At 41.5% G+C, this 234,232-nt stretch overlaps 1 protein-coding gene across 1 annotated transcript; it reads right to left on the reverse strand.

Annotated features, from left to right (window-relative positions):
- Nucleotides 1–7,766: 7,766 nt before the first annotated feature.
- On the reverse strand, nt 7,767–121,620 carry LOC136885036 (uncharacterized). Its single transcript, XM_067157421.2, has 8 exons — nt 121,584–121,620; nt 71,186–71,273; nt 44,170–48,083; nt 41,867–42,373; nt 35,431–35,712; nt 28,706–28,806; nt 19,124–19,263; nt 7,767–11,911 (listed from the first exon to the last, which is right to left on the reverse strand). The coding sequence occupies exons 3-8, from the start codon at nt 48,074–48,076 to the stop codon at nt 11,752–11,754; spliced, it is 5,097 nt and encodes a 1,698-aa protein (XP_067013522.2). The 5' UTR covers nt 48,077–48,083; nt 71,186–71,273; nt 121,584–121,620; the 3' UTR covers nt 7,767–11,751.
- Nucleotides 121,621–234,232: the final 112,612 nt, after the last annotated feature.

Here is a 234,232-nt window from a genome sequence, read left to right on the forward strand (position 1 = left end):
ATAATTGCGAAGCACACTGTAACTTCCAGAATGGTAATAGGTAGACGAGAATGATTGAGAATATTCTGAGCACTATTTCTATATACTGGGCACTCTAGAGTTTTTTAGAAGGTATTCGTTGTAACGTATCTTTCTGGAAGCCTGGCCAGGAACATATATAATGAGATGGTCTTCAATGGTAAGGACGAGTTATTGTTCAGTTATGGTGTAGCAAGGATATATCTCGTGTTGACATGCAGTAGTTGCAGTCTCCATATTGAAGAGATCGGGAGTTGTTTAAAATGGCGGCTTTGTAATGTGAGTGTTATGTTTGTGACAGCAGTGATTAAGGTTATGTGTGTGTTTAATTTGTAAATAGATGTGAATAAAAAATGTACCATTTGACAGCATCTCGTGTGCATCTTTGTGGATACGTTAAATTAGCACCTCGATATTGTTCTCACATAGGCTGAGTAGCCTAACATGGCCGGGTTTCGAACCCGGGACTTCCGTGTAAGAGGAAAAACTCGTACCTCCAACCACGAGGCTGCACAAAATAATAATTTATTGACAAATTGCTGAGTATTTAAGCACCTCCAAATACTATTGGACTGACTCGCGATCTCTTGCACCTACCACCTATGCTGAAACCCTATCTTCGTTCCCAAAGTTCCCCTCATCATGTGATCCTATGACTTTTCTTATAAAATTTCCATCAAACTAAGTGTCCTAGTTCCCGTTGAAGAAATTCCCTCTATAATAAACGATTCCGCAGGTTCTTGAAAGTGGGTTGTGGAAGCTTTACAGATCATTCGTTATAGCCTTTGACATATTCACTAAAAGTAAATGAAGAAATAACACAGTTCATTCTCATTATGTGCCCATACCACTGAAGTCTGCGTTTCTTTATGACGCTGATAATAGGAACCTCAATACCAGCTACTTTCCTATTCACTTCATTTCTGATCTTGCCCTTTCTGGTTGTTTGGTTCATGGTTCTAATGAATCTCATTTCAGCTGCTTGGAGTCTATTGAAGTCTTTAGTAGGGTACATGTCTCTAAACCGTACGTGAGGATTGGTACGAAGTAAGTGTGGTACATGATTGTTTTCGCTTTCTGTGGTATTTTGCAGTCCCAGAGGAGAACACATAATACACACAAAAAAATATTTTAAGTTAAAACAATTCATGTCAGCTTAACCGTTTAAAGTTTTATTGTTAAGCAAAATCCAGGATCCTCGTATTTTGATCTTAGGTAGTACGAACAGCGGCCGAAGATGTCTAAATAATAGATGAAACATGTCCTGCTTAAGACATAACAATAATGTAAAAATATTTATCTAAATCAATAAAAAACATAATGTATTAAAAGGTGGACTCAAAAAATTAAAATTATTTTACAAATACATGTATGAATGTTAATAACAATTAAATGTATTGACAAGATGGATTAAGTGTGTTTAATATATAAATGTATGATTAAGTTGAAGTCTACTGTATATGGACCTAATTAGTAGACCATTAAATTTAGTTGTTCCATTTAGGTGCAAATAAACACACATTTTACTGAATTAGAGGTGAAAGCTGTATTGGTTCAAATGTTATTTCAATTTTTGATACTTAAAAAGTAGTCCCATAAGAAAGTCCCTTGCTTAACAGTTTTTGTTTTATCAAGCTGAAATTTTGTTAACATTTACTTAATGTATGTAAAAGCAGTAATGGGTTTAGTATCAGATGAATACTATTCTCTTCAGAAATGTTTAAAACTTAGTTTCTACGAATTTTTTTAAATAACTCAATTACAAATTTAAATACTTGCACATTTCAGAACAATCTCACCAAGTTAAAACAAATTCTGACAAGAATTTCATTGCAAGGAGCTTTTTGTACAGAGCAAAACATTGAAAAACTGGAAAACAAGGAAAAAGCAAAAGAATATCTGCTCATTTCGGAACTGCCCTGCACCATATGCCTCCCTTTCAAACCTCCTAATTCTTTCTTCCTTGGATACTTTTTGCCACTTCTGATGCTGTCTTCTCATATTTTCTTCAACACGGCTTCTTGTTCTGCCGTGAGGTCATAAAACATTGTGCTGCTTCAGGGCGTGTCGTAGGCCTTCAAATACATAGCACTCTCTATTTGAATGGTCGCTAAGGGATGTAAAAATGTGAAAGAGACTTAATCAATACCATTATCTGATAGAGGAAGAAGTGGACTACATCTTTACGAATAAAACAAAAAACTGGTTTTTGGTCCAAAAATCAAATATTCCAGTCATAACTCCCCTTAAGTTTACTTACAATTTCAAGGGAGAGGTGGATATATTACTCTTTCTTGTTCAGTTCTGCTCATGCATGGTATTGTTATGAACTTTCATCACTATCAGGAAAAGAACATCTCATCTCTGCTAATTATAGAAAATTTAATTAATTACAACATTGAACAACAATATCACAATAATTTGTTCATCTCTTCTTTTCTACTATTTTTATTCACATACATGTTTCAATAATCTTTTTGTATAAACTGTATAAAGGAGAGACAATAGTAGAAGACTCTTCATGGGTTTCTTTATTTTATCTTACAGTTAAATATTATCCTCAGGGTAGTTTTATAAACATAGAAATAACTTCTACCTTATTTACAGGAACAGCATTAATTCTACGAGACTCTAAAGGGCATTGTATAGCATCACTCTGTCTTGTACAGCTACCACAAACAAAATCTACACTAATATGTACAATTATATACATTAGTATGTACAACATAACATTGGTTTGTCCAGAAATTCTCAGTCTCCCTTATGGAGATATTAATCTTGGAACTGAGTGTCCCAGGAAATTTTAATTTGCACTAATTTGGTGTTCGCAACCTCTATAGTCTCATACCTCCATGACTTTTCTTTGACCTTCGCACCTTCGTACTCTCTCAGCTTTAACAAGCGATGACTGCTTGTATGAAATAAATTTCATTTTGGATCCATATTGACAATTATGTTATATAAATTGAAAAACTAGCATATTGCTTCCAACTAGTCAATACCTGTAAGTTTATTTACAGTTCTAAGTTGTGAAAGCATCTTATAACAGGACATGTTTTGGCCGCATTAGGCCATCTTCAGCTGTCTATAGTTACCTTAAAATTAATATACTCAAAGTTACAAAACATGAATAAAATTCACACTCATATGATATACGGTACTTATAAATTAAAATAAGTGCTGGTCCGACTCATTGGCTGAATGGTCAGCGTTGAGGCTTTCGGTTCAGAGGGTCTCGGGTTCGATTCCCGGCCGGGTCGGGGATTTTAATCGCCTTTGATTCATTCTTCTGGCAGGGGGACTGGGTGTTTGTGTTTATCCCATCACTTTCCTCTTCATTTTCAGACAACGTACTACACTACCAACCACCACAGAAAAACACAATAATGATTACATCCCTCCGTATAGGGTTGGCGTCAGGAAGGGCATCCAACCGTAAAACAGGGCCAAATATATACACACACACACACACACACACACACACACACACACACACACACACACGAACACATTTCGCACCCGCAACCCCACAGCTCTGGGAAAAGCAGTAGAAGAAGAAGAAATTAAAATAAGTGCATGTTGAATCATCATCAGATGAAGTTTATATATTAAGTGGAACAACAATTTCACTGAATCAACTGACATTATTTTTGCATCAAACAAATTTTAAGGAAAAAAGAAACTTTTAATTACATCATCATCATCATTTTATGTAGAACTGTTCTGACTTCATCACATTACATCTAGCGACTTCTTCATCTGATGAAGATGGCCTAATGCAGCTGAAACATGTCCTGTTATTTCAATATGATTCTTTTACAACTTTGAACTGTAAATAAACTGATAGGTGGAAGCAACATACAAGTTTTTCAATGTATATGACTGCGTGTATATCAAAACATGTTTCTGGGGGATACAGTCCTCTGGTGTATGGTTAATGAAACTTATTTCTTTGTAGCCAGTTTGGTTTTTCATACTTTTTTAACATGTACCTTTGTGTTTAGAGCGATTGCAATCACAGAAGGAAATTACTGGATTTTGAGCACTAATGGTCAACTGCACAAACCCTGTTCAGCATAATCAGTGTTTAATATTCTTCCTAAACCTTGTTTAAATGGTCATTATTCCTAATTATTATTTATATCCCTGATTATGGACGGTTAAACAGTCAAATTTGCGCAGTTACCAAACATAAACAGTCATTATCAGTGAATATAAAATGGCTGCCAGATCTGTAGATGAACTTCTATATCTGGAATAACTGGAACAGAATACAAATAAGCACTAAGGTATAATAATATTGAAGAGATGTGGTCCCTTTGAAGAACTTAGTCATAGAAAATTTGGTAATCTAATCAAACAGGTTAATTTCTTCCAGATATGATGCAAAATAACCTACAATTTCCAGAGCAGAGAAGTCATCCTGTTTTTATTGAAAAATGAAAATGAAAACCTACAACCTGTTTTCTAGTCATTGACCGGGTCAGGGATGTAATGAATGAAACATATATAGGCTGTTATTACAATGGGGTCGCCACTCCCAAGGTGATTTATATTAATGAGTGATAAATGCTATGAAATGATAATGGAGAGTGTTGCTGGAATGAAATATGACAGGGAAAACCGGAGTACCCGGAGAAAAACCTGTCCCGCCTCCGCTTTGTCCAGCACAAATCTCACATGGAGTCACCGGGATTTGAACCACGGTATCCAGCGGTGAGAGGCCGACGCGCTGCCGTCTGAGCCACGGAGGCTCTCCTGTTTTTATTATCAATCTGCTATTTTATTCCACCTTTCTTCTTTCTGTTTGATTGTAACTCCATCTGTCTTTTTATTTTCAATGACGTCTTTGTGTCTGAAAAGTAATTCTGTTACAATATCAGTTATAAAAAAATAGATGATCTTTTTCTCCTTTGTTCTTCCATGTTGCTAATAAATACTTTCAGTGACGGTTAATTGGATATTCTTCCGGCCAACAAAAGAAACATGAAATCACCATAGCGCATTCATAATTCTCCGTTTGCAAACAAAACTTCATGGTAGCATTGAATTACATTGCCAACTAAACGTGCTTAAGTAACAATTGATTAAGAATAGTGCTTCATGATTCCTTGTAACCAGTCCTCAAATTTAAAATACCGGTATGGTATGGTATGGTACCACACTGGTTAGCCACATCTTAAACAAGGTTGATGCACTTGGCCATAACTGCTGAAAACATCTACATTTCGTATGTTTGTGAAACTTTGTTCCTATCGTACACTTTACATCAAGACTCAAGATCTGTCAAGATGGCCCCTCCCTAAATGTTGGTGTCTGCCCTTCCGATGAAGCTGGAAACAGGAACGAGTTTTGGCCAGTAACCAAGCAAGAAGAGCACGTGTTGTGGTGTTCAATGGGCATCTCAGACTTTGAATCATATTCTGTATATTGTCATCAGATGAAATATTGGCATATTGAATATTGACAGGGAACTACATCAAATGCTATCTGCAGCCAGTAAAATAGTAGGACTTGCAATGAACTACAGCAAAACAAAACTAATGGCCATCAAACTCAATTACAATCGATGGAAAGGTATTGCAATACGTGAACAAATACGTATATCTAGGCCAACTGATTTCACTAACACAAAGAATGGATAAAAAAGTAAAGAGAAGAATAAGTCAGGCTTGGAAGGCCTTTTGGGGGATGAAATTCATACTGCTGGATAAAACACTAAACAGGAAACTCATACTTGAGGTATTCAACTCATGCATCATTCTCATATTGTTGTGCACCTGTCAGACTTGGTACCTAACAGCCAAGCAAAAGAGAGCAATAGAAGTACAGTATGTCAAAGGAATCTGGAAAGGAAAATAGTATGTATGTCACTGAGAGACAGAGTTCCAAACAAGTCACCCCAAGAAATTACATCCTCAGAGAATGTCGTGCAACAGGCCACAAGAGCAAGGTGGAAATGGGCAGGGCACATAGCAAGGCTACACCAGGACAGATGGGCACAAAGGGCAACCATGTGGGATCCCTAAACAGGGAAGAGAAGCCACAGCAGACCAAGAAGAGGATGGGCAGATGACTTCAGGCAGTTACTAGGACCACACTGGATCAGGACAGTGCAATCCAGAACTGAGTGGAAAGGGATGGAAACACAGTGGTTCAAGTAAAATCTGGAAAGTGAAAGTGTCAAAAGTGGTCAAATAAGAGTTAGGAAATAGATTTATAGATAGAAAACTTACATGAGTATAGATAACAGCATCAAAATAAGTACTAAATATACAATTAGAAATGAAAAGCTCACACGAGGGAAGGCAAATTGTTAAAAGTAGGTATAAGCTAAACTGGTGGAAAAAGACTAACAAAATGACAAAACAACCATCTCATGTGACTAGCTAACCTTGCGAGATCAATCGAACAGAGCTCCCCCTTTCGAGGGAGTCCTTTGCCCTTCATGGGATACTGCAGGCTAATTTATTCATTCATTCATTCCTAATTAATGAGAAAATGCAAGAGAAATGTCTCGAGACATTGCCCAGGTCCTGCACGCTGCACCGAGTAAAATAACTAACGGTGGTTAGTATCTAGAAGTTGACGAACAACATCCAAGAGGCAAGGCACCATTAATGCTGACATGAAGCTTCTGCAGCTAAATCAAACAACATATTTCATAGAGAAAAATGGTGTTCTGGCCCAATAGGAAAAAATGCTTAGATGAAGAAGAAGAAGATTGTAGGGTACATTGCTCACTATGTAACTTGGTGGGCCAGGTGCAAGATGTGTTGCACACAGGATGATGTGTGTATGGATAGCTGAAATATGATTTCAGATGCACCATCAACTTCTAGAAGGGGGCGTGATTAGACACATTGTTCAATTTAGAATAAGTAACTGACATTCGTTTGCTAACTAAACGTTTTTACTCACACAATTAGTGATATTTGACAATAGTTTTAATGTAGATATAATGAGCATGTAAACAAATTTTAGTGGAAAATAAATGTAACATCATGTTACAAGGGTCGATTCATCCAAGTCAAAGTTGAAGGAACTTGCTGAAGCTGATAGAGCGGATCAAGAAATCCAGGAAAATGCACTGTAAGTGTGGCTGAGTGGACCAGAAGAACACTAGAAAGTACTCAGCTGAATGCGCATGCTGCAGGCCTTCTACTCCTCATACGTCCAAATGCTGTGATAAACAGAGAAGATCTCGCAGGGAATCCAGAAACATGTTGGTCACTAACACTTTAAAATGAAAAATAAAAAAGAGCTTCTAGAAACCGCCAAGCAATGAAAGCTCAGGCACATCATGAGAGGTGAATGATATGAACTTCTCCAACTCATTATAGAGGAAAAAACTGCAGGAAAAAGATTGTGGAGAGACGAAGAAATTCCCGGATTAAAGACCTGCACTGCGGGTATGGACGAATTTGTAATAACATCTTTCAAGTCACTGTTTCACGAGTTATCATAATGAATTGGATCACCAATCTTCGTAGGGGCATGGTATGAGAAGACAAAGAAAAAGAACACAGACAGACAGCAAGTACAGAAAATGTCACAAAGCGTTGAACAGAGAAGTGAGCTCAGCCACTGTGCAACAGACTACCTCTGTCACAAGGTGTTTCAGAACTGTAGTTTAATTAGTTTGTAATAATCCTATTTAATTTAACTTATAATTTGTCTTGAATACTACTTTTTAATTCGTTTACATTCCTGGATTGGTTTTTCCCTCAGACTTAGTGAGGGATCCCACCTTTACTGCCTGAAAGGCAATGTTCTGGAGTGTGAGATATTTGGTCAGGGATACAACTGGGGAGGAGGACCATTACCTTGTCAAGGCGACCTCACCTGTTATGCTGAACAGGAGCCTTGTGAGGGAATGGGAAGGATGGAAGTGATAGGCAAGGAACGGGGTAAGGAAGCAACCGTAGCCTTAAGTTAGATACCATCCTAGCATTTGCCTGGAGGAGAAGTGGGAAACCATGCAAAACTACTACGAGGATGGCTGAGGAGGGAATCGAAGCCCCCTCCACTCAGTTGACCTTCCAAGGCTGAGTGGACCATGTTCCAGCCCTTGTACCACGTTCTTGAACACTAATAACCATATAACAAACATACATTTTGAGAAGCTATCTGTTATTTGATGAAATCACATTCACAGCCATGTAAGCGACACAGACTCCCAATTTAAAAAGATTAGTCTTGCCTTGAAATGTTTTCGTTTACCTAATAGTTATCACACATGGAGTAAACACATCCAGCTGGCAGGTACAACCTGGCAAGTAGAACAGTTTAAGCCTAACGAGTCAGTGACAAAACTCAAGAGAATATTGCTTGATGAGTAATAGGAAACTCTGCATGGGCTCGCGAGGGTTATTCAGAAAGCAAGAGCTTCTCATGCTGTCAACTTGTGAGAACCCTTTTTTACTTATGGTATCGGTACCATAGATTGCAAAGGAACAGCAAGGCTTTGTCCCAGATTATCAAAAAAGACAGGGAATTCGACGCCATGATGTTTCTGTGCTTCGTCTACTTCTAGAAAACCTTCGACACAGTGAGATGAGATGCACACTCAGATATACTGTGGGAGATGTGAACTCCAGAACACCTCATAAATCCAGTCAAGGCACTTTACAGTAACAACAGGTCCCATGTTTGCATCAATGATGCTCTCTCAGGGAAGCTGGCATCAGATGAGGATGTATCCTGTCCTCTCTACCCTATGACATTTACTCAAAGCACAAAATGACTGGTGCTGGAAGACTGGGAAGGAGGCATTTGAGTAGGAGGAAAGATGATCAGCAAATTGAGGTTTGCAGGCAATACCCTCATCATAGCATTAAGCACCAGGAAGATGGAGATTATCACAGACTGGCTCACAAGAGCCAGTGGGCAATGTGAAACAGAGATCAACGTTGGCAAGACAAAGGTCATGATCGTGGACTGGGCAAACAACAACTTGCCACACCTGAGACAAATAGGAGGCTTTGAGGTAGTGAGCAGATTTGTTTATCTTGGTGCCCTAGTAATGAAGAAAGGGCTGTCTTGCAATGGCACGCAATGTGATGGTGAAGATGATGAAGATCTGGGAAGATTGAGTCATCACTAACAACACCGAACACAGGCTGGTAAATGCTCTGGTTTTCCCTACTGCCACATATGCAGCTGAAACCTGGACAATTCATCAAGCTGACAAGAAGAAAATTGAAGTACTGGAAATGTGGTGTACCACCAAATTCTGGACCGAGTGCTGGACGAACGCTTCTGTCCTAGAAGAGCTCAAGATTAAGGACAGGTTCATGAAGAAGATTAGCCAGGTCTGTTTGAGATACTTTGGCAACATATCAAGGAGAACTGGAGATATGAAAAAAAGCTGATCGTTGAGGACAAAATATAAGGATCAAGGATTCGAGGAAGAGCTACAGCAAGGTGGATTGACCAGACAAAGGAATTGGTTGGGAGGTCTCGACATTAAGCAATGCATCTAGCGCAGGATAGAAGAGCATGGAAAAAAACTCTGCAACTGCACGACATGCCACCGCACCCTGTGAAGGGTACATGTATACGAGAGAGGAAGTTTTCTCAGCAAGCTTGAGGTTCTTGTCAGTTAGCACCTGCTGAAAACCCTTCCACTTACGGTACCATAGGTTCCAAATAGTTCCTCACTAAGTGAGAGTTTCTCGATTGCTATCACCTGGTGAGGCTCCTCTTGCTTATGATACATTCTGAATGCTTCATTACTAATGGCCAAGTGCATCAACCTTGTTTAAGATTCACCTAACCAGTGGGTAGGTGAACATGTTTTAAAGCTAAAGACTGGTTACAAGGAATCATGGAGCACCATTTTAAATTTATGAATATTTAAGCACGGTTAGTTGGCAGTGCATTTGAACACGAGTCAAGTTTTGCTTTCAAACTCAGAATAATATACATGCTATGGTGATTTTGTGTTTCTTTTGTTCATCAGAAGATTATTAATTTTTGCATTGCTTATTACTTATTAGCAACATGGAAGAACAAAAGAGAGAAAGGTCGTCTAATGTTTCTGATTTGAACACATTGAAGACGAGCGACATGCATCAATGATAATGTTCCATGGAGGACGAGGGACATACACCGTACGGTGTTGATTTCTAGTGCTTATATATTCACTTCAACGTACTACAAATGTTAGCAGAGTGCTGGAACACATTCCGCAGTGCTTATGGTTCATAAAAAAAAAATACCAGGTGGCAGCACATCATCAGAACCTAATTCTACCGACGCAGCTTCATAGCTGCATGGCATCGCGCGGGCGACGTCTAGAGCGAATTTCCACAATTAATGTATTTTTCATTTGTCGATGATTAGTACGCATGTTGTGTTTCATAAGAGTATCATGGTGTGTGTAAATACATAACTTTTCATGCTTTTAATATGCATTGTGAAAATTTAAGAAATTGAAAGTAGTAAAATGTTTAAAAAATGTATTTATAAAAGTTAGTGGTTTTGCTCCAATTTTGAAAACCAGGTATGCATTGATAGATAGCTCAAACGTTTCTGACTCCAAAATAAGTTTGTGATTGTAAGTAAGGTTATCAGTTATTTTTGTGTAAAAATGTGAAAAAATCACTAAAATGCTCAGTCCACAGTGTAAGATCTAACTTCACCTGTTCAGTCTTCAATGCGTTAATCCCTATATTGTAGCAGAATTAGTCATCAGACACAAAGATATACCAAAAAAAACACACACACACAAAATACAGATTGAGTCACCATAAAATAGAAATATGGAAGATAGCAGAAACAGGATGAAATGAAATGTCGTATGGCTTTTAGTGCCGGGATATCCCAGGACGGGTTCGGCTCGCCAGGTGCAGGTCTTTCTATTTGACACCCGTAGGCGACCTAAGCGTCGTGATGAGGATGAAATGATGATGAAGACAACACATACACCCAGCCCCCATGCCATTGGAGTTAACCAATTAAGGTTAAAATCCCCGACCCGGCCGGGAATCGAACCCGGGACCCTCTGAACCGAAGGCCAGTATGCTGACCGTTCAGCCAATGAGTCGGACGACAGGATGATTTCTCTACATTGGAAAATGTAGGTTATTTTGCACCATTTTCAGATGAAATGAACCTGGATTTTTCTTTTGTTCTTTTAGATAAACAGAATCTTTCCAAAAAATTTCTAGCCCTTAGTTCTTCAAAAGCATTGCCTCTTTTAACTCTTTGCACTCATTTCTCTTCTATTCCACTTCATGTTCAAAGTCATCTTCAAATCTGGCAGCCTTTGTCCGGTAATCACACAAACTTGACAGTTTAACTTCAACCTACAATAATCAGGAATGATACTCTGCAGCTTTGTTCAAACAACATTTAGGAAGGATTTTAAACGTTGATTATGCTAAACAGGGTTCGTGCACTTCGCCATTAATGACAGTTTGTCGTCTATTGTCACCGAGTGGGGTTCGTCCTTCTCACGATAGATTCTGACTGTTTCCTCACTAAATGACAGTTTCTCATCTGCTATCACCGGGTGAGGTTTCTCTTGTTCACCGTAAGGTCCGAAGGATTCTTCATCAAGGGAGCGCTTCCTATCTGCTATCACTTGGGGAAATTCCTCTGGCTCAAGATAATTTCTGAATGCTTCTTCATCAGGGGAGAGTTGCTCGTTTGCTATCGCCGAGTGAAATCCCTCTGGCTCAAGATAGTTTCTGAATGGTGCTTCATCAAGCGAGAATATCTCGGCTGCTATCGCCTGGTGAGGTCCCTTTCGCTCATGGTGGGCACGCGAGGTTTCTTCTCCGGCTGTATGGCGGAGCCCGTTATGGCGAGTGCTGTGTTCAGTACCAACTGGTTGTCCTCATCGTCCAACAACTGGGACACAGTCTTCACTTCGTGTGAATATTGTCTGCAAACACAAGAAAACAGCAGTTCATTAAGAGGAATTGATGGCTACAAACATTAACACATTGAGGTCGAAGGCCATACGCCATATGGGCTGTGTCATTTATTGCAGAGAATGAAGGCCAGATGGTGTACGCTCTCTGGTTTTCATTGTTGTTACTATGAAACAAACATACTATGTGCATTGATCGGCACTAGAGTATAAGATTTGTTTCATATAGTTCTCAGAAAAAAAAAAAATAGACGGCAGCAAACTACAGCTCTATACATCATATTCTCCATTTCAAATCGTGTCAAGAGCTCTGTCGACTCGACAGCAGTGTGCACATAACGGTGGTCGCGCGCGACCTTAGACTGAACAGCAGTGATTTATACCAACTGAACAGACCTAACAGATCACATATATTATTTACATACTAATTATTATGCAGACTTAACTCTTTTACAAAGAATTCTGAATGATCTAAAAACCAAATAAATGCATGATCTGCCATATTTTATTAGTTAGGTTAATCTGTTGAACATTTTAAAAGGTGAAAATCCTACTAATTTAAAACCACTATTTCCATGGTGTGGGATCTATCAATTATTGTATTGAAGTAGAATGTATGAACTCAAATATAGTAAACCAAAAAATACCTAAGTTCAAAACTAGTATTTAATTTTAAAATCCGAAATTAATAAAAAATGGCCAATCCAGAGGAGCGACTGAGGTGATGTTTTTCCAAAAGTACGTATTTTATTTGAATTTAACCCTAGACTTGTAGACCATCTGACTAGATAATTTGTCAGTTTTTGAAGTGCAACAATGTGTGTGAGAGAAGGTCAGGAAATTGCACATTGTTCTTGAGGAACTAAATATATTTTATCAAAAAAACTGTGAAACAAGGCAATACAAAAATATTTAACTTATATAATTCATATTGGTTTCATACATGTTTTGAGAACAATGTCAGTTCTCTTCTTCAGCGATTATTAAAGATTTACAAAATCCTTAAGAAAGGACTGAATTCTAAAACACATTATTTACATAAAAAGGAATGTCCACATTAATTTATTTTCCTAAACTGCCAACAGTTCAACTTTGTTATAGTCTAAAACACTTTTCTTATTCTTTTGATGATACTTGTCGTTTAAAGAGACGTCACACACGTTAAAGTGCGAAGCCGCAGTGAAGGCCATTGCACCACCGCTTCTATACTTCTTTAAAAAAAAGAACTTGATCTTATCTTTCACTGAAATATATCTTATCATTGCTTTAAACAATCAATGTACCATCTATGGTGTTATAAAAAAATATACAGTATATAATTTAGAGCTGATTTCCGAACTGGTGAACTAGCATGACAGAATCGGAAACTACTGATGAAAATGAGGGCCATCAGGCTAGACAAAAGTGTGACTGAATGGGTGGCTAAATTTCTAGAAAATGGAACTCTGGGAATTAGAGTAAGTGAAACATTATCTGATTCTGCAATGAATAAGACGGGGTTCCACAGGGCAGTGTAATTGGACCTTTACATTATATGTTTATGATACGAATGAAGAACCGGAATCGCAGACAAGGTATTTTGAGGATGATGTCTTACTGTCTGGAGCAATAAATAACTTAAGAACTTAACTGCAAAAAGATCTCGAACATGTTGTGACGCAGTATAATGGTAAATGGGATGGAAAGTCAGGTCATAGAGGAAAGTCCTCTCAGTTTTAATTACTGTGTTACTGCGGTGAAAGTGCCTCATGAGGAACAATGTAAATACCTACCTGTATAAGGAATGATGAATGATCTTCGTGTGGGAAATCATACTAAATTAATTTGTTTTAACAATCTGCTTTATCTCGCACCGACACAGATAGGTGTTATGGCGACGATGGCATAGGAAAGGGCTAAGAGTGGGAAGGAAGCAGCTGTGGCCTTAATTAAGATACAGGTAATTAAGGTACCTGGTGTGAAATTGTAAATTAAGCTTACAGACCTCTTCATATGGCTATGAAGATATTTAGGGCTTGTAATGAAGATGCAAAAGAGAGGGTGTGTAAATTACTGGTGAGACCACAATTAGAGTGTGGCTCCAGTGTATGAGATCCACACCAGGATTACTTGATAATAGAATTGGAAGAGTTCCAAAGAAAAACAGCATGATTTGTTCTGGATGTTTTCCAACAAAAGACTAGTGTAATGATTGTAGACAAAATGAGGTAATCCACCTAATCAATATAATCTAAAAGTTAGTAATTCAGTTTGTTTTAATTGTGGTACTAGTTTTGGTCTATTGATATTAGGCCATCATCAGCCATAAGGTCTTAAAACACATAAAAACTATTTGGCCATACATATAACAAAAATCTGTACAGATATTCAAGAAAAGAATAAACAGCAACAGATAAAAGAAATGTTAGAGCGCATTCAACCTGTGTAGAATATTGTAAATAAAGAATTTTTGTGAATAAATTAATTCCATCCCCTTCTCTATGGAGATTGGACAGTCAAAGTAGGCAGAGGCGTATTCTCCTTGAATGCAAGGCATTCATTGCATGCGTTATGATAACACAAAGAACTGTCTGATGTACGATTTTAGGTTGTTTCAAGTCAAATATTAACGATTTCATCTCTCAGAAGTTCAAAAGGTCCGCGCAACTGTATCGGTTCCTTTGCTTGACTACGTGTGGTGCTGGTGTAGTCTCGCCGTCTACTCCACTCTAGGAAGGAAGAGACAGCGAATGCAGGAGTTAAGGATGAAAGGCATTCAATCTTAAAATTGCATTCAGTGGCAGACGTAGTTCTGAAACCCTCCGAACGATGTCGCTGCAATTGAAACTTGGTCAGAATTTGTCACCCCATACCTGTGCTACTGTCTGCCATCTGTTAGCAACTTGGAGAAAGTCGGCATCTTTACCCCCCGGCGAGAACCCAATGTGACGAAACTGACCAATGCCACTGGGGTGACTTACCTCCGCCTCCAGTGCTTGAGTTGTGGCTAACTAGTGAGTTAATTCATTGTGTTTTCGGTGTTTTGTTATATTTTGCGCACATGTGGTATTAACGATGGATGAGTCTAAAACGGATATAATTGTAAATCAGTTTGAAAAGCCATTTACTGGCCGTTCGTTTGATGAAAAGATTCAAATAGTTAAAGCCGGGAGACCTCTACCTTCCCTCGTAAATGTCTTCTTCTTCTTCTTCTTCTTCTTCTTCTTCTTCTTCTTAATCTGTTTACCCTCCAGGGTTGGCTTTTCCCTCGGACTCAGCGAGGGATCCCTCCTCTACCGCCTCAAGGGCAGTGTACTGGAGCTTCAGACTCTGGGTCGGGGTATACAACTGGGGAGGATGACCAGTACCTCGCCCAGGCTGCCTCACCTGCTATGCTGAACGGGCCTTGCGGGGGATGGGAAGATTGGAAGGGATAGACAAGGAAGAGGGAAGGAAGCGGCCGTGGCCTGAAGTTATGTACCTTCCCGGCATTTGCCTGGAGGAGAAGTGGGAAACCACGGAAAACCATTTCGAGGATGGCTGAGGTGGGAATCGAACCCACCTCTACTCAGTTGACCTCCCGAGGCTGAGTGGACCCCGTTCCAGCAGAGCCGGGAATCGAACCCGGGCCTCCGGGGGTGGCTGCTAATCACACTAACCACTACACCACAGAGGCGGACCCTCGTAAATTTAAAAACAGAAAACAAGAATTGTGTACGCACGTTCAATCCAGAAACTTACAGTAAAACTGTTTGGCTCGAGTTCACCTACATGTAATTAGGGTGAGTAGAATTGAAATTTACTTAATACATTGTGTTAACTGCATGGTTACTAGTTGCATGCCTCAGTGGAGATTCCAGGATACGCCACTGAAAGTAGGGGACTGCCTGTAGCTGTGAAGGCCCTTCAGAAACTGTGAAGAGCAGTGGCAAAGGGGCTCTGGTTAAGACGCAGCAGGTCGTTATGCACATTAGGTTTAAAAACGGGCAATGTACATTTAAATCTTATAGCAATTGTATAATTGTTTTTGAAGTGATTCCACATAATGTATATGAGTTTATTTAGTGTGTAAGTTACAGAAGATATTATGAGTAGAATTTTTTAAATAATATAAATTTATTAAGGATGAGGTGTGTGTTTAATAGGAGGCAGCACTCGCAGGATTGATATTATAGCGATTGACAGACGGAGGAACGAAGCACAAATTATTGATCCTACGGTACGCTTTGAATCTTCAGCCTCTCAGCTGACTGACATAGACAATGAGAAAAAGGATATCTATAATCCAACCATCCCTTTCTTTCTTGAGTCGTATAACCTTAAAAAAATTACAGTGACTGGACTTTTCTTTGGCGCGAGGGGAACAATTCCCAAATCTTTCGTCACATGGCGACAAAAATATAAACTAGCGAGAAGCCTACAAGATGAGATAGTCGTCTCACTCATCAAATACTCCGTTTCGATTCTTCGTCACCATTTATATGGAGTTCATGCCATTTAACATGGTTAATTGTAACCTATCATTTTTTAAAACATTAATCTTTTTATCTTCCCTCAAAATTGTTATTGTGCATTATTCTGTGTCTTATGGCAAATCTAGGGTGTCCTGGATCAGACTAAATAAATAAATTGTATAATACTGTATTTTAGAAAAATGTCTTCTTTTCTTTTTAATTAAAAATTTAGTTGTTGAGAACAATGGTGTATTTTTGTGTATCATTTGCCACCAAGGTAGACACCTCATTTGCAAAGAAAGTATTTTGATTTGATTTGATTTGATTCAATTTGATTCAATTCGATTTGATTCGATTTGTTGGTATACTAAGATCTAATCAAATACAGTAGAGACAATACGCGACACTGAGCGAGATACCGAGGGACAGCTATTGGAGCTCACTCTAGCGGATAGACCTGAACGGTACTGATTCTGTCATAAGAGCACGTGTATTTTTGTGTGAAGTTTTTGGTGTTATTTATGCGTTTTCAGTGAGTTGGCATAATTAAATAGTAGCGTGTGTCATTCCTTGATATCTTCTCTCAACATGAGGGGAAAGGTATGTGCTGTGTTTGGCTGCAGTAATTACGAAGTAGAAAAAATGCGCGGTCGTTCTTCAGGTTCCCTCGTGACAAGAATACGTAAGTAATATTGTGTTTGCATATATATTCTTCCAGTGACAGAGATGTTTATAGTACTTCATAATCTTCTGACCTGCTCGACCCATATTTTAACTGGCATAAAATGTAATACGCATATTTTATTGTATAGTGCAGCAGTTAACCTTCAATACCGATGTGTTGTTGTAGGTGTGATCTGTGGGTTTTGAAATGTCACAGAAGCGATTTGGATAAAGTGTACAAAAAAGAAGGGACGTTACGCTTGTATAAGAATTATAAGATCTGTTCAGATCATTTCCAGGCCAGCGACTTTAAAAATCCTCGACTATACAGCCAAGGGTATGTTACATTTTTACACAAATTGTAGGTAAATATTCCTCAAAGCATCACTATCGACAACATTTTCAAACTTTTCTTTCTTTTATCCTACTTCTCAGATTAAAACCGGGATTTTATAGATTTTCTTTCTGTTAGTAGGCTTCATGTTAAGAGGAAAATTGTCCAGCTATTAAATGTTAATTCATTGCATCATATGTGTAAGGAATGTACCGATATTTTTATTGACAAATGTCTTAATGTGATGATACAATGTTTTTAAATGAGGTATAAAGACAAATCCAACCGTAAGATTTCAGGCAGGTATGCTAAAGCTAAAAAAGTAATGCATAAATGAAAGATCAAGCCATTTCACAGCAGTCCATTTCACACCTTGTTTATATGTCTAATTTCAGTCTTTGAATAATAAACTTTTAAATAATTCTTCATTCATTTATCCAGAATTGCTTTAGCAACTTCGAAGTTAATATCTCAATACCACTTTCTTTCTAGACGTAATTTATTTATCCATTTCCGTATATACATTTCCATTGATATTTGAATTTAGCGCGATTTGTTCAGGTCAAGTCACTAGGAGCGCCACCGTCGAATTGTCTCCCATTTTAGCAAGGCGAAATCCGTAAGTGTTGTGTATTGTCTCTACTGTATTTGATCTAATATAACATCAATCTATTCTTTCTTCATTTTTCTCCAACTGCTTTTCATTTTATACAAGAGTTCAACAAATTATTTATAAATCTTCAAGAAAGTGATTTATATTTATTGAAGTATACAGTATTAACAGATCATAAGAATTTTCTGGTGTTGTGTTGTATCCTCAAGACAGCAACTTATTTCAGTGTATATTGAATATTGGATCAGAACTATTTTCAAGTATTGTGCCATCTATTTTGTTACATATAGGGAAAATTAGTTTTTTGTGTGTGTGTTTTAATACCTTATGGCTGATGATGGCTTAATATGAATAGGCCAGAAATAGCACCATGATTAAAATAAAATAAAGTACTAATTTTATATTGTATTGATTAAGTGAATTACCTCATTTATCTACAATAATTACATTGTCATCAATACGGAACATGAAAATTATAAACTTTGATTTAAAAAACTAGTGTTGCAAAATTATTGTATATTCTGGGCTGAGAAGACTTAGGAATAAGGAGATGAACAGCTTGATTAAGCAGAATGTGATACAGATATTGATTCCCATAGGAAAACTGAAATATTTGCCTTGAATGAGTAAATTCATAATTCCATTATTGGACTTATAAATTTTCCAGCTAACTCATTCTTGGTGCCAGCGTTTTGCCCCAACGTGCAAGTAGTCTATGCTGTGGCCTGCACTAGCCATGCATCTTGGTAGGTGTGCTAGTTACCAACTGATGAGCCCAAATCGGCACACTGGAGCGAAACACTGGCAATTAATAATCAATTGGAATAAGCAGAATGTTCGGAGCTGTCAGTGGGATGACGACGTAGTAGACAAGCAAGTTTGAGTGGAACTTTTAAAGGTAGGAAACATCATAATATGAAGATAAAGTTAGAATTCAAGGACATTGGGGCAAATATTTGTTAATAGGAAGAGGAGTTAGGAATTGGAATAATTTATCAAGGGAAATCTTCAATAAATTTCCAACTTCTTTAAGAAAAGACTAGATAAACAACAGATAGGCAGTTGCCCTAAATGGTTGGATGGGGAGGGAATTGGATGTTCTTAGTGTGAAAAACGTAATCAGAACAAACCAGTATGTGAGTGCAACATGTAATGGTTGGTGATCAGACGCTCAAACTTACCCACTTGTTTTCCGAATGATGACTTTGCTCTCCAATATGTTATGCACGTTGGGCCAGATGAGAGAGAGACGTCGCTTAGCTGACATTTTCCTGGCATCTTCTTTTATCACAGAAGTTACTGGAATTTGTGGCTCTGACTTCTGAAACCATCAACACTTGACATGTCTAATGCTATCACACAATAGTTGAAGATACTTGGTGACGTTCCTTTGGAGACTTCAAACCTGGCATGAGATCAACCGTTCTGTTATTTCTTATTTACAAAAACGTCCCTCAGTTGACGGTATTGCATATTCCCAACATTAAAAAGACAAAAACATGGAATATAATAGAGCAGAGTGTCGATAATCCGACGTAATTGGGGGCTGAAGGCACCTCAGATCTGGAATAATTTGGACTACATGTAGCAACACAGAGAAAATTGTGGAACACGAAAAAAAAGTCGGCGACGATTGAAGCTAAGGTCCTGTATTGTCATTTCTTACAGTGTTATGCCATGGATTAAGGTTATTTTTTGAAAAAGTCCTTAACTGACTTCTGTTGCTGAATGTGACATCATTTTTGTACAGCAACGCCATGCCATCTAGGTCATCGGCCCCTAATGACACAAAATTTAATGACAAATTAAAAGTCCGAAATCCTCCACTGACCAGAATTCAAAACGTGACGTCGAAGAATGAATGGATGGATATGAAGTTAAAGCAATAAGTGGATCTGACAGGCAAGGTATCGCATTCACAGATACTGACGTAAAACAATAGTATTACTGACCAAGGGACTGCTTCTATAGTATAATACTGAATTGATGATGCTTTTAGTCTAAAGGAGTCCAAAATCCAAGTCATCTGCCCCTCATAATGGTACTTATCACTAGGAAAGTAGAACCATGGTATATGTCATGTTGCGGTACTAATCACAAGTAACGTAGACTCACGGCATTCCACACATTATGGTACTACTCACAGGTAATGAAATTTGCACGTGTAATACAGACCTATGGTTTTTCGCACATTGCGACGCCATTTACTGGCAATGCAAACCTGTGGTGTTCATCACATAAGTGTACTAAACACAGGGACCCACACTATCCCGTGGTGTTCCTCATAAAGTTGTACTAATCATAGGTACTGTAAAAGCCGGCAACGCACTCTGTTGCTACTAATCACAAACCTAGTTTGTACCTAACGTAGTGGTACTACACGCAAGTAAAATCAACCCATGGTGTTCCCTGCGTGATAGTACTAATCACAAGTAGTTTCATGTTTCTAATTTGATCATCCTTTGGTCGCCCCTTATGACAGGCAGGGGATACTGTGGGTGTATTCTTCATCCACAGGGGGTCCTCTGGTTGTTGTTCTGCGTAGCGTAGTGCTGCTTCAAATGCAGTGAGACCCTCGCTGTGAGATATGTTTGTTCCTTTCCACACTCTGCTTTCTCGCTCGCATTTGTTTGCAATGCTGACTTATCCTTTTTTTTAAAAATATATATTTGGTTCAGATATCATTATGTATACGGTCGATGGATGCAGAGTGGGCTTCGGCCTGCAAGTTGCCACTGGCACATGGTCCGACAGTTCTGCACTCCTACCAACCAACCAAGCAGAGGAGGATAGACCACGGCTCTACGTCTCTATATTTGGGAGACAGAGAGCGGCTGGTCCCCACCGTTGAATGTCCTGAGATTGGTTTTCTGCGGTTTTCCATTCTTCTGCACTAAGGCAAATGCTGGGACAGTTCCTAGTAAAGGCCACGGTTACCAACCCCCTCACCTTCTCCTTCACTGTGTATCATATCTCCCTGACCTGAGAGATGGAGTTACCATCTAAGAGGCTCGTCGTACTCCTCAAGGATGGAATGAAAATGTTTCAGTAGTAGCAAAGCATATTTTACTCATTTCCACTCATGCAAAACTTCTCATTAATTCCACAGCTTTGGACATGGCACGGGCAGATTTAAATCCTTCCCGTCTTCACCTTCTTCATAGTCTCTACCCAGTACAAGTGTAAGAGCTTTCTCTGCAGTATGCAGTCTATCGTGTTTTACGGAATATGCTACCAGAATGCTTTGAAGATACCTATAAGAAGTGCTAATACATTGGCAGTGAACAGCAACTAGGCAGCAAGCAGTGTTGTCAAGTCTCCCGAAATTTCAGAAAATCTCCCGATTTTTTTGCAACACGCCAGAAAATACCAATGTAGTTGGTCCCTTATTGGACATTATAAATTTTCCAGCCAACTCATTCCTGGTTGCCAGTGTTTCACTCCAGTGTGCTCCCAGGCAGGCATCAATTTTTGAAAAGTCTCTCATAGTGCATTGGCACTGCCGGTGGCTCCATAAAGCCTACGCAGTGGCCTCCATGGAATGTACTAGCCATGAGTCTTGGTAGGTGTGCTATTTACCAGCTGATTAGCCCAATTTAGCACACTGAGGTGAAAAATGGCAACCAGGAATGCTAGCGGCTTTACGTCGCACCAACACAGATAGGTGTTATGCCAATGATGGGATAGGAAAGGTCTAGGAGTTGGAAGGAAGCGGCCGTGGCCTTAATTAAGGTACAGCCCCAGCCTTTGCCTGGTGTGAAAGTGGGAAACCATGGAAAACCATCTTCAGGGCTGCCGACAGTGGGATTCAAACCCACTATCTCCCAGATGCAAGCTCACAGCTGCCTCTAACCGCTCGGCCAACTCACCCAGTTAACCAGGAATGAGTTAGTTGGAAAATTCATAATGTTCAATAATGGACCAACAACATTGGTATTGTAAATTCATTCACTGGGGACAAATATTTCAGGTTCCCTATGGGAATCAACATCTATAACACACCAGAAAACCTGAAAAAACAAAAATATCTCCCAGAATTTCTTCTAATCCTAATTTAAGGAAAATAAATAATAATGATTAATGGTACATAATGTATTTGTGCTGAAAAGTTCTTTCCTCATTTCACTGCGTGATGTTTTATCAATAACATCACTCGTTAGGTACTTTCCCACATTCATTTTAGGCTCGAATTATGTAATCTTTCCCTTCTTATTGAACTCAAAACTCATGCTTGACTGCATCATTCAAAGGGAAATCACCAACCCGCCTATAGAATACAAAATCTGCATCCTGCTATGACTTATAATGTTTGTGGAATGTGAAGTGTGGTACTTAACCTACAACTGTGGAGTGCTTAGGCACTTAGTATTGTATCACTTGTGGCGGCTTGGTATTATATGTTGGTGAAAACTATGCGATGCTGTATCTCGAAAATTTGGCGCACAATTTCTACGGCTGATGAATAACTGCATCTACAGGAAGAGTGGGGAGAAAGGGGAGAAAGGGGAGAAAGAGAAGAAGAAGAAGAAAGAAGAAGACGAAAGTGACCAGAGAGGGCGGGTGAGTGAAATTGTCTATTTTTTTCATAACAACTTCAAATGACTATTGCATTCTTTAATTTAGTTATATTAGAACATTTCAGTGCTTGAGAAACTAATAAAATTTTCATTAAAACGCAAAAAAATTTTACGTACAGTCTACCAACTTGTTATTTGTAGACGTGGCAACACTGGCAGCAAGTGATAATGAAAATGTCTCCCGAACCCCTACCTTTGAACTGATTGCCCCCAACATCTGATGACTAAGTAACTACAGAGCTAGCAGTCGACTGCAGTGAAGCACACACGACTGCTACAACAGTCCACGTTAATGTGATTTATTGCCATTAAGCATTTCATGTTTCTGTTATTGTCTAACCCCACTTCTGTATGGAGGGGTATGGCGGGCATCCTGTTGAAGAACACCAAAGGGTCTACTCAAAGCTCGATGTCTCCGACTGACAGATGAATCACCATCAACAGTACCATATGCACTCACTCCATACGAACATTGCGGAGAGGTTTTGGAATTTGCACCCACTGTAGTGGTTAGAAATAAGTCACCAGCACCTCTTGTAACCTCCCAGCCAACACTCTGATGGTGAAAATGATTATGACCAACGGGAATCGAACCGGCTAATCACAGTGTCAGACCACATACGCCACGAGGCAGGTTGATCAATTCTTCCATACATTTTTTGCTAGTGGCTTTATGTTGCACCGGCACAGATAGGTCTTATGGCGACAATGGGATAGTTGGAAGGAAGCAGCCATGGCCTTAATTAAGGTACAGCCCCAGCATTTGCCTGGTGTGAAAATGGGAAACCATGGAAAACCATCTGACAGTGGGATTCAAACCCACTGTCTCCCGGATACAAGATCACAGCTGCGCGCCCCAGACCGCACGGCCAACTCGCCCAATATTCTTCCATATTTGGACAGCTAATAATAACATTGACAACTGCAAAAATAGTGCTGGAATAAACAAGAAACAGACTTCCATTTCACCTCCAATTATGCTTTGATTATCTTTCAGCAAGACCTGAGTTCATGAAAATTAACACGCTCCAAATCCATTGTCTCCACAAATGAACATCATCAGTTATCTTCAACATACTGTTTGTCATGGAAATTCAGAGGGGTTCATACAACAATATGGTGAAATGGATACATTAGGCAAAGGACGAGAAGACTGGAGTGGGTAATCAGAGGGATTCCTCTGGGTGGAAGAAGGAAGAAGACTTCATATTAAGTTTCCTGTTTGAAGGTAATGAATGAAACATTATTAGTCATATAATTTTAGATAATAACTGAAGAGGTCCAGCTAAAAGTAGTTTTCTGATTGAGCTATTACCATCAGCCATCTCACAATAGATCATACTCCCAGTATTGTAGAAAGAAACATAACACAACTCTTAGGATATACAGTAGTTGAAATACTGATAACTAAGATTTTATTAACAGGGATATGTTTTTAGGCTATGCGTCTATCTGAAATTCATCATCACCCTTTCCCCTTATCCAGCTTTCCTTTATTGAATCATTCCACCTTGTCCTATGTGTCCCTCTCACTCTCACTCTCTTGTCCTCTATCTTCATCTCCATCATCTGTATTGATATTCTTTTATCCTCCATCCTCTTTACATGTCCAAACCATCCTGGTTTACTCATATCAATTCTCTCATTTAGGTTTTCCATTCCGACCTCCTTTCTCACATCTTTATTTCTTACTCTGTCTTTCCTATCATACTTCTTAGCTATTTCATTTTGCTGGCTTGAATTCTACTCTCCTCCCCACTTGTAATTGTCCAGGTCTCAGTCAATATGGGTACATAATACATTTAGTACATTATCTCCTTACACTTCCTTATTCCAGACAAGGTTTCTTACACTCTGGTAGAATCCATTGCCCTGTTACACCTCTTGCTATTCTCCGTGTCCAGCCTCGTATACTCCTTAGGTATTTGAAACTGTCAACACTTACAAGGCTTTGACCACAAATTTTCACAATCAGTCAATCATTAATCAATACTGATCTGCATTTAGGACAGTCGCCCAGGTGGGAGATTCCCTATCTGTTGTTTTCCTAGCATTTTCTTAAATGATTTCAAAGAAATTGGAAATTTATTGAACATCTCCCTTGGTAGGTTATTCCAATCCCTAACTCCCCCCCTTCCTATAAATGAATATTTGCCCTAATTCGTCCTCTTGAATTCCAACTTTGTCTTCATAATGTGATCTTTCCTACTTTTAAAAACACCATTGAAACTTATTCATCTACTAATGTAATTTCATGCCATCTCTCTACTGACGGTTTGGAACAGACCACTTGCTTAGTTTTCAAAAGGAGTATATTTATTACCCTACCTATTCAATACAATTAATACCACGTTATGTGGTTAAATAAACATTAGAAATTCTAAATTTTAAGAGGACATGTTTCACCCTTCTATTGTTGGGCATCATCAGCCTTATTTAATCTTAAAACAAGCATTGTTTAGAGGACACTGACATTTATAATTTATAAAGAATAGTAGTTATAATATATGATGCTGAGACATAACATATACAATACATGTTAAAATCATTGTAAACAAATTTAAAATCTTTGTCCAAAAGGAAATTTGTGTCATATAAAATTCTAAAAACAGCGCATGTCTGACACTGAAGTTGATTCTCTTTGTAAGAAAATTTGAGCATATACTTGCTTGGGACAGTTGTCAACACAAGTCTTCGATAGACTAGAATGGTTGAAATGTTGAGGTTGAATTTTGTTTATTTTTTGTGAACAGGAGCTAAAAAATATTGGCCAGGAGAAAAGGCAAATGTTTTAAATTATCATATTAAGTTGATTGATCCAAAAATTATCGTAACAGAACCAATGCAAAAAGACGTTGATGTGCTGGTTTTGAGACGAGTATATCAGAGTTTCCTTTCTCCTAAGTCTTCCTAGCTCAAACTTTGCAATATTTTTGTAACGCTACTCTTTGTCGGAAATCACCCAGAACAAATCGAGCTGCTTTTCTTTGGATTTTTTCCAGTTCTTGAATCAAGTATTTCTAGTGAGGGTCCCATACACTGGAACCATACTCTAGTTGGGGTCTTACCAGAGACTTATATGCCCTCTCCTTTACATCCTTACTAAAACGCCTGAATACCCTTATAACCATGTGCAGAGATCTGTACCCTTTATTTACAATCCCATTTATATGATTACCCCAATGAAGATCTTTCCTTGTATTAACATCTAGGTATTTACAGTGATCCCCATAAGGAACTTTCACCCCATCAACGCAGTAATTAAAACTGAGAGGACTTTTCCTATTTGTGAAAGTGACAACCTGACTTTAAACCCCTACTGTCCATCTCACAACATTATCGAGGTCATTTTGCAGTTGCTCACTATCTTGTAAGTTATTTCTCTATACAGAATAACATCATGTGCAAAAAGCCTTATCTCTGATCCCACTTCTTTACTCATATCATTTACGATATATAAGAAAACATAAAGGTCCAATAATACCGACTTGAGAAATTCCCCTCTTAATTATTACAGGGTCAGATAAAGCTTCGCCTACTCTAATTCTCTGAGATCTATTTTCTAGAAATATAGCCATCATGGTTATGACCATGGTTTCCCATACCTTCTCCCTGAAATTAGTGTAAGCAATTTAGCGTTGACAAGATTCTGACACCATAACCAGATAACCAGTGTACGTCATGTGGACGGAAAAATGACACCATTTTGGTGGATGGAAATGCATGTTTTGGGAGGATGTTGATGTTGGTCATATTAGATTAATAAATTAAAATTAAAATTCTGAAGACAGCGGAAAGAGGAGAAAATTATTTATTCCTTCTGATTTATCCAAAGTCTTTGTCTCCCCTGTTGAAGAAGTCAAAGGATGCATTATCTGTACCCCCTGCATAACGTAAAGGCTACTAAGAGGGGAATAACCAAAGAATCTGCACTTGCTTTCTCATCTTTTAATCCCTAAAAACATATCCAGTATTTTATGTTTTCCCATGTAGCAGAGAAAATTACTTACAGGGACAGGGAAGTTACACATGTAGTTGACCAGTCAAATAAACATAGAAATAAGAAATGAACACACAAAACAGGATGAACACGATGGCAGGTCAGTGGGAAGAGGGAGCGACAGAAATAGGAGATGAGGTCAAACATGGAAACAACAAAATATATTTCCAACTTCTTTTAAATCATTTTAAAAACAGTTAAACTACTGATCGGGAATCTGGGTGACAACCCTAAAATAAATCACTGGTGACTGACTGACAGTTATAATATTAAGTCCCTGTATTTTTATGGGAATTTCTATTAACATAATAGAACCACTGAATAAATTTAGACTCCCATCTTTTAACTCTAATATACTTATGACTATAAATTGTGAGTTGACCACTTGCAAGGACATCTTCAATTATCTTTCACAGTAAAGTCACATACAGTAGAACCCCGCTTAACCGGAACCCGGCTTAACCAAAATGCTCTGGCAAAAGTGTATTTTAATAATTTGTTTTTACGCTCTCGTTCTTAGCCGTTGATATTAGTAAATCTCTTGCTTTATATATGCTGAGAACTACCTTGCAAATCCTATTTTTATATTATGACATATGCCAGAATGCACGTGTAGCACAAAACAAAACAGTTTCTTACCCTCTAGTTCATTCCATGATACTGTACATTTTTTCTTGAACAAGCAGGAATTATTATTATTACTATATTATTCATCATGAAGATTATGCAGACAACTCTGACCTTGGCAATAGCAGTTCTGAGAATCGAGTTATATTAGATGATGGATTTAACGCATTCATTTCAAATTTTTCTTAAAATACAGTACCACACGCTTTAATTACAGTACTGTAATAAAATTACTGTATACAGTATTCAGTTCAGTAGTAACAAAATATGTTTCATTATTTCAGATTACTTTGCGCTTTGTTGAACAAAGTGGTGAACCTACACCAGCTGACGTATTGTTGATTGAATGGTGGCACGACATAGCTGCACGACAATGCTGCAACAAGAAAATCACTGATTTTATACAATGAGGGACATTATGTAAACATTTTAATGTAAATATACAGTATGCACCTTTACATAACAGAGTTTATACATTTTTATTTCGACATTTAACTTCCGAAAATATTTACCATGTGTCATCCGAAAAAAACGTGTCAACCGAAGTGGCTCCGCACGATTTATTTTGGATAAATGGGGTTCTACTGTAGTTATAAAACATTAAGGAGAGTATTTTAAATAATTACTTTTTAGATACTTTAAGCCATGAGTTATACAGTATCTGAATTTAACAGGGGATCGGTAACATTATGACTTATTGCGGATGCATCCATGACTACAAGTTGTATTAACTTCTAACACTGGTAGAACTGATCAATCAGAACAGTTCCAACCAGCAAATATGTGTTTTAGCATTACATTGAACTGCTTGGTGACAACTTTTAGTCCTTCATGAACTTCATGCACCTCTACAACAATGAGATATTCAAATTCAACCACCATGTCATAAAGCCCAGGTTGTCCAGAACTGGTTTCAGGAGCATTCTGGAGTGTTTCAGCAACTGCTATAGCCACCTCGTTCACCTGATATTAACCCTGTCGAGCAATCATGGTACGTCGTCTTGAGGTCCATTCACACCCAAGAACCTGCAACCTACAAACAGCAGGAAGCTGAGAGTAGATATCCAAATGGCATGGTTCAGAATCTCTCCAGGTGTGTTTCTTCCACGTGTGGAAATAATGCTATGATGAGTTGCTGAAGTTTGTTGAGCTAAAGGAGGGCCTACATGATACTAGAACCTTACCTAATGACTTTTGATATATCAATGTATGTAAGAGATAAGCTAAAAGTCTATTTCAAGTACAGTGTGGTTTTTGTAAATGTTATTTCGAGATGGAGAATGTATTAATTAAATTACACTACCTATTCAAGGAAATTGTGGATCATAATTATCACCAACTGAAAAATGTTAGTAATGCAGAAGTCTGCCAAGATAACTCTTGCATACAACCCTTGGAGTCATGGATACATACCACACAACCTAGCGCATTAGTTCAATAAAGTGAGAGTGAAGGACTTGGACACCCCTGAGTGGAAGTGAGAAGACGTGAGATATGAAGTCAAATTACCTAGATTTCAATCCCAATTACAATAAAGATATCCTCTTACTTTTCAGTACCTTAATGGCTTTCTTTGGACTTTTATTGTGGCCCAAGTCTGGCAGACATTGGAATGCCCTTTTGCTTTTCTTTGCTATGTCTTGAGACTTTTCCGTTGCTCCTGAAACAAAGTGGAAACATACAGAATGAGTTATTGTTTTGAACTGAGCATTCTTTGTGTATGTCTGGTGTAAAAATGGGAGACCATGGAATAGTTTATATCATGAGAGGGTATCATGTGATACTTTGAGACTGCTGAAGCCATTCTCACACAAGATCTCCTGAAAATGGATAGATACTTCAACACCTGGTGATTGAAACCCAATGTAAACAAAACAGAGATTAGTACCTTTCATCTAGACAACAGGATAGCCCATTACATTCCACAAGTTCAATTCAGAGGCCAACAGCTAAAATACTGTGTTTATCCAAAATACTAGGGTACTGTGCTGGATCACTCTTTGATGTATAAAGAACACCTCTGCAGAACAGCAACAATGTTTAAAACATGTAACAACATCCTTCAAAACTCAGTGGCACTAATTGGGGAGCAAATGCTAATGTCCTCCGAGCAACAGCTCTTGCCGTAGTATACCCAGTTGCAGAATATTGCAGCCCTGTATGCACAGCACAGCACAGCACAGCACAGCACAGCACAGCACAGCACAGCACAGCACAGCACAGCACAGCACAGCACAGCACAGCACAGCACAGCACAGCACAGCACAGCACAGCACAGCACAGCACAGCACAGCACAGCACAGCACAGCACAGCACAGCACAGCACAGCACAGCACAGCACAGCACAGCACAGCACAGCACAGCACAGCACAGCACAGCACAGCACAGCACAGCACAGCACAGCACAGCACAGCACAGCACAGCACAGCACAGCACAGCACAGCACAGCACAGCACAGCACAGCACAGCACAGCACAGCACAGCACAGCACAGCACAGCACAGCACAGCACAGCACAGCACAGCACAGCACAGCACAGCACAGCACAGCACAGCACAGCACAGCACAGCACAGCACAGCACAGCACAGCACAGCACAGCACAGCACAGCACAGCACAGCACAGCACAGCACAGCACAGCACAGCACAGCACAGCACAGCACAGCACAGCACAGCACAGCACAGCACAGCACAGCACAGCACAGCACAGCACAGCACAGCACAGCACAGCACAGCACAGCACAGCACAGCACAGCACAGCACAGCACAGCACAGCACAGCACAGCACAGCACAGCACAGCACAGCACAGCACAGCACAGCACAGCACAGCACAGCACAGCACAGCACAGCACAGCACAGCACAGCACAGCACAGCACAGCACAGCACAGCACAGCACAGCACAGCACAGCACAGCACAGCACAGCACAGCACAGCACAGCACAGCACAGCACAGCACAGCACAGCACAGCACAGCACAGCACAGCACAGCACAGCACAGCACAGCACAGCACAGCACAGCACAGCACAGCACAGCACAGCACAGCACAGCACAGCACAGCACAGCACAGCACAGCACAGCACAGCACAGCACAGCACAGCACAGCACAGCACAGCACAGCACAGCACAGCACAGCACAGCACAGCACAGCACAGCACAGCACAGCACAGCACAGCACAGCACAGCACAGCACAGCACAGCACAGCACAGCACAGCACAGCACAGCACAGCACAGCACAGCACAGCACAGCACAGCACAGCACAGCACAGCACAGCACAGCACAGCACAGCACAGCACAGCACAGCACAGCACAGCACAGCACAGCACAGCACAGCACAGCACAGCACAGCACAGCACAGCACAGCACAGCACAGCACAGCACAGCACAGCACAGCACAGCACAGCACAGCACAGCACAGGAAAAGTTGATGTCCAGCTGAATGATACCATGAGGACAGTGTCTGGCACACTTAAATCCACAACACTTCCAGTATTAACTAACATCCATCCTCCTCGCCTTCGAAGGCTAACTGCTCTGAACAAGGAATGGTTAAAATGTACTGCAAATACATTCTTGCTGATTCATCAGGACTGCAACCCTCAGAAGCATGGAAGGTTAAAATCTTGACATCCATCATGGCAACTAGGAAAGAGGCTGGTTGAATCACAGTACAACATGAATAATACCTGGAGGGAAGAGTGGGCTGCTTCAAACCCTGACCAGCTAGGGTTGATATCTGACCCGTGTGGGAAACTTGCTGGGTTCAACTTGCCAAGAAGAATCTGGGCTTCATTGAACTGAGTGCGAATCAGTCTTGGAAGATGCAACTTCTGGCTCCACAAGTGGGGAAAAATTTCCAGTCCTCGCTGCGACTGCGGTGATGCGGTTTAGACAGTCCACCATGTTGTGATGATGTGCCCACTTTGGAGCTTCCAGGGAGGATACCATGAACTTCATGCAGCAAGTGAAGAGGCAGTGAACTGGCTAAACTCTCTGGACATTAAACTAAAAGTTGTATTTCCATCCATTCATCCTTTGTCTGATTGTTGTTTTATCTGCTTTAAGTGTGTGTATATATCTAGTTTCTCTGTACCCATCATATGCCATAATTAATTAATTAATTAATTAATACAAATAAAATAAAATAAATAAATAAAAAATAAATAAGAAAAAAATAAATAAATAAAATAAATAAATAAATAAATAAATAAATAAATAAATAAATAAATAAATAAATAAATAAATAAATAAATAAATAAATAAATAAATAAATAAATAAATAAATAAATAAATAAATAAATAAATAAATAAATAAAATACTAATGATGAAAATGAGGGCTATTGGACTAGAAAAGAGAGTCATTGAAGGGTGCCTAAATTCTAGAAAATAAAACTCAGATAATTAGAATAGGTGAGGCAGTATCTGATCCTGTAATGATTAAGGGGTGGAGGGCATAGGGCAGAGTAATATTGGACCTTTATGTTTTTTGATGTATATATGTACATACTCCGTGCCTCAGGTGGCAGTGCACTGGCCTCTCATCACTGAGTTCAGTGGTTCAAATCCTGGTCACTCCACATGAGATTTGTGCTGGACAAAGCGGAGGCGGGACAGATTTTTCTCTGGGTACTCCGTTTTCCCCTGTCATCTTTAATTCCAGTAACACTCTGCAATATCATTTCATTTCATCTGTCAGTCATTAATCATTGCCCCGGAGGAGTGCGACAGGCTTCAGTAGTGGCGATTGGGAATTGGAAGGTGGGGGGAAAAAAATATACAGATAACAGAAAGTAGCCAGGTTGATGGATATAGCGGGGGGGGGGGGGGTACACACATGAAAACTGAGCAAAAAAGCTACAAAATGGTAAGCTTTTGATGCTCTTTGAGCGAATTTCGACAACTCAAGTGCAGCAATATTACACACTTATTACAATTAAATAGCATGATTATAAAATTAAAAAGCATTTAGTATTTGACTACACTCTAAGAAACAAACAGACAATATTAAAGAGACTGCCAGACTGACGAATGCATGCGGCAAGCATGTGAATCATACCTCAGTGTCCACGAACTTGGCAAAAAATATACCCCTGTTACCCTTCCTCATAGCATTTGCAAAGTCTCCACTACTTGCCGTGGCGCTACGAATGAGATGTGCGTATTTTTGATAATCATTTTGTTAATAATTAAAAATTTGCACAATTGGTTCTTTTTTTTTTAATAATTCCTAGTTTCTGCCGACTAAAATGGAATAAAAATGTAATGTTTTCTCTACAAAGTTAGGGGAAGACTGCCCCCCCCTTGCACCTATTGACTTGATTGAAGAACTGGAAAATATCCAAAGGAAAACAGCTCAATTTGTTCTGGGCGATTTGCGACAAAGGAGTAGTATTTTAAAAAATGTTGCAAAGTTTGTACTAGAAAGACTTGGGAGTAAGGAAACGAGTTGCTCGACTCAGTGGTATGTTCAGAGCTGTGAGTCGTGAGTTGGCATGGAATGACATTAGTACATGAAAAAGCCTGGGTTGAACTTTTAAAAGTAGGAAAGATCACAGTATAAAGTTGGAATTCAAAAGGACAAATTCGGGCAAATATTTATTTATAGGAAGATAAATTTGGGGTTCGAAGGATTTTTCAAGGGAAATGGGTGATAAATTTCCAAGTTTCTTGAAATCATTTAAGAAAAGTAATAATAATAATGTTATTTGTTTTACGTCCCACTAACTTCTCTTTTACGGTTTTCGGAGGCGCCGAGGTGCCGGAATTTAGTCCTGCAGGAGTTCTTTTACGTGCCAGTAAATCTACCGACATGAGGCTGACGTATTTGAGCACCTTCAAATACCACCGGACTGAGCCAGGATCGAACCTGCCAAGTTGGGGTCAGAAGGCCAGCGCCTTAACCGTCTGAGCCACTCAGCCCGGCATTTAAGAAAAGAGTAGGCACTCATAATAGGAAATAGAACAGAAAAAACCGTGACTATGTTAGTAGTGGTAGTGTATTAATTACCTGAAAGCAAAGGAATGATCTAAGGGAACAGATTTGACACAGACAGAAAGGACTGAACATAAACAGATCAGTCAGATCTTCAGTAGGATACAACACTTCTTCTTTCTGGTTTGCCTGTGTAGCCTTGCATGAGAATATTTCATTTAACCTGTGATCAACATACTTGGTCACAGAGGGCTCTAGTTTGTTTGTATGTTGTAGAAGATGCGTGCCATAAGTAACTATATTATAGTACAGTTCAACTTTCCACATTATTTTGAACACTGTAAACACATTAAATTCAACATTGTACAAAATAATTTCTTTTGAAGTATGAAGATATGTGCATGGACCCTTCTCATAACCAGTAAAACTTGCTCAAAGCGGAATCGCAATGGACAAATAATTTTTCCGACTTAGACAAGTTTCCGCATTACACAAAACATCAGGATTATGCCTTTAAACAGTAATTTTTAAATATTGTATAGAGCTTACCTCTATCTGTCTACGCATGACGCTTGGCTACCAGACAGATGTACATAGTATTGTAGTACACTGATTTGTTTATAATTATATCTTGTTTTGATCTTCATCTTTCATCTTCTTTCCTTCTCCTTCCGTCTCCTCCTCTTTGTCGGACCGCGTTAACTCTTGTTATATTTGGCAGTGAACTTTGCTTTCTTTTGAGTCCCTAATACCGTCATTCTTTCTGAGTGGGCCTGCTTGCGTTCCTCTGTCAAAGGCATCTTCCGGTTTGATCTGTAACACTTGAAGGTCTTCTTTGGTGCTTCTAAACCGAAGCATTGTGGTTTGAGATTTTGAACCAAAGAAGTGAAAGATCTGTTTGGTCAACCTGTTCCCATCCATTTGTTTGAGGTGACTATAAAATTGTGCCCGTCTTTTGTGGATCGTGTCTGCAACTTTCTCTATTTTGATATAGACTTCCTTACTGGATATTTCTTGGTGGATGCCATTCTTATAGCTGGATCCCATGATTCCCCTAATTATTCTGCATTCCTTTTAATTATTATTTTAGGAAGGCTCGGCTTGTGCCGGTAACATAGTGGGCTGACTCGGCCTAAGCAAGGAATCACCCTCTTGATTATGAAACTATAGGTACATATTTACAACATATACATTTATACAATAAATATGCACAGATGATGTCGCTAAACAACTTATTTCCCCGTTTTGGGAATCTGTTCTTCACTATTACTGGAACTGCGGCCTGGAACTTCATGCTGTGGTTTGCGTAAGTCAGAGGAAAAGTCATTCCTAGAAACTTTCTCACAATGTGGCAGATGCTCAGAAGGGTGGCTTTCTGTGGTTCTACGTACGTGTGATGATGCAGGTTTAATGCAGCCAGAGAGCTGTGCAAGCTTTTTGGAATAACACCAGTACATCATATTACTATCATCATCATCATCATCATCATCATCATCATCATCATCATCATCATCATCATCATCATGACAAACAGAATGATACACAGTGTATCATTTTGGCACTATCAACAACACTATTTCAGAATGCTGGATATATGCTCCTTAAACTTATTTCCATCATAAAACTCTATACATTACTTCACAACACTAAGCTTTCTTCCCTAGATCAAGCAAACTTGCTCCCTCTTCTTTCTAATCATCTTTCTGAATGTAGTCCTGAGGTGAGCTGAGTACATTAGTTCAAGAAGGGTAGAAGAGTTAGATGTCATGGCAAATTGTTTTAGGTCACAAAAGCACAGTTGGCCTGTTCATAGGTTCAGATCTTGTTCTGAACTTCATCTTCTCGTTTCCTCCTCCTTTCTCAGCCTTTCTCACTGCTTGAAGAAGTGTAGCTGATTCAAAAATGTGGTGCGTTGTTGTGATTGGTTAATCATTTAAAATTATGTCCTGTGCCTCACTGGGAACGTTTCTAGCTTGACACAAGTTGGTTATCGCCGATGCATTTTCAAGCACTTCATTAGTTCCACCATCCATATTTTCTCTCTCCAAACATGTGTGTCAGTTTGTCCAAACAGTGACATTGATCATACCAGCATGACAAATGTACAATATTGCACATAGAAACTACATAATTTTCTGCATTGTACAAGTAGATGTTAAAGAATATTTCATTTTTCGTTTCCATTTTCGTGCTGAGGAGATTTTGCATTATACAAAAGTAAAAACCTTATAATGCCATAAGCTTCGCCAGACCGAGAAAATCATTTGTAGTGGACAACTTTGTGCTTTATTCACGTTCCGCTTTGAGCACATTTTACTCTATAAACAAACTTCCATAGATGTAGTGTCTACCTTGATTTGGGTTCCTGAGCGTGACGGTCCAGTGGTGAGGGGGCGGTAACACCGGCTGTGCGGGAGGCAAGAAGTGGTCCTGCTGGGTTCTCTCCTCCACGTCGTGACTGTTGGTCGTCGTGTTGGTGTTATTGTTGTTGTTGTCCTCCCCGAGCCCCGAGTCCGACTGACTGTTGGGAGGCCGACGACCACATGACGGGAAGGAGACCCTCATTTCGAGGTCTGGGGCCTGCTGGCTGTAGCCGTTACTACCTGCCACTGTTAGTGTCCAACCTCCAGCACCTGTAACCAGAACACACAACTTACAGTCAGATGGAATCTCTTGATATACTGTAGAGTTGGTTTGATGAAATTTTCAGAACCATGAATGTGTGAAACAGTTTTGTTGTGAGTGTGCTGTGAGGAAGGGTAGTAAAAGTGTATTTCTGCAAAGGTCTAGGACACTGAGGTATGTTTCAGCCTCTTGCCATGTGCATTCATCAGTCAGAGTTTGTCATTCAGTCAATTCAGTCAGTTCTCTCTAGTGTCTGTTACTTCGTTAGTGTGAAGTCAAGTCAATCAATCAATACTGATCTGCATTTAGGGCAGTCGCCCAGGTGGCAGATTCCCTATCTGTTGCTTTCCTAGCCTTTTCCGAAATGATTTCAAAGAAATTGGAAATTTATTGAACATCTCCCTTGGTAACTTATTCCAATCCCTAACTCCCCTTCCTATAAATTAATATTTGCCCCAGTTTGTCCTCTTGAATTTCAACTTTATCTTCATACTGTGATCTTTCCTACTTTTATAGACGCCATTCAAACCTATTCGTCTACTAATGTCATTCCACGCCATCTCTCCGCTGACAGCTCGGAACATACCACTTAGTTGAGCAGCTCTTCTTCTTTCTCTCAATTCTTCCCAACCTAAACACTGCAACATTTTTTTAACGCTACTCTTTTGTCGGAAATCACCCAGAACAAATCGAGCTGATTTTCTTTGGATTTTTTCCAGTTCTTGAATCAGGTAATCCTGGTGAGGGTCCCATACACTGGAACCATACTCTAGTTGGGGTCTTACCAGAGACTTACATGCACTCTCCTTTACATCCTTACTACAACCCCTAAACACCCTCATAACCATGTGCAGAGATCGGTACCCTTTATTTACAATCCCATTTATGTGATTACCCCAGTGAAGATCTTTCCTTATATTAACACCTAGATACTTACAATGATCCCCAAAAGGAACTTTCACCCCATCAACGCAGTAATTAAAACTGAGAGGACTTTTCCTATTTGTAAAACTCACAACCTGACTTTTAGCCCCGTTTATCAACATACCATTGCCTGCTGTCCATCTCACAATATTTTCGAGGTCACGTTGCAGTTGCTCACAATCTTGTAACTTATTTATCACTCTATAGAGAATAACATCATCCGCAAAAAGCCTTACCTCCGATTCCACTCCTTTACACATATCATTTATATATATAAGAAAACATAAAGGTCCGATAACACTGCCCTGAGGAACTCCCCTCTCAACTATTACAGGGTCAGACAAAGCTTCACCTACTCTAACTCTCTGAGATCTATTTTCTAGAAATATAGCAACCCATTCAGTCACTCTTTTGTCTAGTCCAATTGCACTCATTTTTGCCAGTAGTCTCCCATGATCCACCCTATCAAATGCTTTAGACATGTCAATCGCGATACAGTCCATTTGACCTCCAGAATCCAAGATATCTGCTATATCTTGCTGGAATCCTACAAGTTGAGCTTCAGTGGAATAACCTTTCCTAAAACCGAATTGCCTTCTATCGAACCAGTTATTAATTTCACAAACATGTCTAATATAATCAGAAAGAATGCCTTCCCAAAGCTTACATACAATGCATGTCAAACTTACTGGCCTGTAATTTTCAGCTTTATGTCTATCACCCTTTCCTTTATACACAGGGGCTACTATAGCAACTCTCCATTCATCTGGTATAGCTCCTTCGGCCAAACAATAATCAAATAAGTACTTCAGATATGGTACTATATCCCAACCCATTGTCTTTAGTATATCCCCAGAAATCTGATCCATTCCAGCCGCTTTTCTAGTTTTCAACTTTTGTATCTTATTGTAAATGTCATTGTTATCATACGTACATTTTATTACTTCTTTGGCCTTAGTCTCTTTCTCTATCTCGACATTATCCTTGTAACCAACATTCTTTACATACTGCTGACTGAATACTTCTGCCTTTTGAAGATCCTCACATACACACTCCCCTTGTTCATTAATTATTCCTGGAATGTCCTTCTTGGAACCTGTTTCTGCCTTAAAATACCTATACATACCCTTCCATTTTCCACTAAAATTTGTATGACTGCCAATTATGCTTGCCATCATGTTATCCTTAGCTGCCTTCTTTGCTAGATTCAATTTTCTAGTAAGTTCCTTCAATTTCTCCTTACTTCCACAGCCATTTCTAACTCTATTTCTTTCCAGTCTGCACCTCCTTCTTAGTCTCTTTATTTCTCTATTATAATAAGGTGGGTCTTTACCATTCCTTACCACCCTTAAAGGTACAAACCTGTTTTCGCATTCCTCAACAATTTCTTTAAACCCATTCCAGAGTCTGTTTACATTTTTATTTACTGTTTTCCACCGATCATAGTTACATTTTAGAAACTGCCTCATACCTGCTTTATCAGCCATATGGTACTGCCTAACAGTCCTACTTTTAAGACCTTCCTTTCTATCACATTTATTTTTAACTACCACAAAAACAGCTTCATGATCACTAATACCATCTATTACTTCAGTTTCCCTATAGAGCTCATCTGGTTTTATCAGCACCACATCCAAAATATTTTTCCCTCTGGTTGGTTCCATCACTTTCTGAATCAGCTGTCCTTCCCATATTAACTTATTTGCCATTTGTTGGTCATGCTTCCTGTCGTTCGCATTTCCTTCCCAATTGACATCTGGCAAATTCAGATCTCCCGCTACAATCACATTTCTTTCCATGTCGTTTCCCACATAGCTGACTATCCTATCAAATAATTCCGAATCCGCATCAGTGCTACCCTTTCCCGATCTGTACACTCCAAATATATCAAGTTGCCTATTATCTTTAGAAATGAGCCTTACACCTAGAATTTCATGTGTCTCATCTTTAACTTTTTCGTAGCTTACAAATTCTTCTTTCACCAGAATGAAAACTCCCCCTCCCACCTTTCCTATCCTATCTCTACGATACACACTCCAGTGCCGTGAGAAAATTTCTGCATCCATTATATCATTTCTCAGCCATGATTCAACTCCTATTACAATATCTGGTAAATATATATCTATTAAATTACTTAATTCTATTCCTTTCTTTACAATACTTCTACAGTTCAACACTAACAATTTTATGTCATCCCTACTTGATTTCCAGTTCCCTAGGCCATCCCGTTTCCCTGAATGTACCTCCCTATTACCCTTCCAAACAAATTTCCTAACTTATACGTACCACTGCGGTTTAAATGAAGGCCATCCGAGCGCAGATCCCTTTCTCCTACCCACCCATTAGGATCTAGAAATTTCACTCCCAGTTTCCCACATACCCACTCCATAGTCTCATTTAAATCCCCAATCACCCTCCAGTCAGTATCCCTCCTACACAGTATTCCACTAATAACAATCTCCGCTTTCTTAAACTTCACCCGTGCTGCATTTACCAGATCCCACACATCTCCAACTATGTTGGTACTTATATCAGCTTTCCTTACGTTGTTGGTACCAACGTGAAACACTACCACCTTCTCCTTCCCCTCCTCCCTCTCTTCTACTTTCCTCAACATCTGCCTCAACCTAATTCCTGGATAACATTCTACCCTGGTTCCCTTTCCTCCACACACTTTCCCCACGTGTCTAACGACGGAATCCCCCATGACCAGAGCCTCAACCCTACCCACCTCATTTGATCCCCTCCCCTCCTGGTTAGCCCTATCTTTCCTGATAGCTGTAGAAGCTACTTCCTCCTCCCCTTTCTCCTTCCCATGACCCTGTTCCACCTGTCTTTTCCTATCCTCTACTCTACATTTCCCTTTCCTACCTTTTCCCTTCCTCCTACTTCCACGCATCTCAGCAACAGTTCCCTGTCCCTCATCTTCCCTCTGTTGTTCTACCTGGAGTGACTCGTACCGATTTCGCACAGACACCTGTCCTGAATTCTGATCCTGAATAGAGCCCTTGGCCTGCAATCTCCTTCCCCTTAGAACATTAGACCACCTGTCTTACGTTGGTGCATAAGTCGGTAGCATTTTTGTTTTGCGAGTTGGTACTCTGGTTGCTATGGTTTTGTTTATAAATTCGAATATTTCCGACATATTCTTCTCTTTGAGTTCAGTAGAGGAGAGAAAGCAGCGGAGGCGCACAGAAACATTTTGCGCCATGTATGGGGATAATGCCAATTCAGAGAGCACAGAAAGAAAATGGTTTTCATGTTTTAAGGAGAATCGTTTTGACATCAGAGACTCTCCACATTCTGGAAGACCTTAGGAAGACCACATAAACACATTAATCCAAAATGATCCATGTCAGTGTTCTCAATAACTGGCAAATGTGATGAACTGTGATCATTTCACCATTGTGTGACATTTCCATTCAATGGGCAAGGTCCAAAAATAAGGTGTGTGGGTACCGCCATATTCTAAGCCAAAACCACAAAAATCAGCGGGTGGTCATATGTGCATCTCTGCTTGCTCATCATTGATTGGCTCGTGAACAACACTGACCATTCCTAACCCGTGATGAGTAATGGTGTCTCTATGCTAACATAAGGAAAAGAAAGGAATGGTCGAGCCCAAACAAAAAAGCAACTCCCCATACAAAGACCTGCGTGCATCCACAAAAGTTAATGTTGTACATCTGGTGGAACAGTGACAGTGTGCTGTACTACGAATTGCTTTCCCAAGGTGTAACCATCACTGCTGACATTTATTGCCAACAACTTAGATGTTTTGCAGATGCAATCAAAGAAAAACGATCAGCAAGACTGGGTGAAGTGATGCTGCTCCATGATAATGCCCGACCACACTCCGATAACCTGACAAAAAACATTGTACAGGACTTGGGTTGGGAAGTCATTCCACATCCACCTTATTCACCTGATCTTGCACCCTCATAATTTCACCTTCTCCGCACTCTATCGAACAACCTTCAAGGAATTTCCTTTCTGAATGAAAATGAGTTCCGAATATGACTGGACGAGTCATTTGACTCAAAACTACTCGATTTCTACAGGCGCGGAATCAAAAATTACCCCAGTGTTGTCAGACTGTTGTAAATAGTGCAGGAGAATATATTACTGATGATTAACTTCCCTTTCATGTGTATCTGATATGTTTAATAAACTTATGGAAAAACACTATGAACTTGCGTACCAACCCAATACTAAATGATTTTTAACTGTATCATCACTCCGTACTTCTATTTAATATTAATACATGTGTAGTTATTGTTCCTTTTGTGAAACTTTTATTCTATAATACTATTATTACCGTATCGCACTTAAGTTGGTACACTGTGATCCTTTACCTCTCTGTTGAAATTCACGCTGAAAGCATTAAAAATCTTACTGTTTTGTACCTACAGTTTCCAATATTCATGCAATCTCCTCTCAGCTATATCCCTGAAACCTTGGAACTTCTTGCTGTCTATTTATTTCTGCAAGTGATAAATTTCAATTTGAGCCTGTATTGTCATTAATAATTATTAACTTGTGAAAGCTTTACATCAAATGTTCCACCTTTACAGTACCATAAATCATCCTTATTGATAAGACTACATTAAAATATATTAATGAGACATGTTTTGTCCCACTTTCGAGACATCTTCAGTCACAAACAAGAAACATTAAAAATATGGTAAGGACATGATGAAACCATCAAATAAAAAGTCTGTGCATTTTACAGTGCAATGTGTTGGCAACTTATCAAGTCCTGAGTCTTAAAACTGACACGAACATGAATATGATGTGAGTCACAACATCCAAATGTTGCACAGGTTAATATATTACCATGTCTGTATTAAATCTGTGCAATTCATGGTCATAGTGGTACATTACCCTGTGCACGTTGTGATTCACATCATATTCATGATCATGTCAGTTTTAAGACTCAAGACTTGACAAGATGCCAACACATAAACTTTTTATCTCATGGTTTTATCATGTCCTTACCACATTTTTAATGGTTCTTGTTTGTGACTGAAGATGTCTCGAAAGCAGGACAAAACATGTTTCATTACTACATATTGATGTAGTCTTATCAATAATGACAATTTATGCTACTGTGAAGGTAAAGCATTTGATATAAACCTTGCACAAGTTAATATTCATTTTTGTGCACAACCCCCCTACACTTCTAATACCCAACTGGTGCTGCTGTTTTAGCCAGTTACATACATAAGCAGACCTCACCTGCTGCTCCCTGCTGGTAAGGATAAGAACACGCCGGCTGTGTCCTTGTTCGTGATCGGTGTCTGGAGGCTCTCCTCAGTGGCTGACGAGCCGGGGGCCATCTCACGGGCAGCATGGCGGGGCTGGGGGAAGGTTCAGGCTCCGAGTCACTCGAGGCGCTGGAAGTCACCGACGAGGACTCTGAGCCAGCCAGTTCCCCAGAGCCCTCCAGCAGTTTGGGCACGACCAGTCTAGGGCTGGGGAGTTGCAGGTACACGGTGCTCGCCTCTGAGTCTGGCTTGTCGATAGAGAGGATGGAGGTTCGCCGGGAGCTGTTGGCACTTCCTGGCAGCTCTGGAAGGAGAGAGCTGTTGTTGGTGATGGCAGTGACTGTCGTATGTGGCCGGTGGGAGACAGACACTTGTCTCAGTCTGTCGTCCTCCGCGCCCACCACGGTCACCGTCCGCACCGGAGGAGGCCTGGATGGCCGCCGTCTTCTCTCCTCCTTGTCCGACACGTTGTTGGATACTGAAATGTAAAGGAATCTTATCAAAGATGACAGTGGAGCTGATGATTGTTATAGTTAGAGCTCAAATGTTTAGGCAGGAATAGGTCAGAATGCAAACTAATTTGGCTCGTCTGACCCTATCTTCTGTAATGTACTGAGAGTTACATAACTTCTAGTGGTTCTAATAGGATGATGATTATGCTGATGCTTGTTGTTTAAAGGGAATTTCCCGGATGCGAGCTCACAGCTGCGCACCCCTAACCGCACGACCAACTCTCCAAGAAAGTTACAAGTTACAATCAATCAAAACAACAGAAAAGTTCTCAAACATCAAAATTGACATTAGGAAAAGATGAATGACATTCTTCGGCGATCTGACTAGATTACCACAAAATCAAGTGACAAAAAGGATAATAGGTTATGTAACCTCGCTTAAGAACTCAACACCCTGGCTTAACGAGAGGACCTCAAAAACGCAAACAGAAGTTCAACAGACATCCTAGAAAGAGACATATTTAGACACAAAGTACACAACTGGGAATTTATATCAGAGCAACCACAACAAAAACAGAACAGACCAACGTAAAAAAGTCTTCTCGGAATGAATGAAAACCTATTGGATAAACGAGAAGAACCCACAGAAGAAATGAATGAGTTATTTGCTTAACGTCTTCCAATATTGCGAGAATTCGCTAATAATAATAATAATAATAATAATAATAATAATAATAATAATAATAATAATAATAATAATAATAATAATAATAATAATAATAATAATAATACATTGTTTGTAGGTCCAGTCCTTGTCTCGATTCTCTACAGGGTCGGGTATGAGGTGAGATGAATCTGTCGTGGCGGATTTTTATGACCGAATGCCCTTCTTGACGTCAATCTCATCAGAGGAGTTACTGAGATGAAATGAATGACGTGATATATGATAGTAGGAAGGGAGAGGATGAAACCCGGTGCCGGCACATAGCCTACCCCTGTCGAATAGCACCAAGGGGTCTGCTCAAGGCTTAACGTCCCCATCCGACGGACGAATCACCATCAACAGCTCATATACCCTCACTCCATATGAGCAGTGCGGAGAGGTTTGGAATTTCATCCAGGCTTTTGGCACGTGATCTAAGGATTAGAAATTGTATACCACCACCTCCCCTACCCTGCCGGCCAACATTCTGATGGCGAAAACGGGACTCGAACCGATTAACCACCGAGTCAGACCGTATAGACTTCAACGCCTCAACGATCATGGCCATCAGGGGGCTTAATAATAATAATAATAATAATAATATTAATAATAATAATAATAATAATAATAATAATACCAGGTCTAGAATGCCTTATCTTTTTTTTTTACAATTCATGAGCTTTACCATTCTTTTGTGAATATTCTCATTTTTCTTCATTTTATCGGAACCCTCTATCTTATCTCTGGGTGGAGTCTAGGAATGCATTATCTGTACCCCTAGCGTGTCATAAGAGGTTCTCTAGTCTTCTAATTCCAAAAACATATTTATGATTGTAATAGAGCTGTTCGAAGTTCTTTGACATGAACACGTCTTATGGCTGGGGTTCATCCGAAAATTTGTGTAGAGTAACGCTACAAAATGTGTGATGGAAATGACGTCACATTTTTCGTTACCGTAGGCCTTCGTCGCCAAAGATGATGCGGCTACAAATTAAGGTCATTTAACACAGAGTTGGGAGTGCTCCTTGATAATACATTTTTATTTATTAAAAAGACATATTCATGAATAGCTTTTCGTAAAGGATTTTTTTATGTTAAGAAAAGAGGAAAGGTACATACCGTCCTCAGTGTTACTATCATCTGGAGTTCCACGGGTGCCCTTGAGGAGGTAGAAGTTGATCCATCCTTTGGAGAGGGTCAGTAGATCCTGTTCCTCCTGATGGGGTTCTAAGGCCGCCTTCCCTTTATATGTATCTACTCTCATCTTGTCGTTCACTTCTGTCAATGGCGCTGATGGCGGATCTTCAGCTGGTGCAGGTGGCTTTCCTCCCGCTTGTTTCCCTGGTCTCCTTGCCGGGGTCCTCGCCGACATGTTCTTGGAGATACCACCCCTCCTGCCGGGACTGGTTCCACTCGTGCTACTGCTGTATTCGGGCGTGGTTGCCACATTGCTGGACCTCGCTTGCCGCGGCCTGGTCCTCAGAGGAACTCTGCTGTATGGAAGAACGTCCATGTTACTACAATGATGCTTCACCCTCGGAATTTCAGTTACTGGCCTGTTCACCACTGGCAACGACGACCGTCTGCCTTTCTCCAGTGCAAGTTTCGCTTGATCCTCTGTTGACGATTCTATGGAACCGCTTTTCTCTTCTGGAATCACTTCAAACTGTTGCTGAAATCTACCCCCTAGGAGATTTGCCGACCTCCTAATGGGAGGTGATTGCTGCAATGGTCTTACCATACGTCTGACTGGTAACTGTGAGGGTTTTTGAGGGAAGTTAGATGGGGGTATCGACTGCGGGACAAGTTTGCGGGACACGATCGGGGACTTCTTGACGGGTATTGCAGACTTATGCTGTGGTTCTTTACTCGTCTGTCTTGGGGTCTGCTCCGGGGACTCCTCCAGAATGGTCTCGTCGGCCACTTTATCGGAGTGTAACGGCGTGATTGGTCTTTGAATGGGGTCTGTCATGGCTTCGTCCTCCGGAGTGCTCTCCAACTGTGCAATATTTTGCAGCTCGGCACACTCACTGTCGGACTCAAACTGGAGTGCTGGATCACCCGAGGACTCGCACTCCATCACAGTGACGACAGGCAGCTCCTCTCCAGGCTGCGCGTTACTCTTCTGCGGTGAAGAACCCTCAGCACACTCCTCTGGTGCTGTCTGAGTTGAGATTGTCTTGTGCCTATTCTGTGACTTCTCACTCTTATCGGAGTCTTTGAATGATTTATTACTATCCGATTTACTCTTAAAAGATTTCCTCGATGATGGCGTTCTACTCAGCTCCGAGTCTGGGCTCTCTTGCTTTTTCTGCTTCTTCAACTGCATTTGTCTCTGCCGCTGTGAGAGTTTTTCTTTTAATTTTTCTGGCATGCTCTCAGACAGGAGGTGATTTTCATCGCTCCCCTTCTCACTGAGAGGTGGACTGGTTTCCTCTCCAATAGCGACAAAGAAGGCTTTACCCTTGCCTCTCGGAGTCGCTATATTGACCCTCCTAGAACCACTACCGTCAGGCAAGAGGTTGGATATATCACCTCTCACTGGCTTGCTGTCATGCTTGCTCGCGCGAAAATCACCTCCTCGATCATCCAGGCTGTCTGGGATACTAATCCCTTCAGAGTCGCTGTTGCTGTTGCTGGAGCAATCTCCGGAGGACGTGTTCACCAGCATGGACAAGGTCCGGGGCATTGCCGAATACCGCGGCACGACCAACTCCTGTTCCTCCTCAGGCGGTGGTCTGTAAGGACTGCCAGTTCCAACGCAAGCGGTTAGAGGGTCATCAATTGGCGCAGGTGAACGGTAGGGTGCGCTAGCCGATGTTAACAACTTCCGATGCACCCAGAACCTTTGTCTCTGATGAGTCTCGCGCAATTCTTTGTCCTCTTCGCTCTGTTTTGTCCAGTGATAAGGGGCATATATATCGACTGGATTATCGACTGACCTCCGTTCACCCTGAATGAGGTCCCTTGCCCCTCCTGCCTTCAGGGCAACTGGCGGAGAAAGGACAGTGAATGTCTCAGTCGTACTTCTCGAACCTAACAATCTGACGGGCTTTTTATTATTAGTCTTTACTACACTTTTACCCTCCTGCTCTGATGATGAATACTCCCCACTCTCCCTCATTTTCACCTTACTCTCCTCGGAATCTTGCCTTGTGAAATTTGTGTCACTAGACGCCACACTTCCCTTTTCTCCAAGGCTACCGATGTCCTTGCAAGACATGTTCGACGGATCGAAGATCTCTACTGCATGCATCTTCTCGTGCCAGTGGTCCATGCCAAGTGTTTCGGACGTACCACAAAACCTCGCCATTGTGTTCTCATTCATTGACAACTTCCTACCTTCCCCTGATTGGTCCCTGACAGACACGATGGCCATAGCCAGAATTAAACTGCTGCAGTTATTGTCTTTTACTGAGAAGGAATAACTCTCTTTGGCAGCTTTCATCCACGGGGGCGAGTTGGCATTCTCGTCCATGAAGGCGATGTGGTCCATGCTGTAGTTACTGAGTGAAGTGGAGGAAGATTTACGGCAGTTATTAATGAGTTCCGATTGACTGTGGACTATTTCCTGGTTGGGGGTGAGAACAGTGGATGCAGGGGTGTCTCCTCTGGTGGAAGTCACGCTCAACGTGGCATCTTGAGTGGACAGTGAGTGTTCGCTCTGTGGCTGATCCAGTGTCATGGAGCTCGTGGTAGTAGCGGGAGTCTCCGACTCGCAGGTGGGATTCACGGGGGTAATACTACACGACTCCGATGCGCGGTCTTGATCTGCAGGAGTACTGCAGCATTCCGAAGGTGTCGTAAAACTAAGCTCAGTGACAGGTGTCCCGCTGCTATTGCCAGACGCCAGTGATCTGTCTGATGGCGTCGAACTGGAAGAGTCTTTATCATCCGGTGACTCGTGAGAGAGAGGGGGCGGTGGGGTTGGTTTGTGGATCACAGTGACCGGCAAATACTGCATTTTCGCTTCCGTACTTTCCTCAACCTCCTCCTGTTCAGTTTGCGATGGTTTGTCTTGAGCACTTCCTAACCTATCCCTTGAGGGAGCAACGCCCTCCTCATTCTCATGCAAAGTTTCTGAAGTCACTGATGTCACTGTAGTGGAGATATCACTACTTATATTTTCCTCAGCACTAACATCGTCCTTGGGCGAATCGTTGTCAACTTTCTCACTTCCTCCATCGGGGGTTTTAGACTTAACAACATCCGAACATTCACTACCATTCACAGTCGTACTTTCCGAGGTTAAACCGGAACTTACACCGCCATCCGCAGCGGAATTTTCACCACAATACTCTACAGAAGTTAATGAGGAACTCGTTGGCTCAGAGGATGACTTACTGTCCGAGCTGTGGGTAGGAGAAGTTGTACTCTTCAACACATCTGAGCTCTGCTGGTTGGTGTTTTCTGGAGAAGATCTGTCTTTACTGTTACTTACATTAACACCAGCTTGATTTTCGGATGAATGCTCTTCAGATATTTCTAAAGAAGGGGTTTTGCTCGAGGTCTGTTCTTTGCTTGTTGTTTCCACTGTCGTGGTCGTCACTACATTTGACGAGGAAATCTCACCACTAGCCAGCAACGTCTTGTTGTCCGTGCTAGTGCTGCCTTGAGAGAGCTCTATTGACGAATCTTTTAAGTTCATTGTAGTCTTCTCTGAGACTGATTCACTCTCAGAAGCTGGTCCGGTGCTTGAAGAGGGTTGCTGGCGCTCTCGATGCGTGTTACTGTTAAACCCTTGGCTAGAAGTTGGTCGCGAGGGATGTCTTGCAGGTGGGTCCCTCCTGGAGGAAGGTCCCGCGCGGTGGTTGCTCGAGAAGTTGGTCGTGGAGGGCGACGCCCTGCCCCCACTTGTTTCCGGTGTCGGGGCCGGCACAGTGGCCACGCCGCTGTCACTGCTTTCGGAGCGCTGCTTGGTGAGCACGTACTTCCTCATGACCGTCTCGGGAACAGAGTAGCGCCGGTGAGGCAGTGGTGGCCGGAGATGAGCTGCTGCACGACTCATCCTAGCGCCAGTGCCCATAGCGTTCCTAGAACAGACATCCAATATGAAGAACAGTACTCACATGGATCAATTCAAAATGTCAAACTTATACAGTCGAACCTGCCCTAACGGACACCCATATTCAGCGGACACCTCCCGATACGGACAATTTTCCTCGCAACCGATTTTATTTTACATAAGAGACGTGTTAAATTGGTCTCATTTACGCGGACACCTCGAACTCCGGACAGCGGACATCGCCATTTGTCCCGCCCACTTGACTTAAGCGGACACTTTACACGTTGCAGGACAATTTATTACGCCGGACCACATGTCATCCTTTCTTTTAAAATCATTCTTAAGACATAAGGAAATCCCTTTTGAATGTTTGTACTATTTCGAGTGCAAGGGGAGAGAAAGTACATCGGAATGCAGTTCTACCTAGTGGTGTATAGGCCTATTCCGAGAATTCTAATTGCCCAGAAATGCTGCCAGAGACTGTTGACTCACAAGTTACCTGGGGATATTCTTCCCTTCTTACATCATTCTATTCATAACTCGGATTGTCGCTGATAAGGTCGAGCTCAGGTAGTCAACTTGAAAAGGAAATGACAGTACAGGCGCCAATTAGTGAGACAGAAATACCGCAGCATTTTAGTTGTCTGTTAAACATGAGTAACAGGGGAATACTTCACGAAGCTGTAATGTTTGTAAATGATGTCAAATCAGTTATAATAACTCTCTATGAAATACTAACACAGAAATGACATAGATAATAAACATAAAGATATGTATGCTTATATTTAAGGTGTATGTTCTTTGCCGTTAAAATGTTCGATTATTTTTTACAAACTTGTTTTAGCGGACACCTCTCGTAACGGACACATTTCCTCGGAACCGACGGTGTTCGCAGAAGGGAGGTTCGACTGTATCTATAAAATCAAAAGTAAATTTGTTTGTTCACTAGTTATACAAATCTACACGCCTCGACTGATCAGTACCAACATTTACATCAAGGCGCAAGAGGCACCCGGGCGGGTCGTAGAGGCGGTTCTATTGTCAAGTTTAAATGTGAACTCATGTTGTAAAGGGACACAAAAACAAAGCAAAAAGTAGGCGGTAGGGTGTCACGATTGTAACGGCCCCCCAAAATTGAGGCTTTCCTAGACTTAATCAGTGGCACCGACTTTGGGGGCAAGGCCTTTTCTGTACATCCCCCCCCCCCAAGTGATCTTAGGCAGACACAGTGCCATTTTGCACCCCTCCCCCAAATTCTCCTCCTAGATGTTAAGTCCCTTTAAAACGTTGCGATTTTTGTGTAGTCTTCGGAGCCCCGAGTCAAGAACTACAACGTAATAAGGTTTGAAAATGAAGTCCCAAGGTTGGTTCTCTCAGGTCTGCTGCGCGATAGGTTGAACTGCGCTGATGGGGTTATACCGAGAGAGCCCGGTGAGCTCTCCCCCAACGGACTTGCTAGATGATTTTATATCAAGGAATGAGATTAGAAAGCGGGCATTCCTTCAGAGAACTACATTTCCCAATGTGCATCCGGTGGTAGCACTATTATCATGAAACAAACAATATACAGCAGGGCCTCTCAGGGGGCCATGCACCAGTGCATTGCGCTGTGCACGGTGCAAAAGACGACTTCGCCTGGTTGACCAGAGTGCAGACCCCACTCCTCAATTTGGAGCAATAGCGCTGTCTCTCTCTTTCCCCACGCCTGTCTCGCTCGTTCCGCTTGTCTCCCTCTTCCTCGCTTGCTCCGTAGCATTCCAAATCCGAGCCGAGTTGAGCCGAGATTAGCAGAGTCGCCCCGAGACGACGCGCTGGTCCGAGCCGAGCCGAGTGGGACCGATGCACTCTCTGCCTCAGTTTGCACGGGTGAGATTTTGGGCGTTTGAGATTTTACAGCCTCCCCGCCGCAAATAAGAAACCCCTTTTCCTTTTGCGAAAATCAAATGATCATAAATATCTCCCGGTCATGGCAATCCATCAACGGCTGCTAATTTCAGATGGCAACCAACCGTAGACATAGCCTGCACGGTTGCTGTGGTTACACTTCCGTCACACATTTTGTCGCCTTACGTTACACAAATATTCGGATGGCCCCCTGCGATAAGGCATATTATTTTATTTTGGACTATGTCAGAAAACGTTTTTCTTAAGTCCCTGAAATAAACCATTTCCAATCAATCAATCAATCAATCAATCAATCAATCAATCAATCAATCAATCAATCAATCAATCAATCAATACTGATCTGCATTTAGGGCAGTCGCCCAGGTGGCACATTCCCTATCTGTTGCTTTCCTAGCCTTTTCCTAAATGATTTCAAAGAAATTGGAAATTTATTGAACATCTCCCTTGGTAAGTTATTCCAATCCCTAACTCCCCTTCCTATAAATTAATATTTGCCCCAGTTTGTCCTCTTGAATTCCAACTTTATCTTCATATTGTGATCTTTCCTACTTTTATAAACGCCATTCAAACTTATTCGTCTACTAATGTCTTTCCACGCCATCTCTCCGCTGACAGCTCGGAACATACCACTTAGTCGAGCAGCTCTTCTTCTTTCTCTCAATTCTTCCCAACCCAAACATTGCAATATTTTTGTAACGCTACTCTTTTGTCGGAAATCACCCAGAACAAATCGAGCTGCTTTTCTTTGGATTTTTTCCAGTTCTTGAATCAGGTAACCCTGGTGAGGGTCCCATACACAGGAACCATACTCTAGTTGGGGTCTTACCAGAGACTTACATGCCCTCTCCTTTACATCCTTACTACAACCCCTAAACACCCTCATAACCATGTGCAGAGATCTGTACCCTTTATTTACAATCCCATTTATGTGATTACCCCAATGAAGATCTTTCCTTATATTAACACCTAGATACTTACAATGATCCCCAAAAGGAACTTTCACCCCATCAACGCAGTAATTAAAACTGAGAGGAATTTTCCTATTTGTGAAACTCACAACCTGACTTTTAATCCCGTTTATCAACATACCATTGCCTGCTGTCCATCTCACAACATTTTCAAGGTCACATTGCAGTTGCTCACAATCTTGTAACTTATTTATCACTCTATAGAGAATAACATCATCCGCAAAAAGCCTTACCTCCGATTCCACTCCTTTACTCACATAATTTATATATATAAGAAAACATAAAGGTCCGATAATACTGCCTTGAAGAATTCCCCTCTTAATTATTACAGGGTCAGATAAAGCTTCACCTACTCTAATTCTCTGAGATCTATTTTCTAGAAATATAGCAACCCATTCAGTCACTCTTTTGTCAAGTCCAATTGCACTCATTTTTGCCAGTAGTCTCCCATGATCCACCCTATCAAATGCTTTAGACAGGTCAATCGCGATACAGTCCATTTGACCTCCAGAATCCAAGATATCTGCTATATCTTGCTGGAATCCTACAAGTTGAGCTTCAGTGGAATAACCTTTCCTAAAACCGAATTGCCTTCTATCGAACCAGTTATTAATTTCACAAACATGTCTAATATAATCAGAAAGAATGCCTTCCCAAAGCTTACATACAATGCATGTCAAACTTACTGGCCTGTAATTTTCAGCTTTATGTCTATCACCCTTTCCTTTATACACAGGGGCTACTATAGCAACTCTCCATTCATCTGGTATAGCTCCTCCGACCAAACAATAATCAAATAAGTACTTCAGATATGGTACTATATCCCAACCCATTGTCTTTAGTATATCCCCAGAAATCTGATCATTTCCAGCCGCTTTTCTAGTTTTCAACTTTTGTATTTTATTGTAAATATCATTGTTATCATATGTAAATTTTATTACTTCTTTGGCCTTAGTCTCCTCCTCTATCTCGACATCATCCTTGTAACCAACAATCTTTACATACTGCTGACTGAATACTTCTGCCTTTTGAAGATCCTCACATACACACTCCCCTTGTTCATTAATTATTCCTGGAATGTCCTTCTTGGAACCTGTTTCTGCCTTAAAATACCTATACATACCCTTCCATTTTTCACTAAAATTTGTATGACTGCTAGTTATGCTTGCCATCATGTTATCCTTAGCTGCCTTCTTTGCTAGATTCAATTTTCTAGTAAGTTCCTTCAATTTCTCCTTACTTCCACAGCCATTTCTAACTATTTCTTTCCAGTCTGCACCTCCTTCTTAGTCTCTTTATTTCTCTATTATAATAAGGTGGGTCTTTACCATTCCTTACCACCCTTAAAGGTACAAACCTGTTTTTACATTCCTCAACAATTTCTTTAAACCCATCCCAGAGTCTGTTTACATTTTTATTTACCGTTTTCCACCGATCATAGTTACTTTTTAGAAACTGCCTCATGCCTGCTTTATCAGTCATATGGTACTGCCTAACAGTCCTACTTTTAAGACCTTCCTTTCTATCACATTTATTTTGAATTCCGAGATATTACCAAACAACTCCGTGTTCTTTGAAACTGATCAAGGAGTGACCGACTGTAACCATCGTAACGCCAGGTCAAGATGTCCCGTTCAACTCTTTCCCTTTTAGCTCCATAAAAAACAGTGCCCAAAAACGGCGGAGGTAACTTCAACAACTGCGTATTTTGCGGCGCCATCACCCGAAGGCTTTAAAATGCTTCTTTAATTATTTCTTTATTATTTTACAGCTCGATTTTGCTTATCACATACTCTGTGGAACATTAACGTCAGTTCCATGAATGAGTATGGAATGAAAGCATTTCAGGTGTTTTTTTCAATCGTATGTACCATAGGTTTGCATTTCAATTCTAAGACGATCTGTTTATTACGTTGACAGTTTATTCCAATCTGCGGAGACGTCGTTTTCAGGAAAATGATAATTACATGCTCAGTAGTAGAAACTGTTGTTGATTTATGAGATTGTACTAAATCAGCGTAATGAAGTTTACGCGGTGACTGTGAACACCATCTTCAGGGGCTGCCGGCAGTAGATGGTTTTCGGTGGTTTCTCTTTTTCACACCAGGCAAATGCTGCGGCTGTACATTAATGAAAGCCACGGCTGCCCCCTTCCCACTCTTAGACTTTTCCTGACCCATCGTCGTCATAAGACCCATCTGTGTCGGTGCGACGTAAAGCAAATTGAAAGGTAAAGAAGAGTAGCAGGGGTTGATTTGGGAACTCCGTGTTTCGCGATGAAACTTGGAAAACACATTGAGGTACACGTAAAAATGATTCGGCATCAATTTTGGGTGCCAACATTCATTAGAGCGTTAACTACGGGGCCTAAAAGTTGCGACATTTCGAATTCCGCGCGATCAGCGATGAATACCTGCTGGCCAATGCTAAGCTGGCACACTGCGTACCTGGAGACACGCCTCTGCACCTCCTCCCCTCCACGCTACAATTGGTTCGCCACGGCACGTTTCCCTTCTCCCCGCGTCAGATACACCTGCAATCGTAGCAGAAAAGGCGCTGTTAATGAAGCTTTATTTACTGTATTTTGGTGTCAATAAAAACCTCATGTCATGCCAACTATGTGTGTCAGTTATTACCACTCTACCTCCAATATTCTGTGAGGTACTGAGTCGTCAAATGTTGAGCGGAGTTTGGGCCACTCTGTACATCGGAATCATGATTAATGAAATCTTAATTAAAACTAAGTATAAAAAGAAGAAAAGATCTTAAACTTCTTCTCCTTGAGAGTACACCAATTTGACAGACGAGTGTATGCAGAACGCAACTACAGTCGAACCTCAATATCTCGAACCTATATTACTCGAATTTTCAATATCTCGAAGTAATTTAAATTTCCCGGGCGTTTGTCCTATTCTTCACGTGTATTTATTTCTCTATTACTCGAAATTCGGTTCTACGAATTTCTCGATTTCTCGAAGCAAAAACTACCGTACTCTGTAACTCGAATTTTGTGGAACATCAACTGTGCAATACGGAATTTGTGGTTTGTCCGACTCACTGGCTGAATGGTTCAGAGAGTCCCGGGTTCGATTCCCAGCCGGGTCGGGGATTTTAATCGCTTCTGATTAATTCTTCTGGCTCGGGGACTGGATGTATGTGTCCGTCCCAACACTTCCATCTTCATATTCATACAACACACTACACTACGAACCACCACAGAAACACGCAATAGTGATTACATCCCTCCATATAGTGTTGGTGTCATCAAGGGCATCCGGCCATAAAACAAGCTAAATTTACATGTGCGACACAGGTGTGGGAAAAACGGTAGAAGAATAAGAAGAAGACGAAATTTGTGGTTTGTGAGGAACAAAGTTAACAAGTAAAGAAAGGTTTACAGTGATGCTGGGAGTTAATATGACGCGAACCGAAAAACTAAAATTTCTAATGATCGGAAAATCGGTGAAGCCTTGCTGTTTCTCGGATGTGAATTAATTACCGGTCACGTACGAAAGCATTCCCTGAAGTCGCGGATGACAAGCTGTGTGGTATTAACGAGAAGTTTCAACGTGAGGGGAGGAAACGTTAACAGTAACAAGCAGAAGAGACTAACGGATTTTTTTCCAAAGGTATTAACCGAGGTTTGTTTCTTCACTACAGTATGTACTGTATCCTGTCTTCTGAAAAGTTTGTTAGTATATTGTTAAATACTGTTAAAAATAATGTATTCAGTATAAGCCCGTAGATACATATGGTACAATTATGTGCTATACATGCTCAAGAACGGTATTCTCTATTCAGGGATTTCCTATGTGTAAGGGCTGGAGGGCCATAGACTATTGGAAATCTTAGTCATATTCGCGGGCCGCACTTGAATAATAGGCCTATTTTCGTAAAATTCTGCGTATAGCAGGCCTACAGAAGTACCATTACAAAATAATATGCATTATTCAATTGAAATAAAAGTTTGGTCATTTTCATTACTTAGGTAAAACAATACTTTACAACTGCATAAAAGAGTGAAATTTGGAACCGGTCTGACTGGCTCAGATGTTTGAGGCGCTGGCCTTCTGAAGCCAGCTTGGAAGGTTCGATGTTAGATCGTTCCGAAGGTGCTCAAATACGTCAGGATCGTGTCGGTAGATTTACTGGCACGTAAAAAAACTCCTGCGCAACAAAATTACGGGACATCGCCGTGTCCGAAAACCATCAAAAGTAGTTAGTGGGACGTAAAAACTAATAATTATTCGAAATTTGGATTTTAATTTTTTATAAATCAAAAATAATATATTCAGATCAAGTGAATATTTATAAACGACGAAAACAATTAAACTGCTTCAGACTTGGGTATAAAAATTAATACATTTTTGAACGACCAACAAAATACTTTTTTGTAACTATTCTTCACATTGTTCATTAAAATGCTCTCGTGGGCCGCATTATATGGCTTTGCGGGCCACAAGCGGCCCGCGGGCGTCCATTTTGGAAACCCCTGCTCTATATCTCGAAATGAAATTTAGCTCCCGAGGTGATTTGAGATACCGAGGTTCCACTGTAATTCTTCAAACGACTCAAGACACTAGTATTACGAAAGAACAATTCTTCAATAAATCGCACGAATTATTTCTAAAAGTGCTCCTTCTAAACAACATTCTTTTCTAGAAAACTACAGTAGGTATAATATCTTGACGTTCGTTGTTCTTTCTACAGTGTCCAGTCGGGGCATTACCCTCTCGTAGGGGTTAACTTTTACTGTCGCGAGGTGAGTTACGACTGTCGTAATGGTCTAGCATTGATTTCAGCTTGAGCAACTCAACCATGCCGTATTGATTACGTGACGTTCGTCCAGTAATGGCTTAAGACGAGACGGCAGCCGAACACGGGAACAGTAGCCAGGTTTATTCTACACCACTATGTTTGTGAGGTAATTGTGGTGTAGTTGCTTTTAAAGGAAGTTCAGCTGGGCAACCACGCTTTCTTAACACTGATCATTGGGAAAATGGAAGAGGTCCTACCCTTCGAAGAATGAAAAGGCAGGTGTCAGGAATGGCCTGAGATTTAGAAGGATGTGAACATATTTATGACAGAGGGGAGTGCTGACAAAGGACATGCTTGGAACAGTCTCTAAAGTCACTTTCGGCATGAAATGCCTTCAATGTTAACACTACGTCACAGAGGAGAGAAAGATACCGTTGCAGTCTGTACGTACGAGGGAGAATCAAAAAGTAAGTTACACTTCCAAGATATAGCCTTTTATGAAACCAGCTACACATAGGCAACACGGCTATAAGTTCACTTTCCAAATTGTAAACATTTCTCGGAACGGTCAACCAACTGTTCGATTCCGGATGCGTAGAAATCACCTCCAGTGCTGGAGACAGCTGCCTCAACCTCTCCATCGTTTCGGAAAATTGAGTGCCGTGACGATTTTGTTGCACGATAACGCAACACCTCACATGGCCCGCCAAACCTCCGAACTGCTGCAGCGATTCAAGTGGGAGATATGGCAACCATCCTCCATACAGTCCAGACTTAGCACCATGCGATTATCATGTGTTCGGTAAACTGAAAAAGGATCTCGGTGGACGACGATTCGGAAACGATGAGGAGGTGAAAGCAACTGTCTCCAGGGGATTTCTACGCATCCGGAATCCAAAAGTTGGCTGACCGTTCCGAGGAAAGTTTACAGTCTCTAGGGGATTATCTGGAAAAGTGAACTTACATTGCAATGTTGTCATTGCCGTGTTGCCTATCTGTAGGTGGTTTCACAAATGGCCATAACTTGGAAGTGTGACTTACTTTTTGATTCGTCCTCGTAGCTCTACTAGCAGCTATACAATTCATATGGCTTTGTCAATGAGTGACAGCTTCATATACCTTGGGTCTCACCTGCAGAGTGACTGCGGAGTTAACAACGAAGTGCGAGCTCGGAGAAATTCAACTTGGATGCGGTGGAGGGAGTCACTGGCGTAGTTTGTGACGAAAGAGTGCCTCTTCGCGTAAAGTCGACAGATATACCGAACATCAATGCGTCCAGTTGCACTGTATGGAGTTGAATGTCGACCGTCCAACAAAAGTACAGAACGGAAAATTCACGGCACGGAGATTCGAATACTCGGCTCGTCGATGGCCATCTCCTTAATCCTCCACATCAGGAATGGCAATGGGCATCGCGCGAATTACGGAAAAAATGCGAATAAGGCGCTTCGGATGGTTTGGCCATGTTCTACGTTAGCACCCGGCACAGTTACCAACCTCGTCTTTCTCTTTGACGTCAACGATGTCCACCCACCGCCCCAGGAGCTCTTCACTTGGGAGTGTGAGTCGGCGACCACGGGGCTCTTAGCTGAGTCCTGGTATGACTACCACTTACTTGTGCCGGGATCCTCACTTTCATCTATCCTATCAGACCGGGACCTTCATTTTCACGCCCTTGGTGGCCCTTGTTTTTCTTTGGCCGACACCTTCACTTTTCGAAGTGTCAGACCCCTTCCCTACTTTCCCTCTGATTAGTGGTATAGAGGATGGCTGCCTAGTTGTACTTCCTCTAAAACAATAATCACCACCACCACCTATTGGGTTCTAAGCCCGTAATCATACCCATGATTCTATGATTTTTCGTGTATCGCAGGAAATAAATAAATAAATAAATAAATAAATAAATAAATAAATAAATAAATAAATACATAAATAAATAAATAAATAAATAAATAAATAAATAAATAAATAAATAAATAAATAAATACATAAATAAATAAATAATAAATAAATAAATAAATAGTAGTAGCAATAAAATTACACCCCACGTAAAGTTGTTATGAGCATTTCAAGTATTTACATTATCTGCGGCCACTCTTCTCCCACCTCAAGGGCACTACATTGGCCCCGCTCAAAACACATTATACTCTGCTTGTATTGTAGGTCCGATGATGTCCCTCACAACGGCTTAACATGCTGACTGTTGAAATGCTGATCAACGTAATTAGAGAATGTGTCTGTCTTTGCTTCGCCAATCCCGGAAGTCTAAGAAAAACGAACACCAAACCGAGCAGTGTATGCCTGGGATCGCATACTTCGTTTTAAGATCTTTAATATACTACATGGAAAATATATTCCTATACTAGAGATAAACCATTCCGGGCATGTGTATATTGTATATTAAAGTTCATTTCGTTGGATTTTGTAATCGTTTTAGGATTTTTCCTTAACTACTCTTATTCAGGCCATTTTGAAGTCCTAGCGCTAAAGCAGGCTAGAACACAGTGGCCCAATAGTTCTGGCTTTGGAAGCAAAGTAGAAAAAATAGTCCCACATTTTACTAACGAAAATTTGATGTTACAGATTTGTTAGCATTCTATTTCTCACGTTGTGACTGGTTGATGCCCACCTTCAATGTACAGGTGTGCACAGTGACTTGCTTGATAGGGCAGCAGATATATTTAAATGACGACGTTCTGGGAAGTCTAGGTGCATGGAAGAAAGTGTATTTTATACCCAGAATAAAAATTATGTTATTGTATCTTTAAGGAAATCCGCCCTGTTGTGTAGTGGTTAATGTGTACCTGCTCTGCCACGAAATTTGAAAAGAGGTACGATGGCTGGAACGGGGTCTACTCAGCCTCAGAATGTCAACTGAGTACAGGGGTTTCGATTTCCACCTCAGCAAACCTCGAAGTGGTTTTCCGTGGTTTCCCACTCCTTCTTCAGGCGAATGCGGGGATGGTACCTAACTTGAGGACTTGACCGCTTCCTTCCCTCTTTAATGCTTATCCCTTCCAATCTTCTAATCCCCCGCAAGATCTCTGTTCAGCATAGTAGGTGAGGCCGCCTGGGAGAGATACTGGTTCTGCTCTCCAGTTTCTTCCAGCGTTAATTGTCACAGACTCCAGGAGGCGATAGAGGTGGAATACCTCGCCGAATCCGCGGGGAGAAACGAAACCTGGACGTAAAGTGACTTCAATGTCTTTAAAAAAATTAAAAGGATTTTTTCTGAATTATTCAGATGATTATTTTGTGCAAACCGTACTTCTAAACTTTTTGTAGTTCAGGAGTAGAGTTTTGTGAAAGATAAACATTAGCATTATACAGATGGGTAGCAAAATTCAATGCTCCAATTACTGGAGATGATGGAAGAAACCGAAGCAAACGTTTTTTATGGTGGGGGGGGGGTAAATAACTACATGTGTGAAACGAATTATTAATTGACAAAGTCTGAAGCTGTACTGTAAAGGATATGAATTAATTAGGACTCATTTTACAAAACCATCAATATTACATAATTATCCTCTTAAACATGCCATGCTCCTACAGTACTACAGATTCTTCCCCTATTTCAAGTACTTAAACTTCACATCAACACTGTCAGCACTCAAAGCATGAGAACGAAGAATGAATGGATGGACGGATATGAATTTAAAACGATCAGTGGGTAAAACCCACAGTGACTCACATGCACAGAAGCTGGCTCAAAACAATAGTATTACTGACCAAGGGACTGCTTCTATAGCACGATGCTGAATCGATTATGCGTATAGTCGAAACGGGTCCAAAATCCAGGTCATCAGCCCCTCATATTGGTATTTATCGCTAGCAAATTAGAACCATGCAATGTGTAATGTTGCGGTACTAATCAAAAGTAGCGGAGACTCGCGGTATTCCACACATTATGGTACTATTCACAGATAGTGTAATGCGCCCATGTAACACAGACCTATGGTGTTTCGGACATAAATGGAATAACCACAGGGACTCGTACTATCCTGTGGAATTCCTGACCTAGTGGGAACTGAGCATAGGTAAGGCACAACCATGGTGTCGCTCATTCCATGGTATTGCTCATATAGGGGTACGAATCACAGATACTGTAGGACCCACCTCCTAATTCACACACTGTCACTACTGATCACGGTTCGTGCCCCACTGTCGGCAGCCCTGAAGATGGTTTTCCGTGGTTTCCCATTTTCACACCAGGCAAATGCCGGGGCTGTACCTTAATTAAGGCCACGGCCGCTTCCTTCCACTTCCTAGGCCTTTCCTATCCCATCGTCGCCAAAAGACCCATCTGTGTCGGTGCGACGTAAAACAAATAGCAAAAAAAAACTACTGATCACAAACCTATTGCGTACCTAACATAGTGGTACTACGCGCAAATAAATGTTACCCATGGTATTCCCTGCGTGATGGTACTAATCACAAATAGTTTCACGGTTGGATCATCCCTTGGTCGCTCATTTTAGACGCCTCTTACGACAGTCAGGGGATACCGTGGGTGAATTCTTCGTCTGCTTCCCCCACCCATAGAGGTGTGTGTTTGGTCCGCGAGAGGTATTTTATTTCCCTCAAGTCCGCCGGCAAGCCGGTTAGGACCCCGCTATCCGCCACCTGGGACGCGCCACGTGGGAGTATCACCTTTCCCCCTGCCACGCCAGCGTAGTAGGTTCATGGAAAATTAGTTCCAACGTGGAAACAAAGCGTAACATATTTTCTTCTTCTAGGCGTGAGCAATGTGTCCTGAGGGTTTGATGATACCTTATTGTTACAATCCGTTTAAAAAAAATATGCAGGGTGACTCGTGAGGAAAGGTCAATATTCTAGGATGTGATAGTACTGGTTATGGTGATCAAAACTTTTAATGTGAACATGGGATCAATATCAGACGGTTGTCGAGATAGCCCTGTTTGAATTTTGTCACTGGTTACATAAAAATCGTCATTTGGTGTAGTAATACTCTTCACGGATGAGGCTACGTTCACATCTAATACACGTAACAATCATTTATGGAGACCCAGACACCAGAGCCGCGAATTTTAAAGTACGTTGCTCAATTAATATGTGGTATGGTTCCTTCAATAACCGGCTGATAAGCCCATTGTTTAGACGACGCCATAGCACCTATTTATGTCGAGGTGACGTAGAGCAACTTGTAACTGCTTTAGACGATCATATGAATGGGACAGTGTACCTGCAATTTTTGCAACGTACATTACCTGAACTACTCGAGGATGTTCCTTTTGCTACATGTATTGCTTTGTACCAGGTGTATGCGTAAGTCTTTTCCGGTTTAGCTAAAAGATGGCGCCAGCAAACAGTACGCAGAGTATGAATTTGACGCATGCGTTAGTTTGTTTGTCTGACATTAACCTACCAACACACACAAGTTGAGTCCGCCAAACACTAGCGTCTGTGCTGTATCCTTCAGTGATCATGCCTGATAAAGAACATTTGAGGCACGCATTGCTTTTCTTATTTAATCAAAAGAAAATGGCTGTGGAAAGTCATCGTTTGCTGGTAGAAACACATGGTGAACACGCTCCATTGATTAGAACACGTGAGACATGGTTTCGACCATTTAAACCTGGTGATTTCAATGCTTTGTGTCTGGTGGGACCAGAGCGGTATTGTGTATTATGAACTCTTGAAGCCCGGCGAATGCACAACACTATCGCCAACAAATGATTAATTTAAATCACTCATGACAACCGGAATGGCCAGAAGACAGGGCAAAGTGATTTTATTACACGACAATGCGCCGTCTTACACAGCAAAACCAGTGAGAGACACCTTGAAATCGCGTGGATGGGACACCCTTCCGCACCCGCCGTACTGCCCAGACATGGCGCCATCTGACTATCATCTCTTGGCATCAATGGGGCACGCGCTCGCAGAGCAGAACTTCAGCAATTTTGAGGAAGTTGGAAAATGGCTCGACGAATGGTTTGCCGCAAAAGACAAGCACTTTATCTTGTATGGTATTCGTAACTTACCTGAAAGATGGGAAGCGGATGGCCAACACTTTGAATAAATAAAAAATGAATTTACCTTTAATATTACGTGTTTTCTTTACCAGAAAAACGGCAAAAACTTATGCATACAGCTGGTAGTTTCAGCATGATGGAGCCCCTCCTCATTATTGGCACCAGGTAAGGGAGTTTATAAGCACCACATTTCGTGGCGGTACCATTCCCTGGTCACTCAGGTCTCAAGACATCAACCTCTTAGATTATTGTTTATGGGAGTGGGTGAAGAGCGAAGTGTACAGAAAAAATTCACGAAACGAAAAGCTCGCTCCTATTATAGATGCTTTTGCTGGAGTACGGCAACGTCACAATGATTTTCGACGCTCAACATGTCATATTCTTCAGCGAGTTGACAAATGCATTAAGGTCAATAGTAGGATCACTGAGAATTTATTCCGATAACATTGTCACTGGACCACCAAACGATACGACATGAAACAAAAAGGTTCTGCATTGTAATCTTATTATTACTGCTATGGAAAATAGCTAGTTGCTTTTACGTCGCACCGACACAGATAGGTCTTTTGGCGACGATGGGACGGGAAAGGGCTAGGAGTGGGAAGGAAGCGGCCGTGGCCTTAATTAAGGTACAGCCCCAGCATTTGCCTGGTGTGAAAATGGAAAACCACGGAAAACCATTTTCAGGGCTGTCGACAGTGGGGTTCGAACCTACTATCTCCCGAATACTGGATACTGGCCGCACTTAAGCGACTGCAGCTATCGAGCTCGGTACTATGGAAAATAGAGAAACATGAAAAGCAATTATAAAAATCAACTTATTTTCCAATGTTATCAATGTTTACATTCAGACAGGACTATCTCGACAACTTTCTCATATTTTATCTGATCACGATGACCAGTGCTATCACATCATGAAATATTGCCCTTTCCTCACGAGTCACCCTGTAGTTGTTTAATATTGAGAATCGGACGATCACCTAGATGTTAGGTCCCTCTAAACAACAAGCATCAATCATTTAATATTGAAGACTTTTGCTACTGTCACAGGCACCGCGTCAGGCAACTGGCTGGACTAGTGCAGAATAAATTTCTTTGAATAGTTTGACATTTTCGATGTGTTTTATACTATGAAATATATGATCCATTCTTTAATTTCGCTTATGAGATGGTTACATTAAATGTTTCAGTTCATGTCACAGAACTGTCTCCTCTTTAGCTATGTTGAAATTCTGGGTTCAATCAGTATTGTGTGTCTTCAAATAATTGCAGATATCTGCCAAAGATTTCACTTGTAACGTAACAAATTTTGAATGATCTGTATTCAAGAATTTTCATTTTCACTCCTATTACTTTCAGTGTTGTAGTTTGATTTATGGTGTTCCTACGTAGTTGTTGCACAAAAACCCTCTCCCTACCTGCATGTCAAGTCGTAACTTCCGTCACTTTCACCCTCCCTCCATAAGCTGTACGAGTTCTCAAATGATTGAGTTATTATTTCACTTTCTTCCGGGTAGGAGAATAGCGTCCAGTCTCACGTCAAGTGGCGTGCAGTGTGGAGTGATGTTATCAGCTGCTGGTCCGCCTGACTGTTTCTCTCCAGAACCTTCTGGATCCTGTACAAGCAGGGCGGTGAAATCTGAGACACGATTATGAGGATTAACACATTTACGCCAGACTTCAATATTACATTTTTCTTCCTTGACCTAAGTGCAACTTTTTTTCGAAACAGAACATGGCCTTTAAAGGAGAGAAAAACGGATATTTTTATCGATATAGATTTTCATTAAATTTTCTGGGAATATCCACTAAATAATAGAAAAGTATATTCCCAACGCCTATTGGAGGTAATTATCGTTTTAAATATTCCTGGGGAAAATGCTTTGTTTTGAAAATTTCAAATCTATTTTGTTTCGTTCAGATTCATCATTTAAAAGAATTACATTCGTTGAACCAAAGTGTAGGGTGTAACTATCCCTGCTACATAACAAAACCTTGCCTTACAAAACCGCTAGTATTTATACTACCCTCCTTACAGAAGTGTAATCCAACATATTTCTCTAAACATTAGGGACATGCCTTACAAACCCTTAGTATTTATACTACCCTCCTTACAGAAGTGTAATCCAACATATTTCTCTAAACATTAGGGGCATGCCTTACAAACCCCGAGCCAACGGCCGTAGCCGTGTTGAAACACCGGATCCCGTGAGATCTCCGAAGTTAAGCAAAATTGGGCGTGGTCAGGAGTTGGATGGGTTGCCACGCGCTGTTGGTGGGACGTAAGGGAATGGAGGAGCGGAAAGGAGCTGGCCACCCTACCGCACGTAAACTCCGGCTCAGGAACACCTCTGCGGAGGTTCGGACCTACCTTCGGGCAGAACAACCCTTACCTTACCTTACAACCCCTAGTATTTATACTACCCTCCTTACGGAAGCGTAATCCAACATATTTCTCTAAACATTAGGGACATGCGTTACAAACCCCTAGTATTTACACTACCCCCCTTACAGAAGTGTAATCCAACATATTTCTCTAAACATTAGGGACATGCTCTATAAACCCCTAGTATTTATACTACCATCATTACAGAAGTGTAATCCAACATATTTCTCTAAACATTAGGGCATATCCTTCCTGAATCCGTAGTCTTCTTCTTCTTCGTCCTCCTCCACATTTCCCACACATTAGTGGGGTCTCGTGTGCGAATTGTGTCGCACATGTGGACTTGCCACCGTTTTACGGCCCGGTTGTCCTTCCTGACGCCAACCCTACGTGGAGGAATGTATTCACTATTATGGTTTTGGTAGTTTGCTGTGCTGTGTGCACACGAAAAGTAGTGTATTGGTACCAACACCCATTTCCCGAGTCCGGGGAATTAACCGTGCGCAATTAAAATCCACGACCCGAGCAGGAATCGGGACCCTCTGAACAAAATATGTCTAAGCTGACGATTCAGCCAACGAGGTGGACTTTCAGTACCCCTATCATGTATACAACCCTCCCTACAGAAATGTATTGTTATCTAGTGATTTCCCTAAATATTAGGGGGATATATTTGGAGAACTCCTGCACTTTATGCAATTCTCTCCACAGAACTGTACAGTGGTCTATCTACATTAAATGTTACGTGTTTACAGAACCCCTTGTACTTATGCAACTCTCCCTACAGAATTATCAGAGGGCTGGAAGACACTTAGAATTTTATAAGTAGTATTTCAGTTGGTTCATATAAACGTGCTGGCCTTCAAGGTGCTATTATAAACCGAGAAAGATAAAAAAAAAAAGGACCAACAGCTATCGATCCCTTCGTTGGAACCCATTACGTGTTGTAACCACATCCAGCCACGGAAAGGCGATCTATTGCGACACGGAAATGCATGCCTGGCCTCCTCGGTAAAGGGATGACCACTTGTCTGGGGAACAAAGACGTGAATATGGCGAATATCATACAGGATAACCGTAAAGAAACCAATTGGGTATCATGAGAATGAAGTTCCCTTACTTCAAGCCTCCGAATAACGTGTTCAGATAATACATTTTGACCCGAAACGTCTGATAAATCGGTACGGATTGGGGAGGGGTTGAGTTTCTATATCTGGTGGGGATGCACCGAAATTTTGTGTATCAAATATTTCATTTTAACTCGGAAAGCATAAGAGTTGTGTCATTCGAAAATTTCTTTGTGATATCTAAAGTCATCTGTGTTCAGTTTTGACAAATTAATTTATAACTGTAAGCTTCTTCAGTCTGTCGAAATTAAAGTATTATTATTATTATTATTATTATTATTATTATTATTATTATTATTTGTTATTATTATTATTTTGATATTTCCTTTACGTCGCACCGAAACAGACAGGTCTTATGGCGACGATGGGAAAGGAAAGGGCTAGGAATGGGAAGGAAGCGGCCGTGGCCTTAATTAAGGTACAGCCCCAGCATTTGCCCGGTGTGAAAATGGGAAACCACGGAAAGCCGTCTTCAGGGCTGCCGACAGTGGGGTTCGAACCCACTATCTCCTGATTAACTGGATACTGGCCGCACTTAAGCGACTGCAGCTATAGAGCTCGGTATTGAATTATTTACTTGATTTATTGTTCAACAGGCATTTCTGCCCACTTACAGAACATTTCCTTTTCTTCTTTCTAATGTTATAAACAATATGCAATAAGACATAAAATATGAACTCTAATACCGTACTATGCTTATGAACTATGCACGCTGGTAACTGTGTGTTTAAAAAATACACAGTTCAAAATAATTAGGGGAACGTGTCTTGTAACGTCTGGTATGTGAACGTTAATTTGGTAGATGGGGTTCCAATGGTCGTACAACATACCTTGAGACCTTAGCTACTTAAGGTATGTCAAATCGAAGTTATACTCCATCTCCAGGCGTAGCCATGCATTAAACTGTCAGGTGACCCCTCAAAACGGTGCCTACGTGTGTCGTTGTGAGATACGCAGACTTCTGTGGTCATTTGAGCACGCTGTACGTGAATCACCACACCCCATGAGACATCTTATCGAGGTTCAAGTCACAAGGGCCGTCACTTTGATCCAGGAAGGATGGACTTTTCGTCGTGTTGCTGTGAATCTCAATGTGTCCCTGTCAGTTATTCAACGCTTGTGGAATCGCTACAACGAGACAGGCCAGTTCACAACGAGGGTTGGACAAGGTCGTGGACGCATGACAACACCAATATCTGACCATCTGTGCGTTGCGGCGTCGTTCAGCAACTGCCAGAGAACTGCAACAAGACCTCAGGAGTCACGGTGTCTGACCAGACTGTAAGGAACAGGTTAGGAGAAGTGTCCTTACGACCCAGACGTCCTGTTCGAGTCTCCCGTTTAACGCAGCAACATCGCGCAGCTGGCCTTCTTGTTTGCCCGTACCCACGTCAACTGGAAACTTCCTCAATGGAAACATGTGTTGTTCACAGACGAGTCCAGATTTCTCCCGACACAGCGCGATGGATGTCAACATATATGGAGGCGCCGTGGTGAGCAGTACATGCCAAATGTTGTCCAGGAAGGCGACCGATTCAGACAAGGTTCTGTGATGCTGTGGGGTGTCATCAGTATTGATTGCCGTACGGATCTTGTCGTCGTCCGGGGTAATCTTACAGCTGCGGGGTACATCGAGCAGATACTGCTACAGCATGTGTTGGTTGCTGCATACTGTGTTGGCCCTGAATTCGTATTCATGCACGACAATACCAGGGCTCATGTAGCGCGCATCACCAGAGCTGTCTTGCGAGAAATGGACATTCAAAAGATGGAATATTCAGCAGCGAGTCCCGACCTTAATCCCATCGAGCATGTGTGGGATAGGTTTGACAGAAGTGTTCGTGGGCGTCCTGTTCCACCACAGACTCCCCAAGACCTCAGTGAAGAATGGGGCCTGATACCGCAACATGACCGTAGCATGCACGTAAGTGCCAAGCTGTGATAAATGGTCGTGGAGGACATGCACTATACTGAAGCTCTCCAACTGTGATAAAAATCCACCCTGGATGACTGTTATTACTTTGTTTTCGTCTCTATTTGGACATTTCCGTTTGTGTTCTGAAACTGAGCGTGAAACCATCGTTGTTATTTTGTATACTTCAACGCTAAAGAATAAGGGTTTAGTTGGTAATATACATGTGAAGTATTGTTTTGTGGAGCATGGCATACGTTCAAAAACACGTTCCCCTCTTTTTTGAACTGTGTATTTTAATTTCTCGTAAAATATACATTAGAAATCTAAATTAATCCAAGGACTAAACTATTCATGGTACACAAGTATGGTACCCGATTTAATTTATGTCTTATGTCTGTGTGAGCTTCCTTCTGACTGATCTTAAGAAGACACTCTCATTGTCAAATATGTCCACGTTTGGGATTTTGTTAACTTACTGACATAAATTTATAAACACCCTGGGAAAGAAAACAAATGCTAACAGAATTATACTTAAAAAACAAAAGAATCAACTCAATTAAAATACAATGACGTTTCGTTCTCGAAAGAGCATCATCAGGTTATATCAAATCACACTGAAAAATATTTAGAAATTTAGTCCCTTAAGATAAGTTCCAAATACCAAGTTTTTAAGAAATTTAAACATAAATATTTATACATTTCTAAATATTTTGAGTGTGATTTGATAGAATCTGATGATGCCCTTTCAAAAACGAAACGTGTCATTCTGTTTTAAATAAGTTATTTTCTTTCTCAGGTAGTTTTAAATTTATTTATTTATTCAAAATTACTTTCGGCAGACTGAAAAATATAACAGTTATGAATCATTGGAAAGAGGTAGGTTGAAAGAGTAAAAAAACGACCATCGTGGAATTCACTTCGTCATGATAAAAACATTCCCCTGCGTACAATTAGTGTAGCTCGACGAAGAATCATGTGAAGAGTTCGCAAACGAGTTCATTCTAAAGCATCTGGTTCGACACAGAACAGGTCGGGGATTTTTACCAGGATCTAGGTCGGAGTCTAGCTGACTCACGTGGGAACTAATTTACGAGGTATTTGACGGCCAGACAGATTTCTCGCCCTAGAAAGGCAAGGATAACGTCCGTAAGGGTTCGTTATGCTGACCACACGTCTCCTCGTAATCAGCAAGCCTTTAGGCTGAGAAGCGGTCGCTTCGTAAGCCAAGACTCGTTAGGGCTGTAGGGCAATGGTTGATTCATTTTGTGTAACATTCTGTAAGTTGTCATGCTGTCTGCTTGCGGAGAGGCCTGTGAAAGGGCTTTATGTATACGTGTGGGGTTTTCTTGAAGTAGGGAGAGGGTGAAACTCTGTGTCGAGACTGACGCAAGTGTAACAGACCAGTATAAGTTGGAAACAATTCTCTAACCCATGGATAAATAATGGAAAAATATCGATTATTATTATTATTATTATTATTAATGATATGACTTGTGAGGTGTGGCTATGAAGTTGTTTGCATCTATTAGTATGGTTATTATTTATGCAGTTATGCCCGGACTTTATTTGATATAAATCATGATCGTATTGTTTGTGAGGTTATGTCATGAAACATCTGCTGTATGCATATTAATAAGAACACGTAAGTATTAGTATATAATTTATTATTACCTGTATATGTGATGTATAAATCCAATGCACTGTTGTGCAACTCCCGGTAATAGGTCGGTACAACGTATCTTCGCAACTAAAGGGTTACAGAAACTTTCATTCATTGTAAATAGGCTATTGGAGACTCTCGAAATTACGAGAAAATATGTTATGTCATATTCTTCTAGAAGCCCGGCCAGGCAATGTATATAAAGAGGCAGTCTTGAGGGTTGACAAGAGTTGTGAGTGCAAGTCGTTAATCGAGTATGTGAATTCATGTTGTGATTGGTAATACGTTGACATGTTAATGTGGCAGTCTTCTTCTTATTCTTCGTAACAGTGTTTTGTTCAAGAGCATAATAGTCAAGTGTTCAAGATGGCAGTCTATTAGTGCATGTGTGTAGAATGTGTGTAGAATATATAATGTGTAAATAAAATAGTATACGCAATTGACAGCATTTCGTGTGTGCGTCTTTGTGGTAAAAACAAGATATAGCCTCCTCCAGTCGAATAACACCATGAGGTCTGCTTAAAGGTTAACGTCTGCATCCGACGGACGTATCATTATCAACCGTATCATATGATGTCACTCCATATGAAAACTACGAAGAGGTTTAGAATTAAAACCAGTTTTTTCACGCAATTTAGTGATTAGAAATTATATACCAACACCTCTCCTACTCAACGAACAACGTTCCTGAAGCGGGTAACAAGTATAGCCTACCCGGCAGAACTGTTATGCTATGAGGTTTCCATAAACATTAAGGGTCAAAATTGTTGTTATTCAGTGGGGGTAATTCTCAGTATATTACGATGTTATTCTGTACCGAACAATTTCCTCACCAACACGCATACAAAACAATACCGAATGAGCACAATCTCCTATATGCCTTTTCACGAGAGTTTAATGCTGATGGAAACAAATAGGCGGAGCACCTTTCCTTTGCACGTGGATACACACGTAGTTGACTGGAGAAGCAACCGTCGCACTCACTCGACTGTATGCGAGCTCGAAGAAAAGTAGTACGTCGTATTAATTTTATTTTAGTTTATTACATTTTTTTTTGATAGTTGCTTTACGTCGCACAGACACAGAAAGGTCTTATAGCGACGATGGGACAGGGAAGGGCTAGGAGTGGGAAGGAAGCGGCCGTGGCCTTAATTAAGGTACAACCCCAGCATTTGCCTGGTGTGAAAATGGGAAACCACGGAAAACCATTTTCAGGGCTGCCGACAGTGGGGTTCGAACCTACTATCTCCCGAATACTGGATACTGGCCGCACTTAAGCGACTGCAGCTATCGAGCTCGGTTTATTACATTTAGAGAGTTTGGAAGAGTATATAATCAAATTAAAATGCTTGTCATATATACCCATATGTATATATATATATATGTTTTAAATGTATAAAATAGTGATAAAATAACGAGAAATGAAGGCACAAGGCGTGGTGTCATATAGAAGTCTTCTCATCATTCCACGTTCGCGGCCATCGAGAGACGATTAAAAGAAGCCAGGCAGTTCCACGTATTATTGGCACACTTTATCTGGATGCATTTACACCCTAGTGCTGAATCGCTCGACCTCGGCAATCTTCGAAATTCGTACTGGCAACCTTTGAAACACAAACTATGAATCGCTTAAGCATCGTTGTGCGACATCTGGCGTACACTTTACGTACTAGTACTGTTGTTGTGTGCACAGCAAAGCCAAACTATATAATTCATGGTAGGAACAAGATTCGCATCGAGAAATGTTATATAATGTGTATGTGACACAGTTGTTGGCTTAAGATGATAACGGTTTAGAAACACCACATCGATCGATCATATTCTCGATTCAATTCAGATTTCATTTTCATTCAGTTGGCAGCACTACCGGAACCGGGACAGCTTCCTCCTTACTCCTCAAACCCGTACACAAAAGCATCCAGATAAAGTGTGCCGATAATAGGTAGTATGAAGAGTATGGTGTGTGACACTCCTGTAACGTCAGTAGAGAACCTTATTGCCCGTGTCCACGGGGCGAAGACAACTGCAGTATGAGGTCATGTGCGTGAGGCTCAGCACTGCAGATGTAGGCTCTGCAATGATGTAGGATGTACATAGTTCGAATCCCGTTTGTAATGAGCCCGATGTGCTACTCATGTTGAGCTTATTGACGACATGTGGAACGCAGACTCACCTCACACTTCAAGTGTCAAGCCGTGCGTTGCTGAATATGGGTCCCTTCTTGAAAACGGATCAGTTTGCTTTCCCGCACAACATACTAAGCATTATCGGCGTTTTATTGGAACACCCCGTATAAAAATAGATTACCACTGTATTAAGAGTTTTTCCCAACTTGATTAACAGTTATTCGGTCTTTGCAAGTTATAAACTCCAGAAGAACTCGCAATGATCGAGGAACGGTAATATTCTACTAACCTTTCTAAAGATATACTCCTGGGTGGGATCCACACCTCCTTAATAGTTCTGAGAACTTGGGGCAGCGAAGGAGGGGAGCCCTTGCTTCCTGGAATCAAACAGAAAAATACAGATTAGTATCTCAAAAAGAAAAGAAAGAGATTTACAGTGCTTGAATGATGATTCATTTCCTTGGAAACGCCGAAGAAAAGGATCTAGAGTCACATACTTTCCTCGCATTCGAATCACCTGCGCGACACGCGGATAGTGGCGAGAAATCTAAAGATGGAACAAATAGTCGAATTTGACACTTTTTTGAAATGGTAGACTAAAACTACGTTCAATGCAGTGTTTCAGTACGCACAAGTGGATATAATTTCAGGTCCTTATACATTACAGTTGTCTGCATGCCTCTGTGAATCAATTGGACGTCTCAATCTGTATGTATAATTCCGTAAGGAAACACAGTTTCAGGAATTCCGTTTGTGTTACGACTTTGGGAGATGGATAGTTCTTTAGACCATAATTTCAGAACCTGTGTAAATATAAAATCGTTCCTTTAAGTACGCTTCATTATGTAATACATAAATAAATACTCTAATTTTGCAATAATTACTAAATGGATTTCCATTGCTGATGCATAAAAGGAAAACCTCGAGTTTCAATGAAAATCCATAGCCTGTTTCCAGTCATTCGACCGGGCCAGGAATGGAATCAATGAAGCCCCATCTAGCGGCGAGGATAGGAACTGTGCCGGCTGCCAAAGCCTGTCGCACTCCTCAGAGGCAATGATTAATGAATGCCAGTTGAAATGATATTGGAGAGTGTTGCTCGAATGAACGATGACAGGGAAAACCAGAGTACCCGGAGAAAAACCTGTGCCGCGTCCGCTTGGTCCAGCACAAATCTCACAGTGAGTGACCGGGATTTGAACCACGGAGCCCAGCGGTGAGAGGCCGGTGCACTGCCGCCTGAGCCACGGGATCTTATAATTTTTAATTCAACGCGTGGGCGTAGGCCTTGACACAATTTACTACAAAGCTCTTATTGTCATCAAACTTAGGTTTCCTTAAGTCTGCAAAATTTCATGTGAACTGTTTGGACTGCCGTCTTTGCAAGATGTATATAAGTGTGCAGCCACATGTTACAGTAGTTATATACTTCGTTCAGTACAACTCAGTTGTTGTTAGCGGGGAAAACAGCAAGAAAACGAACAAACTGTTCGCAAACAATCTAGGGATAAAAAAGAAATGGTGGATTTATTCTAGTAAAGAAAGAGGATTCAAGTTCATCTTGAGAAAAACGTTCGTGTTTTTTTTGAGCAGGTATAAAATAAGCCAATGCAATTTTCGTTTAAAGCTACCCAGCGCGCATTCACGAATCTCAAGCATGTTATGTCCACAAATTTGACCAAAACTTATTGCATTCTATAATATCTCGAAAAAGGACAGAACTTGGTGTCTGGGAAGTGCGCAGAAATGTGCGCCACGGACTTGGATGTTTACCTTTATTGAGTGCGAAGGTTTTTAAAAGAAATCATGGCAGACATTGATTTGAATAGGCAAAAAATATTAAAAATGATATACTTCCTCGAGTGAAAGTAGTCAGAAAATTGCACAGTGAAATGCTTCTCGATATAACGCATGCTATTCAGTCCGGTGTCTGTTCAAGTGTCACTGATCGGTGGAATTTTAAAGGGATGCACTACGTGTTTCACGCATTACATAAAGGCAGAATGGGATTTGAAAAAATGTACAGTATTAATGTGTGTGTTCTCTGACGGCTCAAGAACTGCTGCAAGTGTCCACAGTGGTCTGGGATATCGATGGAGATGTATAGGTGTTTCTCTTTCTCATGAGCATATCTGCAACATTATAGTTATAACAGCACAAGAAAGAAATTTACAGGAACGTCTTCCATCCATGGCTCATATTATTAATACGGTCTTGAAGCATGTTCAAAGCGTGTTCCTGTTGTACATTCAGTGAAATCTCTGGTTAAGTACTTAAGGGGTAGGTGAAACAGCTATTTTGACATACTGTAGTCAGGTCACTGCCAGACAGAAGACGTTGAAACTGTTTTAGAAAGCGAGGAACCCTCTGAAAAAAGTACGTTACTGGCCAGTTTGTAGCGTTTCTAGAGCCATTTAAGGAAACCTTAATTTATTGGTCGTGAGGGTGATAAGGAGCTACGTTGTGTAGTACACAAGGAAGAAGAAAGCGAGCAGGCAAGTTGCCTGTAGCCTACTTGATCTGAACAGGAGGGCAGCAGCGATTAGCTTGCCTGCCTGCTTTCCACACACAAGCATGGGGAAGTAAAAAAGCGGATTTTGTGTACCTCTGCATAGAACCCCTGATATTTATTCAATTCTCCCTACAGCACCATACGCCAGGCTACAGGAATCCTGTAACATAAAACCCCTACTATTTATACAACCCACCCAACATTATCGTATAACGGGAAAGAGAACCCTTGCTATAGAAATACTTGCTGTACTGTTTGCACAATTTTTCTTTCACTATCGTACAACAGGCCAGAGACAGTTCTTCTTCTTCCTCTCCTTCTTAATGGGCCAACCTAGGACGCGGGCCTCAACTTTTTCGCTTAAAACGAGCCTTGATGTTGGCCCAGTAATCGCGCATTCTCTGTCTGTGCTTCTCTCTCTCTTTTTTGGTCCAGAGCCCGTGTGTTTTCTTACGGGCTGGTTTGTCCTGAAACCTCTTTCTCCTCAGTCCTTCTGAGAAGTCGCTGGTCTTTGATTCCACTTTCCACCGAGAGAGTTGGCCGTGCTGTTCGGGGCGCAGAGCTGTGAGCTTGCATTTGGGAGATAGTGGGTTCGAACCCCAATGTCAGCAGCGCTGAAGATTTTTTCCGTGGTTTACTATATCCACACCAGGCAAATGCTGGGGGCTGTACCTTAATTAAGGCCACGGCCGCTTCCTTCCAGCTCCTATCACTTTTCTATCTCTCCGATCAGTGACTTACAAAATCTTCTCCAAAGCATTGCTTTAAAGAGTGGAGGCACAATTAGACTCCTGCAGAGGAGAGTACCAAGCTGGATTTACGAAGTCAAGGCCATACACAGAGCAGATTCTGAACCTCAAAGCTATCTTTATCTACAAAAACCTCAGTGCCTCACCCTATATAGCAATTTTCATTGACTTCCAGAAGGCCTACGACTCGGTAGACAGACGGTCCCTCTTTGAGACGTTAACTGAAATAGGACTGGATGAGAAGACTTTGAATCTTGTGAAGGCTACTCGAACAATTATCAAAAAGCTTCGATATAAAAACAGGTGTTAGACAAGGAGATGGTTTGTCCCCCATCCTGTTCAACTGTATGCTGCACAAGATCATTCGGTAATGGACTAATACACTAGCTGATAACTCTGGATTAAAAATCGGCTACAAAAAATACAAGTTAACAGTCACTTGCTTAGCCTTCGCAGATGACCTCACACCCTTAGCTTCAAGTATGGAAGAAGCTACGTGCCAGCTATCCTCCCTAGAACGCATAGCAGCTAAAGTAGGCTGAAGATCGCTGTCAATAAAACAGAATTTCTGACCAAGATCAGAGAAGCAACCGGCTTCATTTCTTTGGGGGACAAAATAATACGAAATGCTAACTCATTCAAATATCTTGCCGTAAGACCTATCTGTACCGGTGCAACGTAAAGACGATTGTAATTGAATCCACTTCTTGTTATTTCCAGATCCTACAGGTCTCTCTTTCATGCCGGACTGAGTGGCCCAATGGTTAAGGTGCTGGCCTTCTGACCCCTACTTAGCAGGTTCGATCCTGGCTCAGTCCGGTGGTATTTGAAGGACAACCTAGTGTCGGTATATTTAGTGACACATAAGAGAACTCTTTCGGGACAAAATTCCGGCACCTCGGCGTCTCCGAAAAAATCAAAATAGTCAGTGGAACATAACAACATTATTATTATTATTATTATTATTATTATTATTATTATTATTATTATTATTATTATTATTATTATTATTATTATTATTATTATTATTATTATTAAAACAGGAGTCAGACAGGGCGATGGACTGTCACTAATTTTTTTCAACTGTGTGTTGGAGAAGATTATCCGGGAATGGGAAAAAGAACTGGACAGAAAAGGATTACTTAACGAAGTATACAATGGAGGGTCAAAAAGTGATGTCATGGTTAATTGCCTTGCCTTTGCTGATGACCTTGCCCTGCTATCTAGGAATACTGACACAGCAATAGAACAGCCGAATGTACTAAAACTACAAGCAGGAAAAGCAGGACAACATATTTATTTCTAAAAAACTAAATATATAACAAACATCAAAATAGCACCTCGGTACCTGAAGACAGAACACGGTGAAATAGAAAGAGTTGATAGCTTTAAGTACTTGGGTGAAATAGTGCAATTGAAAACAAATGAAAGAGAAGCAAACATCACCAGACGGGAGAAAATGGCTTCGGCTTTTCGTAGGACATATCTTATATACATCTCCAGACGAGCTAAACTAAGGCACTACAATAGTGATTAAAATGGATACGCTAGTGAATTCCTCCAAATGACATGGAAAGTGGGTCTGAGAGAAGGAAAGATGGATCCTTCGCAAAATAATGGCTCCAAAGATTGTGGATGGACAGTATAGGTTGCGAGGAAGGGAAGAACTTTACCGTGACAATGAAAGGCTAACTGAGTCCACGAGAAAACGGAGACTTAAATTCTATGGGCATTTATTTAGAATGGATGAGAAGAGACTAACGAAAAGGATTTTCACAATACTAGACAGCAGACCTAAAGTGTCGGACAACAGGGAGGTGAGAAAGGATCTCAGACAGGTGAGACTAAATTCAGAAGACATCTCAAAACGAACAAAGTTTAGGTCAGTGATCGACAAATTCCAGGGATTCCATGACGAACCAAAACTTAACCATGGGTGGACAGAAGAAAGAAGACAGGCTGCCAGACAAACGATGCTAAAGTTTTGGACTGTAAAAAAGGCTTCCAGAAACATGTAACTGTTACCTAACGTGGTCTCTAATGGCCGTAAACGAAAATATATATATTATTATTATCATTATCAGACAGGTCCGTTGACCATGGTGTCCTTACCGTCCTGTTCCTCCAGTAGGTGAGAAGCTGTTGTTCAGTCTGGCGTGGTTCACCCTACTATTTGTAAAACTTTGCACTACCCGGCAGTCTACAAGACTTTTACTTCTTCTTTCTTTTTTCTTTGCTAGGGGCTTTACGTCGCACCGACACAGATAGGTCTTATGGCGACGATGGGATAGTAAAGGCCTAGGAGTTGGAAGGAGGCGGCCGTGGCCTTAATTAAGGTACAGCCCCAGCATTTGCCTGGTGTGAAATGGGAAACCACGGAAAACCATTTTCAGGGCTGTCGATAGTGGGATTCGAACCTACTATCTCCCGGATGCAAGCTCACAGCCGCGCGCCTCTACGCGCACGGCCAACTCGCCCGGTCAAGTCTTTTACAATAAGACCCACCCCTCCCTTCTATTTACGTAACTTTCTTAGGGAATTCGATCGTGGCCCTTATTTCTAATCCCGAGATTTCGGGATTACACTTTGTCAGTCCCGGGATCCCGGGATTATCCCGGGATTGAAGGTTACAAATAAAAAATAAGAAAATCTTACAGAAATCAGCTGTTTAATCAGCAAATTGAAATTTAGACAAAATCAACTTATTTTACGGTATACACCTAGCTAATCTAATCACTCAAACTAATCGGACTTAGAGTCAGACTAACCAGATTTAAAATCACTCAGTCTCTATGTTAAAATTATTCTTTTCCAAGAATCAGTGAGATCTCTTTTAACTTACATAAATTAAAAAATACCCTTATGTAACAAACTATGCAAATAAACTTTGAAAATTAACAACAGTCTCTCTGAACATAGACCAAATAGACGACTTTCATGTAACAACCTTATAAGTAGGTAGAAAGTTTCTTGGCAAAAAGTATTTTAAAATAACATTACTCAGACACATTTCACATTTCTCATAAATATAAAAAAAATTAATAGGAACATTCTAATTTGAATTGCGAAAATATGATCTGAGAAATAACAATGCGTCCAGTGTCTCATCACCAAGCGTGCTCCTCAATTTGTTGTACATATATGCAGCTGCTGAGAAAGCGCGTTCAGGTTCGATGGAAGTTGGAGGAATCGTTAATAAATACTATAAAGCCTGCTCTAGGTTATAGATCCGAGTAGAATTTGAAGACTCGTATAGGTTCATATCCTTCTTAACAATTCTGGAAAATTCATTTTCATTTAATGCTTCAGGAGACATAATTTTCATACTGTTTTCCATTTCCAGTTGAAGCTTTCCTTTGAGCGTCAACTCACTTCTTTCTGTATTTGTAGGCTCGAATTACATATTTTGTTCTTCCTCTTCGTCATTTTTTTACCATTTAATTTATCAATTAAAGAAACAGTCTGGGTTTTCATCAGGACTTCGCTCGGCCTTGAAAATGTACGCTTTACTTCATCATCGAATGCCAACGCCACATTGTCACTATGAGGATTTTGTAGGCAGCATAATACGCCACTCAACTCATTTCTTCGGCGATCTTTCATGCGCTTTTGTAAATGTATCTTGAATTTAGATGGCAACTCGGAGCAATTGTCATTTAACTGCTTAAAAATAAACTTAAGGGCAGCATCAGCTGTGTATAAATTCGCATCAGTGCGACAGAGTGCTTCTACAGTTAATTTGACTGGAGCCAGAATTTAATGATTTCATCGATGAGCTCGAAATCGGAGTCTTCCAACTGCACTGGATTATTCAAACGCAGTGAAAGTTTCGCTTCACACAGTCTATTTTGCAAATTTTTAAAAATGACATGTCAATCCCGAAAACTACAGGATTGAAAAGCGGCCGGGATCCCGGGATCGAATCCTCTAAACCCTCCTCACGGCTCAGTACTGCCTGCTAGAGGAACATGACAAGTTAAAACGCCCAATTGTAGAACTCAACATACAAAAAACCGTACTTCAAGCACATTCTCACCAATGCTATACAAAAATATTCGTCTCATGATCTTCAGTGGATATTTTTCTGTTTGTTTGCTCAGTTTCCTGGTTGGAAACGGTGATGTTTAGCTGGTTGCAGCACGACCGGGAGTGTCATTAGAAGAGCTCCAAGAGCAAGTCAGCTCTTATCTCGCCTGCTCATTGCGATGGTTTATGGTACGAAGGACATTAAAGACTTGTCTTGAAGCCACAGATAAGGATTTAGCGATACAGCAGGAATCCCATACATTATTATGAGTGAACGTGGAACTGTTTCCAGCGGGAACAATCGCAAGACCATGCTTCGTACGAAGAAGACCACAAAAACAACGGCTATCCGTAAACCAGGCAGGAAGAATCGATGGTCATCCGCCTTTCCCCCCAAGGAATGAACCTGGGACTTATTTTCGGTATTGGAAGAGTAATCCCCTGCCTACTTTTTGACTTCATGACAGGAATTGAACCTAGGTTCTTCCGGGTTAACGTGGACACCTTCACGGCCTCAGCCTGCGGCCTCCTACAGCATGCGATAAAACAAGCCGATAAAAATTAGAAACATTCTCTGAACATTCAGATATGTTTTTGGTATTTTATTTTTTATACATACATCTTCATGATAGACTTTTACGCCTTTCAGGGTTCACACCGCCACCACAATCCTCTATTTGTGACTAGTTCTGTACCTCTTATCTTTAAATTTTTAGAAACTGTCTAACCATCGTCGTCTTAGTCCATTCTTCTAGGTAACCTATGCTCCTCCATTCGCGTCACATTTGCCCACCACCGAAGCCAGTTAATGCATACAGCTTCATCCATCCACTTCATTCCTCAGTTATCCCGTATCTCCTCTTTCCGAGTACCCTCCTGCCATTGTTCCCACCTGTTTGTACCAGCAATCATTCTCGCTACTTCCATGTCTGTTACTTCTAATTATGAATAAGATATCCTGAGTCCACCCAGCTTTCGCTCCCGTGAAACAAAGTAGGTCAGAAAACAGACCGATGTAAAGATAGTTTCGTCCGGGAGCTGACTTCCTTCTTACAGAATACTGTTGATCGCAACTGCGAGCTCACTGGATTAGCTTTACTACACCTTGATTCAATCTCACTTACTATATTACCATTCTGGGAGAATAGACATCCTAAATACTTGACATTATCTCCCTGTTCAGTTTTGTACCCCCAATCTGACATGGAATTATCTTTGATTTCTTACCTGCTGATGTCAATTTAGTCTTAAAAAGGCTAACTTTCATACCATATTCACTGCACCTGTCTTCAAGTTCCAAGATATTACATTGCAGGCTTTCGGCACAATCTGCCATTAAGACCAAGTCGTCAGCATAGGGCAAACGGCTTACTATATTTCAAAAAAACACGGCAATTAACGCCCTTGGAAGGGCTTTGGGCTGCTCAGCTACCGCTGCTCAGCCCGAAGGCCTGCAGATTACGAGGGACCGTGTGGTCAGCACGACGCATCCTCTCGGCCGTTATTCTGGGCTTTCGAGACCGGGACCTCCATCTCACCGTCAGATAGCTCCTCAATTCTAATCACGTAGGCTGAGTTGACCTCAAACTAGCCCTCAGGTCGAGAAAAAATGCTGACCTGGCCGGGAATCGAACCCGGGGCCTCCGGGTGAGAGGCAGGCACGCTACCCATACACCAGGGGCCGGTCTTACTACATTTCTACCTAACTGAATCTCTCCCTTACACTTTATACCTTTCAGCAAATGTTCCATGTAGACTATGAACAACGAAGGTGAAAGATTGGAGCCTTGTGGAACCCCTGTAAGTACCTTGAAGTAAAAACTCATTCTACCACCAATTCTCACCACAGCCCAATTGTAAACATAAATGACTTTGATTTATTTTAATTTGTATTTAATCATAAATTAGTTTCGAAACACTGAAGAACCGAACAGTTATAGAGAAAATAAAAATCTCATGTCAATTACCCGACTAGGCCCAGGTGATTACAGCCGTATCTGGCTGGCTGTTCGCTCCGGGCTGCTCTTGTATATTACCAGGACATGGAGATGTGCTCGCTAATTATTCCTAGCTGCTCATTGTTTGGTTCTGCTGCCTCGTGAATGAGATGAGACGCTTTTGCTATTCAGATATTGTGCAGCTAGCTGTTATCCCTCGAGCGTTTAGTTCCACAGAGATTATGTTCCCCAGGAAATATCACGGAATACACTGCAAAATCCAGTCGAAACTGCACATTTATCTATGGCGTGGCATAGATACTTTAACGTCCAAGATTTTGTCTTAGTTACCTCGGTAGATCAGTGGATTTCTCGAAGTTTTGAGCCTTGAATTATAGCTATATCGAGAACTGACAGTCATATCAATAAACGGAATTGCAAATAAAGTTTACAGAACTGATGTAAATGGATGGGTGAATACGTCACTGGTAAGACCCAAATTGGCCTATGGTTCCAGGGCATAAGACCCTTCCCCATCATTATAAGATAGAAAGGATTGTTTTCTTTGCTTTTTCTATTTTTTACAATTTGCTTTACATCGCACAGGCAGGTCTTATGGCGACGGTGGGATACGAAAGGGGTAGGAGTAGGAACAAACGGCCGCTGCCTCCCGAATGCAAGCTCACAGCTGCGCGAACTTATTCGCACGGCCAACTCGGTCATCCATCCATGCCATGATGTCATGTTTCAAGAAGTGAATGTTCTTCTGGCAGAACTTAAAATTAAAGTCATCATAATTAACAGATCCAGCTACCGTTCAGCTATCAAAACCAGACATTTCCTAACATCCCTTACAAAATCTAAGCAAAATGAGACCAGGAAATGGTCTGAGCAACGCAAAATACAGTTCAGCCAGAGATTACGGGGCCAACAGAAAACCTACCAAGACGAAAGCAGCAGCGAAACCTACCATCATGAACAAGAGAAGCGGCAACAATAGAAAACAACAACAACAACATAGCTAAAGCACAAGCACCGTGGTCCTCAGGCGGCCCAAACTCATAATAATAATAATAATAATAATAATAATAATAATAATAATAATAATAATAATAATAATAATAATAATAATAATAATAATAATGCCGGGCTGAGTGGCTCAGACGGTTAAGGCGCTGGCCTTCTGACCCCAACTTGGCAGGTTCGATCCTGGCTCAGTCCGGTGGTATTTGAAGGTGCTCAAATACGTCAGCCTCGTGTCGGTAGATTTACTGGCACGTAAAAGAACTCCTGCGGGACTAAATTCCGGCACCTCGGCGTCTCCAAAAACCGTAAAAGAGTAGTTAGTGGGACGTAAAACAAATAACATTAATAATAATAATAATAATAATAATAATAATAATCAGAAGAGTCAGCAACTAAATACTTAAAATATTATTATTATTATTATTATTATTATTATTATTATTATTATTATTATTATTATTATTATTATTATTATTATTATTATTGCTTGGATACATGCTGGAATAGTCAGCAGTGTGGCCTTTGGTTGCCCTGCTAAAAGGTGGAAGTAAGATACGTATTGCCGACAATGAGCAGAAGATAACGAAGTTAAAATCATCGATCAAAAATCCGAGCTTTCGCTTTGAAATTTAGAGCGCGCAACCGGATGAAGCTGACAGGGAGAAGGAATAATTTATGATCCAGCAATGCCCTGCTGTTTGTATAATCTTTTTCAGATTTGTGTTTGGTCTTCGTATTTCCCGAGGATCAATCACGCGAGTTTTCGTTCAATGGAAAGGGATTTATAACCGGACCCCGAATGTTTATGTAATAAGAGTGATAATAATGCAAACTAATTCGGTTATTAGGAAGTCCCTTCCATCTCCCTCTTCTGTAATGTAGCAAGAGTAACATTATCATTATTTATTATTATTATTATTATTATTATTATTATTACTAGAGATTTGCACACACACGCACACACACACACACACACACACACACACACACACACACACACACACACACACACACACACACACACACACACACACACATATATTAGCGATCTGAACTACCAGAACCCCTAAAGTGCCTTCTAGCCGCACAACAGTTCTGCATTGAGATTTGCATACATATTAGAGATCTCACCTACCAGAACCCCTAAAGTGTCTTCTAGCCGCACAACAATTCTGCAGGAAGATTTGCATACATATTAGCGATCTGAACTACCAGAACCCCTAAAGTGCCTTCTAGCCACACAACAGTTCTTCAGGAAGATTTGCATACATATTAGCGATCTGAACTACCAGAACCCCTAAAGTGTCTTCTAGCCGCACAACAGTTCTGCAGGAAGATTTGCATACATATTAGCGATCTGAACTATCAGAACCCCTAAAGTGTCTTCTAGCCGCACAACAGTTCTGCAGGAAGATTTGCATACATATTAGCGATCTGACCTACCAGAACCCCTAAAGTGTCTTCTAGCCGCACAACAGTTCTGCAGGAAGATTTGCATAGATATTAGCGATCTGAACTACCAGAACCCCTAAAGTGTCTTCTAGCCGCACAACAGTTCTGCATTGAGATTTGCATACATATTAGAGATCACACCTACCAGAACCCCTAAAGTGTCTTCTAGCCGCACAACAGTTCTGCAGGAAGATTTGCATATATATTAGCGATCTGAACTACCAGAACCCCTAAAGTGCCTTCTAGCCGCATAACAGTTCTGCAGGAAGATTTGCATACATATTAGCGATCTGACCTACCAGAACCCCTAAAGTGTCTTCTAGCCGCATAACAGTTCTGCAGGAAGATTTGCATACATATTAGCGATCTGACCTACCAGAACCCCTAAAGTGTCTTCTAGCCGCACAACAGTTCTGCAGGAAGATTTGCATAGATATTAGCGATCTGAACTACCAGAACCCCTAAAGTGTCTTCTAGCCGCACAACAGTTCTGCATTGAGATTTGCATACATATTAGAGATCACACCTACCAGAACCCCTAAAGTGTCTTCTAGCCGCACAACAGTTCTGCAGGAAGATTTGCATATATATTAGCGATCTGAACTACCAGAACCCCTAAAGTGCCTTCTAGCCGCATAACAGTTCTGCAGGAAGATTTGCATACATATTAGCGATCTGACCTACCAGAACCCCTAAAGTGTCTTCTAGCCGCATAACAGTTCTGCAGGAAGATTTGCATACATATTAGCGATCTGACCTACCAGAACCCCTAAAGTATCTTCTAGCCGCACAACAGTTCTGCAGGAAGATTTGCATACATATTAGCGATCTGAACTACCAGAACCCCTAAAGTGTCTTCTAGCCGCACAACAGTTCTGCAGGAAGATTTGCATAGATATTAGCGATCTGAACTACCAGAACCCCTAAAGTGTCTTCTAGCCGCATAACAGTTCTGCAGGAAGATTTGCATACATATTAGCGATCTGACCTACCAGAACCCCTAAAGTGTCTTCTAGCCGCATAACAGTTCTGCAGGAAGATTTGCATACATATTAGCCATCTGACCTACCAGAACCCCTAAAGTGTCTTCTAGCCGCACAACAGTTCTGCAGGAAGATTTGCATAGATATTAGCGATCTGAACTACCAGAACCCCTAAAGTGTCTTCTAGCCGCACAACAGTTCTGCAGGAAGATTTGCATACATATTAGCGATCTGACCTACCAGAACCCCTAAAGTGTCTTCTAGCCGCACAACAGTTCTGCAGGAAGATTTGCATAGATATTAGCGATCTGAACTACCAGAACCCCTAAAGTGTCTTCTAGCCGCATAACAGTTCTGCAGTGAGATTTGCTCCGCAGCATGCATTATGAATAGGTCAGATAACTCGTCTTGATACGCCTGTCGTAGTCATAAGAAGCGTGTTACGATATGCCACAGTTCGTAGTCAGAATTCATTCGTGCTGACGTCATCATGCCGTCTGTTCGGTAAAAATCCATCCATATATTCGCTTTTATTTATCCTCTAGTTCCTGAACTAAAACTTGGTACTGTATCGTAGAAAGCAATGCCATTTTTAATCACAGTTCTTCTATATAGAACGGTTGTTTTGTGACCTCATAGGTTAATCTCGAAGGCGCATTTTTTGCCAGGCAGAATTTTTTTAAAGATACGTGGCCTTCACTTTTTCTAGTGTAGCTACAGCACGCGACACTTCTTAGTGATACTTCGGCTCCCTAGTGCTGAATTGGTAGATCTCGGTTATCTTCGAGATTTGCATTGGCAACTTTTGACACACAAACTATGAATGGATTATGCATTGTCGTGAGACATCTGACGTACACTTTACGAACTAGTAGGCCTACTGTTGTTTACACAGCAAAGCCAAAATATAGAATTCATGCTAAGAACAAGATTCGCATCGAGAAATGTTATATAATGCTATATAATATGTGTGTGACACAGTTGTGGGCTTAAGATAATAAAGGTTTAGAAAATTCATATCGATCGATCATACTATCAATTCAATTCAGATTTAATTTCCATTCAGCTGGCAGTATTAACGGAACCGGGTTAGCTCCCTCCTTACTCCTCACCCCCGTAAAACGAATTATCACAAAACGTTTCGCGGACTGTAGTTTATGCTTTGATGGGTGTTCGCAGATGATGAGGTCTGTTTGTACGTAGACTTTTTTTCCTCTCAGCAGCATCTAAGTTATTAGGAACGCTCCACCAACTGTTGAAACCATTTGGAAATTGGGAAAGGTTAGAGAATCAAAGAGTATCTAGCAGGGAATAGTATTCTTACGTGATCAGAGGAAGTGTATAATGTCTGGATTACCAGGTAGTAAACTAACATGGCTGCAAGCAATGGCATTGCTAAGGATGAAAATCACATACAGTATATCAGTATATTAATGAAAGTGTCAGTCGCTTAGCAACCTGCTAAGTAGAGAATGTATTGCGGGTTAGGCTAAGCCTTCACCTGCAATTATTTGAGTGATAATTTATTGATTTGGATTTTATTTACTCACAGTTGAACTTAGAGACCTATCGATGTCTTATGATTCACCGGGAGGTAATTCCCGAGATGATAAAATAAAAATGAAGACAATCGGTCCAGTAGAACGGACGGACTGATGTGCTCAAGTTGTTTTAGCAAACTCTTAATTATTATTATTATTATTATTATTATTATTATTATTATTATTATTATTATTATTATTATTATTATTATTATTATTATTATTATCCTGGCCGGCTGTGGACCACGTTATTTCAAAAGTTTGCATCCTTGAGCATTAGTTCTTTCCCACTATTCTCGCATTCGCTTTCTGTGAGCGTCCTTTCTTTAATCAGTCCACTTCTTGTCTGTGTTCAACTTCGACTTTTCTTGGAATCGCTGGTGTGCTTTCTTCTGGAGAGTGTTCTAGAGAGGAACACTTTACTGAACGTGGTCATGAGTGATCCGTATTTCTTGAACTTCGGTGATCCAGAATCCCGTGGTTTTCTTCTTTACAAAGTAGGAAAAGACCCGTTTGGTCAATGTCTGCGAGCTCATGTGTGTTATGCGGGAATAAAAGTTAATCTTTCGGTTCCAAATGGTGTCCGTCATCCTTTCCAAACGCATATTATTGGTATTATTTAGCTATTTGCTAATCGGCCAACTAGGGACAAGGGTAAGTTGCATTATACATTCTGGAGTTTACAGAATCTCTCATATAAACTCAAACCGAACGGGCGGTGTTTGCACTCTGCACTACGGTAGCAGCAGTTTGGGAGGCGCCCGCAAAGTTCTAGACCTTGCAAGCAGCCTGCACATGTTCGACCTGGCAAGCATCAGTCGCCACTCTGTTAACATGGTGAGACAGTTACCATTGCAACACCGTATTTCCGAACAACTGGGCCTCTCATATAAATGCAGAGAGCTACCAAGGTAAAATTTTAATGCCCTTCTTCCATCAGTTAAATGGAGAAGAAAAATCGCATGGGTGGTTCAGCCCCTGCTCAAACAGCAGAAGATTCCCTTCTTACTATCTCCGAAGTGTTTGCAGACAGAGAGATCAGTGCTGCTCTGTTTCCTTTCCACCCCCTCTCGTTCTCCAGATGTAACAGTGGGATAAACTGAAGAAATACTGCATCGAACAAATCCTCACACATTGGAGGAACTGAAATAAAATATTACGAATGAAATCAGAAGCATTACAGTGGCAGGATTCACTCACGTCAGCCAGAATGTGATTACCAGATACAATGTCTGTATAATCCGGGAAGAACGACACTTCCAGCATATTTTACAAGGTGAGATTTCATATAGGATTGTATACACGCTTAAGGCAGGGGGCCGCGGGCAACAGAAGTTCGGCTGATGCAGCTGCCGTAGCGCAGAGTACACACACTGTGCGTTCGGTCTTACTTTATATGAAAGACCCTATATTCCATCTTCGGTTGATTCAGTAGGTTTTCATTAGCTCTCTGTGTCGAACACGGCGTTCATACGACTACTTTACCCCAGTTGTCCATTTCACATCCCGGAAAGTCCCAAAAGTCATGATGTTGTTCAGAAAATGTCCCGTTTGTGCGCGCCTTCTGGTCGTAGGTCCATTTCTTCGAGGGAATCATTTTTCGCATTCTGACGCGTAGAGAGATACCGTCTTGACAGCGATGTAATGATGAATTTTGGTATTTAGAGCAAACAACCTATTGTTAAGTATGTTCCTGCTAGTTTGGAAAACTACTTCCATTTTCGTAATGCTGAAAACATCTCTTAGTAGACAAAGTAGGGATCCCCATACTATGAAAAATGTGAAATTAAGGAATTTCCTCAACTGTGGAGAAAGTTGAATGCCTAAATGGCCTGGGAAGGTTTCAAATTGTGCGCCTTGAATAGTTATACCAAACTAAACATATACATTTCGAAAATCTCTTCCGGCCTAAATGCAGTTCCGGAAAAACAGTCTAAAATCACTTATCTCTTTACTTGTTTTCTTTTTTATTCAAATCCTAGCCAAATTAAATTATTTACCTTTTTTCCGTAATGTGTTCCTTGGCCCAATACCCTCAGGAATGTTTTGATGTTTGAAGAATGTCCACACCTAATATTGTCATAAGGGCTTAAGTGAAACTCTGCACTGACTCACATTATCACTTTGAGTGGTAGAAAAGAAGGCAAACTGATAATCGAATCGACCGAACAACGGTGATTCATAAAAGGATTGTAATGTCTAGGAATAAATAAAGATTATATTTTATTTTCCTAAAATTCGAAGCTCATATTCCTGGGATGTTTTCAACAATGGGTTGCTTGCCTGAAGGGCTGGAACTGTGGACTTTTTATAGTGGCCGCTAACGCCTCTTAATCTAGCCAGTTTGATTTTATTACCAAACTTTAGGAATGTGTACTGTTCATTCGCCTTCTAACGGACGGTGCGACCACATTTACATGAAATGTTTCGCTGGACATGGAACACGCCACAGGAAGGAAGAAGAAATACTTTGTAGTACGATGAACCGGGTTTAATTTCCATACTGCAGGGTGATTCACCCCCAGAGAAATGAGCTGCTTTGAATACTAGTGCAGCGACCACGCGAGATGGTGTATCGATAACACGTGGCTCCTATCGACCACATAGCTTGCACCTCTCCAATATATTGTCTGAGTTCTACAAGAAAGATGATCGTTCTCTGTACAGAATCTGGTGAGTTGGTTGCGTGGTAGGGGTGGTGCAGCTCATTCGAACTACCCTGAAGATGGAATTATGTGGTTCCCCTAATGTCCATCCCATCATCACTAAAAAACTACCACCAAGCTCTCGATAGCTGCAGTCACTTAAGTGAAGCCAGTATCCAGTATTCAGGAGATAGTGGGTTCGAAACCCTGAAGATGGTTTTCCGTGGTTTCCCATTTTCACACCAGGCAAATGCTGGGGCTGTACCTTAATTAAGGCCACGGCCTCTTCCTTTCCAGTCCTAACCCTTTCCAGTCCCATCGTCGCCATAAGACCTATCTGTGTCGATGCGACGTAAAGCCAATAGCAAAAAGCTACAATCTGCTAGTGTGATGTTAAAAGATTATTATTATTAACAAATACATCTCAAATTGGAAATATCCCGGTGACAATGGCCACTTACAGTAGCGCAGTAATAAAGTAAAGTTAACATAATTACCTAAGAACAACAACAAGCAGATCCATGGAAATACGGTACTACTAGTTTAACCTTCTAAATCTAGCATCATCATATACAAATTAACACACAACTTAAGTATCCCAGTACCTAACACTACGGCTTACAATACTATAGGTTCAAATTACTACTAGCTTAACACAACAAATAATATTAAAGTGTAGTTAAAACATAACTACCCAACAACTACAACAACACGAGTACAAGAAGCAATTGCATGGAAAAAAATATTACAAGAAATACTATAAAAATACCATAAATCCTATAAATATAAACACATGCTTGTTGTTTAAAGCCTACACGGTTGCTAGGTAACAGTGTCTGACCATCCATCCACAGTTTACATCACTGCCCACGGTTGCTAGGTAACAATGTCTGATCATCCATCCATACCTTACATTACAACCTGTACAGCTGCTATGGTTACACTTCCCTCACACACTGTGTCGCGTTACGCTACACAAATTTTCGGACGACCCCCAGCTATAAGACATATTTATGTCAAAATATCTTTTACTTTTATATTCAAAGCCCGAAACCACGATGCTTTGTTTTAGAAATACCAAAGGATACCTCAAAATGCTACAAAATCAAACCAGAAGACGCCTTTGACAGAGATTCCTTCCTAAAAAAAAAGTAGTGACGAACGGGCTAAACGGAGACGAAGTGCCCAATAGAAGATACGGTGTCTCATTGACATAGGAACGCACGCAGGCCCGCTCAGAAAGAAGCAGGAAATTCCGGGCTCAAACGAAATCGAAGGTCCTGCCAAATGTAAGAAAATTTAACGTGGTCTACGATAGTATAAATAAATAAATAAATAAATAAATAAATAAATAAATAAATAAATACATACATACATACATACATACATACATACATACATACATACATACATACATACATACATACATAAATAAATAAATAAATAAATAAATAAATAAATAAATAAATAAATAAATAAATAAATAAATAAATAAATTAATAAATTAATTAATTAATTAATTAATAACTGTACCTGCATGTGGAAAGGATAACAGACACCATTCGGAAACGGAGGATTCATTTTTATCCCACATACCACGTACGAGCTCGCAGAGATTGACCAACCGGATCTTATCCTACTTTGTAAACAAGAAAACCAAGGGACCCTGGTTCATCGAAGTTGAAAAATACCTTCAGGAAATAGGGACCACACATGAAGACGTCCAGGAACGTGTTCCTCTCCTGAAGAAAGATCGAGCATACCAGCGTTTCCAAGAAAAGACGAAGTTGAAAACAGGCAAGAAGTGGACATGAAAGAAAGGAGGCTCACAGAAAGCGAATGCGGGAATACTGACGAAGAACTGAAGCTCAAGGATGCAAACGGTTGAAATAACGTGGTCCACAGCCGGCCGAAACGAATAATAATAATAATAATAATAATAATAATAATAATAATAATAATAATAACCGTGTGGGGATTTACCGGTTACCACCATCGGGCGCGTCCCATTGGAATTGGGGAAGCTCGCTGTGGCTCTGCCGCCAGCAGAGTCAGAGGGTAGTAGGGAAATAAAATACCACCGTGAAAAAAAACTGGTCCCTTGCCAGGGTTACGGCGAAGACTGGTAAATGACCAGAAGCCAGAAAACATCTTGAGGCAACCTCTAGGGCTAACAACCCTAGTTGTAAAAGGATGGGTACCCGTCCAAAGCAAAGTCAAGTCAAAAAGCATGATGGCACAACATTTCAAGAAACATACCCCAGGGGGTAAATCTTCGGATAAATCCCTCGTCGTGAACGCCACGGCGCACGAGTCTCGTTCGGATTCTCGGGGAGACTCGACATCATGCAAGAGACGAGTCGGAGCGTCTCGGTGTACCCCGAAGAGTCAAAAACTTAGGCCAAAATCTAAAACCTTTCTAGCAACTTTCAACATAAATTCACTTACACAAACTGGCAAGCTGAAAACCCTCACCAAAGCTCTTCACGAAAATCAGATATCCATAGTGGCCCTACAGGAAGCAAGGTACCCAGATGAAGAGATTTTTGAATCTGAAGGCTACCGATTTTTCAAGAGCAAAGCGCAAAGAGGAATCCTCAATGGAGCTGTGATGCTTGGAACCGCGTTTGCTGTTAGAACCAAGATCCTTAAATCGGTTGCAAATTTCGAACCTGTGAATGACAGATTGTCTATACTCACAATTAAATGCGCGAACAAAACCTACGCCCTAGTTAACGCACATGCTCCTACAAACGATAAGAACAAGTCTGATCCAGACGAAGTTGATAATTTCTGGGACCTACTGGATGAAAAATTAAACAAAATTCCCAAACACCATGTCAGGCTTCTTTTGGGTGACTTCAATGCCCAACTAGGTCGTGAGCAGAAGTACAAGAAAGTTATAGGAAATTACCCTGCTCACAAAAGAACCAATCCCAACGGCAAAAGACTGGTGACCATTTGCGAAAATCACAACCTGCAGGTCATGTCGACCCACTTTCGCCATCTACCCAGAAAGCAAATGACTTGGCGTTCTCCCGTCCAAGCTCTCGGAGAGTTCCAAATTGATCATGTTGCGATCTCCAGGAGAAACAGCCCTGAGATTATGAATGTCAAGGTAAAGAAAGGCATCAATATGGCCTCAGATCATAATATGTCTCTTATCAAATTCAAACCAATTCCCGCAAACACAAGGAAGACGACCAAACAGATCACACGCTTCGACAATGATAAACTTCGGCAAAGGGTCGAGGAGTTCCAGGAGAAGGCTAGACCAAATGACTGTGACTTTAACAACGCCAAAAGTCTCCTTGTTGAGGCCGCCAAAGACATTGCAGAAATCAAGAGAAGCAAAAAGCATGCCTGGTGGGATAGTACCTGCGAATCAGTCCTCCAAGAACGACTCAATGCGTGGAAACAGTACAACTCTACGAAATCAGAAAATGATTGGGAAACCTACAAAACCCAACGTGCCCAAGCAGCTAGGGTGTTCAGAACTGAGAAACGTAAATACGAAAAATCTGTCATTGAAAAGATAGAACAAAACTTTAGGAAGAATGAAAGCAGAGAGTACTACAGAACCTTCAAACGCAAACTCACTGGCTATAAATCACCATCTCTATGCTTTGAGCGAACGGACGGCACACTGGCGACGTCAAATGAAGAAAATTGCAGCATTCTGGCAGATTACTTCAAGAATTTACTTAATTGGTCTAAACCGCAAAGCGCTATTGAGACCAAGGAACCCTTACTCAGGTACCCAGATTCCAGACCACCCGACAGAGATGAAATCAAGCGCCACATTGCCCGTCTCAAAAATTACAAAGCGCCGGGGGAAGACTCAGTAGTAGCAGAACTATGGAAATATGCCCCAGAAGAATCACTTGATATCTTGCAAAAGCAAATAGAAGAAATTTGGAACAAGGAGACCCTACCCGAAGATTGGAAAATAGCTTTGATCCATCCATTACACAAAAAAGGCAGCATGAAGAACATCAACAACTACAGAGGAATATCTTTGCTACCCGTGACTTACAAAATTCTATCACTTACCATCCTGGAGCGTTTGGAAGCACAAGTCGAACATCAAATAGGTGAATACCAAGGAGGGTTCAGAAAAGGTCGCTCAACAGCTGAACAGATCCAAAATCTCAAAATTATCATCAGATATTGTACACTAAGGTCCAAGCAGTATGTGTCTGTCTTTGTGGACTTTAAGAAAGCGTACGACTCCATTGACCGGGAAGTCCTGCTAAACATCTTAAATGAATTTGGAGGTGATTTGAAACTGCTGGCATTAATTAGAGCCACCCTGACCGATACAAAATCCAAGGTGAAGTTCCACGGATGTCTCTCGTATTCCTTTGACATCAAAACAGGAGTCCGACAAGGTGATAAGCTATCCCCGATACTCTTCAACTGTGTTCTTGAAAAGATCATCAGAACCTGGCGGGTGAGATTAGAGGAAACCAACTACAGTCCATTGAGAATAGGAACCAAATCCAAGGGGATCACAACAGACTGCTTAGCATTTGCCGATGATATTGCTGTTCTCTCAAACAACATAGAAACCGCTAGAGCTCAAGTTGAAATTTTAAAGGATATTGCCGAACAAACTGGTTTGCAGATACCGTTTGAGAAAACAGAAGTAATGACTAACATCAAAGAGGCTCCACCAAAACTCCATACAAAATACGGGGACATCACCCGAGTAGACAAATTCAAATACCTGGGTGAGATCATCATGAAAAATGGACTGGACAAAGAAGCACTTCAGGAGCGAGTACGCAAACTGGAAATAGCCTACCAAACATCCCGCACAATCTACAACAAAAAATGCCTTTCCCAAAACACCAAGATACGTCACTATGAAACAGTTCTGAAGCCAGTAGTTCTATATGCAGCCGAAACCCTGTCTCTAAATGCCAACAAAGGACTCCTTGAAGAACTGGAGAAAAGAGAACGCAAAATTGTGAGAGGAATCTTGGGATCAAAGTACAGAAATGGAATCCATCAAAAGAGATCCAACAAGGAAGTCTACAGCAAAATAGAGAAAATTACCGACACAGTCAGAAAAAGACGGGCACGATTTTACGGTCATCTGAAAAGAATGGACAGAAGAAAGTTAACTAAAGAAATCTTTCACTTTTTTGATTCAAACCCCAAAACCACAATTCCCTGGTTTAGAAATACCAAAGAAGACCTGCAAATGCTACATATCTCAGCTGAAGACGCCTTTAACAGAGATCTCTTCCGCAAGAAAATATTGACGAACGGGCTAAACCGAGACGAGCAACCGAAGAGAAGACACGGTGCCCCTTGGACAGAGGAGCGTAAGCAGGCCCACTCACAAAGAATGAGGGAAATTTGGGCTGTAAAGAAGACCAAGTTCAGTGTCAAATGCAACAAGACTTAACGTGGTCCTTGATGGCCCCAGCGAATTATATAATAATAATAATAATAATAATAATAATAATAATAATAATAATAATAATAATAATAATAATAATAATAATAATAATAATAGTAATAATAATAATAATAATAATAATAATAATAATAAATAAGTTAATTAGATTTACGACTACAACGTATGGGTGAAATAATATTTCAAGTCCAATTTCTATTTCTTTACCAGCCAATTAATTAATTAATTAATATTATTATTATTATTTGCTTTACGGCCCACTAACTTCTTTTACGATTTTTGGAGACATCATGGTGCCGTAATTTTGTCCCGCAGGAGTTCTTTTACTCTTCAGTAAATCTACCGACACGAGGCTGAGGTATGTAAGCACCTTCAAATACCACCGGACTAAGCCAGGGTCGAACATTTGGGGTCAGAATGCCAACGCCTCAACCATCTGAATGACTCAGTCCAGCTATTTATTTATTTATTTATTTATTTATTTATTTATTTATTTATTTATTTACTTATTTATTTATTTATTTATTTATTTATCTACAAGGAAAGTATAAGAAAATAAGGAAACTATTCTACGGTTTTTACGACCGCGATTGGAATACTCAGTTGCATGCATACTGTAGATGAATACTAGGCGCACAGTAGAAAGAAGGTTCGGTGTTTCGAAATATGATGGACCTCGCTTCTTTGAGCGACTGGTCCGGGATGGAAATTGGTGGACTCCTTTTCCTCCCCGTTAATTTTTCTACATGGACAACCCTGGGTGTGATCTGACTAATGGAGCAGCCGCGTGAGTATCACATCACACCAAATATGACCGGCTCCCACGAGAAGGTCAACATCCAACATTCCCCCCATACATAGAGTTTGCTAAACAAGAGCAAATACAAGATGTGACGAAACCGGCGGGCAAAACCTCAGAAATGGATTCTTCATGCCAAAAAAAGAAAACACAAAAACCATGGCGCAATAGTCCTAATGAGCCTTGGACTACAAAGCCGGTAGACTGGACGGCACTCCTAATTTGTGTCTTAACAAGCGTGGATGCTATAGACAAAACAAACCTTTTAGATTCGAAATATCTCGATTCTTTTTGTATGCCTTGTAAGACAGAAATAAAATCGTATTTGTTACTAAAAAAACATGTTCTATGTGTTTCTTACCTGAAGAGTATTTGCATAACATTAGGTTGGCGCGGAAGTCCGTAGCATTTTAACTGTGACAAGACGTATTAATCTTATCGCGCAAAGCCCGCATTTTTCGGCATTAATAGGTTAGAATGCAAATTTACTGAAGCGAGTAGTAAATATACTCTTCCCTGCACAACAGCTATGTTATGAGTTTTGCATATACATCAGGAGGGGTACGGCCCATCAGAACTCCCTCGAACTTATGTTACTCTCACTACATTGCGGAAGAGTAGGCTAGACGACATCTCCTTATAACCAAATTACAGTAGTTTGGATTCTAAACTATTACTGCATAAACACCCGGGGTCTGGTTATCACCAAGGCTTGCGTTTTGATGACACATTATCATTTATCATTTAATAATCTTCATTGGACCAAGCTATTTGAGATTTTGAAGGTAATCGGGTTCAGATACCGTGAACGAAGGATTATCTATAATCTGTATAAAAACAATCTGCAGTGATAAGAATCGTGGGCTTTGAAATAATGGCAACAGTCCAGAAAGAAGTGAGGCAAGGTTGCATTGTGCCCCACCTCACTTTCAGTATTTATATAGAAATCAAAGAGGAATTTGATGATGATGATGATGATACTTGTTGTTTAAAGGGGCCTACCATCTAGGTTATCGGCCCCTAATGGTACGAAATGAGCCAAAATGTAACGAAAAATTAAAAGTCCAAAATCTTCCACTGACCAGAATTCAAAACAAAGAATGAATGGATGGATATGAATTTAAAACAATCAGTGGATCCGACCCGCAATGCCCCACATCCCCAGAAACTAGCGTTAACAATAGTATTACTGACCAAGGGGCTGCTTCTAAAGCACAATACTGAATCGATGATGCTTGCTGTCTGAAGGTGTCCAAAATCCAGCTCATCGGCCCCTCATAATAGTACTTATCACTAGGAAAGTAGAACCATGGTATTTGTCATGTTGCGGTACTAATCAAAAGTAGCGTAGACTCGCGGTATTCCACACATTATGGTACTCTTCACAGGTAATGAAATTCGCACATGGAATACAGACCTATGGTGTTTCGCACATTGCGACGCACTTTACAGGCAACGCAAACCTTTGGTGTTCATCACATAAGTGTACTAACCACAGGAACCCGCACTATCCCGTGGTGTTCCTCATATAGTGGGTACTAATCATAGGCAAGCCAGAACCATGGTGTCGATCCTAAAGTCGTACTAATCACAGGTACTGTAGAAGCCGGCAACGCACTCTGTTGATACTAATCACAAACCTGTTTGGTACCTAACTTAGTGGTACTACGCGCAAGTAAAAGCGACCCATGGTGTTCCCCGCGTGCTGATACAAATCAAAAGTAATTTCATGTTTCTAATACAATCATCCCTTGGTCGCCTCTTACGACAGGGAGGGGATACCGTGGGTGTATTCTTCGTCTGCGTCCCACACCCACAGGGGGTCAAAGAGGAATTTGGGAAAGGAATCACAATCCAAGGAGAGGAAATAAAAACCCTGTGATTTGCTGATGATATTGTTATTTAGCTGAGACTGCAAAAGATCTGGAGGAATTGTTTAATGGTATGGACAGAGTCTTGGGTAAGGAGTACAAGATGAAAATAAATAAGTCCAAAAGAAAAGTAATGGATTGCAGTTGAATTAAGTCTTAAAGGAACTAGATGATGATTGTTACTTTTGTAGTAAAATAGCTAACAATGGCAGAAGCAAAGAAGAGCTTGATTAAGAAAAGAAATTTGCCCACTTCGAACATTGATATAGGAATTAGGAAGATGTTTTTGAAGACTTTCGCCTGGCATTGTATGGAAGTAAAACATGGACGATAACTAGTTCAGAACGAAAGAGAATAGAAGCTTTTGAAATGTGGTGTTACAGAAGAATGCTGAAGGTGAGATGGATAGATCGAATCACAAATGAAGAGATACTGAATCGAATTGGCGAGAGGAGATCGATTTGACTAAATTTGACGAGAAGAAGAGGTAAAATGATACAACACCTATTAAGACACCCAGGACTTGTGCAGTTGGTTTTTGAGGGAACTGAAAGCGGTAACAACGGTAAGGGTAGATCAAGATATGAATATGACAAGCAGATGTAGAATGCAGCATTTACGTAGAAATGAAAAGATTAGCACATGATCGGGTGGCATGGACAGTTGCATCAAACCAGTCTATGGACTGATGACTCAAACAACATCATCTCTTAACTCGTACATCGTAACGAAATTCGGCAATACAATATGATAGACAAAAAATGGATCTGAAGGTAAGAGAATACGAAGTATCGAGGTAGGGCACTGGAACTCCCGTAGTGTTTTTGGATCTGCTCCAGAAGCTGGTGCTCGTAATGACTCGCCAACACATGTCGGCGCAGATCTCACACAGACACACACTTGTTCACACTTATGGTCTGGCGGTCCACTGTGTGATTCATGTAGCAACCGTTAAGGTGATCAGTGGTATAGACCGGTCTTTGAGTTCAGGTCGGTCACCTCGTAGTTCGTTATCTAGATTTGTCGCAAATGAAGAGTCCAAAGAAAGCATCGGCTTGATGATGATGATGATGATTGTTGTTGTTAAAAGGGGCCTAACAGCTAGGACACCGGCCCCTTAATGGTACTAGATGAACGAAACGAAATTCAAAATGTGTCCAAAACGAATGTTGATGAAAAACAAAACAAAACAAAACAAAACAAAACAAAACAAAACAAAACAAAACAAAACAAAACAAAACAAAACAAAACAAAACAAAACAAAACAAAACAAAACAAAACAAAACAAAACAAAACAAAACAAAACAAAACAAAACAAAACAAAACAAAACAAAACAAAACAAAACAAAACAAAACAAAACAAAACCAAAAACAAAAACAAAAACAAAACAAAACAAAACCAACCTAAACCAAACCAAACAAAACAAAACAAAACAAAACAAAACACAAAAAAACAAAACAGTGGATCCAATTCACAATATCATCATCTTCCATGTCACGACCCCTCATAATGATACTAATCACTGGTGAAGCAGAACCATGGTGTTCCTCCTATAGTGGCACTAATCACAGGTAATGTACACCCACGTTCTATCACACATTATGGTAACGTTCACAGGCAACACAAACCCATGGTGTTCCTCGCATAGTGGTACAAATACGGGCGCCAGTCAAACCTGTGATGTTCCTCCTATAGTGGCACTAATCACAGGCAACGTAGACCCATGTTGTTTCTCATTAAAGTGGTATTACAAAAAGGTAACGCAGACCCAGTCTGAACACAGTGGAATGCACACGATACACTTATCACAAACAACGGCAGACCCGTAGCGTTTCTCGCATAATGGTACTGTTCCTATGTAACGTAACCCATGGTTTTCTTCGCAAGGTGGTAATAATCACCAGTATTCTCATGGTTCTAATTTCATCGCCTCTTACGACAGGCAGGTACAATTTAAGGAAAATAAGTAATAATAATCCGACGAGTTATTAATGGACAGTCCGGCCCCGCGGTGTAGGGGGCAACGCGTCCTCCTGTCACCCGGCGGCCACAGGTTCGATTCCCGGCACAGGTAAAAACAGCGGCTTACCCAAGGTAATTTAATTTTTTAGGAGAGTCACTTTAAAGTTTAAAACACTAAAAGCTTCCTCAGTTTTAATTCATACGAAACATCACACCATTTCAACTGTCTCCTTCCCCGCGCCGTATTCCTGTATTCGTTGTCAGTGTTGTTCCTTTCTTGGTCCGGTCTACGCCTTTCCTGCTTTCAGATTCAGCTTTTCTTGTAAACCAGTGTCCGAATATGTAAATCAAGATTTTTATAATACTTTTTTATGATAAAAATGGTTGTCCTCGAAGAGTAAAATTCGTCATCAAACCTCAAGCTCTTTATGCTTCAGAAACGCTCAATTTTTATCATAAAAATTTAAAGGAACATTTAGAGATTAAGGAATGGAAAATGAAACATCTTAGGGCCCAGAATTAAAAATAGATATACATTACCTCAGACTCAAATCAATTTCTTTAAAAAAACATCTAAATTGACCGATTTAGTGAGACTGCGACGAAATGAATGTTTAAGTCATTTGGAAAGAATGAATAAATAACAACAGACTTACTTATCGAACACACATTTTTCTGCAGATCAAACGTAGGAGATCAAAATTGTACAAGGGAGTAGAGAAAGACCCCACTGAATTAGGATCACCAAATCAGCAAGATAGGAATGTAATCAGGAAAATTCTTCACACAAGGAGATTTGAGGACGATGAGAAGAAACCAACACGGCGCACTTGGTGGGATGATGAAAATGAAGAACTATTGGGCAAGGCGGTGGTGTAGGAGCCCCGGAGCCCTGGGTTCGATTCCCGGCCAGGTCAGCGATTTTTACTTGGGCCTGAGGGCTGGTTCGAGGTCCACTGAGCCTACGTGATTAGAATTGAGGAGCTATTGACGATGAGATAGAGACCTCGGTCTAGAAAGCCAAGAATAACGGCCGAGATGATTCGTCGTGCTGACTACACGACACCTCGTAATCTGCAGGACTTCGGACTGAGCAGCGGTCGCTTGATAGGCCAAGGTCCTTCAAGGGCTGTAGTGCCATGGGGTTATTGGGCAAAGAGGAAAGCTAAACAAATGTTGATTCCGTGTGGTCCTAAGTGACCCATTCGCGCAGAAGAAGAAGAAGAAGAAGAAGAAGAAGAAGAAATATATTACTAAAATCATGATGATGATTGTACCGGGCGGTACACCTCTACTCTGTTTATTTAAAAGTTGCGCCAGTTGAAACTCCTCTTCTGGAGGAAGGTTGAACTTTATCTATTCTATTAATTCTCTACTTTCTCAGAAGATGTCACCACGTGGAAAATTTTGAGTTTTTGAACTGTGTCACTTTTGATGTGTTTTTGTTTCGCTTGAAGTAAGAAGTGTGAACTTTCTCTTCTAGAGGACACTACTGAAGATCAACAATAGTGCGACCTAGTGCGGAGTCAAAGAACTATTTTGTTGGAGAAATTTTTATTTCAAGAGTTTGTTCTTTGTTAAATTTCCTTCTGTCATTGTTTAAGTTGGCTGTATACCCCTCTTTTTCCCCTTAGTTTGGATCTAGCCAATCCCGAATTTCTTTAATTAATTTTCCACCAATAATGTGTTTCTTCTTCCTCTTTGTAGGGGTTTCTTTTCCCTAGCCAATAAAGATTTTGTGGGAGGGTGTTTTCTTTCCCCTAACGCCTAGAATCTTCCGCGAGAGGATATAAACTGCTGATTTGGGGGTCTCCGGGCCACTTCTGTTCCATCTTTCAGTGTATTAAGTACATAGCAGGAGGCGGGAAGCGCCTCTTTCTTCTTCAGCCGTTCAACACCAGGTAATGGCCTATTAATAACTTCTTTTCTTGCTAGGTCGGCAGTTTAACACTCGCGGCGGGTTCGAAGCATTTCCATCATGTAACCTTTTCCTAAAATGTAATTACTCTTTTCATCTTTTTCTTGTAAAGCTACATATTGGAATAGAGAGTGCTAACCCTCTCGAGCTCCCACTCACATTTGTTTTGAGGTGAACTTATTTTCTCAAACTATTCTTAGTTTATGTAATGTAAAGTGTTCTTCTCTAAGTCACCTCTGTAGTATGGGATTAGCCCTTGCGTTAGCGGCCCAGAGCCAGATTAGGTTTTAAAAAACAAAGTGTATTAGGAGTGCAAGATCGCCTCCTCTCAAATTGTTCTTTTAGAGGTCATGTAATCAACCTTCTTTTCATGTAATAGACCTCTGTAGGTTGGGTATTTTACCCCTGTGAATACGTCCTTAGAGGACAGCTTGAAGGTAGAGTTTGGTTTGGCCTTTGAGAGGCTTAAATTTTAAGAGCGGATCGCTCTTTTGAAAATGGAGTGTCATATGCCTCGTGGAGGCTTTTCTGTGTAATTCGGAACCAGGGGCTCCTAGGGATGAATGGGGTTTTCTGCCCCTCTGTTAAAACTTGTGTTTGTGGTAAAACTGAGCTGATCACAGAAGTCAGGGCGTGAAGCCCAAAACCTGTAAATATTGTATCTCCCCTTGTTTTGCTACATTGTACCTGCCATGTCTGTTATTGCTTTGTTTTTGAAAAGAAAATATAACCTAGTTAAATTTTAAATTACTTTTACATTAACTTTGATTCCGTAGTTTGAAACCCATTCACGCCCGCACCTTCTTACGCCTCTACCTACCGCTAAAACACGGTAACAAGTGGTAGCAGAGCGTGGTTGAATGGGTCTCAATTTAGCCCCTTTTGACGGCTAAACATTGCTTTGATTCGAACTCTAACAATTTTCTCAGTTGCTGGAATTTTTTGAGTTTTTCAAAATTGTTCTGTCATCATCCCCGGCCCTCGCGATGTTCTCCTCCTTAACTACTTGCGCAAAGAGGAGTTGATATATGAGTTAACTATCAGAAACGTTCAATCTGGAGGCACGGTTGCAATAGACACTAACAAGCTTAGAGAGTCCCTTGATTTGCCCATTTCCATCCCCAATTTGGGAGAGAAAGAAATTGACGACTCTCTTTCCACGATTGTCGAGAATATTACTGGGCTAGCATCGGTAGTCAGCTTTTTTGATGAAAACGATCCATCTCCTAATCAAATTAAGCGTGTGCAAGGCAGGCTGTATCACTTTGCAAATAGAGTTAATGATCTGTTGTCTCTAAAGGTGAATGACGTCCAGAGGAAGGACGCTAATACGCTCCTTGAAACTATTTCTGAATTGTCTAATAAGGTCACTCAATTGCTAACCGGCGAAGTTCCTCCCAAAACTGATCAACCCGCCACGGTGAATGTAGGTAACGAGGAAGAGCCTCCTCAGGGAGAAGTCAATAGGATAACCGTTGCTGCTCAAACTATCTCTGCCCCATCGAACAACGAATCTGAACGCCGTGCGTCATTGAGTAACATCCGCTCTGAATTAACTTCCTTGCCCTTGAAACCTTTAACGACTATGACACCTGGGTTCAGCAGCTTGCCTCATCCATTGGCAATGTTGCTTAGAGGTATCTCTAAGTTTTCCGTCAACACCACCAGTGACGTAATTTCATTTTTAAGATTTCTAGTGGAATTTCAGGATCATGCCCTTGTGTTTTCTCTTTCCCCATGTCAAATTTTGCAAATTATCTATCCTTATGCTATTGGTGTTCTATCTGACAAAATAGTTAGAGCCATTGCCGAGCAATCTTCTATTGAGGATTTCCACGCCCATTTGCTAGCTAACTTCATCCCGGCTAGGGCCAGGTCCTCCCTTATTCAGAAATACTATTATCGGGTACAGCGCTTGGATGAAAACCTGGCAGACTTCATCCAAGATATTAAGTTTTATACTAGGGTGTTTGCTCTCCACTTCCCTGAGGATCAGATCGTGCAAGCTATTGTTGAAGGGATTTCACCACCCTACAGGTCATATTTGTGTTTCGCGGCGTGCCCGCAAACCTTCTCTGAACTGGAAGCATTAGCCGTCTCTGCGGAAGGAGTTAGGTATGCCGATTCCTTGCGTGTGGCGAAAGAACCCCCGCCTTCCTTTAGTAACACTCGGCCTCCACCTCGCCGACCAGTCAATCCCCGTAAATGTTATGCTTGTGGGTCGCCTGACCATCTGCGGAATAAGTGTCCTCTGATCAAGTCAAGTGGGACAAGGAATGGAGCAGGGTCATCACAAGGCTGTTTTAAGTGTGGGGCCTTCTCACATATCGCCAAGAATTGCCCAAACTCAAATAGCACCCCCTCCTGCTCAACTTCTGGTGCAAATTCCAGCTATGCCAATAATAAAAAGTGACTAGTGGCGTCGGCTGAGCCGACTAATCCATATTCCCGAGACTCAGCCCCTAGTAAACAGGTTGTAAATGCAGAGAACGACCAGCCTTCAAATTCATCTTTTGAATGCCCTAAAGAGTGTCTTAGGATTGCGGCGGATACCCCCGCACCTGTTCCTTTTCTTAAGATTGAGTTAAATAACGAGCCTATAACAGCTCTCTTAGATTCAGGCAGTGTTTGTTCCATTATTTCGGCTGATTGGTATTCTAAATTGAAATCTGTTTGTAAACTCCCTGACTATGTCTCTTCTCCTGTTCAATATGTTTCGGCTAATTCATCTCCATTAGAAATTCTAGGTTCCTTACATGTCAAAATTCGGGTTTTTAAATTTACATGGAAGATCAAATTGTTTGTGGCCAAGCGTTTGTCTTGCCCCATCATATTGGGAGCGGACTTCATTTCTCACACTGGTCTTGTGCTCGATCTCCAGAGTAGGTCGTGCACATTCAAATTTGCGTCCAATTGTAGAATTCCCTTGTTAAAGTGTAATTCTGTATCATGTTCATCTATTTCGCCTACCCAGGATGAGATGTTGTTAGACCTTAGACATCTACCTGAGGAGCAGGCTGATAGTATTCGGAAACTGTGTCAGTCGTTTCCCGAGGTGTTCTCTGATACTCTTGGTGTTACTGACCTTATTGAATACAAAATCGAGGTCACGGATTCGATTCCTGTTCGCTTTCCACCGTATAGACTATCTCCACCTAAAATGAAGGCTCTGAAAGAAATCATCGATCAGATGTTGAAGGATGGTATTATTAGGCCCTCTAAGTCAGCGTATTCTTCGCCTATTTTTCTAGTCCCGAAACCCCAAGGAGGCTTCAGGCCTGTCATTGATTACAGGGCTCTCAATCGGAAGGTGGTGTTGCAATCTGTGCCCCTTCCCGACCTTCATTCTTGCTTTTCATGGTTTCGTAAGGCCAAGTTCTTCACCATCTTGGACTTGAATCAGGCCTATAATCAAATTCCCCTTGCCGAAGAGTCTAAACATCTTACTGCGTTTGCCACGGACTGGAATTTATACGAATACAACCGCGTGCCTTTCGGGCTCCCCACGGGGGCAGCTGTGCTCACTAGGCTACTAGATAGGGTCTTCTCCGACATCAAATTTGAGTACTTATATCACTACTTGGATGATGTCGTCGTATTTTCCGAGACTTTTGAAGAACATCTAGATCATCTGCGAGAAGTTCTGAATCGCCTTCGTAAGGCTGGGTTAACTGTCAAGTTGTCCAAGGTTGCCTTTGCTAAGCCCTCTATGTCATTCCTAGGGCATATTGTGTCACCCGATGGGGTAGCTGTCGATCATTCTAGAACACAGGCCATCCGTGATTTTAAACCTCCTAAGGACATCAAAGGTATCGCTAGATTCATTGGTATGGTGAATTTCTTCAGGAAGTTTATTCCTAACTTCGCTAATAGAGCGGCGCCCTTAAACCTTCTTCGTAGGAAAGGCATCAAATTCGAGTGGGGACCTTCTCAACAAGCCGCTTTCGAAGATCTTAAATTAGCTCTCTGTAATGCCCCTGTACTTGCTATGCCTGATTTCTCGAAGAAATTCATCGTCCAAACGGACGCGTCGTCGTCAGCTGTAGCTGCAGTCCTTCTTCAAGAGACTGAACTAGGGAGGCGTCCCATCGCCTATGCATCTAGGACTCTATCGGTTCAAGAAGCCAAGTATTCCATCTATGAGCTCGAAGGTTTGGCAGTCTTATTCGCCTTAGAAAAGTTCCGTCTCTATCTGGAACACGTCAAATTCGATCTGGAGACAGATAATCAAGCCTTAAGCTGGGTCTTAGGTAGGCCGCGTCGTACTGGTCGTATAGCCCGTTGGGCCATCCGTATTTCTGCCTTCCAATTTGATGTACGACATATCAGAGGTACCGAAAATGTTGTTGCTGATGGACTCAGCCGTATGTTTCATAACGACGTCGAGACCCACGAACCGGTCGATAGTTCATCACCTTCCGAGTCCATACTATCTGGTGTTAATGCCATCTTAACAGGTGCTCCCATGCTTTTTAGGGATATTGAGAAATACCAACGTGAAGATCCGACGCTGGCTCCTATAATGGAAACCCTTTCTTCTGGGGAACATGTTGTCCCTTATGTTCTGAGGAATGGTGTTCTATGTTGCCCTTCGAGGCATGATAAGTTGATGAAAGTTGTTGTTCCAGCGGTTCTTGTACCTATGATCTTCAAATACTATCATGAGACCCCATTGGGGGGGCATCTTGGAATCTTTAAAACTCGTGAAAAGATTCGTGAAATGTTCATATGGAAAGGTATGGACGGTGAAATTCGAGAACTTGTAAAAGCTTGTAAATCTTGTTTGATCAGTAAACCCACCATGTCCACTAAAGTAGGCCTTTTGTCTTCTCATCAAGCGTCGCGCCCCATGGAACGCCTGTATATCGATTATGTGGGACCCTTCCCCCAGTCAAAGGGTAATGCCAACAAGTTCATCCTTGTGTGTGTAGATGGTTTTACAAGATTTTCCTGGTTATTTCCGACTAAGCTGGCTACCGCTCAGTCCACCATTACTTGCCTAAATTCTATTTTTGCTTCTTTTGGTCCGTGTCAATATATTGTATCTGATAATGCTAAGGCTTTTACATCAAATTTATTTCGTAAATTCTGTTTTGACTTGTCCATCTCTCATGTAACTACATCTGCTTATTATCCTCAACCATCTCTGGCTGAACGGGTTAACCGTAATCTCAGGTCCGCACTCATTGCCTATCATCATGAAGATCCTTCCAGGTGGGACACGTCCCTGCATTGGATAGCTTTTGCTTTGAATTCGGCGGTTCATGAATCTCACAAGTTTACTCCAGCTTCTTTAATGTTTAAGTTTGTTCCCAACACGCCGCTCTCTAACCTCTGGTCTCTGAATGACATTCTGCCCGAGACAATAGATCCGGACAACATTAAAGATCTTTGGAAGAAGGCTAAAGCTAATCTTAAAGTGTCTCATGAAAAGGTTAGGGAAAGGTATGATCGTGGACGGAGACCCACCACTTTGAAGGTAGGTGACCAGGTTATGGTCAAAAATTTTGTTCCCGCGGGCAAGCTTGCCCCCAGATTTCATGGGCCTTGTATCATTCTCGATTTTCTTACGCCGGTTACCTTATTGCTAAGTAATCCAGCCACCGAGAGGATATTTAGAGTTCACCTGTCCCAGGTGAAACCGGTGTAATTTCTGTGTTAACTTGCTCCATATTATTTTGAAAGGATATGAAGGTTATATTTTTTTTGAGTTTCACTTTTAAGGCATTCTGCCCCTTCTGTAATATTTTGGTTTTAGATGTAAGCCTTATGTAAAACCTGCCCCGACCCGTTAAACTGCCATCCTGTTCTTGCCACGGCCATTACCACGCTCCCGTCTCCTGCTCCACTCTACACAGTGGCTTAATGAATACCATGAATATCTGCACGCCGCTGGCCCCTCACTCTCTCTACAAGCCTGTACCCTCAAAGAAAATAATTGTCCAACACAATTCTGCCGCCTAGCTTTAATGTTTCAGCGCCCCCGCAGCCGCGCAGCGCCGTGCAGCGACTGGGGAGGGGGATGGGCCCCCTCCTCTCCAGCGAGGACGACATGTGCACGGCGAGCCGGAGCTCACCTCCCGGCCAAGGCTGATGTGCGGCGCACGACCTGCTACATGCCCGCAGCCTGTATCTGTTCACCGCGGGCGCGGCGTACTTCAACACCTCTGCTCCCCTCATAGTGCGGGCGAGCGGTATCTCAGGGTACTTGAGGGGTCCGAGCGGCCTCCGTTGGACGCAAGCTGCAACGGCCGGTCTGGCCATCCGACTCAATCTACATCAACTACATGGACAGTCACCATAAGCAATAATTACATTTGGGAATTTAACAACAATATTTGGTGGACATTGCAAAACTTTTCTTCACTTTTAAGCATTAAAGGTTTATCTTCAGAAATTCAACTACTACAACAGAAAAACTTTACTGCACCGGCAACAACAAAATTTTGAAATTGCAACCAACCAAATTACTAAAATCTTATAAATGCTTCCGCAATTAATCTTAATATCAACATCAAAACTTGGACCTTATTTTGGAAACAAAGCTTATGTTCTTCTGTGTTACCCCTTGGAGGAACTTTTGGGGGGGGAGGTCTGTACCGGGCGGTACACCTCTACTCTGTTTATTTAAAAGTTGCGCCAGTTGAAACTCCTCTTCTGGAGGAAGGTTGAACTTTATCTATTCTATTAATTCTCTACTTTCTCAGAAGATGTCACCACGTGGAAAATTTTGAGTTTTTGAACTGTGTCACTTTTGATGTGTTTTTGTTTCGCTTGAAGTAAGAAGTGTGAACTTTCTCTTCTAGAGGACACTACTGAAGATCAACAATAGTGCGACCTAGTGCGGAGTCAAAGAACTATTTTGTTGGAGAAATTTTTATTTCAAGAGTTTGTTCTTTGTTAAATTTCCTTCTGTCATTGTTTAAGTTGGCTGTATACCCCTCTTTTTCCCCTTAGTTTGGATCTAGCCAATCCCGAATTTCTTTAATTAATTTTCCACCAATAATGTGTTTCTTCTTCCTCTTTGTAGGGGTTTCTTTTCCCTAGCCAATAAAGATTTTGTGGGAGGGTGTTTTCTTTCCCCTAACGCCTAGAATCTTCCGCGAGAGGATATAAACTGCTGATTTGGGGGTCTCCGGGCCACTTCTGTTCCATCTTTCAGTGTATTAAGTACATAGCAGGAGGCGGGAAGCGCCTCTTTCTTCTTCAGCCGTTCAACACCAGGTAATGGCCTATTAATAACTTCTTTTCTTGCTAGGTCGGCAGTTTAACACTCGCGGCGGGTTCGAAGCATTTCCATCATGTAACCTTTTCCTAAAATGTAATTACTCTTTTCATCTTTTTCTTGTAAAGCTACATATTGGAATAGAGAGTGCTAACCCTCTCGAGCTCCCACTCACATTTGTTTTGAGGTGAACTTATTTTCTCAAACTATTCTTAGTTTATGTAATGTAAAGTGTTCTTCTCTAAGTCACCTCTGTAGTATGGGATTAGCCCTTGCGTTAGCGGCCCAGAGCCAGATTAGGTTTTAAAAAACAAAGTGTATTAGGAGTGCAAGATCGCCTCCTCTCAAATTGTTCTTTTAGAGGTCATGTAATCAACCTTCTTTTCATGTAATAGACCTCTGTAGGTTGGGTATTTTACCCCTGTGAATACGTCCTTAGAGGACAGCTTGAAGGTAGAGTTTGGTTTGGCCTTTGAGAGGCTTAAATTTTAAGAGCGGATCGCTCTTTTGAAAATGGAGTGTCATATGCCTCGTGGAGGCTTTTCTGTGTAATTCGGAACCAGGGGCTCCTAGGGATGAATGGGGTTTTCTGCCCCTCTGTTAAAACTTGTGTTTGTGGTAAAACTGAGCTGATCACAGAAGTCAGGGCGTGAAGCCCAAAACCTGTAAATATTGTATCTCCCCTTGTTTTGCTACATTGTACCTGCCATGTCTGTTATTGCTTTGTTTTTGAAAAGAAAATATAACCTAGTTAAATTTTAAATTACTTTTACATTAACTTTGATTCCGTAGTTTGAAACCCATTCACGCCCGCACCTTCTTACGCCTCTACCTACCGCTAAAACACGGTAACAATGATTATGATTGTTGTTTAAAGGGGCCTAACAGCTAGGCCCAGCATAATGGTACTACTAACTGGTAAAGCAGAACCATGGTGTTCCTCCTACAGTAATACTACTCACAAGCAACACAGGCCCGTGGAGTTCTTCACATCATAGGCAATGTAGACCCACCGTGCATCACACATTCTAGTAACGCCCACAGGCATCACAAACCCATTATATTCCTCACATAATGGTATTACTCTCAGGCAATGCAGAGCCATGTTTTTCATCACAGTAGCTCGATTTTTTCTGGCTGATTTCCGACAAAAGAGTAGGGGCACGAAAATGTTCCAAAGTTTGAACCGGGAAGACTTGGGAGACAGGAGACGAGCTGTTCGACTAAGCGGTATGCTCCTAGCTGTCAGTGGAGAGATTGCGCGGAATGACATTTAGCAGGCGAAAATGTTTGAAGATAAAGTTGGAATTCAAGAAGACAAATTGGGCCAAATATTCGTTTATAGGAAGAGGAGTTTGGGGTTGGAGTAATTCACCAAGGGAGACGTTCAATGAATTTCCGAACGTTGCAATTATTTAAGCAATAGGCTGCAGAGGATCTGGAGAGATTGCTGAATGGCATGGACGGGGTCTTGGGTAAAGAGTACAAGATGAAAATAAATAAGTCCAAAAGAAACGTAATGGAGTGCAGTCGAACACAATTAAGTGGTGCAGGTAATATTAGCTTAGTCTTAAAGGAAGTAGATGAATATTGTTTCTTTGGTAGTAAAATAACTAACGATGGCAGAGGCAGGGAAGAGCTTTCATAAGAAAAAACAAATTGCTCACTTCGAACATTGATATAGGAACTAGAAAACTGTTCTTGCGACTTTCCTCTGGAGGGAGTAATTATACAGAAGTGAAACATGGATGCTTACTAGGTCACAAATAAAGAGAATAGAAGCATTTGAAATGTGGTGTTACAGAAGAATGTTGAAGGTGAGATGTATAGATGGAATCACGAATGAAGAGGTACTGAAATGAACTGGTGAGAGGAGATCGATTTGACTGAAGTTTACGAGAAGAAGAGATAAAATGATAGGACACATCTTAAGAAACCCAGGACTTGTGCAGCTGGTTTTTGAGGGAAGTCTATGTGATAAGAACAGTAGGGTAGATCAAGGTATGAATATAACAAACAGATTACAGCAGATGTAGGAGGTAGGTTAGCACAGATAGGCTGGCATGAAGAGCTGCATCAAACCAGTCTATGGACTGATGTCTGAAACAACACAACAACGAACAGACAGGGAATCTGCCACCTGGGCGACTGCCCTAAATGCAGATCAGTGGTTTACTTATTTCATGTGGCTATTTCAAGCCGGGTGCAACCCTTGTAAGGCAGACCCTCCGATGAGGGTGGGCGGCATCTGCCATGTGTAGGTAACTGCGTGTTATGTGTGGTGTGTGAGTTGCAGGGATGGTGGGGACAGCACAAACACCCACTCCAAGCCATTGAAATTAACCAATAAAGTTTAAAATCCACGACCCGGCTGGGAATCAATCCCGGGACCCTCTGAACCGAAGGCCAGTACGCTGACCATTCAGCCAACGAGTCGGACAGATCAGTGGTGACTGATTTGATTTTGTGATCTCTGCGATAGGCTGGTCAGCAGACTCCAAGCAGAGTACGTCACTGTGTGACACAGCAGGAAGTTTTCTTTGTAACATCCTGCAAGCGAACCAGTTTTTTTATTACTTCCCTCTGAGCTGTTGAACAACAACGTCTCGTGTTCCCGCCTGGGAACTCTTCACTCACCACAGTGATGACTAGAGTCCGGATTATTAGGTGCTGATAGGTTAGAATGCAAACGTACCTAAGCCAGTAACAAGTATACCCTACACTGTACAACGATTACGCTATGAGATTTGCATAGATATTAGGGGTACAGCCTATAGAACTCCTTGAATTTATGCTACTCTTCCTACATTATGGTACAACGGGTTGCATGACACTTCCTACAAACGAAATTACTTTGCATTCTAACCTATTACCACCTACAAATCCAAGGTATAGTGATGACGAATCTCGACGGAATACATAACCATTGAAAAAAATCGACATTCTCTCCGTTTACTCGGTTATTGCCTCGGTATGTCAGATGGGTGATCCATATCCATTAAAAAGGAAACGATAGCATCGTAAGTCCCGGCTCCGATGGTGGAGATTTTATTGTGCTGCTTTGTTCAGAAGCAGTTCACATTCACTGCTTCCCACTTAAATTACACGTTTAAATACAGTCGAACATCGATATCTCGAACCTCCATTACTCGACCTTACAGTATCTCGATGTAACTCCGGCCTTTCTCCTATTCTTCACGTGTGTCTGTTACTCGAAATTCGGTTACACGAATTTCTCGATTTCTTCGAAGTAAACGCTTCCTCCCTTGAAGGAAAAAATACTCCATAATTCGAATTTTGTACAACATTAACTGTGCAATCAGCATTTGTGGTCTGTGAGGAACAGTCGACAAGTAAAGAAAGGGTTACTGTGTTGCTGGGAGCTAATAGGACCTGATCGGAAAATGGGCGAAGCCTCGCTGTTTTACGGGTGTGAATTCATTACCGGTCACGTACGAAAGAAACCCCTGAAGTCGTAGATGACAAGCTCCATTGGCTGCGTGGTATTGATGAGAAGAAAGGTGAAGGGAGGAAAATCGCCCTATTCTTAAACAACTTCCCTGCTCATCCCAAGGTCCTCCCTCAGGAGTTAAAGGCAGTGCGGGTGGTCTTCTTGCCACCGAACTTAACTCCAAACTACAGACCAAGGGCTGATTAATTACTTGAAGCATTTCTATAGGAAGAGGGCTGTTCAGAGAATTCTGAGGGGAATCCCTGACAGACAACACACACCTCTCCCCTTTCCACCACCTGCAGCTTAATTACCGCTCTGTTGAAAGAGGCCCTCCCGTCGCTAGAACAACCTCGTATTTAAATGAGTTTTGCGTAAGGTCTGCTCGTCTTTGGAACCTTCTACCATCAGCTGCTTCCTCTTCCTCACTTCCTCCGCGAAGTAAAGAAAATGTATATGTAAATGTATTTCCATATGTGATGTATACAACTTGTACAAATTAGAATTGCAAGAAAGATGGGTGCAAGTACAGTTGAATGTGGGCAAATGTGTATGCCTGCGTGTGCGTTGTGAATGACTGTGTATACAGGGGTATGAGTATGAGTATAAATGGCTTGGTCTTCTTACTCTAATATGTTTAGAATAAATCAAGATAAGTATTATTCTAAGAGTACAGTGTTTGGAGTGTAAATATGTAAATTTAAAATTGAATACATATATGTAAATATTCAGTAGAGTTTATGTGCACCCCTAAATTGTACGTGTACAATTTAAGGAAAATAAGTAATAATAATCTGAGGAGTTCTTAATGGACAGTCCGGCCCCGCGGTGTAGGGCGCAACGCGTCCGCCTGTCACCCGGCGGCCCCGAGTTCGATTCCAGGCCGGGTGAGAGGTTTTTAATTGTAATGATTAATATCCCTGGCCTGGAGACTGGGTGTTGTGACGTCCTTAATCTCCCTTTCCACACACATACAACATTCCACACTACCGCCATTCCAATTACACGCAGGTTCATACAATATGGTGCCATTAGGGGCAAAAGATCCACATGGGTTGAAGCCCCGAACAAATAGCATTTAAAAAAAATATTAATGGACATCAGTCTACTGTCTTCTACAAAGTTACTATAATAAAGAGTTGTAATTAAAAAGATTGTTTATATATTTTTAAACGCTGTTGGGAATGTTGTGTTCACTTTAAACCCGTAGATACATATGATTCAGTTATGTGCCATTTACGCTCAGAAACGATATTCTCTATATCTCAAAATTTCGATACCTCGAAATAAAATTTAGCTCCCGAAATTATTTACGATATCGAGCTTCCACTGTATTGCTGTAGAACTTGGGCTTGCAGTATATATTAATCAGAATCATTACACTTTGCACACTGACCGAGCTCGATAGCTGCAATCGCTTAAGTGCGGCCAGTATCCAGTATTCGGGAGATAGTGGGTTCGAGCCACACTGTCGGCAGCCCTGAAGATGGTTTTTCCGTGGTTTCCCAAATGTTCGGGCTGTACCTTAATTAACGCCACGGCCTCTCCCTTCCCACTTCTAGCCCTTTCCTGTCTTATAAAAATTATCTAAAGTTATAAACTTAATGGACGTTCCGTATTGAACCGAGAATCACAAAAAGTAATTTAATGTAATGGAATCCACCTTTTAAATACACAACTGTTGTACACACATTATGTTACAACATTTTAATTATAATGGTTTCGACACGTATACAATGTCATCATCAGCCATATATAAGACCAAGCACCTGAATAGATTTACATATAGCAACAGGACACACAGACTAGATAAAATTCATATAAAGTCACATTTAAAATAGTTCATGTAAAATGTCTAAATATAGCTACGCGTTAGCGGCGTATTAGTCTTGTACATGAGCTGAGGCACGTTCTGTGAATCTGTACTTTGATATGATAAAAAATATTTTGTGAACACGTTAAAATCTTATTCATAATACGGCACTGAGGAATCTGCTGGTCACTGCGCATATAGTGGTACGAACCACAGGCAACGTAAGCCCGTGATGTTCCGCATATAGTGGTACTAATGACGGGTACTGTAAACCCACTGTGAACCACGCTCTGCTACTACTAATCACAAACCTATTGTGTACCTAACATAGTGACACTACTCGAAAATAAAGGCGACCCATGGTGTTCCCCGCGTGATGGTACAAATCAAAAGTAGTTTCATGGTTCTAATTCAATCATCACTTGGTCGCCCCTTGTAGTCGCGTCTTGTCTGCGACAGTCCGGTTAGGACCGCACAATCCGCCACCTGTGACGCGCCACGTGGGAGTATCACCTCTCCCCCTGCTACGCCAGCGTAGTACGTTCGTAGAAACCCATTCACAAGAGAAAAACCAATTGGTTAGGCCACTGTTTACGATGAAAATATTTATTAACACAGGCACTGGAAGGAAATGTTGCAGGGAGAAGGTAGAGAAGAAGAAAAAGGTATCAGATGATGGACAGTGTGAAAATTAATGGAGGATACTGGAATATTAAAAGGATGGCAGAATACAGATCGGCTTGGAAAATGCATGTGAATACCTGCTGATAGGCAGAGAACGGCTAACTGTTAGGTTCCAAGGAGTCTATACCTGGCCAAATTATTAAATAACAAAGAGAGCCTCCGTGACTCAGGCGGCAGCGCGCTGGCCTCTCACCGCTGGGTTCCGTGGTTCAAATCCCGGTCACTCCATGTGAGATTTGTGCTGGACAAAGCGGAGGCCGGACAGGTTTTCCTCCGGGTACTCCGGTTTTCCCTGTCATCTTTCATTCTAGCAACACTCTCCAATATTATTTCATTTCGCCTGCTATTCATTAATCATTGCCCCAGAGGAGTGCGACAGGCTTCGGCAGCCGGCACAATTCCCACCCTCGCCGCTAGATGGGGGCTTCATTCATTTCATTCCTGACTCGGTCACTGACTGGAAAAAGATTGTGGATTTTCATCTTCATTAAATAACAAAAATAAGTAAAATTCACGAGGCTGAATAAAAGTCAAAGAAACACACACGAAAAATACTGATCGAAGAAAATATCCGCTAGGAAAAGAAAAAAAATCACATTAATATGAGTAACGTCAAATGGAATTTTATGGAGTGCATTAAGCAATACGTACTTACGGCGGGTCTTATCACGGTAATTTATGGTACTTGGCTGCCAATCACGGGAGAGTCTACGTCACAGCGTGTTTACGAGAGGCATTATTAGGCTATAAACTGGTCTGTTCACGAGGGACAATTCATTTGATGGCCACTCAGCCTCGCGCTGTACGTGTCAGTTTCGACGTTAGCCAGTGCTTTGAATGTTGATGAATGTTCCTTTCTGGAGCAAACCGTTCGCGAATATTGGCCCGGATTCATTTCGCATTAGCAGAGCTGAGTGACTCAGACAGTCAAGCACTGGTCTTCTGAGCTCAAGTTCTGGGGTTTGATGCCAGATCAGTCCGGTGGTCAGATAAGTCAGCCTTGTATTTATAGATTTACTGGCACGTAATAAGAACTCATGTGGAAGAAAATTTTGGCACTTTGGTGTCTGCAAAACAATTACAAGAATTTTGTGGTGTGAATCAAAAAATAAATCATCATCAACATATTCTTATTATTCTTTTTGCTAGTGGCTTTACGTCGCACCGACACAGATAGTTCTTATAGCGATGATGGGATAGTAAAGGGCTAGGAGTTGGTACGAAGCGGCCGTGGCCTTAATTAAGGTACAGCCTGGTGTGAAAATGGGGAAAACCATCTTCAGGGCTGCCGACAGTGGGATTCGAACCCACTATCTCCCGGATGCAAGCTCACAGCCACGCGCCCCTAACCGCATGGCCAACTCGCCCGATCTTCTTATTCAAATTCTTATCCTTATTATTCTTTCTTTCATTCATTCTTTTTCTTTCTTTCTTTCTTAATACGTTTAACCTCCATGGTTTGTTTTTCCCTCGCACTCAGCGAGGGATCCCTTCTCTACCACTTCAAGGACAGTGTCCTGGGGCGGGAGACTTTCGGTCGTAGGATATAACTGGGAAGCAGGACCACTACCTCGCCCAGGCGGCCTCGCCTGCTATGCTGACAGGGGTCTTGTGGGGGGATGGGAAAATTGGAAGGGATAGTCAAGGGAAAGAAAGGAAGCGGCCGTGGTCTTAAGTACCATCCCGGCATTTGCCTGGAGGAGAAGTGGGATACCACGGAAAACCACTTCGAGGATGGCTGAGAAGTGAATCGAACCCCGGCCTTCGGGGGTGGCAGCTAATCACACTAACCACTACACCACAGAGGAGGGCCTATTTATTTATTTATTTATTTATTTATTTATTTATTTATTTATTTATTTATTTATTTATTTATTTATTTATTTATTTATTTATTTATTTATTTATTTATTTATTTATTTATTTATTTATTTTATTTATTTATTCGTCGGGGCCATCGAAGACCACGTTCTGTCTTGTTATATTTGGCAGTGAACTTTGCTTTCTTTGGAGCCCAGAATTCCCTCATTCTTTCTCAGAGGCCTGCTTGGGTTCCTCTGTGCAAGGGACACCGTGTCTGTCTTCTTTTCGGTTTAACCCGTTCGTCATTATATTTTTTTCGGAAAGGACGTCTGTCAAAGCCGTCTGCGGGGTTGATCTGTAGCACTTGTAGGTCTTCTGTGATGTTTCTAAACGAAGACATCGTAGTTTTAGGTTTTGAATCAACCTGTTTCCGACCATTCGTTTGAGGTGATCGTAATCTCGTGGCCGCCTTTTGCGCATCGTGTCTGTAATTTTCTAAAGTTGTTACAGACTTCCTTAATGGATCTTTATTGATGGAAGCCATTCTTCTAGTCGGATCCCATGATTCCCCTAAATATTCTGCGCCACTTTTTCTCCAGTTCTTCGAGGAGTCCTGTTCGAGATAGGGTTTCGGCTGCATACATAACTACTGTCTTCAGGACCATTTCATAAAGACGTATCTTAGGAATTTGTGAGGGACATCTTTGTAGAGTATTATTATTAGTAGAGATGGCAAACGAATATCGATATATATTAAATATCGATATTTTGAGATGGAAATACAGATATATAGACATCGATATTTTGAGGTCTGATATGTTGTCGATATCGATATTTTGTGCCCAATATATCAATATTTCTGTCTAATGTAATACTTTTGGCTACGATTTGATTATTTTTCAGACCCTTTCAATATTTGCACGCTACAGTTACGTAATTTGAATTTTCATTTCTCGATTCCCTTCGTTAAATACAGTGATAATATCACAACGCATTCATCGTGCATGCCTTGTATGCATAGTTTTACACGTTAGCCCGGCAATACTTGAGCATTATAGCGACCTCTGTCCCAGCAGAAAGACTGTTTTCAAAGCCTGGTAACACCATCACGGAAAAGAGAAACCGATTAAATGACAAACTGTTATCCAAGCTGCTTTTTCTAAATGGCTTACCTAAGAGGTATTGGAAATTTACCTAAGATCATCATCATGTTTTGTTTTTCACGAACAAATGGAATTGCAGTGCTGAGGAAGAAGTTGGGAAGAAAATGTTTAATTATTTTATAGAGCTCTGATAATGATTAGATGTACTTCGTACACAAATTATACGTTTGTAGTTTTTCCATACGGTTTTTCGGTGCAAGACACCTTGTATATACTGTTTTTCTATGTATCATAACATCTTTCGGCTGTAAATGTTTTTATAATATGTCATTGTAGTGAAAAGGTCATGTTACTTGGTCATTGTTTTAAGCTTGTTTTCTGATCTGTGTCAAGACTTATTAAACCTAATAAATCCTTTAATCATTTTGTTAAATGTGAAACTAGATTTACAATAATCGATAATAGCACCAATATTTTAAAGACATACATATCGGCGATATATCGATATTTTGAACGCCGATATTTCAATGACATCGATATTTTAATACCGATGTATCGATATTGTGAAGCGTTTTGACATCACTAATTATTATTGTAAGAAGAAACAGTTCCCATAAAGTATCTTAGTCTCGTGGAAGTACGCACAGCAATTTCGATCCAGAAAACAAACACTTCTTAGTATTGCCCGCTTCCCGGCCAATTCCGAGCGTAAAGCTGAATACCGAGAACTAGAGGAGGACCTGTGACACACGAACAGACTGGCTGTATGAACAGAATGGTTCAAAAATACACGAGAATATGAAGTCCATTAATTCAGTGTCAACTCAAGTGAACAGTCCATAGCCTGGTCAGACGTACAAGACAAACTTGGTAGGACGATCAATTGAATCTGAAAACCCACAGCCTGTTTCCAGTCATTCGATCGGGTCAGGAATGGAAGGAATGAATGAAGCCCCATCTAGTGGTGAGGATAGGAATTTTTCCGGCTGCCGGAGCCTGTCGCACTCCTCTGGAGCAATGATTAATGACCGACAGATGAAATGAAATGATAGTGGAGAGTGTTACTGGAATGAAAGATGACAAGGAAAACCTGAGTACCCGGAGAAACATCTGTCCCTTCTCCCTTTTTCCAGCACAAATCTCACATGGAGTGACCGGGAATTGAACCATAGAACCAAGTGATGAGAGGCGGCGCGCTTACGCCAGAGTCATGGAATGGTATAAAAGTTTTTATTCTCCAAAATGATATTTGCATGATTAACTCCCGGTATATGGTGGCGATTAATATTTTTTTTGCTAGGGGCTTTACGTCGCACCGACACATGGCGACGATGGGATAGGAAAGGCCTAGGAGTTGGAAGGAAGCGGCCGTGGCCTTAATTAAGGTACAGCCCCAGCATTTGCCTGGTGTGAAAATGGGAAACCACGGAAAACCATCTTCAGGGCTGCCGATAGTGGGATTCGAACCTACTATCTCCCGGATGCAAGCTCACAGCCGCGCGCCTCTACGCGTACGGCCAACTCGCCCGGTGATTAATATTTTAAGAGGAAGTAGAAATTGGCAGCCATCCTCTGTTAACACTATTCAGAGGAGGGAAACTAAGAGGTCCGACAATTCGAAGAATGAACTATCTGACAGAGAAAGACAAGAGCCACGAAGGGCGTCCCAATGAAAACCTCACAAACCTAACACTGCCGGGGTCGGAAAAATAAAACAGAATTGACAAAGGGAGGTCGGATGTGATAGATGAAAGTGAGGAGCCTGGCACAAGTGAAAGCAATGTCAGGTCTCAGATAGGATCCCTCCGGGTCACTAGCACCCGACGCTCCCAAATGAAAAGCTACTGGCGTCTCCCCTACATGAAGGACAGGAGTTACCGTGGATGTATTCCAGGCCACCACCCACAGGAGAAACTTAGAACAAGTGCAACGACGTAAAATTATTATTATTACTATTATTAGGCTATTATTATTATTATTATTATTATTATTATTATTATTATTATTAGCCTCCGTGGCTCAGACGGCAGCGCGTCGGCCTCTCACCGCTCGATACCGTGGTTCAAATTCCGGGTGAATCCATGTGAGATTTGTGCTGGACAAAGCGGAGGCGGGACAGGTTTTTCTCCGGGTACTCCGGTTTTCCCTGTCCTCTTTCATTCCAGCAACACTCTCCCTTATCATTTCATGTCATTTATCACTCATTAATAAATCACCTTGGGAGTGGCGACCCCATTGTAATAACAGCCTATATATGTTTCATTCATTACATCCCTAACCCGGTCAGTGACTGGAAAACAGGTTGTAGGTTTTCATTTTCATTATTATTATTAAATGGAAAATATCGTTGCACGCTTAATAAGATTGAGCAGGCCAGGAAGCAATTCCTCTGCTACATATTCGCTGTTCTCCTATATGGATGTGAAAGCTGGACTCTGGATCCAAGTACTGAAAAACGTATAAAGGCCTTTGAAATATATCTGTATCACCGTCTCTTGCGCATACGCTGGATAATGAAAATTTCAGATGTCGGCGTCCTCCATTGGAAGAAAAAGCATAAAGAACTGTTACTTATTACAAAACAAAGGGAAACATAATACTTAGGGCATGTTAAGAGGGGTGAACATTATCAATACAGCTAATTATTGAAGGAAAGATACAAGGGAAACGGTCCGTCGGTAGATGGAGAAATTCATGGCTACAAGACATTTGAAGTTGGTACAGACTTACATCCGAAAAAGCTTCTCGTGTTGCAGTGTCGATATCAGAGCTGGCTACTTGGATGGCCAACCTCCGTATGGAGACGGTGCCTTAGTAATTAGAAGAAGAAGGAGGAGAAGAAGAAGAAGTTAGTTAAAATACACCGTCTAACGCGTTGTAGTGTTATTTTCAGAAGAGTAGATTTTTTTCAATGTGTTTTATGTCGCACCGACACAGATAGGTCTTATGGCGACGATGGGATAGGAAAGGGCTAAGATTGGGAAATAATCGAACGTGACCTTAATTGAGGTACAGCCCCAGAATTTTTCTTTTGAAAATGGGAAACCACGGACGATCTCCAGGGCTGCCGACAGTGATGTTCGAACCCACTATCTCCCGGATGCAAGCTCACAACTGCGCGCCCCTAAACGCACGGCCCACTCGTCCGGTTTACAACAGAGTGCAAGTGTGATGTGAAAATATCATCATCATCACTTTCCGCTTTTCCCACACCTGTGGGGTCGTGGGTGCGATCTGTGTCACACATGGGGATTTGGCCCTGTTTTACGGCCGGATGCCCTTCCTGACGCCAACCCCATATGGAGGGATGTAAGCACTATTGTGTGTTTCTGTATTGGTCGTTAGTGAGTGTGTTGTCTGAATATGAAGAGGGAAGTGTTGGGTCAAACACCCAGTCCCCGGGCCAGAGGAATTAATCAGACGTGATTAAAATCCCCGAACCGGTCGGGAATCGAACCCGGGATTCTGTGAACCGAAGGACTCAACGCTGACCATTCAGCCAACGAGTTGGATGATAATAATAATAATCATAATAATAATAATAATAATAATAATAATAATAATAATAATGTTATTGGCTTTACGTCCCACTAACTACTATTTCGGTTTTCGGAGACGCCGAAGTGCCGGAATTTTGTCCCGCAGGAGTTGTTTCACGTGCCAGTAAATCTACCGACACGAGGCTGACGTATCTGAGCACCTTTAAATACCACCGGACTGAGCCAGGATCGAATCTGCCAAGTTGGGGTCACAAGACCAGCGCCTCAACCGTCTGAGCCACTCAGCCCAGCAAAATATGTCTTGTTTATTCGCTGAATAGTCCCGGGTTCTATTTCCAGGCGGGCGGGAGATTTTAACTGTGTATGGTTAAATTCTTCTGGCTCGGGGACTGAGTACTTGTGTTGTCCCAACACTCTCCTCTTCATATTCACAGAACACATCACACTATTAACCACCACAGAAACACGCAATAGTGATTACGTTCCTCCATATAGTCTTGGCGTCAGGAAGGGCATCCGGTCGTAAAACATGATCAAAACACATCCTTCTACCCCACTAAGGAATGGGAAAAATCAGTGTAATATTTTTTGCTTTACGTCGCACAGACACAGATAGGTCTTATGGCGACGATGGGATAGGAAGGGGCTAAGATTGGGAAAGAATCGAGCGTGCCTTAATTGAGGTACAGCCCCAGCATGTGTCTGCAGTGAAAATGGGAAACCACGGAAAACCATCTTCAGGGCTGCCGACAGTGGGATTCGAAACCACAATCTCCCGAATGCAAGCTCACAGCAGCGCTCCCCTAATCGCATGGCCAACTCATCCAGTTGTAATAATAATAATAATAATAATAATAATAATAATAATAATAATAATAATAATAATAATAATGTCTTCGTCTCACTACCCGTTTTATGATTTCCAAATGCACCGAGGGCAAGAATGTTGTCCCGCAGGAGTTCTCTTACGTGCCAGTAAATCTACCGACACGAGTCTAGCGCATTTGAGCACCTTCAAATATAATTGTACTGAACCGGGATCGAATCCGCCAATTTTTGCTTCTATGCCTGAGCCACTCACCCTGGAAGTTGAAGAATATTTGTGAAATATGTTTTTTCCAAACAGATCCAATAATTATTCTGCATATATTTTGATGAAATAGTCCTCTTTATTTCATAAGCATAAAAGATTCATTTCGAACTGGGTAAAAAAGCGGATCAAATATCTCTCTAATTGGATGAATCACACTTAAATTTCTACTCAGCAGAAACCATTCATTAGTGGAAAAATAATCAAAACACCACCACAGTTGGTGAAATGCATAAAAAATATGTAGTCTGGTTTAATTCTACACCTCGCACCCTTAATTCATTAAAAAAGTCATCGTCACCTTGATCTCCATCTATACTCCTCTCTTCTCTCCACTTGATCCCCCCACCGAAGCCGGCTTATGCCTACAACTTCATCCATCGATGTCATCCCTAACCTAGCGTTTATCTCGCCATTCTAAGTACCTTCCTGCCATTGTTCCCTCCTGTTCATGCAATCAATCGTTCTCGCTACTTTCTTGTCTGTTATAATTATCAGATACCCTGAGTCCATCCAGCTTCCGCTCCCGTACACCAAATCGGTCCTATTGAAAAGATATTTTTGTCCGAGAGCTGACTTCTTTCTTATAGAACGTCGTTGATCGCAACCGCGAGCTCACTCCATTAGCTTTGCACATGCCTTGAATGATCTTCACTTACAACACTAATACCCGGGGAGAATACACAAGCGAAGTACGTGAAATGATTCACCTGGTCCAGTTTGTATTCGCTGTCGTTCATTCTCCTTAATTTTCTTCCCTACTGACATGAGTTTAACCTTGGAAATACTAATTTTCGTGTCATACCTGAAGCACCTTTTCAAACCCCAATATGTTGAATGCAGGCTTTCATAACAATATGCCTTTAAGACCAAGTTAAACTGCCTTCCATATTTACTACGAACCATATTCCTGACATTTTATACATTTCAGCATATCCAGATAAAATATTAAGACTAGAGGACAAAGACCAGAGCCTTGTGCAACCCCTATAACCAAAAATTCATTATGTTACCAATTCTCACCGTAGACAGATTGTTAACATAAAAACCTTTGATAGCCTGTAACAACGTACAGTCGGACATAATAAAATAACAGTATTGCCCGAGAAAAGAGCGGACACACTTGTTTTGCCGGTTCCGAAACTTCCGACAGCTGAATGTAACTTACCTCCTGTGTGGCAGATGTCGCCTCGTCCGGACGCGAACTAACCTCGCGAGCTACTGGCTACCACTCGAGCCGCGCGCTAACACTCGCTGTATGACTGTGTGTGGCCAGTCTGTCAAGGATCGATATATTAGGTCGACTGCGGCCACTGACCATAGGACCTACTTCGCGATATAAATGAACCACGCAAGAGAAATATGATCTTCAAAATTTCCGTTTCCGTCTATCATTCCAGTCTTAAGCATTTAATTATACTGACCCGGAGGGAATATCCCACTTATCAGGTTTTACATTCCACTTCTACGGTTTTTGGAGATGCAGAAGTGCAGGAATTTTGTCCCATGACTGTTCTTTCAACTATCCGTATATTTCTTCTTCTCAATAACCCCCCTCCGTCGTTAGAAACTTGATCTCTGGGATTATTCTTATGAGGCTCAACATGTAGAATTCTAGCAAGATATAGGAGATAATTTGGATCCAAGAGGTCAAATGGACTGTATCAAGATTTACCTATCCAAGGCCTTTGACAGGGAAGATTGACGAAAGTGTGAGCTATTGGAATAGACAAACAAATGCGATTGGATGGGTGCCTAATTTCTATAAGAAAGAAAATGAAACATGAACGATAACTCGCTCAGAAAGAATAGAAGCTTTTGAAATGTGGTGTTACAGAAGAAAGCTGAAGGATAGATGGATAGATCGAATCACGGATGAAGATATACTGAATCGAATTGGTGAGAGGAGATCTTGTTCAATTAGTTTTTGATGGAAGTGTATGCGGTAAGAACGGTAGGGGTGGACCAAGGTATGAATATGACAGGCAGATTAGAAAAGACGTAGGATGCAGTAGTTAGAAAAGATTAGCACAGGATGGGGTGGCATGGAGAGCTGCATCAAACCAGTCTATAGACTGATTACTCAAACTATAACAGAACTAGGAATATTAGATTATGTTAAGCATTGTGTGATCCAGTAATGATTAAGATGGGGTCCCACAAGGCTGTAATATTGGGCCTTTGCTTTTTCTTATATATCAGTAAGGAAATGCAATGAGAGGTAAGGATTCGTACGGGTGATGTTATAGTGTATAGACTAGTAAATAAGTCGCAGGATGTGAGAACAGACGTCGACAATGTTGTGAGGTGTATAGCAGGCCAAATTGTATGTTAGTTAACGGGGTGAAACGTCAGGTTGTAAGATTCACTACGATGGAAAAGTCCTCTCAGTTTTAATTACTGCGTTAATGAGGATGAAGAACGGGGACCACTATCAGTGCCTGGGTGTTAATATAAGGAAAGATAGATATTCATTGCGGTAATCACATAATTGGGATTGTAAATAAAGGTTACATAATTCTTCATATGGTTGTGGGAGTATTTAGGGGTTATAGTAAGGATGTAAAGGAGAGGGCGTATAAGTCTCTGGTAAGACCTCAACAAGAGTATGGAATACTTATGAAAAGTGAAAATGATCCAGAGGAAAGCAGCACGATTTGTTATGAGTGTTTTCCGACAAAGCAGTAGTGTTACAAAAATGTTGCCAAGTTTCGCTGGGAAGACTTGGGAGAAAGATGATGAACAGCTCGACTAAGCGATCTGTGACTGGAAAGATGGAGTGAAATGGCATTAGTACACGAATAAGCTTGAGGGGAATTTCGACAATTAGGAAATACCATAAAATGAAGATAATGTTGAAATTCAAGAGATCTATTAATGATGATTATTCTTGTTGTTTAAAGGCACCTAACAGCTAGGTCATCGGCTTCAACAATAATTATAACTTCATAACTTATCCAATGAACAAAATATAAAACGAATGATGATGACAAAATGAACAGGAATCCAAAACAGTCAGAGGATCCCATTCACAAATCCTTATTTTTAATAATAATAATGTTATTTGTTTTACGTCCCACTAACTACTCTTTTACGGTTTTCGGAGACACCGAGGTGCCGGAATTTAGTCCCGCAGGAGTCCTCTTTACGTGCCAGTTAATCTACCGACACGAGGCTGTCGTATTTGAACACCTTCAAATACCACCGGACTGAGCCAGGATCGAACCTGCCAAGTTGGGTCAGAAGGCCAGCGCCTCAACCGTCTGAGCCACTCAGCCCGGCAATCCTTATTTTTACAGTTGATGTTTGTTGTCCAAATGGTTGCAAAATACAGGTCACCGGCCCTCTAATAGTAATCACTGTTAGAGCAGAACCATGGTGCTCCTGGTATAGTGGTGCTAATCAAAGGTAATGTAGACCCATGGTATGTCACACATAATGATAACACTCACATAGTGGTACTAATCAGAGGTAGCGTAGACCTGTGGTGTTTCTCATAAAGTGGTACTACTCACAGGTAACGCAGACCCATTCTGAACACACTGGAACCGACCGGTGGAATGCACACGATGACACTTATCACAAGCAACACCCAAACCCGTAGTGTTTCTCGTACAACGGTACTGCTCCTATGTAACGTAGAACCGGGGTTTTCCTCGGAAGGTGGTATTTGCTGCAAGTAACGTCGTCCGATGGTTTTCCGCACATATTGGTAATAATATTATAAGTAGTCACATGGTTCTAATGTCAACTCATGGTCACCCCTTTTAGTCGCCTCTTACGACAGGCAGGAGATACTGGGGATGTATTCTTCGTATGCGTCAACCACTCACAGGGCATTAGTAGACGAATAAGCCTCAAGGTAAGTTCATAAAATAAAGATAAAGTTGAAATTCAAGAGAACTAGTGAGGCAAATATTCTTTCACAGGATGATGAATTACGGATTGGAATAATTTACCAAAGAAAATGTTTGATAAATTCCCAAGTTCTTTGAAATCATTTAAGAGGTAAGGTAAGGTAAGGGTTATTCTGCCCGAAGGCAGGTCCAAACCTCAGCAGAGGTGTTCCTGAGCCGGAGTTTACGTGCGGTAGGGTGGCCAGTTCCTTTTCGCTCCTCCATTCCCTTACCCCCAACCAACAGCGCGTGGCAACCCATCCAACTCCTGAGCACGCCCAATGTTGCTTAACTTCGGAGATCTAACGGGATCCGGTGTTTCAACACGGCTACGGCCGTTGGCTTCATTTAAGAGAAGGAGAGGTAAACAACCTATAGATAATCTGCCACCTGGGCGACAGATCAATAATTGACTGCTCTGTGTAAGTTTCCACCCTTCGTGGTCTTCTGCCAAATGGGTTTACTTGTATGAGGGACGTAAGATCGTCCACATTCCCTCTCTCCCCAGACACATTTCCTAGAATCATCTACATTTTGAGACTCCCCTCTCCATATCGCATGACGTGACCGAAGATGGCTGCGTTATTCCGCCCTTATTCATTATCTGCGTGACGCAATTATTAATAATATATAAACTTCCGAGTGCGTGTGTGACCTTTTTCTAGATACAATCGCATTTGCTTGAAAGTGTTTCCTACGTGGAAATCGGCAAGAAATCTGTAGGTATTTCGTTTGATCACGAGTGGCAGATAGAATAGAATAGAATAGAATACTCCCATCCCCTAGTTCCTGATAGCCTGAAACTAGGAGAGAAATAAATAAATAAATAAATAAATAAATAAGCCGTATGAATTACCTAAGGGCTATGGCCTCCTGCAATGCAGGGACAGTGCTCAGTTTAGCTCATCAGGTGAGCAGGTCCTGAAGAGCATTATTATATTGGTTAATCTGTAGTTTTTCATGATAACGTATTACCGCATATTGTACACTTGTGTAGTCTCACCCCCGAGTGAATGCAATTGTGTTTTTCTGGAACAACAATTTGCGAAAACGCACTGTTGCATTAATGACATGTGTACACTTTTATCCCAGGGAGGGTTCAGATTGCTTCTAGGTGAAAGCGTAAACTTGCACTCTTCGTTCTTGCATAGCTTCTCCGCATGTTGTAGACGTTTCTTGTAATTTCTTGACCTTATCCTCCGTTGAAATTCTCTTGACATACATTGCAAGTACATATCCTCCTTCCACTATGAGTTACTTAATGAGTTACTTTTATTGCAGTTCAAAGTTCGATACATGCATTGCATTTCCTCTTATAATTATTTGACTGTTACCACACTAAATGTAATTTGTTTTGTCCTAGACATTAACAATGCTATATGATCTAGGACAACATGTATCATTTTCACACCAGGCAAATACTGGGGCTGTACCTTAACTAAGGCCACGGCCGCTTCCTTCCCACTCCTAGCCCTTTCCTGTCCCTTCGTCGCCATAAGACCTATCTGTGTCGGTGCGACGTAAAGCCCCTAGCAAAAAAAAAAATACATGTATCTTTACTTAGCTTCCTTAATGTTTACTTTTGTGTCACAAGTCTTTTTGGAGTATCCTACCATCAACAACATGCCTTACCTAACGGCTGAATTATGAATAGAATATAATGACACGACAATACAACAATTTATAAATAAATGTTAATTATTTTACATCCACATTGGAACATTTTAATCAATCCATATACATTTCAGTCTTAAAATTTTGTTTATGTTTCTTCTTATTTTCCCAGAACTTCTTCATTCTTTCCGACGACCTGGCTGCCCTTTCTTCGTCAGTCATAGTGTACTGTTTGCGTGTAGAAGTGTTTAGTTTAAGTCTCAAGTCTCCGTTTCTCAAGATCCTCTTCTCTGTCTTGAATTTGTTGCATTGTCAAGCCTAACTCATCTAAATCATCTTGGACTTCTTTGAACCAATTATTATTGGTTTTACTTTTTCCAAAAGTAGTTGAAAATATGTTTCAGTACCCTGATGCCAGACTCGTTGGCTGAATGGTCAGCGTACTGGTCTTCGGTTCAGAGGGTCCCGGGTTCGATTCCCGGCCGGATCGGGGATTTTAACCTACATTGGTTCATTCCAGTGGCCCAGGGGCTGGGTGTTTGTGCCGTCTCCAACATCCCTGCAACTCACACACCACACATAACACCATCCCCCACCACAAAAACACGCAGTTACCTACACATGGCAGATGGCGCCCACCCTCCTCGGAGGGTCTGCCTGACAAGGGCTGCACTCGGCTAGAAATAGCCACACGAAATTATTATTATAGTACCCTGATTTCTGGTAGTCTTGATACGTGGCAGAAAAATGCAACCCTCCTTTTCCGCATCGTGTCTATTATTGATTCAGTTCCCTTGTATACAACTACATTAGGTAATAATCGTCATTGTCTATCTACTTGGTGTTTTTTGTCTATATATTACATTTGATTTTTTTGCTAGTTGCTTTACGTCGCACCGACACAGATATGTCTTATGGCGACGATGGGAGAGGAAAGGGCTAGGACTGAGAAGGAAGCGGCCGTCCCCTTAATTAAGATACAGCCCCAGCATTTGCCTGGTGTGAAAATGGGAAACCACGGAAAACCACCTTCAGGGCTGCCGACAGTGGGGTTCGAACCTACTATCTCCCGAATACTGGATACTGGCCGCACTGATTGCTACTGCAGCTATCGAGCTCGGTGACATTATTTTTAACCTACTAGTAATTATATTCATTATTCTGAAATACGCAGGCCTCTTATACATCGTATCCTTCATTACTCTCGCCTGTATTTGTGTTAATGTTTTTCATTTCCTTTTTTCCACATATTTGTTAAAATACAAAACACATTTTGCTATTCTTCCCGGTGTAATCTAGTCCTTATTTTATATTTTAGCAATTTTACATAATTCTCTCTCTCTCTCTCTTTGACAGACATTATAAAAGATGCGGTTTTCAAGTCTGATTCCAATCTGCTACGTATTCCATTGTTTCAGTTTAAATATATTATTATTATTAGACCACGGTTGTTTAGGTGCTTATCAGTTAGAATGCTGATTTACTGAAGGGAATAACAAGCATATTCCAGCGCGGACAATAGGTCTGCTGTGAGGTTTGCATCGGCATTACGGGCCGGCGTCTTAGAACCCCTCAAAGTTATGTTTCTCTCATTACATTACGGAAGGACACGCTAGACCACACCCCCTAATCCACAAATTAGTTTGCGTTCTAATTCATTACAGTGTAAACATCCGGTCTCTTAATCATTACATTACCGAGCTCGATAACTGTAGTCGCTTAATTGCGGCCAGTATCCGGGAGATAGTGGGTTCGAACCCCACTGCCGGCAGACCTGAAAATGGTTTTACGTGGTTTCCCATTTTCACACTAGGCAAATGCTGGGGCTGTGCCTTAATTAAGTGGGAAGGAAGCGGCCGTGGCCTTAAGAACAACCTGTGTCGTAAAGCAACTTATATAGATGTTACGTGTTGTAAATGGTTGTCAAAATTGTGTTTATATAAGGAAACTTTAAATTATTACCGGTGTTGCAATGAATTCAGGTAGCTCAAAAGCAAAGGTATGAGCGTTTCGTCCCAGTGCGGCTTAAGCTTATCAATTGAAAACCGCACCTCTCCAAGACACTGGCCGACTCGTATACCGTTATGATGACACCACTACAAGCTATTATGTGATAAGGATAGTGGTGGTGAGGAGGGGGGCGGAGGTGTCATATGTAGCGAGTGGACACACATATCTCCCCTAGTACATCGGAAATGCATTGGGGCTTATCACAGGAGAGCTTGCAGTGGTGTCACCGTAGTGCACTATCTTAACCTGTAATGATTAGGCGGGGGTACCGCAAGGTTCTACTCTTGGACCTTTATATTTTCTTATATATAAAAAATGATATAGAAAATTAAAGCCGGAATCACAGATAACGCTTTTTTACGGATTATGTTATACACTGTAGAGCAGGAAATAAGTTATAGGACTATAAGTAACTGGAAAAAGATCTGGACAATTCTGTGAGATGGACAGTAGAGAGTAAACGGAATGAAAAGTGAGGTTGTAAGTTTCACAAGGTCCTCTCTGTCTTAATTACTGTGTTGATGGGGGGTGAATGTACCTCATGGGGATCACCACTCTACAAGAGAAAGCTACTTGTTCAAAGTGTGATATTCCCGATCATTGACTATGGTTCAGTCGTATATAACTATTGAACATCAGGGTCCAAACACATGACTTCGTTACTAGTCGTGATGAACACTCAACTCCCTATTTTATACATCTGCAATGGCTGAAACTTCCTGAACGTCGCGAGATACCCGCACTTGCTAAGCACAGAATTCTGAAAATGGAACTCCTCTTTACCTTTATATTTCTTTTAAACTTACGGATGTAAAAAATATCAGAGATAACGTGTTTACAAATTGCAGGTGATCCCAAGCCATAAGAGATATGTATACCAAAAGCTTCAACTTAAGTACAAATAAGAACAGAGTGGCACCTTCAGTGTTGTCAACATTAAATTGATTTCTGCGAAGATTCGCTAGAGAGCAGTCATGATAGCAAACACACTAAAATCGATAAAATTAAAATATAAAGTGTGAAGAATTAGAAGGCTAGATTACCGTAGATAGTTGCATACCGTTATGATGACACCACTACAAGCTATTATGTGATAAGGATAGTAGTGGTGAGGAGGGGGTGGAGGCGTCATATGTAGCGAGTGGACAAGCATATCTCCCCTAGTACATCAGAAATGCATTGATGCTTATCACAGGAGAGCTTGCAGTGGTGTCACAGTAGTGCATTATCTTATCCTGTAATGATTAAGCCGGAGTACCGCAAGGTTCTACTCTTGGACCTTTATATTCTCTTATATATATAAATGACATACAAAATTAAATCCGGAATCACAGATAACGCTTTTTTACGGATGATGTTATACATTGTAGAGTAGGAAATAAGTTACAGGACTATAAGTAACTGGAAAAAGATCTGGACAATTCTGTGAGATATCTGCTGCCAAGGATCAAAGTAAACAAAAATGATAAAATAATATATATTAAATAATTTGACGGTAAACGAAAAAACGTAGGTGGGAGGAAAGGGTCTTAAACACGGCTGTTCCCTGGTAAAAAATGGTAATATGGTAACCCTATATATACCTTATACATTCTTCTTCTTCTTCTCCTTCTTCCGTTTGCTATCCAGGGTTGGTTTTTCCCTCGGACTCGCGAGGGATCCCACCTCTACCACTTCAAGGGCAGTGTCCTGGAGCGTGAGACTTTTAGTCGCGGGCAAACAACCGGGGAGGGGGACCAGTACCTCGCCCAGACGGACTCATCTGCTAAGCAAAACAGGGGCCTTGTCGGGGATGGGAAGACTGGAATGGATAGACAAGGAAGCGGCCGTGACTTAAATTAGGTACCATCCCAGCATTTGCCCACAGAATAAATGCTTTTTTTCTAGTGGCTTTACGTCGCACCGACACAGATGGGTCTTATGGCGACGATGTGATAGGAAATGCCTGGGAGATGGTAGGAAGCGGCCGTGTCCTTAATTAAGGTACAGCCCCAGCATTTCCCTGGTGTGAAAATGAGAAACCAGGAAAGTCATCTTCAGGGCTGATGACTGTGCGATTCGAACCCACTACGTCCCGGATTATTATTATTATTATTATTATTATTATTATTATTATTATTATTATTATTATTATTATTATTATTATTATTATTATTATTATTATTATTATTATTATCATCGTAGCGAGGAGTCAGGGCCCCTGGTTAAGGCTGTCAAAACAGTTTCAATACGCTGGGTTCTATAGTTACGCGACTCATGAAGCAATCTTTCCCTTATCCACCGTGGTGATTGATTCTCGAGTGACCTTGGTACTAGCTTGTCCCGGTAATTGAAACACACTATCGACACCTGGCTCCATTCGTTTGACTTAAGGTGTTGGGAGTTGTTATTTTACGTGGAACTGTATACAAACAGATAATAATAATAATAATAATAATAATAATAATAATAATAATAATAATAATAATAATAATAATAATAACAGCATAACAAATAACTGTATCTAAGAGCAGAAGGAATGGTTGAATTGATGAGGAAGAGAAGAGAACAGTTCTATGCCCACTTGTTGAGGATGGATGGTAATAGACTAATGCAAGTTGCTTTACGTCGCACTGACACAGGTAGGTCTTACGGCGACGATGGGACAGGAAAGGGCTTGGAGTGGGAAGGAAGCGGCCGTGGCGTTAATTAAGGTACAGCTCCAGCATTTGCCTGGTGTGAAAATGAGAAACCACGGAAAATCATCTTCAGGGATACCGACAGTGGGGGTTCGAACCCACTATCTCCCGAATACTGGACACTGGTCGCACTTACGCGACTGCAGCTATCGAGCTCGGTAACAGACTAATGAAGAGAATACAGTGGAGCCTCGATATCTCGAATCACGTCGGGAGCTAAATTTTATTTCGAGTTATCGAAATTTCGAGATATAGAGAAATAAATACACGTGAACAAATGGCCGCGAAATTTAATTTGCTTCGAGATACTGAAAATTCGAGTAATCGAGGTTCGAGATATCTAAGTTCGACAGTATTTGAATTTTTCAGTAAGAGGAAAAGGGAGATTAAGTGAGGTTGGACTTGTTGATGATGGGGGGATCCGGAAGTTTATATCATGGACAAAAATCAATTTAGAAACTCGTCAAAAAGTTCCGTGATTTCCAGGAGACTGGAGAGACACTAGGGAGAATTGGGAGGTCCTATACAGAATAGAAGGAAGTAGGAGAAAGGATGAAAAGATACAGGCAGAGAGCGAACACAGGGAAGGCTAAACGTAATAATAATAATAATAATAATAATAATAATAATAATAATAATAATAATAATAATAATAATAATAATAATAATAATAAAGGCGCTCATCCCTACTCTTCAACTGTGCCCTTCAGAAAGTCATCCAAGAGTGGCGTAAAGAAATGACTACAAATGATTAACGACGAAGGGGTCAGACTCGGCTACAGAAAACTAAACCTTGCAATCGATCCTCTAGCCTTTGCAAAATATCTCGTAATCTTTTCTCATTCCCTATCCACTGCAACGAAACAAATTAATCAGCTTAGGGCACAAGTAGAGAAGGTGGGACTTTAGATCTCCTTTGAGAAGACGGAGTTTATAATGAATATAAAGCCGGTCCCAGAACTCCGACGATGATTGTGATTTATTTCCTTACTTTGTCTCTCTCTTGGCCTCTTATGCCTTCTTCCGTCTTCATCCTTTCATTTATTTTCTCTCATCGTTTCTTCCGTCATTGCTTTTTCTTAGCTAGTTGCTTTACGTCGCACCGACACAGATAGGTCTTATGGCGATGATGGGACAGGAAAGGCCTAGAATGGGAAGGAAGCGGTCGTGGCTTTAATTAAGGTACAGCCCTAGCATTTGCCTGGTGTGAAAATGGGAAACGACGGAAAACCATCTTCAGGGCTGCCGACTGTGGGGTTCGAACCTACTATCTCCCGAATGCAAGCTCGGAGCTGCGCGCCCCTAACCGCACGGCCAACTCGCCTGGCCCCGTTATTACTGTCCTGTATTCTTTCCTTATTCCTATTTTTTTCTTTCATCCTTCCATTAATCTATATCTCGTTCTTTTCCCTTAATTTTTCACTTATTGTATATTTCCTACCTTGAATAACTTCCTCACACCCCTGTCCCTTCACTGCTTGCTAATTTAATTTGAGTATTAATTTTCTCTCCTTAATTTAATTCGCCGGGCTGAGTGGCTCAGACGGTTGAGGCGCCGGCCCTCTGACCCCAACTTGGCAGGTTCGATCCTGGCTCAGTCCGGTGGTATTTGAAGGCGCTCAAATACGTCAGCCTCGTGTCGGTAGATTTACTGGCACGTAAAACAACTCCCGCGGGACTAAATTCCGGCACCTCGGCGTCTCCGAAAACCGTAAAATAGTACCTAGTGAGACGTAAAGCAAATAGCATTGTTATTATTATTATTATTATTATTATTATTATTATTAATTTAATTCAATTCTTCTCTTCATCATCTTCTTTTATTCTTTTATTCGTTTATTTTTCCTTCCTCTAATTGTTTTATTCCACTGCAACCGGCGATCGACGTATCAGTGCGGTACCCACATCACACAGCAGATGTTCTGCACCCTCATCTCCATTTGAAATTCATGATTTGTGGTGCTCCATTTCCACTTATTACCTACCGTCCATATGTATAGCACACGTATGTCAAACTGTATCCAGGTCACATTCTACTGTACTTATCGCTAGGAAAGTAGAACTATGGTATTTGCCATGTTACGGTTCTACTCAAAAGAACTAATCACAAGTATTGTACGTCGCACAGGTAACGCAGACATATGGTGTTTCTTACATATTGGCGCCATTGGTAGGCAACGCAAATCCATGGTGTTCCCCATATAGCTGTAATAATCACAGGGACTCATACTATCCCGTGCTGTTCCTCAAATAGTGGGCAATAATCACAGGCAACGCAGACCAACGGTATCGCTCATACAGTGTTACTAATCACAGGCAACGTAAGCCCGTGGTGTTCCGCATATAGTGGTACTGATCATAGGCAATGAAAACCCACAGTGAACCCATTCTCTGCTACTACTAATCACAAACCTATTGTGTACCTAACATAGTGGTACTATTCGCAGGTAAAGGCGACTCATGCTGTTCCCAGCGTGATGGTACTAATCCCAAGTAAGTTCATGCTTTCTAATTTAATCATCCCTTGGTCGCCCCTTTAAGTATCTCTTGCGACAGGCAGGGGATACCATGGGTGTATTCTTAGTCTGCATCTCCCACCCACAGGGGGTAGAGAGAGAGGGGAAAAGGTAAAAGAGATCCGGCACTTCGAAAAATGAAGTACCAGACAAAGAAAGGCAAGGGCCACGAAGGGCGTAAAATGAAAGACTCCCCAGGCCTCGAATGCTCTAATACCGTCCGGATAGGAAAAGAACAGGAGTTGACCAAGGGAGGTTGGACAGGATAGATGAAAGTGAGGAGTCTGTCCCTAATAAGTGGAAGCAATACCAAGACACAGCTAAGGAGCCCGTGTCGCCAACCCACGCTCCCAAGTTGAGAGCCCCTGTGGCCCCTTTTAGTCGCCTCTTACGACGGACAGGGGATAACGTGGGTATATTCATCCACAAGGGGTCAAGTCAGGTATAATAACTACAATGTTATGATTTTAAAACACGTCGTCAGAGGTAGTTAAATACTTGTTTAAAAATAAACCTCATGGCTGCGAACGAACGTCTTATCCGGTAATGTAATCTATGATTTGTTTGACCTGAAAAACTCTCCGTAACTGTAGCGTGCTGCTGATAATGTTTGCTGGTATTTAACGTGTCTATAATGCAGCCTGACAGACCAGAAAGCAGTTTTTGTGATAAAGTATTCGTTTCCTTCACGTGCAGAGCCAGTTGGACTCACAACAACACAATCCTGATTCTCAATCCACTTATCAGAGAAGGTATAAAGAGCACAACAATTCTCCATGTATCCGCGGCCCTGCTTTATATCATTTGCTAAGTGCCTCATATTTGTAGGTCACCTCAAGCTACACGAAGACGTTCAAAATGGGAACGCAGGGTATGAAATTACAAATAGATGTAAACAAATTGTTATATTTAGAGAATTAGAAACAAATTTCACTAGAGTAAGCTTTGTTAAGAATCTCTCTCGTGAATTATGTTACACAATTACTACAAAGAAAACTACGCAGAGTGGAATAGAGTTCGGTTAAGCGGCTAGTTTTATAAACCTTGCAGCTCTGTATTCGGGAGACGGAGGAGCAGGTCTCTACTTTCTGCCGTCCTGAACTAAGGCGATTGCCAAGACAGTTCCTATTATAGGCCACGGTCGAGCCCTACCATCGTCGTCTTGGCCTCCCTTCACTTCTCTTACCCTCCACACCCGAAACCATTATTCTCGTAAATAATCTGTCCTCCTCAATACGCCTCACGTAACCCCACCACCGAGCGCGTGTAAATATGTTTTTTTTTTAATTTCCCTGCAGGAAAATCAAATGAGCATCAGCCGTAAGACATAGCCTGCACGGTTACTAGATAACGTTGTATGGCCATGGCCATCCATCCATACCTTATATCACAGCCTGCACGATTACTAGATAACGTTGTATGGCCATCCATCCATACCTTATATCACAGCCTGCACGATTACTAGATAACGTTGTATGGCCATCCATCCATACCTTATATCACAGCCTGCACGGTTACTAGATAACGTTGTATGGCCATACATCCATACCTTATATCACAGCCTGCACGGTTACTAGATAACGTTGTCTGACCATACATCCATATCTTATATCACAGCCTGCACGGTTAGTAGATAATGTTGTATGGCCATCCATACATACCTTATATCACAGCCTGCACGGTTAGTAGATAATGTTGTATGGCCATCCACACATATCTTATATCACAGCCTGCACGGTTAGTAGATAATGTTGTATGGCCATCCATACATACCTTATATCACAGCCTGCATGGTTAGTAGATAATGTTGTATGGCCATCCATACATACCTTATATCACAGCCTGCACGGTTAGTAGATAATGTTGTATGGCCATCCATACATACCTTATATCACAGCCTGCATGGTTAGTAGATAACGTTGTATGGCCATCCATCCATACCTTATATCACAGCCTGCACGGTTAGTAGATAATGTTGTATGGCCATCCATACATACCTTATATCACAGCCTGCATGGTTAGTAGATAACGTTGTATGGCCATCCATCCATACCTTATATCACAGCCTGCACGGTTACTAGATAACGTTGTATGGTCATCCATCCATACCTTATATCACAGCCTGCACGGTTTCTAGATAACGTTCTATGGCCATGGCCATCCATCCATACCTTATATCACAGCCTGCACGATTACTAGATAACGTTGTATGGTCATCCATACATACCTTATATCACAGCCTGCACGATTACTAGATAACGTTGTATGGCCATCCATCCATACCTTATATCACAGCCTGCACGGTTACTAGATAACGTTGTATGGCCATGGCCATCCATCCATACCTTATATCACAGCCTGCACGATTACTAGATAACGTTGTATGGTCATCCATCCATACCTTATATCACAGCCTGCACGGTTACTAGATAACGTTGTATGGTCATCCATCCATACCTTACATCACAGCCTGCACGATTACTAGGTAACGTTGTATGGCCATACATCCATACCTTATATCACAGCCTGCACGGTTACTAGATAACGTTGTATGGTCATCCATCCATACCTTATATCACAGCCTGCACGGTTACTAGATAACGTTGTATGGTCATCCATCCATACCTTACATCACAGCCTGCACGGTTACTAGATAACGTTGTATGGTCATCCATCCATACCTTACATCACAGCCTGCACGATTACTAGATAACGTTGTATGGTGATCCATCCATATCTTATATCACAGCCTGCACGGTTACTAGATAACGTTGTATGGCCATACATCCATACCTTATATCACAGCCTGCACGATTACTAGATAACGTTGTATGGTCATCCATCCATACCTTATATCACAGCCTGCACGATTACTAGATAACGTTGTATGGTCATCCATCCATACCTTATATCACAGCCTGCACGGTTACTAGATAATGTTGTATGGCCATCCATCCATACCTTATATCACAGCCTGCACGATTACTAGATAACGTTGTATGGTCATCCATCCATACCTTATATCACAGCCTGCACGATTACTAGATAACGTTGTATGGCCATCCATCCATACCTTACATCACAGCCTGCACGGTTACTAGATAATGTTGTATGGCCATCCATCCATATCTTACATCACAACCTGCGCTGTTGCTTGACCTCCCTCTACTGAAGCCGAACAGTTACACAGCTTGCCGCACTTTGCGCTATCAAGACAGCCTAACTAGAGACTACTTCGTAACTCACTCACGATTGACTGAAGACCGACTCGCCTGCTCCGCTCTTCGTATAGGCCAGCGGGATTTTCTCGTAGTTTCCACATCCAGATCATACTGGGGGGGGGGTTCTTCATTGTTAGCCTCCAGATTCTTCTGAAGAGCTTCCTTATCAAGTGCCACTACAAGCTCGCTACAGACCCCGGCACATTGTCACTGTACTATTTCACGCTTTATAAATGAAATACCATAAGCTTTTTTCTGCTTACTGCGTTGTAAGCACATTATTTTGTATGTTGTATGTTGTATTATATTGACATGAATTTGCCATGAATTAACTCTCATAATCCTGCCTTTTACTTTCTGAAATACAATTCGCAGACACCGAGAGAGTGACTGTGCGGTTTTGTTCACGTAGCTGTCTGCTTTCATTCGGGAGGTATGGGTTCCCCCACTGTCGGCAGGCTGATGATTGTTTTCGTTGGTTTCCTATTTTCACACCAGGCAAATGCTGGGGCTGTACCTTATTCAAGGCCATGGTCGCTTCCTTCCCACTCCTAGCCGTTTCCTCTCCCATCGTTGCCATGAAACGCATCTATGTCGGTGCAGCGTAAAACAATTATTAATATAATACAACTAGTTCTTTGTTTATTTTTATAAATTATCTTCTTCTTCTTCTTCTTCTGATTCTGCTTCTTCGTTTAGGCCTACGATGAGCCACATGGATCTTAACTCTGGTGAGCTTTTTCCTTCCTCTTAGCCCAGTATTCCTTCATTCTAGCGCTATGGATGTCTTTTCTTTCTTGAGACCATTTCCCTCCTACTCCTGGATGCAGTGATTTAGTTGTTAGTGACTGGAGAGAGTCAGATGTCTTGATTAACTTTCTGAGCTTATCTCGGTTGTAAATGTCCGTGTGATCAATGTTTAGGTATTGTAGGTCTTAACGAACTAAATTCGTCCATTTGGAATTTGTTGCTTTCCCTCGAGATACAGTGTTGAAAATCCGTGAAGTGAGTCTCTGGCTGTCCGTCCTGACTACGTGATTATAGAACATTAGTCTTCTCTTCCTCATAGCTGTTGTAATACTCTCTATTTTACTGTACAGTTCCTTGTTGTGCCCGATTCTGTACCCATCTCCTTCTTTAATGGGACCCATAATCCTTCTGAGGATCTTTAGCTCTTTCAGTTCCAGTTTTCTGAGTTGTCCTTTCCTGGTCACGTTTAGGCATTCCGAGGCGTACAGTACAGTTGGTCTTACGACGGTGTTGTAGTGTCTAAGTTTAAGATTCAAGGAGAGGGATTTAGACTTGTATATGTTCTTACAAAGATGATAAGCTCTTTCTAATTTAGCGCGTCTACTCTTCATTTGCAAGGTCCTCATTAACATTTCTTTTGCTATTGGCTTTACGTCGCACCGACACTGATAGGTCTTATGGCGACGATGGGATAGAAAAGACATAGGAGTTGGAAGGAAACGGCCGTGGTCTTAATTAAGATAGAGTCCCAGCATTTGCCTGGTGTGAAAATGGGAAACCACGGAAAACCATCTTCAGGGCTGCCGACAGTGGCATTTGAACCCACTATATCCCGGATACAAGCTCACAGCCGCGCGCCCCTAACCGCATGGCTAACTCGCCCGGTCATTAATATTTGGGGTTATCCATTCTCCAAGATATTTGAATGCGTTGGCCTTGTGTATTATTTTGTCCCTCAAAGAAATGAAAATAATTTTATTATTTATCTTTAGCTATTATTGTTTGGGTCAGAAGTTTTAATTCAAAGAAATACGTTGAACTGAAAGAGGCTAAAAATTTTCAATACCTTAATATTCGCAATGGGTGAAAGTGAATTAACTTTCACTTCTGAGAGCTTAATTTCTGATATAAGAGTAATAATCATTTTGTGTGGCTATTTCTAGCCGGGTGCAGCCCTTGTAAGGCAGACCCTCCGATGAGAGTGGGCGGCATCTGCCATGTGTAGATAACTGCGTGTTATTGTGGTGGTTGATAGTGTTATGGTCCGCCTCTGTGGTGTAGTGGTTAGCGTGATTAGCTGCCACCCCCAGAGGCCCGGGTTCGATTCCCGGCTCTGCCACGAAATTTGAAAAGTGGTACGAGGGCTGGAACGGGGTCCACTCAGCCTCGGGAGGTCAACTGAGTAGAGGTGGGTTCGATTCCCACCTCAGCCATCCCGGAATAGGTTTTCCGTGGTTTCCCACTTCTCCTCCAGTCGAATGCCGGGATGGTACCTAACTTAAGGCTACGGCCGCTTCCTTCCCTCTTCCTTGTCTATCCCTTCCAATCTTCCCATCCCTCCACCAGGCCCCTGTTCAGTATAGCAGGTGAGGCCGCCTGGGCGAGGTACTGGTCATTCTCCCCAGTTGTATCCCCCGACCAAGAGTCCGAAGCTCCAGGACACTGCCCTTGAGGCGGTAGAGGTGGGATTCCTCGCTGTGTCCGAGGAAAAAGCCGAACCTGGAGGGTAAACAGATGATGATGATGATGATGATGTTAGTGTTATGTGTGGTGTGTGAGTTGTAGGGATGTTGGGGGGGACACCACAACCGGGGCCGTTGGAATTAACCAGTGAATGTTAAAATCCCCGTCGCGCCGGGAATCGAACCCAGGACCCTCTGAACCTAAGGCGAGGACGCTGACCATTCAGCCAACGAGTCGGACATATATAAGAGTCAAAGACTGGCATTCGTACGAGTTTTATATCTCCCCTAGTGCACTGTTCCTAGACTAACCTACAAACCAGGCTTGCAGTGGCAACCGCGATTTCCATCATCTCCATTTTCGGATCGGTAACACGCTCATCAGAACGCAACTCACCCTGAAATACTTCAGGATCATCCTGGATAAATATCTCACCTTCGTCCCCACTTCCACCACATCAAGTCCAAATCCTCTAAGAGGGCCCGGCCGCTGCACTGACTCGCAGCACAAGGTGTGATCTCAGTTCTTCTGTACTGGTCCACATGTACACTGACTGACAGAGCAAATGCAACACCAAGAAGGAGTGGTCAGAACTTTATGCCAATTGCAGGGTAGACTGACGTCACTGAGGTATGCTCATGATGTGAAATGCGCCGCTGTGCTGCGCACGTAGCGAACGATAAATGGGACACGGCGTTGGCGAATGGCCCACTTCGTACCGTGATTTCTCAGCCGACAGTCATTGTAGAACGTGTTGTCGTGTGCCACAGGACACGTGTATAGCTAAGAATGCCAGGCCGCCGTCAACGGAGGCATTTCCAGCAGACAGACGACTTTACGAGGGGTATGGTGATCGGGCTGAGAAGGGCAGGTTGGTCGCTTCGTCAAATCGCAGCCGATACCCATAGGGATGTGTCCACGGTGCAGCGCCTGTGGCGAAGATGGTTGGCGCAGGGTCATGTGGCACGTGCGAGGGGTCCAGGCGCAGCCCGAGTGACGTCAGCACGCGAGGATCGGCGCATCCGCCGCCAAGCGGTGGCAGCCCCGCACGCCACGTCAACCGCCATTCTTCAGCATGTGCAAGACACCCTGGCTGTTCCAATATCGACCAGAACAATTTCCCGTCGATTGGTTGAAGGAGGCCTGCACTCCCGGCGTCCGCTCAGAAGACTACCATTGACTCCACAGCATAGACGTGCACGCCTGGCATGGTGCCGGGCTAGAGCGACTTGGATGAGGGAATGGCGGAACGTCGTGTTCTCCGATGAGTCACGCTTCTGTTCTGTCAGTGATGGTCACCGCAGACGAGTGTGGCGTCGGCGTGGAGAAAGGTCAAATCCGGCAGTAACTGTGGAGCGCCCTACCGCTAGACAACGCGGCATCATGGTTTGGGGCGCTATTGCGTATGATTCCACGTCACCTCTAGTGCGTATTCAAGGCACGTTAAATGCCCACCGCTACGTGCAGCATGTGCTGCGGCCGGTGGCACTCCCGTACCTTCAGGGGCTGCCCAATGCTCTGTTTCAGCAGGATAATGCCCGCCCACACACTGCTCGCATCTCCCAACAGGCTCTACGAGGTGTACAGATGCTTCCGTGGCCAGCGTACTCTCCGGATCTCTCACCAATCGAACACGTGTGGGATCTCATTGGACGCCGTTTGCAAACTTGCCCCAGCCTTGTACGGACGACCAACTGTGGCAAATGGTTGACAGAGAATGGAGAACCATCCCTCAGGACACCATCCGCACTCTTATTGACTCTGTACCTCGACGTGTTTCTGCGTGCATCGCCGCTCGCGGTGATCCTACATCCTACTGAGTCGATGCCGTGCGCATTGTGTAACCTGCATATCGGTTTGAAATAAACATCAATTATTCGTCCGTGCCGACTCTGTTTTTTTCCCCAACTTTCATCCCTTTCGAACCACTCCTCCTTGGTGTTGCATTTGCTCTGTCAGTAAGTGTATGTACTATCACACCCCTTACAAATTTATGTCAAAAATAGAGTCAAAAACAACATAAATACTTAGCCAGCAGGCCCCTTCTCCAATTATTTTCACTAACACGTACATCCACATTCGACCATTTACTTTTCACCACCCCTTCCACGACGATCCTAAAACTCCTGGTCAGAAAAGGGGTGCTTTCTGAAGGCGAGTGCAAACATGCGCGTCCCAATCTCTAACGTAACCCCGCCGCGCGCCAAGGTTAAACGGGCCAATGTTGTACGCACCGCGTTAAATGTTTCTACCGCGCACTGCAGCCCGTAACGGGTAACCTACTAGCGTTCCGCCAGTTTAGCAAATACAGCTTTCAAACATGGAGATAGCTGCAGCAGTCTATAAGTATTTGCATTATGTCAGCAAACCGAGACGGAAACACAGGCGATGGTGACGAACTCAGTTATATACACGTAGAACTACAGATAGTGGTGCAGATTTCCTGGCTAACATGAAGTTTCAGTCAGTGGGCATTATAAAATGTTTGCCAGAATCTCACCTACGATGTGATGCCATATTTTATACGTAATATTTAGAGCCCGGATTTTCATGCATTAATTAATAGGTTAGAATGCAAAGTTTCTGAAGAGAGCAGCAAATATAGTCTACCTTCACAACGATTACGCTATGGGGTTTGCATAAACATTAGGGGTACGGCCCATCAGAACTCCTATAATTTATGTTACTCTTGCTACACTATGGAAGAGCGGGTGGCCGACATTTCCTATTAAGCAAATTTAGTTTGCAATCTAACCTGTTACGGCATGAAAATCCGGGCTTTGGTAATATTATATAGTTTTATTTATACTCACCTGTCCATGTTCCTATGCTCTTGTTTATTTTTCCTTTGTCGCTCCGGAGTGAACAAAGCAATGACGTCATTTTCTCCCGGCATTCCTCGGCCGTTGTGTTCAGTTCCGTCGCCAGCTCCTCCCAAGCATCATTCCTTAAAATTTTGTTGAAATGCCTGGGATGGCCAGGCAGCCACAGAATTTCCCTACCTCTGTACTTTTCAATAAAATGCATTGTGTTCTGCCTGGTCCATTCCATGTTTACTGGTCAAGCAGACAGAGGTGAATGCATGCGGCGCCTCAAGGTTCTGTGTACGTCCAGCTTGCTGTAACTTCGGCGCGCGAAGCTCTTTGACGTGAAGCGGAAAAACCGACAAGCAGTGGAACGCAGCGAACCTCGTTCCGTATCATTCCTGTTGTGGGCTAAGTTTACGCGATACCGTCCAGACGGGAGCGCGATGCCGTTACGTTATGAGGTTCTGTTGCAAGTCTGGACACGCCTTTAAGTTAGTGCCTCAACGGCGCACTACCTGCAAGCGTCTTAGAAACTGACGAGCCGTCCCAGTCCCGTCGATAGTCCGTGTTAGCCGTGAATCCAACCCAATCTAACTCATTAAAGGACTGGTTGTAGTGTACTCTTGTAGATCGTTGCGTGTTCAGTGCATTGATTCTTTTCGTGGCATCACCAGTAGTGTGCGGATAGTTATATTCTAGCCTATAAATACAACACAAATCTCTCCATCTCAGTTATTCATAGGGTTTCTGGTATTTCCCATCCGTGAAATAGACTTATTTTTTATTCTTATTTTTGTTTGTTACCAGAAAAGTGCCCTGTAAATGTTCGATGAGGCTGCCGGCAAATTGTGGTGCATCTTTTAGCGAGAAAATCACAGGTACACAAATGAAAAATTGTTTTCGAACACTCACTGAAATACTTAAGATGTTAGACTTTTAAAGTCTAAAATACAATTTTACTGAAGCGAATAACAAGTATATACTAGCCTGGACAACAGTTTTGCTTTGAGGTTTGCATAAGCAGTAGGGGCCCGGCCTATTTGAACTCGCAGAAGTTATGTTACTCCCTATACATTACGGAAGAGCGGGATAGACAATGGTTTCTACAAGGTAAATTAGTTTACGCCGGGCTGAGTGGCTCAAATGGTTGAGGCGCTGGCCTTCTGAACTTTATTTGGTAGGTTCGATCCTGACTCAATCCGGTGGTATTTGAATGTGCTCAAATACGTCAGCCTCGTGTCGGTAGATTTACTGGCACGTAAAAGAACTCCTGAGGGACAAAATTCCGGCCCCTCGGCGTCTCCGAAAACCTAAACTGTAGTTAGTGGGACGTAAAGACAATAAAATTATTATCAGTTTGCATTCTAACCTATTACGGTAGAGCCCCGCTAACTCGCCTCCCGATAACCCTACATTCTGTAGAACTCGATAATTTGACAACTTCTCATTTTTTGAACCATTAAACGAGATTCGCTGCTCAAGATATACGAGCGATGTTTTTCCCTCCTATCACGACATCGGCGCGTCAACGAACATTTTGGAAGCATTGAGGAAGACCGTGCATTTTACAAGAGCTACTCAGGGCCATAGGAGAAGTATGTGTTCCACCCACAGATGACTGCACACCTTCCACAAAGAGCGCTGTGTGGTATATTTCGTATCATACATTCGGTTTTAAATCTCCGTTGTCAGTGAGAGCTAAATGAACATTTCTGGCCTCAAATTGAAAAATCGAATAAGAAAATGAGATACCATACTCCTCCAAGTCATCCTCCAACAGGCTTCATGTCCTCAACTCCAGTGGGATAATGCTGGAATGGTACCTAATCCATACGCAACCAATACATAGCACTGTATGATGCCGATGTGAAGTTTCTTGGATACTCTAAAGAAAATCAACAAAAAGTCCTAAAAATAGTTTAACCGTATCTATCAACGTCTGAACGAGTGATGGACTAATCGAATACTTTCAATAAACGATTTACCTCCATCTGATTATTTACATAATCGAATGGAAAAATTCACTATTCGATTGCCTCACTCATTCGAATGAATAATCGAAAAAATTATCGAATGGAAAAAATCACTATTCGATTGCCTCGCTCATTCGAATGAATAACCGAAAAATAATTGAATAGAAAATATAATCGAATAAAATGAAATAATCGAAAAAGCTATTATTTTGTATTCGATTATCCCAGGGTCTCTCAGGCTGCATGCGCCTGGTGCATGCACGGTGCAAAAGACGACTTCGATTGGCTGCCCAGAATGCAGACCCCCACTCCTCGATTTGGAGCAATAGCGCTGTCTCTCTCTCTTTCCCCACGCCTGTCTCGCTCGCTCCCCCGGTCTCCCTCTTCCTCACTTGCTCCGTAGCGCTCCAAATCCAAGCTGAGTTGAGCCAAGTTGAGCCGAGCTTAGCCGAGTAGCCCAGAGATGAAGCGTTGGTCCGAGCCGAGCCGAGCGGGACCGATGCACTGTGCACAGGTCTTCTGCGCCGCTGTTTGCACGTGTGAGATTTTGGGCGTTTAAGAGGCCCTGGATTATACCATCACTAGTATGAACATATTTATGGCCAAGTATTTACGAACGCCTCGATCCTCAACCTCTCTAAATTGAATGGCTGAAGCTAATGTAGATACGTCCCGCTACTTAGCATCCCGAAGAGAATGAGATGGATAATTAAACGAAAATATACGATCTGGGATGAAGAGGAGCTGGTTATCTGGCTCCTTGGCTGAAGGATCAGCCTTCGATTCTTGGTCGGGTCGACAGTTTAAACAGCGCTTGGGAAACTCAACTAAGTGGGGGACTACGTTTTGTCTTTACCTCAATAAGATACATCTCCTCACATACAACACTGACCACCACAAGGAAATACGCAAATATTTTCCTCCACAGAAAGTTTGCGTCAGAAAGGGCATTCAGCCGTAGAACAGTGGTAACTCCACATATGCGATAGAGATTGCGCCCGCGACCCACCAGGAAGGGTGGGGAGAAAGTAGTACTCATTACCAGTCATACGTTGATAGGAGTGGGTTCCTTCCATAATTTGAAAGTGTAAACAAAACCTTAATCTATGTATTACAAAATGTACGTTCCGTATCTCCTAAACTACTGGAACAATTTCAACCAAACTTGGTACACATACGTTTTACTATCTCGAGAAAAACACTGCAGAGTAAGACACCCGTAGCATTGCTATGGGTGTGGGTGGGGACAGTAGAGGCGAGAAGAAACTCCCCCCCCCCCCCCCGCAATAATTGAAAATGGGGACCTTCATTTCCTGATAAGGAAAATTACGAGCTTATTTCGTAGTACAAGGTTGGTATTATTATAATGGACAACAACGGCGGAACGATAACAGTAATAATAATAACAACACATTTGTATGACGCTTTTTAAGTCACCGATTCTCTTATTCGTAGTTTTTTCTTTTAGCTCAGATTTTGTTTAGAATTCGGAAAGGGAAAACGGCTGCGACTCTCATAACAGCACCGTTCTCCATTCCAATACTTCCCTGGCCATGAAAATGAGAACGACATTTGCAAGACAGCCAACTAGGGATTTGGACACGCCATCTCCCGAGTGCGTTGAGAGACCCAGACGGCACACGGACGCTCTGACATAAGATCATTGAAGCTGATAATGTCCTTTTTAACATTTAGTCCGGTTTCGGATATGAACTCGGGAGCTGAATGTTGAGATGAGATTCACGTAGTAAGCCTTTCCTTAATAAAATAAATAATAATGTTATTTGCTTTACGTCCCACTAACTACTTTTACGGTCTTCGGAGACGCCGAGGTGCCGGAATTTAGTCCCACAGGAGTTCTTTTACGTGCCAGTAAATCTACCGACACGAGGCTGACGTATTTGAGCACCTTCAAATACCACCGGACTGAGCCACGATCGAACCTGCCAAGTTGGGGTCGGAAGGCCAGCTCCTCAACCGTCTGAGCTCAGCCCGGCAAGCCTTTTCTTAGAGAGCAGTGGTGAACTGGGTGAAACAGGTAAACATGCACCACCTACGCTTTTAAAAAGTTGATATAGCACAGTCCCTTCACATGCCATGCCCCAACACCCCCGCCCCGCGGTGTCCTTATCGCCGCCAGTGGGTGAGGGAGTAGGCGTCATATAAACATAATCGAAAGTACAGTAGTGTCGAATCTATAATTTTCAGAGTCCTCGAGATTATGGCACTCTGGGTGCTGTGTAAATTCAAGTTCAGTCTCGATGGGGGGTTGAGGAAGGGAGAAAAAGAAAATGTCCAAAATACCGAGATTAATGTTGAATCCGCAGTGTTTGGAGTCGCTAAGCTCATTGGTGACAATCTCAGTGATGGTGGGAATCTTCTGCATCGTGCATGTCTATAGCGCGACACTCACAAACATACACAGTTATAACATAATTTTATTAGTTATTTGAAAGGATCAACTACTTTCCAGGCAAACTTGGCTGCCACAAGGACAACCATTAACGGGAAACTAAATAAGCTCGAATTAAAACTTAAAATTGAACACACAACAGTAACTCTAAATCTACATAAGTTCGTAAAATATCACTCAACATCACAATAAAGAAATATACAAAAATTCATTTCAAACATAATTAACAAGTAATACATGATGATGATGATGATGATGATGATGACGATGTTTAAACGGGCCTAACATCTAGGTCATTGGCCCCTAAAGGTACGAAATGTAACTACGTTTTAGAAGTAAAAAATCATCCCCTGACCAGAATTCACAACATGGTGACGAAGAATGAATGGGTGAACATGAACATGGATCCGACCCGCAGAAGAGTCCTGAATCGATGATGCTTGTAGTCTAAAGGGGTCCAAAATCCAGGTCATCGGCCCTTCATAATGGTACTTATCGCCAGTGAAGTAGAACCACGATATTTGTCATGTTGCGGTACTGATCAAAAGTAGCGTAGACTCGCGGTATTCCACACATTATGGTACTACTCACAGGTAATGTAATACGCACATGTCACGCAGACCTATGGTGTTCCTCATATACGTGTACCAATCACAGTGACTCGTATTATCCCGTGGTGTTACTCATGTAATCTGTACTAATCACGGGTATATAAATACCACCCTGATTCACACTCTGTTACTACTAATCACAAACCTATTCTGTACCAAACATAATGGTACTACTCGCAAGTAAAGGCGACCCATGGTGTTCCCCGCGTGATAGTACTAATTACAAGTAGTCTCATGGTTCTAATTCGATCATCCCTCGGTCGCCCCTTTTAGTCGCCTCTTACGACCGGCAGGGTATACCGTGGGTGTATTCTTCGTCTGCGTCCCCTACCCACAGAGGGTGAGTTAACATTTTAAAATGTATCCACTGACTAAAATTTGAAACAAATTATGATGAAAAATGATTATGAATTTTAAATCATCAATGGATCTAATTTCAATGCCTTATTTACTTATAAAATTTTAGAAAAATAGATTAAGGTAAAATAAGGCATTAGCTTGAAGTGCAATCATACATACCATTCAAATTAAAAGTTTAAAATGACACAGTAAATCACACAAAACAAAATAAAACTGTGTCATCAAAATGAAACATAGTTAAGAATAAACTAACATTAAAAACAGATAAAAACTTAGTTTTATACACGATAAAACATGCTACTATCCCTCATAAAACGGATGACAATGTCTTCTGACTGCTCGTCATCTCAACAACAAGTAATAGAAATCTCACACGTAAAGATTCAAAAAGGTACCCGGGCAGCGATGAGAACTACAGTTAGCATACAGTAGTATATTAACAGGTGATTTAAAACGAGCATTGAATGCAATCAATACGAGGTGTGTTACCTATTATCAGAAATCCAAACTATTATTAATTACTTCTCTCTCTAAAAGCATTCTGCCAATTTCTACAGCATTAAAAAATCTCTTCCATCGAATTTCAACGGCATCAGTCAAGTATTAATTATTATTAGAGGACAATAATCAAGAGGACATCTTCAGATGAATACAAGTCCTCAGTAAGATTTCATGCTAACCTATAAACACCTAAACTATAATAAAGAGTTGCAAACATGACTTTCGATTACAGATACACCGTCAGGAAGCTATGCAATCACATTTCAGTGAACCACTCAGAGAGAAGACTCACCTGACCGTCCAGGAAGCAAGAGGTGGGCTGTAAGGTGTCTGACGGACTCTCTGGTGAACCGGCGGTAGTATCCTCGGGGTTGACCCCTGCAGCGACCACTACCTTTAGCTCCATCGCTGCAATCAATCAATCAATCAATCAATCAATCAATCAATCAATCAATCAATCAATACATACATACATACATATAAAATAAGCAAATAAACAACCAAATAAGAACAAATACATAAAAACGTGAACAATTAGAGAGACAAGTTAATACACAATAATAATAATAATAATAATAATAATAATAATAATAATAATAATAATAATAATAATAATAATATTGTTATATTCTTTACGTCGCACTTTCAGGAGATGCCGAGGTGCCCGAATTTTGTCCCGCAGGAATTGTTTTACGAGCCAGTGAATCTACCGACACGAGGCCGACTTATTTAAGTACCTTCAAGTACCATCGGCCTGAGCCAGGATCGAACCTGCCAACTTGGGGTCAGAAGACCAGCGCCTCAATCGACTGCGACGCACAGCCCGGCACACAAAAATATAACCAAAAAATACGGATAAAATAATGAACAAAAATCGATTAAAGAATAGATTAAAAACTAAATCAAAATATAGATAAGTATACAAACAAGATATAAAATAGAGAAATGGGACAAATAAAAATCAGAAAGCAAATATAATACGTTAGCCCCATATCGGTAGATTTAACGGAACGGAAAAATACTGCTACGGGACAAAATTGCGGCACATCAGCGTCTTCGAAAGAATTAAAAGTTGATAGTGGGACGTAAAACCAATAATAATATCATTATTAAAATCATAAAAGCTGTATTAATTCTCCTGCACTTTCTTTAAATAATAAGGGTTCCACACTAACGTAGATTAAGCCCATTTTACGGTAGATACCCTGTATAGGCGGTAAGAATAAGGCCACATTGCTCACACGTAGAAGAAGAATGTAATAGGAACATCGGACCTGAACCGCTTCACTTCCATGTTTTTTTACAACTTTACAAAATACACTAATCATGGGAAGCACACAAGAATGGAACATACCAGTTTACCACTTGAAATGCCCTCCGTTCATATTGACGCCTGCAACAACTCACCGTCGCACTGAAACCCTGGAGCATGTATCAACGGTCCGGCTCCATGGCTAAATGGTTAGCATCCTGTCCTATGGTGCAAGTTTTCCGTGTTCGATTCCCGACCGAATCGGGTATTTTAATCTTCATTGGTTAATTCGTATGGTTCGGAGGCTGGGTGTGTATCCCGTCTTCAGTATTAAATTATTCGTCATAGTAGGGCCCCATTCTCAATGCCGAGCGGGTCACCTGTGAGGCGTCATCTCGAAAGACCTGCACTAGATCTCTGTGGAGGCCACACGCCATTATTATTATTATTATTATTATTATTATTATTATTATTATTATTATTCTACCATTTTTCTCACACCAATAGGGTCGCGGCTGCGAACTGAGTCGTACGTGTGGATTTGTCCCTGTTTTACGACCGGATGCCCTTCCTGACGCAACCTTACATGGAAGGATATAATCACTATTGCGTGTTTCTGTGGTGGTTGGTACTGTAGTGTGTTGTCTGAACACGAGGAGGAAAGTTACATCGGCCCCTAATGGTACGAAGTGAGACGAAATGTAATGAAATTGTTAGGATTTCTACGTATTTCCACAGCTTCCCGTGTAATCCTGGACCCGCACTGTCTAGTGTGGGTAAGAGCTCGAGCATCTTGGAACACGACATCGTGACCCGACGATAGGGCGTGCTCAGCTATTGCTGATTTGTCTGGCCGGTTGAGACAGTTTTCGATTCCCTTACCCCTCAGACACATGACAACCGGATCGAACTATTGATGGGCTATACTGTATCTGTTTTTTTCATGCTACGAAACCACTACGCTGACATAGCAGGGGGAGAGGTGATACTCCCACGTGGCGCGTCCCAGGTGGCGGATAGGGGGCTCCTAACCGGCTTACCGACGGACTTGAGGGAAATAAAATACCTCTCGCGGACCAAAAACACAACCACCTGTGGGTGGAGGACGCAGACGAAGAATACACCCACGGTATCCCCTGCCTGTCGTAGGAGATGACTAAAAGGGGCGACCAAGAGATGATTGTATTTGAACCATGAAACTGCTTGTGATTAGTACCACCACGCGGGAACACCATGGGTCGCTTTTACTTGCGCGTAGTACCACTATGTTAGGTACCAAATAGGTTTGTGATTAGTAGCAAAAGAGTGCGTTGCCGGCTTCTACAGTACCTGTTATTAGTACCCACCATTTGAGGAATACCAGGGGCTAGTGAGGGTCACTGTAGTTAGTACACTTGGATGATGAACACCATAGTTTGCGTTGCCTGTAAATGGCGCCGTAATGTGCGAAACAGCATAGGTCTGTATTCCATGTGTGAATTTCGTTACCAGTGAGTAGTACCATAATGTGTGGAATACCGCGAGACTACGCTACTTGTGATTAGCCTGCAACGTGACAAATACCATAGTTCTACTTTCCTAGCGATAAGTATCTTTATGAGGGGCCGATGACTTGGATTTTGGATCCCTTTAGACTAAAAGCATAATAGATTCAGTACTGCGCTTTAGAAGCAGTCCCTTGGTCAGTAATACCATTGTTTAACGCTAATTTCTGGGAATGTGAGGCACTGCGGGTTGGATCCACTGATTGTCTTAAATTCATATCCATCCATTCATTCTTCGTCCTCACGTTTTGAATTCTGGTCAGTGGAGGATTTTAGACTTTGAATTTGTCATTACATTTCGTCTCATTTCGTACCATTAGCGGCCGATGACCTCGATGTTAGGCCCCTTTAACCAACAAGCATCACCATCATCACGATTGGAAACAACACTATTGTAGTTCGCAAAGCCCCCCAGTGGCGGCGCCAGTCACTTCCTACAGGGAATAGAGTCTTGGCTTCATCTTGAGAAGTAACGCACCAAGACTTCCTGGTTGGCTGCACGCGATCTTACCGCGGTCATTAGGGTCATTCGCACGCACTACCTCCATACCTCAATCGATATCTAAAAGTGTCGCATACTCCCTTATCGACTTGCGACACCTTCAATTGTCAAGTAGCTAGCACCTTATACTGGAGTCTAGTCACAGCATAGCTCACACCCAGATAATGACAAACATGACCATAATATTCCTAAAATCCAGCCATTTAAAAAATATTTTGCTTTATGTCCCACTAACTACTTTTCTACGATTTACGGAGACGCTGTGGGTCCAGAATTTTGTCCCGCAGGAGTTCTTTTACGTGCCAGTAAATCTACCGACACGAGGCTGACGTGTTTTTGAGCACCTTCAAATACCACCGGACTGAGCCAGGATCGAGCCTGCTAAGTTGAGGATCAGAAGGCTAGCGCCTCAACTGTCTGATCCACTCAGCCCGGCGAGAGATAGAGAGAGAGAAGACTTAGAAGAAACAGGGAGAATGTGAAATCAGAGATAGAATAAACAGGGAGAAAGTGAAATCATAGATAGAAAAAACAGGAAGAAAGTGAAATCAGAAATAGAAGAAACAGGGAGAAAGTAAAATCAGATCTAGAAGAAACAGGGAGAAAGTAAAATCAGATAGAAGAAACAGGGAGAAAGTGAAATCAGATGGAAGAAACAGGGAGAATATGAAATCAGAGATAGAAGAAACAGGGAGAAAGTGAAATCAGATAGAAGAAACAGGGAGAATATGAAATCAGATGTAGACGAAACAGGGAGAAAGTAAAATCAGATAGAAGATAAAGGGAGAAAGTGAAATCAGATAGAAGATACATGGAGAAAGTGAAATCAGATAGAAGAAACAGGGAGAATATGAAATCAGAGATAGAAGAAACCGGGAAAAAGTGAAATCACAGAGTGAAGAAACAGGGAGAAAGTGAAATCAGAGAGATAGAAGAAAAAAGAGAGAACGTGAAATCAGAAAGAGAGAGAAGAAACAGAGAGAACGTTAAATCGGTGAGAGAAAGAAGAAACAGGGAGAAACTGAAATCAGATAGATAGAAGAAACAGGGGGACAGTGAAATCAGAGAGAGAGAGAGAGAGAGAAGGAACAGGGAGAATGTGAAATTAGAGAGATAGAAGAAGCAGGGGAAAAGTGAATTTTTTTCTTTTGCTTTACGTCGCTCCGACACAGACAGGTATTAATGGGGACAATGGGACAAGAAAGGGCTAGGAGTGGGAAGGAAGCGGCCGTGGCCTAAATTAAGGTACAGCCCCAGCATTTGCCTGGTGTGAAAATGGGAAACCAGGGAAAACCATTTTCAGGGCTGCCGACAGTGGGGGGTTCGAACCTACTATCTCCCGAATACTGGATACTGGCCGCGAAAGTGAAATTAGAGAGATAGAAGAAGCAGGGAGAAAGTGAAATTAGAGAGATAGAAGGAACAGGGAGGAAGTGAAGTCGGAGAGATACAAGCAACAGGGAGAAACTGATAACAGAGGGAGAGTAGAAACAGGACATAGAGTTGAAATGAGCGCATGCTCTCTGCACAAACTAGTCCGGATGTTGTAAACAAAGACACTGGTGTGTGTGAACATGGTCGCAATCGACGACTGGCACGGGTTGTGTTTATAAATAATAACAAAGCCGATTCTCTACTTAATTGCTTAAGAGAACTGGAACGGAAACGACTGCTGTATAAGAATCAATAGGAATGAATAGAAGCTTTGAAAAATTGATGTCTAAATGGATGAATTTTTCGCTGCCAGAGAATACAGTTTTCAGCAGGCATTCATTGCAAAGTTCAAACGTGATCCGCTAATGCTTTTGGTATCACTACATGTGTCATACGAATTCACTAGACCTGGGTCGTGCATTGCTGAATGAAGGTCTTAAACTTCTACATAGTTGGTTGATGTTAAATAAGTTACCACTAAACACCAAAAGAACGGTATTTATGCTATTTCATAAACCTAGAGCGACCATGTTGATTTCAAGCCAGGTACTAACTGGAAATAATATCATTTATTTATTTATTTATTTATTTATTTATTTATTTATTTATTTATTTATTTATTTATTTATTTATTTATTTATTTATTTATTTATTTATTTATTTATTTATTTATTTATTCAGTGATGAACATAACAGGTTTTTTGCCCAATTGCAATGTTCACAATATACAGTAAAATTAATAGTTACACTACTAAACATTAAATGAAAAAAGACAATACAAAGAATACAATGAACTACCCAAACAATACAAAGTTGGTAATACAATCAAAATATACAGTTACTACATTAATAGTTATTATTTTACAGTGGTGCCTAACACAAAGTAACACATTCAGTTATACAGTCTTAATATTAAACATGATACATGACACATTATCCAAAATAATATTCTAAAAGAGAAATAAAGTGTTTAATTTATAGGTCATTTGAAAACTGTGAATTCAAATAGAAGAGAAATAAAAGAACAACTAGAAGAATGAAATAAAAAGCATATACAGAAAACAGAGATATTATTCAACAGTATGTGCATTATAGGAAAGTATCACACGCCAATTCAAAGTTGATTCGATTCATGAAAAAGATATCCAAAATATGCATTTAATGTATTATAAAGTTTCAGAATTTTATTAAGAGGAGAATTCTTATGGGCTTCTGTGCGGCATTTCTTAATGTAAAACAAATTCTTGAACCTGCCAGACTTCCGAGGAACGTAAAATGGTATCCTTCCAAGTAACTCTTCATCATCAATTTTACTATTCAATATTGTATACAAAAATAACATCATGGACTTTTTACGTCTTTGTTCCAAAGTTTTAACACCAAAGTGTGATAACATTGTGGAGTAGGACAGAAATGTCGGGTACTCGTGTGACTGTTTCCAGTACACATACTTTAAGAATTGCTTTTGTACTTTATCAGTTAATTTGATGTACTTAGTGTCTGAAGGATTCCAGATAATAGAACCATATTCTAGTTTCGGTCTTATTAAAGAGTTGTATCAAATAAATAACGTGAACAAAGTAAATTTCTTTAGCTTGACGGTAGATAATAACTCATGTTGGAAACAACTAGTGATGTGATAGAATTGCTCCAATTATTGGAGTTTTCAGGCGACTTAAAGAAATCCTATCAGTTTCTAGACACAGATTCTTATATTATTCTTTTGCATATTTTCACATAACTTATAATTATGATTATCATTTGGGGTCACAGGTGTAAAACAGATTGCAAACCACTGAAAGTTCAGCAGAAGAGGGTCATTAGAACTTTTTTAGGAATACCAACTAAAGTTAATTATGATCAGACTAGGATACTACCTTTGGAATTAGAGATTATGTTCAATGGCGCTGTTTATATTTTCAAAAATATTAACAAAATTCATAACAATCTTATCATACAATATAAAAGAGATATACATCAATATGATACACGAAAACATCGGAATTATTTGTTAAAATATATTTCAAAAATTAATAAATTAAAAATTAATTTAAGGAAATGATTGTTTCAATCCTACCTGATCTAAAATATATGTAAAAGATACATTTTTAAATCACTAAATTAGAGCTGTAAACGTTGTTTTTTTATTATTAGTTAGGCTATAATTTAGTGTCTTTCAATTTTATTCTAGTTTTTGTTTATATCAATTGTATTACTGTAATAGTTTCAAATTTAAATTCTACTGTAACTAACCTATATCACACCTTGAATATGTTCATTTTTTTATATTTTTAATGCAATACATATGTCCAACGTATTATTTTAACCATGATGGTTCAATTTTGTTACATTCAATTTCTATGAGAAACTTTTCCGCCTAGTCAATATCTTAAATTTTTTTATAATTATCCACCGTACATGCTGTCTGCTCTGTTCTTGAAAACTTTTCCTTTCCCTAAATTTCTATTCACACTTCTACAGTTCTAAGAACTTTCAAATCAGAATTTCTTCTCTTAATCTTGTCCGACCACCCGAGCCATTTTTAATCGTCAAGTTCTTCAAGTTTGACAAATTTGGTACCAGCTGAAACTGAAGAACTTGACGGTTAAAATGGCTCGGATGGTCAGGCGAGATTAAGAGGAGATTTTCCGATTTATATGAACGGTCTTAGAACTGTAACAGTGTAAATAAGGATTTAAGGAAATGAGAAGTTTACAAAAACAGAGCAGATAGCACTTCAGATTTTAGTATATAGTGACTAAATTAATAGGTTTTATTCATTTTATGATTTGAAAATTATTCTATTTTTAAAGTTTTTACTAAATGACGTAGTAAGTGTAAGTGAACAGTTTAGACACAAAAGAGATACTTTAACAATTTCAAGATTTGTGTATAATTTGTCTTGTTGATGACTGTATTGTACAAAATGTGTCAACTCCAAGGATTTTCTTTGATGTTTTGCACCGCTGAGGAACAGAGCAGTCGAGCTCTCGAAACATGTGGGGTAGGCCTAGATAATTATAATAAAATGTAAATTATTTACAAGGCGAAATATTGTTTCATAGGAAATATGTCCAATTTATACAGCCCCTTAAAGTGAGCTTTGCTCGTTGGGGCCTTAAAATAAATTAAAATAAAAATAAAAATGAATATAAAAATATAAAAAATAAAATAAAATAAAATAAAATAAAATAAAATAAAATAAAATAAATACTCTTGTCCGCTTTAATGGTCACAGGTATAAGTGGTCCAAGATTAATTCAAGATCACATTTCAGAGCTACCTAGTTAATACAGTATAATTGACATTACGTACGTCATTTGACCTGGAGGTGGAAAATGGTATTCTAAGCAAACATCTTCAAAGATTGTGTTCCTAACTTAATTAGTGTAGGAGGAACTAAATCGCAAAACTTCGGTCAATGTTTTTGAGAAGTCAACAGATACTGGTTACTCCTCTCCCCCAAACAGAACGTCAACACATCTGTGATTTTCTCAGGTCGCCCTCCCCTCCGAGGTAGTACAGTAGGTTAATCTGTCTCCATGCCAATGCACTGGGAGCTGCAGACGAACTCCGACTACAGGCGAAATTACTTTATCAAATCATGAAATGTGTCGTATAATTTTAATTTACCGTGAGACAAGGCATAAAAGAGCAAGGGTGGAGCCAATGTATCGAGAACGTTTTCCCGACGGACGATACCTAGCAACCGTGCAGGCTGTGATGTGAAGTACTGATGGATGGCCATGACTGAGAGACATATTATCAGAGAGAGGCGTTGGATTACAGATGGCCGATATGATCTTGCAGGCTGTGACATGAAGTATTGATGATGATGATGAATGTTGTTTAAAATGGACTGACATCTAGGTAATCGGCTTCTACTGGTACGAAATGCAATGACATTTTAAAAGTCCAAAATTCATCCACTGGCTAGAATTCAAAAATATGACGATGAACAATGATTATGAACTTAAAACAATGAGTGGATCCGACGGGCAATGCCTCACCTTCCCAGAAATTTATGAAAACAATAGTATTACTGACCAAAGGACTGCTTCTATAGCACAATACTACAGTCTAAAGGGATCCAAAGTCCAAGTCATCGGCCCCTCATAATGGTACTTATCGCTAGGAAAGTAGAACCAAGGTATTTGTCATGTTGCGGTACTAATAAAAAGTAGCGTAGACTCGCGGTATTCCACACATTATGGTACTACTCACAGGTAATGTACTACGCGCATATAACGCAGACCTATGGTGTTTCTCACATTGCGGCGCCATTTACAGGCAACGAAATCCTATGGTGTTCCTCACAGACGTGTACTAATCACAGGGACTCGTACTATCCCGTGATGTTCCTCACATAGGGGGTACTAATCACAGGTACTGTAAAAGCCGACAGTGCACTCTAAGTGGTAGGCGGGGGGGGTGACCACACGGTGCTCCTGCGTGCTACTAATCACAAACCTATTTGGTACCTAACATAGTGGTACTGCGCGCAAGTAAAAGCGACCCGTGGTTTTCCCCGCGTGCTGGTACTAATCACAAGTAGATCCATGGTTCTAATACAATCATCCCTTGGTCGCCCCTCGTAGTCACCTCTTACGACAAGCAGGGGATACCATGAGTGTATTCATCATATGTGTCCCCCACCCACAGCGGGTTGTGTGTTTGGTCCGCGAGAGGTTATTTCTCGCAAGTCCGCCGGCAAGACGCCAGCGTAGTAGGTTCGTGGCTTCCCAACTGAGCTACTCCACAAACCCCCTTCGAATTAGTATATTACTGCAGCCATTTCTTATAACATTGAAGACGGGCCGCATAGAGATTGTTGTGCCGCTCCATTGTTGTCATACGAGGCAAGTTAAGGCATTAAACCTAGTGCCCAGGGGTTTCTACAGTACGGTATATTAAAGCCCCCACAAGCATTACGTCTCGTAGGGGATAAATAACATATTGCGAGCACCACATCTCAACTAGCATTCAGCTCTGATCTCCTGGAGGCAGTTCTCCGTATTCCATTTTCATTATTTCCATTTTTACTCTCATTCGCGTTATTTGGACTCATGTTTTTTGATGTACTATGGAAGCCATCCCTGTTTTTCTTGTAACAGCTACAAGAGGGTAGGACTCAAATCTTCTTATCAGAAATGTTCCCAAAATCTTGGTACCACCAGTAAATGTAGGATGACATTATGGCACGCTACCACGTTCTCTGTTTACTTCTGGCCGACATTCTCTAAGATCTGCCAAACCTCCCGTCTAAAGAAATAAGTAATACCGTATTATGTACAGCTACTTCTGTAACAACCCCCGTACTTGCAAAAAGTAGCATACAGTATTAGATTGAGCCAGGCTAATCGGAATTTAATTCATCCTTCCGTAATGTGACCCAAACATCTCTCTGAACGGCGGATTGCCTGCCGGTAAGGCGTTCATACTTTCCTTCGGTATGATTCTGAGGACTAGAATTTTGAGTGAGTGAGAGAGAGAGAGAGAGAGATTGAATCAAGATTGATTTTACATGAATTCGGAACCAGAAGGACGAAATTTTCATTTCAAACATGCCACTTGCATTGGCCAGGATTACAAAATTCGGGAAGAAAATTCAATGACTATAACCACTCTGCTATATTACTCCTTACTATTTCTTGTAGTAATTCTTCTTCTTCTTCTTCTTCTTCTGCTTCTTCTTCTTCTGCTTCTTCTTCTTCTTCTCACTTCGGTCCCGTCAATCAGCACTGGTCTGAATGTAAAGTATTTATTTATTTATTTATTTATTTATTTATTTATTTATTTATTTATTTATTTATTTATTTATTTATTTATTTATTTATTTTCAGATGAATTAATTTCCTAATATTTATTGACAAGTCTGCTCACCGAAAAAAGGCGGGAGAACAAAAAGTGGCAAAGGGTCAAATTCTTTGAAACACTCACGTCAATAATAATGTATTTTAAATCATTCGCAGCGGTTTTAAAATACACTGTTGTTGCAAGAAAATGTACAGATATAGCTTTGTATTGAGGGAAACTCACTCTACTCAGAGAAATGAAAAACAAAAAATATGAATTTTCACAACTTTTCACACCAAGGAACCCTCAAATTAAAGCTACCATCTTGAATAATAATAATAATAATAATAATAATAATAATAATAATAATAATAATAATAATAATAATAATAATAATAATAATAATAATAATTGATTGTCTCAGCTACCATGTTCAAGCACTTTATTTACTTATTTATTTGATTTAATGTTCAACAGGTATTTCTGTCTACTTACAGAACATTTCCATGTCTTATTTCTAATCTTATAAATAATTTTACAATAAAAATTAAAATATTATACCTAATACTATATTTATGATCTATGGACAGTGGGAAGTAAGTGTTTCAACTTATTATTTTAATTACTCCTAAAATATGCATTGTTAATCTAAATTAATCTAAGGACTAAACAATTCATGGTACACAAGTATGCTACTCTATTTAATTTGTCTTCTCTCCCTGCGAGTTCCCCCTCTGACTGGCCTTAAGAAGACACTCTCCTCGTGAAGTATGTCCACGTTTGGCATTTTATTAACTGACTGACATATTCTGTTTAATGGTGAATTCATATGGTGATTTGTGTTTGACCTCTTAATGAAAATCCAGCCTGTTTACAGTTAATTGACCGGGTCAGGAATGGAATGAATGGAGCCACATCTAGCGGCGAGGATAGGAAATATCCTCTGGGACAATGATTAATGAATAACAGATGAAAAAAATGATATTGCAGAGAATTTCTGGAATGAAATATGACAAGAAAAACCGGAGTAGCCGGAGAAGAACCTGTCCCACTTCCGCTTTGTCCAGCACAAATCTCACATGAAGTGACCGGGATTTGAACCAAGGAACCCAGCGATGAGAGGGCGGCGCGCTGCCGGCTGAGCCACGGAGGCTTCTTGACCTTTTAATAAAGAAAGTTAAATTATTTCTATTACTTCCAAACGGTGCATACAGGTTGATTTAGTGGAGTAACTCTCGGTTATCTGCTTTACCTTTGAGAATTCTATGTTAGTATTTGATATTCGTTAATGTTCTCATAGTATGCAACTTACCTATACCAAAATGTGTTATTAAGTCCCTATCTGCCACTTATTTTGCACTAGTTTTAAAATTACAGAAATACAGATATCTTAGAAACTTAGCTTGAACATTTTCTATTTCTTTTATACGTTTATTACATGATGGATTCTAGACTATAGATGCATATTCTGTCACTGTTCTAACTAGTGAATTATATACCTGTATAATAGCTTTGATATTTGACACTATCTGACTGCCTGCCTGCTCGTCAATTTCCACGTTCAGTTTTACTCTAGGCCTACTAGATGGCAAAGTAAACGGAATCTCTCTTGGGCATCTATAGCTGAGTTTTAATGAATTTTGTGTCCGACTCGTTGGCCGAATGGTCAGCGTACTGGCCTTCGGTTCAGAGGGTCCCGGGTTCGATTCCCGGTCGGGTCGGGGATTTTAACCTTCATTGGTTAATTCCAATGGCCCGGGGGCTGGTTGTTTGTGCTGTCCTCAACATCCCTGCAACTCACACACCACACATAACACTACCCTCCACCACAATAACACGCAGTTACCTACACATGGCAGATGCCGTCCACCCTCATTGGAGGGTTTGCCTTACAAGGGCTACACTCGGCTAGAAATAGCCACACGAAATTATTATATAATTAATTTTGTCGGGTAAACACCAAATTTATCACCAGAGATCTTTTACATGCTGACATCTTACGACATGGAGTGTCGAATGGACTTTTTCCCGTCCTTTAAACACCCGCTATCTTGGGATCCGGAGGACGACACACTAACACTAATCCACAGAGGAAGCTATAATAATAATAATAATAATAATAATAATAATAATAATAATAATAATAATAATAATTCTTAGTAGGCTTCTGAGGGACATGAAGTTCCCATGCCGATCTCACAATCCTCTTCCATCCTTTTCGATCTTGAGCCCGCTCCTCCCAGTTATCAGTTTGGAGGGTCCGGCATACCTTGTTGATTTCCTTCTTCCAGATGCTTCGGGGTCTCCCTGAAGGTCTTTTACCATTAAGAGATCCCTTCTATAGATCTACTGGTGCTCTGTTATCCTGCATCCTCAGTGCATGTCTAGCCCAGCGCAGTCTGTTGGATTCTATCACACCCATTATAGCGTGTTGTTGAGACAGGGTGTAAATCTCATTATTAGATCTTTGCTGCCAGCTTTGAGAGATGGGATCGAACCATGAGCCAAACATTTTTCTATAAACTTTATTCTCAAAGACTTGCAACTGCTGCTGCTCTTTTCTGGTTATACTCCATGTCTGGGAACCATACAGAAGTACTGGTCGAATGATTGTATTGTAGACAGTCATTTTTGTATTTCTTGTTAAAAACTTGGAGCCTAATATAGGGCTCATAGAGTAAAATGCCTTATTTGCATTCTCAATTGTAGCTTGCTATTCCTGTTGCCTTCGGTTTTGCTTATCGATTGATACATCAAAGAATTTTAATAATAATAATAATAATAATAATAATAATAATAATAATAATAATAATAATAATAATAAAACATGCAAATAAGAAGAAGCAGAAGAAGAGGAAGAATACAGAAAAACCTGTATTCAATGGAATCGCAAAGGGGCGAGAAAAGTCAGTTTTCGCTTAATGTATGGGTACAATAAGTATAACTTAATGCGACTGTGACTACCAGCTTTAAAAACTCAACGTTAAAAGCAAATCGACCTCATTTTAATGTCCTCAGTGTTGGACAAACACACCTTGACTGCGGTGGGAGCTGCGGCAGTCAGTACTGGGAGATAATAGTTCCATTGAAGTAGGTCAGGAGGACGGAACGAGAGAGAAGGAGCCAAGTCTCGCTCGAAGCACAATTTATAACGCAGAGCATCCTGCAACAGGAGCAGACTGCATCTAGGCGCATTCCTTTAATCGCTTTAAGTGATCCCTACGACACTCATGACTCAGACTGCGCATATGAAAGGCTGTTATCCATCTGTTACGTCAAATGGCAGCGAGACAGAAAATATCCATGCTCTAGGCTGCACATCTGCTCAACAGTTATGTCATGAGTCTTGCCTAAACACTAGGGGTACGTCTCATCAGAATTTTGGTGAGAAGGTGAGGTTAGCGCTCACGTCAACGGCACGCTTCACACAGATACGCTCTGACTGGAGAAATATAGTCTCGAAACACCGCGCCGGCAAAACTCAACTGTCTCGATGCTTCGAAACAACTCATCACTGTTTCGAAATAGGATGAATATTTTGTGTGTCCTGTCGCGTGAAGAGAAACAATCAGCTCCGCTTTAGACTTTTAAAATGTGTTGTACTTAAAGTACCTGGTGATGGGCGTGGAGGATCACACTCTTCGTCATCTAACATTATTAACATTATTCCAATTTTTCACCCCACAACACAACACATTCATTGCGAAGCAGCTCTGCATGACTCAGATCTGGTACAGAGCAGAGACAGAGTTCAGTTGGCGTGTCAAATAGGCCAATATGGCAACACCGTTCGGCCGATACGCTGCTTTCTTTCAAAACCACTCAATAATAAAGGTGAAGCAAAATTCGCGCACTCGGGCGTCGCACTTCGACTCCTCACATGCCAGCAATAAAAAATGTCTCTCACAAAAGTTCGTCCTGCGAGTATATCCGGCAGAAAAAGAACGTTGAAGGGTGGCAATCTGGCAACACTGTAACCACATGTAGGGTAACTACCTCTGCCAGCACTTATTAGCCGTGCTGTACAGTTGGTGCAGTGGATAGAGTTTTGGGTTAGCATGAAGGAGTTCGAGGGTTCGATCCTGGGTTGAGGGGCTTTTTTATTTGCTCCTTTCCATCGGACATTAATACTGTAATACAATAAGACGCCGTTTCTTAGGTCACGTGTATCCTACATTTATGAAATTTAGTGATGCTGAACACGTTGTAACGCATCTAGTAGATGAAGTGGTGTGAATAAATTCACACCCACGACATGGAAAGGGCGTCTTTCAAAGCTGACCAATCAAAACGAATGTTCGTCCATTTCTAGGATCGTAGTATGTAAGTGCAAATGGTTTCTAGAGGACCCGCTGCAATCGCTGTTGACGATTAAGATGCCAGATATCATACCACCTGGACTACATTTACGAAATAAAAAACATACGCCTCAACCCACGATCGACCCCTCGACCTCCTGCACGCTAACCTAAAACTCTATACCCTGCACCAACCGCACAGCACGACGAATATGTGCTGACAGAGGTAGTTACCCTACATGTGGTTACATTGTTGCCAGATTGCCATTCTTCAATGACCTTTTTCTCCCGGATATACTCCCAGGACGAACTTTTGTGAGAGACATTTTTTTTTATTGCTGGCATGTGAGGAGTCGCGCTGCGATGCCAGAGTGCGCGAATTTCGTTTCTCCCTGTATACAAATAAATATAAAATCAACAATTTCATGCACGAAAAACCAGTTTTAATTTTAGCCTGACATTCTCATGAGCTTCATAACAAGCCGCATTTTTTATGACAATGATCACCCAGTAATGAGAAAATGTTTCACAAAATTTACAAGAATTTTTTTTTTCAAATATCAAATTTAATAAAATCTTCGTATACAGATCAAGAATAAGTTACTTTAAGACATATTTAAGTTTGCTAACGATCAGATCAATACTTTCAAAGTTATGAAGTTTCGAAGTGAGCACTCCGTTGGAAATAGAAAAAGTGCCGGCACCTTTTTTGTTCAACCTGCGTTAAAATTTTAACTGGGTAAGATAAAAATTTATACTCCACATAATTAAACGGGAAATAAAATAATCTAAATGTTGGCGTAACTTTTTCTATGTGGGGAAAAGAATAAAAGTGTTATTAACGTATAAAATTGGGTGTCTACACATTTTTGCACGACAATAGTAGTCCCGTACATGTGACCTATCTCAGTACTTCGAAACATTAAAGTTTTGAAGCAGTGGCGTTGATTTGTTTATCCTCTCATCTCAATAGAAACACTGTGTGTGCGATTTGTTTCTGAAGATGGGCCGACATTCGTTAATAGACGCTCCATATTCCGAACCGCGATATGAGTTACTAAAAATTGAATTACATTCTAAACAATACACTGACTGGCCAAACGTCAAGGGAAGGGGTGTTTCATTAGGAAACGTGCCGTTTATGACCCCTGAGCGTTGAGGCTAGCTGCGGCGTAGCTGAGCAGTCTGTCGCAGACACCAGTGTCGTGAAGACAGCAACAAGTCGCGAGTTAACTGACTTTAACCGTTTGATGATCATCGGCGCACGGGAAGACCACAGGTGTTTAACTAACAGACATCACGTCGCCTCCGCAGAACCATACTGGGCGCTCGACGGGTAAATGGGAGTCAGGAACCCATTTCTACCAAGGCTGTAAGGAGGCTTCAACAGTCGACGACCAACTCGTGTCCCTTTGCTGACACCTCGACACAGAGCTCAACGACGTGCATGGGCGGCCTGTGGTGTGGTCCGGTGAACCCCGGTTCCAGCAATTATGCCCCATTATCCGGTTGCAGGGAGCGCTGACAGGTGCACATTATGTGAACATTCTTTCAGACCATCTGCATCCCTTTCTTGCCCTGGAGTACCCTGATGGGGATGCCAGGTTTCAACAGGACAATGCGCCATGTTACCGCTTTGTGGTAGCACGCAGATGATTGGAGGAGCACGCCAGTCCTCCGATCTTAATCCATTCTATCATTTATGGAATAATGTCATTGCTTGTGTACGCTCCACGAACCCCACACCAACTACACGAGACCAGTTGTGGGTAGCAGTGCAAGATGCGTGTGTTAGGATCCCTCCAGAACGATACCAAGACTTTGTAGCATCGATGCCTTTCCGTAATGCTGCCGTTTTGAGGGTTCGCGGAGCAGCAACTCGTTATTAACATCACATTCAGTGTCTTCCCATGACTTTTGGCTACTCAGTGTGCAGTTTATAACAGCGATGTGCAGGTGCTGGGTAACTAGCAGCGAGCTGCTACACGGGTAGAGGGCATGTTGCATTGACACAGGGGTGCGACGTCACAATCCGATGTACTCTCGTGCACTGTGGGTTGCATTCGTAGTTAGACTCAGTTAACATTATAAAGCTTACTGCGCAAGGTTCAAAGCGGAGACTCCGGACTTCATTGTCGTTTCGACATGAATGGAAAGTATTGTACTTCTTTATAGACTCTCAAGGGTTGGCAAAATGATTAATTTGTCATAAAACCTTGAACCAATTGAAGAAATTCAATGTAAAACGACACATAGTTTATCATTGTAAGGATTAGGTCAATATAAAAATGAAGGTCGTCTGGCTCTCAAGAAGGAAATAATCAACTAATAGGTAGGTATTACATTCACATATTTCAGAGTTTGACATTAATTTTTGCCTAATCGTATTAGCCTATTAAATATGGTTCAAAATTGAATACGCACTAATTACGACGATATCATGTTCTTATATTTTATTAGCACATTGCTAGATGCTTCGTAAATATCATTATTTATAAAAACTAAAACCTGAAAGTTCTATGTATAAAAATTATTTGAAGTAAGGGGAAGTTAAATTCACATCACTCTTCTTACTTTGAGGACAATGAGATTGTAAATATAAACTAATGACAAGCGGCTACTTGTGGGCTGTTCCAGCGAGCCAAGCCTGCTTTATAATATAATGTTAGGGGCTTTGCGTGACACACAAAAAGGACAATTAATTAATTTAATGTAGTAAACAGCAAACAGGCAGTTAGTAGCAGTATACAATGAGGGGTTTTTCATTTGTCGTTTCACTCATAACTCCATGACGTTCAATGTGGGAACATTTGATTAAGAAACATACGGGGAAGGTAAAGTGTAATGTTTCCTCGGGTCGATCAAAAGATCTACTTCCTACGTGACATTGCTTTTATATTTTTTTAATCTGAATTTTTCTTAAATTTAAATACCAAGTGTATAGTTATTGAAATTGGTCCATTAAATTTAGTTACTACTTTACTGAGGTCCGCCTCTGTAGTGTAGTGGTTAGTGTGATTACCTGCCATCCCCGGAGGCCCGGGTTCGACTCCCGGCTCTGCTACGAAATTTGAAAATTGGTACGGGGCCTGGAACGGGGTCCACTCAGCCTCGGGAGGTCAACTGAGTAGAGGGGGGTTAGATTCCCACCCCGGCCATCCTCGAAGTGGTTTTCCGTGGTTCCCCCACCCTCCTCCAGGAAAATGCCGGGATAGTACCTAACTTACGGCCACTTCCTTCCCTTTCCCTTGTCCCTTCCCATCTTCCCGTAACCCCACAAGGCCCATGTTGTGAGGCCGCCTGGGCGAGGTACTGGTCCTCCTTCCTAGTTGTATCCCCACGACTTACAGTCTCTCGCTCCAGGACACTGCCCTTGATGCGGTAAGGTGGCATCCTTCGCTGAGTCCGAGGGAAAACCAACCCTGGAGGTTAAACGGAATAAGAAAGAAAGAAAGAAAGAAAGAAAGAAAGAAAGAAAGATTTCACTACGCATTTTAAATGTGATCTTCTTTGGAGTATCGCAAGTGCTTAGTCAGGAAGCTGACGTATTTTATTGGTACCATTATACATGAATTATAGTCCAGATTTTTATGCAGTAGTAGGTTAGAATGCAAACTTACTGAAGCCAGTAACAAGTATAGCCTAAACTGCACAACAGATATGCTATAAGATTTGCATAAACAGTAGGGGTTCTGCCCAATCAGAACCGCTAGAAGTTTTGTTACTCTCACTACATTTTTTTTTTTTTTTTTTGCTAGGGGCTTTCCGTCGCGCCGACACAGATAGGTCTTATGGCGACGATGGGATAGGAAAGGCCTAGGAGTTGGAAGGAAGCGGCCGTGGCCTTAATTAAGGTACAGCCCCAGCATTTGCCTGGTGTGAAAATGGGAAACCACGGAAAACCATTTTCAGGGCTGCCGATAGTGGGATTCGAACCTACTATCTCCCGGATGCAAGCTCACAGCCGCGCGCCTCTACGCGCACGGCCAACTCGCCCGGTACTCTCACTACATTACGGAAGAGCGGAATAGGCGATATCTCCTAATAACCAAAATAGATTGCATTCGAACCTATTACTGTCAAAAAAATCCTGGATCTAATCATTATGGTTATCATCGCATCCGGTGTCTTATAGTATCTAATGGCACGCCACATCGCCGCCGCCATTAGGGCAAGGGAAGGCGTTAAACTCAACTAGCATCTCTAATCTAATTACTTGTCAGCGTAAATTCCAAGTGTTCTGATATTCAAGAATCTTACGTTCAGCAAACAAGTTCCCCGTGCATTTAGGATCGCGAGAGACAGCAGGCTCGAACCACACCGTTGTCAGCCCTGAAGACAGTTTTTCGTGGTTTCCCATTTACACACCAGGCCAATACTGGCCTGTACCTAAATTAAGGCCAGGGTCGCTACCTTCCCACTCTTAGCCCTTTTCTACCCCATCGCCACCATAATACCTATCACTGTCTTAGCGACGCAAAGCCAATTTAAAATAATAATAATAATAATAATAATAATAATAATAATAATAATAATAATAATAATAATAATAATAATAATATATGGAAACAAAATATGGCAAAATTAAACGATTATCACAATTTAAGCACTTTGGTGAAACAATAAAGGAAAATGGACTCAGAACAAAAGCTTATGAAATTACATGCTAAAAGATGAAAACTGCACATCGACTACCCCAAATAAATGAAATCCACAGCCTGTTTCCAGTCATTTGTCCGGGTCAGGAATGAATGAATGAATGAATGAATGAATGAATGAACCCCCTTCTTGCGGCGAGGATAGGAATTGTGCCGGCTGCCGAAGCCTGTCACACTCCTCTGAAGCAACGATTAATGAATGATTAATGAAATGATAGTGGAGAGTGTTGCTAGAATGAAATATGACAAGGAAAACAGGAGTGCCCGGAAAAAAACCTGTCCCGCCTCTCCTTTGCCCAGCACAAACCTCACATGGAGTGACCGGGATTTGAACCAACGCAATCCAGCAGTGAGAGGCCGGCGCGCTGCCGCCTGAGCCACAGAGGCTCTATCGACTAACCCAAAATATTCATTCATTCATTCATTCATTCATTCATTCATTCTCATTAGAGACCATTATACCTTTCAGCGTTCAGTCTGCAAGCCTCTGTGAATCTACTAAATCTCGCCACAATCCTCGATTTGCAACTAGTGCTGTGGCCTCATTTAGTTCTACACCTCTAATCTTTAAATCATTAGAAACTGAGTCTAACCATCGTCGTATTGGTCTCCCTCTACTTCTCTTACCCTCCATAACAGAGTCCATTATTCTCCTAGGTAACCTAACCTCCGCAATTCGCCTCACATGACCCCACCACCGAAACCGGTGTATGCGTACAGCTTCATCCATACAGTTCATTCCTAGATTAGCCTCTATCTCCTCATTCCGAGTACTTTCCTGCCACTGTTCCAACTCCTTTGTACCGGCAATCATTCTCGCTACTTTCATGTCTGTTACTTCTAACTTATGAATAAGATATCCTGAATCCACCAAGCTTTCTCTCCCGTAAAGCAAAGTTGGTCTGAAAACAGACCGATGTAAAGATAGCTTCGTACGGGAGCAGACTTCCTTCTTAGAGAACACTGTAGATCGCAACTGCGAGCTCACTGCATTAACTTTACTGCACCTTGATTCAATCTCACTTACTATATTACCATCCTGGGAAAACACACAACCTAAATACTTGAAATTATCTACCTGTTCTAGCTTTGTATCACTAATCCGACATTCAATTCTGTTGATTTTCTCATCTACTGACATCAATTTAGTCTTCGAAAGGCTGATTTTCATACCATACTCATTGCATCTATTTTCAAGTTCAAAGATATTGGACTGCAGGCTTTCGGCACAGTCTGCCATTAAGACCAAGTCGTCAGCATAGGCCAAACTGCTTACTACATTTCCACTTAGCTGAATCCCTCCCTGTCACTTTATACCTTTATAACCAAAATATCTATTTAAAAAAATTATATCTGCAAGCACACAAAACTGAGACATTACAACACAGTCATTAAACCAGAATATCTTTATGGATCAGAGACGCTATTTTGAACAGGAAAGCAGATATTGAAAACATTGAGAAAAAGGAACGTAAATCATAAGAAAAATTCTAGGTCCAAAACTCACCAACTGACAAAACCAACTTAAAGGCGGACAGGAAATCAAGAAATACACAGATATTCACAGCGACATTAGACATCGCAGGTTAAGATTCTATGGTCATATTAAAAGAATGTATCCAGACAGAGTTACGGAACAAAACGTCGAATAATATGAAAACAAGAGTAAAGCTAAATCAAACACAATGAAATAGATTGGAGAAATAAAACTGAGTTGAAACAGGCAGGAATTATACCAGCAAATGTACAAAAGAGGGTCAGCTTCAGATCCAGAATTCACAAATGGCAAGTTGACCAAGAGAAAAGACCAAAGAAGAAGACTGGAACAACCTGGTCTGAAGACAGAAAAAAGAATGAAAGAAATATGGGCACGCCTCTAAGTCTTATTGGGCTTCTTCGCTTATAATGTTCTTAATGTGAAGCGAGATATTTCAAGGCTGCGAACTAGATCAGCAGTGTCAGTAAATTTCGCAGACAATGCAAGCTTATTTTGAACCCTTTGTAAATGACGTTCCTTTATAAAGAAGTTATGATGTATGCTTCTCGCCTCTTGACAAAGGTGTCTGCTAGTTCCAGGCTCGTCAACAGAGCGCTCCACCTTCCATACATAGCCCCCCACCCCAGAGTGATCCATCAATGTCTTCGTTCACAAGAGAGGGACATATTTTAATCTTAAGTTCCATGAACTTAGAAGCAGGTTGCTACCATTTGCATTATTATTATTATTATTATTATTATTATTATTATTATTATTATTATTATTATTATTATTATTATTATTAGGTGCACATGAACCCAATGGATCACGCAAAGCTCTAACGATTCTGTTTCGTTCTTCTGTCCACTTTGCTCCAGTCTTCTTTTTTACTTCGTTCTCTAGTTGCACTTTCCATCCATTAACTTTTTTCCTACAGAGGTTTCTGTCCGCGGTGTCGGTTGAGTTCATCTGGGCTTTTTCCAGATCTTTCTTCACTTCCAGTACCCATGGAATATTTTTTAGTTGTCCTATATAGGTGAGAACCTTGTGCGTTAGTCTACTTGCCGGCAGTCCGCGGACGTGCCCATAAAATTTCAGACGTCTTTTACGGATGTCTGCTGCAATGTTGGAAAGCTCTTCCGTCACTTTGCGTGACCTCAGTCTATATCCATCTTCTGTTTTTTTGGGGGGCCGAGAATTTTCCTCAGGATTCTTCTTTCTTCTTTTAAAATGTTTTATAGGTCACATTTCCCGTTCAGTGCAAGGGAAGACTTCGGGCTTGATTACTGTATTATAGTGTCTGATCTTTGCATGGCGGGACAAGCACTTTTTATTGTATATGTTGTGAACCCTACCGTAGGCTTTACCGAATTTTTGTAGGCGAATTTTATGGGCAGTCTTCTCGCCTCCCATTGGTTCAAGTATTTCTCCCAAGTACTTGAAGTGTGGTACTCGGTTGATTTATCCATATGTCGTGTTCAAATTTTGGATGTCAAGTTTTGAGCAGAACTTGGTCTTTTCAAAGGAAATCCGTAGGCCAAACTTTCCAGCACATTCGCTAAGGGTTTCAATTTGTTTAACGGCTCCGACTACATCATCTGTGAGTATGGCCAGGTCATCTGCAAAAGCGAAGCAGGATGATATCTCAATACCGTCATTGGGTCGTCCTAGTCGTATGGGGCGCCAGTATCCCATGTCATTCAATGTCTTCTCTCACTCGCGGATGACTTTGTCTAGGACGAGGTTGAAAAGAAGCGGTGATAGGCCGTCACCTTGTCGGACGCCAGATTTAATCGGGAATGGTTCAGAGATCTCCTCCATGAATTTAACTTTGGAGATAGTGTCAGTGAGTGTTGTCTTGATGAGGTTGAGGGTCTTGGAGTCAAGCCCCAGTTCCCCAAGAAGAACGAAGAAAGACTGTCGATCAACCGAGTCGTGCGCTTTCCTGAAGTCAACAAAAATGCAGATGACCGGTTCGTTCCTCGATACTTTGTATTTAAGTGTCGCCTTCAAGTTGAATATTTGTTCTGCACACGAACGACCAGGGCGGAAGCCTGCTTGATATTCGACAAAAAAATTGTTCAAGTTGTTCTTGTGTTCTCTTCAAAAGGCAAGCTGAAATAATTTTGTATGCCACTTGGAGAAGAGAAATGCCCCTGTAATTGTTCACGTCAGTCTTATCTCCCTTTTTGTGTAATGGGTGGATGAGGGCGCACTTCCATTCCTGAGGTAATTCTTCCGATTGCCAGATATCTGTAATGATTTGAATGAGTTCCTTGAGGGAGTTAGGTTCAAGATTTTTCAGAAGTTCCACAATGATGCCATCTTCTCCGGAGGTCCTATTGTTTTTAAGATTTTTATTATTATTATGAATATTATTATAGGCCCACGTAAAAATATCACACCTACCTAAACAGAGTCGATTCAGGATATAAGTAAAAATGAAATGGCGTATGGCTTTTAGTGCTGGAATGTGTCCGAGGACTACGGCTCGATAGGTGCATCTTTTGATTCGACAACCGTAGGCGACTTGCGCGTCGTGATGAGGATGAAATAATGATGATGAAGACGACACATACACCCAGTCTCCGCGCCTGGGAAATTAACCAATTATGGTTAAAATTCGCGACCCTGCCGGGAATCGAACCGGGACCCCTGTGACCAAAAGCCAACACGCTAACCATTTAGCCATGGAGCAATATCACTTAAGGTGAAACCTTGTGTGTGGTAATTTAGAATGTTAGTTATAAAGAAAAATATACATTTAACGATGGTGCGTGAAGCACGAGTATGGGTATGATCAACAACACATGATGGAGCATCGAATATAAATTGAATATGATGACGTGATATTTTCATTTAGTTAGTTATTTAATAACTATTTTATTATCCATGACAAAGGATTGGAGACGCTTCATTCTCATTTTCTGGCTTAATGAAATAGCTCGTAAAGAACCTGTAAGGAAACGTGACATGCGCAAGTCACTAAATCAAACTTTGCTCACCTTCAACTGCTTCACGCAGTACAGTGACCTTACAAGAAGAGGTCAGACCCTACGTCCAACCGATTTCAACGAACTTCGATGTACCTGCTGAGAAGCACTCGACAGTAACTCGTGTATAAGAGTTTAGGTCAATATGCTTTCGTTTTTGGAAAATGATTGAATTCAAATGTCATGACACAGGATGCGCTTTGGACCAATTGGAGGTGACAGAACACTAAATTCGCTTTACGTCGCACCGACACAGATACGTCTTATGGCGACGGTGGGAGAGGAAACGGCCGTGGCCTTAAGGTACAGCTCCAGCATTCGCCTGATGTGAAAATGGGAAACCACGGAAAATCATCTTCAGGGCTGCCGACAGTGGGATTGAAACCCACTAAAATTCGATCTAAACATGTCAGGTAATCCATCTACCAATTTCAGAAAAATTAATTAATTCCCGATTCCAGTGCAACGCACATATACCTGGAGAGTTACACCGCAGTTAACCGGAGCGATGGCCGATTAGTCACCGTACTCGTCTGCGAACCTCGACGACGTGAGTTCGAGTCTCTTCGCAGCTATGTTTCTTGTACAAAATAAATTACTATTTGAGTCAACGTGGAGATCAAAATGGAATAAAAATATTTCGCAAATTGCAACATACACCATTTTCTACCTGGAATTAATATAGGCCTGAACTTTCTCACAAGACGATAAGACCTATCTGTGTCGGTGCGACGTAAAGCAAATTGTAACATATATATAATTTGTTCAAAAATTTATTATAATATTTTTTTTTAAGTTTCACTAAGTACTTTTACGGTTTTCGGAGACGCCGAGGTGCCGAAATTTAATCCCGCAGGATTTCGTGTATGTGCCAGTAAATCTACCGCCGAGGGAGTCGTATTTGATCAGCTTCAAATACCACCGCACTGAGCTAGGATCGAATCTGCCAAGTTGGGGTCAGAAGACCAGCAGCACCTCAACCGTCTGAGCCACTCAGCCCGACACCAGAACTCTGTCTTAGAAAGGCCTGCAGCTACGTATTCAATGGACTCTCACTGCTTAGACAGCCTGTCCTCATCTCGTGACTCGCACTGCATGTGAGCTTCATAACACGGTATTAATTATGGGCAACACGCTGCCGTCTCTTTTAAAAGACTTTCTTCAACAAGAAACAAAGTTCAAGTGTCGTGAACTCTCCTTGCTAATTATCGTGCTCACATCATTCTCCTCCACTTTGTCTACAAGTTTATTAGCGCACAACTTATATGGCAGTTTAGTAGGTGGAAACATTTATTTATTTATCTATCTATCTATCTATCTATCTATCTATCTATCTATCTATCTATCTCTCTATCTATTTATTTATTTATTTATTTATTTATTTATTTATTTATTTATTTATTTATTTATTTATTTATTTATTTATTTATTTATTTATTTATTTATTTATTTATTTATTTATTTATTTATTTAGAGTCGAAGAGGAAATTATGGCAATATTTCGGTAACAACCTTGTAAGGCTTGGTCAAACGACAAGGAATCTTTCCAAACTGTAATAAAGAATCTTAGAAAGGTAGGGGAAAAGGGAAATTAATAGTGTGCTTGATAAATGAGGTAAACGCATTGTCGATCCCAGGGAATTACCGGAAAGATGGAAGGAATTTTAAAAATTAATCTCAACAGAGAAGGAAATTTTTCTATTGAAGTGCCGCACAACCAAGAGAAAAGAACAATGAAGTTGGAGAAATTACGCTCGAGGAAGTGGAAATACGGGTTGAAAAATTATACTGTCATAGAGCAACAGGAATATATTAAATTAGACATGAAATGGTGAAATTTTGGAAAAAGTAGGGATGAAATAGCTTCGTACAGTAATAGCCAATAGGATTAGCATGGAACGTCAGAAAATTATCTTCTGATTGGACGAAAGCAGTAATTGCACTATTCTATAAGAAAGGGAACAGGAAGGATTCTAACAACTATAGACGTATTACATTCATCAGTATCCAAGCGACGGTGTTCACTGGCATTTTGGAAGGGAGGGTGCGAGCAGTGGTAGAAAGTTAAGTTGGACGGGAACCAGAGTGATTTCAGACCACATAGCGGCTATCAGGATCACATTTTCAGTAGGAATCATTGCGAAATGCTGGGAAAGGAGTAGGCAGTTAGGTTCCGTAGATCTAAAGGCATATGACAGAATATCAAGAAAAAATAAGTTAGCCGTACTGAGGTTGGTAAGTTACCGACAATCTGGCTACATTGAGAATTGAAGTTAGAATGAGTTCTTGGTTCAAAGCGGTTGTCGAGCTCAGACAAAGCTATAATCAGTCAACTGTATTGTTCATTGTATGCACGGCTCATTTACTGGAAGATATAAAGTGGCAGGGAGGGAATCAGTTAGGTGGAAACATAGTAGGCAGTTTGGCCCGCCAGGAATTGGTCTTAGTGGCAGACTGTGCTGCTGAAGATGTCTGACCTTCTTCCTCTACCATATTGCCACACTTGAGGGTTCGCGGGTGCGAACTTGTCGCACATGTGGATTTGGCTCTGTTTTACAGCCGGATGCCCTTCCTGGCACTAACCCTCTGTGGAGAGATGTAATCACAATTACGCGCTTCTCTGGTGGTTGGTAGTGTGGTGTGTTGTGTTGTCTGAATATGAAGAGGAGAGTGTTGGGACAAACACAAACTCCAAGTCCCTGAGCGAGAAGAATTAATCAGAAGCGATTAAAATCCCCGTTCCGGCCGGGAATCGAACCCGGGACCCTCTAGACTAAATTTAGAAAATACACAACATTTAATAACATATTATACCTGAAAAGGACCCTTCGTTCGGGCCATCGGTCTACAGACTGATTTGATGGAGATCTCCATGGCACCCTATTCTGCTGTAATCTGCTTGTCATTTTCAAACCTTGGTCTACCCCTACCGTTCTTACCGCCTATACTTCAAAAACTAACTGAACAAGTGCTGGATGTCTTAAAATGTGTCCTATCATTCTGTCTCTTCTAGTCAAATTTCGCCAAATAGATCTCCTCTAATCAGTTCGATTCAGTATATCTTCACTCGTCATTCGTGATTCGATCTATCCATCTCACCTTCAGCATTCTTCTGTAACACCACATTTCAAAAGCTTCTATTCTCTTTCTTTCCGAGCTACTTATTATCCATGTTTCACTTCCATACAATGCCACATTCCAAAAGAAATTATTGAAGAAGATCTTTCTAATCTCTGTGAAGGGAGCACATTTATTTTCTTAATAAAGGTCTTCCTTGCTTGTGTTAGTCTGAATGTTACGTCGTTACTTATTTTACTACCCAAGTAACAATATTCATCTACTTCCTTTAAGTCTTTACTTTCTAATCTAATATTCCCTGCATCATCTAACTTCGTTCGACTGCACTCCATTACTTTTATTTTAAATTTATTTATTTTCATCTTGTACTCCTCCAAATACCGTGCCCATACCATTCAGCAATTTCTCCAGATCATCTGGAGACTCAGACAAAATCTCGGAGTTTTTATTTTCTCTCCTTGGAGTGTGATTCCTTTTCGAAATTCCTCTTTGATTTCCTTTATCGTCTGTTCTATGTAAACATTCCCGACCGGGAATCGAACCAGTGTTCCCCCAACTGGACTTTTTCCCTTTAATTCCAGGTGGAACATATGGCCTCGACGAAATTTCTCAAGCTTTTTCTATCTGCCGCCAATGCTTGCACCTCCCTCCACGTCTTGTTAACTCCAGCAATCTCCCTGTCTATGGTTCTCTTCCAGGTAATCCTCGGTCTGCCTTGCCTGAAACTACCTTGTGCATCCCAGCTCAATGCCTGCCTTGTGTTACTTTCTTGTGGTCTTCTCAGGGTGTGCCCAATCCATCTCCATTTTCTTCTCATTATCTGTTCCTGTATGGGACTTCGACTTGTGGCCTCCCAAAGGTGTTTGTTTGAGATGGTCTTTGGCCACCATATTCTCATAATGTACCTCAAACACCGATTTATAAAAGTCTGTAACCTTGTGGTAATGTCTTTGGTCATTTTTCAGGTCTCACTTCCATACAGTAACACAGATTTAACATTTGAATTGAAGTGTTTCCCCAAACCGAACGATAATAAGCTCACAATTCGGCCAAGAAATCAGAAGGATAAAAATGAAACAAATATAAAAGGGAAGTGACACTCAAGTAGGAATCAGACAAAAGACTGTATTACTTACATAGCGAAGGTAGTTGCCGCTGCAGACTGCTGGGGTAGTGCTGGTGGGGGCGGTGTCGGAGGCGGTGCAGGCTGACGGTACTTGTCCGCCGTGCCCACTCGGAACTGGGCATTGGGAGAGAGATAGAAGGCGCACAGTGGCTGGGGCTTCTCCCCGGAGTCAGGATCAGGCTCCGGGCTCTCCGCCGGGATCCCATTCTGAAAATAATACAAGTTAAATTATTTTAAAAAGTACAAAGTAAGTTTGTTTGTTTGTTTGTTTGTTTGTTTGTTTGTTTGTTTGTTTGTTTGTTTGTTTGTTTGTTTGTTTGTTTGTTTGTTCGTTATACAAGTCTAAACATCTCCACTGACCAGTACCAAAAATTTGCATCAAGGTGCATGACGGGTCGTAGAGGCAGACATATCGTCAAATTCAAATTTCACCTTATGTTGTAAGGAGGCACAAAACAAACAAATTCATGAAACAGACAGAAGGTCCGGACATAGCTCATTTTATGCCCCTCACTGCGATAAACAATATTTTAGTATTTTTAAAGACCCTAAAATCAACCCAAGTCTGGGATATTTCCAAAAAAAACTCCCTGCTCTTGGAAACTGATCAAGGAATGGCCAGTCGTAACCGTAGTAACGCCAGCTCAAGACGTCCGGTTCAACTTTCCCTCTGCTCTATAAAGGGCAGTGCCCAAAATATGGCGGGGCTAATTTCAACAACTGCGTATTTTGTAGTGCCATCTCTCGACGAAGCCTGCTGTGAAAGCTTACTTTACAGCTAATTTTGCTCTATGATACAATCTAGCAATTCATTCTGTAGAAAATATTAACCCCACTTCCCTGAGTCAGTATGGAATGATTTCTTTCAGGTGTGGATTACTTGCTTTAATCTTATGTACTATAGGTCTGCATTCAGCTTCGTTTCTTAATCTTAAACGATGCCTTTATTATTTTTCTTTGACTCTTGAGACTTCGTTTTAGTTTAGAGCAGGGCCTCTCAAACGCCCAAAATCTCACGCGTGCAAATCGAGGCGCAAGAGCTCCGTGCACTGTGCATCGGTTCTACTCGGCTAGGCTCGGACCAACGCTTCGTCTCTGGGCTACTCGGCTAAGCTCGGCTCAACTCGGCTCGGATTTGGAGCGCTACGGAGCAAGTGAGGAAGAGGGAGGCAGGGGGAGCTAGCGAGACAGGCGTGGGGAAAGAGAGAGACAGCACCATTGCTCCAAATCGAGGAGTGAGGGGTCTGCACTTTGGGCAGCCAAGCGAAGTCGGCTTTTGCACCGTGCATAGTGCAAGCACCAGGCGCATGCACCCTGAGAGGCCCTGGTTTAGAGCAATTGTGAAGACTGCCGCGAATATTTCACCTCAACTTCATCATTAGAGGAAACCGTAACTACATTCTCTGTTGTAGGAAACGTTGCAAGATAATTCTTCTTCTTTTTCTTCTATTACTACTACTACTACTACTACTACTACTAAAAATTTCAGTGGAAGTTCGTTCACACCAGCGGTGAAGGTCTTTAAGCCAGGAATTTCTCCGTCTTCCCACAGATCATTTTCCTTCAATTTTCCCCTCGATGGAAAGAAGTTCATATCGTTCATAATTAGAGATGGGCTAAGGGACACTGATGACTGTTTCGAAACAGTCGAACGTTACAGCGAATTTCTTCGAAGCAGTGTGTCGATACACGGCGCACTTCCGTCTCGGACTGCAAAGAGAAACAGCGTCCCTAAAAACAGTACTGTGACAATGTTTTGCGATGGAGTGGTGAAACATGAACCACGCTTTATAGCAAAGTCCATTCACTGAATATGATGATGATGATGATGATGATGATGATGATGATGCTTGTTGTTTAAAGGGGCTTAACATCGAGGCCATCGGCCCCTAATGGTACGAAATGAAATGACAACAAAAAGTTCAAAAAATCCACTGACCAAAATAAATAACAATGTCATGAAAAATGAATGGATGGACATGAGCCCAAAAAAAACAAAAACATGGGGTTGCTCACATATGTACGACTCACGGGTACTAGAAAACCACACTGAACCCCGCTTGAGTGCTACGAATCACAAAACTATTCAGTACCTAACAGAATGGTACTACTCGCAAGTAAAAGCGACCCATGGTGTTCGACGTTCTGATAACGATAAAATATGCTCATGAAATATTCAATGAGCAAATGTACAAAATACAGTGGGTTTCACGATTAATATTTAATGTACAGTATAATAATACAAGTATATACGAGGGTCGAGTCATAAGTCATGGCAACTATTCTTTTTTTCTCGCGAACATGAGACAACACGGAAAATCTAAGATATGTATTTGGAAATATAGGACATGTACTTATGCATAGTGCCTGAAGACAAATTCTGACTTCAGGAGATTCTCGTAAGAAAGTGACAGAACACAGGCTATTGGTAAACATTGTTTTATTATGGTATAGACAGCAAGTACACAAGACTACGTACAAAGGACAGGTCTCCCTCCACTGGTTACAGACCTTCGAAATAATCACCCAAGGTTTCCACTGTGCGTTGCCAGCGGTACATCTTTGCCTATGGACACTGGACGGCCTGGGCAAGACAAATCGGCAGTTGATACTCTATCCCGTTTGAACGTCTCCACCCATCTCGCCACTATTCTACAAGGCATGGCATACACACCTAATGCTTCCCGCAGCTCTGCATGGCATTGGCGTGCATTTTTGCCGCTATTTTAATATACGATCGTTGCTCCTGCTTACTGACTTCCATTTTGTGACGCTCTAACTCACACGCTGAACTTAGAATCACACCGTTGTTTCCATACACCATCTAGTGGCATCATACGCAAGTACATAGCGCACGTTTTCAAATGCATATCTTAGATTTTTCGTGTTGTCTCCCGTTCGCGAGAAAAACAACAGTTGCCATGACTTATTGACTCGACCTACGTAGTAATAAACTCCGTTTGCTCCTTCAATAAGCTCTTACAATGCTAAAAGTGGTCAGTTTTACAGTTAAAAGCACATTAAAACAGTAACTAATTTGAATAATTTTACAATGGTTAATGAAACTGAAGAAAAGTTGAACATAGGTAGTATACGCAGAATAACAAACCTGACCTAATCTAGTTTCAAAGGGATAGTACAATAGTAGTCTAACTAAATAAACTAACTTCAATAATTGTAAAATGAGTAATGGATTCTAAGAAGAATCCGAAATCGGGATTTTACTTATATTAAAAAACAACTCAAATAGTAACGAAAGCGTAGTCAGATAATTAATAACCTAAATTAAATAATATTGTTATTGGCTTTATGTGCACTAACTACTTTTACGGTTTTAGGCGACGCCGAGGTGCCGGAATTTAGTCTCGCAGGAGTTCTTTCACGTGCCAGTAAATCAATGGGATGTACAATCATTATGATTTGAATATGAGTCATATATTTTAATCCGGACTTATTAATGTGTTTTAAAGGAAGAAAGTAAGTAGCAAACGATTCTTGGGCAATACTTAGACTAGGTAACATACAAACCTACCCACGCTGATTTTATGAAGTTCCCACATAATTAGAGAAGTAAATATACACAGGGACATTTGTATATTCTGTATATTCAGTGTTGTGTAAGCATGTCAAAGCATTTGTTCACATTTGAGTTTTGCAAAATAAATTGTTTTAGTCTTAAGAACATATAGCAGTGTAGCCATACATCTCCAGAGTAGAAGTATGTGAGCAACTAAACAAATTCGAGTGCTAAGTTAACTGTAACATACTCACGTCTTGAGAGTCCCGGTTCATGCCCAGACGTCAGTATGGCTTTGTTTACCGCCTGTGGCTACCTGAAACAAAAAACGAGAAGTTTTTAACCTCATTGGAGGGGTTCTTATTACTTGCAAACAGGAAGGTGCCATGCGCCCTCTGATTTCCACCAGTGGCGATGTTCTGCAGACAAGCCGTTTTCTCTCATCACCAGCCGGCACGCTACAAGCGGAGACAGGGATATCCAACTACAGGGAGAACTTGTAAAATCAATGTTACAGCTCATATTCTAGGTGAAAATAAAGATACACGCTTATCTACCTTTCCGATACATGCTACGTAGGAGACACATCTACTGATAAATGTAAGCACGCTTGAACTGACATTTTGAACTGCGCAAAGCATGCGATTAGCCACCCTTTTACGTATAAATTTTATTACCCACTCTACTACAGTATATTTCTAACAATTATGTTACACTGATCGTTCATTGTGGAATGAGTTATTCATTCAGTAAAAGTTGCAGGGTTTCCACAAGGATACTACATTTGACCACTATTGTTTATAGCTTACACGGAATAGTATTTACTGCCTGCGGGACACAAAAGGGCACGGCCGGATTCCTTTCGGATGAAATATAGCGACACCTTTGGTTTATGCCAAATTATACGATATTAGAAAATGAGTCGATGAGTGACAGTTTCTTATAGTTTTTATGAGAAATTACGTTTTATATTCAATAATAATTCACACTAGCCTGGCATCTGTTTCTGCAGTATATATTGTAAAAACAAGAGTGATCAACTCAACACCTCCTACAACAGTATCCTCCACACAAAAATACGCATCAATCAATCAATTAATCAATCAATCAATCAATTTATACTGATCTGCATTTAGGGCAGTCGCCCAGGTGGCAGATTGCCTATCTGTTATTTTCCTAGCCTTTTCTTAAATGATTGCAATGACATTGGAAATTTATTGAATATCTCCCTTGATAAGTTATTCCAATCCCTAACTCCCCTTCCTATAAATGAATATTTGCCCCAATTTGTCCTCTTGTATTCCAACTTTATCTTCATATTGTGATATTTCCTACCTCTAAAGACGCCAATCAACCTTATTCGTCTACTAATGCCATTCCACGCCATTTCTCCGCTGACAGCTCGGAACATACCACTTAGTCGAGCAGCTCGTCTCCTTTCTCCCAGTTCTTCCCAGCTCAAAATTTGCAACATTTTTGTACCGCTACTCTTTTGTCGGAAATCGCCCAGAACAAATCGAGCTGCTTTTCTTTGGATTTTTCCAGTTCTTGAATCAAGTAATCTTGGTGAGGGTCCCATACACTGGAACCATACTCTTGTTGGGGTCTTACCAGAGACTTATATGCCCTCTCCTTTACATCATTTCTACAACCCCTAAACACTCTCATAACCATGTGCAGAGATCTGTATCCTTTATTTACAATCCCATTTATGTGATCACCCCAATGAAGATCTTTCCTTATATTAACACCTAGATACTTACAATGATCCCCAAAAGGAACTTTCACCCCATCAACGCATTAATTAAAACTCAGAGGACTTTTCCTATTTGTGAAACTCACAACCTGACTTTTAATCCCGTTTATCATCATACCATCTCTTTTATATAACGCACTCTGGTTTGACAACGCTTGGTGAATCGTAATTCAATATTGTTTTTAAAAAATGCTTCCCCTGAGAACTTTACTTTTTTGACTTACCTATTATCGGCACATTTTTTCTGGATAGATATACACCCTAGTGCTGAATCGGTAGACCTCAGCAATCTTCGGGATTCGTACTGGCAACCTTTGAAACACAAACTAACAATCGCTTATTCATCGCTGTGTGACATCTGGCGTACACTTTACGTACTAGTACTGTTGTTGTTTACACAGCAAAGGCAAACTATAGAATTCATGCTAGGAACAAGATTCACATCGAGAAATGTTATATAATATGTGTGTGACACAGTTGTTGGCTTAAGATAATATCGGTTTAGAAACTTCATATCGATCGATCATATTATCGATTCAATTCAGATTTCATTTCCATTCAATTGGCAGCTCTACCGGAACCGGGAGAGCTCCCTCCTTACTCCTCAACCCCGTACACAAATCTATCCAGAAAAAGTGTGCCTATAATAGTTATTCCCTCCTATGAGTGACATATTATTTAGAGAGGACCGTTAGAATTCTCCCTTATATTAAATCAGTCCTTAAAAGCAATGTCGTAATGAACGATTTCGACTGCATTTCTCTTTTGTGTGCCATTTCTTCTTCGGTAAACATGTCTGTATCAAGAACTACTGTGATAATACGTATGTTTGAGCCGATGACCTTAGATGTTAGGCCGCTTTAAACAACAAGCAACGTCATCAATATATGTGTCATGGAACGGACATGGAATACTGAATGATAAGACTGATACCTTTGCAAGAGATTAAAGTGGGGCATCTTTTCCCATACTGCCATCCGCAATCCATCTATATTGTGCGGTGCATAACCCACAGTAATAACTTATGATATTGATCTATATATAGAGAGAGCTTTACACGAGAACAATTATTGCAGTTATCAAAAACAGAGCCAGAGTATTGCGAGTTATCACGAACTAGGAGATGGGCGCTGGTCGTAAATCAAACTCGCGATATTGGAGATAGCGCCATCCGGTGATGAATATAGCGCGTACTCCCACGCTTTCTCCAGCAGGCGAGTGTACAAAGCTGCAGAAAATGAGGGAAACATGTTTTTTTCCTAATTGCTTTACCTCGCACCGACACAGATAGGTGTTATGGCGACGAGGGGACAGGAAAGGCCTAGGAATGGGAAGGGAGCGGCCGTGGCCTTAATTAAGGTACAGTCCCAGCATTTGCCTGATGTGAAAATGGGAAACCACGAAAAACCATCTTCATGGCTGCGAAACAGTGGGGTTCGAACCCACTATCTCCCGGATGCGAGCTCACAGCCGCGCGCTCCTAACCGCATGACCAACTCGCCCGGTAGGGAAACATGTTAAGCATTAGTGATGAGACATTAGATTCATTTTACTGAATCGATTCATTTGATTCCGTTCACGTTACTGAATCGATACAGTGATCCGATTCACGGCAACATTAGCCACCGCTCCTACTGCATCTGTGTAGTATGTGCTGGTAAGACAGCAGCAACAGCATTCAGTGCTCGCAGCTGCCATCTGGTCTTCATACTATGAACTCCTTTCTTTTAGAAAATGCTAGTCACTCTAACACATGGAAGGTTTCCGGCGACGCAGGATGGGAAAGGTCTAAGATTAGGAAGGTAGCAGCCATGGCCTTAATTATGGTACAGTCCCAGCATTTCCTGGTGTGAAATGGGGAAACTACGGAAAACCATCTTAACGGCTGCCGACGGTGGGATTTGAATCCACCATCCCCCGAATGCAAGCGCATAGCTACGCGCTCCTAACCGCACGTCCAACTAGCTCAGTCATTTTTGAAAATATGTATTTTTTCTATCAGCTGAGGATTTTTTTAAATCGTCATATTTTGTATAGGCTACCCGAAATGTACAGTAGTCCGCTGGTTTTCTGATTCAACGTACTGTTGGTTAAGTTATTGCGTCAGTCGGCTCACTTACTGTCCACAAATGATTGAAGTCTTATGCAACGATGTGACATATGAACTGAGAGAATACTGAGCCGTTCTTCTCAATATAAAACAGGTACTTTTGAGTGGTCATGAGCATGACTCGTAGTCATAGGGCAGGCTAGAGTCGAGTTTAATTAATTGTCAAATAAGTTATAATACTAAGATTCATTAAAATAATAAACAGTATAACCTAATAGCCTACCTACTTACTAGCTACTTCAGAATTATGTTTTAATTACCTTTTTAACACTGGAAATAAATCCATCTATCATTTAAACCTCCCTGTAAGAAGAGAACAGTGAATGCAAGTGGGTATTATTTTCAAATGAGTTGAGCTCGAGAGTCCATTATAGCATATGATTCCTTCAGTGTGCCATGGCTCACTGTATGTCTCGTTGCAGCGGAAGCTCGGCTCTCCGCCAGTGTTCAGTGTGCCGATAAGGAGCCGTGTGTATCTTGTGCCTTACTGAGCCGTGCTCGTTCACGATTCTTTCGATGTGCCATGATTCACTGTCTCGCTGCAGCGGAAGCTCGGCTCCCCGTCAACGTCCGGTGGGTGCGCCACTCAGCACTGTCCGCTGGGAGTAAGCTGAATCGTGTGCCGTGAGCTCGCCGTTACTTTAAATCGATTCACTCAGACACTTGAATGAATCGATACATTGCTTCGAATCATGCATTCAGTAGCCAACACTAGTAAGCATATCGTACACGTGTGATGTGTTTGCAAAGTGTGCATGATAGGTGAACTGATGACAGGACAGGGAGGGTTGATGTTTTTTAAAAGTAATAATATAAATTCCTCGGTACCTTTGAGGTAGACCACGGCCGACGTCCTTTCCAAATCCTTCCCATTCCCATACGTGGGAAAAAACGCCAAACTGAGCGCAACCACTTACACATGGATTTCAAAACAAAAAGAATCTTTAATCTCTCTTCCCCATTGTGTATTCGCCAGACATACAAAAACGTTGCACACCCAGGGTGTGTTTCGGTACATCACACTATGGGTTACAATAGTGTACAGTACATGCCTGATATCCGTTCTGTGGCTGGAATCAATGCCAGGAAACAGCTTGCGTGCCAATACGTCCTTGGCCGACTGCACGCCGTCTGATGCGGCATGCAAAACCGCGCATGCTGTTCTTATTGATATCTCAAAAAGTAACTGTCCGATTTTGAAAATACTTACATATTTTAACTTGTACATAGATGAACTGTATGTATTTGTGCCGTTCCATTAAAAAATATGGAGTTAGTATCAATATATCGATTATTAATCACCCCATGAGAATATGTACCACATTATTTTACAAGCTCCTGGGTATCATTTACGAATATGAAAACAGAATACCGATATATTTAATTGTTTAGACGTTATTTCCGTGTAACATCTTAGGTGAATAACCCTGTATATAATTTGAATTGCCGGGCTGAGTGGCTCAGACGGTTAAGGCGCTGACCTTCTAACCCCAACTTCGCAGGTTCGATCCTGGCTCAGTTCGGTGGTATTTGAAGGTGCTCAAATACGACAGCCTCGTGTCGGTAGATCTACTGGCACGTAAAAAGAACTCGTGCGGGACTAAATTCCGGCACCTCGGCGTCTCCGAAGACCGTAAAAGTAGTTAGTGGGACGTAAAGCAAATAACATTATTATCATAATTATCATAACGTGTAACACAATATTCTGAGGAAACCGCGATACTAACACCTGTGTATTATACATCAACGGAAAGATCTCCATCGCAGGATTACTAGAAAAATATTGTTTATTTCATTAACGAACGTGTATAGGGAAATGCGTCCGAAGAGTATTACATTTGGTGTAGCCATTGATTATTTTATGAAGGTAACGTAGATTGATCACAAAACTGTAAACGCTTTCTCAGGTTAAGTATACCCAGGTAGTTCAAAATATCAGATTTAGTTTGCTTTTAAAAAACAGAACTTCGAGTCTTAACAATGAAGGTGAAAAGTTAAAAATACTGTTTAGTTGAGATATGTTTGTGATAGCAGATGAGCGAAGTACACAAGCAAGCAAGAGCCTTTTTTAAGAAAGGAAATTTGCTCACTTTTGAACATTGATATAGGAATTAGAAATACGTTTTCGAAGACGTTTGGAAATGAAACATGTAACTAGCTCAGAAAGAAAGAGAATAGATACTTTTGAAATGTGGTGTTACAGAATAACGCTGGAAGTGAGATACGGGCACAAAAGTCAATAATGGGGAGAACATAGGAGAAAAAGTATAATTTTAAGCCGTTAAAAAATTATTTGTGCAGATCTATCCAGATCCTTCTATGTTAGTCCGATAGATGGCTCTGCGAAATCAAGTTATCACCAGAATGTTAGTTGTTGCTGCTTGCTGGTTCTAGTAAGCAAGAAACAGAAAGGAATCCATCTCAGTATATTCTATATTTCAAAAATTTCCCGTATTATGATGAAACTTATATTGAATTATTCAATGTAGGGTTATTAAGGCCGGCCATGCGGTGTGGGAGGGGCGTGCCTGCCTCTTACACGGAGGCGCGGGGTTCGATTCCCGGCTAGGTCAGGGATTTTTACCTGCATCTGAGGGCTGGTTCGAGATCTACTCAGCCTACGTGATTAAAATTGAGTAGCTGTCTGACGGTGAGCCTCGGTCTTAGAAAGCCAAAAGTAACTGTCGAGAGGATCCGTGGTGCTGACCACACGACACCTCGTAATCTGCAGGCCTTCGGGCTGAGCAGCTGTCGCTTGGTAGGCCAAGGCCCTTCAGGGCTGTTACGCCATGGGGTTTGGTTTGGTTCTAGGGTTAGTAAATGAAATCTGTATGCACTGCCAAGCACGACATTTCGCTGCGGAAATGGTAAATGGACATATTTTATTTGTCTTGCCACAATGGTTTGATTTATTTTCCCCAACCTCAAGTAAACGACGTACTTAAAGGTATGAAGCTATTTGATAATAATTTCATGAACCATTTCATTTCCACCCCCAAGATGTTCGAGGGTACTCCAGGTGACTCCAAATTGTTCAAAATCTCTGTCGCGTAGTTGACAGGCTCATCTGTATGAGATGTCGTGTGGATAGACTTTTAATTTTATAGAAAACCGGATGATTCTTGTCAGTGTTGCTTATTGATGGCGTTTACAGCTTCATGTCTTGGTGCAAGAATTGCTCTTAGACACAGCCATGCGTCTTAGGTGAAAACCTGTGCCACCTATGACAAACATTTTAGATCTTTCTTTCTTTTTTCTTTTTTTTTTTTTTTTGCCGTGGATTTGGCTGGGCATCGCACACATGAACACAGACAGACAGACAGACAGACAGACATCATGGATTGAAGGAAAATGGCTTCCTATTCAACGGACTTACAATGGCATCCTGACTGATATATGTATTATTCCTTGTTTATTATTATCGTCCATCTTGTGTCCTATATGTTTCCTCTAAATGTATACGTGTCCAACCCCTGTCCCCTTTCTCTACGGGGTTTGGGTATGAAGTGAGATGAATCTTCGTAGCGAGTTTTTACGACCGGACGACTTTCATGACGTCCTTGAATTGTGTTCTCAACCTATCTTACGTACGTTGCCTAGTAACAGTACAATGTCGTTTCCATCCTTCCAGGATTAGGTCGTTACTGTTTTAAGATTCAGGGGATGATTCATAGGAACATTTTAGATTTGCTGGCTACTGAAATCTGCCGAAAATTATACGGCCAGCTTCACGTGATAGGTTGAACTCTTGCGAACAGAATTCGATGTGAAAATTCTATTAAGGGGGGAGACCCAGCTTAACAAAACAAAAAAATAAGTTAATATTCATTCGATTGTTAAATATGCTACAATTGTTGTAGACAATTGCTGCACATATCCCAGTATTGGCACGCTTCCTGGCAACCAGAAGCAACTTCAATAATGTCAGAATTTTAATAACCTTAATATTTTAAAATAAAATATTCAAAATTTCCCGCCTTTTTAACAATATATCAATGTTTCCCTTATAAATTCCAAGTTTATAAGAATTTTCGTACTTTCTCTATTTTAAAGTGTGTATCAAAACTCTAGCTACAAAATGAACCTCAATCATTAACATAGACTGTAATTTGGATTTTTGTTACGTTTTTATTCCGAGCACCAGAAAATATTTATAGTTTTTTTAAATGTTATATAAAATCTAATTAAAATCTTATTGATCTTAACGAGGTACAGATTGTAGTACAACACTATGGAAGGAAACTCTGAAAATTTCATAATTATCCGTGAATCAGCAAGAGGGTTATGAAGGAAACCGTGATATATTGTTAAAAAGGCGGAAAATTTTGAACATTTTATTTGAAAATGTTATAATTAGAATTTTGACATTATTGAAGTTGCTTTTGATTGCTCTGAAGCATGCCAATACTGGGATATGTGCAGCATTTGTCAACAACAATTGTAGCATACACTGACTGACAGAGCAAATGCAACACCAAGAAGGAGTGGTCAGAACTTTATGCCAATTGCAGGGTAGACTGACGTCACTGAGGTATGCTCATGATGTGAAATGCGCCGCTGTGCTGCGCACGTAGCGAACGATAAATGGGACACGGCGTTGGCGAATGGCCCACTTCGTACCGTGATTTCTCAGCCGACAGTCATTGTAGAACGTGTTGTCGTGTGCCACAGGACACGTGTATAGCTAAGAATGCCAGGCCGCCGTCAACGGAGGCATTTCCAGCAGACAGACGACTTTACGAGGGGTATGGTGATCGGGCTGAGAAGGGCAGGTTGGTCGCTTCGTCAAATCGCAGCCGATACCCATAGGGATGTGTCCACGGTGCAGCGCCTGTGGCGAAGATGGTTGGCGCAGGGACATGTGGCACGTGCGAGGGGTCCAGGCGCAGCCCGAGTGACGTCAGCACGCGAGGATCGGCGCATCCGCCGCCAAGCGGTGGCAGCCCCGCACGCCACGTCAACCGCCATTCTTCAGCATGTGCAAGACACCCTGGCTGTTCCAATATCGACCAGAACAATTTCCCGTCGATTGGTTGAAGGAGGCCTGCACTCCCGGCGTCCGCTCAGAAGACTACCATTGACTCCACAGCATAGACGTGCACGCCTGGCATGGTGCCGGGCTAGAGCGACTTGGATGAGGGAATGGCGGAACATCGTGTTCTCCGATGAGTCACGCTTCTGTTCTGTCAGTGATAGTCACCACAGACGAGTGTGGCGTCGGCGTGGAGAAAGGTCAAATCCGGCAGTAACTGTGGAGCGCCCTACCGCTAGACAACGCGGCATCATGGTTTGGGGCGCTATTGCGTATGATTCCACGTCACCTCTAGTGCGTATTCAAGGCACGTTAAATGCCCACCGCTACGTGCAGCATGTGCTGCGGCCGGTGGCACTCCCGTACCTTCAGGGGCTGCCCAATGCTCTGTTTCAGCAGGATAATGCCCGCCCACACACTGCTCGCATCTCCCAACAGGCTCTACGAGGTGTACAGATGCTTCCGTGGCCAGCGTACTCTCCGGATCTCTCACCAATCGAACACGTGTGGGATCTCATTGGACGCCGTTTGCAAACTCTGCCCCAGCCTCGTACGGACGACCAACTGTGGCAAATGGTTGACAGAGAATGGAGAACCATCCCTCAGGACACCATCCGCACTCTTATTGACTCTGTACCTCGACGTGTTTCTGCGTGCATCGCCGCTCGCGGTGGTCCTACATCCTACTGAGTCGATGCCGTGCGCATTGTGTAACCTGCATATCGGTTTGAAATAAACATCAATTATTCATCCGTGCCGTCTCTGTTTTTTCCCCAACTTTCATCCCTTTCGAACCACTCCTCCTTGGTGTTGCATTGTCACTGTCAGTCAGTGTATTTAACAATCGAATGAATATTAACTTTTTTTCTTTGTTAAGCTGGATCTCCCCCCTTAAATGCCAAGGTTCAAAAATTATATATGTATAGTCACAACAAAAGTGTAAGTTTAAAGGCAAATATATTGTCTTCCAGAGTTCAGTATATTCCGTTTCTTTTCTCATGCTTCCTTTATCATCAGTTACATTTTTAGTCTTTGTTGGCAGCTGATTATGCGACAGGCCACTAGTGAAATACTCTCGGAGACATACGCGTTCAACCTAAACACTGAAAGCGTCTTAAAAATTTTTCTTTCCATGTGCCCATTGTGGAGAAGCGTAAATCTACATTAAAAGTAATAGAAGTGAGAAATAAAACGTCAATTATAAAATCTCAAACCCATAATGCCTATATTTCAGCAGTATCACGTGGTATACAGTCTGTCAAAAGTAGTGATGGTGATGCTTGTTCTTTAAAGGGGCCTAACATCGAGGTCATCGGCCCCTAATGGTACGAAATGAAATGACAACAAAAAGTTCAAAATCATCCACTGACCAAAATAAAACATGTCATGAAGAATGAATGTATGGACATGAACCCAAAAAAAACAGTGGATCTGATTAAAAAAAAGATCATAAATAACAGGATTACTGACCAAGGGACCACTTGTAAAGCACAATACTGAATCGAGGATGCTTGATGTCTAAAGGGGTCCAAAATCCAAGTCTAAGGCCCCTCAGAATGGTACTTATCGCTAGTAAAGTAGAACCATTGTATTTGTCATGTTGGGGTACTAATCAAAAGTAGCGAAGACTCACGGTGTTCCACACAAGATGGTACTACTCACAAGTGTTGTACGTCGTACACGTAACGCAGACCTATGGTGTTTCTCACACAATGGCGCCACTCATAGCCAACGCAAACCGATGAGGTTCCTCACCTAGGTGCACTAGTCACGGGTGCCGGTATTCCCGTGGTGTTCCTCACATAGTGGGTACTAATCACAGGCGACGCACACCCACGGTCTCGCTCATATAGTGGTACAACTCACAGGCAACACCCAGACCCGCGGTGTGGCTCACGTGGGTACTGGAAACCCACAGGCGAACACACTCACTGCTGCTACTAATCACAAACCTGTTTCGTACCTAATATAGTGGTACTACTCGCAAGTACACGCAACCCATGGTGTTCCCCGCGTGATGCTACGAATCAAAAGTAGTTTCATGGTTCTAATTCAATCATCCCTTGGTCACCCCCTTTTAGTCGCCTCTCACGACAGGCAGGGGATACCGTGGGTGTATTTTTCGCCTGTGTCCCCCACCCACAGGGGTTAGAGATAGAGAAAAAGAAGATGAAAGAAGGGATCCGTCACTTCGAAAAATGAAGTAACGGACGATGAAATGCAAGGGCCACGAAGGGCGTGAAAATGAAAGACTCCCTACGCCTCGAGTGCTCTAATACCGTCGGGGTCGGAAAGGAACAAGAGTTGACCAAGGGAGGTCGGACAGGATAGACGAAAGTGAGGAGCCTGGCACAAGTAAGTGGAAGCAATGCCAAGACTCAGCTAAGGGCCCCGAGGTCGCCAATCCACACTCCCAAGTTGAGTGCCCCTTGGGCCCCTTGTAGTCGCCTCTTACGACAGGCAGGGGATACCGCGGGTGTATTCTACATTGCGTCCCCCACCCGCAGGGGGTAGTGTGTTTGGTCCGCGAGAGGTATTTTATTTCCCTCAAGTCCGCCGGCAAGCCGGTTAGGACCCCTCGTATCCGGCACCTGGGACGCGCCACGTGGGAGTATCGCCTCTCCCCCTGCTACGCCAGCGTAGTAGGTTCGTGGTCAAAAGTAGGGGCCGTGATCGTAATGCAGTCTAGTAACTGAAGTGCATTCTGTGCTGCAGGGCACCCCCACAGCATGAGTACGATGTCTGTTTGCCTTACCCTGCTTTAAGCTCATTAATGTCTGATAGCTATGCTGAGATGTGTGTCAGTCATCACTTCGTGACCTGCTGGTCACGCGATTAGCTCCCTCTTCCTCGTCGTGAGTGAAGTTCAATAGCTAGAACGAATCTGCAGAGCCATTGTCAGAATGGGCGGCTACACGCGAAATCTATCGCGCTGGTGGCGCCCACGTGACCTCCGTCTAGGGCGTTACCTATGTTATCCTCCACGACCAGCTCACACCGTCCAGAGAAGATCCTGATTCCTATCGCCAGGATCGGTTTTTTTTTATCCCATTGTAGACCTTTTTGTTTTCAATCTAATATTTCTAAAAGAATAATTCCCAAAGTCCTTTCATTTCCAAGTAGCCAAGAGAAAATAGCTGGGATCAAAATTAATGGTAAACAAGTTTCTATAAAATTTGCTGTTGATATTGTCATACTAGCAAAAGCAGGCAAAAGTATGCAGAGAATGATCAGCATACTAGTATAAACTTTAGGCAAATGGAACCTCAAAATTAACGCAAGGAAAACAAAAACCATGACAATGTGTAACCCAAATAGAGAATATTTAAATATTAAATTAAATTAAATATTAAATATTAAATATTATAAACAATCTTGGTCCGCCTCTGTGGTGTAGTGGTTAGTGTGATTAGCTGCCACCCCCGGAGGCCCGGATTCGATTCCCGGCTCTGCCACGAAAATTTGAAAATTGGTACGAGGGCTGGAACGGGGTCCACTCAGCCTCGGGAGGTCAATTGAGTAGAGGTGGGTTCGATTACCACTTCAGCCGTCCTGGAAGTGGTTTTCCGTGGTTTCCCACTTCTCCTCCAGGCAAATGCCGGGATGGTACCTAACTTAAGGCCACGGCCGTTTCCTTCCCTCTTCCTTGTCCATCCCTTCCAATCTTCCCATCCCCCGCAAGGCCCCTGTTCAGCATAGCAGGTGAGGCCGCCTGGGCGAGGTACTGGTCATTCTCCCCAGTTGTAGCCCCCGACCAAGAGTCTGAAGCTCCAGGACACCGCCCTTGAGGCGGTAGAGGTGGGATCCCTCGCTGAGTCTGAGGGAAAAGCCGAACCTGGAGGGTAAACAGATGATGATGATGATAAACAGTCTTGGCAAATTTGTATTTTAAATGTCGTACCATACATCAATGTTTATTAACGTGTCTAGCCAATTTTAATGATGTCTATTTGGTATTCTGATATATTAATTTATCATAGCTGATGATGTCGCTTAGGGGACGAAACATGTTCTAATATAATAAATTAAAAATTGTATTGAATAGGAGGACCACTCTTTTATAATATTTAAGTTTATCTTAAATATTCTCTGTTTGATATATAGTAAATACGGGATTATTATTATTATTATTAGAAATGAAGCTGTTAAAGCTTGTTACATGTAAAATATGTAGGCCTTCATCCAAGAAAACACATATAAAACACATCAACATTTGCCCTGATAAAATTGTACAACTGAAACAGTTCTGCTACCTAGGAACCCTAATCACGAGTGATAATCGGAGCACATCAGAAGTCACAAAAAAGTATACAAATGGCAAGGAGAGCCTTACAAGGTAAAACGCATCTGCTGGTCAACAAACATATAGATATTCGCACTCGGAACACCTTTGTATGGAGCATGCTTCTATACGGTTGCGAAAGCTGGACATTAGGAGACCAGGAAAAGAAAAGACTAGAGGCAATTGAAATGTGGATGTGGAGAAGAATGAAGAGCAATACCGAAGTCTTAGAGAGAGAGGAGAAAAACAGAGTCGTGTAATTGAAATTGAAAAACGGAAAAACAAATTTATTGGTCACATTCTGCGGCATGATGAGTTCCTTTGTAACATTACAGAAGGAAGAATTGCCAGAAAAAAGAGAAAGAGTACGACCCAGAGTGTGTCATTTTAAGAACATGATTCTGAGGACGAACTGCAAGACCTAAGCAACAGCGTGACCTAGGTGTAATATTCGATACAAAATTACAATTTAAGACCCATATAGAAACATATACAACCAAGGCTATGAAATTACTAGGCATTCTCTATCGCTTCACAGAAATTTCTGACCCCATTGCTCTTCGTCACTTCTTCCTCACGATCGTTCAACCTCTCTTGAACTACTGCTCTCCGATTTGGACAACAGCCACCCCCTCCAATACTAAGCAGTTAGACAGAGCATTGTCCTTCTTTGCTGCAATTGTAAGGAACAGAAACCCCAAGCTCAGAAATCTGTCTACGCAGCAGGTATTAATGGCAATTAATGTGTCACCGCTGCACATCAGGCGACAGGTAGCTGACCTGAGTTTCCTCCACGAGATCTTAAATGGACATTACCGCTCGGAACATCTTGTTTCTCTCTTCTCTCTCTGCGTTCCTTCCCGCTCCACCAGAACCAAAGACCTTCTCCACATTCCCCACACTCAGCACTCAATACTTCAACGATCTTTCCTAATCCGCCTCCCAACACTCTTTAACAATATTAATAGGAGACAAGCGCTTGATATAACATCAAATAAAAGTGTATTCGAGAGGTGTGTAAATAGTATCTTAAGGATAAGTTGATGTAAAGGGATTATACCGCCATCTTGACCCACGACGACTTGGCTATGAACATGGACATTCTCATGGTTTTCGATTTGGACAGTTATTAGTAGGTTGTGTACCTGATCTTGTTATATTTTGTTATGTTTGTTATATTTTATTATGAAAGTTTATGTTTGTTAAATAGTCTGTTGACAGTGCAAGTGAAATTTGCTCAGTGTAGCTGTATCTTGTGCTTCGTGAATAAATAAATAAATAAATAAATAAATAAATAAATAAATAAATAAATAAATAAACAAACAAAAGACGTGTGCACTTGCTTTTATACCACCGGGAGATGTGGTACAACAGTTTGATGAAAAAAATGAAATTCCATGCCTGTTTCCAATCATTTGACCGGGTCAAGAATGGAATGAATGAAGCCCCCTACTAGCAGCGAGGATGGGAATAGTGACGGTTGCCGAAGCCTGTTACACTCCTCTGGGGCAATGAATGATTAATGAAATGAAATGATATTGCGGAGAGTTGCTGGAATGAAAGATGACAGGGAAAACCGGAGTACGCAGCAGAGAAAAACCTGTCCCACCTCCGCTTTGTCCAGCACAAATCTCACATGGAGTGACCGGGATTTGAACCACGGAACCCAGCGGTGAGAGGCTGGAGCGCTGCCATCTGAGCCACGGAGGCTTATGCCCGTAACTTAATATTTTGGATTTAATTATATAAATGACAGATTCCAATCTAATATCTCGGAATTTGAAAATGGGTGCAATGAGGATGATATGAAAACTAGCCTTTACAAGACTGAGGTGATGCCAATAGGGAAGAAACCTAAGAAAACTCAATGTCAAGGTGGGAATTCGAAACTGGAACAGGTAGATCATTTCAAGTGTTTAGGATGTATATTCTCCCTCACTTTCATCTATCCTGTCCTACCTTCCCTGGTCAACTCTTGTTCTTTTCCGACCCCGACGGTATTAGAGCATTTGAGGCCTAGGTAATCGTATAGCATGCTGTCGGAGCAATCTTGATGTAAAATAGGCTCAGGGCCGGCCTGAGTGGCTTAGACGGTTGACGCTCTGGCCTTCTGACTCCAACTTGGCAGGTTCGATCCTGGCTCAGTCCGGTGGAATTTGAAGGTGCTCAAATACGTTAGCCAGGTAGATTAATTGGCACGTAAAAGAACTCCTGCAGGACTAAACTCGGACAATTCGGCGTCTCCGAAAGCCATGAAAGTACTGTAGTTAGTGGGACGTAAAGCCAATATTATTATTATTATTATTATTATTATTATTATTATTATTATTATTATTATTATTATTATTATTGTGCCTTTCGGAACACACGAAGCTTTATGATTTCGTTTGCGGAGGGTCCAGGATGCTTTCATCTGTTCACTAAAGATCCTCTCCCTTTCTTCCGTCCACTTGGTACCTGTTCTTTTTCGTACTTCATTCTCTGGAGTAACTTCCCACTTGTCAATTTTATTTCTATATATATATATATATATATATATTTCGATTCAAATGTATTCAGGTTGAATTTTTGCGTTCTTCATGTCCGCTTTTGATTGTTGTGTGCAAGGGAAATTCTTCAATTTATCAACTCTTTCAAGAATTTGGTCACCGAGCTGGATAGCTGCAGTCGCTTAAGAGCGGCCAGTATCCAGTATTTGCGAGATAGTGGGTTCGAACCCCACTGTCGGCAGCCCTGGTTTTCCGTTGTTTCTCATATTTACACCAGGCAAAGGCTGGGTCTGTACCTTAATTAAGGCCACGGCCGCTTCCTTCCCTGCCCCATCGTCGCCACAAGATCTTATCTGTGTCGGTGCGACGTAAAGCACTTGCGAAAAAAAGAATTTGGTGGGTTAGTCTGGTTTCTGAAAGCCTCGTAACATGTCCATACAATTTTAGCCTTCTTTTCCTGAGGTCTGCCGCACTATTAGATAATTCTTCTGTGGATTTCCGCGTTTGGAGGCGGTACCCTTCTTCCATGAGTTTTGGTCCTAAAATTTTCCTCATGATTTTTTGCTCTTCTTTTAGGATATTTTCGAGCTCGCCCTTTTTATGAAACCTTAGAGTTTTGCATATAAAGCCTCAGGTTTGATTTTAGTAATGTAATGTTTAATCTTAACGTGGAGAATCACACATATTTATTTATTTATTTATTTATTTATTTATTTATTTATTTATTTATTTATTTATTTATTTATTTATTTATTTATTTATTTATTTATTTATTTATTTATTTATTTATTTATTTATTTATTTATTTATTTATTTATTTATTTATTTATTTATTTATTTATTTATTTATTTATTTATTTATTTATTTATTTATTTATTTATTTATTATTCTCTGTGATGGTTTTCCCCGTGACTTTGTAACTAGCTCCATTGCCTTGTATGCTAACATTATGGATGAGATGTTAACGGAACACCTGCTAACGTATATGAAGATGATATTTCGTCTTAAGAGCATTTTGCAGGTTTGGAAATAATGTCTGGTTGCAGCAGAGGTATGTTACACATTTCATTACGATGACATCGATTTCAGTAGCATAAGTCCAGTGGCCGATTTTTACTGTCGGCCGTCACGGCTGAGCCGACGTCAATTGTGATGCAGGGTGATGGCCCGGTAAGGCAATACGTGCCTGTCACCCAAGATCACTTCTGGCCACTGCCAGCCAGAGCAGGGTCGCATAATAATGAGGTAGTGCGGCCTCGGCAGCATCGCTACATCACGCTGTGTTCTGAGTAAAACAACGTAAGCAAAGGCTGGGATTTGGAAACGAATACTTGTTTATAAATGTATTTAAATTTAATTACAGGTAGGACCAGAGGTCCCTCTGGGTATAACTAACTGCCACATCATCCAGGTATTCTGCCTTATGGCAGGTTGTCATGGGATGAACCTCTTCCACTCTTGCCTGTCCTGCGCCAAATTTTTCATGTCCGAATATTTCTTTCCTTTGATATTCTCCAACATTTGATATTGTACCGGTCCGTACACCTCTACGCCGCACATTTGAATTTTCCGCCTTAAAGTACTCCTCTACAGCTGAAACTCCGAACTTTAAAACTGAATTAATTCAACCGTTTATCAGAAGATGTCACTGAGTTAATTTCGAATTGTTTTTGTTTACTAATTATCAAGAAGTGTGGACATTCTCTCACAGATGTCTCTACCAAAAACTATGACCCTGCACCCTGGTGCGAAGTGAAGGAACTTTTCTTGAAGATATTTTGTATTTATAAGTTTGTTCTTTACTAAATGTTGTTCTTTCATTTGTGGGTTGGCAATATTAATCTTTCTTTCCGCCAGTTTTGAAATTAGCCAATCGTAAATTTCCGTCATTAATATTCAGCCAATGGCGTCTTTCTTCCCAAATGTTGATGTGTAACTGTAAGCTACCGAATAAACGACTGTGGATGTGTCTTAATCATTCATGAAAGGTCTCGAATCTTCTCCGAGAGTATAAAAAATGCTGATTTTCCTGGCTCTCGGCCACTCGTACAACATCTAGCTTAGTGTATGGAAGTATAGCAGTGGGCGGGAAGCGCCTCTTTCATCCGCCAGCAGCTCTTCTACAAGGCAATGGACTTTTAACATCTTTATTTCTTGCTAGCTCAGCAGTTTAGCCCTCGGGGAAGGTCCGAATCCTTTTCAATGTAACCTACCTTTCTAAAAATGTAACTTAGTGCCGGCCTATGTAAAAGTTTCTTATTACTTTAACTGTAAATCGGGGATAGAGAGTGCTTCACCCTCTCGAGTTCCCCTTCATTTTGAGTTTAGGTGACTACGTTTTCACAACCGATTTTCTACTCTTAATGTATTAAAATTTTCTTATACGAGTCACCTCCCTAGTTTGGGAATAGCCCCTGTGTCAGCGGCCTAGTGCCCCTTAGGTTTTATAAGGTTTCATGTAGGAGCGCAAGCTACGCCTCCATTCATATTGGTATTTTGGGCCATTTAATTAACCTATTATTTTTCCTTTAAGGCCCTGTAGGGTGGGTACGAGATACTCCTGTTTAATTCTTGTGAGTTGTGCCTCGATGGCAAGTTACTGTAAAGTCTGGTATTGCCTTTAATAGGCTTGAAAAATTGAGAGTGGGTCAGCTCTTTCTCGTATTTTGAAAGGTGCCTCTAGGAGGCTTGGCATTAATATGTGGGACCAAGTGCTCCATGTAATTAGGGGTTTTCTGCCCTTTGGTAAATTGTGGTTGTGAGCTGAGAGCTCAGGAATTATTCATCTTGGGGCTCGTAGCCCAGATCTTGTAATGATCCCCTAAAAACTTGTGTTTTCGCTTGTAAAATTATCATTGTACCTGTGTTTTCATTTTATTGTTATTTCACCTAGTGAAAATTTGTTAAATCTTGTTGTCTATTGAAAATATAACCTTTACTGAAATTGTGATTCATCTTTCGGATTTGTAGTTAGACCCATTCCAGCCCGCACCTTCTTTCACCTCTGCATTCCACGGATAACTCCGTAACAGATATATTTTCCTTCCTCTTCCTCGTTTGCCTTTCACCATTCCTTCTATTCCTTCTTTCAGTAAACAGTCCCTCCTCAATCAATGTCCGATCCGGTTCGTATTTCTCCTTCTAATGATTTGCAACATACTTCGTTCTTCTCCGACTCTTCGCAATTCCTCCTCATTCCTTACCCAGTTTTCCCATTTCACTTGTTCTATTCTCTTATATTACCACATCCCTAATGCCTCCAATATTCTGTCATCTTCCTTTCGCGATGTACAAGTCGCTGCGCCATACAGCGCTATGCTCCAAATATAACACTTAGCAGCAAGTCTTTCCCTCAAATCTTTGTTTAGTTGTCCACACAGTAATTTCGATTTTTTTCTTAAAGCCTTCTTTTGCTATCTTTTGCCACTGTAAGGTAAATGTATGAATTAATACAGGGAGTCCTTAAAGTATGGTAACACTCAATAATATACTAGTGGACCCATGATGATCCACAGCATTCGCTATAAATAGGACAGATAACTCGTCTTGATATGCCTGTTGTAGTCATATTGTTTTGCCTGACCTTTTCAATAGTTGTATGAACATTTAATACCGATACATAATAACTAGAGCCCGGAATTTTATGCATTAATAGGTTAGAATGCAAACTTACTAAAGCGAGAAACAAGTATAGTCTACCTTCACAACGATTATGCTATGGGGTTTGCATAACATTAGGGGTACGGCCCGTCAGAACCCCTATAATTTATGTTACTCTTTCTACATTATGGAAGAGCGGGTGGCCGACATTTCCTACTAACCAAATTAGTTTGCAATCTAACCTATCACCGCATGAAAGTCCGGGCTTTAATAATAACTGATTCATTCGTAAGTGAATTTATAACACTTCTCTCTGTACTTTGACCATTCATTTTTTCATTTTCTCATTTTTTCATTTTTCATTTGTTCATGTTTTTCTTTTTTCCTTTTTTTACAAATTAGTTATTTTATTTTTCCTTTCCTTTTCATTCGTTCCGTAAAGCATGGCTAAGGAGTGCAAGTGTAGGAACTGTGAGTGTGGCGAGGCATTGAGTGGTATGAGGGAGGAGTTGGAGAGCTTGAGGGAGATAATTAGGATTCTCACATAAGACAGGAAATAAGGTAGGCCTCCCTTAAACAATGTACAGGTTACAGTGGGTGTACAAGAGGGAGGGGAAGGAAAGGGGGGAGTTGTAGAAGACAGGTGGTCTAATTTCTGTTATACAGCGTTGAGGCATGGTCACTAACTGAGACCATGTGCAAGAGATTGCAAGCATTTGAAATGTGGACGTACCGAAGGATGCTGAAGATACCTTGGACAGCTAATATGACCAATATAGACGTTTTGCACCGTATGAACAAAGAACCAGAAATTCTCACTAGCATCAAGAGAAGGAAACTAGAATACTTTGGTCACATGATGCGGAACTCTAAATACCACCTTCTGCAAGTAATACTCCAAGGGAAAATTAATGGAAAACGTGGTCCGGGGAGAAGGAGGACGTCATGGCTCGATCACTTGAGCCAGTGGTTTGGCGTGACAAAGCTTACTCTGTTCAGAACAGCTATGAACAAACAACAGATCATGCTACTGATCGCCAACGTTCTGCGAGGACATGGCACATGAAGAAGAAGAAGAAGAAGAAGAAGAAGAAGAAAGTGGTCTAATGTTTTAAGGGGAAGGAGATTGCAGGCTAAGGGCTCTATTCTGGATCAGAATTCAGGACAGGTGTCTGTGCGAAATTGGTACTCCAGGTAGAACAACAGAGGGAAGATGAGGGACAGGGAAATGTTGCTGAGATGTGTGGAAGTAGGAGGAAGGGAAAAGGTAGGAAAGGGAAATGTAGAGTAGAGGATAGGAAAAGACAGGTTGAACAGGGTCATAGGAAGGAGAAAAGGGGAGAAGGAAGAAGCTTCTGCAGCTATCAGGAATGATAGGGCTGACCAGGAGGGGAGGGGATCAAATGAGGAGGGTAGGGTTGAGGCTCTGGTCAAGGGGGATTCCATCGTTAGACATGCGGGGAAAGTGTGTGGAGGAAAGGGAACCAGGTAAGAGTGTCATCCAGGAATTAGGCTGATGCAGATGTTGAGGAAAGTAGAAGAGAGGGAGGAGCGAAAGGAGAAGGTGGTAGTGTTTCACGTTGGTACCAACAACGTAAGGCAAGCTGATGTAAGTACCAACATAGTTGGAGATGTGTGGGGTCTGGTAAATGCTGCACGGTTGAAGTTTAAGAAAGCGGATATTGTTATCAGTGGAATACTGTGTTGGAGGGATACTGACTGGAGGGTGCTCGGGGATTTAAATAAGACTATATAGTGGGCGTGTGGGAAACTGGGAGTGAAATTTCTAGATCCAAATGGGTGGGTAGGAGACAGGGATCTGCGCTCAGATGGCCTTCCCTTAAACCGCAGTGGAACGCATAAGTTAGGAAATTTGTTTGGAAGGGTAATAGGGAGGTACATTCAGGGAAACTGTGTGGCCTGGGGAGCGGTGATAAGGGAACAGGGAACTAGAAATCAAGTAGGGATGACATAAAAATGGTAGTGTTGAACTGTAGAAGTATTGTAAAGAAAGGAATGGAATTAAGTAATTTAATAGATATATATTTACCAGATATTGTAATAGGAGTTGAATCATGGCAGAGAAATGATATAATGGATGCAGAAATTTTCTCACGAAACTGGAGTGTGTATCGTAGAGATAGGATAGGAATGGTGGGAGGGGGAGTATTCATTCTGGTGAAAGACGAATTTGTAAGCTACGAAAAAGTTAAAGACGAGAAACATGAAATTCTAGGTGTAAGGCTCATTTCTAAAGATAATAGGCAACTTGATATATTTGGAGTGTACAGACCGGGAAAGGGTAGCGCTGACATGGATTCAGAATTATTTGATAAGTTAATAAGCTACGTGGGAAACGACATGGAAAGGAATGTGATTGTAGCGGGAGATCTGAATTTACCAGATGTCAATTGGGAAGGAAATGCGAACGACAGGAAGCATGACCAACAAATGGCAAATAAGCTAATATGGGAAGGACAGCTGATTCAGAAAGTGATGGAACCAACGAGAGGGAAAAGTATCCTGGATGTGGTGCTGGTAAAACCTGATGAGCTCTATAGAGAAACTGAAGTAATAGATGGTATTAGTGATCACGAAGCTGTTTTTGTCGTAGTTAAAAATAAATGTGATAGAAAGGAAGGTCGTAAAAGTAGGACTATTAGGCAGAACCATATGTCTGATAAAGCAGGCATGAGGCAGTTTCTAAATAGTAACTATGATAGGGGGAAAACGGTAAATAAAAATGTAAACAGACTCTGGGATGGGTTTAAGGCAATATTGTTGAGGAATGTAAAAACAGGTTTGTACCTTTAAGGGTGGTAAGGAATGGGAAAGACCCACCTTATTATAATAGAGAAATAAAGAGACTAAGAAGGAGGTGCAGACTGGAAAGAAATAGAGTTAGAAATGGCTGTGGAAGTAAGGAGAAATTGAAGGAACTTACTAGAAAATTGAATCTAGCAAAGAAGGCAGCTAAGGATAACATGATGGCAAGTATAATTGGCAGTCATACAAATTTTAGTGAAAAATGGAAGGGTATGTATAGGTATTGTAAGGCAGAAACAGGTTCCAAGAAGGATATTCCAGGAATAATTAATGAACAAGGGGAGTGTGTATGTGAGGATCTTCAAAAGTCAGAAGTATTCAGTCAGCAGTATGTAAAGATTGATGGTTACAAGGATGATGTCCACAAAGAGCAGGAGACTAATGATAAAGAAGTATTAACATTTGCATATGATAACAATGACATTTACAATAAGATACAAAAGTTGAAAACTAGAAAAGCAGCTGGAATTGATCAGATTTCTGGGGATATACTAAATACAATGGGTTGGGATATAGTACCATATCTGAAGTACTTATTTGATTATTGTTTGGTCAAAGGAACTATACCAGATGAATGGAGAGTTGCTATAGAAGCCCCTGTCTATAAAAGAAGTGATAGACATAAAGCTGAAAATTACAGGCCAGTAAGTTTGACGTGCATTGTATGTAAGCTTCGGGAGGGCATTTTTTCTGATTATATTAGACATGTTTGCGAAATTAATAACTGGTTCGATAGAAAGCAGTTCGGTTTTAGGAAAGGTTATTCCACTGAAGCTTAACTTGTAGATATCTTGGATTCAGGAGGTCAATTGGACTGTATCGCGATTGACTTGTCTAAAGCATTTGATAGGGTGGATCATGGGAGACTACTGGCAAAAATGAGTGCAATTGGACTAGACAAAAGAGTGACTGAATGGGTTGCTATATTTCTAGAAAATAGATCTCAGAGAATTAGAGTAGGCGATGCTTTATCTGACCCTGTAATAATTCAGAGGGGAATTCCTCAAGGGAGTATTATTGGACCTTTACGTTTTCTTATATATATAAATGATTTGAGTAAATGAGTGGAATCAGAGGTAAGGCTTTTCGCGGATGATGTTATTCTTTATAGAGTTTTTTTCTAGTCGCACCGACACAGATAGGTCTTATTGCGACGATGTGACAGGAATGGACTAAGAGTGGGAAGGAAGCGGCCGTGGCCTTAATTAAGGTACAGCCCCAGCATTTGCCTGGTGTGAAAATGGGAAACCACGGAAAACCATTTTCAGGGCTGCCGACAATAGGGTTCGAACCTACTATCTCCCGAATACTGGATACTGGCCGCACTTGAGCGACTGCAGCTATCGAGCTCGGTATTCTGTATAGAGTAATAAGTAAGTTACATGATTCTGAGCAACTGCAAAATGACCTCGATAATGTGAGATGGACAGCAGGCAGTGGTATGTTGATAAACGGGGTTAAAAGTCAGGTTGTGAGTTTCACAAATAGGAAAAGTCCTCTGAGTTTTAATGACTGCGTTGATGGGGTGAAAGTTCCTTTTGGGGATCATTGTAAGTATCTAGGTGTTAATATAAGGAAAGATCTTCATTGGGGTAATCACATAAATGGGACTGTAAATAAAGGGTACAGATTTCTGCACATGGTTATGAGGGTATTTAGGGGTTGTAGTAAGGATGTAAAGGTGAGGGCGTATAAGTCTCTGGTAAGACCCCAACTAGAGTATGGTTCCAGTGTGTGGGACCCTCACCAGGATTACTTGATTCAAGAACTGGAAAAAATCCAAAGAAAAGCAGCTCGATTTGTTCTGGGTGATTTCGAAAAAAGAGTAGCGTTACAAAAATATTGCAAAGTTTGGGCTGGGAAGAACTGGGAGAAAGAAGACGAGCTGCTCGACTGCGTGGTATGTTCCGAGCTGTCAGCGGAGAGATGGCATGGAATGACATTAGTTGACGAATAAGTTTGAGTGGCGTTTCTAAAAGTAGGAAAGATCACAATATGAAGATAAAGTTGGAATTCAAGAGGACAAACTGGGGCAAATATTCATTTATAGGAAGGGGAGTCAGGGATTGGAATAACTTACCAAGGGAGATGTTCAATAAATTTCCAATTTCTTTGAAATCATTTAAGAAAGGCTGGGAAAACAACAGATAGGGAATCTGCCACCTGGGCGACTGCCCTAAATGCAGATCAGTATTGATTGATTGACCATATATGGATCTTAACATTTTCAAAGGATTTTGCCCAAGATAGTGCAACATGCAATTGTCCGCGACTGAATACTGGTTCGGTTAAGTAGACACCCACTTTTTCAATTGTCATACAGAAAGCTGGTCGACTTGATACCTTCCCCTCTGTGTGTACGTACACTGTTTTCTATTAGCAGCATGGAAGTTATTAGGAACGTTCTGCCATCTACTGATTATATTCAGAAGTTGGGGAAGGTCAGAGAATCAAAGAGTATCTAGCAGATATAAGTATTCTTCCATCCTCAGAGGAAGTGTATACTCCTTGGCTTGACTGTCAATGGAAGTGTTAGTCGCTTAGCAACCTGCTAACGTCGCACCGACACAGATAGATTTTATGGCGACGATGGGATAGGAAAGGCCTAGGAATGGGAAGGAAGCGGCCGTGGCCTTAATTAAGGTACAGCCCCAACATTTTCCTGGTGTGAAAATGGGGAAACCACGGAAAACCATCTTCAGAGCTACCGACAGTGGGATTCGAACCCACGATCTCCCGGATGCAAGCTCACAGCCGCGCGCCTCTACGCGCACGGCCAACTCGCCCAGTCTTTAGCGTTTTATGTAGAGAGATTAGCACACAAAAAATAAAAACCACGCTTCCCTTTGTAAAAATCAAATGACCACAAATATGTCTCCCGGTCATAGGCATCCATCAGCGGCTGCTAATTTCAGATGGCAACCAGTCATAAGACAAAGTCTGCTCAGTTGCTAGGTGACATTGTCTGACCATCCATCCATACTTTACATCACTGTCTGCACGGTTGCTAGGTAACATTCTCTGATCATCCATCTATACCTTACATCAATGTCTGCACGGTTGTTATGGTTACACGTTCGTCACACATTTTATCGCGTTACGTTACACTAATTTTGTAATGAAGCCCAGCCATAAAACATATTTATGTCAAAACTGCAAATGATATGTATTTATTTATTTATTTATTTATTTATTTATTTATTTATTTATTTATTTATTTATTTATTTATTTATTTATTTATTTATTTATTTATTTATTTATTTATTTATTTATTTATTTATTTATTTATTTATTTATTTATTTATTTTCAAACATTTGAAGCAGAACGAGTTCTTCGTTCAGGGTATTTACAGGGGTAAGACAAGGCCGTACTCTTTCACCTTTATTGTTCATAGTTTATATGTGTCATTTGCTGAAAGGTATAAAGTAGCAGGGAGGGATTTAGGCAGGAGGAAATGTAGTAAGCAGTCTGGCCTATGCTGACGACTTGGTTTTAATGGCAGATTGTACCGAAAGCCTGCATCTAATTTCTTGGAACTTGAAAATAGGTGCAAGGAGTATGGTTTGAAAATTAGCCTCTCGAAGACTAAATTGATGTCAGTAAGTAATAAATCCAAGAGAAGTGAATGTCATATTGGGAATACAAAGCTGGAACAGGTAGATCATTTGAAGTATTTAAGGTGTGTGTTCTCCAAAGATGGTAATATAATAAGTAAGATTGAATCAAGGTGCAGTAAAGCTAATGCAGTGAGCTCGCAGTTGCGATAAACAGTATTCTGTAAGAAGGAAGTCAGCTCCCAGACTAAACTATCTTTACATCGGTCTGCTTTCAGACCAACTTTGTTTTACGGGAGCGAAAGCTGGGTGAACTCAGGATATCTTATTCATAAGCTAGAAGTAACAGACATGAAAGTAGCGAGAATGATTGCTGGTACAAACAGGTGGGAACAATTGCAGGAGGGTACTCGGGATGAGGAATTAAACGCTAAGTTATTATTTAACTCGTTGGATAAAGCTGTACGCATAAACCGGCTTCGGTGGTTGGGTAATGTGAGGCGAATGGAGGATAGATTACCTAGGAAAATAATGGATTCTGTTATGGAGGGTAAAAGAAGTAGAGGGAGACCTAGACGACGACGGTTAGACTCAGTTTCTAACGATTTAAAGATAAGAGGTATAGAACTAAATGAGGCCACAGGACTAGTTACAAATAGAGGATTGTGGCGGCGATTAGTAAATTCACAGAAGCTTGGGTCTGAAGGCTGATAGGCATAACGATCAATAATTATGTATGTATGTATGTATGTATGTATGTATGTATGTATGTATGTATGTATGTATCACGTAGTAATAGTGCCTATAACCAACGCTAGATTACTCTCTGTGCAATGCAAGGCCAGTAGTACAGAGGGTATTTCTAATCCATGTCTCATAATTGCCGATGAAAATTTTATGAATACGTGTACAGGATAATGTTCTGTGTTGAACGAACAGAAAGGGGGGTTCAAAAGACTACACCTTTACATGTCTCGCTGCGCCTTTTAAAATGGTGGAATATGCAAAAGATTGTGATGCTTGTTATTTAAAGGGCCTAACATCTAGGTCATCGGCCACTAATGGTACGAAATGTAATGACAATTTAAAAGTCCAAAATTCATCCACGGACCAGAATTCAAAACGTGATGATGAAGAATGAATGGATGAATATGAATTTAAAATAATCAGCGGATCGAACTCACAATTCTGAAAGTTTAAAATAATTCCAAAATCGATCCACTGGCTAAAATTTTTAAAAAAAAGATGACTATGAACGATGATTATGAACTTATAATAACAGTCAGTGGATCCGACCCGCAATGCCTCACCTTCCCAGAAACTATCATAAACAATAGTATTACTGACCAAGGGACTGCTTCTAAAGCACAATCCTTAATCGATGATGCTTGTTATCTAAAGGGGTCCAAAATACAGGTCAACGGTCCCTCATAATGGTACTTATCGCTAGTAAAGTAGAACCATGGTACTTCTCATTTAGCGGTACTAATCATGAGTAACTTAGCCTCACGGTTCCACACATTATGGTACTACTTACAAGTAACGCAGACGTATGGTGTTCTCACATAATGGCGCCACTCATAGGCAAAGCAAACCCATGGTGTTTCTCAGATAGGTGTTCTAAACGCAGGGACCCGAACTATCCTGTGGTGTTCCTCACATAGTGGCTACTAATCACAGGCAACGCAGACCCACGGTGTCGCTCATATGGCGGCACTAATTATAGGCAACGTAAGCCCGTGGTGTTCCGCATATAGTGGTACGAATCACAGGTACTGTAAACCTACAGTGAACCACTCTATGCTGCTACTAATCACAAACCTATTGTGTACCTAACATAGTGGTGCTACTCACAAGTAAAGGTGACCCATGGTGTTCTCCGCGTGATGGTACTAATCACAACTAGTTTCATGGTTCTAATTCAATCATATATTAGTCGCCCATTTTAGTCGCTTATTACGACAGGCAGGGGATACTGTGGGTCTATTCTTCATCTGCGTCCACCACCCGCAGGGGTAACATGGAATATCATACCGCTCATTCATCCTCAGTGGTCAGGGGTGCAATAATATGTCGAAATCGAAATATTCGATAAAATATGCCTAAAACTCAGTCCGGGCCGATGACCTTCGATGTTAGGCCCCTTAAAACAACAAGCATCATCATCATCATCAAAACTCAGTCCCGGTGTACTTTAAAAGCATTTTATTTATCATTTTCAGTCACTTTTTTACGGTGGTGGTGATTATTGTTTTAAGAGGAAGTACAACTGGGCAACCATCCTCTATGTAACACTAATCATAGGGAAAAATGAAAGGGGTCCGACACTTCGAAAAATGAAGGTATCGGCCAAAGGAAGACAAGGGCCACGAAGAGCGTGAAAATGAAAGACTCCCTAGCCCTCGCAAACCTAATAGCGTCGGGGTCGGAAAAGAACAAGAGTTGACCAAGAGAGGTCGGATAGGATAGATGAAAGTGAGGAGCCTGGCACAAGTAAGTGGAAGCAATGCCAGGACTCAGTTGAGGGCCCCGTGGACGCCAAACCACGCTCCAAAGTTCAGAGCCCCTGAGGCCCCTTTTAGTCGCCTCTTACGACAGGCAGGGGATACCGTGGGTGTTATTCTACCGCCCCCACCCACAGGGGGATCACTTTTTTTACGTCGTAAACATCCGACCCCTCGTCATAACAGGCCTCATGCCCCACAATCACAGGCAGAGATGGCTGTAGACTCTGTCAGAACAAATGTCACTTTATTTTTAAAGATAACGCGTAACTTCAGCCACATACGACTTCGTCCTTCCGGAGCTGTGTCCTCTGGCACTAGTGGGTCTCCCAATGAGTAACAGTCTTGAGCGAAAGTAAAAATAGCTCCTTTGAGCAAAAAGTTTCCAGTGGGGATGTGCGTGACAAAGTCTCGTTGACAGACGGAAGTACGAACTACAACAGAATATCTAACCTATGATTTTACCAACGAATAAATATTCTCATTTCTTATTCGGTGAAACGTGGCTGTATAGTACTTTTCTTAAATATTAAAATAAATTCTTAAGTTTCTCAAATGTTTAAAACTAAACATTAACATAATAAATTATAATTCGTTATAGTGAATAACCCGATCGAAGTAAACAAATACACACAGTAAAGTGGTTAGATTTCTTTTCATCATCATCATCATCATCATTGGTTCTCTGCTATCAGCAGGTTTCGCATGCATGTTCCAAGCCAAACTGTCTTCTGCCATCCTTTTAGTCTCCCAGTATCTTCCATTAATTTTCACACTGTCCGTCATCTGATACCTCTTTCTTCCTCTTAACGTTCTCACTGCAACTTTTTCTTCCAGCGACTTCGTTAATAAAAATTCCCTTCGTAACAGTGACATCACCAATTCTTCTTTCTCTTGTGAATGGTTTTTCGGTAATGTCGTCCTTTCTTCACCAATACCGACTAATACTATTTCATTCTTTAATTTCTCTTGCCAGTTGATCTCCATTTTTCTCGATGCTCACATTTCAAACGATTTCATTCTTCTTTCTTTCTTTTTTTTTTTTTTTTTTTTTTTTTGCTAGTTGCTTTACGTCGCACCGACACAGATAGGTCTTATGGCGACGATTGGACAGGAAATGGCTAGGAGTGGGAAGGAAGCGGCCGTGGCCTTAATTAAGGTACAGCCCCAGCATTTGCCTGGTGTGAAAATGGGAAACCACTGAAAACCATTTTCAGGGCTGCCGAGAGTGGGGTTCGAACCTACTATCTCACGAATACTGGATACTGGCCGCACTTAAGCGACTACAGCTATCGAGCTCGGTCTTCTTTCTTCCTGCCTTTTCGAAGTCCAAGTCTCAGACCCATAAAGAACAACGCTCCATACAAAGCACTTCCCTAACCTCTTCTTAAGGTCCACATTCAGTGGCCCACTCCTCAGTACCCTCTGCTTTATGTATGCTTCCTTGGCCATTGCGATCCAGCTCTTCGCCTCACCCAAACAATATAGATCACTTCTAATTGTGCTTCCCAAATATCTGAATGCAGAAATAAAAAAACACACACACAGTAAAGTTGTTATATTTCTTTTCATCATCATCAGTGGTTCTCTGCTATCAGCAGGTTTGGCATGCATTTTCCAAGCCAATCTGTCTTCTGTCATCCTTTTAGTCTTGCAGCACGCAGGACGTGACCATACCACTGTGCCTTCTCAGTGATGGGTGTGATGCCCATGTCAGCTGATCGACATTCGACATTGATGATGATGATGCTTGTTGTTTAAAAGGACCTAACATCTAAGTCATCGGCCCCTAATGGTACGAAATGAGACGAATTTTAATGACAATTTAAAAATCAAAATCATCCACTGACCAGAATTCAAAACATGATGACGAAGAATTAATGAATGCATATGAACTTGAAACAATCCGACCCGCAATGCCTCACATTCACAGAAACTGATGTAAAGCAATAGTATTACTGACCAAGGGACTGCTTCTAAAGCACAATCCTGAATCGATGATGCTTGTTGTGTAAAGGGGTCCAATATCCAAGTCATCGGCCCCTCATAATGTACTTATCGCTAGAAAAGTAGAACCATGGTATCTGTCATGTTGCGGTACTAATCAAAAGCAGCGTAGACTCGCGGTATTCCACACATTATGGTACTAATCACAGGTAATGTAATGCGCGCATGTAACATAGATCTATGGCGTTTCTCACATTGCGGCGCCATTTATAGGCAACGCAAACCTACGTAGTGGGTACTAATCACAGACAATGAACAGACCCGTTGTGTTTCTCACATAACGGTACTGATTACAGGCAACGTAAGCTCGTGGTGTTCCGCATGTAGTGGTACTAATCACGAGTACTGTAAACTCCATCCTGATTCACACACTGTCGCTACTAATCACAGACCTATTGTGTACCAAACATAGTCGTACTGCGAGCAAGTAAAAGCGACCCATGGTGTTCCCCGCGTGGTGGTACTAATTACAAGTAGTCTCATGGTTCTAATTCGATCATCCCTTGGTCGCCCCTTTTATTCACTTCTTGGGAAAGGCATGGGATACCGTGGGTGTATTCTTCGCCTGCGTCCCCCACCCACAGGGGGTATTTTTGGACTTCAGGTGTAGTGGCATCGTTCTGTCGCAGAATAGGCCTGTGACTTTCCTCCATCTCATCCATGCTGCCTTCATCCTACTTCGCACTTCATCACCTGTCCCACTAACAGTCTGCAGGCTGGATCCTAGATATCCTTGGTTATTCCTATTCATAGGCAACGGATATTTCTCAGGTTATTTGCTATGATACACTGCAAAGGTTGCCAGTACAACACCTTACGACACTTGCACTCCCATTGGAAGCGAAGACTAAAATTGTGATTTACTAGTCCAGGTCCTATTGTGAAAGTACTTTCTTTGACCCCATTCTTGATGGCATGTTGCAACTGAGAAGACATATTTTACAGTGCACATCGCTTGTGCAATGGGAACAAGACCTCAATATCGACAAGCAAGGAGGGTGAATTAAGATGCTGTGCGGCGGGTACAGCTATGTCCCAGGGGCACCATACACCACTGTAGCTTTACGCCCGAACATAAAGTGTGATGCAACCAGCTCTCCGACGCTACAAACTTGAGCCATTGTAGGATCAATGTGTAGCTTAACAAGCGTTTTGAAAGTATGCAGAACATCGTTCGTTACTCGCGCTCGTTACTTCTCGAAGTCCTGACCTCTCACCTCGGAAGGCTCTGTTCGAATCCAGGAAAGAGCATGCGGATTTTGAGAAATCAAAAGTCACACCCATATGCTCCGAATTTCATGTAAAACGAAAAGTTTCACGTGTTCATATTATTATTATTATTATTATTATTATTATTAGACGCGAAAAAGACCAGAAAACTGATCACGCAAAGCTCACTTAGAAGTTGTGCATTTCCTTCTTTGCCAGGCAGCCTTCAATTTTTCTCTCATCGTGGTTCTTCGTTCTTCTCTCCACTTGGCTCCTGTCTTCTTCTTGTGGTTTCTCTCTGTCTCTACTTCCCACGTGCTGATTTTCGTTCCGTAGCAGGTTCGGTCTGCGATGTGGGCCACTTTGATCCCTGATTTTTCCACGTCTTCGCTGATTTCCGTTGTTCACCTATTTGTTTGATGTTTTCTGTTGCCTCTAGTAAGATTCTTGTCAGTCTGTTTTCTGGAAGGCGTTTGATGTGTCCGTAAAAATGTCAGGCGTCTTTTTCTGATGTCGGCTGCAAGGTTTGAGAGCTCCTCGGTTTTTGTCATCATCATCATCATCATCCGTTTACCCTCCAGGTTCGGCTTTTCCCTCGGACTCAGGGAGGGATCCCACCTCCACCGCCTCAAGGGCAGTGTCCTGGAGCTTCAGACTTTTGGTCGGGGGATACAACTGGGGAGAATGACCAGTACCTCGCCCAGGCGGCCTCACCTGCTATGCTGAACAGGGACCTTGTGGAGGGATGGGAAGATTGGAAGGGATAGACAAGGAAGAGGGAAGGAAGCGGCCGTGGCCTTAAGTTAGGTACCATCCCGGCATTCGCCTGGAGGAGAAGTGGGAAACCACGGAAAACCACTTCGAGGATGGCTGAGGTGGGAATCGAACCCACCTCTACTCAACTGACCTCCCGAGGCTGAGTGGACCCCGTTCCAGCCCTCGTACCACTTTTCAAATTTTCGTGGCAGAGCCGGGAATCGAACCCGGACCTCCGGGGGTGGCAGCTAATCACGCTAACCACTACACCACAGAGGCGGCTCGGTTTTTGTACGAGATTTTAGTTGGTATCCTTCGTCAGTCAGTTTTGGGCCAATAATTTTTCTGATGATTTTATGTTTCTCTTTCAGGATGTTTTCGAGTACTGTTTTTCTGTGGGATCCAGTGTTTCACTCACGTACAGTATTTCAGGTTTGATCACAGCGTTGTGATATCGTATTTTGGTGAAGATTGAGAGGCATTTTTTGTTGTTGTAAATGTTCTGCGTTTGGCCAAGGGTTCTCTTCATTTTCTGGATGCGGACCTCGAGGGTCCCCTGTTCTTTTCCTTTTGTTATTATTATTATTATTATTATTATTATTATTATTATTATTATTATTATTATTATTATTATTATTATTATTATTATTATTATTATTATTATTATTATAGCCCGAATGTTTAGGCTGTAGTAGGTTAGAATGAAAACTAATTTGGTTAGTAGGCCAAGGCGCTCTTCAGTAATGAAAAATGAAATGGCGTATGGCTTTTAGTGCCGGGAGTGTCCGAGGACAAGTTCGGCTCGACAGATGCAGGCCTTTGATTTGACTTTCGTAGGCGACCTGCGTGTCGTGATGAGGATGAAATGGTTGATGAAGACGATACATACACCCAGCCCCCGTGCCAGCGAAATTAACCAGTTAAGGTTAAATTCCCGACCCTGACGGGAATCGAACCCGGGACCCCTGTGACCAAAGGCCAGCACGTTAACCATTTAGCCATGGAGCCGGACTCTTCATTAAGAGTAACAATTTCTAGAGCCGAGCCCCTAATGTTTATGCAACTATCATAGTAGAACTGCTTTCCGGAATATTGCATTCTAATCTATAAATGCCTAAAAGTCCGGTCTGTATTTATTGTTTTCCGTGGTTTCTCATTTTCACCCCAGGCTAATACTGGGGGCTGTATCTTAATTATTTTTGCTAGGGGCTTTACGTCGCACCGACACAGATAGGTCTTATGGCGACGATGGGATAGGAAAGGCCTAGGAGTTGGAAGGAAGCGGCCGTGGCCTTAATTAAGGTACAGCCCCAGCATTTGCCTGGTGTGAAAATGGGAAACCACGGAAAACCATCTTCAGGGCTGCCGATAGTGGGATTCGAACCTACTATCTCCCGGATGCAAGCTCACAGCCGCGCGCCTCTACGCGCACGGCCAACTCGCCCGGTGTATCTTAATTAAGGCCACGGCCACTTCGTTCCCACTACTAGCCCTTTCCTGTCCCACTGTCGCCATAAGACGTAAAACAACTTGTAAGAAGAAAATCGTCAGGGCTGCCGACAGTGGGGTTCGAACCCACCATCTCTCAAATACTGGATACTGACCGCACTTAAGCGATTGCAGCTATCGAGTTGGTCATGCATGAATACAATTTAGTCGTGCAATAATTCATTCATTCATTCATTCATTCATTCATTCATTCATTCATTCATTCATTCATTCATTCAGTTCAGCCATAATATCTCTTGTAAATCGAAGATAACTGTGTTCAGATTTTTGACACAAATAAATACTTAATAAGAATAAAATACATATTTTTCTATAGCAGGGATGGCGCATTATAGTGCGTCCTTAAAAATCCTAGCAGAGAAAGCAACTGAATCGGTTATTTGAGAAACCACACATGTGCATTATACTACTAGTTTTGAGAAAAGTGGAAAAAAACTGCCTACAGCTTCTAATGTTTGGAATTTGTGTCTGGTTTTTATATCAATTATTCATCAGATCTTTGCTAAAAATTCCAATAACTTTTTGAAATAGAAATGTTTAAAAAAAGGATTGATATGACGACTGAAATTTACTGGACATGTGTGATTGCTCAAATAAACAAACTCTTGATGTCAAAGAACATAAAAAATTATGTTATTTAATGCTTACAAACGTTAAGCACACTACATACACCACCTTATTTATTTAATTAAGTTTCAACTTTAAATGCCAACGGCCGTAGCCGTGTTGAAACACCGGATTCCGTGAGATCTCCAAAGTTAAGCAACATTGGGCGTGGTAAGGAGTTGGATGGGTTGCCACACGCTGTTGGTGGGGGTAAGGGAATGGAAGAGCGGAAAGGAACTGGCCACCCTACCGCACGTAAACTCCGGCTCAGGAACACCTCTGAGGAGGTTCGGATCTGCCTTCGGGCAGAATAACTCTTATCTACCATCTTTAAATTTCCCTTTCTTACAACATCAGAACATTTTCCAATATTGTCCGTCTTAACAATATCACTTATTACAGTTACTCACGGGCATCCCTGTTAACAAAAACACCAAGGGAATGTCTTGCCATTCAACTTCCACAGATAAGCTCACTGGACAAAAAAAATTAATCACCTTAGTGCGCACACGCAGGTGGATCGTTAAGCCTGTACAGATAGCGCAGCGAATGAGCACGTGCTCAACCGCACGCGCGCTCCCTCTTATGTGAGCATAAGGCAGTAACGATCAGTGAGACTTTGATGTTTCAAGTGGACAGTGTACGTCATCATGGGTAGATCTAAGTGGTGGTGGTGGTGATTATTGTTTTAAGAGGAAGTACAACTAGGCAACCATCCTCTATATAACACTAATCAGAGGAAAAAATGGAAGGGATCCGATACTTCGAAAAATGAAGATATCGGCCAAAGGAAGACAAGGGCCACGAAGGGCGTGAAAGTGAAAGACTCTCTAGCCCTCGCAAACCTAATAGCATCGGGGTCGGAAAAGAACAAGAGTTGACCAAGGGAGGTCGGATAGGATAGATGAAAGTGAGGAGCCTGGCACAAGTAAGTGGAAGCAATGCCAGAACTCAGCTGAGGGCCCCGTGATCGCCAACCCACGCTCAAAAGTTCAGAGCCCCCGAGGCCCTTTTTAGTCGCCTCTTACGACAGGCAGGGGATACCATGGGTGTTATTCTACTGCCCCCAACCCACAGGGGGAGTGGGGTAGATGTAAGAATGTGACAGAGTGACAGAAAGGGGCAATCGCATTTGGCCGTGTCCATGGCCATACGGTGCGTGAAGTTGCTGGATTTGTTGGTGTTTCGCAGCGGACTGTTCAACGAGTCTACAAACAGCGGTGTACTACACGTGACCACGAAACGTGACGTCAGAATTGCGGTCGTAAAAATATCCTGACTAAGAGGGACCGGAGAAGCGTTTCACGGCTGGTGAAACAAAATCCCTTCCAAACCCGGCGGAAATTGCTCCAGTCAGGGAATTAAGGTCCATCCCAACCTGTTAGCGAGGGAACATTGCGTGCAGTGAACATTTGGAGACGGTCACCTCGCAAGAGGCCATTGCTCACACAGGCATATAAAGATACGAGTCTTCAATGGGCTAGAAATCATCGAGCATGGACAGTAGCAGACTGGAGGAACGTAATGTGGTCTGAGGAGTCGCGTTTTTGCCTGTATTCCAATGACGCACGTCGTCGAGTGCACCGCACGCCAAATGAAGCATTTCATCCTGGATGTGTGCAAGATGAGGTTCAAGCCGAAGGAGGGTCTGTGTTGTTTTGGGGCTGTTTTCCGTATCAAGGATTGGTTCTGCTCGCTGAGGCGGACACTGACATGAACCAGCATGTTTATTTAAACATTCTGGATGATCAGATGTTGCTTCTCAGTCAACCCCAGCAAAGTTCATTCGGCTGGACGCATATGTGACTCGTTTTATAAACACTCCTCCCACTCTATTACATCATGACTGGCCTGCAAAATCACCTGACTTGAACCCCACTGGAAATCTGTGGAACATGTTGGAACAGTGGGTAAAACGCCGACACCATCATCCCCGCAATTTGGAGGAACTACGCGATCAAATCCTCAGCGAGTAGCTTAACCTAGGTGCTATGCACCTGCACAACCTTGCGGACACACTTCCTAACCGAATCCAGGCGGCTATCAATTCCAGATGGCCCAAAATACCAAGATTAATGGAGGCGTTGCTTGCTGTCCTACATGAAACTTTATAAAACCTAAGGGGCACTGGTCGATGATACCGGGGCTATTCCCAAACTAGGGAGGTGACTCGTATAAGAAAATTTTAATACATTAAGAGTAGAAAATCGGTTATGAAAACGTAGTCACCTCGACTAAAGATGAAGGGGAGCTCGAGAGGGTAAAGCACTCTCTATCCCCGATTTACAGTTAAATAATAAGAAACTTTCGCAAAAGCCGGCACTAAGTTACATTATTCGAAAGGTAGGTTACATTGAAAAAGTTTCGGACCTTCCCCGAGGGCTAAACTGCTGAGCTAGCAAGAAATAAAGATGTTAAAAGGCCATTACCTCAATGCGCCATGAAAAGGCGCTTCGCGCCTCCTGCTATACTTCCGTACACTAAGCTAAATGTTGTACGAGTGGCCGAGAGCCAGGAAAATCAGCAGTTTTTATACTCTCGGGGAAGATTTGAGACCTTTCATGAATGATTAAGACACACCCACAGTCGTTTATTGGGTAGCTTACAGTTACACATCAACATTGGGGAAGAAAGACGCCATTGGCAGAAAATAAATGACAGAAATTTACGATTGGCTAATTTCAAAACTGGCGGAAAGAAAGATTAATATTGCCAACCCACAAATGAAAGAACAACATTTAGTAAAGAACAAACTTATGAATACAAAATATCTTCAAGAAAAGTTCCTTCACTTCGCACCAGGGTGCATGATCATAGTTTTTGGTAGAGACATCTGTGAGAGTATGTCCACACTTCTTGATAATTAGTAAACAAAAACAATTCGAAATTAACTCAGTGACATCTTCTGATAAACGGTTGAATTAATTCAGTTTTAAAGTTCAGAGTTTCAGCTGTAGAGGAGAACTTTAAGGCGGAAAATTCAAATGTGCGGCGTATAGGTGTACCGACCGGTACAATTTCTACAGGGATGACTACTTTTTTGTCCGGTGAGTTTATGTCCTGATTATTAACATTTTCAAGGTCCCAGTAAAACCCTTATAATGAGGCGGACATGTATACTTTATCTTTTTACATACATTTTGACTTATACGCATTATACCTATTTTGTCCTGAAATGGAAATGGGTGGTTTCTCAAATAACAGACTCAATAACACGTTTTTAGAATTGTTAAAAGCAAGGTCACCGCAAACACGAACCAAATCGCTTCTACCGACTACGCTCACCCGCCCTGCACTGACTAACAATGGAGGAGGCGAAGACGACCTGGCGTCAGGAAACTCCGCTCCTAATAAAATATATTAAGTTAATTGGTGAAGCCAGGCTTTGTATTTTGCTTTTGTTGGAGGAAGATGAAGAGTTTCGTGGGAGCTGCCCTTGAAAGCTACGGAGGAACCCCGTGTCAGTTCGCATTATTGACCTACTTTGTGTGGGAGCATAATCGATACACTGTAGCGACTACCACAGGAGAGTCGATGTAACATGTTGTGGCCAAGTGAATAATAATAATAATAATAATAATAATAATAATAATAATAATAATAATAATAATAATAATAATAATAATAATAATAATAATAATAATGTGTATGTTCAGTCCTTAGCCCGAAGGCTGGTTGGATCGTCAATAGCTCCGACATAAGTTGTCATAGATAGCCTAGCATCACTGAAGAGGCATATTAGAGAAGTGAGGAGTAAGATAGTTTCCCTTTGCTTTCCTGACTGAACCAGAAATTGCTATTACATATCAGTCTCCCAAGCGCACTGGAAATGCATGCAAAATCGACCATATGACGAACATATTCACACCAGTCATAAGTTCACAAAAATTCACATGTAAAATGTACAAAAAGTAAACAACTAAGGAAGAATAAAAATTTAAAGCCTTGTAGTTAAATAATGAGCCAACTAATTAATAATCACTTATTTAATGAAAATGAAAACCAACCTGTCAATGACTGATAGATGCTATGAAATGACAATGGAGAGTGTTCCTGGAATGAAAGATGACAGGGAAAACCGGAGTTCCCGGAGAAAAACCTGTCCCGGCTCCGCTTTGTCCAGCACAAATCTCACATGGAGCGACCAGGTTTTGAACCATGGTATCCAGCGGTGAGAGGCCGACGCGCTGCCGTCTGAACCACGGAGGCTCCACTTATTTAATAAAATCCTTTAAATGAACATATAATGTAATATAGTGTTATAGAATGGTGCAAGGGAATCATTTGTGTAAGAAATTCCTTTAGTCAAGGAGGACAATGCTATTTTTGCCTGGCTGCATAAGGAATGGCATAACTAGACTCGCTCTTACCTCAATCACTTCGATATCGTCAAAGACAAGAATGAGACTTGAGACATGTCAATGAATTGCTCTAGTCCATACCAGAAGACATCGTGCTCTGTAAACGCCAGGTCTCGCCATCAAAGGCATAACTAATAATAATAATAATAATAATAATAATAATAATAATAATAATAATAATAATAATAATAATGCCTCAATTTAGAATAACAATTTTGCCGTTGCGAATTTTAATTTTTGTGTTTTCCTTATTTTTAGGCATTTTTTCATATTTGGGCGATATTTAGGAGTTAAAAACCCAAGGCCTAAAAACGAAATGAAAATCCAAAGCCTGTTTCTAGTCACTAAACAGGGTCAAGAATGGAATGAAGTCCCCATCTAGTGGCGAGGATAGGAATTGTGCCGGCTGACGAAGCCTGTCGCAGTCATGTGGGAAAAGATTAATGACTGACAGATGAAATGAAATGATATTAGAGTGTGTTGCTGGAATGAAAGACGACAGGGAAAACCACAGTACCCAGAAAAATTCCCGTCCCGCCTCTGCTTTGTACAGCACAAATCTCACATGAGTGACCGGAATTTGAACGGCGGAACCCAGAGGTGAGAGACCAGCGCGCTGCATCCTGAGCAACTGAGGATGCTTCTTAATAATAATAATAATAATAATAATAATAATAATAATAATAATAATAATAATAATAATAATAATAATAATAATAATAATAATAATAATAATAATAATAATAGTGTATTATTATATGTGATTTTATGAAGCAATTATAAACAAATTAAAACAATCTGTATGCACAGTTCAAAAAAATTAGGGGAACATGTTTTTGAACGCATGTCATGTTCCACAAATCAATACCTCACATCCAGGTATATTACCAAGTAAACCTTTATTCTTTATCGTTGAAGTATACAAAAGAACATCCATGGATTCGCATTCGTTTTCAGAATACAAACGGAAATGTCTAAATAGGGGCGAAAATAAAGTGATAACAGTCCTCCAGGGTGGATTTTTATCACAGTTGGAGAGTTTCAGTATGGTGCATGTCCTCCACGAGCATTTATCAGAGCTTGGCACCTACGTGGCATGCTCCGTATAAGTCGACGGAGGTCACGTTGCGGTATCAGGTCCCATTCTCCAATGAAGAGTTTGTTCGAGGTCTTGGAGAGTCTGTGGTGGAAAATGACGCCCGCGAACACTTCTGTCAAACCTATCCCACACATGCTCGATAGAATTAAGGTTGGGACTCACTGCTGGCCATTCCATCTCTTGAATGTCCAGTTCTCGCAAGAAAGCTCTGGTGATTCCCGTACATGAGCCCTGGCATTGTCGTGCAGGAGTAAGAATTCAGGGCCAACACAGTATGCAGCAACTATGCTGTATCAGTATGTGCTCGATGTAACCCGCAGCGGTAAGATTACCACGGACGACGACAAGAACCGTACGGCCATTAATACTGACGCCACCCCACACCATCACAGACCCACCTTCTCCGAATCGGTCGCCTTCCTGGACAACATTTGGCATGTACTGCTCACCACGGCGTCTCCATACACGTTGACGTCCATTATGCTGTGTGAAGGGAAATCTGGACTCGTCTGTGAACAACACAAGTCTCCACAACCGAAGTTGCCAGTTGACGTGGGTACGGGCAAACAGAAGGCGAGCTGCGTTAAACAGGGCACTCGAACAAGACGTCTGGGTCATAAGGACACTTCTCTTAACCTGTTCCTTACTGTCTGGTCAGACACAGCTACTCCTGAGGTCTTGTTGCAGTTCTCTGGCAGTTGCTGAACGCACAGATGGTCAGAGATATCGGTCATCGTGTGGGGTTTTCATGCGTACACGACCTTGTCCAACCCTTCTTCTAAACTGGCCTGTCTTATTGTAGCGATTCCACAAGCGTTGAATAACTGACGGTGAGACGTTGAGATCCACAGCAACACAACGAAAAGTCCATCCTTCCCGGATCAAAGTGACGGCCTTTGCGACTTGAACCTCGTTAAGATGTCTCATGGGATGTGCTGGTTGGCGTACAACGTGCTCAAATGACCGCAGTAGTCTGTGTACGTCACAACGACACACGGACACACCGCTATTCACTTTGCTTTGAGGGGTCTCCTGACAGTTTAATGCATGGCTACGCCTACAGATGGAGTATAACTACGATTTGACAGTAGCTAAGGTCTCAAGGTATGCTGTACGACCACTGGAACGCCATCTACCAAATTAACGTTCACATACCAGACGTTACAAAACATGTTCCCCTAATTCTTTGGAACTTTTCTTTTATTTGCTTTACGTCGCACTGACACAGATAGGTCTTATGGCGACGATGGGATAGGATAGGCCTAGGAGTTGGAAGGAAGCGGCCGTGGCCTTAATTATGGTACAGCCCCGGCATTTGCCTGGTGTGAACATGGGAAACCACGGAAAACCATCTTCAAGGCTGCCGACAGTGGGACTCGAACCCACTATCTCCCGATTACTGGATACTGGCCGCACTTAAGCGACTGCAGCTATCGAGCTCGGTAATTCCTTTGAACTAAGACTTTTTATTATATTATTATTATTATTATTATTATTATTATTATTAATATTTGTTTTACGTGTTACTAATTACTTTCTATGGTTTTCGGAGACGCAGAAGTGCCGGAAATTAGTCTGTCAGGAGTTATTTTATGTAGCCGTAAATCTACCAGGGCCTCACTCTGCGTGACAAAGTGTGCAATGGGCATGTTAGAGGATCTTTTAAAATTGTGCCCATCGGCGAAAAGATGGAGTAACCATATCAGATGAACACCATCTAGTACAGAAAGCTCTTACCATCGAAGAGCCCAAGAGAGTCAGAGGACGTCCTAAGGCAACATGCAAACGAGCTGCTGAGATTGCCTTAAGGAAATGTGAGTGGTGGTGGTGATTATTGTTTTAAGAGGAAGTACAACTAGGCAACCATCCTCTATATAACACTAATCAGAGGGAAAATTATGGAAGGGATCCGATACTTCGAAAAATGAAGATATCGACCAAAGTAAGAGAAGGGCCACGAAGGGCGTGAAAATGAAAGACTCCCTAGCCCTCGCAAACCTAATAGCGTCGGGGTCGGAAAAGAACAAGAGTTGACCAAGAGAGGTCAGATAGGATAGATGAAAGTGAGGAGCCTGACACAAGTAAGTGGAAGCAATGTCACGACTCAGCTAAGATCCCCGTGGTCGCCAACCCACGCTCCAAAGTTCAGAGCCCCTGGAGCCTCTTTTAGTCGCCTCTTACGACAGGCAGGGGATACCGTGGGTGTTATTCTACCGCCCCCCACCCACAGGGGGATAAGGAAATGTGAAGTACAGTTAGATCTGGTACAAGAACATGGGGCATACAATCTGTGAGTCAGGAGAGCCAACCCTGAATAAAGTCGGGAGTAGGCCTTATCCGTTCTATGGGTGGATACACGGTCAAAAAAGAAGAAGATGATGGTTTTGTTAAAAGGAAGCCATACGTTCCAGAGTCGCGCCTTAGTTAATGTAAAAAAAAGAAAAGATTTTCAGTTGTGCCGAACACATATGTTTAATTTGGGGTGAGCAAAATAAAACTTGCCGGAAAACATTTATAAGACTGACCCTTATTAATAAACAGGAGAACTGCCCATCTCAGGAAATGCTGGAAACAGTGGCTTCGATGCACCAAACGGTTGCTGTCACAACTCCCGAGTACGTCACTGTGTCATTATGTGTGAGTGGGAGGAGCAGACGTGTTTAGTGACCAGTTGAATGCAGCACAAAGTGGTACTGACGATAAAACAGCGCGTGTTCATTGTCGAGTGTTATGCGAAGTACGATTCGTGGAAAACCTGTGCGGAACTGTTCGTACAAGAGTTTGATGATGATTGTTGTTTAAAGGGGCCTAACATCTAGGTCATCGGTCCCTAATAGTACTAAATGAGACGGAATGAAAGGACAAATTAAAAGTCCAAAAGCCTCCATTGACCAGAATTCAAAACGATGGATGGGATGGGATGGGATGGGATGGGATGGGATGGGATGGGATGGGATGGGATGGGATGGGATGGGATGGGATGGGATGGACGGATGGATGTGAATTTAAAACTACCAGTGGAATTGACCCACAGTGCCTCACATGCACAGAAGCTGGCGTAAAACAGTAGTATTTACTGACCAAGGTACTGCTTCTATAGCACGATACTGAATCGATGATCCTTGTAGTCTAAAGGGATCCAAAATCCAAGTCATGATGCGGGACTAATCAAAAGTACGTAGACTCGCGGTATTCCACACATTACGGTACTACTCATGGGTAATGTAATGCGCACATGTAACACAGACCTATGGTGTTCATCACATAAGTGGACTAACCACAGGGACTTGCGCTATCCCGTGGTGTTCCTAACATAGTGGGTACTAATCATAGGCAAGCCACAACCATGGTGTCGCTCATATAGTGCTACTAATCACAAACCTATTTGGTACCTAACATAGTGGTACTACGCGCAAGTAAATGCGACTCATGGTGTTCCCCGCGTGGTGGTACTAATGACAAGGAGTTTCATGGTTCTAATACAATCATCCCTTGGTCGCCCCCTTTAGTCGCCTCTTATGACAGGCAGGGGATACCGTGGGTCTATTCTTCGTCTGCGTTCCCCACCCACAGGGGATCGTACTAGAGTTTAAGACTAGAACTGTTTTCGCAAAACCTCCAGCAAAATCTGGAATGCAAACGTTAGTGGGGAAATGGCCTGAAACCGGCTCTGTAGTGAATAAAAAACCGAAAACAGTTCAAACACAAGAAAACAGCGCTCGAGTGAAGGAATGTCTGTGTGACTGGCAACTAAGAGATCGTCGTGTCGAGACATTATCAAAAAGGACCTGCATCTGTATCCTTACAAATTTACTCCTGTGCGTGCGTTAAAACGTCCAAAAATCAAATACTTCGGAGAATGAAGGTATTCTACGAAGGAACGGGAAAGTTCGCGACGGGCTTCAAAATGAAACACACTATATCTAGTAAACTTAATACCTTTAATATCAAGGGAGCTGGATAGAAAGAGTTAGAAGTAAGTCGAAGCAAGGCCCTCCTGGTCAGTAGAGGCGCTAAGAAGCTCGCCTCCCCCCACCACAATAATTGATAACGGGCTCCCCGTTTCCTGATACGGAATGTAACAAATTTATTTCGTAGTACAAGGTAGTATATTACTACAATGAACAGCAACGACAATAATAATAATAATAATAATAATAATAATAATAATAATAATAATAATAATAATAATAATAATAATAATAATAATAATAAAATTTGAACACGACACATGGGCAAATCAACCGAGTACCACACTTCAAGTACTTGGGAGAAATACTTGAACCAACGGGAGGCGAGAAGGCTGCCCAGAAAATTCGCCTACAAAAATTTCGGAAAGCCTACGGTAGGGTTCACAACATATACAATAAAAAGTGCTTGTCCCGCCATGCAAAGATCAGACACTATAATACAGTAATCAAGCCCGAAGTCGTATATGCCAGCGAGACCCTTACACTAAACGGGAAAGGTGACCTAGAAAACATTTTAAAAGAAGAAGAAAGAAGAATCCTGAGGAAAATTCTCGGCCCCCGAAAAACAGAAGATGGATATAGACTGAGGTCACGCAAAGTGACAGAAGAGCATTCCAACATTGCAGCAGACATCCGCAACACGTCTGAAATTCTATGGGCACGTCCACAGATTGCCGGCAAGTAGACTGACACACAAGATTCTCACCTACATAGAACATCTAAAAAACATTCCATGAGTACTGGAAGTGAAGAAGGATCTGGAAAAAGCCCAGATAAACCCAAATGACACCGCGGACAGAAACCTTTATAGGAAAAAAATTAATGGATGGAAAGTGCAACCAGAGAACGAAGTGAAAAAGAAGACTGGAGCAAAGTGGACAGAAGAACGAAAAAGGATCCACGGAGAAAGGATGAGAGCTGTTTGGCAACTCAGAAAACAGAATCGTTAGAGCTTTGCATGATCCATTGGGTCCATACGCACATAATAATAATAATAATAATAATAATAATAATAATAATAATAATAATAATTCATGGGGGAAATTTCAGACCCTTTTCCGATCAAAACAGGAGTAAGACAGGGAGATGGGCACTCTCCACTACTCTTCAACTGCGTCCTTGAAAAGGTAATACAGGAATGTCGCAAACAGAAGTCTGTCTTAAAGATTGACCAACCAATCACTCTTGGTAGGGGCAAATTAGCAGTAGACTGCCTGGCATTTGAGGACGATCTGGCAATCTTAACTCGTGACGTTTCAAGAGCCATAAACCGGATCGAACTCCTGAAAGAAATAGCGGAAAAAGTCGGCCTCCAAATATCGTTTGAAAAAACTGAATACATGACCTGCAGCAAAGAAGCCCCTAAATTCATGGAGACAAAATATGGCAAAATAAATCGGGTCCAGCAATTCAAATATCTCGGTGAAATAATTCAGGAGAATGGAATAGAAACAAAAGCCAACGAAGTTAGATGCCAAAAAATGGAAACTGCATATAGACTCACCCAAAATATCTATAACAAAAAGTGTCTCTCCAAGCATGCAAAACTAAGACACTATAATACAGTAATAAAACCAGAATACCTCTATGGATCAGAGACACTAATTTTGAACAGGAAAACTGATCTAGAAAATATTCAGAAAAAGGAACGCAAGATCATTAGAAAAAGTTTAGGCCCAAAACTCGTAGATGAACAGTACCGCCTTAGAGGGAAACAGGAAATCAAACAATTTTCTAACATTCACAGCGACATCAGAAAACGCAGATTAAGATTCTTTGGATATATAAAAAGGATGACCCCAGATAGACTTACCAAGCAAATAGTTGAATTTTATGAAAACCGAAGTAAAGCCAAAACGGACACAATAAAATGGATTGGCGAAATTAAAACGGATCTCAAACTGGCAGGAATTACACCTGAAGACATCCAAAGCCGGGTTATCTTCGGAGCCAAAGTTCATAAGTGGCAAGTTGACCAAGAGGAGGAACCAAGGAAGAAGACCGGAACAACATGGTCTCAAGAGAGAAAAGAAGCACACAGCAAACGAATGAAGGAAGTGTGGGCACAAAGAAAGGCAAGTGCCTGTCTCTAAGTATTTTGCGTAGTCCTAATGGGCTTATTCGCAAATAATAATAATAATAATAATAATAATAATAATAATAATAATAATAATAATAATAATAATAATGTTACACAATTTAGTTTTCAAATTCGAAGGAAGTAAAGTTGTATGGTACGAACACACACATACACATACCCATACCGAAGAAATGCATTTTCCAATTATAGTAACCAAAACACGCTGACCAAATAATTTACAACTCAACCGTCTATCGTAAGCCTGCTTAGCTACTCTGCCGAAAGTTATAAACAGGCTCGAGACTTCAGTATTTAGAGTTTAGATAAGGAGGATATCTTTGTTATCTCATCTTCGCTGACTACTGGGTTCTCAGAACTGGCTAATAATTACTTCAAAAGCCTTGTTGATTGTTGTGAGTGGCAGCAAGTGGTGGTTATTATTATAACAGGTTGAGGTACCCACATTCTTTCAGAAATAACTGCCGTACTCCTATCGATGAAAGAAGCTCTGCACTACAAGGGCCTAGGTTTTGACTAACCCTCCGTAATACAACTGATACTGTGTTATGTGCTGTAGCTTTATCAATATGTAAAATCACTCTTCAGCTACTGAGTTTTAAGCAACATTCATGGGCCCCTCACAAGCCATGAACCTCCCGTCCCGCGGGGTTCTTATCGCCACCTCTGCTCCTGGATCCAAATTGACAGCCCTTCGGGATTATCGCTTCTTGTCACCTCATACGACAGGCAGGCGATACAGTGAACATATTCGACGTCCTCCACCAAGAGCGCAATTTAATTATGAGTGCATTTACAAAATATGAGGCATTAACTAATAATATGAGTAATAAATCATACAAATGTACTCACTTACCACGAGGGCTTTTACCCTAATTGAAAATTGAATTAATTGATTACATCGATATATTCTCTCTCTCTCTCTCTCTCTCTCTCTCTCTCTCTCTCTCTCTCTCTCTCTCTCTCATAGGATAGATTTGGCTGTATATTTCGATTGTTCGTAAATTTTGTGCTTTTTACACGTTTGTTACACAGTTTCACACTCTTATAGGAAAGATACGAGTCATCGAATTTGGCACGCACATTGACCCGACCAATGGCCATATGCGAACTAAATTCTATGACCCCAGCTTCCACACAAGTAGGTTAAAAAGTAATGTAAAAGTTAAAAATGTACCTAAAATTCACCCCATTTAAATATCGTAACTCAATCCAACCCATGAATATGAGAGATATGAGAAAATGTTCTAAGACCAAACATGTAGAGCGATAAAAGGGACGTCTGAGGGTGCAAATCGTTTATTGATATGATCCACCGGTTAGGAGCAGTAAATCTCGAAATGAAGGTTTGCACTTACAAACGTTCCTATGCTTATCTGTCATCTATATAAATATAATCGTAACGACCGTGTGTCTGTACATTGACTATTTTGGCAGAATTTCCGTACAGTTGTCCGTTTCAAGTGTAATAATGACCATTTGCATATTTCTTAGCTTTGGTGTTTGTCTGTTTGATTGTATGAGTTCTTATAACTTGAAAACTATATCATATATTTCTATCACACTTGATATTTAGAATCCACCTGTCCTTGAGAAGGTTTCAGGCCAATATTATTTCTGAATACGGAAATTTACTGATTTTTCACTCCCTCAAAATATGCACATCCGAAATTAATGGAAATCTACAATCCTTAATGGATATCGATTTCTAAAACTTTTCTCTATGTGCATTTTTTTTGACAGGAGGCTTAGGGCTGGCGATCACGGAGTCCTCGCCGGAGTCCTGGCATTGCTTCCACTTACTTGTGTCAGGCTCCTCATTTTTATTTATCCCATCTGACCTCCCTTGATCAACACTTGTTCTTTTCCGACCCCGACAGTATTAGGTTACGAGGCCTAGGGAGGCTTTCATTTTCCCGCCCTCCGGGGCACTAGCCATCTAAACATAATACCTTAATTTTTCAAGTGTCGTTCTACTTCAGCTTTTTCCTCTCTGATTAGTGTTAATCTGCAGCGTAACCAGATCGGCCGATGCGGGGGTGGGGTGTTATAGTTTGTTGATAGAACACAATGACGGTGCTTGTGGGTGTGTGGTGTCACTGTAAAGATCATCATCATCATCTGTTTACCCTCCAGGTTCGGTTTTCCCCTCGGACTTAGCGAGGGATCCCACCTCTACCGCCTCCTTAGGGCAGTGTCCTGGAGCTTCAGACTCTTGGTCGGGGGATACAACTGGGGAATATGACCAGTACCTCGCCCAGGCGGCCTCACCTGCTATGCTAAACAGGGGCCTTGTGGAGGGATGGGAAGATTGGAAGGGATAGGCAAGGAAGAGGGAAGGAAGCGGCCGTGGCCTTAAGTTAGGTACCATCCCGGCATTCGCCTGGAGGAGAAGTGGGAAACCACGGAAAACCACTTCCAGGATGGCTGAGGTGGGAATCGAACCCACCTCTACTCAGTTGACCTCCCGAGGCTGAGTGGACCCCGTTCCAGCCCTCGTACCACTTTTCAAATTTCGTGGCAGAGCCGGGAATCGAACCCGGGCCTCCGGGTGTGGCAGCTAATCACGCTCACCACTACACCACAGAGGCGGACCACTGTAAAGATACTGATACAAATGAATTATGTTGATATTTAGACTGAAATATACTAAACAAATATTACATTAAAATACAGAACAAGATCAATACGATCAAGGTCAGCAGTTCTACAGTGAATGGTATGTTCAGTTTGCAATCTAAAATCCAACTTTCGAGGCTTCTTACAAAACAGATTCAACAGATCTGTTGGTTCTACAATTATGTCTCTGAATGTCTATTTAGTTTATTGTCAGTTTCTGTTCATTTTGATGATGATGATGATGATGATGATGATGATGATGATGATGATGATGATGATGATGATTGTTTAAAGGGGCCTAACATCAAAGGGCATCGGCGCCTAATGGTACCAAATGGGAAGAAACGTAATTACAATTTAAAGGTTCAAAATCATCCACTGAGCAGAATAAAAAAAACGTGATAATAATAATAATAATAATAATAATAATAATAATAATAATAATAATAATAATAATCGTATGGCCTCAGCTACCGTGTGCAGACATTTCAATTTGACGCCATCTGGCTGTCTGCTCGTCAATTTCGACGTTCCGTTTTACTCTAGGCCACCACTAGATGGCAGACCGAGTAAACCGAAACTCTCTTGAGCGTCTATGGCTGAGATTTAATGAATTTTGTCGGGTAAACACCAAATGTGTCACCAGAGATCTTTTACATGCCGACATCGTACGACATGGAGTGTCGAATGCACTTTTTTCCACCCTTCAAAAATCCGACTACCTCTGCCGGGTTTGAACCCGCTATCTTAGGATCCGGAGGCCGACACTCTACCGCTGATCCACAGAGGCAGACTAAAAAAAAAACGTGATGATGAAGAATGAATGTAAAACAATCAGTGGATCCGACCCACAATGCCCCACTTTCCCAGAAACTATCGTAAACAATAGTATTACTGACCAAGGAACTGCTTCTAAAGCACGATCCTGAATCGAGGATGCTTGCTGTCTAAAGGGGTCCAAAATCCAGGTCAATGGCCCCTCAAAATGGTAAAGTAGAACCATGGTATTTGTCATGTTGTGGTATTGATAAAAAAAAAAAAATAGCTTAGACTCGTGGTGTTCCACACATTATGGTACTACTCACAAGTAGGCCTATTGTACGTCGCACAGGTAACGCAGACCTATGGTGTTTCTCACATAAGGGCGCCACTCATAGACAACACAATCCCATGGTGTTCCTCACCTAGGTGTACTAATCACAGGGAGCCGAACTATCCCGTGGTGTTCCCCACATAGTGGGTACTAATCACGGACTCTGGAAAACTCATACTGATTCACCCTCTCTTGCTACTAATCACAAACCTATTCTGTACCTAACATGGTGGTACTACTCGCAAGTAAAGGCGACCCATGGTGTTCCCCGCGTGATGGTGCTAATCACAAGTAGTGTCATAGTTCTAATACAATCATTCCTTGGTCGCCCCTTTTAGTCGCCTCTTACGACAGGCAGGGGATACCGGATTCGTCTGCGTCCCCCACCCACAGAGGGTTCTGTTTATTTTGTCTGTGGTACGACCCCAACTAGAGTATTGCGATCGGATTTAAACTGTATCTTAGGAACAATTTAACAATATCGTGATCATTATTAGAGGTAACAATATCCTTCAATAAAAACTGAACAGGCTGAAAGAATGCAAGAGGTCTTCCTTTCCACTAAATAATTGCCTTAGGTTTAATAATCAGACATCGCACCCTGGTTTTCTGTCCCACGAGTGAATACTAAAACAAACCACGGAGTTTGTCAAGTTAACGCGTATAGCGCAGCGATTTCAGCATTTATCTACAATTGAAACTTCACATCTGCGATCGAAACTAAGATTTTGGGAACTTGAGAATTATCCCCACCCTTGATCTACAGACACTGTTACGATACTCGATAAGATGTACCAGAAATATAAATATTGAATGAGTGATGCTGTCAGGTGGAGCCTCGTTCCCTGTGCGGTCCGCCCCCACTAGATAAAAGATGCATATCCAATAATGTCCCCAGCGGAGGCGATAATGAGATTCATCAACAAGCCGAGAACTCGGGTGCAGAACTTTCTTTAGCAACTGTTAAGGTGAGCTCTGGCCCGAAGACCGATCCGCGTTTTGACACGAGCCAGCAATGTTCTCTTCGACTGATGGGAGGTATCATGGCGTACAGTATTGTACTGCATGGATTCTCTCTTTCTTCGAGAGGTAATGCATTGCCTCGTGTTGCGCGTCGCATGTCTCGACTAGTTGGTGAATCTCTTCTTGTGGTTGATCGCCACGCTGAGTTGGGGGCGTGGTTGGGGCCCCCTGTGGGGTGGGTGGGTGGTTGGGGCCCCCTGAAATACACCAGCTAACCATCGCGAATAGAGCTCTGGATGTTATGTGCAACATGAAGATATGTCCGGAAATGTAAATGTAATGTAGAATGTGCAGCAATTATGTCCGGAAATGTGAATGTAATGTACAAAGTGCAGCAAATAAAAAAATACATCGGCGTATGTTCTTGTCTCCTTGTGTACGTATACAATAGCCGTGATCATTAGGAGTAATAATAATATCCTTCAGTCAAAACTGGACAGGGTTGGACTGCCTAATAACCACTATATAATTATCCGAGAGGTTTTTCGTTTGACTAAATAAATAATCGACATATTCAACTAAGTGAAATGAAATGACTTCGAAATCCAAAGAATTACTTTGTACACCGTCAGTTGTGTACGCTGATGAATTTACAGACTAGCAAATGTACCCGTGCTTCGCTACGGTATTCTACATTGTATACGGATATCGAAGTAAATAAGATTGTTTTAAAATAGCATGTCTCTTAGCGTTATCCGAGAAATAGCATGGGGAGCTCCCCATACGTTGTTTCCACTGTTTAAAGTGTAGGTTGCGGAGTTGTGATGATAACTGCAGCCTCGCTTGCCTACTGACGTTCACAATCGATTTGGAGAGTTTTTGTTACAATGGCAGGCCCCCTTTCCTACTTCCAGACAGATTACAGTTGAGGAGTTTTTATTATAATGGCAGGCAACTTCCGTACTACCAATCAAAATTGAGTTGTGCACTTATTATAATGACAGGCCCTTTTTCCTGCTGCTAGCCAGCTTACTGCCAGTCACACAGAGTTGGTGATTTTCCATGAAAATAGCAGGCCACTATGCCTAATGCTAGTCACATTTTAGATGGGTGCATTTGGTAATAATGGCGGGTACCCTGGCCTACAGCCAAACACAATCGGATAGAGGAGTTTTGAACAAAATTGCAAGTGAAATCGAGAAGTGAAATATTCATTACAATGGTAGGCCCTCCTTACTGATGCCAGTTGCACGGGAGTTGGGAGGGGGGGGGCGTTCCTGCTGGCGGTCGGGGTCGGTGTGGGGGGTGCTGATTGCAGGGGCGGACGCACCCTTTCTCGATCGCTGCAGGTCGATCTCGGCGAATGTGTGTGGATCGACATACGAAGGTGTATGCATGTTTACAGTGTTGCGGACCTTCATTTGCAGATTGACTGCTGCTGGGTGGTGCGACATATCGACGAGGGATTGTGTCGTGGGACGCAGTATTTGGCGGCCTGGGTGGCTGGTCCTGTGATGTTTTCTCGCATCTCATCTATGCATGGGTCAGATTGAGTTAGAAACGTTAAATAGGGGGAAATTTGTGTAAGATTATGTTATACTGCATTACTTTTCGGATAATTATGTGACATAGCATTTGGTAAGTGATTGAAAGTATGAATTATGCATGTAAAAAGTCCAAATTTACTTAAAATCGAGAAATAGAGACGCATCCAACGTATAAGGGATACAGATACGACAAAAAGTCACAAGACCAAGGTTGAAGATCACTCCAAATTGAACGGAGATTGTGCCATCCGTTATGTGATAGGACTTCCCGTTTATCCCGCGAAATACCTCGAAACGAAGGTCTGCACCATCATTAAAATTGCCTCCATATTTCGATATTCTTCAGGGATAAAAGGAGAAAAATTTAAAGATCTTGGAAGTTTTCCGTCCGTTACAGGATAAAACGTACAATTTTGCTTAATTTCAACTTTCTTGCTCGTCTGGCAGATTATGCCGCAATTTAGATTTTGGGTGAAGGGGGTAAAAATTAGGACTTTCAGGAAACAACGTCAAAAAATATGCAGATGGTCATTATTAACCCTTAAACGGGTAGCTGTACGAAAATTTCACCAAAATAGTCAATGTACAGATACACACAGCCGTTACGATTTTATTTACATAGATAGATGAGGAATCTGCTCCACGTACAACACCTTTGGAGCTATGAGGAAACGGCTAGGAGTGGGAAGGAAGCGACCGTGGCCTTATTTAAGGTACAACCCCAGCATATGTCTGGTGTGAAAATGGGAAACCACGGAAAACCATCTTCAGGGCTGCCGACAGTGGGGTTCGAACCCACTATCTTCCGAATACTGGATACTGGCCGCACTTAAGCGACTGCAGCTATCGAGCTCGGTGCTTCAGATACTACCAGCTCCCACTGATAGTAGCATTAGTTTCCGAAACCACATTTCGAATGTGTTTTTCGTGAGGTTCTTCTTTGCCACATGCGCTGACCGTCCATATTTCACCTCCATAAAGGAAGATGGAAAAGACAAGTGTTCAAACTACCCCGTCCACGGCGAGACAGGATGGAAATAAGTTACGACAGTGCCTTCTACTGGAATATTCTGCTCCTGTTCTTTTAGATGCAGTTTCCACAGCTGGCGACTCTTCATACAAGGTGTGTATCTACCAATACGACTACTTCTAACAATTTAGTAGTAGCAGCCGTCTCGCTGGAGCAGGCAGGGCCTGCTCCGTGAGGATTGTAGCCCATCAGCCTGTTAGGCTTTGAGTGCTTTTTCTTGAAATATTACTGTGCTATGCTGGACTGGTTTGGTATATGGTGGCCGAGTTAGTTTGCTATTGACTGGTCAGAATATGACCTGGTGCCATATGGCGGGGGGGGGGGTGCCTTACGGCAGGGTGGGGGGTGCAGAGACTAGGACTTTGGGCCTCTTGTAACGGAGACCCTCAGTATCATAGTTCCCTAGCTCCCTAATGAGGGGGTTTTGAATAGAGCCGAGTTTCGCATAGAGCTTCCTGGCTTGCTTCATAATGCGCTCGGTGATGGGAGCTATGTTATTGTCTCTGTGGAGATCAGAATTGCGGGTAAACCAAGGCGCATCCGAGATGAAGCGCAGTGCTCTGTTTTGAACACGTTGCAACCTCGCTAGATGCGTCTTAGCCGCACATCCCCAGACGGGGCTGGCATACTCAAGGGTCGGACGTATGGTGGTTTTGTACAACAGGAGTCTGTTTGCACGTGTGAGCCCATTCTCGGCTTTCATGAGCGGGTACAATTTGGAAAGGCGGCGGCTTGCAATAGCCGCAGTAGTATTAACGTGATTTCGATAGGTCAGTCCCCTATCTAGCGTAACCCCTAGGTACTTGGTGGAGTCAGACCACCTGATGACTTCACCGAAGAAGTCCAGGGGGTCTGGGTCTGTTCTGATTCTCTTGGAGAATAGAGTGGCTGAGCTCTTAGTGACATTAATTTTGATTCTCCATTTCTCGAACCAGGGTTCGAGAGTGGAGAGAGCGTCCTGAATGTTAAGTTTGATTCTAGAGGGCTGCCACGAGACAGTGGAAATGGCCGTATCGTCCGCGTAGAGATAGATCTTCGCACGCGCCGGTTTAGGCATATCTGACATATAGAGGTTGAAGAGAGTTGGAGAGAGCACGCCACCTTGTGGAACACCAGCCGCAAGGGGACGAGGGTCCGAAAGTACTCCGTTAACCTCAACCTGGAAGGATCTATCAGTCAGATAGCTGGTAAGGAGCCTAATGATGTAGTGCGGGAAATCAAGGAGATGAAGCTTGTAGATCAGCCCCTGGTGCCACACTCTATCAAAGGCGCGTGCGATATCTAGGAAACAGACTCCTGTGTGACGTCTGTGGTTGAAGTTTTTAGTGATTTCTTCAACTAATCTGAGAAGCTGGTGGGTCGTGGAGTGGCCCTCCCTGAACCCGAACTGCTCATCGTTCATTAAGTTTTTATCAGCGATGATTTGATAAAGTCTTGAGTGGAGAAGAGACTCGAAGAGTTTGGAAATGATTGAGAGTAAAGAGATGGGGCGGTAATTCTGCGGAAAGGCAGGATCAGCGAGTGGTTTCAGGATCATGATGACCTTGGCACTTTTCCAGGATGCGGGAAAGTGCCCAAGCCTCAGGATCGCGTTGAATAATTTTGTTAGATAGGTGAGAGCCTTTCTTGGAAGGTGTTTGAGGAATTCCGCCGAAACACCGTCCAAGCCAGGAGATTTCCTACTGTTGAGCTTTCTGATAGCGATGCGCAGTTCGAGAGGCTTAAATAGTTGCAGATCGGGAGGGAGACCGGGATCTACAAGCCGATCAACCTCCCTCTCCACAAGCTCGATGAATTCCTCATCAGAGGGGTCATCATTGGGCTGGCATGTGGATTCAAAGGTGTCAGCCATGGTGTTAGCCTTGTCCTTGTTAGAGTGGGCCAGTCCACGTAGCCCGTGGAGGGTGGGTATGCCAGTCCTGGTCTTGAAGAACTTCTTTGCCGTTCTATGGAGTGAGCCGTCTTGGGTCTTTAATTCAGCCAGCCTAGACCGCCAGGCCTCGGCTTTGTGGTTAGTGATGAGGATCCGGAGATTCCTTCTTTGCCGGTTCAAGAGAGCCCTCAGGTATGGATCGCGAGTCTCAT

The sequence above is a fragment of the Anabrus simplex genome, chromosome 13, assembly GCF_040414725.1.
Source record: "Anabrus simplex isolate iqAnaSimp1 chromosome 13, ASM4041472v1, whole genome shotgun sequence".
In the NCBI taxonomy this organism is placed as follows: Eukaryota; Metazoa; Arthropoda; class Insecta; order Orthoptera; family Tettigoniidae; genus Anabrus; species Anabrus simplex.

Excerpts from the sequence above, each read along its gene's own strand:
- LOC136885036 (XM_067157421.2), bottom strand. The coding sequence starts at position 48,076 with ATGGGCACTGGCGCTAGGATGAGTCGTGCAGCAGCTCATCTCCGGCCA. Across the intron at positions 35,713-41,866 it reads TTACCAGCAGGGAGCAGCAG|GTGCTGGAGGTTGGACACTA; the intron begins GTGAGGTCTGCT and ends TTCTGGTTACAG. Across the intron at positions 28,807-35,430 it reads GCTCAGGAACCCAAATCAAG|GAGCAACGGAAAAGTCTCAA; the intron begins GTAGACACTACA and ends ACTTTGTTTCAG.